Source organism: Melanerpes formicivorus, unplaced genomic scaffold (assembly GCF_026170545.1).
Source record: "Melanerpes formicivorus ecotype bairdi unplaced genomic scaffold, bMelFor1.0.p_v2 SCAF_4, whole genome shotgun sequence".
NCBI classification, from domain to species: Eukaryota; Metazoa; Chordata; class Aves; order Piciformes; family Picidae; genus Melanerpes; species Melanerpes formicivorus.
The window spans coordinates 10,338,559-10,626,916 of NW_027142356.1; positions in this window are offsets into that span (position 1 = coordinate 10,338,559).

The following is a 288,358-nucleotide window of genomic DNA, read 5'->3' on the forward strand; positions in this document are numbered from 1 at the left end:
TGTAAGGAAAGCAACAAGTCAGAGTAAAAGGGCTGGGAGCATGTTCTTTGCAAATACACCATGAATGGCTAAATGAACTGAAAATTCAGGAAGGAGAATCTGAAAAGAAGATTTAGTACACACCTCAGATTACAGAAGAAGAACTGTGAAAGATACTGATTTTTCATAATTGGAAGGCCACCTTTCAACAGTTTGTAGAGTGTTTATTATAGTTGTGATATGTGGGTTGTTTGGGTTGTTCTTTGTGTGGGTTTGCTTTGTTTTGTTCTGTTTTCAAATGATCATGGATCATCAGTAGATTTTTCTATATTTTAATGTCTATTTTTCTTTATTTTGTACTCTGTATATAATATCAATTAAAATAATTATTATATGCATGTAAAGATTCATTCTGTCTGCTCTGATTGTTTTGTGATCTTACCCTGACAAAAAAGTCAATCTAAGTTATATGAGAAGTTTACACTTTTAAAGTGGTTACCTATTTGTATTGCTCTGCAGCATCTTTGTAGGATTTGTAAATGCTCTGTAGTAGTTATAAGATATTCATACCACTATATTTGCTATGATATCTGCTTAGAGATATTGTAACTCATAAATGAGACCTTCTAGTCATTTAATAATCTCCTTCAATTTCTTGACAAGTTTCTTATGTTGAGGTGCCCAAAACTACACATCATATTGTAAATGTATAATCAAATGGTATGCAGAAAGGCATCTTTACTTCCCCTTCTATGCTGTAAAGCAGTTATGTATTTCTCTAGCAACATTTCTATGTAGCATGACAGAATACCTTGGATTTGTTGCACTGTATGATCTTCCAAGATAGTTTGTTTGTTTGTTTTTTTAACTTGTCAAAATTGCCCCCAAGTTTTCTACAGTTTTAATTCTTTTAACACATTTGCATCTCTTTACGAAAACATTCAGAAATCACAAATGTTAGACATCCAGGTTGGATTTCATTGTTTCTTTCCTTTCCTACGCGTTCATGTTTTACTGATGGTTGCATGCTTTTCAACAAGAGGTACTTACAGCTTCTATTAGTTCACCTGTTTATAACTTTGCACAGAAATCTGAGAAAAACTCACTTGGCATTTATAATTATCCTTTGATATTACTGGACTGTATCTAAAAGTAGATTCTCAATTGTATAAACTTAGGCCTGTGATTGCCTTCTATACAACTTTCTTAACACAGACAAACTCATTGTTCCTTTAATAGACTTCAGTGACACTTCATGTACAAACCAACTAGAATGACTTTTACGACCTCATTTTTATGTTGAGGTGTATCACTTATTCAAATCTAAAGATCTCTTGCTGCCTCCTGAGAAATATTTGTACAAAGCAATTTCAAGCTGGAACGTTCTATCAAGAGAAGTATTGGATTGTCCATTGTAAAATTTTTTCACATCAAGACAAAAAAGCCATTCTGGAAAAAGTTAATTTAGTTAGTAAATCCGACAGAGGAGAGGGTGGGGGTGAGTGGGTGGGGGGAATTCTATAGCTAGAGAAATGCAAAAGATAAAACTGTATGACACTAAAGATTGAATTTGTCCCCACATTTTCTGGTGATTTTGAACACAGGGAAATACAAAATGTTCTCTCTTTCATCTGGAATTAAGAAAAGGTAGGAACCAAACATACAGCGTAATTTTTGGCTATTTTAGGTTAGTTATTTGGTAGTCTGAATTACAAAAAAAATAAAAAAGTTAACAATACGTGAAGAAACTTTTTCATGATTGGCACTTCAGCAAATCTTCAGCACTAAGGAACTTATTTTTTTTTTCTTTTTAATGAAAAATTATGGTAAAATCCACTTCTTTTGGTACTTGGACTTTTTTATTTAGGTTTAAAAAAAATTCTCTTTACAGCTATTAATAAAAGTTTGCTACAAAACACTTGAGCAATTACAGCAAAATGGTTCCCTGACCATTTTATAGCTGTAACTCAGGTGAGGAATTTGCCAGTATTGCCTCACAGTAAGTTCTCATCTGTTCCTCCCTATGTCCATCCATGCTAGCTCAGTCTCACCGGTCCTGATCTTAGTCAGATCTGAGGCAGCTGTCTGCAGTGCCAGAAACAGGAAGGCTCAACCTGGACATGTTCCATGGGTACCTCACAGATATGCCCTTATTTGAATTGGGAAGACAAAGAGGGGGGGCTTTAAATGAAAATATATATTTGTATATAAACATGTATATGGACTTATATTACATCTGTTATAAGCATTTAAATATGCATATGAAATATACAAGTGAATCTGTACATACATGGGCTTTGCAGTACAGTGTTTCAAAACTTCATTCATTTATTTTTTGTGCCCAAACACTCATTATTACAGATCCTGTTAAAATTTGAATCAAAACACTGATTGCCCCAAGGATTACAGCTGACTGCCTCAAATGTTAGAAATGTTGTTGACTTGCTGGAACGTGTCCAGAGAAGGGCAACAAAGCTGGGGAGGGGTTTGGAGCACAAACCCTATGAGGAGAGGCTGAGGGAGCTGGGGTTGCTTAGCCTGGAGAGGAGGAGACTCAGGGGTGACCTTATTGCTCTCTACAACTACCTGAAGGGGGGTTGTAGCCAGGTGGGGGCTGGTCTCTTCTCTCAGGCAACCAACACAAGAACAAGAGAACACAGTCTCAAGCTGCACCAGAGGAGGTTTAGGCTCAAGGTGAGGAGAAAGTTCTTCACGGAGAGAGTCATTAGCCATTGGAGTGGGCTGCCCAGGGAGGTGGCGGAATCACCATCACTGGAGGTGTATAGGAAGAGACTTGATGGGGTGCTTGATGCCACGATTTAGTTGATTAGATAGTGTTGGATCATAGGTTGGACTCAATGATCTTAAAGGTCTCTTCCAACCTGGTTAATTCTATTCTATTCTAGCCTAGTCTAGTCTAGTGTGGTCTAATTTACTGGGGTTAGTCACTATGAAAAACTCCCTCAGAACAGAGATGGATCATGTGATGAACAGTTTTGCTGGTGATGAGATGATGCTTCTTCCTTTCTAAACCCCTTGCCTAGCCTGTGAATGGAACAGAACACATCCCTTCTGAACATACCAGGGATTGTGACAGGAGACAAAAGCATTCCTTGAGGTGCTATTTATCAAAAAAAAAAAAAAAAAAAAAAAGAAGAAGAAATAGAATTACATTTGATATATATAAAAGACAAAAAATTATTCAACTACATTTTACATATTTCCCTTAAAATTAGATTTGTCTTCTCTTCCCAGGTGACTCACTGGAGATTCATACAACAAGGTTTCTCTCAGAGACTGCCCTTTTATCAGGACTTACACAGTTACACTTCAAGTTGCTTTCATTGAAAAGAACCACTTAATGAATATTTATGCCATCTTTAATAAACTCTCTTCTGAAGCCTTCCAGATGGTCCAGACATTTAATCTTTCTCCTTGTAACTTATTTTCTTCTTGTCTAAGAGGCAGTTTGATCATATTAACCCTGGACAGCTCACCATGAGGTTAGATTAAGGCTTGCACTCAGATTCCTGTTACACAATCGCTTTTCTACTGATTAGTATTTTACATCAGTGTGAACACGAATAGGCATGTTTGGTACATACCTGTAAATAGGATAAGCAAATAAACACAATTCACTATTACAGGCTTACATTAAACAGTTTTGGGTGACAATGGATTTCGTCAATTATTATTGATATCTTTAATTATAATGCTTGTACATATGTTTGTGTGTGTATGTATATATGTACTATTGAATGCAAGCATTGCATGTGTATATATTTAGCATGCTACAAGCATTCTCTAATCATACCATAGAAGTAATTTATTTCTACTATTGCAATGTTTACTTTCCGAATGAAAATATTAATTATTAGATTCAGAATTTCTGGTTACTTTTCTCCTTACTTCAATGAATCATTATCTGTCAAAATTTAGTGTATGTACATGCATAAAAGCACAATTTAAAGGCTGTTCTAGCCTATGCAAATGCAATGTAGAGTTAGGCACAATTATTAAAAGAATTGCAAACTGTATTTCTTTTACTCCATACCTATACAGTATTTGTATTAAGAATATTTATCTCAGTAGATAGGAAGATTTGGAATTAATTTCTCATTGACTGGAATGATTCACACAAGTCTATATTTTTTCCCCTTGGTGCTTGCATTTCTCTCTGGGCTTTTGTGCTGCATAAATTTAGGCAGCAAAAAGCTGAAATGAGCAGAGTGATAAGTTTCGGGTTTTCCTGCCTTTTTTTCCCCCCTGTTTGTGTAACACAGACATTTGTCAGAGAAGGAAGGGAAATTTCTCATTTTACCTCTTATTGCAGAAATTCTGTATTAAGCTACATATAGGGCCTGTGAATAGAATTAACTGTTGAGGAAAGTTCTGAAGAAAAGTTTTCTCAAAGCTAATGAAAGAGTAAGCCTTAAAGTAAAGCATTCTTTCACTGGGACACTTCCTTTACGTTGAAATCTTTATTTTTAGTATTATTTCTCAGGATTTTTATCCATAATAAAATAAAATTATTTTCATATCCATTCATTTGGAACATAAGCTATGATTGGTGCTTCTGTTGCAATTGGTGTTGCAAAAAGTAAGAAAGAAAAAGCTCTTCATTTTAAGACATGAGGACCAGAGAGCCTCCTTACAAAGAGGATTTAGACTGGAAAATATTTAAATGGCTTTTTCTTGTTCCCATTGTTTTGTTTTGTTTTGTTTTGTTTTTTCTTTCAAAACAAATTTTTTGTTAATATTGGAAGAAATCTGTTCTACTCCCACCCCAGTTAAGAAGATCACTGCAGGGTCTCTCTCTCTCTCTGACTGAAGTCTGCTACTCCCAGGGTTTCAGGAGATCAACATTTTATCTTTTGCATGCAGACACCAAAGCCTTTTCAAATGTAGGCAGTAGGTAAAGAGACAGAAAGGCAAAATAACTGCCAATTCAAGGCCTGTTTTCTGAGGAGCAGAAAAGCCAGACACCATGAGGGAAGTGTACACATATTAGTCAACAAGCCAGAATAAACAACACAAAACAAGCCTGAGTATCTGCAGTTGCCTTTTGCTTATAATGTAGTAATGCACCACAAAAATTCGGTGCTGAGGTAGGACTCAGCTGGTGAGTCTGGTCGCAGGGCTGAGAATACTTATGCAGAGTATTACTACTGAGAGCGTTACTGCAGAGTAATGGGATTTTTCATTCTGAGATATTTGCCATGCAATATTTTAAATTGCTCACTTTTATTTTTTTTTTTGAGTGATTTAATGCATTTTTTGCAGGCCCTCTCAATAAAAGATTTTCCTCACCTGCTTTCTCATGCTGTGTAATTGTAGACTATTAGTTTTAACCTCAGAACCATGTTGAATGTAATTGCTGTGGAATTCTGAGGAGAAACCTGCCTAATTAATGAGAGGTGGACAGAGCTTCATTGTGTGAAGAGGCTGACGGAAAACTATAGTCACACTAAGATCTTTGATATCAAAATTCAACATGGCTTGATAAGTACATGAACTGTTTATTGTTGAAAACTTTTCTCCATGTAATTATTTTAAGTCTTAAGAATACCAAATTAAGCAGAAATATGATTTAGAGAGTTTTAAAGTACTTTTTATGTGATTACTTATTACCCTAATCCCTTTTTCTGTTCAGTCAAACAAAACAAACAAGGGAGGGAAGCAAAGGGGACAGAAGGTAAAGCATGAAAAATAGTGATTGAAATTTCTTTCACGCATACATAGGCAAACCTGCAAAATAATGTAAAGACATTATTTTAAAGTGAACATAATTTAGCATATTCCAGTTACTTGTAGAGTCCACCTTATGCCTGGAATGAATTTATGTTGCTTGATCAAATGTTAGCCTTGAAGATCCTTGTACTTTTCCAGAGACCAATTAGTTAGGATTTTATTTTGCTGAATAAACTGCCATTTTTATAAAAGAATATAGGATGTTCTAAATATAATGTAACATTCAGTTCTATAACACAAAGATGTTGTCCATCCATCACTGATAGTGATCTCTCCATTACTTGTTGGTGATCTTCAAAAAGCAGGAAACCTAGTGATTGATTTTTATTTCCAGCTTTTCTGCCAAAGTCAAACCCTACACCTACAACATCAGCACAGAAAAATGAGCCAGTCTAAATGTCAATGTTACATAATGAAAAGGGAGTCACCTTTAGCAACCAAAATGAATAATAGACTACATAATTTTAAGGTAGAGTATTTACATAAAAATGTACATTACAAAAAATTGCTGTAGAGGTCATCAAGACAAATGGCTTGAATTGAAAGAGAATGAAACCCTGAATCCTTTAAAATTGATGAGTTTGACCTCAATTAGTTCTAGCAAGATTAATGTTTCATTCTCCCTCTTTAAAAGCTGTTGCTTCTATGGAAAACCAAAACCAAAACCAACCAACCAAACCCCAACAAACACAAAAACAAACACAAAAACAAACAAAAAAACCCCATAAAACAAAAAAGCAACAAAATCCCACTTCTCCTGCTCTCCCACATTCTCAGGTCAAACAGGTAATATTAATGCTTTATAATATGTTTTACATGGCTTTTTATAGATCAAAAGGGTAAAAAGCTATTCATGTTGTTTTCTTGCTGGTAGTTCTTTTAGTTCTGAAAGCCTCATTTTGCTCAGACTTTATAAGAGATTGTTGTTTGGCTTTATCTACAAGGAAAGAATGTTGAAGACACCGGCTAATGGATTCAAATGCCAATCAAGAATTGAAATAACACGATTATGTTGTATACAGAATTATCCATGTGCCAGTGTCCAATGTCTATGAATAACAACCACATAGCTGCAGGGTTTGAAGATCCTGATCCCCTTTTTGCAGGGTTAATTCTTGCCTTGCCAACACCCCTAAAGGCAGATTAGTCTTTAGCAATGGATCAGTGCCTGCAGACCTTTTTTCATGTGATTTATTTTCTTGAAAGAAGGACTTAAACCGTCATATAGTAATAGATACATAAGATGCTGTTAAATGTTATGTTATAAAAATGCATATGCTTCCTCTCTGTCTAGAACCTCTATCCAAGGATTCTAGTAGATTTAGACCAGGTTTATCCTCTTATGAAATCCCTTTCTGGTTGATTAAAACAACAAGAAATGGGATGCTTTATCCATGGGTAACTGACTGTGTATCAATTTACATTGGTTTCACAAAGAAAATATGGTATCTTCTGGTGGCCCCTTCCTGTTGCCCATTTCCTCATTGCACAGAGGGACAAGGAAGGAGTGATGATTTTGGGGAATCATTCTCTGATCCTGTACATGCACCAGTCCAGATTTCCACGTTGTTAGCAGCCACATATTTAAGTTCTTGAAGGAGGTTTGGTTTGCTTTGGTTAGCAAGCAGAGGTTTAAGTACAAACTGAACATCCAGGAATATGAAAATAAAGCACATAAATGCAAAGATTCTGGACTTTCACCTACTCCTTACATGACAGCACAATGGGATAGTAGCTGTTGCACTTCAATTTGGCTCTAAAGCCAGGAACACTCTTCATACTTCTAAAGTACTTCTACTTACTACTGATATAGAGCTGATAGTCCACAGTTGAGCTGTGGACCTTGTGTTTTCTCTCACTAGTGTGGAATAATTAGCTTTTCCTATTTTATATTTTAGGCTGTGTAGTGCAGTTTGCTGTTTGTGTGTTATGAAGCAAAATGCTTTATAGGTCTCAGGTTGTGGAAAATGAAATCAACAGATGTTACAAACATTCAGCATTTTAACTTATTTCTTCTGTCAGTAGCATCCACCCATTAATTTCCTTTTCAATTTTGTGTTGTACAAAAGTAAGAAAATACAATAATTTGATTTAAGAATGCAATCTTCTGATCTTTGTTGTGTTATTTAGTTTGCCACTTTATCTGAAAACAGACTTACCTGTCTTCTGCTGAACAAATTAAATAGCATTATAGTTCAGCTTCAGTTGGTTTACATGTATATCTGAGCATTTCAACACGTTTTAGTATAAGAAAAAAGTTAGCAATAAAAATATTTTGCCTGCTGCTCACTTGTCTCATATGTAGAAAGAAACTTCTATATTGCATCATTGTGCTATCTTATATTGCCTTAATCTTGATTTTTACACACACAAGTACACTTTTTCTCCTGACAAAAAATATTTATGGAACACAACTAGGGTACACTTAGCATCAGGAAACTCACCAGTTAATTTGAGTTTTTTTAAATTATTATTATTTTATTCTAGATATTTTAATGAATAGAATAGAATAGAATAGAAGAATTAACCAGGTTGAAAAAGACCTTTGAGATCATAGAGTCCAATCTATCATCCAACACTAATTAATCAGCTAAACCATGGCACCAAGCATCCCATCCAGTCGCCTCCTGAACACCTCCAATGATGGTGACTCCACCACCTCCCCGGGCAGCCCATTCCAATGGGCAATCACTCTTTCTGTGAAGAACTTCCTCCTGACCTCCAGCCTAAACCTCCCCTGGTGCAGCTTGAGACTGTGTCCTCTTGTGTTGGTGGTTGCCTGGGAGAAAAGACCAACCCTCACCTGGCTGCAACCTCCCTTCAGGTAGTTGTAGAGAGCAATAAGGTCACCCCTGAGTCTCCTCCTCTCCAGGCTAAGCAACTCCAGCTCCCTCAGCCTCTCCTCATAGGGTTTGTGCTCCAAACCCATCACCAGCTTTGTTGCCCTTTTCTGGACACCTTTCAGCAACTCAACATCTTTCCTAAACTGAAGGGCCCCGAACTGGACTCAAGGTGTGGCCTAACCAGTGCTGAATACAGGGGCAGAACGACCTCCCTGCTCCAGCTGGCCACACTGTTCCTGATACAGGCCAGGATGCCATTGGCCTTCTAGTCCACCTGGGCACACTGCCGGCTCATGTTCAACCTACAATCAGTACCCCCACGTCCCTTTCTGCCTGGCCGCTCTCCAGCCACTCTGTCCCCAGCCTGTAGCACTGCATAGGGTTGTTGTGGCCAATGTGTAGAACTTGGCACTTAGATGTGTTCAATCTCATGCCCTTGGACTCTGCCCATCTGTCCAGCCTGTCAAAGTCCCTCTGCAGAGGTCTCCTACACTCTAATAGATCAACACCTGCCCGCAGCCTGGTGTTGTCTGCAAACTTACTGATGGACTCAACGCCCTCATCCAGATCATCGATAAAGATATTAAAGAGCATGGGGCCCAGCACCAATCCCTGGGGCTCACCACTAGTGACTGGCTGCCAGCTGCCACCACTCTCTGGGCTTGGCCCTCCAGCCAGTTCCTAATCCAGCACAGAGTGCTGTTGTCCAAGCCATGGACTGACAGCTTGGTCAGGAGTTTGTTGTGGGGGATGATATCAAAGGCCTTGCTGAAGTCCAGATAGACTACATCCACAGCCTTCCCCACTGTATAGTTAACAATTCCCGTCCTCTACTTCCCATTGCACGATGGAGTGGACAGGCAAAGATTTGGTGTCCTTGAATAAGCAGACATTTTCTCTTTGCTTTCTTAGCCCATTCAGGAGGGAGCCCAGCAAGCTCTGGGGTCTGGGTTTCCAAAACTGCCCCATAACTGCAGAATGGTTTCAGTGAAGGCTATGGAAGGCATGCCTTGCACATTGCTGTCTGCCTACTATTAGAATGCATGCAATTAATTATCCAAAACTTTTATATATTTATTCTTGGAAAGGTCCTAGAAAAGCTTCATAGAATTATGCAGATAGAAATAGGAAGAAATAGAAAAACCTGCCAGAATTTAATTTATTGTTTAGTACTGTTTCTACCCTTATTCTACAGGAAGTAAAGGAACTTCACAAAGCACAGAAAAATAAGAGTAACAAGGTTTCCACAGCTATTTTAAGACAGAGTACATTATGAGTTCTGCCCCCTGCCCATAAATCAAAACTCTATATTGAGGTACACATTCCTTCTTTTGCAGGAGTAGGATTGTGATGTTCAAAAAACATCAGTAGCTGTGAACTGCGTAGGCAAGACGACAGCATGCATATTTTAAATTCCTTGTAAACAACTACATCCAGAATCATAGAATCATTTCAGTTGGAAAAGAACTTTAAGATAATTTAGCCCGAAGATATTGAAAAAAAAAAAAAAAAAACTAAAAAATAATTGCCTACAGGTATGTTCATTCCACTACTTTAGCAAACCAGCAGACTTTTTTAATGGAACTGTTGATATTTTTCCTGGCTGATCCTCCCGGAGAAGGAAGGCAGTGTACAAATGAAGTTCATTCCTAGCTCCAGCCTGAAGCTACTCTGCTCCTCCTGGGACCACAGAGAAGTGAAGGTTTCCATTGCACTGGTTAGATTTCTTCCTTTTCCAGACTTCAAGTTTTAGGCACACAGAAGCACTCAGGCAGATGACAGGAGCAAAAGCAATGTGTGGCTGATGCCTTATGCACCTTACGCTTACCTCTGCTATATAAGTGAGAACCCATTCCCATGTCTGTGGTATAGAGTAAGCTTTATGTGGAAGCAGAAATGGGCTCTTCACATAATTATATAATTGTTTTGAAAAAGTGAAATTGCTTTTCAATTTACAAGATGAGAGGGTAAAAAGGAATCTCACAAACTGCTACTTTTTCAGAAGTTATATCTCAGAAATCAAAGGAATGTTTTGCATTTTATTTTTAATTTGTATTAATTCCACATTGAAATCCTGTGTATCCAATTTTAGCCTAGTGCACATTTTTATGGCTGAATGTACAGCTGGAACCTCTGGAAATAAGTGCTTTTACTGTGGAAATGCTGGCATAGTTTTAGCTACAGACAGCACACACGGCATACTGTAATGTACTTTAAAACTTGAGATGGAGACCAGAAGTCTGAGGCTCAACAGTAGCAAACCCTGTATATATATACATATGAAGCATAAGCCTCCAAAAATATTCATGCAAGACTGCTGCCTCTGGCATATCTCTCCCTGATTGAAAAGGTCATAATGAGTTTTGTTTGTTTAAAAAGATGATGGTAGCATGAAAGGTATTGGTTTGCACAAACAAAAATCCCCAGACTAATAAGAACAAAAGATGTAGATGGCCGTAACAGTACCTGTGAAACTAAGTGACTGGTAAAAGAAAATTTACTTGTGTTAATATTTCAAAACCACTGGTTTGGATACTAACAAGCAGAAGCAGATCCCTCAGCCCAAAAAGAGTGATTACTGGAATGTCAAAGCACTTTAATTTATCCATCTGTAAAATTTTAAACTAACAGGTAAGACAGTAGCAGTGTTATGACAGTCTGGTCAGAATGAAACAATGGACTGATACTGCAGCAAATGATCTGAGAAAATGAGTTCTCTTTGGCAAGGTTCAAAAGGCAGGAATAAAACAGCCTGTGGGTTTAAAATGAGAGAACAGAATTGCAAGTATAAAAAGTGTTGATTATCAGATAAATGGAGTCGTATGAACAATGACATCCATTCTAATTTTTACCATGTTTAATGGCAACTGACTTTGCACACTTTTAATGCACATGAATACAGTCCTTTCATTTTCTACCCTTTCTTATTTCTCACTTTATTTCTTATCTTTCAATTTTTCATTCTTCTTCTCCTACGCTTCTAGAGCTCAATGTAGTTATTCATTATGTCTCACTTTCCCAGTCATTTCACACAGGATAAATTTACACTCTACACTGTGTGCTAGCCTGCCATCTCCAAATGTACAAATGTATGACTAGCTGTAAAGCACTAGTGCCAGTGTGGATATGGACTAAACATAGATGGGTAATTCTCAATGTCACCCATAGCTTTTTCCAAAGAAGAGTTGCTTTTTTAGTAATTTTCATAATATTTGTTACAAATGAGTATGGCATAGAACCATGGAGTATTGGTTTCCAAATATAGGCATTCAAATACAGAAGAAACACAGACAAGAAATACAGAATAAATTTTGTGAAATTCATTCACATATGCTGTTTATGCCTGCTTTGTTCAGTCTGGGAAGGCAGTCATCTGTCTTTAACTTCCATGCAAACACCACTTAAACTTTGTTCAATTATCTTTATTCTGTCCAAGTTTCCTCTTGTTCTTAAAGATCACAGGATGAAAGGGACATCAAATATCATCTAATCCAATCATGTTTATGATATTTAGGGAAATTCAGGTACTTCAGATTCTCCCTATGCTGCCCTTCTTTGGTCCCTCTCTCCCTTTGTTTCTTCCTTCATTCTTATTTCATTTGTTTGTTCATTCCATTCTTTCTTGACTAAAGAGCAGCTAGATAAGCTTCCACCTACAAAACAAAAAATTAAAAGTAATGGTACACAGGATTTTAACTGATTTCTTTCTCAGAATATGAGATGATGTTACTGGACATTGATACTGTCTTTGTTGAATAAAGGTATGTTGATGAGTTTAGTTTGTTTGTTTGTTTGTTTTTTCTGCCCACAAGATATATTCAGAAACAAAGAGCAAATCCTTAGAAGGCATCTGAAGCCAAAAGTCTCAGAAGTTATCCGTTGGCCTGACAACAACCACAGCTGTCAGCGTTGAGTGTATTGCATGTAAAGTATTTATTCTGTACCACTGAGAAGTTTTGTGTGATATACACATGCACATTACACCACTATCAATTAGAAAAGTAGGTTGATAACCTTCATTTTCCACCTTGGTAGAATCTGTGATGTACAAACTCTACAGTTCTGCCACCTCATCAGAAGCACGATTGATCAGAATCAGCTATGCCTGTGAAAGCACAGATCTTTTTGCTTCAGAACTTCCACTAACACAGAGATGCATATATATGTTCTTCATTTCAGGCTTGTGTGGTGAAGGCACATTATGCCCAGACACTGAATCTTGTCCCAGCATGTGGACAAGTTCCCCTTCCTCCAGGAGGAAGACAAAAGTCAAGGCATTAGCCAGGCCAGCACGCACCCAGCGCATGCAGTGCTTGTGCTGACACCAAGTATGGGCATAATTCTAGCTTCACACTTTCTATAGGCTGAAGCCAGTTGTTTATGAGAGTGCCCATTGGTCAAGCCCAGCTTCGAGGAATCTATAAGTATCACCCCAGTTGGTAAACAAGTTGCCCCCTCATTCACTTTGTCTCCGTGCTTGCTCAAGAGAGCAACTCTCGAGCTGCAGCCTTTGCCATTGAGCTTATTGTTGTTAGCTTCTGTTGTACATGCACACATGCTGAAAGCCTCTGCATCGTGAGAAGCCCAAAGGGAGGACCTTAGTGACGTCTGAGCCCAGCATCGCTACAGTCAGTCGTACCGACCGGGAGAGCCCACCGTGCCACTGGAGGACTGGACCAACCCCTAAGGGTAAGATCTGCCCAGTTGCCAGGGCGAAGGGACTTGATTGATACTGAGTCCACGTATGCCTATCCCTGCTATAGCGGGAGAGGAGCCGCCACATGTGCCGCTCTGAGCCCTGTGAATCTCAGGGAAGACTAAGGCATTGTTCGTGCCTATACTGCACCGAACCCGGGACCACTCCGAGAGTCCTGCTGCTCCTTTAAGCTCAGTAAATGAGAATCCGCTGCCTAATGCAGCCACATTCTCTCCCCGAGGCTGTTTGCATCAGCCCCGAGAATTGCCGTGGTTGGGCCGACCCCGTAGCTTTGCCTGCTGCCGCGTCCTCTGAGCCCGCCTACCGGCAACCGTCGCCCCGCCCGTCATGTGAGCCAACCCCATGGGCCGACCCCAACCAGGACTGATCCCTGTTGTCTGGAGGGAATTGACCAAGTCCTGAAGGGAACCTGCTTCCATGCTAAGCCCAGGTTCCACTATTCCTTCTTCCCTGTTGTGAAGAGAGGAGACAGTAACCCAACGCCCCCGTCCCAGCTTAACTAAGAACCAGTCCAGTGGCAACCATCTGCAGGACCCCCACCTTGCTACAAACAACAACTATCAAATATCTTCCACGTGTTTTCCATCCACTAGCACTCAGTTCAAAGTATCTGCGTCTAGCAGAGTAAGCGCTGACGCATAGAAAGATTGTAATATTGCTGCATATAGCCAGAAGCCTCCCGCGTCCCGCCGAGTCGCCACCTAGTGACCAAGCGGAGGAACCGCACCCTTCGTTATATAAATATAGAAATAGTCTTTAACTAGTTCAATTAAGTTATAATCATAACACTAAGCCACTTGTGGAATGTATTTCACGAACGTGCACTAGAACATGTATATAAGTTGGTGATTCATTGGTTATTAATAGTTTGATAATTAGTTAAAATAATATTTTCCTAATTCATATTTCATATTCATAAGTTTAATAACCTCTTCATCACAGCTTGCTAACATATAAGTTAAAACTCACAAGAGTATGCAATATATTTCAGACATCAGCTATGTTCAAATCTTACTTTTAAAGAAGTCTTGATTTTCTTAATATTTCAAAATGTGATTACATGGTGAGTTTTACCTATTTTTCCCCAGTAGTATCTGTGGTTGTTACACTGTTAACCTGGAGTAGATACTCTGGAATCGCTGTGCCAGATGAGTCTTTTATGTTGATTTGTACACTCCCTGTTTGATCACTACTTCCCAGCAACTATAAAATGGATTAAAAAAAAAAAAAAAAAAAAAAAAAAAAAAAAGAGTAGAAAATTATGATGTAAAACTGAAGGTGGTGACTGTGTAGGAGTTGTACAGATGTAGCTGAACCCCAGGGAGCTCTGTAAGTGAAATAATGCACTTCAAGATATTGAACAAAAGATGGATACACATGCTGGTACACTGTAGAATAAATTCTCATTAGTTAATAGCCTAACTGTTGAAAAAAACCCTCAAAACTTCAGCTTCCTAGAATGGTGCTTGTTAGCTAAGCATCTAAAATTAATATTAATTATACAGAATTGTAAACAATGAGTATGGGATGTTTATCATGACTTTGCAATATCTCAGCAGAGATGGACAATCATAAAGGTCATGTGTAGTATATATTTTAAGTGGGAAATATTTTAAATAGTGGAATTTTTATACAGATAGCCTAAAGATAAGGAAAAAGATATGAAGCTGATTTTTTTCCACTTTTCTTTTACCATGACCCAGTACAATCAGTAGTATTTGGGAAATGTATGTCTATGTGTGTATATGACTGGCTTAAATACATGTTCAGGTATTCGGGGGAGAAGCCTAATTTCTGCTGTCCAAAAGCTACATAAATCCCAGCTCAAGTAGGTGATGGAAGATGGGGAGAGGGTGAAGTATGAGAGAATGTTGAGTGTTGAAGGGGGCAGATTTTGCATGCCAGAGAAGTGAGATGATTATTATAGCCAGGCATGATTTAAAAAATTACACTACTGTAATGTGAAAAGAATGCTGAAGCTGGAATCAGTTCTAGTTAGGACCTCATCTTGGTTATTTCCAGTTGAAAAATGCACTGATAACATAGAAAAGCAGAGTTCTTTAAGAACTCTTGTAGACATGAATACATGTTTTATAGGTGATCATGTAGCAAGGCTCTTGAAGATAAGGATTTCTCTCCCCCCCTCCCCCCCTACTTCTGCATTATCTAGAAAGATTACATATTTTCCAGTTTGTCTATTCCCTCCCCCATTCTCAGGCATAAAAGACATGCCTACAGTAAGACTTTGGATTTGCTATCAAGTACACATTTCTACAACATACGTCCAGAGAAAAGGCAAGGAGTTTTGGAAGTCACTGTACAGATCACAGAAGAGTCCAAAGCCCTGTAAGCAAACTTTTCACAGAGTTCTTGCTCCATGCCCACTTGCATGGCTGGTCACTCCTCCATGTTTGTAAGAAGGCAATTGCACTCTCCAGTGAAAACTTGACTTTTCTCCATAGAATTAATCCAAGAGTTTGAAACTGCTCTCCTGACTACTTATATTCATTCCTTATTCTTTGAAGACTGTGAGCACATTACTTAGCTGAATATATGCAGGTCTATAGATTTTGAATGATTCCACTTCTTGATTGAATCAATAGTGCATGATTAATGTTTTGCACTCCTCAAGAATTCAGAAAGTCAGATAGGATTTTACACCCAGTTCTTACTTATTTAGAATCTCATTTATCATATAGGAACTTAATTCCACTATTTTATTTTGTAGTCATTCAGGAAAAAACCCAGCCGCATAGGTAAGAACTGAGGCAGATTAAAATCTTTTGAACATTTAAAATGTAGTCAGCTTTGTATCTTTAAATGTAAATATATTTACATTGTACAAAATATTTGCTACACAGGTGAGAGGATCTTATTCTTGTAGCTAATTGAGAAGTATTTATCATGCATTTTTATAGTGTTGAGTAATCCAATAAAAATATTTATAATCTTCCAAGCTTCTGAGCAGCTTTTAAGTCATTATAGCTCATTTAGGCTATTACCTCAGAGAATTTCTTCCCTAGTCGGAATCTCCTGCTCTCAGTTTTGTTAGTCTGGGATACAAGGAAGACTATTCAATCACAGATTAATAAAAAGCTCAAGATCTGACATTTTATCTACTATGAACAATAAGGAATAATTTGATGACATTGGGAATGCAGCTTTACTCTTGGCTTCAGATTGCTTCAAATATTAGACCTTAATATCACAGTATCACTCACTCTTTTAAGGCCTCTTGAGATTCATCTAAATTTCATACTTACATGTATGGGATCCACACTATGCACATTTAATTTTCTGCTGTTTTGTGGGTTGTTTTGGTAGTTTGGTTTTTGGTCTTATTTTTTTGTTTGGGTTGGTTTGTTTGGTTTTGGTTTTCTTTAACTTTAAACCATTAAAAATGTCAATAAAGGCAGGAAAAAAAAAAAAAAAGAGATTCACAAATTTTGGATTTTTTTTTTTTTTTAAATAAGTTTATCTTCCAAAACTGTGATCAATTTCTATGCTCTTGACACAACATCTTTGGAAGGATTTGTTTGGTTTTTTTTAATAAAAAGAAACTAAATTTTTTTTCCATAAGACAGAGTCCCCTAGGAACCAATATTGATAAATATGTATATTTCTTTTTACTTCTTGTGCTGGCCAGTAGAATGATATTTTGTGTTCTTTATATAAAAAATATTGATAATGAAAGTAAGATCTGCCTGGTGAAAACTATGTGAGGTAAGGCAGAACATTTTTCTCTACTAGTGTGATTTCAGCCACTGAGATGAATGTTTCACAGACAGGTAGTTAAGAATAGTTAAAGATGTTGACGAATATGTTCACCATCTCCTGTTGTAAATTTTCACTCATTTTACAATGTTGTTAGGATAGCAGTTTTAATCTCTTGAAAGTTTGCATACTATCCACTTCTTTCTGTACCATACAAGCAGACTTCAGGGCTTTTATAGAGCTTTAGTGATTCTAAATAGAGTTCAGTCACCGGAGACTCACTCGTTATGAAGTGTAATACAGGTCCTAACTTAACTACTCTATCTGGATTTTAATGTGCTGAGCATTCATCTATCATTAGTTTATCCCTTTTATATTCATAATTTTATTGTGTTTCCTTTCTTGAAAAAAAATTACATCCATTTTATGAATTTTTAGAAATATGGCATTAATAATAGTTGAAATGGTGCCACCAAAATGTTTTGATTACTGCTGATATTCAATGTATTTTTAGTTGTTTCTTCTAGAACTATTAAAGTCCTATATGCGTAAATTTTGCATAAATAAAAGTTAAGTTGCCAGCATTGATTGTCATAATGTAACTATAAATACCATCAAATACATTCTTGGTTTATATATAGATTTATTTTTTAAGGTAAGCAGCAGCCATTGTTCTCAAAGCAAACATTTAGGTGTACCTAACGTACCTAATGTTACCCTTAACACTTAGGTGTAAAGAATTCAAATAACTGGATGAGGAAGTCATAATTTGAAAATATATTTGACAATAAAGGCTTGTAACAGCTTGGCTTTCCTCACTTCCTGCTTATATATTATTAAGGAAATTATAGATGTTATTTGCTATGAAGATGTTAATTTAACACTGCTTATTGAAGTTGTGTAGAAATTCTGTAAATTGTTTTCAACTGGCTAGTTTTGCAGCCATAATAAATACAAGTTCAAATAAGGTTCCTTTTAAAGACACAATTGTTACTAAATTATTAAGTAGAAATTTAAAAGTCTTAGCACACTGTCTGAACTATTTTGAATGCTTACAAATTGTGACTTAAAACCACAGTAACAAACCCTCAAGCACTTTTGGAAAGTTATACCTATCTTTTCCAAAACTAAACAAAAAAGCACTTAAAACCAAACTAATCAATCAAAGTGGTGATGGCCTAGCAGAGGTGGGTGACATAAAAGGAAAGATCAGGTAAGGGATGTCCACTCACCTCAAATCTGAATAATTTTTTGAACCTGTTGTATTATTAAATAATATGTATTGAATAATAATTAATAATAGTAAAATAATAATAATAATAATAATAATAACAACAACAACAACAACAACAACAACAGCTTGGAAGAGACCTTCAGGATCATCGTGTCCAACCCATCTAAACGACTAAACCATGGCATCAAGCACTCCATCAAGTCTCCTCCTGAACACCTCCAATGATGGTGACTCCACCACCTCCCCAGGCAGCACATTCCAATGGGCAATCACTCTTTCTGTATAGAACTTCCTCCTAACATCTAACCTAAACCTCCCCTGGTGCATCCTGAGACTGTGTCCTCTTGTTCTGGTACTGGGTGCCTGGGAGAAGAGACCAGAACCGCCTGTCTACAACTTCCCTTCAGGTAGTTGTAGAGAGCAGTAAGGTCACCCCTGAGTCTCCTCCTCTCCAGGCTAAGCAACTCCAGCTCCCTCAGACTCTCCTCATAGGGCTTGTGTTCCAAACCCCTCACCAACTTTGTTGCCCTTCTCTGGACTCGTTCCAGCAAGTCAACATCTTTCCTAAACTTAGGGACCCAGAACTGGACACAGTACTCGAGGTGTGGCCTAACCAGTGCAGTGTACAGGGGCAGAATGACCTCCCTGCTCCTGCTGGCCACACTGTTCTTGATGCAGGCCAGGATGCCATTGGCCCTCCTGGCTGCCTGGGCACACTGCAGGTTCATGTTCAGCCTACCATCGACCAGTACCCCCCGGTCCCTCTGTGCCTGGCTGCTCGCTAGCCACTCTGACCCCAGCCTGTAGCACTGCATGGGGTTGTTGTGGCCAATGTGCAGAACCCAGCACTTGGATGTGTTAAATCTCATGCTGCTGTATTCTGCCCATCTGTCCAGCCTGTTGAGGTCCCTCTGCAGAGCCTCTCCTACCCCCAGGAGATCAACTTCTGCCCCCAGCTTGGTGTCATCAGCAAATTTACTGATGATGGACTCAATCCCCTCATCCAGATCATCAATAAAGATGTTAAAGAGCACAGGGCCCAGCACTGATCCTTGTATGGAGCGTGTCCAGAGAAGGGCAACAAAATTGGTGAGGAGCTTGGAACACAAGCCCTATGAGGAGAGACTGGGGGAGCTGGGGTTGCTTAGCCTGGAGAAGAGGATACTCAGGGCAGACCTTCTTGCTCTCTACAACTACCTTAAGGGCGGTTGTAGACAGGCAGAGGTTGGTCTCTTCTCCCTGGTAACCAGTACCAGAACAAGAGGACACAGTCTCAGGCTGTGCCAGGGGAGGTTTAGGCTGGAGGTTAGGAGGAAGTTTTACACAGAGAGAGTGATTGCCCATTGGAATGGGCTGCCCGAGGAGGTGGTGGAGTCACCATCACTGGAGGTGTTCAGGAGGAGACTTGATAGGGTGCTTGGTTGCATGGTTTAGTTGATTAGGTGGTGTTGGATGATAGGTTGGACGTGATGATCTTGAAGGTCTCTTCCAACCTGGTCTATTCTATTCTATTCTATTCTATTCTATTCTATTCTATTCTATTCTATTCTATTCTATTCTATTCTATTCTATTCTATTCTACACCAGAGAACCTAGTGCTAGAGGAACACATCACAAATTCATACATGCCCACACACAATCAAATAGGTACACTGATTGTCACTTGAAGATCCCCAGAGATACTGCAGAATTTAGAACACCAGTGGTATCATTAAATCCTGAGAGAAAATCTGACTTCATAGTAAGTCCTTGTAAATGCTCTCTTCACCCTCAAACCAGAACAAAAACTCGTGTCCAAGTGCTGTTAAACCTCAACACTCAGATGCAGTTGTGCATTTGAACTTTCCATACAATGAACATTTTTTGAAATCTGTCTTTGTATCAGTTCATATCAATGGACCTGATAAGATTTTTATCACATCCAGTTGAATGCAGTTTTGCTCAAAAAAGTAGTTCCAATTAAGTAATTCAGATGAATAAAGGCAGTGGCATCAGGTTCTTAAAATGTGAACTTTTGGCCTACTAAACTCAGTGGAAAAGAAAAAATAATCCTTTGAACACAGTATTAACTGTTTTCCTTTTTTCTCTATAATATAATGAAGTTCTTTTATCTGACATAATGTACCCAGTCTTTCAAGCACTCTTTGTGAGTAAAAGGGCACTCACACTAACTGAGCACAGAGCACAAATGGTTTACAGGATGTTTCCAGTACTAATGAGAATGCTATATAAAAGAGAATCAGCAAGATGTAAACACACTGGTTTTCTTCACAGGATTCTCACTGGCATTTCCATGCAGAAGCAAGCATCCCTATGGTGTATATTTACTTATCTTTCTTTTCAATATGAAATATTTGTCTGCCCTTGGCCTTGGCTTCATCTTGGGGCAGGATTTTGTTAAGCAAAACAGAAAAGATAAGATAATATTCATCTCCACTTGGCAACAGCAGCAAAGCTAGCAAAAAAAAAAAATAATTAATAATAATAAAGAGCATTAATCTTTGTCCACATGACAGCAGCAAGAACAAAGCGTATTTACATTTTTCCTATGTATGATAATAAGCTTCAGATAAAAGAATTATTTCTGTGTCCCTGAATCTAGCTATGGCAAGGACAAAATTACACAAACCCCGTTGTTGCTTTCAGTAGGCAGCAATGAAGAAAATCATAGAATGATAGAATCAGTTAGGGTTGGAAGGGACCACAAGGATCATCTAGTTCCAACCCCCCTGCCATGGGCAGGGACACCCCACACTAGATCAGGCTGGACAGAGCCTCATCCAGCCTGGTCTTAAACACCCCCAGGGACGGGGCCTCAACCACCTCCCTGGACAATACATTGCAGGGCTTCACCACTCTCATGGTGAAGAACCTCCTCCTCACATCTAGCCTGAATCTCCCCACCTCCAGCTTCATTCCATTCCCCCTAGTGCTATCACTACCTGATATCATAAGAAATCCTTCCCCGGACTTCTTGTAGGTCCCCTTCAGATACTGGAAGGCCACAATTAGGTCACCTCGGAGCCTTCTCTTCTCCAGAATGAACAGCACCAACTCTTTCAGTCTGTCCTCATAGGAGAGGTGCTCCAGCCCTCTGATCATCCTCCTGGCCCTTCTCTGGACACCTTCCAGCACCTCCAGATCCCTCTTGGAATAGGGGCTCCAGAACTGGACACAGTACTCCAGGTGGGGTCTCACCAGAGCTGAGTAGAGGAGGAGAATCACTTCCATTGACCTGCTAGCCACACTTCTCCTGATGCAGCCCAGGATCTGATTGGCTTTGCGGGCTGCAAGTGCACACTGAGAGCTCCTGTTGAGCTTCTCATCCACCAGTACCCCCAAGTCTCTCTCCTCAGGGCTGCTTTCCAGCCAGTCACTGCCCAGCCTGTATTTGTGCCTGGGATTGCCTCGACCCAGATGCAGGACCCTGCACTTGCTCTTGTTGAAACTCATGAGGTTGGCTTGTGCCCATCTCTCCAGCCTGTCAAGGTCCCTCTGGATGGCCTCCCTTCCCTCCAGCGTGTCTGCTGCACCACACAGCTTGGTGTCATCAGCAAACTTGCTGAGGGTGCACTCAATGCCACTGTCCATGTCACCCACAAAGATGTTGAACAAGACATTGAAAATGTTTTCATCAATTAAAAAAATAAAAGAGCAAAAAAAAAATCTTTTTTGAACTTTTGTTTTGAAAATCATCGAGTATTCAAGCTTTTATTAACCATATAATTCTGCCAAAATTAAAAATTAATATCAGGCCTCAAAATTACTTTGAACACAGCATGCATTTATGCCTCAGATTTGAACACCTGATCATATAGAGACAGAAAAAGAATCTACAGAAAGTTAACTCAGATTTGATTTGAAGCAGGATTTCTTCATTGTTCCCTGCTTTGTCCTTTCAACATCACTTCTGATTGTGTTTCTGGGTACTTGTCTCAATGTGCAATGGCTGACTAAAGCCTTTGGACTGTCTGGGTGTGTGCTACATAATTTTAATCACAATGCAGTATCTAAGCCATTTAAGTCAAATTTACATGAAAATGCAAAATTATATGGATTGTGTCAGCTAACCTGATTTTGTAATTATAAGAAGACTCTATGAAATTTTAATTTTGGTAAAATAGAGCTGGGTTTGGCTTTGGTTTTTTTTCTGATTGATGTTTTTATTGTAATTTTACTACCAATCCTTTATACATCAGTTATATGAAAATCATTATATATTAATTCTAATTCTTTTCTTATTTGTAATATAATTGAATGACTTCAAGATAAAATCACCATTCACCCAGAGTCATAGTGGAACAGGGAAAACTGTAGTAATTATTTTTATTCAAACTAAATGGAGATCAATCGAGTCCCTGTCTTAAAGAATTTTGCACTTTTACAGAATTTTAAATAAAGGTTCCATGATTCCTTTGCAACAGTCCTAAAGCATACATTCTACAAGTCAAAACCACTGTGAGTAGTATTTAGTGGCTTCTTAAGAAGTTAGTTATCAGTCCATGTATCTGTCATGATTCAGAAGTCACATGCCCCTCAAATTCTCCAGCACTCTCCTCTCTCAAATGGAAGAAGTAATATTAAAAAACAATAAAATTCTTTATGTATATACATGGGTCCTAAAAATAATATATGTGAAACCTGTTTTCCAGGAGAGGTGGTTACTAAATACTGATAAAGAAGGGGGGAAAGTCTGTTGCACTATTATCTTCCTGAGTCTACTATTGGGACTGGGGGGTGTGGGGGTGTGTGTGTGTGTGTGTGTGTGTGTGTGTGTGTTAAAAATTTTGGATAGATAAAAGATTTTTGGGTGTTTGGTTGTGCTTTTTTGAGCCTTGGGTAACAGAACTGAAATCATAAATGCTGACACAGCAAAGATAGTGTAATAATAATAATATTAACAAAATCTTCTAAAGTTCATGTTCATCCAAGAAGCTTCTTAGGACAAAAAGAGTAACACTTCCTAGATAAAGCTACAGTGCTCTTTTTGTTTGTTTATTTGTTTTGTTTGATTTTTTTTCACTGTTTTGATTCCTGAAAACAATATATTTTCTGTTTCTTATAAGAAAACCAACAGAAATAATAATTACTATAAGTTTAGGTGTCCAAAAGGAATTTTGAATATTAATCAGAATATTTCCAATGGATAGAAAATCTGAATATGCCAAAAACTGAAAGTACTTTTAAGTCTCTAGTCAAAAAATCACCTTAGTTGTTAACATTTGCTGCATCTAATGACTGTAGAATAAAACTGGGCAAACAAGAAGATAATTTTACTCTGAATATGAATGATTTTATTTTGTGGTTAATGGATAGGAGGTCAGTACTGGCTGTCGTAAGGGCAGACATTTTGTTCTTGATACTTGGAATTTTAACATGAGAACATTTTCAATGATGAAAATGGTGAATCAGACCTTGTGACCCACATTCTGTTCCTAGATATACAAATGAGAGTCATACTGAAGCTGCTTAGAAATCTGATAGCAAATTTGTCCCTCTGCATGAGACTCCAGATGAAATATACTGTAATTCTGTGCATCTTTAAGATCTGGAAGGATGATTTAATGCTTTGATGTCCCAGTTTTTCTAAAGGGGTTTTCTTTCTCTTTTTTCCCCTTCATTAGCTGCATTTGCCTGCTAGACTCAGACAGTACAAAGGTAAATTGACAGCTCCTTCAAGAACAAATTAAAGCACAAACATTATCTAAACCAACAGTATTAACAAGAATGAAAATGCAGTGCCACTCTGAAAACTAAACCTGAAGTTACTGTGTTCAGCCTGCTACAGATGAGTGAGTTGCTAACATAATAGGAAGTGAAAGAAAAATAAATTCAGGCAAGGTGATGAGAAACACTTTTTTCAGTTGCCAAATAATAAATGTGAGAGGTCCCCACAGGGCAAAGTTTTGAACACAGAAAACACTAGGGTCATTCAAGTAATGATTGTATGTGTCTTGGGAAAAAAACATACAAGGCAAGGATGAACCTCAGTGGGTTGAATGGCCTTTTTCATTCTCCATATTCATGCATCACAGCTGTCACGTTGCAAGGTACTTTAAAAGAAAAGATTACACGCTGATGGCTGTTAGATCTCTTCATCAGAAAGCCAGCTCTATATGTGTGTAGTTGAAGAGCTTCTGTCATTTGACACTGAGACCAGTTGCAATTTAGCCCTTCCAAGAGCTCTATTACCAAACTCATTATTTACTTTCACTAAAATAGAAGTAACAACACATTAGACAGATGAGTCTGGTGTAAAGGCGGACCAAGTATCATTGGGACAAAACTGTGACATTCTGTCACCAGTTCTGAAGGGGTGTAGGCAGGTCAAAAGCAACATTACTAAAGCAATTACGATTTGCCTGCCTGAGCAAAGTGGAGAAAAGACCATGCTAAAAACTATTCTGTGAGTAATAACACAAAGAATTTTCCAGCTTGTACCCTATGGCTGATAATTTACAAGATATTTGCTTTCAATTCTAAACCAGGATATCAAACATAGTAGCATCAAAAGTAGTTATATGATCCATCTAAGGACTTAGAAATCCTCCCACACTTTAAGATGCACTTCATTGAAGCTACTCTGACTAGGAAATGTGGAAGAACAGTAAAGTTGTCCCTACCTATATGAAAGCACATTTTTGCAGATGCCTACTTGTTAGCATTTGTTGCTTCACTGGAACCGAAATTATTTTTAAACTGAGGTCAAATTGAGAAAATTTGTGGGCAAAGGGAGGCAAATCTAAAGGAACTTTTGACTTACCATAAATATATGTACACTCTGTATGATCTGTTTCTTACTAATATATAATTGTTAACAGAGCTAGTTGGAATACCAATATTCATTAACTTGTCTGAAATACATTATTTTTAAAGCAATTTTCATTGGGAAGTTCTCAGACACAGAAGAAATGAGAAGAAGAAATTATCTTGGAAAGACACTGTAGCTGAAATCTCTTCTCCAACCTAATATCTATAGCATTCAGTCTATGTGTAAGGTATTATAGTTGCTCTGGGGGAAAAAAAAACTAAAATTGAAAATCACTAGATCTGAAAAGCTACAATGAAGGTTATCTGCATTTATATGTTTGAGAGTAAGATTTTTATTTTTTTTTTTTGTAGATTTATTTTAAACATAGAACATTTAATTATCTTTTCAATGTACTGGGTGCTTGTGAGAGTGTTTTGGAAGAATTTATAAAAGCACTAAGAAAATAATCTTGAAGTGTTTACATTTCAGTCTCATCATACATATTTCACAGCACTGAAATATAAATGGTTGTCATAAGTTTTTTCTTTCAAATACTGTGAAAAGCTGTTTACATCTGATTTAATCTGTCCAAATCAGAGCAGTCAGAACAGATTTTCAGCATTTTCAAATCCTTGCTTTAATTTAGCTATGTAGATTGGAACCTCTGAGGACTGTATATTGGTTTATTTGTTATGATCCATGTAATGGATGTTTTCTGTATAAGATACTAATATGTTTTTGATTCCAGTTTTAGGGGATTATTTTTGACTTGGTGAGCTGCTAGAATGCTTCCTCAGCTAATGATATGTTTCGTCTACTATTTGCTTTTTAAATTGGATTCAGATTTTTGGCTTGGCTAAATTGTCTGTATTCTAGAGTAAGGTCTTTTCTCATAGAAAGTCAAAATCAACTAACTTTATGGGTCTTTTTGTTGTTAAAAAAATATTTGCTCAGCTGCATATATATATATATAAAATATGTATACTTAATAATATGTGGTATCATTTAATGGGTGTATTTTGCATAAATGTTTAGATCACATCCTAGCCCTTCAGAAAAAGCATCTTATAGCCGATGACTTTCTTGCATAAACATTCAAGATGTTTAGAAAAAATATTGCAGGAGAGCAATTTCACTTGTTGGTTAGAAAAGAGTTAATATAGTTTGGTTTGATGTTAATTAGAGCTTCTTTGCTAAATTTGCAGTAGGTGCTAGACCTAGATGACTCTTTCATGACCTTGTAGTATCTTTTATTTCATACATCTGAGAGGCTGTTGCTCTGTGTATTTATGTTGACCATAACGTCTATGATATAAACCACTCAGTAGTCCCAAAATTGTGAAACTTCTTTCTTCCCTCTCAGTGCTGCATAGACTTTCTTTAAGTGTTATTCTTGACATGCTGTCTTGGATAATCTACAAACAGCCCTCTTCACCTTTACCTATGTTTAACCCATAGTGTCAAAGCTTTGTGTTTGGCTGATTTTTGACCTTGCTACTTTGTAGGCATTTCAGAGTGGGGGATAAAGCTGGCCTACCAGAATGAGACACTTGTTGACTGATTTACCAAAACAATTTTGCACATGGGAAAGACATGCATGGCCCAAGCAAACACTGCTGTTTAAACAAAGTAGCTCAAGAAATTAATTGATTTGATATTAGTAGAAGCCAAAAGCTAGAACAGCCACCTGAAAAATGTGTTTTACGAAGTCAGACAAAAACAAATTAAAAAAATGCAATGTACAGAACACGTACTGAATATTACTCATGCAGTCTGCAGTCCTTGAGATTTAGCAGGTTTTGTCCAGATGTGTAAAATACCACTCCAGCAACAGCCAGTGTTGTTTAAGACATAAACACATTAGTGGGCTTGTTAATAATAGTTGTAACCAAGGTTATCTATGGTACTGAAATGTTATAACCATTTTACAGTTGCCATCATCTAGATTATTAGCAAAACAGTTGGATTATTGGTAATTGTCAGGTGTTTTCAGAAAATAAATATACTTTTTAAAGCTCAGTTTTCTCACTCTGATGCAGTTTATATCCTATGCAGTCTGTAGACAGAAGAACTTAATTCTTCTGAGAAAATTGGATTGCCATTCTCTGTTTTTCATGCTGAATGAAAGTAACGGACAACATTTAATATATCTTTTGGCCAGAACTGTTGGCCTAAATGTCTTTTGCTTTTGCATTACAGGACACACTTCAGCTAGTAGGACCCACTGAAAAAAACAAAATTTAGTTACTGCAGAAGATTGGCTTGTACTGTGGAACAGTTTCTCTTCAAAGTTAATGGTAGATTATTATTTGTTGTCACTTATGAGATTTTTTTTCTACTATACATTTCTCAAGAACATATTTCCTTTGGAGAAATGGAACAGTGTCCTCTTTGTTTTCAGAGACATTTAGGAATTCAGCAATGCCAGTTATGTGGTGGTGGTGGTGATGATGATGGTGATGATGATTACTATTATATTTCATGGTTCTTTTCTTTATTTTTCTTTTGTTAGTAACTGTTAGAACTTGCTATTTTCCTGGATGAAATTGCTCTACTCATCTTCCTAAAGGTCTTGGGGTTAGTAATTTGATTTATATGGTAACCTTGAAACAAGGACAGACGTTAGTAGACCATTCTGTTTTAATGAATGACTTGTCAGGTACTAGTAGACTACTTCAGTGGCTGGAACCTCTTCCTCCATGTAGTGATTAGAAAGGCAAAGGGTTCAGGCTCTCAGTCATGCCTCATTCAATATTCAACAACCAGCAGGAGTTCTATTGGCTTAAATGACTCATTTGATTACTAACTACTTTGATATTTCTATACTTCTCTTAAACTTGTTTTTAACTTTTTACATTCAAGCATGAAAACCTGGCATGTCTTAGAAATACTGAAAATGGCTGAATGCATGTTGCCTAGCAGCTCTTAGGGTCAGAAATTGTTGAGGAGCTCTGTATGTGTAGATACATGTACTTACCTAGGTAGATGTCTCGATATCAGCTTAATAATTCCTAAAATGTGTTTGCTTTCATTTCTTCAACCTTTTCAATTACTATGTCTTTGTCCTATGGCTCCCAGAATGGAGATGCAGGTTGTGACTGACATCTGCAAACATGAATCAGAAGATCCCACAAACTGTTTAAGCTAAAATATTGTCCTAAAAAGTCCGGTGCCTCTACTTTCACTGTATTAAGAGGGTTCACAAAGCAGATTCAATGCGTGTAGCTTCATGTTGTATACTTGCAGGAACTATGGAAGGCACCTCCAGAAGTTAATCACCACCTGAGGACCCCGACCACCCCTCCCCTCAAAAAAAATGCAGTAAGATTTCAACTCACTTGCAAACCCAGATTTTTGGTGACTGTTATTGATAATCCTGGATTAATTTTCCATATTGTTTTTAGTTTACCATCACTGCCCTGTGGTGTGTTTCGTTTTGGTTGGTTGGTTGTTTTTTTTTGGTTGTTGGTTTGGGAGTTTTGTTTGGAGGTTTTTTAATCCTCTACAAGAGTTCAAGTTTTCAGTGCTTGCAATCTCCTGCTTTGGAAGACAGTGGTAGAACTCTTGTCGACTGCAACATCTGGACATTTCAGAAAATAGTATCCAAATATGAGCTGAAAATATTTCTATTTTTCAGTCTTTTGTTGGGAATCATTGTAAAAAAAGCAACCAAATACAACCAACCAAAAAAAAACCCCACCAAACTAACAAACAAATAAAAAACCACAAAAAAACCCCAACCAAACCCCCAAACAACAACAACAAAAAACCCCACGCACAATAACCTGGAATCTTGCATACATCCATACTGCTTACCTGCATGTACAGGTTCATTCTTAACCTTGTGGTAGCTGGTGCATGAAATGTTCCTGAGCTTCTTTTTGACAGTAGTAATTTATTTGCCTCTCTTTCTGTATCATTTGAGTGTCTGATTTTTAGTCAACTGTTCTGTTTCCAGGGCCATCTGTCTGGCAGATTTGGTCTGCAAATTGAAACTATTTGCTTGTTTTATGCAATTGTCTGTAATGTCTACTCTTTTTTTTTTTTTTTTTTTTCCCCAAAAAAATATATACTAGGTGGATGCATAAATTCTATATATTGATTATAGAAAGTCACCACTGAAATAAACAGGAAATTTACTTCTTGTGATGAAATAAAAGTGAACTGTGTTTTAGTGGAACTTAGTCCTGGTTGACCAGTTGAGTTTGGTCAGCAGGTCTTCATAAGCTGCTTTTAGAATGTCAGACATGGTCTGGTGATCCCTGTCATTATTATTGTTGTTGTTTGTTGCTGCTGTTATTATTGTTGTTGTCATGTTGGGGCGTTTTAGTCTAGAACAGAGAAGACTGAGAGGGGATCTAATAAATGTCTACAAATAGATGAGGGCTGGGTGTGACAAGCCCTGTGATAGGACAAGTGGCAATGGATATAAATTACATCACAGGAGGTTCCACCTCAACATGAGGAAAAACTTTACTGTAAGGGTCACAGAGCACTGGAACAGGCTGCCCAGAGAGGTTGTGGAGATTCCTTCTCTGGTGACTTTCAAGAGCTGTCTGAATGCATTCCTGTGCAACCTGCATACACACCCGCACGAAAGTACATATTTCTATTAATTTAAAACCAGTAGGTCTTTGGTTGGAAGTACCCCATAAAGAACTTGTTTTGAGTACGACTGACATGCTGTCAAGTACAAGATTATCATGGCTGCATGCATTGTCAGTTTTGAACTATTTATTTTATTTTAAAGGAGTTAAAAACATTAACAAGGGGAAAAATATATTTATCTTACTAGCCCTTCTACCCTGAGCTTTGACTTTGCCTTTCGGTATGGACTATGGAATGTTAACAAATTGGTTTGAGCATCTGTTTTTAGCATAATTCCACATAGTATATAAAACATGTAGGAGGGGAAAAAAGCAGTCTATCTTGCTGTTGAAGTATGTTAACTGACTTAAATAGAAGCACCATCAAATCTAGTGTAAAATCTAAGCTGCCATACTCTCTGTATATATCTGTCTATCTACAGTTTCAAATCAGTAAAACTAGAGGAACATAGTGATTAATTCATCCTAGCTGGCAGTAATGTGTGACCTGGGAGTGGAGAGGGATGGTTAAATATACTTTGGGACCAGATATTATGCTGAAGAAGAATAAAACTGGTTACAAAAAGAGAAGATGGAGACAGGCTGCTTTATAACGAAACACTATGGAGCTAACAAATGAGTGATGGCCATCGCATTGATAGTTCTGTGGGGATTTTTAGACAGATATATTTTGTGTTCACAGAGCCAGGCAAAATAGGGTTTGATTCTGTAAAGGACACATTGAGCAAAACTGCCATGAAAGCTGTAAATAGCAACAAAATAGTAAAGTGCCAAAGCACAGGCTGAGATCAACATTGCTCAGTTCTTTTGTTACTCTGTTGTGAATTTCAGCATCCTGCTGAATGTGGCTGATTCTTAGCTGGGGACTGAAGTTTTAAACACACTACCAAAATAACACATACCTGAGTCAGTAAACACACCTAGGTGGCCAAGAAGGCCAATGGCATCCTGGCCTGCATCAGGAGTATTGTGGCCAGCAGGAACAAGTCATTGTGCCCTGTACTCAGCACTGGTTAGGCCACACCTTGAGTACTGTGTCCAGTTCTGGGCCCCTCCAGTTAAGAAGGACATTGAGACTCTTGAATGTGTCCAGAGAAGGGCAACGAGGCTGGGGAGAGACCTCGAGCACAAGCTCGAGCACTCTCCTCGAGGAGAAGCTGAGCGAGCTGGGATTGTTTAGCCTGGAGAAGAGGAGGCTCAGGGCAGACCTTATTGCTGTCTACAACTACCTGAGGGGAGGTTGTAGCCAGGAGGGGATTGGTCTCTTCTCCCAGGCAACCAGCACCAGAACAAGAGGACACAGTCTCAAGCTGTGCCAGCGGAAGTTTAGGATCGAGGTGAGCAGAAAGTTCTCCACAGAGAGAGTTGTTAGGCATTGGAATGTGCTGCCCAGGGAGGTGGTGGAGTCACCATCCCTGGAAGTGTTCAAGAGGGGATTGGACATGGCACTTGGTGCCATGGTCTAGTAGTCATGAGGTCTTGGGTGACAGGTTGGACTTGATGATCTTTCAGGTCTCTTCCAACCTTATTGATTCCATGATTCTATTTGCCTCCAGATATGCCTTGATAATATAATTGAGACTGAAGAAAGAGTAGTACAGATTGGATATCTTTTGGAATTTTTAATTGTTTACACAGATTCACATGAAAAAGATTTCTTAAAGAAGAACGTCTAGAGGTCCTATGTCAGAAAAAAATCAATCCAGAGCCAGATGCTTTCTCTCTTATCTGAACAGTAAGAAGCAAATGCAGGGTCTGAACCATGTATGAAGTGTGGAAAGAATATTTTTTTATTCTAGTTTGATATTTCACCCCTGTGATCTCTCAGAAAAAAAACAGCATTCCAGAGACAAGATTTTTTAGAAGATAAACAGGGCTTGGAGTTTTAAAAATGGCTATTCACTGATTACAATAGTTGAGCTCTTTAGCACTCAGGAAGACCTGATTTTTTTCAGGTGGGGGAAACATTTCACTGAATGTGTCTCCTGTAGCTTAGAGCTATCCAGGATTTTACAATGACTTTCTGCAAGGGTGAAGACAAGCTACTTGCTAGAGCATCTCTCAGAATTCAGAGCCTGCCTGTATTTTCAACACAGCATTTTGTTTTAGTTATGTAATCTCCTATTTTGTTGCTGAAAATGTTGACTGTTCCAAAATCAATAAATCATGAAACAAATCAATTAATTAACTTTGTAGTTCCATGCAATAGGACCCTTTGCTACACACCATGATCTCTTTTATTTACATCCTTACTGATTGTGCGGCTAGCAGTATGCAACTCAAAGCAAACAAAGCAGGTAGATAAACCTAAGTTTTAAGCTTCCATATTGGTGGTGATCCAGCTTTTAGTTTCCCTGGCTTTTCTAAACTAGAGTTCTTACCTATTCATGAATTGTAGCGAATTAGAGAAAGAGTGATCCAGGATACATATCCATTCTTAGTTATTAAAATTCCACATTTATTACAGTGAACAAAGTGACAATAATGAGATCTATACATTATGATACTTCTATTTTAGTCATTACCATAAGATTGACTTTCATCAGCTCTTGCAACATGGTCTTAAATGTAATTAAAGATATGTCATAATATGTATTTATACTATGATCTGCACCAGCAGATGATAAAAATGTATTAGAAATTCCTTAGGGAAGATTTACCCAGCTGTCTCATACACACAAGCACACAAAATTCAGATATGCATGTTCAAAAGCATTTGTGTGGATGACAGATCAAATCTCAAGGCTAGATGGAAAAGGCTGCATTTTTTGAGAGAAAACCAGAACATATGCATTACAGAAGTCTCATTAATATTGTGTGCTTGAAAGCTAGAAGTTATTTGAACAAATGTGATCCTGCAGTGTTAGTGGAAAGTATCATAAATAAAGTACAAGAGGTAATGACACTGTGTGTCCTAGTGGGTGCTGGTGGTAGTATCTGCAGAGGTTTTGCACACATACTGTATGATGGAGTTTTTTCATGTCTGCTCATACATCTGCAGAATTACCTCAAGTGACCTGTCAGGTAACCAGTTATGCCTCCAAGGACATCTGCAATGTGTCTAATAAGAGCAAGTGTAGAAGCTTTTACTCAGGTAAATGCTTTCTTTTCCTCATCAGAAATTCTTATCTAAGTAAAGTCTGAAGGACTTGCATAAAAGTAGGCAGATATTGTGGCAGGTTTAGGCTATGCCTTTAAAATTTAGCTGCAGATTTCAAGCAGAAAAGTAGAAAAATAGAAATAATTCACTTTTGGATGTAAAACGGAAAACAAAAGATTATTCTAAACAAATTCATTGGACAGAATGTCTGGGACAAGACAGCTGTACCATAACAGTCTTTCACATTCTCACTTCCATTCCCATTCCTTTTCTTTTTCTCTGGCTTGGCTGTTCTGTTTTCACTGGGGAGGTAATAACACTTCTGGCTGGCCTTGAGAAAAGATAAGAACTAACACTGCTTTCTCTCAACTTCTTTTTTTTCTTCTGGTACAGGAGGGAGGAGGTATAGGGGGCAGTGGAGTAGCTTCCCTGGTCTCTTGGGGAACCAGAGGGAGGCCATGGGGGCTTTCCATATTATTTACTAATTGTTAATATCTGTATAATATTGTAAATACTGCATATTTTGCACACATTCACTGCATTCCATTGTAGAGTGTAGTTTTTGCTCGTAAATACAGCTTCCATTTGCTTCCAACTGAGTTAGTCTTGCTAAGTGAATGTTGATGGGAAACTTCAACCCACCACAGATATATAGCAGAAATATGGCTGAGACATTGTCATTTTGGTGATACATAATGAAGAAAAGGACAGAAAAAGAACAATATGAGTCAATTTAATCTTCTGTGTGTGGCTCTGGGTTCCCAACTCCAATGATTTATTTGCAAGTCATGCTAGGTTGACGCGTTGCTATTATATTATTTTTGTTAAAAATATGTAGTTTATAGTGCTCTTATTGATATATCCCATTTTGAATTCAGCAAAAGGGATATGCTTGCTCAGAGCTCCACTGGCATTGGGTACATTATGTTGGTCACTTGGGAAGTATTTCATGCACTCATAACACTTTATCAGCATGAAAGGAAGCACAGAGAATCAAAACAAAAGGTTTCACACAGAGCAATAGAAAACAAGACATACACTGTAGAATATTCATGAAAGGCTTGCAGCAGAGCTGAGAGGTATCTGAAAATAGCAGATATTGTGATAACATGCACTTTTCTCAGTCTTTAAAATTGTATAAGCCCTCAGGTACAATTATTCATAGCCTTACAGAGTCTCATTCAGCAGTCCTGAAGTATTAAACACTTGCTTTTAAAAGACAGAATTCCCTGGGCTTCATTGATTGTTCTTGTGGTGTTGAAGATAGTGCTAACCATTTAGATTAGTAATACTTGGAGTTCTGTACAAGACAGCTGCATATTTTCTGTGACACACAGCTGTAGGAAACAAAATATCATTGATGAAAGCAAGTTAGGAGAACAAAGAGTTTACTGTAGCCCACATGATGGCTTCAGCTTTGATTCCCCAGTGTCTGAGACACAGGAGAACAATTTTATGAGCTTGAGCAGAGCCAAAATGCAATGGTGTAAATTGGAGTGGGAGTCTTTTATGTGTCTCATTTCATTGACATCTAAAGTAACTAAGAAACAAAAAAAAAAGAGAGGAGAGGGTTATAATAAAATGCACATGTTAATATTCACTTACTAAATTCTGCTCAAAGTCTTGTAATCTCAAAACTAATTTAATCCAATTGCCTTTTAGCTATAGTATCTTTTTCCAATGTTCAAATATAATGACTTTTTAATATAACATGTACTGTGCTGTATCCAAAGTTGGACGCAATTTAATCAATCAGAACCACCATATTTTGTAATTAAGCCTCACACCTGCACAATTTCTACATTAAAGAATTAATAAGTTGGTCTTAAGCCTAGAGGAAAAGGAATATTAGAGAAGAAGGTGCAACCCTAAGCCCAAATTGTGTAAAGCATAGTATAGATATGCCATACAACTACTCTCCATTATTTAGATATTTTTTGGTATGCTGGGAGAAAATTCTGATGTTTTTTTTTTACTTCCTATGGTGTTGCATTATCCAAGACAAAACTAAAGAAAAAAGGTTGAAATTAAACTTGAGGAAAATTAAAGTACACGCATTATTTAACATATATAGGACACTGACATTAAAAAATGGATGAGACCAAAGAACACATTCTAAAAACACAAAATTAAGCAACGCAGTAAATGTCACTTCTGTTGCACATTCTAAACCCAAGATTTTTGTATCATTAATGTTTAGGGGTTTTTAATATTGACACTGTTTATAGCAACAAATCAGAAGTTTCGGGATATTGAGAGATTGAACAATATGAACTGACTCTTAAACATCAAAGCAGATTATTCCTTTCACTGTTGTCAAAACATGTATGTATCTGAAGGCTGTTACAGCATCTCTCACTCCTCCCCTCTTTTTTCTTTTTCTTTATTATTTTTTTCCCACTCAGGTTAAATAACTCCAATTCAGTCTTTCTTTTTAAATCATGTCTTATCCCTGAGCACTTTTTGCATCTTCATTTTCTTTACACTTTCTTGAAACACAGTGACCAAATGGAGATACTTGCTTCAAGTGTGAACCTATCAAGGAAGGAGACAGAAGAGAGGAGACAGAACAAAGGACGTAAAGGGGACATTACAAGTGTTATTACACTTGCAAATGCTTATCGATTTTATATGGAGCTTGTGAATAGACAACCAATTTGTACAGAAATACTTCTCAGGATCTCAGGTAGTGATAGGACTAGGGGGAATGGAATGAAGCTGGAGGTGGGGAGATTCAGGCTAGATGTGAGGAGGAGGTTCTTCCCCATGAGAGTGGTGAAACCCTGGAATGGGTTGTCCAGGGAGGTGGTCGAGGCCCCGTCCCCGGGGGTGTTTAAGAGCAGGCTGGATGAGGCTCTGGCCAGCCTGATCTAGTGTGGGGTGTCCCTGCCCATGGCAGGGGGGTTGGAACTAGATGATCTTTGTGGTCCCTTCCAACCCTGAATGAAATTATGAAACTATGAAACTACGAATTGTCTCGTTTCCAGCCCACCCATGTTATATTACCACATCCTTTCTCCATGACCCTCAAACACCATTATTTTCATAAGTGGAAGGTAAAATTCACAGTAAGGAAATGCCCTTCTCATTGATGCCATCTATTATGTAAGATTTCTGTGGTTAGTTATGTTTGTTTTTTTAATAAACAAAATCAAGATTCCCTTCTGTGGTGATTTAAGCCTTAACTGGGAGTTAAGAGCTCAGATGGGGGCAAGGCTGAGAATCTCTCCCCCACTCTCCCCTCCTTCCTCCCAGCAGAGAGGGGAAAAAAAGGAGAGGAGCAAATCCACCAAACAATAATTTGGAGTTGGCTTGGAAGTAAAGAGGTAAAGAGTTTATCTTTAAACAAAACAAAACCAAATATATATATATATATATATGTAAATCAATAACAGGTAAGGTTCACAAGGGCAAGAAACAAGCATGGATGGGAGGGGGACCTCTGAAGAGGTGCGGAGGCAGCAGGGAGAAGGATCAGGCCCAACCACGTGGCAGAGGAGCAGAAGGGCAGCCACAGTAGCTCTCATCCAGGAGAGGAAGGAGCCAAAAGGAGAGCTAATAGCTGCAATGCCCTGCTTTTTATGCCCTAGCTGGGCAGGGAGGGGGAATTGGAACAGACTCAGTTTCCCAGGGGGAGAAATGCACTGCAGGGAGGGCAAAGCATCCGCAAGCCCTCCACCCTGTTTTGTTCCTTTTCAGAATGGGTGTTAACCCACCACATCTTCTAATCCTCAATAGGAAAACCTATCAGTTTAGCACAGGAAAACATCACAGTAACAGAAAACAGGGATAAAGGTAATGTAATAAATAAAAGACTATGAATACTTTATTTATGCTTGCTAATACTGAATTTGGATTTAATATATTTAGTGAGCTTACATTTATTTCCATAAAACAGCCTGTGAAAATCATTACTGTTTGTGAATAATAGTGTACATTGTGGAATATTGGGTCCCAGTGACCACCAGCTCACTATCAGTGACCAAAGCAGTTATGTTACAAAACCATGTCTGCCTTATAGTATTATGAGGTTTCATGACAAGAATGTATTTGGTCCCTGAAAAATGTTGCCAGTAAGTAATGACTGAGCGGCTTATCTAATAATGTATCAGATGAATGAATCAAGCTTCTAATGGGTGACAGAATTGTAAGAAACAATCTTCTTTCAAGTTATTTTCCCCCTTAAAAACAGATCTTTAAGGTTTGAAATCTGAGAAGTACCAGGAATCTTCCAGCAAACTGCTATTGATTGACCTTCATCAAACTACATCGACGTTTAGTATTTTTTGTATGTCAAGCAATCTAGGTCTCTAATCTAATAGGATCTTGTGTGCCAATTTGTGCAAGATACAGGTACAATAAAGATGAGGCTTAGGAATGAAATGCCTGTCAATACAATTTACAATGTTATTGCATTCCAGTTTGCCAAGCTGCTAAAATATCATAAAGTTACAGAGTAATAAACTGAGAATGATACATAAGATCCCACAGATCTTAACTTTCAGAGAATAAAAAATAATAATAATGACAAAAAAGCAAACCAGAATGCAAAGAGTCATTGATACCTATCTATCCTTCATATAGTGTGTGGATTGCTTTACCTAGTTGGATTACTTTATCTGTTCAGAACTTCTCTCTAAATTGAACAGCCCTAGTATAAGATTGTTCTCTTGCTTGCAGGATTGAGGTTTTTATTTAGATTTTCATCATGAAACCAAGCAAATGAGAGAAGAACACAACTCTTCTGCTGTTGTCCAAAAGTGAAGCTGAGACAATATTGGCTTCATTAAGTGTATGCCACTGCTAAGTGTATAACACAGCAAATGTAAAGGAATGAGAAAATCAGTGTTTGATGATGAGGTGGAGACTCATGACATTAACAAAGGTGAAGACTAGAGTTTTGCACTGCACAAAGTATATTGCGGAGACCAGGAAACAGTGGAATAGAAACAAGCAGGCTGATGTGTTTTCTTGAAGTACTGTAGGATTATATTATAAGGCTATGAAAATGTGCAGGGAAATAAAGCCTCAGATAAGTGTCAAGCTGTATCATTTAGTGGACCAAAATGAAAAAGTCTTTGGAGATCACACCTAGGTATCTTGCTGAGCTCAGATTAAAAGCCCCACATTCAGGAAAATATGCTTTTTCTATCAGCTTAGAGACCTCAGTGGCAAAAAGCGATTAGATATCATCAGGCTGTGCAGATAATGCATTTTTCTGAAGATATTTATGAAGAGGCTGCACAGGATCTGTTTCAAAAACTGTGACACCTTGCTTTCTCCCGGACACAAACTGTGTAGACATCCTATCACTTGGTCTTACTGCTGTTGCTGACAAGATACAGGAAGTGGGGGGGTACTATTTTCTAAAATAAAACTTTGTTTTTAAACCCATCCATGTAATTTCAGATGAGTTTTTCATTCTATGAATCACCCTCCTGTTTTTCCTCTTCTAAGCCTCAGGACAAAATATTTGGATGCTGGGGAGAAGACATATTTTATCGATGCTGATGGGACAATTGTCTTGGGAAATGAGATCTGAAATTCTGCAAAACTTTCTTTTTTTTTTTTTTTTTTTTTTTTTCCCCCACCTCAGCTATAATTACCATTTCCTCTTTTTTTTTTTTTTTTTCCCTCAGCTATAATTACCATTTTACAAAATACACTTTGTTCAAAAATTCTAAAATCTATGACCTTTTTTTTTTTTTCCCCTAAAAGTGCCACTATGTAGAAATAAGTATTTCTGTACAGTCCGCTGATCTACAAACAGAAACTGCAGTACACAAAATGAAGACTCTGGTGAGCATCCTTTTAGTGTTGGAGCTGTGCTTTCATACCAGACACTAAAGTAAATAAATAAATAAATAAATAAATAATAATAATCACCAAGCATTCCTGAAAAGAATTTTAAAAATGCATGCAGGGCTTCTACCAACCTGTAGAAATCAGTAACACAATCAGAAGAATTTCGAGTGATTTTTCAACCATATTGACTAAAGATACTGTTCAATACCTCACTGATGAGTAGGAGGAATTCTGTAGAGCATCTAAAGAAAGTTCCCATCTTCCCAGTTTTCTAATGAAAATGAATGAGAAACTTGCAAGATTTCACAAACTTCCCTTGAGCCTCTGCCAATTTTCAGCCCTGAGATTGATGTCAGGATTAAAGGTTATGAGCTGTGAGGACAGGCTGAGAGATCTGTAAGGACTGAGAATGCAGGCTGTTGGAATGCTGCATTGAATGCTAACCTAAAATCTGGGGAGGGGCACCTTTTTTTTTCCAGCATAACTGTGCTAATTGGACAAGTGAGTGTGAATAGCAATTAAAGAAAAAGCAATTTAGGGTAAGTACCAGAAACATTTTTTTCATACAGATAATCTATAAATATGAACTCTTACAAGGATGGAGGAAAAAGCAGAATAATTAAAAAAACAAAACAACACATGCACACAGAACTGATGTCATACAGAGCTGGACTATTGCTTATTCATTAGTTATGGCTATGGGGCCAATTGTTAGTCTGAGCCAAGTTGGTGATGTATTGCTTTAGCAGTTCTAAGCAGAATTGAACCTGTTCTGACTGGGGATTTATCCCACATGAGAGAAATCTCTGAGCAATGAAAGCTGTCATTGCAGCAACCTGAGTAAGGAAATGCTTATTGGAAATGTACTGGTGCAGGAAGAACTATACTTGGAGTATACCATGCACCAGTCATCCCTGCCAATGTAATTGCCTCTAAGGGGTTCTACCATCTGGTGCAAGTTACAGAAAGCCTAAGGCTATTTTAACTTGTAGTGGGATTTAGCCTACAAGCAGGATAGTGCTAATCTGGCTTTAAGCCAGTTTTACCTTCGTATCTCCAGCATCCAGCTGAGTATTTCTGTAATTATAAAATCTACTTAAAATCCATTGAAGTTCAATTAGTTAATATGGAATCGATTGTGACTTCAGGTGGGAAATAGATCTTGGAACTGAATGAAATTCGGTATTTGCTGTTTTTCATGCAGTACTGCTAATAAGAAGAAAAACAGGCAAATGTGAAATGCATGAGTAAAATGTTCTCACAACAGGTTTTTTTTCTTTCCCTCAGAATGTTTCCATTAAGTCAAATAGAAATTCTAGCTTGTTGAAACACATCCAAGAATAATAACAAAAATAGTTAAATAAATAAAAGGTGCACATATGCAATTCAGCAGGAACGATGTATGGATACAGACCTGTCATCACTCCCTCACTACATAATTTCACCTATTCCACACCTGTGACATGTAGTAGCAATGAGAGAGATAGGCAGCTTTAATGTTACAGCTGTATATGCCTGTTTCCTTTGGAACTCTTTTTGGAATCTCATTTATTATTCTTCAATCAATGCCTTTACTTGTCTCTAATATTGTCAGTTCATCACAACGGCATATTCTAATTCAGTTCTGTTCAAAAAGAATCAGTGTGGACACTCAAGCACATCTTATTGAATGTCAGAGACATCATCCAAAGATAATATGTCTGACTACAGTCCATAACCAGAAATGTATTTGTGGTTTGTTGGGTGGTTTGAGGTTTTTTTTTTCTATTTATAAGGAAGCCTTGATTCTTTTTCTTAGTATTATTAAAGAGATCAGCAGCCAGAGGATGACACTGGAGCTCTTTTCTTATGGCATACTATTACTTCTGAGGTGGATTTTTATGCTATTTGTGTCATATCACATTACTGAGACATAGTTTTTGTGGTCTGTTTGGATTTTGTTTGTTTGTTCTTTCCCCTTGCCACATATACACTTTTCATCTGCTTCTCAGTGCAATCCTGATACTATTTAAAAGTAATCAGACTAGGAATTAAGTATTTTACGAGTCAAAAAATACACAAAATTTGCATTTTACAATGCAGAAATCTCTTGTGAAGCACAAGAAATACTGCATATATCAGAAAATAGAAACAGCTTACTCATCATCTCAGATGTTGCTATATGGCAATATTGCAATTCCAGTTATTTGTATCTGCTTGCTTTCTAAACACTCAATACCACTGCAAATCTGAGCACATCTTTCGCAACAGTAACATATCTCATTTTATTACATGACTGAAAAGTCATTTAACTTTGCACAATACCTATAAGGAAGCAAACATGGTACAATAAGACAGTGTCATGTATTATTTCCACTAAGAGAGTCGCTGCTGGCTTCCTGGTTCTCTGCCACGTGATCGGGCCTGGCCTTTCTCCCTGCTGCATCCACATTTCTCCAAAGGACTGTTAGTTTTGTATATCTCCCTATCCATCTATCCATCCTTGTTCCTCACCCTTGTGAACCCTTCCTGTTTTATATATATTTTATATATATATACATATACACACACACACACACACACACACACATATATATATTGTTTAAAGAAAATTGTACCTCTCTACTTCCAAACCAACTCCAAATTACTTCTTGGTAGATTTATCTCCTCCCCTTTTTCCCTATCCCCCTTTCTTTCCTTTTTTTCCTTCTCTTACCTCCTCTTACTTCTCCCTATTCTTTCCCCATCCCATTTTCTTTCAATCGGGAAAGAGTAAGGGGGAGTGGGGAGGGATTCCCAGCCTTGCCCCCTATCTGAGCTCTTAAATCCCAGTTAAAGCTCAAAACACCACAGGCACCAATTACCATGAGCACAGGTTAGAAGAAATCACACAGCCCATGTGCACTGCCATGCTTTTTTTCCCCCCCTGAAACTTTTACTTGTCCCAAGTATCATTTTACTCAGTGCTTTCATCTTACTCAATGCTTTTAGAGTTGTGTTTTTTTTTTCTAAACACAGAACACCTCACTTGCTTTTCTTACCAAATCACACCTGCAGTTATTATCTTGTCTCCTTTATAAAATCCCTTATCGCTAAATAAATAGCTATCGTATTTTGTCTTAGCTATTATGTAATATTACAGTTGGCAAAAATGTTTGTTCAGGTGTTTTTTCTGTCACCAAGCAAAGACCAGTTAAAGGATTAGTAAAATGCTACTATAATTCTACGATGCTGCCAAACACAATGTGTTTACTATACTGACGAGTGGTCAGTGTATTCATTCAAGTGAATGCAAGATTTGTTTGACTAGCTTTTCTTTTCTTTACTAACTTTAACCTAAATATTTAATGTTCTAGGATCTGCAGATATGGGGCTCAGTGCCAAGTTTAGCAATGCAGCAACTGTGGATAAGAATTATTACAAAGTCATGGAGAGCTCTGTGTATAAAACGATGAAACGATGTCAGGATCAGTCACAGTAATCAATGGATTTATATTTTTGTTTTGTATTTTTCCCTCAGTGCTCAATCTAGCATCTACTCTATCCCCTAACAGGGGAATATTTTTCTTAACATGATCATTATCTGTTGGGTTTTATTTAAAAATCTATACTGTTGTACACAACCGTGTGTTGTACGCAACTGGGTTACATCACTACCAGTCTGCTTTTCCCAATTGCAAATTGCAAAAAAAGCTACTAGAATTTGGTGGTGTTGTTGAAAAGCCTGCACATGTAAACATGCACCTGAAGTATTTTTTAAAACCACCTCCTCCTGATTTACAGAATTCCTATGGTCCTATGGGATATGTCAGGTTTCTACACAAAGAAACAGAAAATTAAACAAATGCTTGTCCAGGAGTCTTAGAAAAGATGAAAACTCCTTCCTTCTTTCATCCACTTATTTGATCTTTGCTTTCTGCAATCTTGCACATGGTTTTCAATCTTTGCAATTTGCAGAGAAAGATGATGCAAGACTTCTCTTGTTTTGAAAGTGTTAGTATTGTTAAGATTACTGCATTTTTTGTGCAACATACACTCCTAATGTGATTTTTACCTTCAGGAAAAGGTGAAAGAAACCCCCTGAAAACAAAAACCAAACTGTTAACAGGCTTAAAAGGAGATGAAAACTCTGGATTAAAATTCTTCTTCCACAACAAGAAGAAAGATTTATACAAGAATCTACAAATAACACATGTAAATATTAGTTATCTAAATGGTTTAATGTTCTGTATTATGGAATTAAAAATCCTCTCTTGTCATTCTGTAGTCTAGTGAAAAGCTGAGAGGTGGTGAACAGAGAATGGCCCAGTGGAAAACAACTCGAAAATTACCTTTAACTGAATTGTTTTGGATTCTTAAGTTTCTCCACAACACAGATACATGTATGCACCATTTATGGGTGTTAATTTCATTCTTACAGAAGGAAGAACACAAATCCTGAGGGATTCTAAAAAATCTTTGCACTATTAAACCTTTGTATGTTTGTTTCTCCATTGGATATATTCTCATAAGTATTACATGATTCAGACTGTATACAATTTTGAGGGTTTATGCAGGAAAAAAAAAAACTAACAGAACTATTTTTTGACCCTATTAAAAGACATCCAAATGTTGTGCACCTTACACATTAGTAAAACTGTTGAGGACAGTCTGTCAGTACTGTAGAAGATATAACCAGAAAAGACCTTTTCCCAGCCAACTCCTTTCATCTGCAGAATAACAAGTACAATGATATATCAATGATTTGGTGAATACAATACTACCGACCCCTTTTAATTTTTATCAATTCTCTACTAAAAAGTTATCATCAACTGTATTCTATATTTATTAAAACTATTTCAACAGCTCAATTTTGTGCCATTTTTTATTCCTTTAACAGTTGTTTTCATGGAGACGAAAAAAAGAGAAAACAACAGAAAGTCAGATATTGAGTAAATTGCAAGTAAAAATATACAATTCTGACTTCATTAGATCATGAGTTTTTGACTAAGTATGCATGCCATATGCCTACAAATCCAGTGTTCCATTTCAGTGGACAGCAAAGCTTCAAATCAGCAATGGAAATGGCAAGTAATCACTATGACGTGGTTTTGTGGTATGATGTTCCAGAAGGCACCAAATGATTATGGAAATCCTCAGAATCCTTAAGATCAAAGTTCAACTTAGGAAAACAGAAAATTGTTGAAGTAATTCCAGATGTATGTAAATATTCATTAGTGTACAAAAGTAGAAAGTTTAGTAAGTTTAGTAATATGACAAGCAAATCTTTGTTTAAATGTTTAACCTTTATAAAGTTCTACCTTTTAGTGAAATAGATTTTCTGCTTCAGTGTGGCCATGTAAGCAGTTACAGAATCAGCCTTTCCATGATTTAAAACCTCCTTCGAATTTTCAAGGGTCACTTTATTTACAGGCAGTTTATAACTACTTATTCTTGGGACAGAGTTTTGTTAAACTAGTTCTTCTTCTATGCTCCTTTTTTTCCCTGATGTATTGAAAAACTCTGTGGAGCTGCAAGCTAAGAGAATTGAAATGCATATTCAATCAAAACACAGAATTATGCATGGAATGCTATCACACCATTTTCTGTTCTTGCTACAGCAAACATCACCAGCCTTCACCAGAAGTAACAGAATATTCTGTCTTTGACAATTAATGAATGATTGTGATTTACAGTGCACAACTTATTTTTTTCTGTCCTTTCAAGCTTTTATTTACTTGGCTTAAAAAGCCAGGTCTTTGACTCCTCTTGTTAGGGAGGCTAATATTTTAATTTTTTTTTTCCCCTCTCTCTTTCTGTCTGCAGCACTATGAATGGAAAGTCTAGGGCCACATTTAAAACTCATAGAATGGCTCACACGAAGCATTTTGAGAGGGACCTGCAATCCTCAGTCTTGTTGCATTGCTCTCTCATAATTATTCAGTGGTTAGCAGACAGAAAATTGCTCCTTTTGTCCAATCCAGTGAACTCAAAAGCTAATACTAGGCTGGAACTGCTAATAAAGAGTGGCTCATCTATTACTGTCATCTCAGACCTTGACTTTGATATGATTATTTTAATCCTATTCCTTATTCATTCTCATCTTCCTATTAAATATTCTAACTCTTCAGAACTAATGATATCTTCCAACTTTGTGTCAGTGGTGAAATTTGTTAAAACATCTCTCCTACTTTTACCAACTTTGCTAATGAATCTGCTCAATAGCAATCATCCTACACCAGATCGTTAAGGAAATGGTCTGTTAACTTCTCCTTACGCATTACTCAGCTTTCAATACAACCAGCTGACTTGTGTCTCCTCTCTTCAAAGTCTCAGCTGAACCTCATTATCTTCTGTTTAAATTCAAAACTTCCCAGTATGCAGTGCTTGAGATTAGAATAAAATGCAAGTTTAGCCAAATAAGATGGAACAAATTATATTTCTCCAGAAAAATAAATTATCAGGATGCTAATTGCTATGACTTAGCCCTGGTAAATACATTTTAATTCCTTCTCTTTATCCCCAAAATAAACTCAGCACTTATTGCATGATACCAGTGGATTTTCAATAGGCTATTTTAACCACTTACTAGTGAACTATGATTTTACTGCCAGTTCATTAAGTAGTTTGGCGTAGAAAACACCTGTCATTAGACACAAGCATTCAGCTTGGTGTACTGAGTGTCATCTGAAAAACGAGATTGCATCATCTACGCTCCTGATAGGGTAAGGTCTTTTGGGAATTGCACCTCAGCCCCATTTCCAAATAGTCAAACATCGAGTGCTTAATTTCCCTCACAAACACCCAATACTGCAATTGCAATCCATAGTATAGACAGCATTGTGGCATTTTAGAAATGGTGCATTAGCTCATCTTAGACTATTCACTGATGTAGACCAAATCAAAACTGACAGCTACGGCAACAAAAATCTGCTAGATGTTAATACTTCTCTGATTCACTGTAAATCTATGCTTCCTTCAGGGTGCAGCCAGACACAATGCATTACAATGGTACCTTAATTTAAAGCACCTTTCTTAACCAAAATTAGACAGTGAGTAAACCAGCTTAGTTATGAATCTAGATCTTCTTCAATTCATGCCAAAGCAGTTAGAGGCTGGTAGGAACTTTGCAATTTGTTTTATGTCTAAAGAGATTCTGTGTCTCCTTGATACACAGTTTTTCTTAGTCTTCTCCTGAGGTAGTGCACTTTTGTAATTTACAAGGCTTCAAAATCACATTTTAATTTCAGTTTAAGGAGAATCATGACCATGTGATAAAGATTGTTGTGTTACTTAATGAGGCAAGTAGATACACAGAAAATATCATTCTCTCTGTTCTGCTTTAAGACATAATTCCATCAAAATGTATCAGTGTAAGTGAAAATTCCTACAGATAAGAAAAATAAATTCCTGTTTGGATACAGCTTGAGTATCCTATTTCCTGTCTGCATTTTTTTGCAACATAGATATTTTTTATCTTTGGGATTTCTTCTGAAGAAAAATGGAAGAAAAAAAAATAAAAAAAAAAAAATCTTTTCTACCTCTAAAGTTTTTTGTTTATTGCCTGGGGTTTTGGGGTTTGTTTTGTTGTGGGTTTTTGTTTGTTTAGATGTTGTTGTTGTTCTTTTGTTTTGTTTGGTTTTTTTTTTTTTTGGGGGGGGGGGTGCTCCCTTTTTTTTTTTTTTTGTGTGTGGTTTTGTTGCTGTTTGGGTTTTTGTTTTGTTTTGTTTTCTCTCTTACCTGCTACACATAGCCTTATTCATCCTAAAGGTTCCAGTTTGTAAGGTTTCCTAAGATGAACAATGCTAATGATATTATGCAAATATTGATTTAATTTCCCAAACTGCTGTGAGAGAGACATGTCACAGAAAACTTAGCAGTGAACTGCAACTCCAAACTCTGAGGTCATTTAGCACAGTTGAATAGAATGAGTGGAATAAGACAAACATGACATGTCTGAAGGATAAATTTTTCTCCAAACATAAGTGAGTCAATCTACTGATGAAAGGTTAGGGACAATATCTCCTCTAAACAGAAAATTAATAAGAATTAATTAACCAAGCGATAACTGACATTTTCTTCAGAAAATTCAGGCAGAAATATTTATAATAAAACTACTTGCACCAGGAGCCTGATTCCAGTCATTATATTCCCCTGATCTGGAGTTATTAAGACACCATGATAATTTAGAACTGCATGTAAAAAGAGCTCTAGAGTCAATATAGTGACAAGGGGCTAACTGGTTACCTATTGAACCAGGGAGTTTCATTCAGTCCTACCTCATATATCCCTGCTGAATAAGTATTAATCTACTGATTTATCACTTCCATAATAATCTTCACATCATGCAGTGAATTAATCAGGAGATGAATTAAATATTTCAATAGCATATGTCTAGTAAAGTTAAAATTATTTCCTCTTATAATATTTAATTTTGCACTTGCTGTTCTCCAGCAGTTGTACTGTTGGTCATGTCAGGGGTTTGGTTTTTATTTATTTATTTAATTTACTTTCCTATCTGTAGCCTTTTAACCTTAAAGTGATCTTTTATCTCTAATGAAAATAGATGACAAGACTATTTTCTAGTTCAGAACTTTTTCTTAATTACATTTTTTGCCTCAAGGGAAAAACTGTATACATTATCAAATCCTCTGGCTTTGCACCTGAGTAGTTTTAACAGCCCATAACACTTCTTTCAGCTATTGTAATTTAGTTTGAATATCAGAATATCCTCAGATTATAAATTCTAACAAGGTAGAGTCCTGTTCAAATTGAAAGTCATCTTGTGGTGCTTAATGTCTTATAAATAGGTCCTGCATATTCTTTACAACTGTTTCTTTCTTTTCCAATCCTTACAGATCCCACTAACTATTCATGTTCTTGTCAATCTAACTTCTGTTTATCCATATAATAGCTACTGGCCATTTATCACTCACATATGAAGCATTGCAATGCTTTCACAACACTGGCTGTGAAACTATGAGACACTTCTCGAAACTAAGCCCAAAGACTGTATAAGAAAATCTTTCTGAAGCAGAAACATATTAGCAGATTATGCGTTTTTGGTTTGGATTTAAGCACCAAGAAGAACTATAAAACCTGAAGAAAAAGACAAGTTTTCCTTTCCCCCAGGATTTTTAGCATATCCAGTCATTCTTAGAACACTACAAAACATTTTAAATTACACATATATGTATCTTATGTATACAAATAATTTAACCATAAAGAAGGCAATTATGGCCATTGAAACAACAGTCTTAGTTACCTTTGTCTTCCTTCTATAGTTCTACTTTCATATAATTTTTTTCTGATGTGAAAAAGGAGACTCCTGGTACTATTTTCTACATGCATTAGATCAAGTCAGCCTCTTGTTTCAGTGTTACTTATGAATGTAAGAAAAAGAAACCTGCTTCAGTCCTCACAACCATTAAGAAATCTTCACCAAACTGTGTGCTCACTTCATCAGCTTCTCCTTAATTGATAAAATGTTGTTAACTCTGTTTTTGGCATTGTAACTGGATGTCTCTTACTGAGATTCTTCCCTGATTGGCTTGATTTACTTGATTGCCTTTGATTAGTTAATTAACACCTCCTATCTAAATATCTATGATCTTTGTCATAGATCTAGTTCTTAAGAACAAATTTATAATCTATTCCTGTAGTTGTGTTTTGGTTTTTGAAGGAAGGTCTAATTGAAGGAAGATCAGAAATTAGATTAAGATAAGAGTTGCAATCCTAGATTTCCAGTCTGGGTACTTGATTTGAGAATGGCTGTACACCAAAACAAGTTCTGAACTTTCTAGGTTATGATATCTTAGAGCTTTTCTAATTTCACTGAATCACATGAAATACCTACCTGGAAGAGACCTGGAAAAGACCATGCAGTCCAACACTCAACCCAACACTGAAGGGTCAACACTTAACCATGTTCCTAAGTGTCAGGTGCACACATTGCTTCAATCTCTCCAGGGACAGTGACTCCATCACTGTCCTGGGCAGTCTATATTAATTTTATCTTAAATTCTGCTAAAACACTAAGTCAAATAATTTGCTTGTGCAGATAGCTATACTCAAACTGTGTGTTCCACAGAGTGAGTGGAACTAAGACCTGTAAGATTTCCAAGAGCTCTTTTGAAATTAATGGTGTTCAGGGAACTCTATTTGGATTGCCCTACCAGTTACATTTACACTGGGAGACATGAAGATTGAATACCTTGTGTATGTCTAAAATTTTCTAACTAGTTTGTGCTGTTAACATTGATTCTGCTTATTCCTGCTGTATGCTATATGAGACCATCTATCTTAGTAAAGTTCTTTGAAAATGTTAGCAAGAAACTCAAACTGGGATAGAACAATGACATGACTTGAGATAAAAACATGAATCACTACTTTTCTAAGACACTTCAAACTTTCTGCTTGTGGAAGTCTTGGAGATACATTAGAATAGATAAGGTAGCATATTTTTGCATATGTATAAGACAGAAAAAAAAATACAGGACTACTTCTTAATCCCATACTTTATGAACAAAATGAACAGTATTTCTCTGACTATGTTTCAGTCCCAAATTACTTTGGTATCATGCAAAAAAGTTTTCCATTGTCTGTTTCATGCTTCATTCATATATATTTTGCAATTTTAAATACATCCACAAAAAATTATTGCATCAAAGCTCATAAAGGTTTATTTAGGTTTTGCTTCACAACTAACGAATACATCATAAATATGTGAAATGAGTAAAATCCTACAAAACCAATGTTTATTTTGTGGAGAAATTCACATTCTGTGTATCATTCCCTTGGCAGCCAAGGGAAATATTGCTGTATATGTTTCCATCAAACACAGAGAGAAGGACTACATTTTCCAGTCCCTCATCTGTCTTGGGGACTTCTATTATGCAATAAACACAAGACATTGTAAATCTCCTTTCATTTTCTTTCATTCTTCAGTAATGCATTGCTGGGGATGTGAAAACCAAACACATTTTATGCTTCTTGTACTGCCCAATATTTTTGCCAAATATTTTGGTGATACTAGCCAGAAAATAGTCCTGAACTAAAGGCCTACTATATACACATCCACTCATAATCTATATATAGGGCGAATAAGAATGATTTGTTATAAATCCAACATGCCACTGAATACCATTCCCAAGATAAATGAAGAGTTTAAAAGTAATTAAATATGAAAGAGAGTCTAGCAACAGCAAAATGAAACAAGGAAATGTAATGTTACTGTGGCTAGGAGACACAAAAGAAAATAAACTTCTGTTGAAAAGATTTTATATAATGGTAGAGTTCCTTTATGGTTTTCAAAACAACCAAATGTAATTTAGGAAAGTTTGTATTTGCCTTCTGAAAAGCACAATCTAATCATATATCTATGACAATAATGACAGCTGTAAACCACTACATTTCTGGTTCCCCCTACAAGCCACTCCATCTGTGGTTCCCCTTATACAGGAAAAATTCCACACGAACCTGCATTTAAATGGAAGCAACCAGAAAGCTCTCATTTTTCTTTGATGGAAGCTAGTAAACTACCTTGTACTGAGCTGGAATACAGAATTAATAGTGAGAAAGAAGCTTGAGTGTGTGAGTTTTGTTTTTCTCCAGGGAATTATAAAAATAAGAACAGGGAAAGATGGTACAGAGAATTACAGAGATACGTTGAGTACACAAATGGGAAAACATGATTCAGAAGGATCTTTTCCCTTGCTGAAAGTAGATGTTTCAAAGCTTTCAACAGAAACACACATAAACTTAGGGAACAGGGATTAATTTTTGCACCTAGCCAGCTGTTCACAGTAAAATCAGTGAGAGTCACGGGGGCTGAAACTTTAATGAGTTTACAAAAGTTACGATTTTCTCTCTGTATTGCCAAAATAATTGCTAAATATTATATAGGGTTAAGTACAGTCCTGGTTTGAGCCTCACTTGAAATCAAGAGTGTATGCACTTTTTTTAGGTCTTCCCATCAGATCAATTTCATGTTCGTGCCTAAGTGTAAATGAAGTGTCTGGTTTTGTACCTAAAGATTTTACAGTGACAAGCTTTTCCTAAATGTTTTGTCTTGTTAGTTCCTGAATGTTTTGAAGAAATAAATACTTCGATATAAAAAGACATTAAAGCATCATTACCAGAAAATAACTGTTTTCACAAGTTTGGAGAAGACTGAGCACATTAACTGATCTAAATAAACCCAATTCAAAATAATAGTGAATATGGCAAAGATTCATTTAGTTTTCAACAAGGCATTTTTGTGCACAGTTGCTGTTTTTCAGTCTCCAGGCTGCACTACATAATGAGCTGCTGCTGTGCATGTGAGCAGTATTTTAAGTTGTTTCACCTACATAAATATTCTTGTGTTGTTTTTTACCTGTAGCCTAAAAATGACAGGTATTAAAATTGTAGCAATTCCGGCATTTATTTTTCACTTCAGTGCAAAAGAACATAGTTCAAGCCTGTTGATGATCATGATAGTAAATGACTAAATAGAATTCAATTCAGGAGCACTATAAGTTTATGTAGTTTTAGGGGCAATCTGTATTTTATTTCCTTTGTTGTAGGAACAAGGCACTCCAGCTTTGCCTAGGTTTTCTGAGGTAAAATCCCGAAGCACTATATAAAAATATGTTTCTCTGTAAAAATAATATAATGGAAGCTTTCACTGAAGCAAGAGAGTAATTCTTTTTATATTTTTTTCTAAATATGTTAAGGAATTTTCACTCGGTCCTTCCCCCATCCTATAGAAACTAACAATATTGCAGCAATCCTAAACTGCTGGAGGTTGTTACAGAAGACCAGTCAAAGAGTCGCTGTTTTCCAGAGATTATATGTAATTATTTCAGTGGAGCTTGTCTTTCAAAACAGGTTTTCAGTTCATTCACTACCATACCCACCTTCAAATGCATTTAAATTACCTAGTTTCCTACCAGTGTGTACATTAGATAGTAGGTAGTTAACTCATACATAAATGTTTACCACTATATGATTTAAATTATTCTAATGATTATTTTTTCCTTTCTGTTTTAACCCCATAATAATTTACTTGGTTTTTTCCCCCAGTATTCTATTTTAGTTGTCTTTTCTGAATTTCCCCATTCTGCAGGAACACATAGTATAAATACATATTTCAAATGTTGCACTTAAAAGAAAAAGGTTGAAACCATTTTCATGACAATCCTGTACAACTATATAACTATGTCATCACATAGCCTAAAATACCCTCTCTAAAATTAACTGATGCCTTGCCTTTGTTCAAAAAAAATACTGAAATGCAATGAAAAAGAATAGACATAAGAAAAGCAACATGTATTATTTTTCCCATAGTAGATTTCATTTTGCCTTTCTCCTTTGTCTTTTTTCTCTTAATGCAATGAGACAAACTTGATGAGATTTGTACTTTTTTCCACAGTCAGCAATTTTGGTATTACATTTTAACTATCGTAAAACAGGAATACAATGGACAAGGAGCATGCTTTGACTGCCATAGTCAAAGGGGGTTTTATGACTTGTTTATTTAGTATTAATCAGTTTTTAGATATTTGATAAAATTTTGAGAATAACTATGAAGTGTAAGGGTCTAAATCTTGCTGAAAGTAAGCACAGGCTTGTACATTTCAAAATCACTCTCAAAAGTAGAGCTTAGAATCTAGTTAAGGCCTGTAAATGTTTTTATATGTTACCACTTACCTGTTCTTCAATACCAAAAAAGTTTAATAAAAAAAAAAATCAGTATTTCATTTATTAGCAGTCAAGTAAAAAATGTCTTTAGATATATATTTTTTTAAAGCTTGTGAAAAGAATAAGCATGGAAATGAGATGAAGACACACTGTGTTTGCAGTCATTAGTGATGAATATTGTCTTAAAAGGTAATACTGACTTTTCCTGAAGCATAACTCAAGAGTATGTATATCTGCTTCTAAATATTTTTTGCAAATATCTTTACATTTTTTTATATTTTTTAATGCAAAGGTAGGTTTTTGTTTTGTTTCACTATATCTATTTCTACTTATACCTTTTCTCCATATTCTTGCCTGAGGTTTCTCCCCCCCATTTTTCTCCAATGTTTATGCTAATGCCATCCTCACCAGAAAATACTGTAAGTAAAAGTGATCTTACACACACCTTCATATATTACTCTGAATTTTTACAACTTGTCAAGTACTTTGGTTCATTTTTTGCTGATAGTGTACAAATGTCTGTCAAGAACATTCTTTGTGTATTTGGTGATGACAAATTCAGATTCCAGTCTTTTAAATTCAAACATGCTAAAAATAAGCAGAGCGAACATCTGCAACAAGCAGGTAATTTTTAATAATATTAGACAGCTCCTTTCTGTGGAGAATTACTACTCTCTCATCTCTAATCAACCTTCTCTACGATAACAGCAGCTGCCAATTAAGGATGCTGTCTCTTGACAGAATGCTTAACCCACACTTAATTTATTTTAAGTGGGTTGTGTTTCTCCATGGAAGGTGAGGGGTGTTTTTCCACATTTTATGCCATCAGAGGCTCATGTCATGTTATACAAAGTGTTGAGATGCTCTCGGATCACAATGAAGTACTTGCAGATTCAAGCAGAGTTTCTCCGGGGACAAATCCTCCTGTCTAAGCTCCTGACACTGTTAAAGAAAGAGGAATGCTTAATTTTCCTTAGCTAAAACTAAGGCATGCTGAATAACTTGATAACCAGACTGGCAGAGACTAGCAGAAAGATATTCCTTTTTATAAGGACCGTCCTTTACTAGCATGAGAAACTGAATGGTTAGGTAACATCTCTTGCTACCTGCAAGAGAGACCATTAAAATTGGCTTGTAAACCAGTCTGTGTATTCCTGTCTTCACAAAGCCCATGAAAAGACCATCACCCAATACTTATACAGACTGTACAGTTCTCATGCTGTTTTGATTCTAGACTTCTGTTTGGCTTAAGAACCACTTTCATGGCTGCAAAAATGTCTGGGTAATTAAGAAACTTGTGAAAAAAAATCTCATCTCCTGGGAGTTTAAACAATAACTTGTCTTTTGTTGATGAGCAAGACTTTTCCTCAAAAGAATAAAAGAGAAAATGTAATAACAAGAACAATATCAACCTGAGGTATTTAAACACTTCCAAAATGAACCTGGGGCTTGAACTTCAATTTTGAAAATTGTTAGTTGTCTTGTGTTTGTTTTCCTGAAGTTAGACCTGATTAATTCAATTGCTAATTGATGGATTACTAGATTTGCCTGACAATCTGAAGAATCAGAAACTTCACAAACCATATAATAAAATCATTATATGAGTAAATAAATGCATGTTAAATCATGCATGCATGCATACATAAAATGTAGTTGAATTCTCCCCTAAAGGGGAGAAAAATGATGCTCAAAGCCCTTACAAAAGTCTTTCTAAAGGTTTGTAGTACTTACACAGTATTTTCATTCCAGTCAGTATGAGAAGTGAAGTTCTTTAATTGGGTAATATCTGTGCTTTGCACAGTCTATTCTAAAGTAATACAAAGAAAAAAAGAGAGAAAGACAAACAATAAGGAACAACTGACTGTGAAGAAACAATGCAGAGGTAACAGAAGAGGAAAACAATGGGAGGGAGAAAGGTGAGGGGGGAAAGCATATGGAAATTTTGGCTTTTAACAAAATGATGGATAAGTGTTCAAATACTTTTTCTTCGAGCTGTATCATTTCCTGGAAATGCCACAAGGCACACGCATGGTTATCAAGATGATAAATCTTTTCCTCCCCTAGGCTTGAAGCAAGAACATTTTGTTTCACAGGATTCACTGAACTTTCTGAGTTTCACTACAGCTGTTGATGTTTTCATCTCCTATTTAGTAAAGATTTACATTTTATCAAGCAATCTTGCTCCTGGAAATTTTTTTCCTTTGTTGTTTCTTTAATTGAATCATATTATTTGGCTTCTTGCTTGGTAGTTCCAAGAACAATAAATAGTGCATTCTGGGTAATTCTGAAATATTCAATACTTTCTTTTCAAAGCTGCTTTAAGATTGTGTCTCTGGTAAATCTTTGGCTGCATGCTGTAAGATATCTTCATAATGACTTCTTATTGTTGTTTACTGTTTGATTCCATGCCTCAGCTTTCCCCAACTATACCACTTCTTTTACCTTGAACTCGGAGCTTGTTTACATCATGTGACGTACTTGGATTCTTTTTCAATAGATGATCACCAAAGTTGCTGTGGTAAGTTATGATAGATAAATTAGCAATAGAAAGCTCTTATGAAAAAGTACACGTTTTATCTTGAAATCTTGTTAATGCTCTTTTGCATCAAATCAACTCATTTCACTATTTCTGACACATGCATTTAACTGCCTTCTGTCAGGGTATAATTTTAATACTACGGCAATATTGAAGAGAGCCGAGGAATTTCAAGATTTTTCACTCACCAAATAATTCTTATTTAATATATTCTTGAAATATAGATGTCCCTCTCATACAAACAGGGACAAGAAATGAATTTTTTTGGTCATGTACTTAAAATGAGGTCAGGTTCCTGTGCCAAGCTGCTCTCAAAAGGACCCAGATCTCCAATGACTATTGATAGCATCTGAGACTACCTTCTTGGCCCTAAAGTGTCCTGTTCACTCTTCCAGAAGTTCTGTCTTTTCATTGTATGCCTTTCTTCCTTGTGTTTGGGACATGCCTGTGAGTTCAGTAGCCTGGGGTGGTGGAATAGTCTTGTTCCAATCAGAAGAAAATAATATAGTATGTATGTATGTGCATGCACACTCACACACAAGTATACATATTTGATGTACATAGTGATAGACTCTCATCAATTTATCTGAGTCTAGCCTTCTAAATAAAATTGGAGCTGTTGACTCTTTGCTCCATTGAATGGATTTTAAAAATGACCCTGAGACAGAAAGAAATATTTCCTGCTCATCTCCAGACTTTCTTCTTTTTCATTTCTTCCCCTAAGTGTACCTCTTTGTGCACCAATCTCAAGAAAAATTGTAGTGATCTGGAGTTACTGTGCGTTTGACCTTCTGTTTAAACTCCTGTAGGGATGTTATTGAATAGAAATATGGTTCAGTAACTAGTGATGGTTCCCTCAGATTACTCCTTAAAGTATTTGAGATTAAATTGACAAAAAAAAAAAAAAAAAAAAAAAAAAAAGAGAAATATTTTCCCACTGACCCTCAGCAATTTGTTTGTGTGGACTCGTTATGTAACTGGGATTTCCAAGTCTTCACCTAATCCACTTCAACAGCCTGACAAAGCCCTCAGAGAGGCTAGAGCAGAAAACACATTACCAATAGAAAAAGGGTGCTTGGTGTTGCTGGGTTTTTTTTGTATACATACTTTTTTCTTTTTTTTTTTAATTCTGCACCTATGCAGAAAGATATATTTTTGAAGGGAAAAAAAATTGAAAATCTGTTTTTTAAGTTACACAAAGTTATGATATGATGGTAGAACTGAGAAAAGCCCTTAGTAACTCATCTTCATGCCAATAAGTTTGGGGTTTTTTTAACTGAAATATATTGGTTCTAAAGTCTGTGGCCACACTACATCTGCAGACTTAAAGGTAAAAATTCATTTGGCTGCAGGCAGATTCCATAACCCAGACCTAGTTACGAGGAATGATGCCCCTAGCCTTTAAAACAAAGAATATTCAGCTTGTAACTGTAGCACCTCTGAGTTCAGTGAAGTATCTGTTTCTGTCCTCATAATCCATTCTTTTTCACTTGTAATTTTATAATTTGCCAAAAATTTGTCTGGTAAAAGTTGCCAAATAATTTGTATCAAACTGATCATATTCCTAGGGTACTGAGATAACTGGCAGATGAGCTGGCCAAGCTGCTCTCCATCATTTGCCACCAGTGCTGGCTCACTGGAGAGGTCCCAGATAACTGGAAGCTGGCCAATGTGATGCCCATCCACAAGAAGGGCTGGAAGGAGGAACCAGGGAATTCCAGGGCTGTCAGCCTGACCTCAGTGCCAGGCAAGATTATGGAACTGGTCATCTTGAGTGCAATCACACTGCACTTACAGGATGGCCAAGGGATCAGGCCCAGCCAGCATGGATTTAGGAATGGCAGGTCCAGCCTGAGCAACCTGATCTCCTTTTATGACCAGCTAACTGCCTGGTGGATGTGGGGAAGGCTGTGGATGTAGTCTACTTGGACTTCAGCAAGGCCTTTGACACCATCCCCACAGCAAACTCCTGGCCAAGTTGTCAGCCCATGGCTTGGACAGGAGCACACTCTGTGCTGGGTTAGGAACTGGCTGGAGAGCTGAGCCCAGAGAGTGGTGATGAATGGTGTCACATCCAGCCAGCAGCCAGTCACTAGTGGCATCCCCTGGGGCTCAGTGCTGGGCCCCATCCTGTTCAATATCTTTACTGATGATCTGGATGAGGGGATTGAGTCCATCATCAGTAAATTTGCAGAAGGCAGCAAGCTGGGGCAGGTGTTGGTCTGTTAGAGGGTAGAAGGGCTCTGCAGAGGGACCTTGACGGGCTGGACAGATGGGCAGAATCCAACAGGATGACATTTAACAGGTCCAAGCACCAGCATACTTGCTGACACATTGGCCACAACAACCCCATGCAGTGCTGCAGGCTGGGGACAGAGTGGTTGGAGAGCAGCCAAGCAGAAAGGGACCTGGGGCTGCTGTTTGACAGCTGTCTGAACATGAGCCAGCAGTGTGCCTAGTTCTGGACCCGTCAATTTAAGAAAGATGTTGAGATGCTGGAACATGTCCAGAGAAGGGCAACAAAGCTGGTGAGGGGTTTGGAGTACAAGCCCTATAAGGAGAGGCTGAGGGAGCTGGGGTTGCTTAGCCTGGAGAAGAGGAGGCTCAGAGGAGACCTTATTGCTGTCTACAACTTCCTGAAAGGAGGTTGTAGACAGGTAGGGGTTGGTCTCTTCTCCCAGGCAACCAGCACCAGAACAAGAGGACACTGTTTCAAGATGCACCAGGGGAGGTTTAGGCTCTAGGTGAGGAGAAAGTTCTTCACAGAAAGAGTAATTGGTCATTGGAATGTGCTGCCCAGTGAAGTGGTGGAGTCACTGTCTCAGGAGGTGTTCAAAAAAGGGTTGGATGGTTGGATGTGGCACTTGGAGACATGGTTTAGTTGTCATGAGGGTTTAGGTATTAGGTAATAATATAGGTAATAATACTCATGATCTCTAAGGTCTTTTCCAACCTGGTTAATTTTGTTATTCTGTGATATTTCAGAGTGAAATTCTTGTAAAGAGTATGCAGCATAGATGCAACAGCACAATTCATTACACCTTATGGTGAAAAAACAGGCCATGGACAGATCTAATGGATCAAGATATACAAGATATACTATATCTAGTATATATATATATATTATAAATATATCAAGATATGCTATCCACATTTTCCCAAACTCTTATCATAATTTCCAGATTTTTCTGTTAAAAAAGGAAAATGTTTTTTAATGGATGCTGGAGTACTGCAAAGTGACGTTTCTAAAAATTTCTATACTGAAAATGTTTGATGTCATTTTTTTTTCCAAGATGTGATGTTTGTGGCACTTCATTTCACACTTCAGTCACCAGGCAACCACTTACTTCAAATCTTGGGATTAGAATTTGCACAGTTTGGCACCAAAACATAGGCTGCTAACCAGAAGGGGAGACATCTATCTCCATAAACTGGACTAATCAAGAAAACTGCTCTGTATGAGATAGGCTGATGTGGGTGTACTAAAGTAAAGGACATTGGTCCAAGTTCATCCCTCATATAAAAGTCAAACTTCAGGAGACATATTCAATGATCAAAAAAGGATTTTGATTTGATTTGATTTGATTGATTTTATTATTATTATTCCTTACAAAGTTTTCACTTAGACTTCATAGCTTTCACTTCTCACTTTCTCTGTGTGAACTTATAACCTCTTTCATGGCAGGTAAATCACTGAAGAACAATGGTTGTGGTTACGCAGAGGTGTCCTGCTTATTGTGACATGTCCAGTGAAATACTCCACATGTAACTACATTAAAACAACTTCTCAGTTGGTTTTTAAATTACTTTCTGAAATCATATAAGCTACCTTCTGTTTCTCTGAGATGTGAACAAAAAATGTTGAATGATACATCTAAAATAAGGCCTGCAAATTCAGATGCCATTTTCTTTTCCACCAGAGAAGTTAGGAAGGCCAGGATTGTTGACCTCATGAAATATCTAGAATTATTACTTGAAGTCTTGCAAGTATGCTATTAGATGTGGTCATTGAACAACTCACTCCAGCCAAACTGTCACTATACAGATTTATTTGCCATAGCCTTTAGCAAACTGAAGACATTGCAAGGGTGATGGAGCAACATCAAGATTGGAACCATAGTATGACAAATGCCATTTATCCTCTGTTCTTCATGTGGTACCATATTCTTTACTTACACAAATACTTAGGCTAAGCAAGGTTATTAGGTGAAAACTTAGAATTTGGGTATTATCACACTTCTTAACTGAAGGATTCTTCGTCTGGGCAAATTTTACCTCAAGGTCCAGGTGGTGGCATCACAAAGCTCAACAGGAGTATGAACATTTGAAATAAAGGATTTGGGCTAAAATACAAAACATTTCATGCCTTTCTGATTAAAAATGCATGTCACAATTATAATACAGTGTAATTCTGCACAATACATAAATGCACACATGCATCATTGAGCAAAGAATATCAAGCCACTTAATGTAATTGTTTACTATTTTAGTATTTGATCCAAAATTATATTGTATTATTGAATTATTCATATTTTCCTGATAGGTTCTTCTACATTTTTAAGTTCTTTCAAAGAAGCAGATGGGAATGAAATCCTGGCTTTAAAATATAATTGATAAAACCCTAATGATTTCAGATGAATAATTTTTTATTTCCAACAGAAAAATTTCAATTTCAAAATAGAGTATGGATTTTCATAGTCTTGTTCCACAAGCATATTTCTATTGTTTTAGTAGAAGAATGGGGAACTTTAAAATGAAATATGTGTAACAAAGATGATGATTAGGAATAAATGATGTCACAGTAAGAGGCCATTGACCGTAACACGTACTTAGATATTCTAGGCTGTGAAATATCACTTATAAATCCCACAGGGACAAATGAAGAAACACTGATCTGACAGGAAATTCTTCTAACTACCTGCTTGTATCCGTTCATGCGCAGCAAACACAAAGTGCTATTTCATCAAAAGCTTATATTATGCCCTTTTAAAATATCACTACTTTGTGACCACAATTCAGCACTGTGTCAAAAGCAAGCCTCCTTATTTCACAGAATAATGTTTTTTGATTGATTTCAGAGTTAGAGCTGTTACCTGTGAGCTTTTTTCTTTTTTCTTTTTTTTTTTTTAACATTGTCAAAACCAAATAGTAAACACAGATTGAAAGTAAATAAATACATGTTGTGCAAAAGAATTTATAGGACAGGTGTTAAAAGAAGTGTCTGCCTCCTGTATCTCTGGACCATAAGGCTTAAAAGGAATCTTGATTAATTAATTGCTTACTTGTGAAGTAAATAGCATGCACAAATTGTTTTTCAAATTCAAACTCCAGTTACAGGCTCACTTCAGGGAAATCTTTCTCTGTAGCATCACAGTATCACTAAGGTTGGAAGAGACCTCAAAGATCATCAAGTCCAACCTGTCACCACAGTCCTCATGAGTAGACCATGGCACCAAGTGCCACATCCAATCCCCTCTTGAACACTTCCAGGGATGGTGACTCCACCACCTCTCTGGGCAGCCTATTCCAATGGCTAACAACTCTCTCTGTGAAGAATTTTCTCCTCGCCTCGAGCACCTTCCCCTGGTGCAGTTTGAGACTGTGTCCTCTTGTTCTGGTTCTGGTTGCTAGAGAGAAGAGACACAGTATGTTATATGAGTACATTATTAAACAATTCTTTTCCCTTGGACATGAAGATAGGTTTGTTGTTTTTTTTCTTGGCTGGAAAAAACATGATTTGCTAAAGTTAAATGCAATCTGACCGGCGACTATTAAGTTTACAAGAGAGAAATAAACTGTCCCTTGACCCTCCTGTTCTTTCTAGCATCCATGAAACTGTAAATCATTGAATACAACTCCTATCTTAGTCCAAGTGAAGGAATAAACTCAATATGTTAGACTACTGAGCTTGATACTTTTTTTTAGTTAGATTCAACTGGGGCATTTTTAACTGGATGAGATCTACCACATATGAGGCTTATGCACTATTTGAATCTGACCATAAGACTTGGGCTTTATGCAGAACTGATTTTCATCATTTGTACATTGTTGCAAATCATTATTCATGTTGGCTGAATGAACAATTTTATAGACATATTCATATCCACAAGTTTGTTACGCAAATTACTAGCAGTGTGAGCATGCACTGAATAGTGAAAACTCAAGCTGGATGAACAGCTGCCTAAGTCACCTTGCAGTGTTCTGTTCCCTGACCAATTCATCAAATCTTTATAATGAAGAATAACACGTGAAGAAAAAGACTACAAAACCCTTCAGAGAATAAAATAGAACACTTAGAAAGCAGTAACATAATACAAGCGCATATGCATATATACACATATATGCCCTATATATATATATATATATGGCATGTAAAATCTGTTCCATTCCTCTGTACAATGCAGATGCCTACATATTTAAGACTTAGGGATAAATTTTTATGTCTATTAATTGGATTAATTGACAAGTTCTGTATTTTACCTTTTCTGTTTTTCACTGGTAAATTGGTGTTATGGCAGGGGGAAATGGTGCCTGAGAAATTTTAGCAGAAATTTACTTCTCTTTCTCTTTTTGGCACATAATACCTATGCTCTGCAGGGGTGGGGGTGGGAGGGGAAAGACCCAAAGTTTTCTCAAAAACCATTTATATTAGAGTATGTACAACAAAGTTCATAGAGAAATAATAAGAATACACACATGAAAACTCCAGCATTAAACTTTTCATATTGTTTGCTTAGCATAAGACTAAAGCTATCATTAAATAACATAGAGTCACATCAATCAAAAGCTTCTTTAAACAGAGAAGCCTTGCCTTATATGCTGAAAGAGAATTTTAATTTCAGAATATCTCAACTGAAAACACTTGGATCTTACTTAAACATGCAAATCTACAGATCTTAACCTAAAGCACCTCTACTGTACAAATTGTAAAGGTAGAAATAAGGGAGGATGCATTTATAAAGTACGCTACAGCTTAGCCTTTAAACATGTCCTTAATGAGGGGCAGGCCTATGACACTTCTGTCATTGTGAAAGCAGCCCCTTTAAACTCTTCAATCACAATTTCTTCATCCATTCAAAACTGCAAATGCCAGTGGGAAGCTCCTAATACAAGTGCTTTTAAATGCTAAAATTTACATCATTATATAATTCAAATGTGATGCTGTAAAATGTTATTCAGTTCCATATTACCTGAAGAGATAATTCTTTGTGTGCAAGGAAAGTGCTAGCTCAGCACAGAAACATAATCATGTCCTTTCTCTACTGCTCTGCATTTCAACAGCATTTGCTGGAGAGAGGTTGTTTTCCACTGTCATGTCTTTCCTGGAAATTATATCATTACATACTTTCAGACATTTAGAAAAAGCCTGGAACACAGATTACAGCTCATCCGGTGGTGTTTCTTGAACATTAAAAATGCCAAATCAAACCCATAATGAGACCATTCCATTCAAGTGCCCTTATCTTTGTTTCATCTTGGATTTTTACAACCAAGAAACAGTGAAGCCTTTCAAATACACATTCTGTATGCATCCTATTAAATAGCACTGCTCAGATTTAGTGAAGTACTGTCTAGGAAATTGTGGTAGATGACTGAAATTTTACTTCAATAGATTATTATTTTTTTCATATCACCTTGGTATTGATTCACCCTATTGTGCTATCATCTCACAAAGTGATGAAATCTCGAGGATGAATTCTTTCACATGGTGCCAATGATCTACCATTTGTTTCATTCCTAAACTGCAAGAAGGATCCCTGGGGAGGGAGACTTCTGGACCATTTTCCTTCAGCACAGCAACATTCCAGTCACCCATGTATGCAAAATATTGTTCCTGCTTAAAAACTTAGTTCAACCTCAAACTGCAGATGAGGCTGAATTTTAGCCACATTTTCTGTCCTTTAAATCTCTCTGGTCACCACATTTAGGCTATGAGCAGCAATATCAGAATAATATTTTCCACCTCTGCAGAGCAATTTATATTGCAGAAACTATGAGAGGGATGCTGTCTCATTAGAGGTAAGTCAACTTGGAGAAATAAGCAAAAGGGATAGGATGGTAAGCAGGGATGCTACCCAAGTGAGTTGTGTTTTGTGGTAAAAAATAATATGATTAGATATAAAAATCACAACATAGGTCTCATTACTGTAATCTACTACTTGATTTTACTCTGTTACTCTCAATATTTTCCTTTCTTGGCCATTTTCCCCTTTTCCACTTTTTTCCCTCTGTTGAAATATTTTTGCTGGCTATCTCTAAAGCTCCACACCACCATAAAGCTCCTGAGACCTGTCCATGATATAGCACAACTTGTGCTCTGTACAACTCTAGTTGCATGTTTTCTCCATCCCTTCTTTTCTACTTTCTTTTCTAAAGCTGATTGGTTAGAGTGGCAAATAATATGTTTAACTACCCAGAAGACATTACTGTAAGACTGAACATAACATATTACACCAAATATAGAGGGAAAAGTTATTGACCAGTTACAAAAGGATATGAAATTTGTTTGAATTGTTCAAGCAGTCTAGTACTTGGCTACTCTACCTTTCTGCTCTGCTACTTACTTCAATCTCCCAATGTATGGGTTTTTTTGGGAGGGAGTTTTTGTCTTCATGAGTAAACTCTGTGATGTGGAATGATTGCCAGCAGATTATTTGCTACCTTTCTGATTAAAGCTTGCTGTTTCTGCAAAAAAATAATTCACCGGCAACTCTACAGGATAATCTCTGCAAGGTAAATTAGTTTACAGTGAATTTCATAGCTAAACTGCCATCTGTACAAAAGCAGAGCAATTTACAGCTAGATTAAGTATCTTAAAGTTACCATGGTGTTGTCCAATTTTTTCCTGAGAAGTTATGAACCCAGCATTTTCCATGTTCCTAACTCTTTTGTTTTACTCTTGCACAACCAGCCCTGGAGAAACACCTCAATTTCACAGAGCATCTCTCTGTAGATCATAATGCACACCGTATGCTCATGATTTACTAAAACATAGCTGGTAATATCCAGAACATGTGAAAAAGTGATGCAGAGACATGGCTGACACTGAGGGGGAAGCATTTAGGGGGCATCCCCAGAGTATGTAAATGAGGATAGCTTCGCTGTTGTCAACAGTTACACTGGTTTGCATCAGCTGGGGCAGTGGTTAGCTATCTTTTAGTTCTATTAGCCTTTGCACTACTCTACTGGGATCCTTGACCTTCTGTTTTAGTTTCATGTGTATCCTCATGTGTTTACACTCTTCATACCATCTGGTGTTTATGGAATAACTCATTAATGAAATCCTTCTACACACAAGAGCAGGAAACCTTTTCTCAGAAGCAGAAGCACTGCGTTTTCTCTGTGTCAAACCCTATCTACAGAAGCCTCTGCTATTACAATGGGCTGTGTTAATGTACTAAAACTACTGGCTACACCTTCCCCACCCCCGATCTGCTGTGCACTGCTACATGGGCTGAACTGATTACTCTTGTGTTTACAACACTCCAGAGTTATGATTTCTATTACAAGTCAAAAGGGAAGTAGTTATCTCAGCCTACTGCACAAAGTTCATGTGAAAATAGTGGTCTCTCTGCTGAATGTGAGGATTTCATAAATTTTAAGCAGACATATTTTGTATTACCCAGTGGTATCTTAAAAAAAAAACAAAACCAACAACCAAAAACCAAACCCAAAGACTTTCATTGCTGTATTTTTAACTGCAACAGTGAAATGAAAAAAAAAAACAACAACAACAAAACAAACAAACAAAAACAAAATCCCCAACCAAACAAGCATAAAAACCCCAACACACAATGTGTTTTCTATGATCAAATTGAAAAAGAGCCATACAGAGAAGCAAAGAATATATTAGGTGGGATTTTGCCAGTAGCAAATGTTTGCCTACAAATAGGCTTTCCACCAAGGAAATGTGTAATGAATTAGCTGGAAAGGTCCCTACTTCCTTGGACATGTTTGAAGTCCTTTTATGTAACAAGATCAGCTTCTTAACAAATTGAGATATAGAAAGGAAAATGTAATGTAATTAAAAAACATGTGTTTGGCTCTTTGTCAAAATTAAATGAGTTAGGAAGAGGGGAGATGAGTTTAATATCATATGATATGCCTGCACTACCAAATATTTTTTTAAAACTATCCATGTGATATTAAATTTATTTTTCATGCTGTTCTAACTTACCAAGTGTTTACACTGGGCAGGAAGAATAATAGCTTCCTTATACCATAAGGGCTGTTGGTGAATTCTGTTAAATGAAGCAGAGCTGGTAAATTCTGTTCTGGTAAAGTCAGTGTCCTGATTCCAGTAAAAATTATGTGCCATAACTGTTAACTCTATGGTTAAAGAAGCTGTAACTTAATAAAACTGATTTACTGGCTTTTGAGATGGTAATAAGTTACATAAAATAAAATTGAGTACAATTTATTTCTAGTTGATTGCTCATAACTTTTGAGAATCATATCATGCTATGTGTTTGTATAATCCCTATGAGAACATGTCTTTGGTCATGATGTGGCTTCTAGGCAGTCTTTCTCTCAGAAGAGAAAACTACATTGTCAAGGGATCTTAGTACGATAATTCTTGCTGTCTACGACTACTTGAAGGGAAGTTGTAGCCAGGAGGGGGTTGGTGTCTTCTCCTAAGCAACCAGCACCAGAACAAGAGGACACAGTCTCAAGCTGCACCAGAGGAAGTTTAGGCACGAGGTAAGGAGGAAGTTCTTCACTGAGAGAGTTGTTAGGCATTGGAATGGGCTGCCCAGGGAGGTGCTGGAGTCACAGTCCCTGGAGGTGTTCAGGAGGGGATTGGACATGGCACTTGGTGCCATGGTTTAGTCATGAGGTCTGTGGTGATGGGGTGGACTTGATGATCTTTGAGGTCTCTTCCAACCTTGGTGATTCTGTGATTCTGTGATTCTTACTGACTTAAAATGTTCTGTCAAACTTAAAATAATACTAAAAAAATGTCCAATGTAAAAAAAGAAAAAAAGCTATTTAGATATGGACATATCAGAATTCCTTGGTGCTTCTTTACCATCACAAAGATTTTAAAGGGAAAATGTGTGATATAAGGTTTTCACAATCAGGAAGTCTTAATCATTTCTTTGGAAATGCTGAACAGTTTCCTTAATAGTAAGCAAGTAAGAAACTATGCTGCCAGTAGCAAATTGAAAATATCCCTACAAATCTTTGAGATAAACCTACAAATGGCATCTCATTTGCTTTATGTGCCAGTTGACATTATAGGCCAAATCTCACCCTGTCCATAAAATATGACTCAATGTGATAATGCAGTAATAATTTATGCTGAGATTTAATCTTGTCTGAAGAAAATAGAATCAAATAAATGAAAAGAGAAGAACAGAGCACGGAGACAAGGGAGATTAAGATTTTTAGAACCAGAAGTGCAAATTCCATGCCGGGCAAAAATTGTAGGTGTCTATTCCCAGGTTTTGAACATTTAAATTATGTTTATTTGTGAATGACTTTTGTGGTGAAAGATATATATGCAAAGGGTTAGTTACTCAGTTGAAAAATGTATTAAACCCAAAATATCTGAACCCAAGATGTGTGAGGTGAGTGTCTCTTGTAAAATTTTTGATGCAATTACGAATTTTGAAATGGAAACATAAAATAAGTAGGTGAAAAACAGACCCAGAGAATTTGCCCAGTACTTTCACTGAAACTTCAGCATATTAGTCCTCAGCTTCTATTCCAGAGAATATTAGTATCACTGAAGGCAGATTTCCCTAACTGAAAGACCATAATACAAAAGCACAACAGCCATTTTGTTTAATCCGTTTTACTGGCAGAGTAATATAATTCACCTGGTTTCCTCTTGTGAATTGTAATTTCCAGTTGTGAATTCCAGCCACTTCCAGTTCAAAGTGAACCTCAGCAAATCTATAGATAATACAGAGAGCTTAATGAAATTTAGCATTTCATAGGATTGTTCCTGTGTTGTTTTGGTTTTTTTTGTGTGTGTTTTCATTTTGTTTTGGTTTGGTTTTTTTTTTGCTTTTTTGGTGCTTGTATGCTTTTTTTTGTTTGCTTTGGTTTTTTGTTTGTTTGTTTGTGGTTTGTTTAGCTTGCAACATCTCAAATACGAAGGAAACTTAAGTACAATTGAAACACTGGCCACAAGCTGTGGCAAATTAAAATTTTAAATGGATCTTGTAAAAAAAGCTGAACCAGGAAAATTTCTTGGGCAGCATTTTTGTGCTAGACTAACTTTTTAATAAGAAGTTGTCATGTTTCCTTATTTATGGCATCTCATTACATATGCAGTCCAACTAATTCTGTATGAAAATGTCTTTTAGAATATGTTTCTGTAAATGTGCATTTCTATAAGTATCGTGGATATAAGCATTAGGTAAAATAGTATGTCTTCTCTCTGCAACTCTCATTTTCTAGATGTCAGACTTCCATAACAGTCAGACTGTCAGAATATTATAGGAAGAATAAAGTACCATGTCTTTAAAAGAATTGTAATTGCAATAAAAGCCCCAATAAGGATTAGGTAAAAAATTACACACATCTTGTTCATTGCCGGTTTTCTTCTCAGGCAGACTTGAAGAGCTAGCAAGTGCCAGCAATAGGAAGATTCACAGAAAGTTAGAGCAATCTGTTGCTATTTTTGTCACTACCATTTCTTAGGAATAATAAAATTCCTAAGATTAGCCTTACGTGAACAATAAAGCCATGCTTTGAAAGCAGGTTTAGAGAAAGGATTTATCTATGTTAAAGTATTTTGCAAGATAAGTATTTTCTCTGCAGCTGTACTTAGACAGCTGCTTGTAGGTGTGCCTAGCTGAAAGAGGCCCAGCTTTGGCAACTTCATAGGACCCTTCGGCTTGCTGCTATAACTCCAATGAACATGTTGCTGGTATTGTAGTACAGTCTGAAACCCAACCAGGAAGAAGATGTTGATGAAGCATTCTATAGGCAGCTTAAGGCTGTCTCAAGATTGCCTGACCTTGTTCTCATGGGCGACTTCAACCTGCCTGACATCTGCTAGGATCTCAACACAGCAGAGAGGAGACAGTCTAGGAGGTTCTTAGAGTGCATGGAGGACAGCTTCTTATCCCAGGTACTGCGCGAGCCTACCAGGGGTAAGGCTATGCTTGACCTCCTCTTCACCAATAGAGAAGGGCTGGTGGGTGATGTAGTGGTTGGAGGGTGTTTGGGGTCCAGTGACCATGAGATAATTGAATTTTCAGTATTCGGTCAAGCTAAGAGGGGTAGCAAGAAGACCTCCACTCTGGACTTCCAGAGGGCAGACTTCAGGTTACTCAAGGAACTAATTCAGAGGGTTCCTTGGGATAAAGCCCTTAAAAATAAAGGGGTCCAGGAGAGCTGGACCTGCTTCAAGGGAGAACTCTTGAAGGCACAGGAACAGGCTGTGCCAATGTGCCAGAAGATGAGCTGCCGGGGCAGACGGCCAGCCTGGATGGTTAATGAACTTTTAATGGAACTGAGGGAAAAAAAGAGGGTGTATCATCTTTGGAACAAAGGTGAGGCAACCCACAGAATGTTTAAGAATGCTGCTAAATCATGTAGGAAGAAAATTAGGGAGGCAAAAGCACATTTAGAGATTAAACTGGCCTCTGATGTGAAGGACAACAAAAAGTCCTTCTATAAATACATTAATAGCAAGAGGAAGGGCAAGGACAACCTCCACTCCTTGGTGGACATGGAGGGAAACGTTGCATCAAGGGATGAGGAAAAGGCAGAGGTACTTAATGCCTTCTTTGCCTCAATTTTTACTAGCAGTACAGAATGTCTTCTTGACAGCTGGCCTGTAGAGCTGGCAGAAGGAGCCAGGGAGCAGCATAGTTTCCCTATGTTCCAGGAGCAGGTAGTTGGAGCTCTCCTCAGCCGCTTGGATCCCCGCAGGTCCATGGGACCAGATGGGATCCATCCTAGGGTGCTGAGAGAGCTGGCAGATTAGCTGGCCAAGCCACTCTCCATCATTTACCACCAGTCCTGGCTCACTGGAGAGGTCTCAGAAGACTGGAAGCTGGCCAATGTGGTGCCCATCCACAAGAAGGGCTGGTTGGATGAGCCAGGGAATCATAGGCCTGTCAGCATGACCTCAGTGCCAGGCAAGATTATGGAACAGGTTGTCTTGAGTGCAATCACACAGCACTTACAGGATGGCCAAGGGATCAGGCCCAGCCAGCATGGATTTACAAAGGGCAAGTCCTGCCTGACCAACCTGATCTCCTTCTATGATCAGGTGACCCGCCTGGTGGATGTGGAGAGGCCTGTGGATATAGTCTACCTGGACCTCAGCAAGGCCTTTGACACCATCCCACATAGCAAACTGCTGGCCAAGCTGTCAGCCCATGGCTTGGACAGGAGCACACTGCACTGGGTTAGGAACTGGCTGGAGGGCCGAGCCCGGGGAGTGGTGGTGAATGGTGCCACATCCAGCTGGCAGCCAGTCACTAGTGGTGTGCCCCAAGGATCAGTGCTGGGGCCCATGCTCTTTAACATCTTTATTGATGATCTGGATGAGGGCATTGAGTCCATCATCAGTAAATTTGCAGATGACACCAAGCTGGGGGCAGGAGTTGATCTCCTGGGGGTAGGAGAGGCTCTGCAGAGGGACCTCAACAGGCTAAACAGATGGGCAGAATCCAACGGCATGAGATTTAACACATCCAAGTGCCGGGTTCTGCACATTGGCCACAACAACCCCATGCAGTGCTACAGGCTGGGGTCAGAGTGGCTGGAGAGCAGCCAGGCAGAGAGGGACCTGGGGGTACTGGTCAATGGTAGGCTGAACATGAGCCTGCAGTGTGCCCAGGCAGCCAAGAGGGCCAATGGCATCCTGGCCTGCATCAAGAACAGTGTGGCCAGCAGGAGCAGGGAGGTCATTCTGCCCCTGTACACTGCACTGGTTAGGCCACACCTGGAGTACTGTGTCCAGTTCTGGGCCCCTCAGTTTAGGGAAGATGTTGACTTGCTGGAACAAGTCCAGAGAAGTGCAACAAAGTTGGTGAGGGGTTTGGAACACAAGCCCTATGAGGAGAGACTGAAGGAGCTGGGGTTGCTTAGCCTGGAAAAGAGGAGACTCAGGGGTGACCTTATTGCTCTCTACAGCTACCTGAAGGGGGGTTGTAAACAGGCAGAGGTTGGTCTCTTCTCCCAGGCACCCAGTACCAGAACAAGAGGACACAGTCTCAGGCTGCACCAGGGGAGGTTTAGGTTGGATGTTAGGATGAACTTCTATACAGAGAGAGTGATTGCCCATTGGAATGTGCTGCCTGGGGAGGTGGTGGAGTCACCATCGCTGGAGGTGTTCAGGAGGAGACTTGATGGGGTGCTTGGTGCCATGGGTTAGTTGTTTAGGTAGGTTGGATTGGTTGATGGGTTGGACACGATGATCTTGAAGGTCTCTTCCAACCTGGTGTATTGTATTGTATTGTATTGTATTGTATTGTATTCTGTTCTGTTTTATTCTGTTCTATTCTATTCTATTCTATGCTATGCTATGTTATGCTATGCTATGCTATGCTATTCTATTCTATTCTATTCTATTCTATTCTATGCTATGCTATGCTATGTTATGCTATGCTATGCTATGCTATGCTATTCTATTCTATTCTATTCTATTCTATTCTATTCTATTCTATTCTATTCTAATCTGTGGTGCTTTTTCACGTCTGTGTAAAGTGATGCCTAGAGCCTTCTGAACTGCAGGTTTTAAAAGCTATTCTTTGAGCCTGTCCACAGCCTGAGGTAAGACGGACAGTAAGACAGTATGCTTGGAAATGATCTTACATGTACGTACTTCAGGGCAGAGAAAATTATAAATAACACATTAAATTTCTTGTGACTTGGGAAAATTATTATAACAAACAAATAGATCCATTCTGTGTGAGAACAGATGAAACATCCTTGTAAAGAGATTATTAATATTAAAAAAAAAAAAAAAAAAAAAAAAAGAATGTGATAGCAGAAAAGGTAGAAGAAGAGTCTTTATTTTTTCCATTCAGTCATTTACACCTCAGACATAATACTGTTACTATTAACAACAGCTAAGAGATATATAGAGCCAGAATTTCCTTATGTTGACTTGGTGTACTCTAATGGACCTATTTGTGCATGTCTTAGTGCCATAGTATGTGAAGAAGTTGAAGAACACCTATGTGCTGCATAGCACTGCAAATGGTGCAGTTGCATTGGTGACATATTCTTTCTACAAAGGTTGAAATATGAAGGGGAAGAAGGGCTTAAATTCTGAAAACACCTTTTACACATTACATGACTAACTGACAGCAGGCAGGCTCAGAATATTAGATCTGCTAAAAATTATATATATAAAAGGAATCCTTTTACTTTAAAAACAAAACAAAAAAAAAACCCAACCAACCAACCAAAACCCACCAAAACCCCCTAAACCCACCAGTGTCCTCTTTACTTATGTAAAATATGTTTGAAGTAAAAATAAATCATTGATGTACTTTCCCTTAGTCTTTGTTTCAGCTTGCCACACTTCAATAGGGCTAATATTTCCTTCAAGTAAGGTATTTCAAGAATCCAATAAATTCATTTAAAATTCATTTAAAATCCTTTCAAAGTGTTGAAAAAATGGGAAAAAAATCACCTGTTGTTACTGCTACTAGTACAGTCTTGTTCTTTCATGTGGATACTATCTCGATTTATCTGCCTTTTGCCTATTTGTTCTCATATCTATATAGTAAGTAGCTTATATTTATTCATGAGTAGATTTCTGGGGGTCAATTAAAATGCTACAGATACATGTGGAGTATAAATTAGATGCATTAGAAACAAATACAAAATTACCCTGCTCTGTGTACTATCATTACAGTTCTTTTTATTTATGAAACAAACAGGGTAAATGGTGCAGAATCAGAAACTATTCATCAATTCCTTAGTAGACTGTGATTTAATACTCTAATTAGGTCTTGAGGAAAGACACACACACACACAAAAAAGGTGCACCTTATAGTCACAGTAAAAAACATTCAGAAAATATTCTTTATCTGCAGATTATCCTGACAAATGTTTTAGAAAAAAACAATAAAATTCCTGGTTATTCCTTTTGGAGATTACACTCATATATTAAGGGTAGAAGACAATGTTTAAACAGGGTTTCTTTTGAGCAACATTAGGTTCCACATCCTGAAAAAGTAGCCTAGCTGACCAGCATTCTATACCCAGAAGTTTCTACATAATTCATTAGATTGCCAAAGAAAAGAATTTAAAAGTTTAATACAAAGCAAAATGTCCAGTGATAAGACTGACTCAGTGTTCCAGGCTGAGATAGAAAATTAGTTCAGTACATATAAATTATTCCAATTCTAGTGACCAGTTCAATTTGAGTATGAAGTTTGTCTCATTTTTCTTATCAAATAACTTTAAGGTTTAACTCATTTGATTGCCCATTATTTGTCAGTTTCTTTTCCTTACACTGACACAGTTAGACATGGTTAGATTCTATTTAGATACTTATTAAGCTGGATACATGTTTTAATACAGGGAAAAAACTATTCTGTAGAAAGTTCAAATTAAAAACCAAACCAAACCAATAAAACACGTCCAACTTTCAGGCAACTTTTAGGACATGCTGCAGGAAGAGCCTGTAGACAGGCAAGTTTAAATCACTCCACCCTTCAGGTGATTCCTGTATCTTGGTGTCAATACAGACCAGTATAACAAACCCATCTGTATTCTGACATGGACTTTCCTGAACTCGTTATCTGATATCATCACAATACCTTATGTCATGACATTTTTTCGGGGGAAAGCAAATGCTTACAGCTTTCACTAAGTATTGTTGGTTAACAATTGTTAAAGTACATTTTATATAGCTGCTTTGAATGTCATATTGCAAAATATGAATCAGTGAAAATATTTAGTTATAAACAGATGATTTATCAAATGGAAATTTTACATTTATTTTGAGATACTAAAATTAGTTTACTATGTCAAAACAAGTAGTAGGAGTTACATTTCTTAGGCACTGATTCTGTCATATATAATATACTCAGTAAGACCTTTTATAATACTGCTAAAATAGCTGGAAAAATCCCAGACAAGCTGTGAAACACAAGAATGCTCATTCTATATGTACTTCAAACTGTATTATATGATCACTAGCACTGTAAATCTTTTACCTTATTGAGATAAGACAAATCCAGTGCTGAGGCTGTCTCTGAAGGTGCCTGAAATAGAACTGTCTTTAGAGGTACAGGATAACAAAAGTAGTGTACATCATCCTCATTACTTTATCTCCAGAAAATATTTATTTTTTATTTTTATAACCATTTCTGTATTTTTCAGTCCAAACCCCATTTTCAGATTGTTACAGTTCTTGATAAGGCCTAGATGTGAGGACTTGCAATTTGTAATCTTGCTCACGAGCTACTGTTCTGGAATCAAATAATTTTATCAGTTTATGTACAGAAAAGTTAATTGGCTGCATTACAAATTATTCTGTTGAGCTAAGCTCCATAACCTCACACATAGTTCTTAGACAAAGTATGCTTCATTTGCAAACTTCATCATAAATTATTCATATGTGGGTGGCTATCATATAGATTAACCTACCAAGTGGACAGCATAATGGGAATCCTTAATACTACCTAACAAAAATTTCAAAGAGGAAACACCTTTAAAAGTCTTGGTTCTATTTCTATGTGTGGAAGACTTAACAGATGTGAGGTGAAGGAGGAGAAAGGAAGGCAGAATCTCTTCTAACAAATTTGCAAAACGTTCTGCTTCACAGGAGTGAAATGTCTCTTTATGTTTATGTGGTGGGTTGAAAATTCCCCTCCAACATTGAATTTGCCAGACCAGCTCAGTTGGAAGCAAATGAAATCTGTATTTACAAGCAAAACTGCAATTTACAATGGAATGCAATAAATACTTACAAAATATACAGTATTTACAATATTTACAACTATCAAGCAGCACATGAATCTCCCCTGGTCAAAGACCAGAAGAAGATACTAGCTTCTCCCTCTCTGCCCCCTCTTATCCCCATGTACAAAAGAGAGAATAGACAAAAGCAGAGAGATAGAACTTAACCAAAATAATGCAGCCAAGGTCAAGCAGAATCGAGTTAGTATCTCTCCCATAGAGAAGAAGCAGGAAGAGAGAAATTGTTTTGGTACAACTAGTTTTAGTCCCTTATCTCTTCCAATGATACTGTTTAGAATTATTTTTATTTTCCTTTTCACACCCAATAGTGATTTATTTACATTTTACTACTTTTCTGTCCAAGATCTGTGAAAAATTTTAAAGGCTTAGCCTAAAACTACCACAGTTTACTGCCCATTCTGTAAGGATGACTGGGTCTCTGCCTACCCTACCAACATATATTCTCCTAAAAATGTTATTTCAGCTTGCTGAAATAGCCATACTCCCTCCTCTTTCATCCCAGGTATTCAGTGGTGTTGAAGACTTGGAGTGATTTTTGTGGCTGTTAGTGATAATGAAGTTCAATGTAGTAAGTTAAAGCTCAGAAATCAATGATTCACAATGGGCTTGAACCAATCTGTAAACAAACCTTTATAATCCTCACACAATGGAACAGCAACAATTTGGGAAGTGTATCTACTTGGGTCCTTCTGCCACTGAACATCAGAACGCTTGGCAGTGGGTTCAACTTGCTCAGAAGAGAGTAAAGTGTCCATTTTTGCAACTGAATCACAGCGATACCCTGTGAAGCCAGTTGTACTTCAATGCAGGAGAATAAGAATGGATTAACATCTAATCTAACAGATATTTAGATTAAGTTTTCAAATGTTGCTCCAGTGACGAGCAACACTTGCCATGAGCTGCAGACATGTGGCAAATTTGCAGACATGAAAGCTGCAGATCAGCTCAGGCTATGAGCTACCTGATCTGATAGAGGATGTCCCTGCTTTCTGCAGGGTAGTTGGAGTAGATGACCTTTAGAGGTCCCTTCAAGCCCAATGCATTCTCTGTTTATATATATTTACAATATATAGTAGGACATGGAATAAAATAAGGTTGAAGATTGTATAATGTCTTCAGTGAAACTGATTGCCATCTTTCATGGGTTTCAGCTGGAGGGTAATTTATGCCTCTGTTAAACAGTGCAAAATGATTTGTGTAGTATCTAATATATAGCATGCTTGGAAACAGCTGAGTTAAGCACATTGGAATTTGAATGGGTAGTAATGCAGGAAATCTAGGAGGACTTCTTTGGACCACAGACTAAATTTGTGAGTGTTTTAACATAGTCAGGTATTTTAGAAAGCTACTTAATGTATACAGAGCCAAACCAGAACTGTGAAATCTTACATCCTTCCTATGTAATGTCAAGTTGTATCCAGTCATTCTACACTGCAGATTTAAAAGACACAAAAATACACAAAAGCAAAACAGAGTAACTCAGAAGGATTGAGGAGTTAGGAAAAGAAAATATGGGTAAGAAGATAATTTTTTAGAATGCCTCTGGTCTCCATTTAATGTTTTATATGTTCTTTTTAAATCATTGTAAGTGATAGGGGAAAATAGCAATAAATGTTAACAATCTAATTCAGTTTTAATAGACAAAATCTGAATGCAATGAAATATCTTAAAATAGTTTTGAGCTGGAGGCTGTATAAATGTTCCTATTAAAAGTGTTCCTATTTAAAATTTGATTGAGTGTCATATGCTGCTTTAAAGTGACCAAAATTTTTGGTAAACTTTACATAAGTGACAACAAAAACAAAGCACAAACTGTTAAGTTACTGTTAAGTGACTATTAGTGATCTGGATAGAGTACATGTAGTTCTCCCAACACATTTTTGGACTGCATATGTATTTGAGTAGGAACTTAGCTTAACTTCGTCAGAGCCAAAACTGTTGCTTAAAGAGATCCAGAATCTGAAATAAGTACAGAGTGAATGTAAGTACCTACACTACTAGGTAAGCCTTGTCACATGAGATTTCTGCCTTTCTTTTTGCAGGTAAATATTTAATTTCTGATTATATCCCCTTTTACACCCTATTTCAAAACCCCTTTGTGCTCATCTCTTTAAGTGCTGATACACCTCTCTGTAAAGCACTCTAAAATATATTTCACCAAACTGCAAACATTTTAATGGGAGTGTCACTGAATATGTTCTAGTGGAAACCACGTTGAAGCTATTTGGTTAGCAGTAGTGCAATCATAAACATTTATGAAGTGTGGAACCAGATGGTAAATGTAGGCTGCACCTACACTGCCTTTCCATTTACAAAAAACTCCAGAGGTCTTCATTTTCCAACCATTAAGATCACAGCTGACCAATGAGGGTGTATCATTCCCTTTTGGTTTGCTTGCATGATTTCCTTCCCACATAAATCACCTCATGGATGTATGTTTTACACCTGAGTCTCAATGCTTCCTGGATTGCTATTTTTATGTATTCTTGAATAAGGCAATCTAGGTATTGCCATACTAACCCAGATGTTCCTATCACTGAAAGCTGAAGTACATTAGTTAGTTTGCTGGATTCTTGTCATCAGCTTTTCAGAAATATCTAGATACTCAATTCTTATTTCATTTTGGACCAACATCTTAAAAAGGAGGGCTCCTAAATATCTTTTCAAAAGCAAGCTGTAGAAACTTAATTCTGGTTTTATATTAAATACTGAATCTTAAGAAGAGAATGTAGTAATCATTATTTTATTTAGTGGCTGATCTTTCATCCTTTGCATTAGGCAGCAAGAGAAGATTTTGCACTTGGTTGATTGGTTTGTGACATGAAGCACATAATGTACAAGCATAGTATGCAGGTACTGTTGTTTCTCTTTTGAAGCTAAGTTTAAATTTTGACACTTGTTTTGAATTACATTAGTAAAGTAAAATCTTCAAGTCCATACTTTACCTGTTCTTGCTTCACTCTAAGTGCCATATGTTAACAAAATAAAAATCCCTAAACCTTTTTCTTTTCATTCTGCTAAGGCATCAACTACATAATTTGGTAGATAACTAAAACACATGCACAACCCACAAGCCTCTTAATCGCATCTTTTCTTACTGTACATATTTCAGCTTGGCTTTATGCTAATAAGTTAATTGTATGTCATTGATCAACAAGCTTTATTTCTGCAATTTTTGAAATATCTCTTTGTAGGGACAGCTCTTCACAAATATTACAGTGTGCTGTTTGAATACCTGCTTCTAGACCTTTGAAAATTCTGGAAAGTATTACAATTTCATAGTTTCATAGTTTCATTCAGGGTTGGAAGGGACCACAAGGATCATCCAGTTCCAACCCCCCTGCCATGGGCAGGGACACCCCACACTAGATCAGGCTGGACAGAGCCTCATCCAGCCTGCTCTTAAACATCCCCAGGGACGGGGCCTCGACCACCTCCCTGGACAACCCATTCCAGGGTTTCACCACTCTCATGGTGAAGAACCTCCTCCTCACATCCAGCCTGAATCTCCCCACCTCCAGCTTCATTCCATTCCCCCTAGTCCTATCACTACCTGAGATCCTGAGAAGTCCTTCCCCAGCCTTCCTGTAGGCCCCCTTCAGATACTGGAAGGCGACAATTAGGTCTCCTCGGAGCCTTCTCTTCTGCAGACTGAACAGCCCCAACTCCTTCAGTCTGTCCTCATAGGAGAGGTGCTCCAGCCCTCTGATCATCCTCGTGGCCCTTCTCTGGACACGCTCCAGCACCTCCACATCCCTCTTGTAATAGGGGCTCCAGAACTGGACACAGTACTCCAGGTGGGGTCTCACCAGGGCTGAGTAGAGGGGGAGGATCACCTCCCTCGACCTGCTAGCCACACTTCTCCTGATGCAGCCCAGGATCTGATTGGCTTTGCGGGCTGCAAGTGCACACTGAGAGCTCATGTTGAGCTTTTTGTCCACCAGCACCCCCAAGTCTCTCTCCTCAGGGCTACCCTCCAGCCAGCCACTGCCCAGCCTGTATTTGTGCCTGGGATTGCCTCGACCCAGATGCAGGACCCTGCACTTGCTCTTATTGAACTTCATGAGGTTGGCCTGTGCCCACCTCTCCAGCCTGTCAAGGTCCCTCTGGATGGCCTCCCTTCCCTCCAGCGTGTCTGCTGCACCACACAGCTTGGTGTCATCAGCAAACTTGCTGAGGGTGCACTCAATGCCACTGTCCATGTCCCCCACAAAGATGTTGAATAAGACAGGTCCCAGGACTGATCCCTGAGGGACTCCACTTGTCACTGGCCTCCACTGGGACATGGAGCCATTGACAGCCACTCTTTGGGTGCGACCATCAAGCCAGTTCCTTAATTATTTTATAATTTTTATAACCCAAAATGTCACTTCTTCAATAAACTCAATACAACAGGAAAACACTAATTTCTTTGCCTTTTGTTATAAGTGGACCATTATGCTAAATCCTGGTGAGGTGTATTTCAATAGTGTGCAGAGTCCCAGGTCATGTTGACCTAAAAGTTTTTGCTTCAATGCACTTGTAATTCTTCTGTCCTTATTAATTTGTCCTGATTTTTTCACTTTTTTTCCTCCACCTTCCCACCAAGGAATTTTTGGAGAAAAGAACAGAAATGGAAAGAGATTCCTTCAGCAAATAAACTCAGGATTACCTCTTCTTTGATATAATGCTCACTGTACATAAACCACCATGATGGATAACAGTTCCCACTTACTGACACTGCTCCCTGAACTTTAATCTCTTCCATGTGAGTCTGTATATATTCTATCTTGACATTTCTGTTATATGAATCTTCCTATAAATTTTATATAATTACTTTTATATTTTAATCAACATCCTTCATAGAATTTTTTATTATTCTTTGCTAGGCTGCTGGTGTCTCTACATGTAGGTACAGAGGCTGAATTTTACTTTATGTTTTTTAAAACTTCATGTTCCTTGCTTCTCATCCTTCTTTACTTTGAAGTTGACAGAGCACTGGAACAGGATGTCCAGAGAGGATAGAATTAGAATTAGAATTAGAATTAGAATTAGAATTAGAATTAGAATTAGAATTAGAATTAGAATTAGAATTAGAATTAACCAGGTTGGAAAAGAGCTTTGAGATCATCGAGTCCAACCTATCATCCAACACTATCTAATCAACTAAACCATGGCACCAAGCACCCCATCCGGTCTCTTCCTAAGCACCTCTAATGATGGTGGCTCCACCACCTCCCTGGGCAGCCCATTCCAATGACCAATCATTCTTTCTATGAAGAACTTCTTCTTAACATCCAGCCTAAACCTCCCCTGGCACAGCTTGAGACTGTGTCCTCTTGTTCTGGTTCTGGGTGCCTGAGAGAAGAGACCAGCTCCCACCTGGCTGCAACCTCCCTTCAGGTAGTTGTAGACAGCAATAAGATCTCCTCTGAGAGACCTATGCTAAAGCTCAGACAAGAAAACAAGCAAACCAACCCAAAATGAAACACACAAACCTCCTGAGTTTATGATCTACTTATTAGAAATCAAAGCATGCAGAATAGAAATGGTGACAATTCTGTGAGAAAAAAACAAACCTAAACTTCAATAGTTTCCTTAAAATTTTAATATTTCCTTAGGCTACAAAGAATCTTGGCAGGCTAGTGGTCTTTCTCACCAGTCAATCTAAACCACTAAGAACTATTGTAGTTCTCTATCCACTGCTAACAATGACCTACTTTAAGCTATGGATTTGTGTTAAGGAAAAAAAAATAGAGAAAAAAGAATCCCTGCAGGCCATCTGTTGTTTATTTTTCCTATTAGCAGCAAACTGTTCTCTTGGAGAACAAGGGTCAGTTAGTTCCACAAGAAATAGGAACATTTTGCCCTTTCATTTGCTGCTTTGTAAATAGGAGCAGGTATTACTTTTTCCTCATAATGTTTAAACAGGTAGAAGTAGGTAATGTGATAATGCACTCTTTGCAACTGCTGTTATTTGAATTCACTATAACACATCATCTGAACATGGATTTATGAGCTTCTACTCTATGACATTTCTTTTGCAAGTGACACATTGTTCTGACTGCTTTCCTGATTCAAATCTACTTTTTGGGGGATGTTTCATCTTCAAGTTTCTGAAAAAAATAATGATATGACAGATATTACCATACCAACATTTCAAATGTTTTTACTTTTTCCCTTATTTTAACAGGATTTTGGTTAACTAAAATCTTGTTTACTGTAGAAAATAAAATTATTACACCCCAATTTACTTCAAATTGAGCAATTTAAGTATTATTCTCCCCATTGCTCTCCCAGCTCCCCTGAATATTCAAAGCTATTAACTATGGAGGAATATTATCCATTCATTTTCTGTAGCAAAAAGAAGTGAAAAAGAAGTAGAAATACATAACAAGTGTTTGTGCTGATATTAACATACTCCGCAGATGTGAGTGGAGTTATATTTTATTTAGTTGGCTTAAAAGAAATGTGTATATACATCCAGCAACCTTTAAAAGAATCATCTTTTGCAACATCTAAAGTGAAGGAAGGGCAAAGCAGTGAGTGTTAGTTGAAAATAAGTGTTAACTCGTATAGTTGCAGGAAGTAAAATGCTTAGATTTTAATGAGACAAATAATTAGCAGCACAATCAGTAAGATTTTCCCCCCTTCATTTTAACTTTCTAAAATTGGAGGTCTGTGATGACTAGTAAATGATTATTTTCATTTATTGTCATGCTTGACAGCAAATTGTATTCATAATGTCTCTCAATATATTTAGAAGCTAGGGATGAGTAGTAACTCTGGAAACAAGGAAGAGATATAGACCAGGACTGTATTATATCCTTTAGTTGCTCTCTTTACAATACTGTTGATCCAATTTAAATTAACTGTATGAAAAGTAAGTCCAAATTTGTTTTGTTTCACACTATGCAATCCAAGCTGAACAAAGCATAAGATGAAAACAATTACTCATAAATAAAAGATGACAACTGGACAGCAATCCTTGGTTTCTGTAACCACATTGTGACAAGCAGATATTTATACATAAATTGGAGTAGGTTTGAGGATTTGGGTGATTTTGGCAATTAAGCTGTACTGGTACTTATTACGTAAAAGAGTATAGCATGTAAGGAACAGGCATTATTTTGAAGAAATTATGGAAGCATTCTTAGTCAAGCTTTAGTGTTTTACTGTTTATTTTAATGCCAATGTTAACTGATATGCTGTGTGAGTGAAGCAATTGAACAATCTTTTCTATACACTGAATTACTCTTCCAGCATTTGCGTGTTCTGACTATTTTTATCACATTTTGTTTTTGCTGGAGAAGCTGAAACCATTAATGTGACAGTTTCAGATGATTTTATTGCACAGAATGCGAGCACAATTTATTTAAGCTACCTTTTTTTGCATCTGTTCCATAACCTGCACTTCAAAATATTAATCATAATACAATATGGAAATCAGAATGTTCACTGATTTTGTTTTGATTTCCTCAACTTATCCCCAAAATGTAAAGTCAAATCAAATATATTCTAGAGAGCCATAAACCTGCCCTGTAGATTTTGATACAGGATGATAATGAGAGTTACAGTAAGCAGATTTCAATTAAGGGAGTTTTGTTTGAGGAAAACATGCATTGATAGTCAGACTGAGGAAAACCATTCTGCAAGAGCATATGCTATCATTAGTGATCTATTTATTTATTTATTTATTATTTTACATAAATTTATTGAATATTAAAACTGCAAAAAGGTAGCATAATACCATAACATAGGTAGCATAATACCATAGCAAAGGTAGCACAATCACCTCCCTATAAGTTTTCACCTTTCTCAGGTCTGACCAGTATTGTGCCCCAGCACAGATGCACCACTTATAGGACAGGGAACAGGGGCTCTCTCCTGGCTGACACCCTTATTCAGAGTCCTCTCTGAATTAATGCCTTTCCCTGTTGGAATCTGAAATGTTTGCAGTATTTTCACTGGGACCAGGCTGAAAACAGAGCTGTGGGTGAAAATTTACAATCTATTTATAAACTAGTATGGTAATTATTTTGTTGTTATCATGAAATCACTCTTTATTTGTGCTATCATTCTGTTTGCTTTGACTACCATTGCATTTCAAGCATAGCTTTTCACTGAGCTTTCCCTAATGCCACTCATGTGTCTTGTTTTTCCCACTTGAGTTAATTTTCAGTCTGCTAATCAGCATATGTAATTAAAGGGAATTATCAAAGTAAGGAAAAATTAGACATTCTGAAGGTGTGAGCCATTCAGTTAGTCTAAATAAGAAGAAGAAAAATATTTCAGATTTTTCCTTAATAATAATATTGGAAGGAACATGAAAAAAATAGGCAGATGTAAATGAGATCAGTCCTCTCTAGGTTGCTATTACATTAATGACGTACTGAAGAGCATAGACAGTTCATGTGTGACAGCATTTCAAATTATTCTCTATTAAAAATATTAAGACTTTTAAAGCTGTACTGAGTAAGCTCTCTTTTATCAGAAATGGTGAGAAAAAGAGACTAAACTCCTTTAAAATTTAGGATGATGTATGCTTTGCCTTAGAAAATGTTATGGTTTTGGTTCTTAGTAAAATTTTTTCACAGCTGTACAATAAAGCATAACATTTTTCACTGGAAGATATTTTTAAGACAAAAGATTTATAAAAAACATTCAAAGAATATTCAAAGCAGGTATCAGAAAATCAAAGACTGATTCATTTAAATTAATTATTTTTCCCCCTTACCTTCCTTTCCTAGCTATCCTAGAGGTATGTCTAGTATGTACCTTTTTAATAACTTGAAAATCCACAAAATATTTTGACTTTTGTTTAAATCCAGTGATAATCTTTAAAATCTCAGTAGGTTTTGTGAGAAAACTGTTTTGAAATTTGTGGGAAAAGTTAATATAGTAATATAGGTTTCCTCGTGACCTGTGAGGTGCAGATTTGCAAGAGGAGAAGGTCTTATCCTGAGGATGAATATCATGATGTTAACTGTCTTTTACCTTGACAATTCATTACTTAAGTGCACAACTTTGGTCTTGTGATTTAGCTCAGTGAAAAATGAAATTAAACAATGTGTGACTTCAGAAGGAAGTAAAATTTTAAATCTGAGCCATAAATGTTAGACACAAAATTCAAGTAAGAGAAAAACAGAACTAATTGGGGTTTGGAAAATACTTCTGCTACTGTCCTGCAAACAGAGCTTCAAAAGTGATAAATGTCTGAAGTTGCAGTGCTTTCATGACTGCATTAGTATTCTGTACACAGTTGGGTTCAGCGTGAAAGTCAAAAGAAGTTCAGTCAGTTGTATTCATATCTTTTGTAGCAGGTAGTATATGAATGAATGTATGCAATCCATTTTTAAACTTCAAACATTTAATAAAATGAGATAAGATGGAATGCTGGATAATATATGGTGCTGCTCAAATGCTTTCCATGGAAAAAGTGAGAGGTTTTGTTTTGTTGTGTTTTGTTTGTTGTTTGTTTTTTTTTTTTTTTAAAACTTTGCATCTTTGGATTCCATCACATTCACTGTAGGTATCAAATAAACATTCCAAATAAAAATTAAAATGTGTATGGACAGTTATACTACGCCTAAAAGCAGCCTGAGACACCCTTTTCCATAAGTACAGAACTGCTTTAAATTGATGTAATTGCCTCTAGGAGTGTGTAAGCAGTGTTTCAGTATTTGTACAGGCTGATGTCTGTACAGATCTTGAAAGATACAAAATTTAATTCCGAGTGAGTAGTGCACGTTCTGGTACTGCTAGCTTGTATGGTCAAGACAAGCTTCAAGCCAAGACATACATGTAGATGACTGTATACTAAAACTCCTGCAAGTGGCATTTGTTTTTTTACATGGGAAATGTTAAATAATACATAGGTTGGTTTACTGAATGTTTCTCATTTCCAGAGTACCTGGTACTTTGCTTCAGGGAATGCTTTCTTCACAACTTATTCTTTGGTATTTTTAGTATGTTATATGATTTAAAACATTTTCAGCTGTAATACCAAATATTTTCCCAACAAATAAATGTTCTGTAAATTGATTCAAAGGCATTAAGCTTCCTTTCTTAACCTTTCTTTTCCTAAAATAATCAGCCTGCCACAAAAATGTCAAAACACTTATGAAAATAAACATTATATTTATTTCCAGAGAGAGATGAAGCTTTTTATTGGCTTTTCTCCATGAAAGAGAAAAATGAAATGAGAAGAGGTTGTGCCTTCAGGCACATGCAAAGAGAGAAACTGGTGATGCTGAAATGATGCTAGGGCTAATAAGATAAAGGACTTTCTCTTTTTTGGACGGTAGGTCCATTCTAGAACATCTTGTTCTTTGGATGAAGTGGCAAGAATTGAGGGACTTCAGTCATAAAAGAAGAATACACAGGAAGAACAATTCTATGATGCACAACTGTTTGTGTCAAGTGCCTAATACCAACGCTACGAGTATTCCAAAGGTTTGTCTTGAAGCAGCAACAGTCCCATAGAGTGAGAATTCATTATTAATTAAGACATATTAAATGGAAAATGTGAAGCATTGCTTCCTGTTTGGTTTCACGTTTAGTAACCCAGTTACTAAAAGTTCCACATGTAAATACATAGTGATAAGTGAGAATAAGCAGGACCCATTTCCAAAATTCACTACATTTGCAAATTAAAACACTAATGCAGTGTACATTTTCAGAGCCTCTTGACCTTAAGTAACTTAGTTTTTCTGCTTTATTTCAGATTTTTTTTCTTTCTTTTACTTTTTTTAAGACTAAAGTTCCCAAAAATTGCAAATCTGTATCTTTTTCAGTTTTTCACTACTGAAGTTTTGGGAAATACTTCTGGAAGCAGAAAATAATTTCTTGAAAGAGGGAAACTTCTCTAACACAAAGTTGTGCTATACAGTAATAGGTGACAGTTGTAACATATGTGCCATTGAAGTAATCCTAAATGAAACATACACATACTAGCATTTCACCCTTTTCACTACAAAAAAAACCCAAAAACAACCAACCAACCAAACCCAAAAACTGTACTGATTTACTGACTAAGTGTTTTATTTCACTTGTTATTTAAAGCAAAGTGATTAACAAAAATCATGCTTTCACTGTATAAACTACAAATTCATCATTGTCACTCAAGCCACAAGCCTGTGATCCTTTTATTGTTGTTTGGTATACTATGTTCTTTGGGTCTTAAATATATCTCTTCCTAAGTTATACTTAAAGAATTTGATATCTGGAATAACAGAAATAACCTGAAGATTCATTACCAGTGATCCAGTTTCTAAATTTAGTTCAGAAGCTCTTGTTACCTCAATGGAGGCATCAATTACCTTGCAGGAAGAGTCACATGGTTCCTGGGGATACCACTCACATTGTGGTAACACATCCATTTGCTGTACCCTGGAGGAGACCTATTAATCTCCAGAACATTTGCTGATTTATCCGAGAGTAAAGACACTTTGGTTTGTGAATTCAGTTCTACAGAACCACTGCCAGATCTGATTTGATATTATTGATGATCCTGAATAGTCTACTAACATATCCCATCTCATGACCTGATTGCTCCTATGAACATGAGCAAAAATCACATTCCAAACAGTAGCAACTTTCACCCACAATGGTTTTTAATACTTTCATGAATGTAGGATAACCCCAAAATAGTGTTTCTAGAATAAAGTAACTTTATTTTTAATCATCTCAAATGGCCCAAGTGTGTATGGTGTCCCCACTGTTTGGCTCAAGGATTGTGCTAGCATAGCAACATAAGGACACATTAGGCCTTGTCTCAACTTCACTTGGCTTCTGTGAGAGACTAAATCTTATCTCTCCTGATGTGACTCAATAAACACAAAATCACCTTTGCTGCTGGCCCAGGCAATGGACCCAGGGCCACTGCCATTGATACCTTTGGGAATATGCATAAAACAAGATCATCCCCACCCATCAGGTACCCCGGAAAGGGAGGATGGTGAGAATAGATTCACCACCTGGCCCCATATGTTTATTATGTGTGTGGGCAGGTAAATGGAGAAGGAGCAGGCAGAAGCCTCCTCCCTCCCCTTCCTCCAGACCCCTGTCCAAACACAAAGGAATACACAGGAAGATTTCCTGGGGAACAATACCTGGACACTTATCTAAGGACGATTCCCTGGGGGACAATACTTGGACACATACCTAAGGACTAAAAACTGTATAAAAGACTTGAGCAACTACTGGCTCAGTAGAAGAAAAACACAGGAGAAGGACAATGCCTCTGAGAAGGAAATCATGAGAGAAGGAAAAGCCTGGGGCCATGCTGCTCTGAAGAAAAATAGAGAGAATACCAGGAGAAGAAAAAATTACAAAGACATCACTATGGAGCCTGGAAGAAGCAGATCAAGAGGAACCCTCTCTCCATGTCCTAAATTCCACCTGCTGCAGCTCATGGAGCTGAAGAGGCTGACCAGAGGACAACAACTCCTCTACAGACCCAACATCTCCTGCAGTACCTTTCCTCCACAGACTCAAGCTGTCTTGCGGGGTGAGGGGTGTGGTAATATAATTCCTTTCCTCTTCTCTCTCCCTCTTCTCTCTCTCCCTTTCTATTTTCTCCCTCCTTACTAATCTCCAATCTCATCTCCTTGCTAATTCTGCAGTTATTATCCTACAAAGCCCTATGTTCAGTGAAGTTAAGCAATTGCGGCATAAATTACAGATAGTGTTAGTACCAAACATCTTGAGCATGTTTGGACTCATTGCTGGGTGTAACAAAGTGGAAGTGCACTCCCTGACATACATCCCATCAACAGTATGCCTCTTCCACTGAAGGTGGCTCCTCCAGCAGGAAAGGGGAAAGGCTCTCATCTTCAGTTTCTGCCTTTTTTTGTATTCATGAAATTAACAGCAAAAAGGGACAGATTTATTTATTTTTAACTATTATATATATATATAGAACCTGTTCTTCAAGTGCAAAGAACTATGAAACTTGAGACTGCAATAATTTTCATGTTAGCAGACATGAAATGATTGGGCAGCTATAGACTATGCAGTTAAATAGAGGTCTTAGCTTTATAACATACTGACAATTCAGCTTGCAGCACATGTATGCTGACTTTTAATCTTTCAGTGAATAAATAAATGGAGCTTCTAAATAATTTTTATTTAAAATACTTTAAGAAATACGAGATTTTGTGTTTGTCAGTAATTGACTAGCTTTAAAATAGAACTCAGTCTGATTTATTTGTGTTGAATGGAAAACAGTTCACAAAAATAGAAAAATCTGTTATGTGTTAAAATGTGTTCAAAAAAAAAATCAACAACTAGCAATTGAACACCTGGTAGCAAAGTCTGAGATGTCTTGAGTAGCTTCAAAATCCCTTTTAGACATTGATAAGAAAAAATGAATAATTAATTATTTATGATTTACATTTACTAAAATAATATCAATATAGTTGTTAAATGCATCTCCTCTATGTACAAATACATTTATATATATTTATGTGCATACAAATTCATAAGTAAGAAAGAATGTAAGAAAGGCTTTTTAAGGTTACTCTATTCAAATGCTTGAGGGAATGTTTGCTGAAACTAGAAGGAAGATAACTAAACAGACATGTTTAAAAAAACAAGGTCATTATATTAGCATACTAAAAAGATCATATATAATCTTGCAATTGAAGGTCAAACAGAACTATTAAAAATTACAGCTAAATGGTAAGATAATTAGTGGATTATTCCATCAGGATGCCAACAGTTTAGAGTGGAATCTATTTAGCATATGATATCCACTGCCTAATTGAAAAGATCTAATCTAATTTCTTTCAATTCAGAAACAGGCAGCAAATTTAAATCTGCTCTGGGATTATTTACATCTGCTATAAAATTATAGATTAATTGTCTAAGGCATTTTTGGTAATACAAGTTTTAAATATTGCATAAATCTAATAAATTAATAACCTGGAAATGCAAACCTGAGAATTCACTCAGTCTTTCATGAGCATCCAGAATTATTTTGGGCAAGAAATAACCTCATTGAATCACAGTCCGTTGTTTTGCAGACATAAGAACCAGACTTTCTGATCTTGTTTTATTGATTTGTGATGTGTCAGAAGCCAAAGCCTTTGTTAAGTATCAATTTCCAAAGATAAAATTATTTTGCTAGAAGAAATCTGAAGGGATAGGCATGCCAATTTACTTGCTCTTCTATCCCTCTTTCTTGACATAGCAACATGTGAAGAGCAGGAAAACTGGAAATGTGGTAGAGGAGCACACAACCATTGCAATTCTGTCTTGTAAGGAATTATGCATCATTAAACTGCCTTTAAAGTCTTCAAGAACCGCAAGGTTGGAACTGACCTGGTATTGCTCCCTTGAATCTTACTCATTAACGTTTACACATAAGAAAGAAACTGCGGTTAATATCCACATAAGGTCAAAGGCCAAATGAGGTCAGCTTTTCTTGTTCTGTCAACTGTGAAATAGGAGTGTGTCAATTCTTCCTGAAGGCTCTAAGTAGTCCAAAAATTCTCAGTGTTCAGAAAATTAAAATTTGTGGCTACAGTGAGAAAAGAGTGAAATCTAAGCCTAAACTAAGCTTGATGGAGTCTTAGGAAATTAAGTTTTGATATAAACTGAAGTAGTCTTTGGCAATCTTTCTCATAGGCTTCAAAGTGAAGAAAAAATATTGCAGAGTCTCTCTTGGTGGAAGGAAGGGAACAAAATAATCTGAACATCTTGTGAATACATTGATCCTGCTATAAGAAGTATATCTAAGGAAGATTTCAGAGGATGCTATGCTTTATATCAAAGCTTGTTTTGCTCAAAACAGTGTTTTCTGGCTATCTGCAAAATTTGGGAAAAGTCACAGAAGAAAACAATCAGCTACCATGGTCCATAGGTAAAACCAAAAACATCATTTCAAAGTAATTTCCCTGTGAATATCAGAGAGAGTTCCACTGATGTAATGCAGTTAAACAAATGAAGCAAAATCGAATTGAAATAATATTTTATTATGGCTCAATTTTATGATCTTTCATTAGCCTTTTTTCACTTGTCTCTTGTCCTGGTTTCCTCTTATTGTAGTCTTTATGTACCAGTATGTCTCAGATCCCAATAGGCACAACCAGAATATCAGTTTATAGAGAAATAAATTTGTTTTGCAAATTAATTACAAGGTAGAAATGGTTCTAAGCCATGTCTTTTTGATCTGGATCTCAAACATAGATTTTGAGATTGACACATTTTAAAATTTGGTCTGCCATTGAGGGTAGACAGCTGGATATGAAATTTTACTCTGGATGTGGAAGATGGGCTGTCTACCCAAGACCTAAGAGAGTCCTTCAATGGAAATTTGAAGTCAGAGTTGACACAGGTCTGCCTTTTCCTTCACATAATCACTGAGCAGCAAGATAACCCTGTAGGTCTTGAAAGGACTACTACTGTACATCAATGACTTTAAACACGCTGACTGATTACTGTAAATATAAGGAAAGGAAAAACTTAATGATTTTTTTTTTCATCTTCCTTCTCTGGAAAGTTCACTTCTTAAGAGGAAAATTGTAAATAAAGTATGTTAACTGTGTCTCACTGCTACCCTTGAGTGAGTAGTTGAACTACAAAATCAAAGTCATATGGGAGCTTTGGAATTTCGTGTGTGTGTGGAAAGAATTACACATTGCAGAGTTGCATGAATTTTACCCATGTTAATCCAATGTTCTAGGTACTGCTGGATTTCACAGCATCACAATATTGCCAAGGTTGGAAGAGACCTTGAGGATCATCGAGTCCAACCTGTCACCACAGACCCATGACTAGACAACGGCACCAAGTATTCAGTATTCAGTATCACTAAGGTTGGAAGAGACCTCAAAGATCATCAAGTCCAACCTGTCACCACAGACCTCATGATTAGAGTAGGGAGGACACTACTGCCCACTGCAGGCTTGAACTCACAACCTTCCCATTAAGGGTCTGATGTGCTACCAACTGAGCCACAACTGCCCCCCATGTCCAATCTCCTCTTGAACACCTCCAGGGACAGTGACTCCACCACCTCCCTGGGCAGCACATTCCAATGACGAATGACTCTCTTGGTGAAGAACTTTCTCCTCACCTCAAGCCTAAACTTCCCCTGGCACAGCTTGAGACTGTGTCCCCTTGTTCTGGTGCTGGTTGCCTGGGAGAAGAGACCAACCCCTTCCTGGCTACAACCACTCTTCAGGTACTTGTAGAGGGCAATGAGGTCACCCCTGAGCCTCCTCTTCTCCAGGCTAAACAATCCCAGCTCCCTCAGCCTCTCCTCATAGTGCTTGTGTTCAAGGCCTCTCCCCAGCCTTGTTGCCCTTCTCTGGACACGTTCAAGTGTCTCAATGTCCTTCTGAAACTGCGGGGCCCAGAACTGGACACAGTACTCAAGGTGTAGCCTAACCAATGCAGAGTACAGGGGCACAATGACCTCCCTGCTCCTACTGGCCACACTATTACTGATGCAGGCCAGGATGCCATTGGCCTTCTTGGCTACCTGGGCACACTGCTGGCTCATATTCAGGCAGCTGTCGATCAGCACCCCCAGGTCCCTCTCCGTTTGGGAGCTCTCCAGCCACTCTGACCCCAGCCTGTAGCTCTGCATGTGCAGCACCCGGCGCTTGAATAGAATAGAATAGAATAGAATAAACCAGGTTGGAAGAGACCTTCAAGATCATCACGTCCAACCTATCACCCAACACCACCCAATCAACTAACCCATGTAACCAAGCACCCTGTCAAGTCTCCTCCTGAACACCTCCAGTGACGGCGACTCCACCACCTCCCCAGGCAGCCCATTCCAATGGGCAATCACTCTCTCCGTGTAAAACTTCCTCCTGACCTCCAGCCTGAACTTCCCCTGGTGCAGCCTGAGACTGTGTCCTCTTGTTCTGGTGCTGGCTGCCTGGGAGAAGAGACCAACCTCTGCCTGTTTACAACCCCCCTTCAGGTAGTTGTAGAGAGCAATAAGGTCACCCCTGAGTCTCCTCCTCTCCAGGCTAAGCAGCCCCAGCTCTCTCAGTCTCTCCTCATAGGGCTTGTGTTCCAAGCCCCTCACTAACTTCGTTGCCCTTCTCTGGTCTCGTTCCAGCAAGTCAACATCCTTCCTAAACTGAGGGGCCCAGAACTGGACACAGTACTCCAGGTGTGGCCTAACCAGTGCAGTGTACAGGGGCAGAATGACCTCCCTGCTCCTGCTGGCCACACTGTTCTTGATGCAGGCCAGGATGCCATTGGCCCTCTTGGCTGCCTGGGCACACTGCAGGCTCATGTTCATCCTACCATCAACCAGCACCCCCAGGTCCCTCTCTGCCTGGCTGCTCTCCAGCCACTCTGACCCCAGCCTGTAGCACTGCATGGGATTGTTGTGGCCAATGTGCAGAACCCGGCACTTGGATGCGTTAAATCTCATGCCGTTGGACTCTGCCCATCTGTCCAGCCTGTCGAGGTCTCTCTGCAAAGCCTCTTCTACCCTCTAGCAGATCAACTCCTGTCCCCAGCTTGGTGTCATCAGCAAATTTACTGATGATAGACTCAATCCCCTCATCCAGATCATCAATAAAGATGTTAAAGAGGATGGGGCCCAGCACTGATCCCTGGGGGACTCCGCTACTGACTGGCTGCCAGCTGGATGTGACACCATTCACCACCACTCTCTGGGTTCGGCCATCCAGCCAGTTCCTAACCCAGCTCAGAGTGCTGCTGTCCAAGCCATGGGCTGACAGCTTGGCCAGGAGTTTGCTATGGGGGACGGTGTCAAAGGCCTTGCTGAGGTCCAGGTAAACTACATCCACAGGCCTCCCCACATCCACCAGGCGGGTCACCTGATCATAGAAGGAGATCAGGTTGGTCAGGCAGGACCTGCCCTTCCTAAATCCATGTTGGCTGAGCCTGATCCCTTGGCCATCCTGTAAGTGTTGTGTTATTGCACTCAGGATGACCTGTTCCATGATCTTGCCTGGCACTGAGGTCAGGCTGACAGGCCTGTAATTCCCTGGCTCATCCAACCGGCTCTTCTTATGGATGGGCACCACATTGGCCAGCTTCCAGTCCTCTGGGACCTCGCCAGTGAGCCAGGACTGCTGAAAAATGATGGAGAGCGGCTTGGCCAGCTCCTCTGACAGCTCCCTCAGCACCCTAGGATGGATCCCATCTGGTCCCATGGACTTGTGGGGATCCAGGCGGCTGAGCAGATCACCAACTGCCCCATTTTGGAACAGTGGAAAACTATGCTGCTCCCTGGCTCCTTCTGCCAGCTCTGCAGGCCAGCTGTCTGGAAGACATTCTGTCCTGCTAGTAAAAATTGAGGCAAAGAAGGTGTTAAGTATCTCTGCCTTTTCCTCATCCCTTATCACAACGTTTCCCTCTGTGTCCACCAAGGAGTGGAGGTTGTCTCTGCCCTTCCTCTTACTATTAATGTATTTATAGAAGGACTTTTTGTTGTCCTTCACAGCAGAGGCCAGACTAAGCTCCAAATGCGCTTTTGCCTCCCTAATTTTCTTCCTGCAAGACCTAGCAACATCCTTAAATTTTTCACGGGTTGCCTCACCTTTGTTCAAAAGATGATACACCCTCTTTTTTTCCCTTAGTTCCATTAAAAGTTCTTTAACCATCCAGGCTGGCCGTCTGCCCCGGCGGCTTACCTTCCGGCACATTGGCACAGCCTGTCCCTGAGCCTTCAACAGTTCTTCCTTGAAGTAGGACCAGCTCTCCTGGACCCCTTTGTTTTTAAGGGCTTTATCCCAAGGAACCCTCTGAATTAGTTCCTTGGACTTGTTGAATGACATCCTATTGGATTTCGCCCATCTGTCCACTCGGTCGAGGTCCCTCTGCAGAGCCTTTCTACCCTCTAACTGACTAACATCTGCCCCTAACTTGGTGTCATCTGCAAATTTGCTGATGACTGACTCAATCCCCTCACCCAGATCATCAATGAAGATGTTAAAGAGGATCGGGCACAGTACTGATCCTTGGGGAACACCACTGGTGACTGGCCACCAGCTGGATGTGGCACCATTCACCACCACTCTCTGGGCCCGGCCCTCCAGCCAGTTCCTAACCCAGCAGAGAGTTTTGCAGTCCAAGCCACAAGCTGACAGCTTAGCCAACAGTTTGCTGTGGGGGACGGTGTCAAAGGCCTTGCTGAAGTCCAGGTAGACCACATCCACAGGCCTCCCCATGTCCACCAGACGGGTCACCTGATCATAGAAGGAGATCAGGTTGGAGAGGCAGGACCTGCCCTTCCTAAATCCATGTTGGCTGAACCTGAGCCCTTGGCCATCCTTCAGGTGCACAGTTATTGCTGCCAGGATAATCTGCTCCATCACTTTCCCTGGCACTGAGGTCAGGATGACTGGTTGGTCTCTTCTCCCAGGCAGCCAGCACCAGAACAAGAGGACACAGTCTCAGGGTGCACCAGGAGAGGTTCAGGCTGGAGGTCAGGAGGAAGTTTACACAGAGAGAGTGATTACCCATTGGAACAGGCTGCCCAGGGAGGTGGTGGAGTCACCATCGCTGGGGGTGTTCAGGAGGAGACTAGATAGGGTGCTTGGTTGCATGGTTTAGTTGATTAGGTGGTGTTGGATGATAGGTTGGACGCAATGATCTTGAAGGTCTCTTCCAACCTGGTCTGGTCTATTCTATTCTATTCTATTCTATTCTATTCTATTCTATTCTATTCTATTCTATTCTATTCTATTCTATTCTAGGTTCCTCCATCCAACCCTTCTTATGGATGGGGACCACACTGGCCAGTTTCCAGTCACCTGGGACCTCACCGGTGAGCCAGGACTGGAGGAAAAGGATGGACAGTGGCTTGGCCAGCTCATCTACCAGCTCTCTCAGCACTCCAAGATGGATCCCATCCGGTCCCATGGGCTTGTGAGTGTCCAAGTGGCTCAGCAGGTCTCAAACTAATTCCTCATGGATTTCTGGGGCATTACATTGCTCCCCGACCCCATCGCCCAGCTCAGGAGGCCACTCGTCCTGAAATCCTCCTGTCTTACTGTTAAAAATTGAGGCAAAGAAGGCGTTCAGGACCTCAGCCTTCTCCTCGTCTTCAGTCACAGTGTTCCCCTCCAGGTCCGATAAGGCATGCAGGTTCTTCTTGCCCTTCTTCTTATTGTTAATATATTTATAAAAATGCTTTTTATTGTCTTTCACTGAGGTGGTCAGCTTAAGTTCTACCTGGGCCTTTGCCTCTCTAATTTTTTTTCCTACATAATCTAACAGCTTCCTTGAACATACCTCGAGAAGCCTTCCCCTCCTTCCAAAGGTGATACAGCCTCTTTTTCCCCCTTAAATCCTCCAGGAGCTGCTTGGTCATCCAGGCCGGTCACCTTCCCCGCCGGCTCATCTTTCGGCACATGGGAACTGCCAGTTCCTGTGCCTTCAAGAGCTCCTGTTTGAAGTAGGTCCAACCCTCCTGGACCCCTCGGTTCTTGAGGGCTGCTACCCAGGGAATTTTACAAAGAAGTTTCTTAAACAGGCTGAGGTTTCCCTCTGGAAGTCCAAGGTGAAGGTTCTGTTGGTGCTCCTCCCTATCTCCCTGCATATTGAAAACTTCACTATCTCATGGTCACTGCACCCTAGGCAGCCTCCCATGATCACATCTCCCACCAGCCCTTCTCTATTTGAGAACAGCAGGGCAAGCAGAGCCTGGCCTCTGGTAGGCTCACTTAACAGCTGCATCAGGAAGATGTCCTCCATGCACTCCAGGAATCTTCTGGACTGCCTCCTCTCTGCTGAATTAAGTTTCCAGCAGATATCTGGCAGGTTGAAGTCGCCCACAAGGACAAGATCTGATGATCTTGAGACATCCTCCAATTGTTTGTAGAATAATTCATCAGCCTCTTCATCCTGGTTGGGTGGTCTGTAACAGACTCCAACCAGGATGTCAGATTTGTTAGGCTGCCCTCTGATTTTAACCCACAGGCTCTCAATCCCTTCTTTCTCCCCCTCAAGTTGTGTGGCAGAGAGTGACTCCCTAATATACAGAGCCACCCCTCCTCCTCTTCTCCCTCGCCTGTCTCTCCCAAAGAGCCTGTAACACCCCAGTGCAGCACTCCAATCGAGCGTGTTATCCCACCATGTTTCTGAGATGGCGACTACATCATAATCACCCTGGTGGACCAGGACTTCCAGCTCCTCTTGCTTATTGCCAATGCTGCGTGCATTGGTGTACATGCACTTCAGCTGGGCTCCCGACTTCTCAGTTGCCCCTAATTTGTGCCCTACTCTTTCCTCTACAGAGGGACCGATTTCCTCACCCACCCCCTTCCGACCTAGTTTCTTGGCCATGGCTATAATACTGCTTCTGAAGTTTAATACTGAGTGTCTATGAAATGTAATAAATCAGAAACAAACTTAATCCTTCTTTAAATGTTGAAAATGTGTATTTCAGATAATATTCAGGGAAAGTTAAATGGCAGCCCATCTTCTATTGTGGTATGATACTAATTTTCTTACCAAGAGCCAGAAATGAATTATTTTCTATATCACAAGGTAAATCTAAAGCAAAATAGTGCTACTAAACCTGAAAAAAAATATAAAAGTTTTTTATGTTAGAACATAAAAGGTCAAACTACTAATTAGGGCAATAGGGAACAAATAACCTTTTGAGTAAAGGGAATAATTACAGGTCTTAATTTGGAAAAAAAAAAATTGAATTACAAATGCAGAAATTTCCCCCTCCTCTCAGCTCCTTAGACGTGCCTATTAATATAAGGTTGGATCTTACATTAAACAATAGTATTTCAAATGAACTATGTTCTAACCACCACTTTGAAATATCCCTAATATAACTGTCTTTGGTCTTTTCTGTTCTATTTTTATAGCCATTTTATAGCCTTCAGTTCTTTAATGGCCTTCCAGTTATGTCTACAAACTGTCACAAAGCATGAAAGGGGTTTTTTTTCCCTAAGTTTTGTTGAGTAAGTGTCAAAGACGGTGGTGTGACTGCCTGTGATTACAGTGATTACACATGACCAAGACCTTACTTTCTAACCCAATGTTCGCACGAAGCCAGAATAATTCCTGTTAGGTAGAAAAAAAAATATTCAGGAACAGATCTCCAGAACTGATGCTTTAAACATCATGTTTGTCTACCTTTGAGAAATTAATTTAAATATTGGTTCCTTTCCTTGCCATGTACTATTCTTTGCAATCACTATTCTATGTTTAAAAAATTATTTCTGAAAACTTGTCACATGAGTTTTTTCACATCAGTGGTCCCAAGCACTTGAGCTACAAAAGAGATGTGGTGGGAATAATAGCAATTACACAATCCCATCTTTTCAGGCTCTGTTATCAAATATATGCCCTAAGTATCTGACATTTTGGTATATATTTGCAAATTGTCTTGATGATAAAGGCTGTCCATGTTGGCTTCATGACATTCAGTAAGAAAAGCCACACAGTACCCTTTAAATGGGTGCAGAATTCAAACAGTACAGGGAGAAGAAATAAACACAGGGATATTAATGATACTGACAACAGTAGAATATTTAATTTATATAGTAAGTGTTATATTCGTTGCACCTGAGGGGTGAGAGAAGCAATGTCTCCACCTAATTTTGAAAAAAAAATCAAGTACTCTCTTCAGGCTTTGCCAAGGCTCTGCAAAAGCTTCATTCTCTCTGCTGCAACTATTTCCTTACACTCTCTAATTCTTCCTAGCACATCAGGTTTTTCAGTGGAAAACCTTATCACATAGTATTTTCCCACTTAGTTTGCTGCTCTCAGACAGTAAAGAAATCCAAGTGGTGCAATGAGATGGATTCTGTTTTCTTTTTTTTTTTATTATTGCTTTCCCCTTATATAGAGATATAAGCAAATATGTCAACAAAAATCATAGAATCACTAAAGTTGGAAAAGACCTTGAGGTACATCGAGTCCAACCTGTCACCCAAGACCTCATGACTACTAAACCATGGCACCAAGTGCCACATCCAATCCCCTCTTGAACACCTCCAGGGATGGTGACACCACCACCTCCCTGGGCAGCACATTCCAATGCCTAACAACTCTCTCTGGGAAGAACTTTCTCCTCACCTCAAGCCTAAACTTCCCCTGGCATAGCTTGAGACTGTGTCCTCTTGTTCTGGTGCTGGTTGCCTGGGAGAAGAGACCAACCTCCTACTGGCTCCAACCACGTTTCAGGTAGTTGTAGAGAGCAATAAGGTCTCCCCTGAGCCTCCTCTTCTCCAGGCTAAACAATCCCAGCTCGCTCAGCCTCTCCTCATAGGGCTTGTGTTCAAGGCCTCTCACCAGCCTCATTGCCCTTCTCTGGACACGTTCAAGAATCTCAATGTCCTTCTTAAACTGCGAGGCCCAGAACTGGACACAGTACTCAAGGTGTGGCCTAACCACTGCTGAGTACAGGACACAATGACCTCCTTGCTCCTGCTGTCCACACCATTCCTGATACAGGCCAGGATGCCATTGGCCTTGTTGGCCACCTGGGCACACTGCTGGCTCATGTTCAGCCAGCTGTCAGTCAGTATCCCTAGGTCCCTTTCTGTCTGCTCTCCAGCCACTCTGTCCCCAGCCTGTAGCGCTGCATGGGGTGACCAACAAATGAAACAAACAAAACCACAAAAGGAATGAATAACTGCTGCTAAGAAAATGGAATAATGTATCATCAATATTTTTATTTTTTTTAATTTTTTTTTAGGTAATTTCAGTGTGACATTGCTGTATTTTTGCTAATCTAGGTGACTGAAATTAGTTGTCATGCTTCAGTACTCAATTCAAAAGATCTGCTGTTAGAAAATGTCACATAGATAGTGCTAAACAGATCTTGTAAGAAAAAAAATATGCTTTTTGTAGTGACTATTACACTATTTAGGAATATGCATTGTGATTGCACGCAGACTTTGTATCAGATGAAACATTCGCTGTACTTTTAATTTTTTTTTCTTTATTTTTACTTCTTCCTTACAGTACAAGACATCCATTAAAATAACAAATCTATGTTCCCTGAGAGAATGTTGTGATTGAAATTTTGCTAAATCATTCAGTGAGAGCTTTGTCTAAGTAATTCCTCCATCATCTTTCTAAACCTGCTAAAGCCCTTGCTAAAACATTGTGCAAGTTATTAGCATGGCAAAGTTGCAGGGACAGTCATATGATTAGAATTAGGTATATGTATTCACTTTGCTCAAGGGGCACATTTTAATCGTTATATCTTTATTTCTGCAGCCTCCTCTTTTTTGTCTTTCAAGGAGTCATTCTTTTGGACTCATCTTTTAAATTAAATCATGTGTGTTCAGTCATAACAGCTGGTTAATTATCTATCTACAGCTTATTATTTTAAGTATTTTGACAGCTAATAATAATTGTGTGGATTTCATAAATTTGTCAGTGCTTTTCAGCAGCACAAATGCATTTCAATTACTTTCTATGGAAGTGCTGAATGGAAAATCCTTTTCAAATTAAAAGGAAAGGTCTATCATTTTAGCTCATTCTACAGTGATAATTTCATTGGTTTGACACAATGCATATGTAAGCCCAAGCATATTTGATTACAAAATGCTATAGGGCCTAGAAGCCCCTGTACAAACAATTAGTTCAACTAGTGTTTTTCTCCTCTGGTAGCACTGGGCTTCCATGCAAGTAATTTTTGCAATCTTATAGTTCAGTATGTGCTGTGCAAAGGCAAATGATACATTTGTTCTGTGGTTAAGCATTGAAAAAAAGGGTATTTTTTTGGATTTTGTCCATGCACTAAGCACTGCTACCCTGTTGTTGATACCACACATCCTGGCATAACCAACAGCCGCATGTCACTGACTCTGTGGATGGCTTCCATTTAAATCCTTTCATTTGGATTTTATTAGAATAGTATTGAAAACAGGAGAGTGGTTTAGTTTTAGGAGCATTACTGACTGGATTTTTAGCCACAGAGCTGATACTAACTCTAATGGGAATTGTAAATCCCTTGCATTTTGTTACAAATACTCTTTAGTGATTTCCAGGGACTGCTACTCAGGTTTAATATCCATTCACTCTGTGTATTTTCAGATTAGTGCAGTTTGGGGTCTGACATCAATACACAGAAACTGAACACACTCTGCAAACAGTGAAGCATTGTGGTGAATGCCAGCCCTGCTCCCAGAGTGTGCTCAGTTGAGCCAGATACACAGGGCTTTTCAGCACATCCTTTATCTGACAACACTTGAGGGAGAGACTATGACAGGTTTTTGGAAGTAGAGATCATTTGACAGGTGCCATAAAGAAGTCACAGGATCACAAAGAGTAAGGAATTAAAGCCTAGTGCCATGTTAATATGAGCAATATCTACAGAAACCTTTCTGCTGATTATATTCAGCTGACAACTGGATTCTGTTTTTAGCACAAAGATGCATTTCTTGTGTGACCTGTGAAAGCTATCACAGATAAAACAGTTGCCATATTGAAGCTGACTGTAAAACATCCATTCATTTCAATGTGCCGAGTGCTGCACTTTGGCTACGGCAATCCCATGCAGAGCTATAGGCTGGGGTTGGAGTGGCTGGAGAGTTCCCAAACAGAGAGGGACCTGGGTGTGCTGATCGACAGCCACCTGAATATGAGCCAGCAGTGTGCCCAGGTGGCCAGGAGGGCCAATAGCATCCTGGCCTGCATTAGGAATAGTGTGGCCAGCAGGAACAGGGAGGTCATAGTGCCCCTGTACTCTGCTCTGGTTAGGCCGCACCTTGAGTACTGTGTCCAGTTCTGGGCCCCTCAGTTTAAGAAGGACATCGAAACACTTGAGCGTGTCCAGAGAAGGGCAACAAGGCTGGTGAGAGGCCTTGAATACAAGCCCTATGAGGAGAGGCTGAGGGAGCTGGGATTGTTTAGCCTGGAGAAGAGGAGGCTCAGGGGTGACCTCATTGCCCTCTACAACTACCTGAAGGGTGGTTGTAGCCAGGAGGGGGTTGGCCTCTTCTCCCAGGCAACCAGCACCAGAACAAGGGGACACAGTCTCAAGCTGCGCCAGGGGAGGTTCAGACTCGAGGTGAGGAGAAAGTTCTTCACCGAGCGAGTCATTCAGCATTGGAACCGGTTGCCCAGGGAGGTGGTTGAGTCATCGACCCTGGAGGTGTTCAAGGGGAGATTGGACGTGGCACTTGGTGCCATGGTCTAGTCATGGGGTCTGTGTTGATAGGTTGGACTCAATGATCCCCGAGGTCCTTTCCAACCTAAGTGATACTGTGATACTGTGATACTGTGAATATGGAGTGCTGCAGCCTGTCTTGGTTAGCTCATATGCAATACAGGTATCATTCCAGTAGGCAAGACATTGTTATTATGGCACTAATGTAGTATTATAAATGTTGAAAAACAAAATAACTTTAGCTAGTGAGCAGAAGCTCAAAGTTACTGTAATGTTTTTGTTAATTTTGTAATAGCTGACATTTCTCCAATATTCTGTCCTCGGTAGCTCCTGTATGAATCTATTGTATGTATGAATCTACTGCTTTGAAATAGTAGTCCATAACTGAGCCATTTTTTTATCACGTAGGAATAATACAATATGTATGTAAAATGCAGACGAATTAAAAAACATTTTATGCCTCTAGGGTTTACAGAGTGGTATTTTTGTAATAGAGTTTCCCATGTTGTTCCAATAACAAATTATTATCTGTACAATTCCAGAGAGAACCAGCTGGCTGAGAAAGCACATGCAAAACCAACCACACAAGCAAAAAACCCTTTCCAAACTGCACCAAATCCTTGGTAGAATGGATCAACAAAACTGGTTAGGCAGGGACAGATGATCTGACCCTGATGATCTCAGTGAAAACACTGGCCAGAAGAGTGCCTCACAGCATCCCTAAAGGGAGTCTTGGTGGTATTGCCCTGAAGTCTTGATTCCTAGTTTCCTTATATATCACACTATTTGAGGGAGTCTGCAAAAGAAGCTATTCCTTGATGTATTAGGGTATGTAGATACAGATCAAGTACAATGTTGAATAGTCTTTTAGAATTATAAAAATAATATATTTTACTTTTATTTGGAAAGAAGTCAAAGGAGAAAATACAGTACTCTATATCAGATTTCTCTGATGACAGCAGGCCTGTAGTCTGCTTGTCTTCTTTTCTGCATAAAGCTCATAACGTCCTTTCTCTCTGCTTTGAAAAATTCATTCATTCTGTGAAAATTGCCTGGAGAAAGCAGGGTTTATAGAGACAGAGCTGCTCAGCCAATCTGTGATTTCTATTAGATGCAACAGTGTTAGCTCAAAAATAAAAGAGAGCGATTTCTCCGTTTGAGCAAGATCTTCTCAGAAATATTGGCAGACCCAGCTATCAATCAAAATTTTGAACCTGAAAATGAAACCATGATTTATGTCATGACCTTAATGCAGAATAGGGGATTTGATTCTGTTTCTTCTTTTGTGCCCTCTGGGGAAAAAAAAAAAAAAAAAAAAAAAAGAAAAGAAAAAAAAAAAAGAAAAAAAAAGGAAAAGGAAAAAAAAAAAAAAAAGAGTAACATGCCAGAACTAAGTAAGCATCAACTTTTAGATAAAAGAATGGGAACGTTATCCTACCCACTGGATAGAACATTGGCACAAAATTTCTTTGGAAGGTGAAATTAGGCATTGGAATGGGTTGTCGAGGGCGGTGGTGGAGTCACCATCCCTGGAGGTATACAAGAAGGGATTGGACGTGGCACTTCATGAGGTCTTGGGTGACAGGTTGGGCTTGATGATCTTTGAGGTCTTTTCCAACCTTATTGATTCTATGATTCTATGAAATGCTGATTTAAATGCTGTGAAAGGCTGCTTATATCATGCTAGCTGCTCGCACGTACATCTAAACAAGTAAGAATAATCAAATCTCATATTTTGATAAGCAGGTTGCATATTAAGAGAGGGGGAATATAGGAAAAATATTTCAATTTACTGTAGTATGTTTCAAATTAAGCCAGCACAGTCAAATGATATAAAATTTTATTTATTTTCTCAGTAAATTTGTTTTCAGCTTTATCAGTTGGCAGTCAATAGCTTGGTCAGTTTTAATATTTCTTTAAAATCAGCAGTTACGTACACATTATTGCATCTACTGGCATAGAAGTAAAATGCTTTGCTTTAAATTAAAGATTACATATTTCCCCCAGTCTCTCAGCAATCCTTTGCTTGATCATCAAATTCAAGAGTGTAAAAAGTAGACAGCTATTGGGATGGAGGGTGGGTTCTCTGCTGCACTGGCTGAATAGTAAATTAAAGGCACTTGAGGAATCACCAATATCTGCTGAACCACTATGAGATGTCATCAGGATGCCGAGGGGAAGGATTGGCAGTGTCCCACAGTGAGGATCCCAGTGTCATGCACAGACAACAGGAGCACCCATATGGGCTGGATGGAGCATATATGGGAAAGTACATTTTGTTTCTTGTCTGTAGGGAAGAACTGACTCTCCTTAACAAGGGGATCATCCTTCACAGAGCTACAGCTACAAAATGCAGCTACCTCCTGTTTCCAAGATAAGACTAAACTATACCTAAATCTTCAGGGGTTTGTTGTTGTTGTTTTGTTCTTGATAGTGATAGGCTTTTTTGTTTGGTTTTGAAGTATGAGTTGTTGTGGTTTTTATTTTTTACCCCAGAGCAGCTTTGACAATCTCACCACTAGCTGTGAATATTTGCTAGAAAAGAGTAAAAGGTATTTCTGTTTTTAAACCGAGATTTTTCTCTTCCAAATTACCTAGTAGAAATGAAATAAGGGCACAAAACTGGAAGAAAACTGTTTTCCTACTTATTCTCCATCACAATAATTTTCAACCCATCTTGAGCTTTTTTTGTCATGGGGGAATTGCAACCTTAGTTTACTGTATGTTTAAAAAGAGAAGAGGTTTAAATGCGTGAAATGATTCCTGGTTATTATGGTGATACTCACTGCATGTAAGAAACACCTGCGCTATGTTCAGCCAGAAAAGATAGCTCTAGAGGGCTGTCCATCTGCAAATACTTTCATCGAGGAATATAAGGTGTGTAATTTGTGCCTCTCTGTGCCTAAAGAGGAAAAAAGGCCAATGAAAAATTCTAAGGCTTTTGTGAAAACACATCTGCCAGGCATCTTTCTGCAGTTATGCTGTAGGAGGTCTACAAATATAAACACTGGAAAAAGCACCCGAGCCAGACAGAGGCTTTCTATTCACCTGAATATTGATTTCTTGTTTGTAGTGTATCAATGTGAGACCCCTGAAATAAGATGACATTCTAAAAATTAAAATGGCATCTTCATCTTCAAGAAACTAAGACAAAGTTGTTGATTCTATGAGACAAAGTTATTGATTCTATGATTCTATGATCCCATGAAAATATGATATGCTAGAATACAATACTTTTGCTGCTCTGTGACCTTTGTAAAGTCTAATTAAATACTATTGATATATTATTAAAACTATAATTTAACCATGTTATTTGTACCATTCATTAATATATAATCTATGAAACTGTGTATCAAGTAGTTATTAATGAAACATGAATGTCTGTACATATACACATACATGTGTGTATGGAATTGCACAAAAATATGACTGGTGTAATCAGAATCTGCTGCCAGCTGCAGTTCAAGCCTGGGATTTGCTTACTGATCTTCACATGATGCCTCCATCCGTTGCTCATCCAGCAACATAACTCCTGTCAATTTCAGTTTTATCTGCTTGCCTTTGGCTGCTTGTTCTAACATATTTTATTTTCAATTACAGTGAAGTGACTCTTTTCTCAAGATGCAATATAAAGTGCAGGATGATAATTTGGCAGCAAAGTAGTGCACTGAGATAAGTAGTAGTCCTGCTGAAAGTTTCTGTGTGATTTGTTTTATGGGGTAAAGCTTACTCTAATTATATGCAAAAAAAGCCATGAAAAACACAACGCTAATGTCAAGATGTAGATGTAGGGTCTGAGAGAATTTAGCTTTGGGCTTTTTCCTCCTCAAAAGGACAAATATCTCTGTTTTTTTCCTTTAAATTTTATTTTACTTTGCTTCTGCATAGTATAGTTACATTCTGCTCTGCGAAGATGGGAGATAGTAATGCTTTTTTTTTTTTTAAAGTTAATTTATGTGATCAATAAAGCATAAAATTAAAGGTACAAAGGTCCACGTTGCTCAGCTTAAGTACAGCAGTCTTAAATCTTCCCAAAACTTTCCTTAAAGGTTTGTATTTAATTTCAGCTTATTCCAGGCTGCTACTTGAATTGATTTTCTATGCAGACTAGTTTTTTTCAAAAGGTTTCCTGCTCCTAAAGCAAACATCAGATATTTTTTATTAAAAGCTGCAGAACTGCAGTATTTGTTGATTGTATCAGAATGTCTCTTAGCCCACTAAACAGCATTTAAAGACCAGTAGGCAGCCTGTGTCCTGTTATTGGTGTCTAAAGATTAGTTCAAATCTCTGCCATTTTGAGATGTCATCAATAAAATATTGACTGTTGAAATTTCAGAAAGATAATTCATTGTGAACATTATATCTCTATTTTCCAGTTACAAAAGGTTTTAGGGCACTAACTATTATTACTTTCCTTTCTAACTTCCTGATTATGATTGTTTATTGTGATGATTGTCTGTATTAGAAATGTTGATATAAAGTTCTTTGTTTATTATAAATAAAAACATATTTTTTCCTCATACCAATTTTGACAACTAAGCAAGGAATAGTTCTTTTGAAAAACTGATTCAAAACAAAGTAAATAAAATAATAAAATATCACAGCAAATCTGATTTTCAATATGGATATCCAGATGTAGGAAGTTTTGGATTATTTTTTTTTGTGTGTGTGGTTTTATATCTGTGTATTTATATATATTTTTTTTTCAAGTGTTCCTATAACTTTTCAGAATTAGCATCACTGCAAAAAGTAGTAAGTCTAAATTAAAAAGAATGTTCTCTTTGACAGTAATCTCAAGAAGTTACTTTTAAAGCTAATAGAGAAGTAAAATCCAACCAATTTTAGCAAATGGGTAATTAATTTACAGAATCGCAGAATCACCAAGGTTAGAAGTGACCTCAAAGATCATCAAGTCCAACCTGTCACCACAGACCTCATGACTAAACCATGGCACCAAGTGCTACGTCCAATCCCCTCTTGAACACCTCCACCACCTCCCTGGGCAGCCCATTCCAATGGCTAATGACTCTCTCTGGGAAGTACTTTCTCCTCACCTCAAGCCTAAACTTCCCCTGGCACAGCTTGAGACTGTGTCCTCTTGTTCTGGTGCTGGTTACCTGGGAGAAGAGACCAACCCTTTCCGGGCTACAACCACTCTTCAGGTAGTTGTAGACAGCAATAAGGTCTCCCCTGGGCCGCCTCTTCTCCAGGCTAAACAATCCCAGCTCCCTCAGCCTCTCCTCATAGGGCTTGTGCTCAAGGCCTCTCACCAGCCTTGTTGCCCTTCTCTGGACACATTGAAGTGTCTCGATGTCCTTCTTAAACTGCGAGGCCCAGAACTGGACACAGTACTCAAGGTGTGGCCTAGCCAGTGCTGAGTGAAATAAATCAAATCAATAATTTGCTGAAACCCAAGGTTTTTCAAAAAACACACAAGACAGTGAAACTTTTGTTGCCATGCTGTCAAACATCCATGAGTACCGTAGCACGCTATCTATTTGCCATCTTTCCCTTTCAGTTTAGATTTGCTAACTTTTCTCTCAGTCTCTAGGACTTAAACCAATACCTGCAAGAGTTAAAATGACTACTCTATCTCTTTCCACCATTCCACATTATTGTATTCCTAAGATATCCTGGGTAATGAAGTGTGTAAACACAACATTGCAGCTGTCAGTAATGTCCAATAAAACTACAGATTATTTCCTATGAGGGCTTGATTTGATTGGGGCTGAATTAATGAGGCGGGAATTACAAAAATACAGTTATCTTTATTTTCCTGACAACCCTGACCCAAAATTAGGTATGAAATTTATTTGATTATTTACAGGCTCTATTTGGTCATGAATTGTACCAGGATGCTTCTGGGCAACCTTAGTACAATTTAGAGAATTCAGAAAATGGAAAAGGCTAAGCCACGAAATAGCTTCACCCCACTTATAATCAGAGGCGAGCCAGGACCTTGGGAAAGCTGATGAGAATGCCAGGTTGGCCTCACGAGGACAGAGCAGGAATTTGGCTTTGGACCCTAGATCTCTCATTGGTGGCAGGCTGCAGGAACTGCAGGTTTTATAATCCACTTTGTGGATAATGCTGCACAATCCAAAGGAAAAGGACCCGCCAGAATCAAAGTATCCATAGACATGGCTGCCACAAGGAGAAACTTGTGAGCAGCGGCACTGTCTGAGCAGTGAAAGAAAGCTGCAGTTTCACGACAGGCAGGGTCCCTCAGCAGGCAGGGAGCAGGACCCCAAGGCGGGCAGGTCCGGGAAGAAACCAGATCCAAGTGGAGTGAGCAAGCTGAAGGCAAGAGCAAGAGTGAGAGTGACAGCAAGAGCCCCGATCGCTTTCTGGTCACTCTGTTTAAGACATTTCTAGACAATGTGTCCAAGGCCAGTGGTACCCTGAGTGTGAAGGACCCTGCTAATCATAGCTTCCAAACCTAGCAGACCTCCCCACCAGTGCATACCAGGGAGGGACCTCCACCCTGGCGGGAAGAATGGGTACCATTTATCTGTCCCCAGGGCAAGGGGAAGGCAATTCTGCACATTGATGGAGGAAGATAGTAATTAAACTTCACCACTTACGAAAATAGGATTGCAAATCAATTTGGAATCTACTGATTCCGTGCTACTGCCCTGCACTTTTGAAGCTCTACAATGTTAGAATAGAGGTGTAAAAAGTAGACAATGTGGTGTGTTGAAAAATCCAAATAATTTCAGTGATATTAAATTCTCCAAACCAGAAATTGCACTATGGGTTGAACAATGAGTTCCTAGGTTGATTTCAAATTGTTAAGATTGTAATGATTCTTCTATTTAATAAAGTTTTTGAAATGGGAAGTCACAAAGTTTGAAGCTTTATTATTTCCTTCACATTGAGCTCTTCTATGTTTTGGCTCCCGATCCCACCATTAATTTTGTATAAAGTCTCAGCTCCAAGACTGCCTCACTGCACTCTGTAAGGTGTGAGTACCAGTGCAGAGAGGAGTGCATCCCACAGAGCTCTGTATTCTGTTGAGCTGAGCCGTAACAGGGAGGTAGCACATATCAGTTGTCATAAAACACAGCTGAGCCTAAAAACAGCTAGATAAAACAAAACAGAAGAGTGGCTTAGATTAGTAACACTACCCTATAATCCTGCCAGTACCAGTTTTGGGAAACATTATTATAATTTGTGTAATGACAGCAATGTAGGATGCAATTAAGGCAGTACATCTGCAACACCATTATTTTAATTGTTATGCCATTAACCATAAAATGTTGTGTAGCATGCACAGGTGGGAAGGTGAATAAGGAATAATCTTTACTGAAGACTGTCACTGAGCAGTAAGCATGTTGGCATATTGAAATGGTACAGCAATCATAGTCAACGCAATAACTGCAGCTTTATTCTACATGTTGTGGTTACACTCCACAAAGCATGGCAGTGCATAGACTTTGTCTTACTGTATTTATGTGTCATGATTACTGCGCTGTGTTTTCAAATATATGTATACACTGTAGTCACAATTTATAAACAGTCTGTATGTGTGCATTTGCACATATCTGGAAATATCTTTAGCTTTAGCTCAGCGTTTGTTTATTTATTGCCTTTAAGGAAGTTACCACTGCAGATACAGTAGGGCTTTCATTGAGGCCCACAAGGTCCTACAAGGGTTAAATACAGATTAGACTGTTATGTGTTCAAATAAATATAAAAATCCAGAATAATGAATGAATTCTCATTAGTATTTTGTTGTCTCTCTTCTGTTAATCCACATCCCTCAAAAACAACCAACCAACCAAACCCACAAAAATGAACAAAAAACATCCCAACAATTAACCAACCAATTAACGAGGAAAAAAAAAAAAAAAAAAGAAGGAAAAAAAAAGCTTAAAGCCAAACTGTTAACAGTAATACCAAGCTCAGGTCTTGGTCATCACGAAGTGATCCCACAGAAATCAGGATAGGATGTGTTTTCCTGTTCAAATTTTCATTCTAACATAGCAGATAGATTAATCGTATCAAGTAAATAAAGTAATTAATGTACTGGTGGATAAAGATCAGACTTTATCAGTGGAATAAATTGAGTTGATATTCAGAGGGGGGTGTTTTGGGTATTAGCTATGACGCTCAGTCAGATAACGTTGACACATTAATATACTTCTCCATTTGGATGCCGAGAAAGCATTAACTAAAGATAATGATAAAGATAAAAACAGTGCTCAGATATTTTCACTGGATGGGTATGGTTCTGTAAATAGATGTAAGAAAATTTTACTTTTAAAAACTAATTTCTTAGAAATAGTCAGTTAGTGGCATAGTTATTTTCAAGGAAAGATATGTTTTATTTAGATTTACATACTTTACAATGCCAATCTCAGTTTCAGTACGGAGGATAATATAATCCAGTGTGTAGGTAGCAGCAGTGCACTACCAGAAAGATTGATAACAACACTGCCACTAGATATTTCCTGATATTGTTTAGAATGACTCCACTGAAACATGAGGGAAAGGTGTTGTGTTGTTATAAGGCACATTCTCCTAGTGCTCTGACACTGATCAGGAGATTGCTGAACTTTGCCACTTTGCACTTTGCAAAAACCACCATGAGTTTCCAAGCTGATTGTTACTGAACTGCAGACAGAATTTTAGACACAGTCATAGACAGTTCTCTGCAACTAATCTCAAAGATTGTTTATGCCACAAGCAAGAGTCTTGACTTCTCCTCCACAGAGGGTAAGGATCATGAAATGGCTTGAGACAGAACTTTTTTAAGGGAGGATGGGGGAGAGCAGTAGTAGCTGTTTTTAGAAGTTTCCAAACCTCAACTGCATTTTCAAATAAATTCAGCAAATAACCCATAGACGCCTATATGTTTTCTACTGAGATGAGCAGCACACTATCTCTTCTGACCAGTGCCTTGAATTTAAAAACAAAAATATTTTTAAAAAGAATAGAGCCATTGCTTGCCACCATTCAAAGTTCAGATCATCTAGCAATTGCCCTGGTGCATTTTGTATCTTCCAGTCCTAGCTGACATGAATATGTTGTGTGTATGTATCCAAAAACAGCTGGTGGGGTTTTACATTTAGGCTGAGTTTTCTTAACTCCCTGACTGGAATTTTGAAAGCCAGCTTTATCCTGAAAGATTGATTGCTTTGCAAGGCAAAGCAGGTCTTTCACGTATATATGTAGATGTACTGTGGACGTCTAAAGTCATTTAGCAGTCAAAGTATTTTTCCCTCCATTTTTGTGGAAAATGAAAAATAATGTAAGACTAGTCCAACATTGTCATTTCTCTGGCTATGAAGTTTGTATTTTTGTTTAAATTCCATTAAACTCTGCACATTGGTGCCAAATAACTGCTAGGATTACAGTAACAATGGCCTTACACATAATGCAGTAGAGCAGACAATGCAAAAAGCTGAGGGAGCCTGTCACCATTGGGTGTAGTGGATGAAATTTTCAAGCAATGGAAAAAGAGGATTCTGAGACATGGATGTGGACAGTACGAAGTAGTGTTACATCAGCTTCATGGACTCCAGTCTCAGAAAAACTGCAAGAAATGGACAGTGGTTCCTTCATGTGCCCTATTACTTCATCTTGCCTTTTTTAAAAAAACAAGACAAAACAAAACAAAATAAAAACCCCAAACCATTTATAAACATAAAACATGTGTGGATTTACTATCAGTAAGTTTGTTACTGAGTTGAGCTGTACAGAATGAAATCTCTATTATTTGTTCTTCTTGACCCTGCTGATTTTTGAAACTTATAAGGTGAAAGATAAGTTGTTCTGCTCCTATCAACAGTATTTATATAGAGTTGATTTTTCCTTTTTCCCCTGCCTGTTAACTATATTGTCTAAATTGCACATATTTTTTAATATGTGAAAATTACTAGAACAATTAAGATACTTGTTCTCTCTCTTTTTTTCCCCCGCTAAAAATTGAATTTCAAACTGTCTAGTAAGTCAGAAATTTTTACTATTTAGTACTAGTTATATGATTATAATTTGCCCAGAGCATTTCTATATCAGATTTTTTTTTTCTAGTATCCAGTATTTGAAATCCTAAGGTAGATCTGACAGCACACTGACAAGTAGCAAGATTTGAGTACTTTCTATGAAAAATGTATTCATGCAATGGCATATGTAAGACAAACACTACAGGGAAGGGAAGGGAAGGGAAGGGAAGGGAAGGGAAGGGAAGGGAAGGGAAGGGAAGGGAAGGGAAGGGAAGGGAAGGGAAGGGAAGGGAAGGGAAGGGAAGGGAAGGGAAGGGAAGGGAAGGGAAGGGAAGGGAAGGGAAGGGAAGGGAAGGGAAGGGAAGGGAAGGGAAGGGAAGGGAATTAAAACTTTTTTTACAGAATATGAAAGCATAAGTTTGTGAATTCTTTACTAAACCAAAGCAATCTTGTAAGGAACTAATAACTGTATGTAGTATGTTGTCTCAGTCTGGAGAGGGAAAGAGATTCAGTTCTTATGAATATTCCCGTGATGTGAAATTAGAGGCACAAAAGAGGCCAAAATATCAACAGCTAGACTATTTATTACATTAATAAAGTGGACATAAGAAGGGGAGAGGAAGAAAATATGGAGAGAAAGAAGAGAGGGGAAAGGAATTATATTACCACAACCCTCACCCCTCCAAGACAGTTTGAGTCTGTGGAGGAAAGGTGCTGCAGGAGATGTTGGGTTGGTACAGGAATGGTGCTGAGGCTCTGGCTGGAGAAGAGCTGTGGTCCTCTGGGGAGATGTTGGGTTGGTACAGGAACGTTGCTGAGGCTCTGGCTGGAGGAGAGCTGTGGTCCTCTGGGCAGCCTAGGTCTGTAGAGAAAGGGTGCTGAGGCTTCTTTTCTCCAGAGCAGCATTGTCCTTCTCAGCAGCATGGTCTGTCTCCTGTATTTTCCTTCATCTCCATTTTTCTTCTCCCAACAAGCCAGTAGTTGCTCAAGTCTTTTATACAGGTTTTAGTCCTTAGGTATGTATCCAAGTATTGTCCCTCAGGAATTCCAGGGCCAGGAAATCATCCTTAGGTAAATGTCCAGGTATCGTTTCCCCGGAAATCTTTGTGTGTATTTCTGTGTGTTTGGGCAAGGTTCTGGATGGAGGGGGGGGCTCCGCCTCCTCCGTCTCCATCCAGACAAGCCCTCCCACTCCTTACACATCAGGAAACAGGTGGTGAATCCATTGTGTCACCCTTCCCAGGGTACTTGATGGGTGGAGATTATCTTGCCCTGAAGGCGTGATGGCTGGGTCCTTGGGTCCACTGTTGTAGTCCAGTGTTATCACGATGCAATCACAAGCTGATTTGCATTCAGGATTGGTCTTTGCACCTTCCTTCCAGTGGCTCTGCCCAACACATATCAGCAATTGTCTGGGCAAGCAGCAAGTGATTTTATCTTTGTTGAGTCACACCAAGAGAGACAAACTTTTAGTCTCTCAGATATGTGCATTCCACTGACTTCATAAGAGAGTCTTGACAGTTCACAGTAACTGGTAATCATGCCTTTGTCTTCCCAACCCTCTTATGGTCTTTAAATGAGAGGTTTTTAAATAACTCATTAAAATGACTCTTGCAAAGTAGTATTTCTCTCTATCATAACTTCTACCACCTGACCTTGGCATCTAAAAACAGGCAGACAAAACAAGATTTAGGAAAATGTAGTTCTTTCTGGGGGAATAAAGACATAGGACAGTAAAAAGTACTTAAGTCAGCAGGTAACTAAGTGTACATATTAACAAATATTTTGCAGTTTGAATGTCTAAAACAGAATCAGAAAACTCTCTAAGAAAGATGAAGGGCTCCCTGGATCCTTCACCTAATCCTCTTCATGCAAAGGTGGGGAAGAGGGTTACACTAAACGCTGGGGTGAAAAGATAATTGATAAATGAGCAACTAAAGTTAATAATGGATCATCTCCACTTTACCATGGTTTGCTTACAGGAATGGTCAAGCTCACCTTTTTAATCTTCAGCATCCATGTCTACCCTTACATCTGCCTCTGTGAAGATTTCCATGAAGGAACTGTAAAGGTACAGAAGGCTGCCCCAGTCAGACAGGAGAGCAGGGAACTGTGAAGAGTCACACTGCAAACTGCTTAGAGGATAGGCATTGCGAAGAGGATATACATCACTAATGCTACAGGCAAGACTACTGCAAGTTAAACCCTTTGCATAATGTCAGCTTGGCTGTAAAACACAGACATATTGAGTAGAGATATCTGGGAAGCCAAAATTAAATTCCAGAAGAATTCTCTTTCCTATGGCTTAGGTTACTTGGTTGCAGAGTCAGAAGACACCACTGTGCTTGCTGAATGAATCTGTTGCATAAAGCTGGACAAAAAATTGCTTTTAAACACATCCATGTTTAAGTAAGAAGGGGTGTTTTAGAAAAATCATCAAGTCTTAATTTTCAAGATGGTTATGATAGAAAACTCTGCAACATCTCAAGTCTTCATTGAGATCAAGTTTGAATCCTTTGAGTTTTTCTAAGAAATACAATAATTGACAATCAGTCACTCTCAAAATCAAGCAGTTTGGCAAGCAAAGTTCTTTTACCTGGACTGTGGAAATGGTGGTTTCAAAATAATTTTCTTAGATGGGGAGAAACATGCAATGTCTTTCTGTTTACACTGTTTGTCAGAACTGTAAGAGACATATAATTTTTACTGCAAATTACTTCTTTGAAAATGCATAATTGCCTTTTCTAAGTTTTGCAGTCAACCAGAAATTTTCATGGACACAAGGATGAAAGCCAAATAATAGACATGTATGGTAAAAAAAAATTAATCTGTTAAAAATTAATACGTTTTGCTAATTAACCATTCACAGATTTTTATTGCTGAGGGAGATATTTTTTCCTTCCCTTAGTAATGGATCATATAAATATTTAAATATATATATATATATATATATATAAAGAAAATATATATATATATATTTAGCAAGAATTGTACCTAATCTGCTAAACCAATGTCATCTTGTATGAACAGAACATGTAGTTCTTCTTCTGGACGATTTTACACTGTTTTTGACTCATGTAGCTATTCCAGATTTCACTACATAAAATATCTGCATTGTGCACCTGCTACATAAAATAGTCTGTATTGTACACCTGCAGTATTTCATAGGTCTTAGAGAGCTTGTTAGAATGCATTAGATTCTTTAAAAGGGCTGGGATTATTGTTCTCCTCCTGCACCTCACCAGCACAGTATAATTCAGTTGCTCAGATGGCAGGTATCTTCCATTTTTTGAATGACACCTTTATGTTCCTTGAACAGTAAACATCACCAACATTTCAGTCAGAACAGCCTTCTGACCAAATTGTCAGACATATGTTTAACACTTCAGACCCAGGGCTTGAGAAGTATTGATCCCAGTGATGGAGGGTCACCCAGTACTCTGCACCACAGCTGGCAGGTCTGCTTTAGAGCTTCTCAGGAAAACCAGAGGAAGCCTATCTTAGCAGGCTATTAGAGGATTATTTTACACGCAGAGTTTTAACACTCAGAGGATTCAGTCATGTTAAGCCATATGCCAGTAATTTGTGAACCCATAGCACCATTGGTAGTGGAGGACATCCGCAGCAAAGCCCACCACAAGGAGAGGGGCATCCACATTCACTAACAGGAACATCTCCGTTGAAGCTGTTACTACACAATAAAAAAATCATCTGGCTGATTATTTTCTATTCCTGAATGTTTTTGAGGATGCCTCAAGATCGCTTCCTAATTCATCAGGCAGTATTATTATTTGATACAATCACTCTGCAGTGAAGAACATTCGGGAAGGAGTAGGAGTCTACTCTGTGCAGGTTTTTTTCTACCACATCATTGTTGGAAGGCACACAGCTGAGGAAGATAGCTTAGAAAAATATACTTATTTTTTAATGTATGTAAAAGTCTTTCTACATGTAAGTCAAGCTTCCCTTTCTTTGAATAATAGCTTTTTAAACAAGAAACCTCACTCCGTTTAAAAAAGAATCCACTTTAAAAATGTGAAAATGAACATAAAGTGTGAAATTGTGAAAATGAATCTAAAAATTTGAAATTAATTACTGTGGAATCATGATCATTGTGAATTATAAACCTGTGAGGTTAAACATCAATACGTCCTTTGCAAGCATTTTTTATATTGCAGTTCTTGGCTTTCAGATGTTAATGACGTACTTGCTATACACTTCTAAAAATACAAACAAAAACAACAACGAAATTTGTGCTGCAGTGAACAACTTTGTCCATGTTTGCTCTTTAAGCTGTCAATGAAGAATATCTCTGAAATGCAAAGCAAGAATCCACGTTTGAGATTATTTTATAATTCTGATCCTAAGTCACTGAAGGGATTGGAAATGTGTTGTACTCAAGGTTGCATGTTCTCCACATATCTCATTCTGTATATTTTCTCTTTAACACCCAGGGCATCTCTGTTTAAGACCTCTAAATATTCATAAACATTTTTGCAGGCCTTGTAATTGATCTGAATACCTCTAAACAGAAGTGATTACCCTAGAAATAGGGATTTATAAATAGAACTTTCACTGGTTGATGAAAATCTCTTACTAAAGGGGTGAGTGAGTATTTTTTTTCTTCTTGAAATTCAAAGAGAATCTTCCATTTCTCATTTCATTTTTTTCCCATTCACAATTCAAGATTATCATAGAATAGAATTAGCATAGAGTTGTCAGGGTTGGAAAGGACCTCAAGGATCATCCAGTTCCAACCCCCCTGCCATGGGCAGGGACCCCTCACACTAGACCAGGTTACTCAGAGCCACATCCAGCCTAGCCTTAAAAACCTCCAGACATGAGGCTTCTACCACCTCCTTGGGCAACCTGTTCCAGTGTCTCACCACCCTCATGGTGAAGAACTTCTTCCTAACACCCAATCTGAATCTACCCATTTCTACTTTTTTTGTTCCATTCCCCCTAGTCATCTCATTACCTGACACCCTAGAAGTCCCTCACCAGCTTTCTTGTAGACCCCCTTAAGATATGGCTGAGCAGGTTAATTAGCTAACTCTAAACCATTTACCATTCACATTATGCTATATATTTTTTTCTTAATATAGGTAGAACAGCTGACAGTTATCATGTTATTTCTATAAATAAAGCCAAAATAATATTTTTTTTCCAAAGCAAAGTCTGTGTTTGACATTAGATTGTTCCTTTTAGCAGCATATTGCAGCTGAAATGAGATAATTTGGCACCACCAAAGAATGCTTTCTTCTCAAGATATAGGATGAGGAATTTTGAAAGTGTACTTCTCTTTTTAAAATAGTTGGGAAAAAACAAACACCATTTCAACCTGCATTTTCAAGTAGGTCTTATAGAAATCAGTCAGTTCAAAACTGTACTTGCTGGTAGCAAACTGTTAACTTGCATGTTGTGTCTGAAGGACAAAGTCACATTTCCTGATTCAGCTGTGCACATTCTAGCATCAACATATGAAAAAAAGGAAGAATATGTAGGCCTGGTGGACAGAGGTTGGTATCTCCTCTGACACTGTATTCATGCATAAATCAAATGGTTTCTATTTGTTCAATGCAAGAAATTGTATTCAGGGAGAAAAAATAAATAGTTGGCAAGCAGGTTAAGGGTATACCAATCATCTCTTTTCCCATTTCCATCAAGCTAGGACTTTTGTCAATCTGTTTTCAGTGCTAGGCTCATACAAGCTGCTTGCTACCATTCAAAGCACTGAAATTAAAATACAGTTTTTGAAAATAGGAAGGCAGGAATAAATAATGAAGAGGTTTAGACAGAAAAGGTGAAAAGAATATCAGCCAATATTTTGTGTTCTGAATTAGTAAACATGTTGCTGGCACTGAACTGACCTTTTTTGAATCACTGCCTCTGATGCCTCATCTGCCTTTAGGAAACAGCTCCATGCCTTAGAGAAATAAATACAGCATTTCCTAGTATAATCAATTCTTATTCCTATTACAACAAAATATTTTTGTGCTTTTTACTCTTGAAATTGTTAAATCTCAGAGGACTGAAAATTACTTTTGATCATATCAAAATGTTTCTCTTAAAAATTACGTATTTTGTCTGATTGCTCCCCACAACTGTTGAGCTGGCTCAAAATGGGTCTGAAGAAGGTCTCAGCCTGCATTTCCACAGAGCCATACATATGTTCCAGCAAAGCAGCACATTTGCAATTTTGCTTTAATTCTCCACTCACAGAAGACGTCTAGAAAGGAGTATGGTGCTTCAGCCAAAGGCCCCAGAGAACATCTTTGCAACAGCAGACAGTCACATGTTCTCACCTAAGTTCTGGAAAGCACAATAGTGTCATGAAGATAAATTTGTCCACTATGCTCTTTACTTTCAGTATTATTCTCCCTAGAACAGAGAGTTGAGTCAATGTGATCTAGTCCGGTTTAAAAAGCTATTTTATCACCATTTAAGTGCCAGATTTCTGGAGCAACAAAATGTCTGTGCAGGAAACACTTCAGCACAATTGACAAAAATAACAGATATACCACTCACATGTAAATATTTGCACAATATTCAAATATAGCATGCATGCATACAGTTCCAAAAATCTGGCCCTGAAACCATCCGTATTTTAAGGAAACTTCTCCCAAATGTTCTAATGTAATTTCCAGGCAATATAAATGCTAACTATATTGGGCAGCTTTCCCAGCACTGGAGAAGAAAAAAAAAAAAATCTTTCCAGTGAGCCTTCATTACTCTTTAACTGTGATTCCTTTTTCTTCCAGAGTCCATAGTTCTCTCTGCTCATCCCAGCTCATGATCTTCCTGTTGTTTACCTCAGCTTTGCAAGGGGTAACAATTTCAGAGCAGATATGTATTTCAGAACTCACAACATTCACTTATAACGTTCAGACTGGATTAGATATATCTGTCTTTCCCTGACTTCAGGAGCTTCTGCATCATTGAAGACATAAACATATGATTTATACTGCATTGTCATTTCTTAAGACAGCTGTGAGAGAAGACCACAAATGAGAAGGGAAGATGCGAGAAAGAAGGGAAAGATGCTGAGGAGTGAAGGATTTGAAGCAGAAATCCATGGTTGAGAGCACATGGTTCAAATGCTAGCTGCAGTTGTACAACTTTTCTTTGTCAAAGATTTTTTTTTGGACTAGAAAAACCTCTATAGTTTTACCAGAATAGAGAAATTTTATAGAATTAGTGGATGTTAGGATGACGTCATGAAAATTTTTGTTGTCTTCTTTTTTTCTCATATTCTATCTGCTACTGAGTTCAACACAGATATTGGGGCAGCTCAGTAAAATCTGCTTTGCGGCAAAAATGGTGAAGTTTTAGAAGGCACACATAAATACAATCTGCTGTTATTGTTATTGTTTTAAATTCAAGTAGTGCCTAACGGCTGTTGCATTTTTAGTGTCCTTGTTGTATTCTTTGCTGCACAAACATCCTGAAAGGATTTATATTCTATGTAAGCATCACAGATGGCTACATAGGAATAGAAGGTAAAATAAGCACAGAAAGAAAAGAAAACACAAGGTCAGAAATGTTATCAAATATACATTCTGACAGTAACATAAGGTTGTCCCTCTTTGTCACTGGTTCTTCCATTGTCATACATGAGTAAATAAAAGATGTTCTGAATTAGTAATAGGACTTTCTTCATTAATGCAGAACTCATTGTTATACAGTGGTGGGGAGCAGCTGGTGGGAGAAAGAAAACTAAAAAACACTGCAAAGTCAAAAGAAACAAGGAAAGGAACTAAGGCTTAGTGAAGAGTTTTGTTAAGGAAGCCATATTGTTATATTAACAGTTTACTTCATGCAAGAGTACACATATAACTTATCAGCAAAGCAGAATTAATTGTTTTTAGTGATAAACTTACTTATTTAGTAATTTATCTTTAATTAGTTTTTACAGTATTTTTTCCCCTTCTTGTCCTAGCTGTATGTGAGGATCACCAAAACACGCTAAAACTCTTCAAGCACAGGGAGTATCAGAATTGCTGCTTACTGCTCAAAATCCCAGACATAGCTCTATCTTTTTCCATGTCCATGCCTCAGAACAATCTAAACAATCTAAATTGTGTTCTTGCACTAAACCAATCATTTCTGAGCTATCTATGAGTGTAGTCAAGTTGTCTTCCTAACCACCTGGGCAGTCCATGCCCTTAATGTGCCACATAGTAGTTACGCAGCAATATTAATCCAAGCAAGTTTTTCTAAGCTTCACTTTACATTTCTCAGTCCTATTTAAATACTTTGGGGGACATTGTCTTGTCATGGGAACTCATCATAGTTCTTCTTGTGCAGTATTCTCACTAACACTGAAAGGAGTGTGTGAAGTTTTTAAAATAGCTTCACCTTCCTGATTTTCTTCAGGTTTTAGGATGGTTTTCAAGATAACCTTGTTAATATAGCAGACTGAACTCTCTTGAGCTGGTGTAACTCTGTGCCTGGTTCTCTAAAGCATTTTCTTAACTTCAAAAACTTTATTATCCATTAAGCTTACTGTATTTCCACATCTGCACTTAAAGCATCATTGTTTTTTGGCTTTTTTAATTAGTTAAAAACTGAAGTGATACAATAGAGATAAGAGAATGTTTATGGTCTGCTTCTACTGCTCCTTACTATCATTCAGAATCACGTTTGAGTTTTTCAAACCAGAGATGTCCAAAGAAAACAGATTGACCTATAGACTCTACCCTGTGATGTTTTGGACTAGGTCATTTTTCAAAGTGTGCTCTTTCTGCCCCATGTACTATCTGAACAGATGTTCCACTGAAGTTTGAATGACAGCCAGCTAGCTTGAAAACAGCTAGGGAGTAGAGGTGAAGGGAACCAGGGGACAGAAGACAGAAATGTGGATAGAAGTAATAGAAGAACAGAAAAGAAAAGATTACGCCAAAGTAGATGAGGGTGAATAAGTATAAGCTAAGTTTTGGACTAGACAAGGTGCAAAATACTGCAAAGAAGGAATTCACAGAAATTGGGGAAATCTAGCAGAAAATAAACAAACTAGAGAATTAGATACAAATTTTAAAAACAAATAAAATATCAAAAGATTAAAGTGCAGAAAAAATCTAAAACTATGCAAAAATGAGGATGCATATAAAGCTAGCAAAAGTGTAACTTAAATCAGTTATGCATATACCTCAAGGAAGGAGATTTTTTTGTGTATATCCACTATTTATGTTGTAATGTATAATAACTGTGGTACTAAAGTTTGTCCATATCATCCAAATGCAAGCCAAAACAGGATTCAAATGTATATTTCACTTAACTAATTCAATAAAAAATCATGTGTCCTATGTAAACAACTACATCTGTCTGTAGACTCAGCAGAAAGTTAATTGAAATAACTGAAAAGATAGGTAGAGCTATTAAGGGAACTGGAGCAAAAGACTGAACATGGAAAACATAATAACAAATGTGAACAAAAGAAATAAGGAATATCTGAAAGTCAAACACGTTGTAGTGATATTGCTCCAGGTAGCCTGAGACATTTAAGTCTCAACTGGCAGAATTGATGTAAAATAAATGACTACTCCTTACTTGCAAATTCAATAAAAAGAAAATAAATAAATGTAGTGCCTTTAAATAATTTACAGAAAAGTGTACAGATTAAATTGTTAATCAATGTTTAAGTCTAAAGAAAGGACTAACAATGGTAGCTCATCTTATTTTAAGATGTAAGGTTTCGTCTAAATTACAGTTGGTTTTGAATTAGTCTTGCAACATTTATGAACTGTGTCATAAAACACAGGGTGCATATACCTATGAGGTTGGATCTTAGGTTTCATAGAACAATGTAGTTCTAATTAGAAGGAAATAAGTTTCCTGTTCTAAAACTTATTTATATCTTTTCTGGTCCAAAATATAAAATAATACTAAAATAGCTTCCACCATATGAATAAAACACAGGAAAATATAGGTCTCTGCCAGGAATTCACAGTGTCTGGATCTCACCTCTCATGTAACAGGAGACTACTTACCTTAGGGAAGCTAATTTTCCCTTGTAAAAATTGGGCTATAATTGTAAAAGCCAAAAATGTAAAATAAGTAAGACAGTTCCCACTAACTGAGGGAATTACAGAAAATTACATTGCCAGGACCAGACAGACATGGAGGCTACAGGATCTGTCTCCTTTCACTTTTTCTTTATTTTTCTTTTTCTTATTGTAGGTAGTAACTTACCTAAAAATAGGGCCATTTTTCAGTGATTTTAAGTAACATTTTTTTCAAAATGGATTCTGCTGAACATCTTGATAATGTGTTATACTGATATAGGTGCACAGGAGGTGCACCAGGTGAAATGCCTTAAAAGCGGGGCTGATAAAAAGATAGAATTCTTTTGTTGTCTTTCAGCAAAGGGCTCGTTCTGTTACTGTTAAATAGCCTTCCACAGGTTTCTCCGGCTCACAGTGTATTTTGTACCGTTGGTTGGGTTCTTCATTACAAAGACAGATTCAATACACAGGCTGGCAATTTATGATATTCTCCATTAAAAACAAACAAACAAATGAAATCCATGGGGTGTTGTTCAAAGACTTTTTAGAATGACACTGATTGTTGCATTACTGTAATGTAGTGGGATTCCTACATAATATTAATCAAAACCATAATTGTGTAATCTGTAATAAGACACACTATTAAAAAAAAAAAAAAACTACAATCTGATTGATTGTTTTATTATTCTTTTTAAATTCTGATTTGTTCCATTGCCCCAGGATATTTTACCCTTCACCAAATATCATATGAAAGGCACTGGCATTTGGAAGAATTGAAATGTGACACTAAAAGATCTTAAGTGTCTGAACATGGACAGTACATGAATGGCTATATATATATGTATATGCATACATATATATATAAACACCTAGTCCAAGAATAGATTTGTAAAGCATCATTTCTTTTATCAGCAAGTGTATTGCATGATCACATCAATTTTACCAGCTTCCTGTTTGCCCCAGGAAAGTTATGACTCCCAGCTCTCTAAATGTGAACTCTTTGAGAATGACCGAATCCTTAAGATGACTTGAGTTTGAGGACAGCAAGAATTCAGCAGTAGATTCAGATATCTCTCTAAAAGAAATCCTAGGACTTACAAATGATGTCATTAATAAATATTCTATCTTTTCTCCAAAGAGGTAAAAAAACTAGCACTCCCACTGCAGTTACAAGCTAGTATTGAAAAGGACATCACATATCCTTCTTCTGTGACAGACATAAAAGCACCTTACAGAATTCTTCTTACAAGATGAAACCTTATGCTAGTAAAGCAATCATCTTAGCAATCAAATATCAGCTTCGGAGAAAATTGGTAAAACTTGTAAAAATATAAACTCTGTGACTGGCATCTCTGTAGAACCCAGAATGAAAAATATCCGCCTTCCCATTTAATTACTTTGGCGATTACTCTGTTAAACTTTCTAAAATGTCAATATCATATCTAGACAACAGACACTGCAAACTATGGTTGCCATATCTAGCAATAAAAAATATTAGCAATCAACAATTAAATTTAATCATGTCTTTGAATTGCAATGTTCTGCGTAATTAAGACCTTCCTGTTAAAAATAGTCTAGGTAGTTTTTCAGCTATATATTGTGTCCTTTTGTTTCAAGACAAAAAATATTCAATTATGTAATGGGCTGTTTTTAACCTTTTTTTTGCCCCATATTAGATGAGATTTTACAAGTAAGTTGAGTCACTAGTGGGGCTTATTTGTCATGGTTTCTTTTATACCAAAGGATGAGCTACTACTAGATTTTCTCACAATAAAATCTGATCTGCCATGCATTTGCCTTTCAACAATTAAATTCAAAATATTGAAGCAAATGCCACAAATTGGTGTCAAAACTTTACATCTTAGAACTTACTTGTTAATTAGCCCATCTAGACAGTAGGTGACAATAAAAAAAAAAATTAATAATTCACTTTTTTTTTCACTTAATAATTCAATTGATCTTTACTGCAGACATCCAACAGTACTTATGTTTTCTTGAAATGTAAAAAGATTAGGTCAATAAGGGATTTAAGCTAACATGGTCTGAAGGGGGCCTACAAGAAGGCTAGGCAGGGACTTCTCAGGATATTAGGTAGTGATAGGACTAGGTTGAGTGGAATGAAGCTGGAGGTGGGGAGATTCAGACTGGATGTGAGGAATTTCATCACTGTGAGAGTGGTGAATCCCTGGAATGGGTTGTCCAGGGAGGTGGTTGAGGCCCCATCCCTGGAGGTGTTTAAGACCAGACTGGATGAGGCTCTGGCCAGCCTGATGTAGTATGAGGTGTACCTGCCTATGGCAGGGGGGTTGGAACTAGATGATCCTTATGGTCCCTTCCAACCCTGACTGATTCTATGATTCTACGATTCTATGTCTAAGGCAATTAGAGACTGAAACATTGTTCTAGTATGTTTAAACTACTTGAAAGTATTTCTGCAAACTCCCTTTCTCAAATCTGATGTCAGGATGAGAGAAAGATACAAAAGGAATATTATTTGAAATCTTTTTGATTTCCTGAGAGTAGAAGTTTGAATTACAGGAGGAATTTGCCAACCTGGCTGATTAAACAGTTGTCAAGGAGCGTTCCTGACCAGGCCTTATCCTGAATTATCTTTATGATTTTGTGAAGTTTTATGGAGTTTCAGCAAAATATTCTTGAGTTGTGGTCTCAGAACCTAGTGCTTAACTGGACCTTAATTTTAAATTAGCTAGAAGCTATAAGATACAAAAGCATCTATTTTAATAATCTGTTTTGAAAATCAAGAGCAGATTAAACCTGTCATTCAGAAAAAGTCCCACTAGTGACAAGAATTGACTTTATGGCATTATAAAGGACACTACAAATGCATTTAGCACACTTACAGTTCCCCTTGTCAACAGTAGCACTAAGTGAAGGGCTTATAAAGAAGGAAGTGATCCAAAGAAGGAGACGTTTTGACTCTTAAAAGAGAACCAGGACTCCATTTAAATCTAGGGAAAACCATCACCTGGTGCAAAACTGTCCTTTTAAGCAGGAATAAAATATTGTTTTGCATCAACGTATATCAGTCTAATATAATAATTTTCCTGCCCTCCTGATGATATTTTTGTTAAAATTTAGGCTTACATTTTCATACATGTTCACAGGTTAGAAGTGTTTAACATTGACCTTGTCAATTTTCAGGAATTTGGTTGCCTCTGATACCTTTTTCTATCCACAATCCTGAAAATTTTCAAAAGGAATATAACTGCCAGTCTGCTAAAATACAGAAGATCTGAAAGGTTAATGCAGTACAGCAAGTGCATAATATATTGCACATGAAAAGTTTAATGTCTTATTCGTAGAGCAAGAATAGTAACAAGGACAGAGTATGACAGAAAATTAATCAATCATGACAATGCTCCTAATAAGAGCAGAAAGCATTACTAAAAACATAATACTTTTGAAGTACATGGTTAAAATAGCAATCTAGAGGTCCTTGTTGAATGCTGAAAGAGTAAATTACGGCTGTTATCAAGCAAAAGCCAGCAGGTGCAAGAGAAACCATATCCAAGGGAAAAAATCAGCCCTTCGGTGTTCTCTGTAAATTCAGTGATACTCTGTTCAAAGGTGACTATTCATTTGCTCGTGTGGGTTCTGAACATTTTTATGCCACTGTCAGTTTCACTGTGGACTCTCAGGCTCTCACATTAATTGAATGACAGCAGGAATAATTTATTTGCTACTCAGTTGTTAAAGAAAAGCACAGGGTCTAAGTGATTTGGTTATTTGTCTATATGTGCTTTAGTAAACACTTCAAATGGTAGTGAGATTCTGACTTAAAGAGTACTTATTTCATGTTTTTTCCTTCTCAGCTTCAGATGAATCCTAGTTGTGTTGCATGCACCCAATGCCTGTTTGCAATTGAAATGCATCATCCAGACACTACAACACATCTTCAAATCTAATTTATTAAAAAAAAACCATAAAATTCAAACATCTAGCTCACATACTTCAAGGCCACTCTAATGCATTAATTTTTGTCCCACTTCTTCAGAATGGAATCCACTGTAGAACTTGTAGAACTAACTAGAAAAATTATCTTGTTACTCACCAAATGACAGAAGTTGCTTGAAATTCAGTTTCCATCTCTCAATTAGTCTGATAATGGATCCAGCTGCTTTGTGTTAATTTTTAAATTGTGACAATTTTGAAGAATCAAGTCTGAAAATAAAGTAATGATTTTGATCTTTGCACATTAGCATCTTGACAAATCATACTAAGGTAATTTTGAAATTAAAACAGTTGAATCAAAGACAGTAACATCATGTATAAAATGATACACACTTCCATAGTCATTGAAGGGACATCTTTCTGATGAAGAATATATGTAGTGATAATGTAAATAATTCCACATATTTTCACATAAAAATAGCTGTTGTTAAGTTTTATTATTTTAATAATGAAATATGAACCAGTAAGAATATATTCAGGTTCTGAAGAAAAAAAGTTAATAGTTCTTTCTACCTCTCCCCTGCACAAAAATAAATGTTGAGTGACCAGAATTCTGGTTAAAGTTTCTTTCAAAGTCCTAGTCAGAAGGTTAAAGAATTTCCCTAAACAAGGAATAAAGAGGAATGATTGTTATTTTTTTGACACATCTGTCCTTGAATGAGAAAAGGGTGAAATTATCAAAGTGGAAATAAGAAATTGTAACAAATATAATTTCTCTGTGTTGCCTCTCAACTCCAGTTTCAAAACTCTGTTAGCCACCTTGAGGCAAGGGAGAAGATCCAAGCAATTTACTGTCCTTGCAAGATAAGGGAAGGCAGACTCCCTTGCTGTTGACTGAAACTGAAGAAGTAGTTCCTCTAAATTTGCAGTTTTAAGTAACTACTGTTTAATGCTGTAAACAAGGTTGAATATTGTTCTTGTCATATATGCTTGCTAGAATTTAGTAAAGCCAAATCTCATCTCTAGATTTAAGAATACTAGGCTCTTCTGAAGAGAACCAAATCAGAAATTCTTTAGTCAAAATAGGAGATACATAAGCCTCGCAATGTCTTGGTAAATGAGATTTTTTTAAATTCATCCTGCTTTCCAAGTTTATGTAACTTTATTTAGTTGCCTATGTATCTTCTTTGTGCAGTTTTGCCAAAAAGTCTACATAGAGAGTTCCTAGAGTAGTTTGAGTCACAAGATTCTGTGCATCTGCAATATATTGAACAAAGGCAAAAAACAAGTGAAATATGTCTTCAAATTAGAAGTTATATATCCAAAACTCAAACTGTTAAATAATTAAAAAGGTCTATAGTCCTTATATTTGATTTATAAATTGCAATATAAATGCAGGAAGAGCTAAACGTATATGCAATTTTCTTTGCAGCATTGCAACAGTGGTATTTTGCCATCTCTGCACATAGACTTTGACTAGATTGGAAAAGGAACTGTATCAAATGAAGATATAGTCACCACTATATACTGTCTGAAGGATAAGACTTGTTTGCATACATGTGTATCTGCTTAGTGTACATTTCAAGAACCTAAGAGCTGAAGAGAGACATCTATCACTTGTCCTACACCTGTTCTCTACATTATCGTAAGAGTGGTGTTCACAGGTCACAGAATCACAAAATCACCAAGGTTGGAAGAGACCTCAAAGAATCACAGAATCACCAAGGTTGGAAGAGACCTCAAAGATCATCAAGTCCAACCTGTCACCACAGACCTCATGACTAAACCATGGCACCAAGTGCCACATCCAATCCCCTCTTGAACACCTCCAGGGATGGTGACTCCACCACCTCCCTGGGCAACACATTCCAATGGCAAATGGCTCTCAGTGAAGAACTTTCTCCTCACTTCCAGGCTGGTGCAGCTTGAGACTGTGTCCTCTTGTTCTGGTGCTGGTTGCTTGAGAGAAGAGACCAACCCCCTCCTGGCTACAACCACCCTTCAGGTAGTTGTAGACATGAATAAGATCTCCTCTGCGCCTTCTCTTCTCCAGGCTAAACAATCCCAGCTCCCTCAGCCTCTCCTCATAGGGCTTGTGCTCAAGGCCTCTCATGAGCCTTGTTGCCCTTTGTGTTTGTTTCTGTTCACAGATACTCCAGTAATGTTGGAAAAAACATCAAAAGATGAATGACTCAAAACAGTCTCAGAAGGACTGCAGTTAGATCCTAGAGTGAATAGAAGCTTTTTCCTCAAGCTCCCTGCTGCTTAAGTGAATAACTAGACAGCAGGCTGGGTTTTGTGAATTCACAGCAGTCCAGTTCTGCCTGTTATGGTTTATGTGCATACAGTCAGGGCAAGTGAGCATGCCGCAAGAAAAAAATATGTAGATGCAGTCAAGTTTACAACTCTCTGCCCACTTCCTCATCTCTGATATCCTGCTTTCAGGCTCTTCTGTAGTTTATACTTTACACTGTTATTTCATACCCACATTTCCAACATAAAATTCTATTTAGACAATAAAAGCAGGAGCAAAATGAAACTGATTCACAGATCACTGCTTGTCGAGGGTTGAAGGGGAAGGCCGCAAAGCCTTCTTCCCCCCCTGTAAGTAAAGGGAAGAAAATTGAAAGGGAAAAAAAATGCAGCCAGATTAGCAAAGGGATTGTGTGCTATATTTACAAAGCAGTTTAGGAGACGCAGGGAAATATATACAGAATTTACAGTATTTACAATATATATACAGAAAATATACAATAAAATGACATAGGAATGAGATTCCCTCCTCTGTTGAGGAGAGTTTCATAGTTTCATAGTTTCATAGTTTCATTCAGGGTTGGAAGGGACCACAAGGAGCATCTAGTTCCAACCCCCCTGCCATGGGCAGGGACACCCCACACTAGATCAGGCTGGACAGAGCCTCATCCAGCCTGCTCTTAAACACCCCCAGGGACGGGGCCTCGACCACCTCCCTGGACAACCCATTCCAGGGTTTCACCACTCTCATGGTGAAGAACCTCCTCCTCACATCCAGCCTGAATCTCCCCACCTCCAGCTTCATTCCATTCCCCCTAGTCCTATCACTACCTGAGATCCTGAGAAGTCCTTCCCCAGCCTTCCTGTAGGCCCCCTTCAGATACTGGAAGGCGACAATTAGGTCTCCTCGGAGCCTTCTCTTCTGCAGACTGAACAGCCCCAACTCCTTCAGTCTGTCCTCATAGGAGAGGTGCTCCAGCCCTCTGATCATCCTTGTGGCCCTTCTCTGGACACGTTCCAGCACCTCCACATCCCTCTTGTAATAGGGGCTCCAGAACTGGACACAGTACTCCAGGTGGGGTCTCACCAGGGCTGAGTAGAGGGGGAGGATCACCTCCCTCGACCTGCTAGCCACACTTCTCCTGATGCAGCCCAGGATCTGATTGGCTTTGCAGGCTGCAAGTGCACACTGAGAGCTCATGTTGAGCTTTTTGTCCACCAGCACCCCCAAGTCTCTCTCTTCAGGGCTACCCTCCAGCCAGTCACTGCCCAGCCTGTATTTGTGCCTGGGATTGCCTCGACCCAGATGCAGGACCCTGCACTTGCTCTTATTGAACTTCATGAGGTTCGCCTGTGCCCACCTCTCCAGCCTGTCAAGGTCCCTCTGGATGGCGTTCCCCACCCCTGTACCCCCCTTCTCTTCCCTTTTCCCCAGAGAGGGTTAGAAAGAGAGAAAAAAGAGCAATTGTTAGTTAGAAGCAGTTATATGTGTTAGTAGAGGCCTAATCTTTGCTCAAGGTCAGTCTGGCCGAAAGCCCAGAAGTTGCAAGCTGCGCAAGGAAGGGGAGAAAATGCAAGACTGCCCACAAGTCTCTTCTGAACTCCAAGTTCAAAGGTGCTTTCTACCAATCTACCAATTAAATTAGTTTAGATCTGTCTTTCGTTTATAAACATTCAGCCACAATGTCCCCTTTCTTAAAGGGACAGCCTCAAACGGTCACACTGCTGTTTACTGCACATTAATTTTGAATCTCCAGTAACTAGTCACAAAGTTGGCAAAATTATAAAAGGAAATACAGGTTAATGAGATAGACATAAAAAAAGATATAATTGATGTTAATTAGATCTGAGAAATGTACATTTTTAAGGAAAATTGGAATAACATTTCAATTTTAATTGGAAAAATTATTTATATAAGAAGGATCTTTAAGCAGTAAAATTATGTTTAAATTATTTGATCTTATCTTAAATGCTCCCTTTTTTTAATTCTCCTTTTTTTTTTATTTCCTTTGTATGGTATGTAAAACTGTAACAAAAACTTTGTTTGCAACATCAAGTTCTGTGTGCATTCTAAGCCTTAATGTGATCAGAGAAGCAGTGTTTTAAGTTCAACAAATGGAGATCAAACAGCAATAAAGAACCACCAGCAACCAATGGATTGTATATGTTTACCATCATCAAGTTGAACCCTACACGGAAAAGTGAATTACTGGAATTTGTGATTGTATCTGGAATTCAATTAATCTCAATGACTTCTTAGAATGTGGATGAAGTCAATTGGAAGAGGCACTGATTAAAAAATAACCAGCCAAAAAACAAGACAACCCTGTTGCTACTCTGAAGTTTCCTGCAGTTTCACCAAATGACACCCTTCTTTCTTTTCAAACTGTCATGCATTCTTAACTCCAGGCAGGATACTTCATTTTAACACTGATGTCCAACAATGGAGCTTCTGCTGATCTTTGAGTGAAAAGCCAATATATAATGGAGACTTCACAGGCATCTAATCTTTAAATTTTCAGCATGTTTAAAGAATTGAACTTTTTAATATGTTTTTGTTGTTTTTTGTTTTTTGTTTTTTTTTTTTTTTTGATTGGTTGGTTGTGAATTTTGTTTGGGTTTTTTTGTTGGGATTTTTTGGGGGTTTGGTTGGTTGGTTTGGTTTTGGTTTGGTTTGGTTTAGTTTTTTCAATTGCAATGATTTATTATGGTATTTTCTTATTTCTTATTTACAATTTTGTAATGCAAATTTTGTGTTGTAAAATTAATCAAATCATACTGTAACCCAGTATCTGTAATGCAAAATCTTACACATGACAAAATTGGATGGTACTGGGATGGGGAATGCCACAATTCAATTGCAATTCATGCACTGAGTCAGTCTTTTACAAGTATGTTGATTAATGACCTAATCTTGGAGAAAATACTTATTATTTTGAACTAAAGAGAAGTAACATCTAAAAGTAGTGTCTTGTTTGAAAGGGTCTTTTGCAAGAAAATTAAGGTAATTGGACACATAAAAAAATATGAGGAATAAAGAAAAAAAGAGGGTCAGTCAAGAGGGGCAAGGATATCAATAGCCTTTTCCTATTAAAAACTAGAAACTTGAATTGTATAATAGACTGGAAGGAACCTCTGGAGTTTATCTGGTCTAACACCTTATACATGAAAGACTAATTGCAAAGTTTGACTGAGTTACACAGCGTCTTGGGACATTTGCTATTGAATATCTCCAAGGAGGGGAATGGCACAATGCCAGCACCTAGTCAGCATTTAGTTTAGCACTCTCTTCATGATGCAGGTAAATAATCCATTATACTCACCATGGGAAGCTCTCTTCACTATGTTAGAGCAGGTGCAGAAGAAGGACACAAGGATGATGAGAAGGCTGGAGCCTCTCAGCTATGAAGATGGGCTGAGAGAGTTGAGATTTTTCAGCCTTGAGGATGTGCAGGGGAGACCTTATTAGTGCCTTCTGGTGTTTGAAAGGGACCTATAGGAGAGCTAAGAGGGACTTTTTGCAAAGGCATATAGTGAAAAGATGAGAGATGATTTTAAACTGGAAGAAGATGGATTTAGATTAGACATTTTGAAGAAAATCTTTACTGTGAGGGTGGGGAGTCACTGGAAGAGGTTGCTCATAGAAGTGGAGGCTCCAACCCTGCAAAATGTTCAAAGTCATGCTGGGTGGCACCTTGAGCAAACTGGTCTAGTGCAAGGTGGTCTAGGGAGGGCTATCCTTGCCCATGGCAGGGGTGTTGGAACTAAATAATCTTTAAGGTCCCTTCCAAGCCAAACCAGTCTATGATTATGTTGCTGTGCAACCAGATGTTTTTCTACTTTCAGTTCCTAGGATGTACTACAGTCATTGAACTACAGATTAAATGTTACTTCAGATACCTATTTTCTGAAGTATTCTTTCTAATATTCCACTCAACTGCTCAGTCTGTTCTCTTATAAGGACAATGTATCTACAATACTTTTTGAAAAGATATGGTATTAAATACTTTTTCCTGATTTTCGCAGAATTTTTTGGTGATATTTATGACCAGCAAAGTTAAATGCTGGTTTCTAATAAAACTGGTTCTGGTGTGACAAGTTCCACTTTCACAAAATACATTTTTGCCAGGGTAACTAGTAAACTTTCATCTAAATTTTAAAGTAGACCTTGGGGAGGAATGTAACACAGTATGATTTTCATTGAAATAAAACTTTTTACTGTAGATACATGTAAGTTCACTGTCATTTAACATCTTCAGAAATAAACTCATTCCATTTTAGCCCCATTTCTCCTATTGACACTAATGGGATTTGTGCAGCTACTAAAGTTACAACCCATAAAATACCCAGTAGAAAACATAAAACATTTCTACTTCCTACTACCCTAATTCAGTAGAATTTGCTAAACTTTTGCTGCCGCTGATGTCCAAGAGGGCTGAATTTTACTTGGCATATCAATTACCTTTATAGAAACAGTTACTATGGGTTTTGTAAGCTGTTTAGTTTCTCAGAAAGAAATGAGCTAGATACAGAGGCATTTGGGTCGGGTGGATCATGAGCTAATCCATCAGTATAGAGACAAACAGCCTTGTTTCTCTGGCCAGAAGAGTCTCAGCATGGGCCTATATTTTCCTGCCTGAAGGCACATTAAGTCCACTGCATAACACAAGTTATGCTAGACTGAAATATCTGTGTTTCCAGTGTGCTACATTATGGCTCCCTGTTACAGTCCCTGAGAAGGAGTAGCTATACATTTCTTGTTAGTGGAAATATCCCTTATTTTTAGTCCTTCTTTTGTAGAGTAATTACACCCTACAAACTGGCACAATCTTGGTTTTATCCGAAATGCTCACAGTGCTTGTTGATCAAAAGAAAATGCTCTTCTTTTTTTCTTTCCTTTTTTTTCTTTTAAGGGGTTTTGTTTTCTTTTTCACCATACTGGTCATGTTCTTTCCTGCATCCCATTGATAGGTATTTGAGTACAGTTGGACAGTATAGGCGATGTGCATTCATGCGTGCCTGAGATTTTTTCTGTTTGTCAGTATTAGCAATAATAGCCTACCAAGTTGAAAGAATAGATCAATAATTTTTTCCTTTTTCACTTTACATGAAGCCATCCAAGTAGAGAGGCATTAGAGGAGGAAAGTTAGTTACTGCTATTCACCAGGACTTAAGCCACTTTTGTAGACATAAGCATACAAATCAAGACCTGAAAATTATTTCTTTTTTAATAGTAACCATTTTATCTGCTTTAAATCACTCCAAGCCTCATAATAAGATTAGTTTTAGAGTAAGAAAGTATGTATTTGTAAAATAAAGATGACTGTCTTTTAAGGTAAATTTAAAAATGCATCTATGCTTTAATCATAAAAATGTTTGTTATCACCATTTTCCCCTTTAAAACACAAGACTTTATCATCTATCAATATATCATGAGGCGCATGGAGAAAACCAATTAAATTTTATATTTCTATGAGGAAAATATTTCATGACAAATACATTGCTCAGATATTGGCATAAAAGATTTCTTTCCCTGACAACTTGTAACAATAGCTCCTAAAACATTCTCTCAGTTTCTTGTATCCTCATGACTAATAGGTAACCAGTGAAATTCAAAAGGCAGAGTTTAAATGAATCTCGAATGAAATCCTATACTGTAATGAGAAAAAAAACAAAAACCAACTCTGAATTTCACACAGTATTATTTTGATGATCCTGGAATACGTTTAATGTTGATTGATCTTGAAGCAGCTGGAAACAGAAAACAAAAGCTGCAATTGTTGAAACAGCTCAGCAAGTTTCTCAATTTATAAACTGGCATTGTAGATAATTTACTAACCAGCTTAGGCAGCAGTTGAATTCTTTCCACTGGACTGCAGTAAAAGAGAAAAGAACCTGGGAGTCCTAGAGGATGGAGGTTGACCATGAGCCAGTAATATGCTCTTGTGGCCAAGAAGGCCAACACCACTCTGGGGTGTATCGGAAGGGCTGTGGTTAGTATATTGAGAGAGGTTCTTCTCCCCCTCTACTCTGCGCTGGTGAGGCCACATCTGGAATATTGTGTCCAGTTCTGGGCCCCTCAGTTCAAGAAAGACAGTGAGCTACTTGAAAGAGCACAGTGCAGAGCCACAGAAATGTTTAAGGGAGTGGAACATTTTCCTTATGAGGAGAGACTGTGGGAGCTGGGGCTCATTAGTTTGGAGAGGAGGAGACTGACAAGTGACCTCATTCATGTTTATGAATATGTAAAGGGTGAGTGCCAAGAGGATGGAGCCAGGCTCTTCTCAATGATGCCCAGTGACAGGACAAGGGGCAGTGGGTGGAACTTGAGGCACAGGAAGTTCCATGTAAACATGAGGACAAAATTTTTCACTGTGAGGGTGATGGAACACTGGAACAGGCTGCCCAGGGGGATTATGGAGTTTACCTTTCTGGAGATATTCAAGACCCACCTGTATGCATTTCAGTATGATCTGGTATAGGTGATCCTGCTCTGGCAGGAGGGGTTGGACTAGATGAGATTCTGAAGTCACTTCCATCTCCTAACATTCTGTGATTCTGTGATTTTTTGACACTTTTTGTCTAAGTGTTTATCTTTTAACATCATTAATTCGTATGCTGCTTCTGTACCTTTTCTCCCTCATGGCTCAAAGATAACATTTAGATGAAACAGGTAAGAGAAGAGAACTTTGCAAATCATTAGAAATATATCCCAAAGACATTTGAATTGCAGATTTGAAATAAGTATTAAAATAATTTCTTCCTTAATAGTCATGATATTTGGTCCTCATCTTTCTTGGTCTGAAGTCACATTTTGAAAGATTTTTTTTCGTAGACAAAATCTGAGACTGCATTGGTTTTGTGCTAGGTCACAATACTGGGTGCACACTCTGCCTTTTACACAGCAGCACCAGGGGAATGCAGGAAAAACTGACAAGAAATCTTTCTGTTACTGGCAAGTTTATTGATTTTGGTTTAAAATAGGCCTGGTGATCCATGGAAAATATACATATTTTAGCATTCACATTCTCCATACAAGCTACAATGAAATGTCAGCTGGAGAAAACATTACAATGTACCACATCTTCAAAATATACACTTTTTCATTTTTCTTTAAGCATTTGCTCCAAAGTAGAGAATTAATATGCCTCTGAGCATAGGCCTCTGCAGGGATTGGGCAGATTAAAAATTAATACTGAGCAGTGGCAGCTTTATGGTTTGTATGGCAAGCTCAAGACCATGAGCACAGAGAGTCTGGACCCAGGTCAGGTGCATTTTTTTTCCCTCTGTCCACACCAAAAGGTGAGGAAATTGTTGAGATGTTGTGCTGGGTTAACACAGCCCATTCTCACAAGCTCCTCTTCTACCATGCAGAAGTGAAGGAAAGTAATGCTAAAAAAGAACCCCAAACAGATTCTGGGTTGAGATAAAGAGTCTTACTAGAAATGAGATCATATAACGCACAACTATCTTAGTCCAGTTACAGAAAAGCATGGGACAAAACAGAAGTAGCAGCAAAACCCATTAACCTAACCCTCCCTCATCTCACAGGAACACGTTACAGTTTGAATCACAAGCCCCATACTTTGTTCCAGCCAGCAGTTTAATTTTGAAGCTGACATGACAGCAGCATGGTATTGAATATCAGCAACAGATTCAACTCAACCCATGACAAATGTCTAACACTTAAAATCACATTACTGAAGTCAGACATGAGATCTGTAGGGAAGCAGCCCAAAGAGGGCAATTTATTCTGCTTTTGTCTGAGGACAGATATGGCACTGTCCCACTGGGGGAAAAAAAGTAAAAATCAACCAACCAAATAAAACAAACCTCACAAAACTAAACAAACAAAAAAAAACCCTGAAGGTAAAGAGGAGTTTATACATTCTTTGGTTGTGATTTGCCCTGGCAAACCAAGATAGGTTTTTAAAATACTATTCTCCTTTTCAAAGGACGCACTGTAAGATCCCACAGCATAGAAAAGTGTCTCAAATGTCTATAAGCTATTGTACAAATGTAGATGTCTTCTGTCTCTGTAACATCTTTAACCATAATGCAGTCACCAGCCAAGGCTGAAGCTAGTATTAATTGCTGCCTTTTGCTAGGTTCTTATTATTTAGGGAGAAAGCCGTATACTGTAATATAGAGAACACATTTAAAATCTATTCCTTTTCTGTAACAGGCATACAGTAACAGATTAAATGTGGGTTTCATTCTCTCCAAGTGAATTCAATGTAGTTAGCTAAAATTCAGTATCTAAATCACAGCAGTTGAACAACTGTATTTTACAGACCATTCTGAAATATGGAATAAATCTGAGTTATTCAAACATATCTGAGTAATGTAAAACAATCTTCAAATATTTGTGTTCCTGCAGTCTATCTAAAAGTTAAATATGCACACATCTATATTTTCCTTATAAAACATCTGTATGCTCAGTTTTATACCATGAAACAGGCAATTTTGGCTACATTTAAAATATACAGACACACAGCTACAATGCATGTGAATTACATATATGTTTCTATAATCCATATTTTCATACATACATATGTGTGAGCATGTATGACTACATATATGCATATTCAGGAGGAATTTATCAACCCATAAAGCCACATGCATACAAACATCGAACTGTAAATACATCCTTGTAATAAAAAGAAACTACTCTAATGGCATTTCTTAAGCACTTTGGTCTGCTTCTTCTGCGCTATGTACTGAAATGGCATGATGAGATTACTATGTATGTTTTGGGGCTAAGAATAAGTAAATACAGAACAGCTTTTCCATTTCCATATTCTCTGAACAATATTTTGTATTCTAGGATTATATTTTAACACACTTTATACAAGTGCATACATATTGTTTTAAAATATTAAATATATACATATGCATATTACTATATTTTGATTTATCTATTAATTTTTTGCCTCTTGGGGAAATACCCTGACACATTGCCATTGTTTATACTCTTTGTATCCATCCAGTTGATTCTGTGGTTGAGAGTTTGCATGTGTGCAGAATGAGAATGTGAGAAAGCTCAGGTGAGGAAACAAGGCATGTACTGCAAATAATGGGAGCTACAATCACTCCTTCCCCATATAGGAACAAATTCAGCAGTTTTGGCTAAAACTCAGTGATTAATCTGTCCCTTCCATAAGAGGCAAGGTTATGCAATGTTTTACAGAGGAATCACAGTTGTTGAAGCAGCAGCTGCCTTGTCACTAAGTTCGTTTAACTATCAGGAGCAGCATTAGAAATTGACCTCTTTCCTCAGAGTGCCTGTGCTTAGCAACTAACCGTTAAACTCTCCATGGCCTGCATTTTCCACATACCTTTCATGGCTTTTTTTTTCCCCCTTTTAATATGTTCTGCAGAGCTGTCTCTGTAGAAGTCGCATCCCCTCAGCCCACAGCTACAAGCTACTAGTCTGGAACCAAGATTAAATATAAAAAATGTCAAGCATAATGAAAAAAAGTGGAGGAGTAGACTAGATGGCTTAGTGGAATGGAAATGGTTTATGAAGTCTTTAATCTCTAACCCACTGCTCTGAATCATCTGCAGTCAGTAGTCAATGGAATTTTTGAGCGTTTGATAGTTATTCAGTGACCTATGCTAAATAAGTTGTTGGTCTCAGCTGGGTTCCTTGTGACATAGCAGGAAAACATAGCATGTGACACTGAGGGAGTTTTATATTGTCTTTGGTGCTATTAGTAAAGAATAAAAAGGTCAGAGAATGATATATACTTTTCCAAGAGGATTTTATACATCCACTTCACTTGGATGTCAGTAGCAACTGCTGAATATTATTGATATTATTTTGAGGCTTTTTTCTACTCTTAACAAATTATCTCAAAAAGAGCCAGCAGACATTTTTTATTTAATAAGAATTCAAGAACTATAGAAGATCTACTTGTTTCCCTCTCTACTTATGTAGTGCCAAACAATACAAAAAGAGATGGCAATCATCCAGATTTTCTGCAATCTAAAGTTCCATCTGTGTAAAAAAATTTTGTACCATGAAAATTAAAAATATTTGCCATTATTTACCATTTACCAACTATTAACATTATTTCACAATTTACCTATACTAAGGACATAGCTTTCTAAAATAGTTAGCTGCTCCACTTATTTCAATGTCATACTTTAAAGGCTAGCAAGGATTATTGCTGTGAATAGAATAAATTCTTTGGTTTACATAGTAGCATAATTAAAAGATTACTTTAACAAGATTTTTACAGTTTTTCAGTTTTAAGAAGCTCTGAGAAGATGCTTTTCAATAAAAAAATAAAGAATTTTCATCCCAACTTTTTCTAGGCAGCGCTGGAAATGTCCCTTGACCTATAGAAATTCCCACTGCATTTGGCTATGTTAAGGAATAGGATAGAAGATTAATATAGGAATAACAGAAATATTCTGCCTTCAGAAACGTAACAAACATCCAAGGCATGCAAAGATTGCGTATTTGTTTCTTATTTTCTGTATTAGTGCCTCTGTTCTTCCTCTCAGTCCATTCCATTTTTGCTAATGCTCTTAAAATATCAAAATTAATCACTTTATGAGATTTATAGGCCTGTTAAGAGTTGCAAGGATGTTTTTCTAATTCTCTGCCATACATCCAGGTAAATTTCTATTTACTCTTCAGTTTTCAGAGGATGTATCTTGCAAGTCTGCAGCATACAAACAAGAAACATTTTATCAGGTAGACAGGAGTTTACTTTCATTAAAAGGGTAATGGAAAGAAATATTTCACTCATATTCTAACAAAGAACAAGTGTACCATGCACTATCCACTTCATAGAATATTTTTCCAGTAATACAAATAGATCTCTGCACGTTATAAATCTAGAGGCCCTTTCAAGGAAAATAAACTTTAAATTGCAGTTTTGTCGTGTTTTGTTTCTTTGTTTTGTTTGTTTGTGGAGTTTTGTTTGGTTTTGTTCTTTTGTTGTGGTTGGGCTTTTTTTTTGGTTGGTTAGTTTTGATTTGGTGGTGGTTTGTTTTTGTTTTTTTCGGCTTTTTTGTTTGGTTGGTGTGGGGTTTTTGTTAGCTTGTTTGTTTCTTTGCCTATAGAAGAGCTGCAGTGTTGCGTCTGCACCAGTACCAATTTTACTATTTCTCTCACGTGTTTCATGAAATTTTCATCTTTATTCTTAAGCTGGGGTTGACTCTTGAAGTAGAAAAATAGGAAACATGCATCAAAGAATTAGCTCTGGTGAACGTAGCACAGTAGCAGTGAGAACTCTGTTTTATAATGATGATGAAGTATTGAAAGATGATCAGGGTTTCTTTCTCACTCTGAAGAGTGTTGCATGGGTCCCAAGCCTTGAGACAACATAGACAACTCCTTGTCTTGCAGAAATTATATTACCGATGTGCTTTTTCTGAACCTGATGATCTCCCGTATCTTTCTTGCAGACTGTATTCTATTTTCTGTTACAGATAATGTATAAAATTATGTAGAAAATAGAGTATATTTACACTAGTCAGGTCAGTAAAAATATTAATCATCTGATCTGAAAAATCTGTGATTTACAAAATCTCTATTTACAAATTAGAATAAACAGGATGAAACAATATCTATTATAAATCCAGTTCATTCCCATATTAAAACAGGAGGTGGGCAAACAAATGACTATGCAATCTAAGTTACAGGATCAGACTGTAATGCCAAGGCTGGCCTCAAACACAAGGTGGAATATGAAAACTAATGGCAATTACTTGCACCTATATTAATATTTTGCCTACTTGTTAGTCTGTGCTTTCTTAAAACTGAAGGATTAAATAAAACTAGTTTGCCCAGAAGTCCATATGTTCATTCTTGTGTGATATTTTTCAGTCTAGTAAATTATCTTTCCCAAATGTATTATGGTATTCTCTTGTGGTTTTGTTGTTGTTGTTGTTTCTTCTTCACTTCAGCTTATAATTTGTAGAAAATATTTGACTAAGCCTCATCAGGCAAAAAGGTCCTGGTGATAGAAGGATGACCATGAGTCAGCAATATGCTCCTGTGGCCAAGAAGGCCAATGCCATTCTGGGGTGGATTAGAAGGGGTGTGGTTAGTATATTGAGAGAGGTTCTCCTCCCCCTCTACTCTGCACTGGTGAGGCTACATCTGGAATATTGTGTCCAGTTCTGGGCCCCTTGGTTCAAGAAAGACAGTGACCTACCTGAAAGCATCCAGTGCAGAGCCACCAGGATGATTAAGGAAATGGAACATCTTCTGTACAAGGAGAGACTGAGGGAGCTGGGACTGTTTAGCTTGGAGGAAACTGACAGGTGACCTCATCTATGTTTATAAATATGTAAAGGGTGAGTGCCAAGAGGATGGAGCCAGGCTCTTCTCAATGATGCCCTGTGACAGGACAAGGGGCAATGGGTGGAAGTTGAGGCATAGGAAGTTTCTTTTAAATATGAAGAAAACATTTTTACAGTGAACAGTGACAGAGTACTGGAACAGGCTGCCTAGGGAAGTTGTGAAGTCTCCCTCTCTGGAGACATCCAGAACTTGCCTGGATGCATTCCTGTGTAATCTGGTGTAGATGATCCTGCTCTGGTGGGGGGGGTTGGACTAGATGATCTTTCAAGGTCCCTTCCAGCCCCTGAAATTCTGTGATTCTGTGATTCTGATAATAAGAGTCAACTCCCACTATTTCCTATTCCTTGTGCTTTGCATTGATTGTCCTCTCCTATTCCTTTGTGCCATCAATGGGTTCAGAGATTGTATCAGTATTGTGATCTGGAGCATTCAATGAAAGCATGTGATGCTTTGGCTGCAGGAAACAGAGCATTATTGAGGGATCAGGAGTATGCATGCAACCCTGAACGAGCTAGCATTCAGAGTCCCATTACAAGCAAAATAAACTAGAAAACTATAGAATTCATATTAAAGTGGTTTAACATTGCACTGCATTGTTGTCATACAGAAACAGACTATTGTATATTTAGATTGTTGTACGTGTATTTAGCACTCAATCTTCAAATATGGGTTTCAAGAAGGAAAAAAATTGAAATTCCAGTTCAGTACTGGGTAAACACTTTCGTGTGGCCTGACTCCAATATCAGCACTTCATTTTAATGATAACGGCAGCTCTGATGTTCATTCTCAAATCCTCATATGTGCTTAACAATCTGTTTATGCTTGGAGTGCAGTGGGTTTATGGGGACAGCTAAATGAAACAGATAAGTGTATTATGTAAAACAGTATACTGAAATGTTTATTCTAGCAGTTAGTATGCATCTGGAGTAAATCTGTAGGCTTTTATCCTCAGGTTTAATGCATTTTAAATAAAATGTATTTACTTAATTTGGATGTAGACAATTATGTGTCAAACATGAAGGTTTTGACAATATAACTGTAAATTGAGCACTGTTTGAAAAGGTATAGTTCATTTAATAATCATCATTAATATTTCATGTATCTGAATTTCTCTTCCATTGAGGTTGTATACTGCTTTATCCATGGATCAGCAGCTGTAGGTATTACAGCTCTACATTAATTAATAAAATAAAACTTTGTTTAGTACAAGGGCACCCTTGATTAAAAAAAAAACAAACCCCACTTTCTGTAACAGAATCAAGGAAATAGGCTCTGGCTTATCCTGAATGTGCATGTGTGTAGCAAGGCTTATCTTTTTGTCACCCTTAGCACTTCAAAAACTTATGTTACCATTCCACTTGCAAATGCTATGTTGAAATGTATGGTCACTACTATAAACTCTTTCAGTTGGATCTTTCTAGATGTCAGATCATCTTTACACAATGTATAATAATCTTTTGTGACCTCATAAGCCAAAGTAATTGTCTGAAAATGCTTTTTCTACACTTGGATTTCTGTAGTAAGTATGAAAATTGGCCTCTACTTACTACCAGGTAAAATAGTTTTGCAAAAAAGATATGACAGGGATTTGTAATATTTGTAATACACTTTCCTAAAGTACTTTATTTGAGGGAAAATAGTTAAGTTTAATCAAATTATTTTTTTGAGACATTTGGATCCAAGTAGGAGATTTTGGATTATATTTTATTACTGAGTCTAGAGTCAAGGCTACACTGTACCTCTCAAAATGAAGAGTAGATTGGTTAAAAAACAACAGAGATATGCATAAGTGCAAAGAAGTAAATCTTTTTTTCTCTTTCATCACATTCCATCCACATTTTGCTTCTCCTCTCATTTATATATATGTCCAGTTACAATAAGTTAGCAGTGTTTTAAGGCTGAGTTAGAATATCATGCTCTTTAAACACTGTTATAAAATAAAACTGCCAACTTTTTTTGTCAATAGATCCTACCCTGAAGAAAGCCAAAACATTTTTATTGACCAATTTTATTTTTTTTTAAAGGAAAAAGATTTATGACCTTCAATAAGGGCTCAGAGAAATGAGAAGAAGTTATAGGTTCAGGTATGTTACCTGGGGCATATATATTTCCATGGTAAATATCAGTAGGAAAGCAACCATATGAATTAAACAAGTAGAGGTAACCGTAGGAATGCAACATTTCCTTCACAACTTCTGTTTCCCTGTCACAAGAAAACTATTTCAGGGCAGAACTAAAACTCTCTCCACACATTCTCCATCTCTTAAGAATGCATCTTGATTTTATGGTACAGAAGCTGTGACTTTTACCCCTAAGGCACAAAACAGCTTTGATACACAAGAGAAAATACAAATGCTTAAAGAGCAGAACAGTGCATTCCTTCATTAGGAAACTGGCATGTATAAAATGTAAATCTCATGTGGGTTTGCATACAACTTGTTCTCAGTGGGGAAAAAGTGTGAAAGCTTCTCTGAATGGGGAAATGAATCAGAAAATAGCATCTGGGGATAGCAGACATGGCTCTACAGCAGCCATGGTAAGTGACTAGACAGATTCAGAAGTATCTATCAGCCTGACTACCTAACTGTCAATATAGGAATGATGCTACTAACCACACAATCCTACCGTACTGAAAAAGAGAAAGGATTTACACTCCTATTTATATAAATATAGCCCTTCTTTACAAATAAACCCTGGATTGCTGTAAAGTTGCAGTTAAGATTAGATAGCACCTTGTGGGATTGAGAGTAACATGGACTATCCCAAAGCTGAAAGCAAGAGCCAAGCCCCCTCAAAAAAACAACCAACAAAACAAAAGCAAAAGCACTTCATGCACTTAACTGTTAAGTAGATTTTTATTTCACTTTTGGTTATATAAAATCATTTCAGTGGACAAATTGAAGAATTACTAAATATCAGCCTCTCACCTTAAGGAATTTGTGAGGCTAAATCAACAAATATTAAAAAATTACTTTTTTAAGGATTGTTATTCTGGTAGTCTAATCTTAAATAATTTAAAGTAACATTTTCTTTTTCAACAACAACAACAAAACACTGTCATAAAATCTTATGGTTTTTAGGGGGGGTTAGATAAGCATAAAAGTTTCAAAAAGGTCTGGGAACCAAAGCTCTTTAATGTTCAATGTTTTCCAAATGTCACAGATTTGAGAAAATGTTTTGTGAACTCAACATGAGGCAAACTTAAGTGAATCCTTTTCTCCATGGATCATTCTTTTGTTGTTTTTCAGGGACCATGACTTGCAAAACATGCTTGTCTACTGGGGGAAGTACATATTACACAAACAATGAAGAACAGTCAGAATGAAAATTTTGCATGTTGTAGTTGTTCTTTCCAGAAACATAAATAATCCCAGACTATTCACTAGTTACCTTTGAGATGAACTAGGCATCAGGAAAATTAATTATCCTCTTGTAGGAGGAACGCACTGAGGGAAAATGTACTACAGAATCTGCAGTGATGAGACAAATCTCACACCTGCTACATCAAAAGAAAATCAAACTTTTTTTTTTTTTTGGGGGGGAAGCTTATTGCTATGTTACTGGGGGTTTGACCCAGGTTGAGGCAGATCCTCCTTTGCCTCCCACTGGGGCAGAAAAAAAAAAAATGAGACTCACACAAATGGATTGCAGAAGTGATGGAAAGTTTAAATGGAAAAAACAGCGAGTGTTTCACAGAAGCTACAAGCACAGTGACAAAAGAGATCCCAAAGCATACAGAGTCCCTTATAGCATACCCAGAAACCTCCCAGCACTCCCCTTCTCCCTACCTGAGGGTACCCCCAAAACCCTCAGGGCTCTTTCTTCCCCCCCTCCACTGTTAAAATAATCTCAGCTGGTCAGATCTGAAATTGCCCTTCCCCCTTCTCCTCCTGGCATTAAGCCTAGTCAGGCCTAAAGAGGCCTTGAGATAACTCCCCTTCCATTACCAGATAGGGAGCATCTCCCTAGGGAGCTGCAAGGGAAGAAGGAGAAAGTGTGAGACCTTGCAGATGGATTTATAGGGAGTAGGACATTATGGGTATGATATGCAGCTTCCTGTGTCCACCCATTGGGCTGGACACCCAGGGCACCAGAGGTGCACCCCGTAAGGCAGCAGCAGCAGGAAGCACTCAGCCCAAACTGCCACAGGGTTGTCATATAATCTTCATACAATAAAGCCAGGAGCTTGCACAGGAGACACTATGACTTATTCATACCAAACATTTATAGTGGGGCAACACCTACCACCCAGTCATGGTTTCCTACGCAAACTAAAAGCAGAATCATGAAGATCATGATCCTAGATATATTTGTCTGCCCTGATATTGAGAAAACCTAGCAAGAGCATGTGAGCAGAAGGTAGAAAATGAATTGGCAATTTACAAGTGACAAAGAAAGCAGAACATCAACAGTGGATAAACTAAGCCTTGTGGAAATCACTGACATGAACTGTTGCTCAGTAAATAGTTGTGTGACTTTAATCAAACTCTAGGAAATGTAAAATCAGACTGATTCAAAGCTATTTCTCCATCCTTAATTTTCATGGAACTAACTTCACCTTTTTGAAGGCAGGGCACACCTGAGGCATGGAAAGCCTTGAGGCAAAATTGCAGATAAGTGCACTTGTGAAACAATGCAATATCCCAAAAAGCTATCTGTAGCTAGATTTTAGAACCACTAGAATGAATTAGGTAAGATAAAACTGTAATTAAAAATTCAGCTTTCTGTATTTTTTATTCTGTTCTTTCTACAGAATGCAACAGTTCCTACGATTTTTTCCTGCAATCCTTTATCTCTATTTTGAATTATTGAGGGAAAACCTAGTGATTTAAACTAGAAAACCACCAGGCTGAACTTTTCCCTCCATAGTAAAATAAATGCATCCTTAAAAATCTCAGGTTGTTCACTGAGGTAGGAGATCCACTTTGAGGAGTGTAATTGCTTGAGTCCTCAAATGCATTTGTAATTTCTTGGACAAGCCTTTCAATCTTCTTAATTTATCAGGAACAGAGCTGCAACTTCAGCACAACAGACCATGTAGTCATCGTGCATTTCCACCCCCTTATTTTTATTATTTCAGAAGATATGCTGACTGCAATTTCAAAACATATGGACATAGGTAGTGGGGAGGTAGAAGGGGTACATGGTCAAAGGGTTTCTTGGGGGCATGTTTTACCTTAGCAGCAGCAATCCAGTGTTCCGCTCATGTTCCCCAATTACAGCTGAGTCATAATGTGATTCCCCACTTGACATTCAGCTTGGCACTTAGCCCAGCTTGGCTTTTGTGTTGTCAAGGGTTAGGGCTTGGCTGGCCACTAAACAAGTGACAGATGCTTTCAGTTAACCCATCTCCCTTCCCAAGGGGAAGAGAAAGGGAATAAGGGAAAACAAAACCAGCTTTACTGAAAATAAATAAATATATGTAGAGAGATGGATATGTAGATATATGAATGGATGGATGGATGGATGGATGGATGGATGGATGGGTGGATGGATGGAGAGATAGAGATAGAGATAGAGAAATATAGATGGATACGGATAAATATAAAACAAATATTGAACCCAATCCCCCTGGTCTCTATTAGTCACTGTCATCACTGATGTTGTAACAGACCCTGGGAAAGGCATACTGAGCTAATGAGCTCTTGATAGCCTCATAGTGGTAGTCATATACAAAGTCTTCCTAACATACTCACTTAGGCTTTATGAAAGAGTCACTGTCTACATTTTATGTTAGAGGAAACTGGGACACTAAAGTTGAGTCTCAGCTGGGGGATTCATGTTATGGAAATGATCTGTCAAGTTCAGAATTTGAGTTCAAAACATTGGACTAATAGCCAACAAGATGCCTAAACAGCGTTGTTACTCAGGTAGCTGAGCCCAAGATATAAGCTAATGGGAACTGACAGCCTGACTGAAAGGTAGGTAGTGTTCACCCTACCTACAAAACTTTTCCAGGTAAACTCTCTTGGGTTTTCTTATTTACCTAAATAATCAAACACTAAATGTTCTGAATACATGTTCTGAACACGTGCTGTATGTTCTAGAAATTAATCTCCCTTTTATATTAAACTACCACGAAAAGTCAAGGACATGGCCATGAACCTAAAGGATTATTTTGCTTATTCAATATAGACACAAAGTAGAACAGTTTAATTGCTATTTTTGTTTTTCAGAAAAAAAAATAATGTAGTATGAGTCTAATGCTTCAAATAAAACACTGTAAACCAGACTTTAATCTGAGTCATTGGAAAACATTGTTTACAGGTCAGAACATAGACAACATCCTGAAGTGAACATCCATCATTGCTCTGAAGTGCTGGAGAAAAGAGAATCACAGAATCACAAAATGTTAGGGGTTGGAAGGGACCCCAAAACAGCATCTAGTCCAATGCCCCTGCCAGAGCAGGATCACCTACACCAGATCACATAGGAATGCATCCAGGTGGGTTTGGAATATCTCCAGAGAGGGAGAAATAAAAGTAGAAAACAGGCTGTGATTTTATGTTAATTGTAACTCCAAGATGGTCATACCACAATCAAAATAAGGCAAATCTGATGAATTTTTAGCTATGTAATATTGAAAACATATTTTAAGCCCATTTTATGTCAAGGTACAAAATCCAGATTTCAGATCAATTGCTGTGATAACACAATACAAAGTAGCTAACTTGGTTCTAACACAAGAATTCATCATGATAAACATATCTCTCATTTCCACATCTGTCATCTATTAAAAAAAAAGAAAAAATCATTCAAATATAGATTTAACCATTCCTAACAATCATTACAGCATGCTGTTCTGCACTGAAGGAGAACTTTAAAAAACAATGTCCTTTTCTGAATTCAGAACTATAAAAGGTAGATTAAGAGGTTAAGTTATGCTCACATAATTACTGTCCACAAACACAACTGGCAGCAGAACAAGTTGTCTTTTTCTGGCTGGCATTTCCATCCTTTCCAGTCTTGAAGTCACCTACTAGACCCTGTGTTTTAATAGGAATGAGTGAATGATTCAGATTAAGACTTGCCTGAGTAAGCAAAATGAAGGAATCTGAGGGCAGAATGTTAGACGTTTGTGAGCTGGGTTGAACTGAAACTCAAATACTGAGAGCATGGGTGAGATTTGCTGCATCCCAAGCACAGTTTGAGCCCTACCAGGCATTGCAGGAATGTTTGCTCTATGGCCCTTAATGAGAACCAGCAAATGCCCAGTGGAATGGGCTTAAAGACATCACCAAATGTCCCCATGTGAAAACACCCTGTGACTGTTGGACTGGTCTGCTGATTCTTGCCTTCTCCTTGTGATAAAGGGCTTGTAAGAGGGAGATAGGCCTCTGGTGGAAAGAAAAAAGCTGGGGCAGGGAGCTGATATTAAATGGCTCATATTTTCATCCTTGATCATAATTGAAGGAAAGCCTTGCCAAATCATAAGAATTGCAAGTCCCAGCAAACATAATCAGAGTCCTATTTCATTAGTAAGCTCTCCACAGCCTTTATAAGGAAGATGATTAGAGAGTTAATGGTAAACTTGCTTTATGGACCTTTATTTCACAATTTTTATTCATTTACCCTAACAACTGTTAACCTTTTCATTTATTATATGTAATACTAAGAGAAGCTCCTTAGAAATTCTCCAAATCTCATTCAAAATTATACAAACTTTAAAAAATATTATGACAGTGAGTATAAAGTGGAAACACTTTTCTGTTCTTTGATATAAATATTTAACTATTTAGCAATGCACCAGCCATATTTATGTTCTTTTCAATTTTGCAGTGACTGCATTTTTAACTGTTTAGCATGCTGGTTTTACACAGGAGTAATGAAGTCAGTCTAAGCATTATAAACAACTCTGTAGACAGTATTCATCACTGTAAGAGCTAGTGGAAAAGATCCTACAATCTCTTCAGTTGTTATAATAATGATGTTCGCTTCCTGTTCACTACAAGGGTAATTAATGAAGAATTTGGCTGAACTGCACATACCAGGAAGCTAAGGTAATACTTTATATACACATTTCACTATAGCATAACACACAATACCGGGTTTGTTTTCTTATTTCTTACTTTGAAAATCAATCAGTTCACTAGGCAACTAAAATATTGAGCTCTAACTATTAGTATTTTGCTAAAGCTGTGTATAATTTCATTAATTCTTCTGCTAGTGCTGTCTGTCTGAGATAGGGAATGTTTCATTACTGTCTCTGAATACATTACTCCCATAACAAATGAAAAATCAATTAAACATGAATTTTTTTTCTTATTCTTTTTATCCCATTTGTCCCTAAACTTTATTAATGTTCAACATGACATTCCTTCTTCCCTTCAGATTCTATGCAATCATTGGTCTTTTGGTAAAGCTGACCTTTTCCTAGCCTAGAACAAGCAGGAAAATGAAAATAGAATATTAGTTATTCACATGATATTCTGCATGACTTCAAGCTTTTTGGTATACTTAGTATTTTAGGAATGAAAGAATTTGGATTTTGCTTTTTCTCATACCTGGTTGCAAACTTATCAAAAGCATCTATTTAAAATTCTAAAACTGACTATAGCAGACAAACAAATCTTCAAATGGGAGGTTTGCAAAACTTTTGGCTCACTATGGTCAAGAGGTAATATAAGCAAATGTCCTGGTTTGAGTTAGAATGAAACTAATTCTGTTCAGTGATTTTGCTTTACACCTCAATGTCTTCTAAGTAACTGCAGTTTCTGCAGCTCACAGCATGCTTTCACAGACAGTGTCTATTTCTAGTAGTGGTAATGCTCAATATTTCTAGTTAGTACCAAGGACTGGTATATAGAACAAGGTCACTGCTAAATCTTGTGTACCACTTTTGGGGGGCAGAGTAAAAAGCTGCACCTGCAGGGAGGAGTGGACAGGATGGGTGACACTAAAGTGAGCTGCAAGATATTCCATTCCATATATGTCATATTTGGTATAAAACTCTCTCTTTTACTTCCTCTTCTTCAATGGCAATCATCTGAGGAGGACTCTGTCCATTCTGTTCCATGAGTTCCTGAATCCAGGTCCTGAATCTGATTCTCATCCATTACTGAGTCCAGCCTGGGACTTCTGTCATCAGTAGTGAAAAAGACTGCCTTCAGGCACGTTAGGTACCATAATAATTTTGTATATATTCGTATATATTTCACAGAATCATACAATGCATTAGATTGGAAGGACCTTTAAAGGTCATCTAGTCCAATCCCCCTGCAGTAAGCAGAGACATCCCCAACTAGACCAGGTTGCTCAGAGCTCCATCAAGCCTTACCTGCAATGTCACCAGAGGTGAGTGTTCTACCACCTTCATAGTAAAGAACTGCTTTCTGATGTCACACACTGGTCTAGTTTAACTCCATTGACTCTTGTCCTATTGCTACATGGCTTTCTAAATAGCCCATCCCCAGCTTTCTTTTAGGCCCCTTTTGGGTACTTGAAGGCCACAATAAAGTCTTCCCTGTGCCTTCTCTTCTCCAAGCTGCAAAACTCAAACTGTCTCAGCCTGTCCTCATAGGAGAGATGTTCCAGCCATCTGATCATTTTCATGGCCTTCCTCTGGACCCTCCCCATCAGGTCCATGTCCTTCTTGCCCAATGACTAAACTGTCATTTGGAAGAAGTTTTTGCTTAGAGCAGATATAAGAGCTGTTGCAAAACAAAGTAGGAAACTCAAGACAATATTTGGCAGAAGCAGCTAGGAAGCTGCTACTCAGTGGAGCACTACAGTCTACTAGTCTGCAAGCATTAGTCATGCACGAACACTTTTTAGTAGGTGAATATAGAAGGCACACAATTTTGCAGAAGACATTGAAATGTCTGAAGTGATGTAGAAGTGGCAGAGGAGGTAGTTCTGGAACTTTAGCCTACATACTTCAGTCTGCCGCTTGCTCAGTTATTAATTATTTCATAAAATAGAAGGTGCAGAATATTTTAAGTACCTGTACATCAAAATCATTGTTATATTATGTTACCAGCTATATTATGTATAACACCTACAAAGACGATCATCTTCAGCCCTTGAACCAAAAGCTTCACACGGGCTGTTTTGTCCCATGACTATGATTGTCACAAAGGACCTGAATAATATAGCACTTGTTTCACTTCTTTTAAATAAAGGTAACTTAATTTTAGCTAATCTTTTTTCTTTCTTTTTGTTTTTTAATCTAAATATTATTTTTTTTTTCAGAAATTGGAGTGCTTTGTGAGTGGTTGCTAAGCACAGCTTTTGCCACCACTACTGCTTTCTGAAAAGCTCTTTAAATCAGTGTTTAAAGAAAGAAAACATGCTTTCATACTATTCTGGTCTAATTTAAAATAACATGAAATATTTTCTCACAGAAGCAATTTACAGGGAAAAGAGGAGGGGATAGTTTGTTTATTATGTTTTACTTTTCTGCTGAAGTATGTGAAGAAAATGCTATCTGTGTGAATACATTTTACATTTAAAGGAGAAGAGATGAAAAGTCCTTTGTGTCTATCAAGTAAAATGGTAAATGTGGCATACTGCAACAGGAAAAACATGAGAACCAAAAGCACTGCACTTCTCTGTCTATTCCATATGGGATCTGGGAAAATGAAGCTAACAATGAAGGTAAAAATTCTCCCTCACAAGAAAAGATAAATAAGGGAATTTTGTTCATATCTAATCCTGCAGCCTTCTGATGGGGTGATTAACAGAGTGCATGAAGGAAAAGCAGTGGATGTGGTGTGCCATGACTTCACCAAGGCTTTTCACAGCATCTCCTATAACATCCTCATAGGTAAGCTCAGGAAGCATGGGTTAGATGAGTAAACAGTGAGATGGATTGACAACTGCCTAAACAATAGAGCTCAGAGGATGGTAATCAGTGTCACAGAATCCAGTTGGAGGCCTTCATATAGTGCTTCTCCCCAGGGTTCTGTACTGGGTCCAGTCGTGTTCAAGAACACAGGGCCAGCCTCTTTTCACTGGTGCCCAGTGAGAAGAAAAAGGGCAATGGATGCCTCAACATGAGGAAAAATTTCTCTACTATGAGGGTGATGGAGCACTGGAACAGACTGCCCAGAGAGGTTGTGGAGTCTCCCCTGGAGACTAAAACTAGTCTGGATGCATTCCTGTGGCAGGGAGGGAGGGATGGTGGGATTCAATGATCTCCAGAGGTCTGTACCAGCCCCTACCATTCTGTGATTCTGTGACCTGTGAATGGTAGAAAGGGAGATTCAGAACATTTAATTAGAAAGTGTGATGAAATTAAAGGTGTAAGATATTCCTTACATGTTCAAAATGCCCACTGACTTTGACAGGACCTAAGCCTGAGCAAGGGATGCAAGCTAAGACGTGAATTTACATGCTCAGGATAAACACAAGAGAGTGAAAAAACTCCTGTTGTTCTTTGCAAAGCAGCCAATGAGTCACACATCCCTTATTTGCAGTGTCTCCTCTCTATCATTAAGATAAGAATCAACATACTCCAAAAGCAAAGTCTGAACGTTTTTTCATTCCCCTTGTTTCAGATCACCACCAACAGTTTTCCCCAGTGAGGACGGACAACATGACCTCTACACACGGGCCAATTAGTTTGTAATATGTGGTGGAACAAGTGCAGTATTTGATGAGTAATAACTTCTCTTGATTCCTTTTTCTTCTACACCATTTTTCAAAATCACTGTCTGAATACAAAATTAAAATTATGAAGTCAAATATGCAATTTTAATCAACTGATAATCATTTTTATAAAATATGTGCTTAGCAAAGCTTTAACTGAATATATTATACCAATTTCCAAAAAAAAAAAAAAAAGCAGCATAAATTCACAGTATTTTTTAATTCTTTCAGCTACAATGATTTTGGGTGAGATAAAATGTCACATAGGGGGATAAACGACTCATTCCACTTTTCCATCTAGATTCCTACCACTAAAGGTGCTCAAAGGCAGTTATTTTTGCAGTATTCTTCCAAAAATTAAATAGAAAATGTTCCAGACAGATCAAATGCAAATGATATAGTGGCATACCACAGGGAATTAAAATAGTTTTTTCCAGAGGGGAAAATTCCTATGTCTTCCATATTTATATGGTGCCACTTTCTATAAGCAGTATCCTAGAATCCACAGACTAAAGAGGCTATAATTCTTTTGCATTCCCTGATCTTGCTTTTAAACCTTTTGGCAATACATTTTATGCATCAAATGCTACACACATTAATGGGGAGATAAATGTGTCTACGTATTCATGTTTGCTGGGGTTTTTCTTATTGATGTGGAGATTTTTTCACTACAGCTCTACTGTTTATTTAAATTCTCCTTAGGATACAAATCCTTGGCTTTATCATGTTTCAACTCCAGCTGAGTTAGTCTAAGTAGTATCTTTTCACATAGCTAATCAATTTACTAGTCCAGTTGAAAATATCTACCAGGTAGCCTTGTAGCTAATTTGCTGTTATCTACCAAACCTTTTCCAAAAGATTATCCTGAATTTGCTTAAACAGAGAAAATTAGTGTGGATGTGTTAAGTGACATCATTGGTTCTTTATTGGTAATCTGCTGATTTATTAAAGTTTCTTAAAGACAAACTAACCCTTTCCTGATCTTTCAAAATAAACTCTTTGCAGAAAAAGATTGAAGGTTTAATAGTAAAGAGGAAGTCTGACTAACAGAGGTACTGGGTGACAGTGTTTACCTAAGGTAAAAATAGATTGCATTTTATGACCAAAGTAAAGGTCTGATTTAAAAACAAACAAACAAACAAACAAAAAGTGTAAACAAGTAATTTTTGAAAGATTCTAGTTGTAGACCTGTTGGCTGAGTCTTGGTAAGATTTGACCCCAGTGCAAGTATTCTGCATGATCATCTGCAGAATTTTCACAAGCAATGTGAGAGGCAATCACAACTGCAAACTGCAGCGGCAGCAGCTGGGCCAGTGGTGTGTCACCTGTGAAACCTAAAGCCTCCATGGAACTGACTGCTTCAGCCAGGGACCTTGTGGTACTCGGTTAATACTGAATAAACCAGTGAAGGCTAAAAATGTGCTGGTAGCTATGCTTATTAATGCTTCCTGACACTTTCCATTATAAAATGCTGATTTTGAGGACAATGACAGTATACCTGGAATGATAGTTGCAGGACTATTAACAGGGAGCCAAGATTAGAGGAGTCCTAGCATTTTATTTCAAATGATGATGTACACTATAAATGTAAACTGCACTGGGATTTAAGCACCGTGAGCACCTAAGATCTCTTCCAGCATAAACATTTTAGAGGCTTATGCTTCTCTGACAGGTTCACTAGGGATGCAATTGGAATGACCTACATAAAGGTAAGCAAAGATATTAAGATCTCCACCAAAGTAAAATCAGGATCCACCAAAAATCAAACAGGAGTCACATCACCCACAGAAATCATTATAAGAAAAGGGCACAGTACAGGCTGCCAAACCTAAATACTACTATCTGTGTTGATGCTGCAAAAGGCCTGATGAAACAGAATTCTGAATGTCAAAAATCATAAATAAATAAATAAATAAACCAAACCAGGTTGGAAGAGACCTTCAAGATCATCGTGTCCAACCCATCAACCAATCCAACCCACCCAAACAGCTAACCCATGGCACCAAGCACCCCATCAAGTCTTCTTCTGAACACCTTCAATGACGGCGACTCCACCACCTCCCCGGGCAACCCGTTCCATAGCGCAATCACTCTTTCTGTATAGAACTTCTTCCTAACATCCAACCTGAACCTCCCCTGGTGCAGCTTGAGACTGTGTCCTCTTGTTCTGGTACTGGGTGCCTGGGAGAAGAGACCATCATCAGCCTGTCTACAACCTCCCTTCAGGTAGTTGTAGAGAGTGATAAGGTCACCCCTAAGTCTCCTCTTCTCCAGGCTAAGCAGCCCCAGCTCCCTCAGCCTCTCCTCATAGGGCTTGTGTTCCAAACCCCTCACCAACTTTGTTGCTCTTCTCTGGACTCGTTCCAGCAAGTCAACATCCTTCCTAAACTGAGGGGCCCAGAACTGGACACAGTACTCGAGGTGTGGCCTAACCAGTGCTGAGTACAGGGGCAGAATGACCTCCCTGCTCCTGCTGGCCACACTGTTCTTGATGCAGGCCAGGATGCCATTGGCCCTCTTGGCTGCCTGGGCACACTGCAGGCTCATGTTAAGCCTACCATCAACCAGCACCCCCAGATCCCTCTCTGCCTGGCTGCTCTCCAGCCACTCTGACCCCAGCCTGTAGCACTGCATGGGGTTGCTGTGGCCAATGTGCAGAACCCGGCATTTGGATGTGTTAAATCTCATGCCGTTGGATTCTGCCCATCTGTCCAGCCTGTCCAGGTCTCTCTGCAGAGCCTCTCTACACTCCAGCAGATCAACTCTAGCCCCCAGCTTGGTGTCGTCAGCAAATTTACTGATGATGGACTCAATGCCCTCATCCAGATCATCAATAAAGATGTTAAAGAGCACAGGGCCCAGCACTGATCCTTGGGGCACACCACTAGTGACTGGTTGCCAGCTGGATGTGGCACCATTCACCACCACTCTCTGGGCTCGGCCCAGAGAGTACTTTTCAATTTGCCAACTGGTAGACATTTGGACTCAAATATTCCTTAGTGTCAGCTCAATTTCAGCAGAGATTTCTTATGTCTTAAGCACAGAATACTATTCAGGAAAGAAGTGGAGAGGTTCCACTTACTGCTACATAACAATTTTTTGCTTGTGCAGCTCTGTAATAACTTAAAGCCACAGCACGAGAAAATAAAGAGAATATTGAGCCCAGTAGCATGGACATCTCTTTCATCCCTCTAATGGCAAAGGATGGAGTTATTGAGAATGGATGCATTAAGAAGGAATATGATAGAGATCAGGTGGTGGGAGACTGTGACTCTGTAATGCTTAAAAAAAAAAAGAAGAATAGAGAAAGGGTGAGATTTGTAGTGGGGGATGTGTCAAAGGATTTAGGAATAAAGATTATAATTGATATGACAGTGAAAATGTGACAAGTCTCTGAGGAATTGACAGAAGAATTTGTGACAATAGAAGTATGCTGTCTCCTTGGAATGGATCTTAGCCCTCCTGAGCGATTTTATTACTGTATTAGCTCAAACTATTTTTAGTCTAATAATTCAGTATTTCCTGTCAAAGAAAAAGGTATATTAATAAATGGGTGGGAGACTTTTCTGTTGGCATATTGCAATTACTCATTTTATAAATCCAAATTTCATAATGGTGGAGTAAAAACTGCTTGATGAACCTTGATGTGCAATACCTATTGGCACACACTTAGGAAAACAAACAAACAAACAAACAAAAACTTGTACATAATAGTGTGCAGTTTTTTTCCCTCAGGAAGCATAGCTCATTCAGCACTAGAGGTAGGAGGTTTCTGGACAGAAACAAGGTTGTGCAGTACAAACAATTGGTATATGTAGAGCAGTGGAAATAAAGATGGTAGAGGAATAGGGAGAAAAATGTTTTAATAATTAATTCAGTCAATGCCACCTTGGAGAACAAAGTAAACCCCTGCTAACTTTTCACAAGTGGTCACAAGCTATGTGTTTCCCAGTTTCTCATTGCCTGACTTGAGACTTTGTCTGAATATAGCAGGAGATCTGAAATGCCAGTTTCTGTAAAAGTGTGCCTTGTTTATCTTAAACAAGAACTATTGAAATCTCAGTCTTTAAAGAAAACTCTCAGTCCATGAGTCTTTTCCCATTCATACTTGGCCCAATCAGGTTATTGGAGTAACATAATCTATAACTGAAGAACTAAGAAGCCAGTTGTGTAGTTTGTAGGTTTTCCATAGTATGATTATCACAAAGAACATAAAATAATCTCTTGTTGGACTAATTTTTCTGTTGGTATAAACTTTCTTCAGTTATGGCCAGCATAAATGATAATGGGATCTTGAAACTAAAAAGCATTGAGAATCTTGGAGTAACTAATTTTGTTATCCATTATTTGTTGTGACTAATTAGACTTTTGATGAAGCTACAAGAACAAAAAAATAGTAAGGTAAATAAGCCTGAAAACAATGGATAAGCAAATATTGTTGAGAAAAGAAAAATAATAAGAAAAAAGAAATATTGTTTACTTCTAATACAATGCCAACAAAGTGGGTACCAATTAACTGTGATCATTAAAGATGAAGGAAGTTGTTATATAACTAAAATCAAGTTGTTTCCAAATAAATTGTTTGATATCTCTACAAAGAAGTGAAACATCTAAATTCAAGCATAAAGATTTGAGAGAACATGAGGAAACCTACAATATCGATGTAGGGTGTCCAGCTGGAGGGCAAAAGGACAATGAGAATACAAAGAAGAAGGAAACACCAGAGGCACATAAGCTCTCAGGAGTAGGCTTTTATTATTATTATTACTTTCACACAGAAATAAAGATGTAAGAATAATGCTACATGTTTAGAGTGTGATACCTTTAAAGATGTAAGTGGGAATATTATAGAAGAATTGTCCCTTTGAACTTTATAAAAGATGGAAAGAAAGGAAGGGGGAAATCAGTGAATGGTGTCCACTATAGAACTGTCTGCTTGTATCACAGTATCACTAAGGTTGGAAGAGACCTCAAAGATCATCGAGTCCAACCTGTCACCACAGACCTCATGATTAAACCATGGCACCAAGGGCCATGTCCAATCTCCTCTTGAACACCTCCAGGGACAGCAACTCCACCACCTCCCTGAGCAGCACATTCCAATGATGAACGACTCTCTCCGTGAATAGCTTTCTCCTCACCTTGAGCCTAAACTTCCCCTGGTGAATCTTGAGACTGTGTCCCCTTGTTCTGGTGCTGGTTGCCTGGGAGAAGAGACCAACCCCTTCCTGGCTACAACCACCCTTCAGGTAGTTGTAGAGAGCAATGAGGTCACCCCTGAGCCTCCTCTTCTCCAGGCTAAGCAATCCCAGCTCCCTCAGCCTCTCCTCATAGGGCTTGTGCTCAAGGCCTCTCCCCAGCCTTGTTGCCTTCTCTGGACACGTTCAAGTGTCTCAATGTCCTTCTTAAACTGTGGGGCACAGAACTGGACACAGTACTCAAGGTGTGGCCTAACCAGTGCTGAGTACAGGGGCACAATGACTTCCCTGCTCCTGCTGGCCACACTATTCCTAATGCAGGCCAGGATGCCATTGGCCTTCTTGGCCACCTGGGCACACTGCTGGCTCATGTTTAGGAAGGTGTCAATCAGCACCCCTAGGTCCCTCTCTGTTTGGGAGCTCTCCAGCCACTCTGACCCAATCTGTATCTTTGCATGGGGTTGCCATGGCCAAAGTGCAGCACTTGGCACCTGGACTTGTTGAATGACATCCCATTGGACTCCACCCATCTGTCCAGTCGGTTGAGACCAACACCTGACAGTGCTGCCAGAAACTGTCAACAGGAATGACTTTAACATCTCATATATGTATTGGAGAACAAATGTTAAAAATAAATGAAGGCATATAAGGTCTTCAACACAGTAACCAACAAATTTATTATGCCATAGAGGATCATACTTTGTTATTACAGCCTATGTTTATTCAACTTTAGCAAGTAACAAGTTTATTACATAAAAATTAGCTGAAGAAAGTATCCCTGGAAAGAATTACCACAGGGTAATTAGTTTTAAATTAAATAGAAGGAAACCCACAAACTAATCTTAAATTATCTGATTCAAAGTGAGAGGTCTTCAAGAAAATAATTTTCTTAGTCTAGTTAATCAGAATGAGAAACTTAATATTTCATTCACAGTTCGCTAGAGAAAAAACCTGAATTTTTTTATTATTTTTTTTTTTTTTGTACTAAACAACCACAAAGGTGCAGAAACTGTGTGGAACTAAAGTAAAATAAAGAGGAGTGTGTGTATAAATAAGCAAAAATCAATTAAAAGCCTGAGTGAATTTAAAATGAAGCTGATTAGAAAATTATGGTTTAAAGTTCAGTACTGTTAGGATAAGGGAGAATTTTCTGAAGTCAAAGTGAGCTATATTTAAATGAAAATAAAAGCTGAATATATATATATGTATATATTTTTAACTGAGATGAAGTGAAAACAATGTATAGAGGGGATGGGAAAAGTATTAAGAATGGTCCATGTTGAAGTTTAATTTTCAATACAGTTACAGAGAGGTTATGGGATACAAACTACCATTTGATATGGAGAAAAACCAAACATTAAGTACAGTATTGCAGCTCTAGTAAGGGTATGAAATTCATCAAGTTTCACAAGGTGCCAGGCAACAGAAATTTATTCAAAGTTACATATATTTAAGTAATTAAAAAAAAAAAAAAGTGATCCTTACAACTGTGATTCAAGCTGGTCTGAGCTGTGTTTTACAACAAGAAAGAAAGAAGGTGCACAGGTACAGAGAAAATGTGATAAAACACAGCTTGCGTTTGACAAAGACAGATTGTACCAGATTAATCTGATATCCTTCATTGAGGAGATAATTGCTTTTCCAGACAAGGAAAACAGGCCTAATCTAGATCTAATCTACCTGGAAGCCAGGAAAATATCTGCTGTTGAATAGGAAATTATTAGTTAAACTAGAGAAGATGATGGTTAGGATAAGAATGGAAAAGAGGTTAAATAAAGAGTTGAAGGATTAGTGACAGCAGTGTGGAACAGAGGAGCGACAGTGAAACACATGATCAGGTCTAAGGTGGATACTAGTGTTTTCATCTGTGATCTTGTCTTACAAATGAGAAAATGCTGATGAAGTTTACTAATTTCTGAGAAGCAGAGATGTTTCATGAATCTCACGTGCAAGAAGGTTAGAAACAGCATGTTTTGGTTACAGAGAAATGTCAGAAATAGATCCAAAAACCTAAAAAGTTACCTACACTGAACCTACAAGGATAACAGTGTTGGATCAACATGAATGTGTACGTTGTATGTGTCAACCCTAGTAATGTCGATAAAATTGAACATATGGACAACTACACAGTAGCATAGGTGCATGCTCAATGACAGACAATATCATAAAATACCTTGGTAAAAATATTAGCAATTGGAAATGCATTTCATTCAGTTTAATTAGGTATTTTCTGCTTTTGTGAAGAGAAAACAGGGGACTACTGTTTATTTCAGACAGGAATGCAGCTCTACCTGAAGAAACTGAACTAGGAGCCAGGTTACTAATTTAAACTGATCAGCTACTTGTGTAGCCTCTTTTATGTTTTTTTTTTCACTCCCACTGTTCTTTTAAAATAATTTCTATTTCACTTTGTATATGAAATCAGGTTGAATGATTGATCTGCTTCCTTCTGACCACTTTTTGGGTTTTCTTGTTGGTAGCAATAAAATCACAATCCATGATAAGAAATCTTGGGAGTTAATGTTATGTTCTACTACTAATTTAAATAAAGTTAAGTTCAGTATTGAACCCTATATTACATGCACACACATATTTTATCTTAACTGATATTTTGATTTATTTTGATACATCACATAATTCATAACCCCTACAAATCATAACATCATCCTTTTGTTCCAAAGATTTTGAATGTATCTAAACCTTGGAGAATACCACTTATTACTGGTTGAGTTTAAAATCAAAGATGAGTTTGAGTCCATTAGTATTGCACTACATGATACTGTGATGAGTATCATGACTAACCAACTGACTTAGTATTTATGACTTAACCAACTGAGTTATAAGATTTTATTTGGTGTTGTGTAATCTGTATAAGCAACTGTAGCTCAAGTAACTTCTCTTATATATTTTGGTTTAATATAGTGCAGCATCCACAGGAAATGCTAGAGACAACATTTGTCAGTCACAGATCAAGCAACTTTCTCAAATGAAGGACTACTTGCTGAATACTTTTAGGATGTTTAAGCAGTATACAGATAGATGTAGGTAAAGATATTGATATAAATGTAGATATGAATATGGATGACATAATAATCTCACAGATTGATGCAGATAGAAAAAAAAATAACATGTCAGGTAATTTGCAGATTGAATTATTTGTTCAGTACAGTGATCTAGTTCTCCTTACAGATAAACTCTAAATATTTAACAACATTTTATTATTATTACTATTATTAGCATTAAGATGGCAAGCAAACCATTGTGTAAATCTGTGATCTATTCATCAGTTCTATGATAGCTTTGTTTATATACATCTCTCTTTTAAAATTAGATAATATTTTTCTGTCGGAAAACAGCCATTGTCAAGTAATATGGAGACTACAACATCAGTCTTATGAGGAGAGACTGAGAGATCTGGGGCTCTTTAGCTCCAAAAGACTGCATATAAATATCTAAAGGGTGAAGGTCATGAGGAAGTGGTTGAGGTCTTCTCTGTGGTGGCCAGTGATTTGACAAGGGTCAATGGGTACAAACCAGAATGCAGGAGGTTTCACTTGAACTTAAGGAGAAACTTCTTTACTTTGAGTGACAGAGCCCTGGAACAGGCTGCACAGAAGGGTTTTCTGGGCAGGTTCCTGTACCTGACCTGAGCAAACCTGTGTAAGCAGGAGGGTTAGGCAGCCTGTATCATTCTGTGCTTCTGTGATTGTAATTATAATCTAAAGCATATTTCTTTGGCATAGAAAACAAGTGACATGCTTATAGGTTCCTTGGAGCTTTAATATAACTGAGTCTCATAAACCAGTCACGCATTTATATAAACTGAAGTAGTGAGTTCCAAAGCACCCTAGTAAAGCTAGATGTCCAGTTAATTTCAATGAGTATTAGGCTTCTATCTCCCTTAGGCAGCTTTCAAAATGTCAGCCTATAATTACAAACAGCTTGGACCAAAGCCTATTGAATTTAATGGAAAATCTCCCGTTGGTTTCAATGAGCTTTTGGATCATTGACTTAAGTCTTTGCACAAATGTTTCTAAAACATTTGGATAGCAAATACTACATCCTTTAGAAACACTACACTGCAAAGGATATCTTCACTTTTCAGTAGAATGGGCTATTTATAAAGTACAGAAAAAAAATACTGTGGGAAGCTATATAATTACAAAAACTTTATAAACTTTGGTGTAAAATATAGCACTAAAAATGAATTAAAGCAAAGCCATTCCAATGCAGAGATTGTCAGGACTATTTTGCAGAATTGTTTCAACCGGAAAAAAAAAGGTAAACTAATCAAATCAGAAACCATTGCAAGGTATGGCTAACTTTAAGGAATGTAGCTGTTGGTAAGGAATATTTGTTAAAATGTTGAAATTGTCAGGATAGTCCCTGTCAACATTTTCTAAGTAATAAATACTACTTTTGATTTCTTCTACTTGGAATTTTGTTTCAATTGTAGACGCACAGGCAATCCTGAAAGAGTACTTATTTATTTATTTATTGAAAGACAACTGTTTTCTTTTCTCAGCTGAAACACTTTTCTGATGTTTTTCAGTTGATCAGAATGTGCAAAGTTTCAACTTTGCAAAGAAGAAAAGCTTCCCTGAATAATGTTCATCAAAAGTTTAGCAGTATCTATTACAAAGCTGCAATTTAACAGCTTACGAGTTTACCTTTTTGTCCCTAGATATTCAGGTATCATTTTGTAACAGACACACTAAAAGCCCTAGGCATGATTTGTTGGCAAAGTCACAGACAACACAAACAAAGATGATTATATTGTGGAGCTCCTCGTGAGACAGAAATCCAAGCAGGTGGCTCAGCCCCAGGAGCACAAAATGGGAGTGTGACACCTGGTTTATCATGCTATAATAAAATGCTGGTAGCCAAATGCAGAGTTCAAAACAGAGAGTTCAAATGCAGGAGCAGAGAGGGTTTCAAATACTTTTGGAAAAGTGAAAGGAGCAAAAAAAGAAAGCAGGAGTTGAAGTAAAAACAACACAAGCAATAGTTACATATGATTAATACAGAATTAAACTGTCAACGATGAGTTATAAATATAGACACTGTGAAAAGTTTTTGTAAATTAGCTGATTTTAGGAAGCATAAATACAGCTCAGTGAAAGGGAGATAAGAACAGGCAATCTTCTGTCTCCCCTTGAAACTGGTAATTTTGAGAGTAGATCAATTTAAAAAAAAAAAAAATACAATGGAAACAAATGTTAACATTTCTTCTAAAGATCAGCCTTCTAATTATCTCTGCCTTATAATTATCTTATGCAGACCTGCACACACACATGCTCACAACTGCATCAAAACAAAATTATTGTCACAAGTTAAACCCAACAGATTTAACCAGTGGCTGTCAGTTAATGTATACATAAGTGACCAGAAACTCAACTTCTATCCTACTCAAATGAAATGCATATCTGCTAAGAAACTGAAACCTTGGGCTGGAATCACACTGAAGAGATAGAAGTTAAATTTCTATATTTCTTTCTACCCACTGAGGAGCTGCTCTACCCAGTGTAATGATTGGTATTTTAGGTTTTCATGTAATGGAAGTGATTACACTGGATATCTTACCCTGCAAGAAACAGACAAGCACTTTGGACTAATAGTTATCACCTTTGCAGTCTTTGAAAAAATCACAGTGTAACCAACTGATTCAGCAGCTCACCTTTGCTGGCTCTTGACATGGATGATTGTAGTGGAACCACAATCCCCAATCTATTATTTTTATATCAATCTCATGGACTTTGTGTTGATATTTGTATTCAAATCAGTTTATCTGTTTTTTTATTTCCCCTCACTTATGTAGAGTGGTATATATTAATTTAGTCCTGATCTTACTCATTTTGCATGTCTTTCTCAAATGTGATTTTTGTTTTGGCTGGTCTTTGATAACTTTTACTGCTTTTTTATGCCTAAACTAGATTTTATTTATGTAAAGACACAAAGAACATCTTCAACATTGCATCATGTGTAATTCTAATTAGGCTTATCTCTTCTCAGTTCCCTATCCTAAATTTAAGTATTTTGAATCTTTATTCATATACCTGGCAGTCACTCCTCAGGGCTTCCCTTTTCTATCATCATAAGCTTTCAGATCTTGATATCCCTATTTGACACTTATGATATTTGTTGTATATTACATATACATAGCAAGACTCTAGCACTCTGTATATGTTGCAAAATGTATGCAGGTGTACTAGCTTTGCTGGGACAGAATCCCAGGCCAGTGGGATGCAGGCCATTAGCAGCTCTGAGTCAGACAGGACAGATGATTCAAGTTGGCTCATAGTTGTACCCCATGCCATGAGCAACACAGTCAGTATAGAGGAGGAAGTCTGTTGAAAAGGAAATGCTTCCTCCTTTGGTCTTTCTTAACTCTGGTCCTCACTTTGCTCCTCTTAGTTCTTGTATTCTCAAGGATTCTTTGGTGTGGTGACTGCTGCATTGTGGAATTGTGGTATTGTGACTGCTGGGCTAGGAATAATTTTGCATGCCTTGTATTGACATTGGTATCTGCTTGCTTTGTTAAATCTGTTTTAATTTCAGTGTGTGGATGTCCTTTTCCCAAATGAACTTTTCTGCTGAGGGGGTTGCTGGAGATCCCAGCATGTGTGAGTCATATTCCTCACCCTGCTTCAGGAGAATGGAGTATGATACCTTGATACCCCCAAGATAATTAACTAAGCAGTGAAGTACCATCTGAGATCACTTGAGCATATGACCCAAAACATGCCTTGGAAATTTTAAGGATGCTAACTGAACTGCCAAGGTTTTGCACCACCTTCTGCAAATCCACATTGTGAGCACAAAAGCCTTTAACAAAAGTGTTGTTAGATTTTATTATTGAGTAGCATCACTGATCGAACCTTATAAAGCACCACTTTGAGTTGATGTTCTACACTTCTCATTCTCAGCTTAATTTCAGTCATACTTCACTTATTGAAAATTCTTCAGTGTGTTGGGATACAGACTTTCATCCACAATTTGATCCAGTATTTAGAAGCATGAACATGCCTAGGCTGAAATATGCTGTAGGAGTTCACCCAGAAAATTGCTTCTGGACCAAATTGCACTAGAGTTTGTTTCTCTCTGTGACACACCAAGACAATTCCTTGGAAAACAAAACAAAACCAAAAAACCCTTTTCAGTTTCTCTACACTTGGACTTTGGGTGTACAGTATTTGCGCTAAATTTAGAGCAAAATTCTGTCTTTCATGGAAGATTCTTATGAGTACTGATTCCAAGCTCTTTCTGTGAAAAATCATCTGGAAATTTCTGACAGTACCCTTTTCACATCTTGTTTTAAACTTGTTTACATCTGATTCATCCTAATGTCCCATTATGTTTAAGTAGCAACTTATATGTATACACATTTTCCTTAGAGAAGTACATAAATTTGAATTTAAGTATTTTTTTTTTACCTAAAAATAATTAAATTAGGATTGAGCATCCTTTTGCAAGATCATGCTTATTTTCTAACATCCAGAAGGTAATGCTAGGTATTTGATAGAGACCTTCATGTACTTTTAGACCCTTTAGAACAGAGAGCTGGGAAGGAAAAAATAGGGAAATAGCATAATATTTTCTGAATGAGGCTGGGCCAGCAGGAGCAGGGAAGTCATTGTGCCCCTAAACTCAGCATTGTTTAGGCCACACCTTGAGTACTGTGTCCAGTTCTGAGCCCCTCAGTTTAAGAAGGACATTGAGACACTTGAACGTGTCCAGAGAAGGGCAGTGAGGATGGTGAGAGGCCTTGAGCACAAGCCCTGTAAGGAGAGGCAGAGGGAGCTGGGATTGTTTAGCCTGGAGAAGAGGAGGCTCAGGGAAGACCTTATTGCTCTCTACAACTACCTGAAGGGTGGTTGTAGCCAGGAGGGGCTTGGTCTCTTTTCCGAGGCAACTATCATCAGAACAAGAGGACACAGTCTCAAGATGTGCCTGGGGAAGTTTAGGCTCGAGGTGAGGAGAAAGTTCTTCACTGAGTCATTAGCCATCGGATTGAGCTGCCCAGGCATGTGGTGGGGTCACCATCCCTGGAGGTGTTCAAGAGGGGATTGGACATGGATGCCGTGGTTTAGTCTTGAGGTCTGTGGTGACAGGTTGGACTTGATGATCTTTGAGATCTCTTCCAACCTGGTGATTCTGTGATTCTGTGGAATAGAATGAAAATAATCTAATAAGTAACTTGTGCTCAAAAAAGCCAAGTGAAGCATTCTGGAGAGAATTAAGAGTTAACAATGAAACTGTTTCTTATACAACCACAGAAAATAAATCTAGTATCATCTTTAAATCAAATTCCTGTGCATGAGTAGACTGACTTACTGATTTCAAAGAAATGAGGAAAAGCCCCAGAAATGTGAACAATCCAAATATGTGAAATAGTTAGAAAATAATGTAAGCTTCAGTATCTCCACTGTTGATTGCAGCTACATGTCAGGCCCAGTGCTAAAGAGGAAATAATTCTTGAATTACCCCATAATCTGGAGCTTTCAAGCAATGATTGTTCTCAGCAGGCCAGAAGTCCACGTTTAGCCTGTATGCATTACAGTACAGTAAATCCTGAGTATGTTGCTTTAAAAAAGCTCTCTTTTTTTGGCACTCGTTTAGAGATAATTTAAGATAAAAGGCCACCTCTGGTCTCAATTATGTAACCATAAATCAGAGGAGTCTACCAGTCCTGCAGTAGTCTCACAACATGAGCCAACTGATGTCAAAGTATTTGGATTTCTTTGATTTATCTGAGGAGCTTTTTCAATTAAAAAAAAATGCAATTTTTACAGTAATGTAGCAGGTATTTTATACACCATAGTTCATTTTCATTTCCCTCATTAAGAAATTAGTGGTTAGAAGAACACCTGCTGACATAAGGTCAGTTAAACAAAGAAAACCAACCCACACTGAAAACCACAAATCCCCCAAAAATCTAACTTCAGTTTTATTTAAAGTTGATGTGAATAATGCCATGAAGAATGAGTGTGCTTAAGTGTCTTCCTGGGCTTCTGTTTTGGCCAAAATTTATTAAAAGCAGTTGAAGCTTTTTCACTGAAGTAAAACAGATTTTGAATAAAAACCCACTTATGGATAAAGCATAATATCCATCAAGAGAAAGCGAACATTAGCGTGTACTAAAATCACCTAAAAGTCAAATTTCAAGTCACTTGACCACCTGCATTTTTGAACTGGGTATTAGAGAAAGCTCTGAGGGAATGGTGAGGCACAGAAACAAGCTGTCTGCAGAAGCGGTCATGGCCCTAAACTTGTCATGTTCATAAAGCATTTGGACAATGGTCTTAGAGACATGATTTGACTTTTAGATTGCCCTGTGTGGAGGCAGGAGTTAGACTAAATGTTTTTCATGGATCTCTTCCAATTCATGGTATTATGTGACTCTATGAACTGATTTCTACAATATTGAAAGTAAGTTTTTCAAAGCCTAAGTCATCTTCTTTGCTTTATTTTTTAAAATTATTACTATTTTTTTTAAAGTCTAAACTATTATTTATTATATTGGTTGTTGATTGACAAGTCAGACATCTAAAATCTTTGCCAGATTACTGCTCCTGTTGGGTTTTTTTTTGAAGGTTGATGTTCCATAGCAATGTCTCTGGTGTTTCACAGTGCAGGAAGACAGGTAGAAAATCAGAGTAGCCTTGTAGCAAGGAGTCAGATAATGTAGTAGCAACTAATATTTCTGTTACTAAGACTAATGTAACTATTCTTTCATATTTTGTTTTGGATACTCATGAAGAGCCTTAATCCTGGAAGATTTGACAATGAAGGGGAAGAAGATACAGAGTAACTGCTTAACCAAATGGAATATCATTTCATCTTTTTTCCCTTGCATTAACAGTCAGAGGAAAAATAAAACCCTATCACTGGACAAACTGAACACTGTATTTGTACTCACAGCATAGTGCTTACTGCCAAGAAAAGAGAAAAAATGCAAGCAGAGAACCCCCATTTTTAATCTGCTCTATTTGTTTATTTCCATTTCAGAGTCATTGAGAAACTGTACTAGTTTTTGAGATAAATTTACTGAGCAGAGGAAATAATCAGACATACCAATGTTTGAAGTTCTTAGTCCTGGAATTCAGTTGCAGTGTTTATTTTGTGAATGAATCATTTTGTTATCTATGGCCCAATAGCCTGTTATCTACAGGATCAAGTATCATTGGTATTTATTGCAGACTTTTTCCTTCCTGACTTAGTGGACATGACTTTGTTCTTCTCACAAGTGTACTATTGTGAGGCACCTGCTGAAATGCTTCTGAGACTAGAGGTACTTCCCTGTTTCCATCTGCTTTCCCACAAACACTGGTTTTTGCAAAATGGATTGCAGACAACAGAATACGTAGTGTACAGGGAATTTTCAGATGCCTGTAAATGTACTCTATTCATTTTGTCAGAACCAGTAAACCAATTAAAATTGCTTTGAAATAAAAATCATACAAGAACAGATGGGCACCATTCATATTGTTTTCCTTAGGAAGAAGTGTGGGAAAGCACTTAGCAAGCAACGAAAGCTACTATGTTAAAACGGATTTGAATAATGGTTATAAAATAGATTTCCTCATTTGCATGAGCTGAAACTCACACACTTGACAATTTACATTCAAAATACAAGCCATTTCCAGGATGTCTATGGCTCATGGAAAATAAACATAAACACAGTAATCTGCCACTCCTGTGATTTACAGTGGCAGCTTCTCATGGAAAACATCATCTGTCCACTGGGATTTTTGCCATTTTATTGCTCAAACTACTTGTATATCATAGCTTCTGCAAAAAAGAAATAAGATTTTCTTCCTGGGAAAATATGCTAAGATGTTCACTTATTTAATTTTATTATCAGTATATGTGTATATTTTGTCAATAGGAGACGGTAGGCCTTTTTGTTTTTTAAAGACTGTGTTAAACTATGCAGTATGTGTCATCTGCTAACAACTTCTGCTTTTTCTGTCAGGACTATTTACACCTAAGCCATTTCTTACTTGAAGGAACATTTTTCTTAGAAATATGTGCCCCACTTTTTACTTGCATAATCCTACAATTTTTCATGCTGTATACAGATAAAACAAAATAGTGGAAATCACATTTATTGCATGGCAAAATGGTGAATCTTGATATTCAATCTGCATTTAATGGAGAACTGTTGAATGTATAAGATTTGTAGAATTCTTTTCATGTGTGCTTGGGTAATGATGACTTGGTACTACAGGTACCTGTGATTCTTATTTCATAACCATAGATGCCAAAAGCTGGAAAATCTATCTGCTTGAATACGCTGAAATAATTACAAGGCATATATTTTTTACTTATGTTCCTTTTTGCTGTTGCATATTTAATGGAATCATGTACCTAGTAGTATTTGTAAGTAATTTTTTATGCTTGGACTGTTGCAGATCTGGATTGTGTTAGAAATATTTTTTAAATCTATGTGTCTTAAACCCCTCTCTTCCTTTCACTTCTACTCCATCCACAGCTTCATGTTCATTTCAATGATGTATGTAGATTAACCCCTGTGACTGTGAAGGACGTTATTGACCTCAGTGGTTCTACTTACACAGGAAACTGCCTACTGGGATATCATTATGAAACTAGTACCATAAAATGCCTGAATAGATGTCACTAATTATTAACCAGTCATTAAGCTAATGATATTAATAGATGTGATTAACTAGTTCCATTATCAGCCTGAATGATTCCATGAGTAACATTTTACTATGAATTTCTGGTGCAATAATAACCTATGGGCCCTATAAATTATAACTATTTTACAGGTATCCATTAGGAAATTTTGTTGTTAATCAATGCAGCAGTCATTGTTAGTCATAAAACAGCCTAAGTTCATCACTGGCAAAGAACTCTACTCATTGCCCAGAAAGGCCAACTCCTTGTGTTTATATCTAATAAAATTCACTGCAGAATAGAAAAATACAAAACCAGTACTGCTGTCAGACATTTTAATGAGGAGAATGCATGCCAATAACCTGGAATTTCAGTGTTTCAGAGCATGGACAAACATTCGCTTGCAAAGGCACTGGATAACATTAATTTGCAAATCTGTGTCAGAATTTGTTCTCAGTTAAAATAAACTCCAGAAAAAAACACAAACTAGAAAACATTCACACAATAGTCAAGATTTGGTAAAATAAAACAGTCTTGGGTGAAAAGAGCTGCTAAAGGATTTGAGATGCTTCTGATTTCTGTTCTTTGGTCTTTGTGTCAGTGAACTGACACCTTTTCATAGTTTTTTATATATGATGCATCACTAGATGTAAGAGGCAAGAGACCTTTGGTAACCAAATGGCAAGTGTTTAAAAGCTCAAATCTCTGGCGGGCAGCAACTGCAGTATGGTTTGAATGACAAAAAGTGTGACCAAATATCAAAACATTCTTTAATTGTTTATTTATGATACAAATGTTAATTGCCTTGTGCCTTACATGGACTGTACAATGGGACAGGTTAATTGGGCTGAGAAATGGCTATCTCTGAGGGTGCAAGCTCAGAATAATTAAACCTCCTGCATTATGTTAACACAACTCTCCTGTCATTTGAGCTCCAAGGATGTTGCTTTGCATTTTCTTTTCTTCCTTTTTCTGTTAAATAGTATGTGATCTCTACCACAATTGAAGAAATCCAAGGACAGAGCTTTGGCTGACTACAAATATCATGTGAGACAGATTTTCATGTGGATTTGAATGCATTGTGGGAAATGAAAGGACTATATCAGTCTGAATAACTTACAGTGATCCTTTCAAAGCTTTATTTGCATCTCCCAGTACTAAACTAGACAGCAGGAGCCCTAAGTACTGCCAGGAAATAAAGTGGCCTCTAATTGCTTATATGTTGATTGCAAGCTTTTCAGAAACAAATTCATTGCATGAAATATCTTCTAGGTCACTGAGCAGTGCAACAGTCACAAGCTCCTTTTAAGAGCATAGCTGTAGAGAAAGATGAGGTCTTACAGGGGTGGCCACACAGGACAGAAATGATTTTAAAAAGGGAATCTAATTCTCACTGATCTTTATTCACACCAAGGTAGCTTTACAGCATACCAGCAGCATTAAAAAAAAAAAAAAAAGGATGAAGTAGCTGTTAATTACCATTACAGCTATAGTATGGCAAAACAGTAGTGTCAAAGCAGCATAAAAGAATTTTATTGGGGGCAAAGATTTGGTGACTTCAATTCTTGTGGTTGTACTTGGACAAGCCTGAAACCACCTGCGCAAAACAGCTCAGGGAGGCAAACACCAGCTACTTACCAGGTAGCATGTTTCCAGCACTATTTATTGTAAGTCATCCCCTACTTGCTCTAGCAAGTTTGTTTAGATCCAATACAAGTTGCATTCATAAGATTTAATCTTTCTATTTTTTTTTTCTTTTCTCCAGTAGTAGGATTGTCCTCAGTATATATAAGGACCAGGTCCATTAAGTGGCAAAAATAACCAAACCATTAGAGATGGACAAGCATGAAGAACAAACATTTCTACACCACAGAATATTCTGTTCTAGATGAACATAAATAATCCTTTTGTTCAGGACAGAGACAAGCTAGATTTATAAGTACCTGAGAAAAATATACTTTCATATTAAAATATAGAATAGAATAGGATAGGATAGGATAGGATAGAATAGAATAGAATAGAATAGAATAGAATAGAATAGAATAGAACACAATACAATACAATACCATACAATTAACCAAATTGGAAGAGACTTTTGAGATCATCAAGTCCAACCTATCACCCGACATTATCCAACCAACTAAACCATGGCACCAAGCATCCCATCCAGTCTATTCCTAAACACATCCAGTGATGGTGACTCCACCACCTCCCTGGGCAGTAAATTCCAATGGCCAATCACGCTTTCTATGAAGAACTTCTTCCTAAGATCCAGCCAAAACCTCCCCTGGTGCAGCTTGGGACTGTGTCCTCTTGTTCTGGTGCTGGTTGCCTGGGAGAAGAGACCATCCCCCACCTGGCTACAACCTCTCTTCAGGTAGTTGTAGACAGCAATAAGGTCTGCCCTGAGCCTCCTCGCCTACAGGCTAAGCAACCCCAGCTCCCTCAGCCTCTCCTCATAGGGCTTGTGCTCCAAACCCCTCACCAACTTTGTTGCCTTTCTCTGAACATGTTCCAGTACACTTGTCACATTAAGAATAAAGAAAAACTCATTGTGTTCATGTTTTTGTTCCTTCCTGCTACTGAATTTACATAGTATTTTCTGCTTTATTTTGATAATCAAATCACCATTTTTCAGATTTTTTTTTTCTCAAAAGCCCAAGTATTATGAACTGCTGTGTACAGTGCATGCTTTTGTACATAGTAATATCCCATACACAAACTGAAGAACTATGAATTTTCTAATCTGAAATATTGGACTGTGGACAGAAACAAGGCTTTCAGTTTCCTTTTTGTGTATGCTCCAAGTTTTGGAACTAGAGATAATACTTCTGTATTTTTATTTGCAATTTTTTTATTTGTGTTTTCATTTGCAATTTTTGGTAGGTGTAAAGTTCTTTCCACACCATGCTCTTCTTGGTGAAAGTCTTCTGGTGATCCTCTAAAACTGTCATTAATTTATGCAAATAGTTTCAAGAACACAATCAAGGGAGTTACCCTCAAACTTCATCTCATCCCCTAACTCAGTAAAAATGGGGGATGAGTTACAAATCTTCATCACTTTCTACAGGCCATAATTTTTCAGGCATTTATGATGTGTTTGCTCACTAAGATGGATTTGGAGTTCTCGTCCTTTTGTCAGCCATGTTAGATATGACCTCTTTGTCATGAGTTTGCTTATTTCTGCAGAGAGGAATTCTCTTCCCATGAACAGCAGAACAATGAAGAATGCTGTTTGACTGCATTTTTTAAACAACATTGTGGCCAGGCTGGTGCAATTACTTTGGGATATACAAATGCTGTTGAGAGTTAGATTCCAAAAAATAGACTCAGGTAATACTGGCTAACATAAGTTTGCAATACCAATAAAGATGTTCAGGGACTTGTAGGTGGCCATCTTCTACTCAAGTTTCAAAGTAATTCAGAAGCAAAACTGTTTTTTTCTTTTTAACTGCACATACTTGTGGTCTCTGGGAGGCTTCAGTAAAAAGGTAAGTACTTCCTGTATCATAGTATCATAGCATCATAGTATCAGTCAGGGTTGGAAGGGACCACAAGGAGCATCTAGTTCCAACCCCCCTGCCATGGGCAGGGACACCCCACACTAGATCAGGCTGGCCAGAGCCTCAGCCAGCCTGGTCTTAAACACCTCCAGGGACGGGGCCTTGACCACCTCCCTGGACAACACATTCCAGGGTTTCACCACTCTCATGGGGAAGAATCTTCTCCTCACATCCAGCCTGAATCTCCCCACCTCCAGCTTCATTCCATTCCCCCTAGTCCTATCACTACCTGACATCCTGAGAAGTCCCTCCCCAGCCTTCCTGTAGGCCCCCTTCAGATACTGGAAGGCCACAATTAGGTCACCTCGGAGCCTTCTCTTCTGCAGACTGAACAGCCCCAACTCCTTCAGTCTGTCCTCATAGGAAAGGTGCTCCAGCCCTCTGATCATCCTTGTGGCCCTTCTCTGGACACGTTCCAGCACCTCCACATCCCTCTTGTCATAGGGGCTCCAGAACTGGACACAGTACTCCAGGTGGGGTCTCACAAGAGCTGAGTAGAGGGGGAGGATCACCTCCCTTGACCTGCTAGCCACACTTCTCCTGATGCAGCCCAGGATCTGATTGGCTTTGCGGGCTGCAAGTGCACATTGAGAGCTCATGGTGAGCTTTTTGTCCACCAGCACCCCCAAGTCTCTCTCCTCAGGGCTGCTTTCCAGCCAGTCCCTGCCCAGCCTGTATTTGTGCCTGGGATTGCCCTGCCCCAGCTGCAGGACCCTGCCCTTGGTCTTGTTGAACCTCATGAGGTTGGCTTGTGCCCACCTCTCCAGCCTGTCAAGGTCCCTCTGGATGGCCTCCCTTCCCTCCAGCGTGTCTGCTGCACCACACAGCTTGGTGTCATCAGCAAATTTGCTGAGGGTGCACTCAATGCCACTGTCCATGTCCCCCACAAAGATGTTGAATAAGACAGGTCCCAGGACTGATCCCTGAGGGACTCCGCTTGTCACTGGCCTCCACTGGGACATGGAGCCATTGACAGCCACTCTTTGAATACATAGAATATATAGAATAAACCAGGTTGGGAGAGACCTTCAAGGTCATTGCATCCAAGCCATCAACAAATCCAACCCACCTAAACAACTAACCCATGGCACCAAGCACCCCATCAAGTCTCCTCCTGAAAACCTCCAATGATGGCGACTCCACCACCTCCCCAGGCAGCCCATTCCAATGGGCAATCACTCTCTCTGTATAGAACCTCTTCCTAAGTTTGGGTGCGGCCATCAAGCCAGTTCCTCATCCATCTAGTGGTCCACCCATGTGTCACCAGTTTGGAGACCAGGATGTGGTGCGGGACAGTGTCGAAGGCTTTGCTCAGGTCTAGGTAAACAACATCAGTTGCTCTCCCCTCATCTATTAGTTTTGTCACCTGCTCATAGAAGGCCACCAGGTTGGTCAGGCAGGATTTGCCCTTGTCGAAGCCATGCTGACTGTTCCCAATCACCTCTTCACTATTCTTCTGAGCCAGTAATGACTCCAGGAGGATCTGCTCCATGATCTTTCCGGGCGCAGAGGTGAGACTGACTGGTCTGTAGTTCCCTGGTTCCTCCTTCTTACCCTTTTTGAAAATGGGGGTGATGTTTCCCCTTTTCCAGTCTGTGGGGACTTCCCCAGACTGCCATGACTTTTGAAATATAATAGAGGGGTTTAGCAACCTCATCTGCCAGTTCTCTCAGTACCTGTGGGTGTAACCTGTCGGGTCCCATGGACTTGAACACTTTCAGGTTCTTCAGGTGATTACGAACCTGATCTTCACTTACAATGGGCAGTTCTTCCTCCCCTCCCCTGGCATTGTCTTCCATAACATCAGGAGTGTGGCTAGAGGCCCTTGCAGTGAAGGCTGAGGTAAAGAAGTTATTAAGTACCGCAGCCTTTTCCTCATCACTTGTGACCATTTCACCAGTTTCCTTTCTGAGGGGGCCCACACCTTCCCTAGTCTTCTTCTTCTCATTCATATACCTGCAGAAGTTCTTAGTGTTTCCTTTAACCTCCCTGGCTAGATTCAATTTGAACTCTGCTTTGGCTTTCCTAACCAGGTGTCTTGCTGCTCGGGCAGCTTTCTTATATACCCCCTGTTCTAGCTGTCCTTCTCTCCACTTCCTGTAGAGTTTCTTTTTAAGTAATAGTGTGTTCCGTAGCTCCTTGCCCATCCAGGCAGGCCTCTTATCATTCTTACCTGCTTTTCTCTTTGTTGGTATACAGAGCTCCTGGACACAGAGGAGGTGGTCCTTGAATACTGACATGTACATTTTCAGTATAACATGCAGTTTGTTTCTGTTTATCCTACTCAGTTAGACAAAGACTTCATTTACTATTCAGCATTGCAGTAGTTACAAACCTTAGTCTCTGATTAAGAATGGTGAGCTACGCATTTTCCCCAGAAGTTCCAGACAGTTGAAGTAGTATATAGGATGACTTTGAGAGTTCTGGTTTTTCAGCTTGGAGAAAAGGCAGCTCTGGGAAGACCTTATAGTGGCCTTCCAGTACCTGAAGGGAGCTTAAGAAAAAGCTGGGGAAGGACTTTTCACAAGGGCTTTTTGTGATAGGATGAGAGAGAATAGATTAAAGGGTAGATTTAGACCAGATATTTGAAAGAAAGTATTTACAGCAAGGGTGGCAAGACACTTTAGCATGTTGCCTGGGGATGTCATGAATACCTTCTCCATGGAGAATAGGCTGGGTGAGGCCTTGATGAAACTTGTTCTAGTGGAGTGTTCCTGCCCATAACAGGGCATTTGGAACTAAATGATCTTTAAAGTTCCTTCCAACCCAAACTATTCAATGATTCAAATCATAATGCACAGATACGGCATATCTGGCAGGTATGCCAGAAAGACAATTTTCTTTTCAAATAGGTCTAATCCCAGGGAAAAATAATTGTTTACATATGAAAAGCATAGCCAAAAGATTCATCTAACTTTGTGAAGGATATATCATCCTGATAAAAAACTTATCGTCACAGGTTCTTTTACAACATTACTGGTTTTATGGTGAATTTAATCACTCTACACTCAGAGAGAAAACATCTTTAAATCTTGGTTACATTTTTTGGGTTTTTTGTTTGTTCTGTTTTATTTTTTCCCTAGGCACTTGGACATCTGAAGTACAACTTAACAGCTCCCCGCTTAGCCATTCCATATTTCCTGTCATAGATACAGTAATCTAGAGCAGGCAATGTCTGTCTCACTGTTTCACAGACAGAGGAAAGAAGAAAGAGGCATATCCAAATGAAAACTCTCAAGAATGGCATTCAGATGAAGTACAAAACATTTTGTATACAAAACTTTTAAAATAATGGTGAGAGCTTTTCCTGTTTATTTCTTATCAGTACTCATTTCTTATATCAAGAAGGTACTACTCTTTAAGCAAATATGCTCTTTTACTAGGGAAATGCACTCTTTGCTTTAGTTTTCTGAAGTAGTTGCTTAAAATACTTGTGTTAGGTATCATTGAATTGGATATTCATCTTGTTTAAATGCAGTCAGCTGTGGAAATGAATCACACATTTGCATCAAGAAACTTATTATTTTAATATTATTTAATATTTTCTTCCAGTGCATCTAAGTCAGTCTGCATGGAAAAAACCTCATGTCTACTGTCACATCACCGTTCTGTTTTATTCATGTTGTGCAGCAGAGAGAAAAATAATCACAGAAATAAATTCTGTGATTTTTGAGCACTGGTTATATTAATTAACACTTCACTTTGTGAACTACATTGCACCCCCACACATGCTCCCATGTCTCATTATTTCCATTATCTAGCATTCATTTAGGCTTCACAACATAGCATACAAAGATTACTACGTTAATTTTTAAATGAAACCCAAAGGCAAGTTTAATTTTAAAGAGCATTAATTTTCATGGTGAAAGACTTCAGTGGCTTGTCTAATGCAAGAATGTTGATATTAAATTTGCTGTTTAATAATGACTGATGAACAAATGAAGGGAAGTTTATCAATGAGGGTTTGTCAGTTTTGCTTCCTTTCCTCCCAAGTTAATGACATTTGCTTCATAGACCATCCCTAATGATGCAAAGACCTGGCATTGCACAAGTTGCTGCTGCTGTCTTAGTTCTGCGGTATTAGGCAATCACAGGAGTGTGGCACATTAGCAAGAGATGAGCAAGACTTACTGAACTAAAATACAAAGTTGGCAATTTGTTAAATGAAAGGATGGCTATGTGCACTTTGTTGTCTTTTTGTAGATGATTCACCCTTCAGGAAAAGTTCCACATTTCAGCAGACCCCAGCAGAAACAATATGGAAGCAAAGAACTCCACATTAACTGAATGCGAAAGACCATAAAGAGTGCCAATGCCTCTCCTGTTCCTATCACAATAGCCCTAAAATATGTACTTTATATTAAAATCACAGACACAAAAAACTGTTCACACCTTTGAGAAGATCAATGATACAGTCATTTATATTGAACCAGGAAAATTTGTTTCAGCAGAGCCTAAACCCCCCACAAATTCCAATTAGCTACATTTAAGTTCTGTATCTAAAATAAAAAATATGTTTTACTTAATTAGTCTTCCTCTGTATAACTCCATATCAGCTATCAGTGAAAGGGCAGGGAAAAGGATGATTTGTCCCATGTGAGCTTTATCCTAGACAGGTAAAATCTTAAATGAATTTATTTCAGTGAGTGTATACAGTTCCAACCATAATTCCATAAATAATACTGTGAATCTCCGATGCTCTTAAACACAGACTAAAATCATGTCTATAACATCTCTTGGGACAGACTGAAGACTTTATTTTGAAGCTCATTTGATTGATCTTCAATGAAGCTAATATTCTGCATTTGTATGCTATACAGACTTTGATTGCCATTACTTTCCTCTGGGTAGGTAAGAAGATATCCCAGCTAGCCTTTGAACTGAGTGTGTATTGTAAAGTAAATGTTTCAGAAGGAAATGTATTAGCTCATCTATTCTTTCAGGAGGAGCTGCTAAACACCATGTCTAGTACTAGACTCATAAAAATAGATGGCAAGGTATTGCAAACACTCCAAGTGACATTACAAGATCATAATTCTCTCCTTAAAAAATATTTTCGCAGAGACACATGACTGCAGTTTCACCAGTGACAGTGGGAATTACTCACTGATATGGGTGCCTGGAATGTGGCTTACTGCTAACATAATATTTGCTTTCACATTACTTCTAAAAATGGAGGGAATATTACAATTTTTCTTACCAGGCTTTAATCTATGCTGGCGGTTTATTTTTATTTAAATTAATTTGGTTACATGTAAACTGTTCCTACAATGCCTTTTCAATTAATTTCTTTAAAGAGACAGTCACATAAGCTCCTCCTCAGTAAATTTGGAGATCATTTAAGGTAAGATGCAATACAACAGGTTCCTTCTCTAAGAGCCAGTTTATGATCAGATCATAAAATCAGAATAAACTGAACCTCTCATCTCAAATGGCAGACATGTGGATTCTTTCTTTCCCACCCTTAATTATGTTACATAATCAACTCAACCTGGCCATTATATGATACACTGTTTTCAGACCCTTTCACAATGGTGGACAAGTAATTAAGAAGAAAATAGTTTAATTTACACATTTAGACTGTTCTTGGTCTTCTGGAATCCCATACATTTTGTGAATGTGAGATAGCTAGCACGTGAGCTACAGATAGAGGCTGTGTGCTTGAAGTGTGGAAAGAGAGCAATACCTTAGGCTCCTAGAAGGCAGAGATAATAACCAGACAGGTCTTATACAATGTACTACTATGGACATAAAATGTCACAGGACTGTTACACAACCTCTGAACAGTAGGACATTATGGTATGCAGATAGCTTGCATACAGAAATTAAAAATAAATAAAAAATAAAAAATAATGACTGACTGAAAGGAAGTTCAAGAATAGGAAGTAAATGTTGGGTTTTTTGCCTTTTCTATGTGAAAGAAAAACTCTCTGATGCTGAGGTTATTCATTACACTAGGACAGAAGCAATTTGTTCAACTATAGCCCAGGTAGTGTCAGCAGTTTCATTATAAATCCATTTCTAAGAGGTCTAAAACCTGACTCTAATATTTCCTCCAAGTTTGAAACATTTCCTTAAAGGCCTGTCCCTGAGCATCAAAAAATACCACAGACTTACACTTAGCTATTTCATTTTCTGGTGGAAATAAAACAACAAAAAACAAACAACCCCCCCAAAAAACAAACAACCCCCCAAAAAAACAAGCCAACAAACAGAAAACCCACCAAACAAATTTTATGATAGCATTTTGCAACATCTAAAGGATTTCATTCATTCTTTTATTTATTTTTTTCCAGCTGACAGAGGTTTTCCCTTACCTGGTTACCCAGTGGCTTTATGTTTTCAGATGCATTTAGAAGCAGCAAGGGGCAGCTGAACTGTTCTCTACACAATGCTCCTGTTTTCCTCTCTTCCTCCTCCCACTCACAACTTCTGGCTCATGTAATTAGATAGCTTACAATGATTTTTTGCATCTATGGTCTGTGTTGCCACTCATCTTCTGCTTCTTAAAAATTCAGAAGCAGCTGAGTTTATGCTGGCAATAGCCTGTAGTTTCCTGAGGTCGGTATTCAAAGTCATGTTTTCAAAGTTTTTAGTGCACTTTGTGTTTTCTGCTATGTCAATGAATCTCAAAGACAGTAGATAGTGGTAGTAATAAGGTGACATTTTATGTTCACACAGGTTAATATTAGAGCCCTTAGTAATATTTTTTTTTTCTTTCACCATTTTTACTTTTTTTTTTTTTCAGACTTAATGTAGAATTCTGCACATCTAAAGTTGACAGATGTTATTCCTAAACTTCCTGTGTTCCCATTTTCTTCGTTCTACAGCTTTTATCTAAAATCTTCCCCAGACAAGTTTGTCATTTGAGCTTATCTCACGAGTTTGAAGAAACATTACACACAGTTCACAGAATCACAGAATTACCAAGGTTGGAAGAGACCTCAAAGATCATCAAGTTTAACCCCTCACCACAGACTTCATGAGTAAACCATGGCACCAAGTGCCACGTCCAATCCCCTCTTGAACACCTCCAGGGACAGCGACTCCACCACCTCCCTGGGCAGCTCATTCTAATGGCTAACAAGTCACTCAGTGAAGAACTTTCTCCTCACCTCAAGCCTAAGCTTCCTCTGGCACAGCTTGAGACTGTGTCCTCTTGCTCTGGTGCTGGTTGCCTGGGAGAAGAGACCAACATACTTTCAGGTAGCTGTGTAGTCTGTGTGTACCAGCAGGTAACTGAATGTTTTTCAATTGAGGAAGATTTACTCACATATCCTACTTTCCATTGTTCTTCTGAAAAGCAGCCATGATATGGTAAGAAATTTCACAGACAGCGAAGAATGGATCCTAGACATCAAGAATTTCTGTCATCAAGACAACGCAATAAAATATTGCTTTATCTTATAGTTCCTGCGACAACTAAGTCCTGAATTATAGTACCATAATTAAATTTTCCTACCGTACATTTTCCATTTCTTGTGAGTTTTTACTGTCTTTTACTGTCTTTACATACTTCATTGTTTGTTTTCATTCTTTTGTCAGTGAAACCAAGCTTAAGTGCATTAATAAGATACATAGTTTGGTGATGTCACAAGTTTAAGTACTGTTTTCTGGAACTTTAAATTAAAATTTTTCCACTTCAATTGCTTTCAACAGATTATCACTTTAACTTGCATAACAGTTAAACAGGTTTAAAATTAATTACTTCCCAAGCAGCTCAGAAATTAGTGTGGGATTTTTCAGTCAATAAAGTAAAATGGCATAGAAATACAATCTATTTAAGCGGAGACGCTCTAGCTAAAGTTGTTCAAATTATGCCACCACTGAGTATTACTTGATGAAATACTATGGCAGAACACTTTGTGCACTCTTTCATAGAATTGCTAACATTAAAACAAATTTCATCTCTACAAATATCTCATGCAGAAATAATTGATCATTTGCATATTTTCCTAGCATTGGACAGTGTAAAATGATAGAGTAAAACTTCAGAATATTAACCACAGCTATTATATTTCAAATGAGTGCAACATGCCGGTAACTTTTTCTTTCTTCTATAAGCCACAAAAAGACAGCAAGTTTTACTGTGGCACCAGACATACTGAGAGATAACAACTGTTCTGCAGGATCTTCTGAATGTGTTGACCCTAAACTACTTTTTCAATGTATCACAGTTCAATTCTATTTGCTCCAAACTCCCCAAGGCCCACATGTCTTTCCCAAACTAATCTGTTTCCTTGCTTTGGAAACTGATTTTCTTCCAAAAAGTCATTAAAAAAAAAACCACAAAGCTTTGTCTCCTACTACAGTTCATCTTATTTTGCAGCTCAGAAGCATAGCAAATTTTGTAAGTAATTAAGTAATTTCCCCACCCCCCACCCCACTTTGTTTTTAATTGATGGTATTTTATAGATAATCTCCAGAGGCATGAACTGTGTCAGTTACCCTCACGCTGAAGTATTTGGCTAGCGTGAAGATTACCTCCACTACATTAAATTCTCTTAGTGCTGCCAAGTATAGCATTAGAAAATTCCAGCGTGGGATCAGATTGGGATTCCTGACTTGTCCTGTCTGGGAGCTGAAGGCTAGGTGCCTTTTTTTGTTTGCTTCTTTTCATGACAGACAGCTCTTATGAGTCACTACAAAACCACGGCTGACATCGTTCTATGATTTTTAAGGCATATTTAAGCAGCTGCTTCATTAGTAGGAAAAAAAGTGGTGTAGTTACTTGGCAATGTGAGTAGAAGTCCTTTTCAGGGAGGTGAAATTCTGCAGATTCACTGACTTTCACTTCCCTGCTGGACCATGAATCTGTTGTGCAGTGTCCATCCATGGAGGTACTTTCCCTTGGGGTTGCTTGGTTTTAGTACCAATCTAGGCATGGAACACAACTGAAGTGACTGTTTCTCACTTGCTTTGTAAATTGAAAACTTGAAAAGTTGTAAACATCAGGCAATTTCGAAACATTATCTCAGACTCAGGATAAATGAACACAGTCTGGAATTCAAGCTTACCAGAGAGTACAAAGGCATCTGATTGCTTCTACTCTGCATACAAATATTGCTCTGAGTGTAAAGGTTGAACTAGATTCATTATGCCAGCTATTTCTGTCAGTGAGTGACAGTGATAGCTCTGTGCTATCACTGTGAGGTTACCTCATATTTCCTCTTGTTAAGACTTAGCTACTTGCTCTGATTTCTGCTCAGAGACAGTTCTAACTGCTTTAACAAATTCTCATGAAGCAAATAACAAGTATTGTTTTGGTTGTTGGGATTTTTGCTTGCTTTTTACAACAAGGCAGAGCAGAGACTAATCATTATTGATCATTATGCTTATAGGAAGGGAGGCAGAGTGCTGCCAAGTCTTAATTTTGTTGGTTGAGCACTGGAACAGGTTGTCCAGAGAGGTGGCTGAGGTGCCATCCCTGGAGATATTCAAGGTGAGGCTCAATGGGGCTCTGGGTGACCTAATCTAGTTTAGGATATCCCTGCTCACTGCAGGGGGGTGTGGACTAGATGACCTTAAGAGGTACCTTCCAACCTGGGTGATTTTATGATTCTATTATTCCATGTTAGAACATTTAATCACACTGTAACTTTTTAGCAACTTGCCCATGGCAAACTTTCCACTCTACTGTATATATGAGAGCAGCAATGAATTGCTGAAATACCTTTCAGAATGCTTGCTTTCTCTTTTTTATGATAGTCATCTGATTTCATTATAGGAAAAGACATTTATGTCTCTGAAATACTAGTATTCATATTTATATGGATTGGAAGGACCCTTAAAGATCATCTAGTTCCATACCATTACCATTTGATGAAGTGTAAGGCACACTTCATCAAATTAATTCTTCATAAATACTTAATTTGGTTTACAGTACACAAAAAATATTTTAAAATACATCATTATGTCTATTTACCTGTTGATTTTGATTTATTTCTTTATTCCCTTGCTTATAGGACCAATTTTCAAACATTTCTGAGTGATTGCAAAAGTATAAATTCAGGAGTTTTTCAGCGAAGGCTAAGATTTCATCCTATTCGCAAGTCTATAGGAGCAAGGACATTTAAAAGAATATCTTGAAACATAACAACCACAATCATTGCAACATTTCTATCACTTTTTTTCTGATAAAAATAGTAGAACACTATGAAGAATCCCCTGATTCTGATAGCTTAAGTTGATATTTTTCCACATACTGAAGCCACATCTGATTGTTATCTGTACTTACGGCTCGTTTTAGATTCTTGGGAAGCATGAAAGAAAGTTGAGCTGTGAGCAGATGACCAGTTTAAATCTTTTCTCTGTCAGGATATTTCCTTCCCAAAGAAGGAAACAAACTATTCTTAGCACTAACATTGTTTAGAAGCTCAGTGGCCTGGTGAAAAAGTGGAAAAGAATTTGTGGGATTTCCCTGATAGTTTTCTCATCCAGATGTGGTTCATCCTGAGTGGCTTTCTGAGATCTCTCTTTTTTTCTTTTTTTTTTTTTTCCCTTCTGTTTCTCCAATGAAAAAATGAATAATAACCAATCAAATAAATTAATTTAAAAATTGCACAAGTATATATGGTTCCTTTTTCCTGACATTCTCACAGAATCACAGAATCACAGAATCACCAAGGTTGGAAGAGACCTCAAAGATCATCAAGTCCAACCTTTCACCACAGACCTCATGACTAAACCATGGCACCAAGTGCCACATCCAATCCCCTCTTGAACACTATGTACAACTGCAATCAATTGGATGACGTAAAGGTACCACTTTAAGTGTTGATTTTTTTCAAAGCACTAGCTTGGAAGCATTCAGAGAAGCTACGGTATTTCTTACATTAGAAAGGGGAATGGGCCTATCCTTGACATTTGTAGAGGTACAGGGTAAAAAGCAGCTTCTGAAGAAGCACCCAGTGCCACATCCAATCCCCTCTTGAACACCTCCAGGGATGGTGACCCCACCACCTCCCTGGGCAGCCCATTCCAATGGCTAATGACTCTCTCAGTGAAAAACCTTCTCCATAACCTCCAGCCTGAACTTCCCCTGGAGCAGCTTGAGACTCTGTCCTCTTGTTGTTGTGCTGGTTGCCTTGGAGAAAAGACCAACCCCCTCCTGGCTACAACCACCCTTTAGGTAGTTGTAGACAGTTTCTTTGAATAGTTAGCTGCTTTTGTTTTTTTCAAACATAGATTAATTCCTGCTGTTTTCCTGCATTTTCTTACCTGTCATACTATTATATCAATCCTATCTCATACGATGCATATATTGTATGGACAATTTAAGTATCCTTTTTTTCTTGATTTTCACTCTTCCATAGGGACTGAAAAACATGCATGCCCTAGCAATATGTGACAGCCTTGACATTTAGGCTGCTATTTCCAAGTGTATATGCTTTCATTTATTTTCTTTTTTTTTAGTTTGATCTTATTTTTTGTTTTACAGCAGAATAAGAATAAAAATAATTTCCCTGGATGAAATACTTAACTGATAGCTTAAAATTACTGATCGCATCAAAAATATTTGAAGATATTAAGATGAAAGGATTTATAATGAGTGCATATTTTCTTCTAGTTTCACTTTAGATTGACAGAAGTTATTACATCCTTTGCTGAATAATTAGAATTAATTACAGGTTTAGTTCTTGTAAAGTTAGTATTTTCCGTTTCCCAGGTTTACCTAAGAACTTCAAATCATATTTCCCATTACATTTAAAAATGTGTAAGTGCTGCAAAAGAATGAAACATAGCCCTTTCCTGGCTTTTGCAAGGGAGTTTAGAGCCTGTGACATTGTGATGACTCCAGAGCTGCTTTCTCAAAGAGCGATGACAAATTGTGTTAATTATAACAAATGTCAGTTGTTGAAATGATTTATTGCAAGAACAATGATTGGTTAGTTATACACTGTAGAGTGGAGGCCATGCAAGACTCTTTCATATGAATGCAAGCACAATCTATTCACAATCCCAGAAACAAAGTTAACAATAATGGCTTTGTAGACCAATTGATATAGTAGTTCAGGTAACTGATTAACATACTGCTATTGTAAGCATCATGTCTATTTAGTGAGAGTAAATGGGAATCTGAGTGACATGTGGCTGTGACCATTAAATTTAAGGAATTCTTCTAGTTTTAAACATTTATGCATACTGTGCTTCATTCCTGTGTAAGCAACTGACATTTAACATATTGTGCCTGTTGTAAAAGATGAATATATATATATATGTAATAATATACTTACCAAAGTAATAAATACTTTAATTCTTTTGTTGTCTTTTAGGTGGGGATTTTTTAAAGGGAAAGCAACTTGCTTGACAGACTTTTAGATGGTATTAGTAAAATATCAATTGCCTTTTTCTTGGACAAGAGGAAATATTGTCTTTGCTGTTGTCTGAGGTTAATCCTATTTTCTTGAAGACAAAACATGATAAAATTGCACAAAGAAAAGGAAAAGAAGGAATTAGAATAACATAAAGTCTGGTTATAGTAACTTTTTTTTTTCAGTTGTAGAGGTTTTTGGTAGGTTTGGGTTTGTTTTTTTTTTTTTAAGAATAGAATAGAATTAACCAGGTTGGAAGAGACCTTTGAGATCATCGAGTCCAACCTATTATCCAACACTATCTAATCAACTAAACCATGGCACCAACCACCCTATCCCGCATCCAGTCCAATCCTAAACACCTCCAGTGATGGTGACTCCACCACCTTCCTGGGCAGCCCATTCCAATGGCCAATTACTCTTTCTATGAAGAACTTCTTCCTAAGATCCAGCCAAAACCTCCCCTGGTGCAGCTTGAGACTGTGTCCTCTTCTTCTGGTGCTGGCTGCCTGGGAGAAGAGACCAGCCCCAACCTGGCTACAACCTCCCTTCAGGTAGTTGTAGACAGCATTATTGACTTACTATACAGCCTTACTGCTGAATTTGAAGAGAATTGAAACATTGGCAAAAGATATGAACTGCTCAGAGAACTGGCACATTTACACCAACATCAGAGTTCCTGAATTATTTTTAGCTACCTTTTCACTCTTAATCTCACAGAGGTTCTGCAAATGCAAGGTGCTAAATACTAAAGCAAGTAATTTCTATCAGAAAGCAAGGGAGGTAAAAATCAATTAAAAAAAAAAGGAAAGTGAGGAAGTGAAAATAAGATGAGGAGGTAGGATGAAAGCAGATGCAAGTGTGCACAAGTATCCACATTTTTTTTCTCAGAGATGAGGAATCTTTTATTCAGTCCAGTCAGAATACCCAGAAGAATGTTGATGACAAACATGCAGTTAAAAACAGATGTATGTTAGTTCTCCATCTTACTAAAAGGATGGCACCTCTAAGAAGGACCTCATTGTTTCAGTTCAGATGAACTGTCAATACCACTTCGTGACTGTCAAGCTGTGAGGTCTATCCTATTATTTTGCCTGTTATTTAGATGTAGTGCCTGCCTAAATGTCAGAATACAGGACATATGTGATGACATGAATTATCCAGATACTTCTCAAGGAAGAGGTACCTACAGGGGACACTACTTTTGCCTACAGTTTTTATGCCAGGAACTGGCAACAAAGAACCAGGATTTTTGTAAATTATTATAAGAGCTCAAAAAGTGAGAAATATGATGAATAAACTACCAATTTAGTTCATGGACTTTAATCAACTGAATCTTATAGAAATGAAAAAGTACAGTTTGGATGGCTTTGGCTGGCACTAAACATGACTTCTCCCTTTTTCTTAATTTTCCAGAAATCTGTTCAAACACTGTTTTGGGAAAATAAATTAAGAAAAAAAGAAAAGAAAAGAACAAGGAGATATCTATCTCATTTACAGCCTGAAAATCAGCAAATTTGTTTATTTTTATCAGCTGAGGCCTTTGTTGATGTTGGAGTAGAGGAGAGAACAGAAGGTTTTATGGTACTATATATATATTGCTTACAGGTAGCATTCATACTGTGCTGAAAATAGCTTAAGCAAAGAGAACTTTAACCTTAGATTTTGTTTAATAACTATTTAATGAACACTGGTGAGAATAAAAATGACCCTTGCTTTGATAGATTTCAAGATAATCTAGGGATATTTTCTAGACTGTTGTTTGTTTGTTCCCAAAAATGCCAGGAATAGTTAGAATGAAGAAGTAGCAAAATTTTTCTCTCCAACATGCAAATTTCTAGTTGACTTTTCTTTTCCAACAAGGTTTTAGATGGCCATTAACATTTCACAAAATGCACCTTCTGTGCTGAGATAATTTATTTCTTGTTAAAATGGTAACTCATACTAATTAAGATAAACTGTTTCTAATTAATTGAAACCTGGCATTTGTAAACTGAATTCTAAATGTCTGCAAAGAGCACAGGAATAAGAGTCAGATAAATGTTATTGATTTTACAAGTGTCTGATGCTTTACTCATACCCATATTTATGTAAAAAGGTCCTAGAAATCCAGCAGGTAAGTGAAAAAAACACATCCACTAACCCTTAGTGTAGTTGAAAACTAGGCATTGGTGGGATTACAGCCACTAAGAAGGACTACCAGTTCTGTAAACATGCTTGAGTTAAGTTCATTTTGAGTTCACGTTCATGTTGAGTTCATGTTGGCTGTTTGTTTGACCATAACAGAGAGAGGACAACTAATGCCACATGTAGAAAAGTCACAATAAATGTATGAAGCTGATGTTTTTGATCATTTGAATCTTAATGTGATATTTCAAGCTGAGGAATGTATTTTGTGGTCTGACAGGAAAAAAATATTTTAATTCTATCTGACCCAAGTAATATCTCATTAGAGCTCTCTGTCATGGAATTAAGATTCATAAACTCTAACCTCAAAAATCAACACTGTTCAGAAAGGAGCCTGGAGATTGAACTGTTTGTTCAGAAAACAATGGCTAATCATTATTTGTCTTGCACATATCATTGTGACAACAAAAGGATGTGCACTCTTTCAAATCTTACAGCTCATTTTTTCCCAGCTCGTGAAGAAAGAGAGCAATTTCCTCAGGGCTCCTATTTTTCTCACAAGGAAAACGGAGACAAAAATTAATCAGTAATGTGCTTATTAACTTCTTTACTTTCAAAAGCAAAACAATAGACAAGAAATGCTTAGCAACCAAAGTCCTACACAATAAGACACTGGCCCGTGAAACTATAGGCTACAGCCGTAATCCTCACACTTTTCCTCCCGCTTTTGGTTTTAGTACCCCATTTCATGGTTGTTCTTTTGGTTTTGTTTCTGTTTTGTCAGGTTTTTTTTTTTCCAGGGCTGTCTTTAACATTCCAACACTGCTATCATAGACAAGTTTAGAAATATGCTTTGTATGATGATAGTGCCCCAGATGACAAATTGCAGGTTTAGTGATGCTCTGTTAACATAAAAGACCTTACAGTGACACTCAGCACCTCTTTATCTGTATTTCTTACTCCCTTTACTCCTACCTGGCCTAGTGAGTTAAAACTGTCAAACTCTTAAACCCTCCAATAATTTAGATTGATAGGGCTAAGGAAGTTCAAGGGAAAAGTGAGCTTGGCTTCAAAAAAGCAGCCTGAATTTCCTTTTCTAAAGCAAAGAGTTAAAGAAAAGCATTTGTCTGTCTGAGGCAGTTCCCCCTGAGACTTTCTCAAGGCATGCACAAGCCGCTAAATCCATGATGATATTTAAGGTTCTCTTAGAACTTGGACTCAAGTCTATAAATACCATTTTCCTGCTGCAATGCATACTTTTGTAACCTGTCAGCAGTTGGCACTGTCCCTAGAGAGTACTGAGGCTGGAAGACTCACCCTGACTGCAACAACCTTTAAAGTATATTTTATGTTTGAAAATATTCCTGGGCTTTCATGTCCAAAGTACAGGTAACTGTCCAGTGGCAGTTCCAGGGCCACAGGTCTTCCTTTGGCTTCCTCCTTGCTACCTTTGTATTTAGGCAGATGAGGAGGCAGAGAACACATAACTAAACTTCAAGGAAGTCCCTCCACAGCACAAAGGATGTCACTGCTATGTATTAATCATGCCTGAAAAATAATTTATGCCCTGGGAGTGGCTTTTGAGTGGGTTTCAAGCTGCAGTGTAGTCTGGTGGAGTGTTACTTATGAGTACAGTGATGATATCAAGACCATCCCTGGAACGAAAAATTCAGACTCTGTTTCCTAAGAAAATGGTGAGTTTGTTGATACAGTTCATAAATTAGCAATAGCCTGTTGTTTTTGGAAAAAAATAATAGGACTGACATTGTGGGTCTGATGGAGCCCAGGTTCTTTTGTTGTAGAAGTTTAAGGAAAGGATATAACTGTGATCTACTTCAAGTGAAAGTGAGACCATGGTATCACTTAGTCTGCTGAACTCAGTACATAGCATACAGTTTTCTTCATTTCACTCTTCTTTAAAGTCCTTCCTTTTCCCAAGAATGTGCTGTAGGGTCACTTGGTTGGTCTAGGTCAATTCAGCTTTTCCGCTCTATAGAATAGTTTGTTTTCCTAAATAGTCACAAAGAACTAGTATTTTACAAGTTAGGTAAACATGAATGAAGAAGAGAAATGAAAGAAATCCTTGCTTGAATAGAGAAGTATATGCAGTGGTTTAAGCTGTTAGCATGAATAGATACCAGCTCAAGTGTCCATTATGAAGCCTTTCAGAAAGAGCTATATTTCTTTATGACACTAGTCTAGTAATCTTTCTGTGAACAAAGTACCCCCAAAGATTGCCTCAATAGAACTCTGATATCTCACCCCTCATTTTAAACAGCAAAACCAAGTAAAACACCACAGACATATAGTGCACAATGTTTCTCTAAACATACACCAAATAAATAAATAATCCAAAGCATATCTGAAGTCTTCTTACACTCATAACCAGGCATTACAATTCAACCATGTGTGCCATAAGTTATTTATTATAACATGGAACAAATATACATTTATTTCAGATACCAATTTACAAAGGAGATAAATATAGACAGAACAAGTATTTATTACACTAAGATACAATTAATCATGAAGTTAGACCTTTCATAAAACAAATACAGAACTAGTATCCCAGTGGAGAACGTCACTAATATCTCATCCTGAATATGCTATAAATCTTTCATACAACAGAAGTGTTCTTCTTTCCAGTATGTATCTCCCAAGCACATTAAAAAAACAAAACAAAACAAAACAAAACAAAACACCACGTAACAAAGAAATAAACAAAACCAGAAAAAAAAGAAAGAAAAAACCCAAAAGCAAATTCTACTCTTTTTTCTATGTTTGCTTTTGTTTTGGGATTTTTTTTTAGTGGGTTTTTGTTTGTTTGTTGGTGGGGGTTTGTGGTGTTTTGTTTTATTTTGTTTTGTTTTTTACTCAAAAATGGAAATGTTGAACTCTCGGGGAAAAAAAAAACATTAAAGCAGGTGAATCTATTTAAGGATCAGTACATGAAATCAGTAACAAAATATCAGATAATTTCATGCAGGGGTGTAAGAAGCTGTAACTTTTCTTTACACCCTTGGAACTGTTTACAAACATAAGTACCATTTTTGCAGATGACAAAATACTGTTTTTTCCTTTTATGTCCAGGGCTTGACTGAAAAAAAATACCACAAAAATGACAGATAAAAAAGAGCAATTTGCAGAACTACAGATAGACATTTTAACATCTTAAGAACTCAGAGTAAGATTATGTCTTTACTTTCACAGTTCAAGAAAATGGAGTGCATGTAGTCAGGCCCAAGTACAGTTGCAATTTCTGCACTTACAGGATGCAGCCTGACAGATCCCTTGGGATCATTTGATACAAATACCCCAGAAAGAGCAGTGACAGCACATGATATTTGTGGTCCTGCATTAGACCTCATGTTCTAGTAAGCTTAATGTCTGTCTGCAGACAGTTATCTATTCTCTGTGTGGAGGTGGCATGAGAGTATCAGGAATAAGAGAACCAAAGGTATTTTGTGACATGTGTGGAAGATCCCAGTTTGTTTTGTTACCAGTTTGAATCAGGATCTATCAAATCCTCAGTCTTTAGAATCTCTCTGCAATTCTGCTGTAATTCTAAACCTCTTGTTAACAGGTTTGTAATGTTACATACGGTAAATGACACATGCAGCAGAAGCTTGAATGTTTAGCAATCTAAATGTAGCAAAATCAATGTGCCAGTGTTTGAAATACAGTAATGTAATTCCTTTCTTAAAAAATGGCAATATAATTTTATGGATTCAAAAGTACTGTAATATTTTTTACCTTTATCAGATTTTCAAATACAGGAACTCTATAACCATATATCCATGTTTAAAGCCATTTCATGCCATATAAATAATTTTTGTTTAAAACAAGCATATATTTTTAAGTGATACTTTAAATCTATGTAGCAAAAAAAAATATAAGCTCCTGATATTTTCTCTGTCTCAACAAAATGTTTTTCTGCAAGTGCACTAGCAGTGAAATAAGTAGTTACTTAAAACAGGAACACAGAAGGAATATAGAATCTCAGCTACTCTTAGATTAAATCTGAATTATTTTCCCTCACTATGTTTTAATCTCCTTAAGATAAGGAGTAAATTGGTAAAAAGCAGAGCTAAAATTATAACCCAGGCCTAAGGGGAGCAAGACAGCTATTGAAGATCTTGGTTTCTTGTTTCTTGAGGTATCATAATCTAATGTTAAAAATTTCAGCACTTCTTCCAAATATCAATTTTATCTTTGTTCTTCTTTGTTACTCAAATATTATGCAAAAGTGCACAACATTTTACTACAGAGTAAAACATACGCAATAACTCAGTTCTTAAATACTGAAATGAGTAGGTATTCCAAGTCTGCAGAGTGACTTAAGATACCATAACTAGCAATTTCATAAATTCCTTTTTACCTCAGAAGAGTAAAACTGCATTTTAGAGTCTGCAGTGCATCAAACTACTATTCTTTATCAGAAGATTACACTGATTTCTGAAATACCCATAAGAGTTTGTTTGTGTTTTTTATTAATAAAATTAGGTACTACACATCTAATAATCCTGATTCTGTCTAATTGTGAGCATTTTGAATACATTTTTTTGTCATTATCAGACCTCATTCCTTTTTAACATATTCACACAAGCTGAAACATTGCAGTGTTCACAAACTTGAAAATGACACAGGGTTCTCAAATTAGCTACGGTCACTTGGCACATCTTTAGAGGTGACTTGTTATTTTCAGTACTCAGGTGACTGGCAGCAAATGATGAACAAAAGCAAGCAGTGCCTAGAACATTTATCATTATAAATCAGTCCTGAGACAGTTTTTCCAAAGGTATACTTTTACTAATTGAGAGTCAAGGCAATGAAGAATAGTCAGAAGTAAAACCAGCATGCATCGAAGTAGAAACTTGTGGGTGCGTGTTTATTATTTATAAAAATTTAATTTTTAGCATCACTTTTTGAAAAATAGAATAAAAAGTTCTTCAATAAGCTATCTATGCAGTGATACTCATTTTGTTTGATGATCAGAGGTGCTTTTTTTCCCAAGAAAAAAAGACTGCTTTGCCCATTTTTCGTAAACAAAGGTGATGGCTCAGTTCCAAGGAATTCAAGGTCTGTCTAGCAAAGAAGATTATCCTTCTACACTTCTAAAGTTATGAGGATTTGGGATAATCTTGTGAAGTGTTCTTATGTTAGTGGACATAGTTTTTGTCTCACTAGAATTACAATCTCCAGCATTTCATGGGGGCAAAATGCATGTAACCTTCCTGTAATCAATTTCCATGATAAAAGTAACAAGCATCAGTAGTAGGGAAGAATTAATTCCTCTGCTCCGATTCCTTTTCTAGTAGGATTACTTACAAGAGAAAAATTTCTGTATATTTGTGGGAAGTGGCTTAAAGAACAAAAAGGAATAGTTTTAGCTACGCTGAAGCAGAAGCTGGACATAAATCTTAAAAGCCATGTAGAGTGCATACACACACACACACACACACATATATATATATATAACTTATTTGTTTTAAATGTAAGTCCATCATGGGAAACTAAGGGGAATTTGGCAGGCTCTCAAGAGAAATTGTCAAGTTCTATTTCTAGGTCTTCAAGTGCTTTGAAATGTCAGTAACTTGGTCTTGTGCTAGAGCCACCAAGAACACTTTTCTGTTTTGATCCAACTAAAATTTAATGTCCCAGCTGTACACATGAGAAATCATACATATGTGTACATATTAAAACCATCGGTGACTGTAAAGTCTACATTAATCCTTCTTGGTTTTTTTCTGTATTTTGTGCTGCATTTTTTTCAAAGGAAGTAATTTCTTTGAATACTTTTAAATGACAGACTGGTGTATAGTTTTAAAACAGTGTTTTTGCCAGAGCTGTCCTCTTTCCACATAAATTTTTAAACTGCAAATAAAGACTGTAAAATCTAAGTTATGTAAACAACCTTTAAAAACTTCATCATAAATCTGGTTTTCAACTGAGAAGAAAATAAGCTCTTTGTGATTGTTATTATATAATTGCTTTTCTTCATTTTTAATATAATATCTATAGTATGATAGCAGAAGGAAACAACTGTGAGAGGGTATTAGTAGGTAGATGAAGTCACACAGATTTTTTGCCTAGTTATAATCAATCCAAAAAGTGAAGTAATTCACCAGAACAACCATGATTTTTATCTCTCTTACTTATTTCATCAGATCTTTACTGTATTAACAGCAAAAAAACACAATTACACATTTGTATTACCTATTGTGTGCTGAAATTAAGCAATTATTTTCTAGAATACTAATAACAGACACCCCTATAGATCTTTGTCATGTAGCTTTAAAACTAGACAGACCTGCACAAAGAAACCTTTTAAGTGGTGAATATTGCAAATAAGATATGGTACTTAAATTTCCTTTCATCAAAGTTAACCTTTGTCAAAAAGAACAAAATATTCTAAAACTTTCTTAGTTTGGAATGATCAGATTTCCAAGAAATAATGCATTTTGTAACTCAAGATATATCCAAACGTATGATTTGGAAAGTACTTGGAACTTTTATTCTGTTTGACAGTGAAGCAAGCAAATAATTCTGATCAATAATTAATTTATCAACCATATTCATTGGAAAGTGGCTTAAAGAAAAAGTGTTTGATGTTTGGCCACCAGACTTTTTTTCCCCAAAAATACTTCTATTTTTTAACTGAAAAATTATAAAGCCTTTACATATCCTGCTGCATGACCCATGGGTTTACCTTATAATTTCAAATTGCAGAAATTACTGCAGAAATACCTCAGAAACCTATGTCTGAAGATATGTTGTGATGTGCCCAGAGTGATGCTTTGTTACTGTGTGTACATTGATCTCTAAATATGTTGATGACTGATGTTGATGTTGCACTTTGTGGTAAAGGCTGCATTAGGTGCAGAATTATGCCACAAATATTGCCAAGAAGTGTCCCTACATCTTTTGCTCAAGCCCCCCTTCCCCTTCTTTCTGGAGTGCCTACTCAGCCCAGAGCTGAGAAAACAAAGGGCCAAGTATCAACAAGCTGGGATAAACAAGCCAAACTGCCTTTTTTGGGGCAAACAAGAGAACACACCCACCTTGTGGGATGGTTGTGCTGTGCTTGCGCTTCTTCCAAGTTTGGGTATATTCTGGCCGTATGCTTTGCCATTGCCTAATGTGCTGACTGAGCAGTTTTCTAAGCTGATTCAAAATTGTAAAATGTACAATTTTATGGAGACTATATCCATGACTGTATACTAGAATCTGCATATATATACTGTTAAAAGGCTAGTAATACTTTAATATTAATACATATTATTACTATTAATATTTCCTATTTCACAATTAATAGCCATAACTATGACAGACACATTGAAAAAGGAATGTTTCATACAGAACAAAGATATGATACAGTGAAATAATAATTACTTACAAAATAATTCAAAAAATATTTAAGTTTTAAGTACTGAAAGTCTGTGGATCATTTATACTGAACAACTTTTTGACCAAACTAAAAATAAAATTGGCTAAATATGAGATGTAATTTGCTATTTGTTTGCTACTTTGGAAGTTATCAACAAAACCCATATGTCTGTTATACCTGTCAACATGGTCATTGTGAAATAGATGGAGTTAGAAATCAGGGCCAAATTGGACAATGGTACACTTTACAAACCCTGCTAGCATTCCACTTGGAAATGCAATTATATTGGTGCCCATATCACAAATGATTTTTCTAGTCTCTGTTTGTTCATGAAATTTCTGGCAAGCTTGTGATTAGATAATAATGCTTCAATAAATTCTGTTCCTAGAATGTAATTTTTAGAGGGATAATGTTACATGGGTTGAAAACAGCCAGCTTGACTTTGGAATGTGATCAGAGCTTACTGTCAGTGTGATTTAAAATTGAAGTAAATCCTACAAACTGACATGTATCCACAAAGCATTAATGATACTCTATTCATTGTAAAGTAACCAGGTTTAACTTTATACTGAGATTGTTATAAATATAGGCTGCTTGCCAAAGTTCAAAAAAGTACTAATGATACATTCACTTTCTTTCTGTTAATCTTTTGTGTCCATTTTTGAGGGGAAAGATCTTTAAAACTTATTTGCCTCCCTGTCTAGTCTGCTCATACAGAGTTGTGGAACCACCCTGAGCTGGAATGATGCCTGTAGGCAATGTCTGTGCACACTCCTCATGAGATATGAAATGATTTTGTGGCACAAAATTCCTGTGAAAAGCCACATTTATTTTCCTGAAACTCACCACCAGCTGAAAATCCTTTCTTTCCTCTCTGCTAAACTAATGGTGAGTGCTGTGTCTTAAACTTAGAAGCCAGAAATTTTCACTTCCATTTTGTTGCTATCTTAAGAAAAATTTGAAATCAGTTGGTGAAGTTATGCCTGAATCACAGAATACACCTCTGAGTTCATCAAGTCCAGCCTATGACCTAACACAACCACATTGACTAGACCATGCTACTAAGTGACACATCCATTCTTACCTTAAACATCTCCAGGGACAGTGACTCCACCACCTCCCTGGGCAGTCCATTCCAGTGTATAATTACCCTTTCTATGAGGAAGTATTTCTATTTGTTTAGTATTTTCACATCTCCATTTATGAAGAGGATAAAAACATGATATTTTGTCCAATTTATTTCAGATATTACATGGATATTCAGTTATTTTTCACCTCTAGACCTTCACATCTCTCTCATGTGTCTATGCAAATGACCTCATCTCTATGGAATTTGCATACAAAATGTTTACATATCACCTTAATTTTGCCACAAATGTTTTAATTCTATGAATTCACGCAAGACTGCAAGAGTTAGCATAAAACATCTTGTTAAAATTGTGGCAACTGTTAAAAATGCTCACAACACAAATCCATAATTAGCATAGTGCTAAGTTAAACAAACAAACAAACAGAACTGTGGCAATCATAGTAATAAGTAGTGTGAGCAATCTGACTATATAACTTAGAGCTTGATATAGTGTCAGCAAAACAATGCTGTGCTAGCAGCATATAACTAAATCAAAGTACTGGTAGCTGTAAACACAGAGAATTATCTTGGAATAACAGGATCAACAACTGTGATATTAGTAGTTTAACCAATAATGTATAACAGTAGGGCATGTGGATAATTGTGGGGAGCCAATGAAGTTATGCTAACCATGCTCTGTGAGTCTGCGTGTCAACATAAGCGGAATTAAACTGAATAATACTTAGATCATATTGGTTATCTGTATTGATTCTGAGCTCTGTCGTCAAAACAGAACCATCTCAATTATTAGGTAGTGAAAATAAGTTTGAAAGTGATACTCAAACAAAAAGTGATACACAATCAAGGGTGACAAAATGTATTCATACAATCAAAATTGGCTACAAAAAATATGTAAAAGGTATGAATGGATCCCAACAGATGAATAATGCCCATGCCTGTATGACAAATCATACTGAAAAATATTATTACATGCTCATGGAAACACGCATGTAAGTGTGCGTAGTAAAGAAATTCCTTTCACTTTTGTTGTGTCTACTGTTGCTAGTATTTGTGTGGCATGAGGTGTGCACTCATCTCTAAATAGAACAGATATTTAAGCAGATTACTTATTAACTAATAATTAAGGCAGTAAATTATCCTATTCTATATGTCTCAGATAAATTCTATTAATTTCTTTAAATGAAGGTTATTTTACAGAGAGAATGAAACCCTTGGGGTTTTTTTCCAAAAATAACAGAACTTTTTTTTTGTGTGTGTGAAAATGGCTAAAAGCAAGAGTTTACAGGAGTTGCACATAAAAATTGTATCAGGTTTTTGCTTTTTTTTTTTTTTGGAACTAAGAAGTAAATTTGTTTTTATAAATATTTCAGTCTTTGTAAAGGTGACCACAAAGTCTGAAAACAGTTGTTGCTGTAATGCATCTGATACAGCTTCCAGAAAGTTGTCAGTTTGTCAATTCTATGCACTATATGGAAGCATTTGTATGGAATGGAATGGAATGGAATGGAATGGAATGGAATGGAATGGAATGGAATGGAATGGAATAGAATAGAATAGAATAGAATAGAATAGAATAGAATAGAATAGAATAGAATAGAATAGAATAGAATAGAATAGAATTAACCATGTCAGAAGAGACCTTTGAGATCATGGAGTCCAACCTATCATCCAACACTATCTAATCAACTAAACTATGGCACCAAGCACCCCATCCAGTCTCTTCCTAAACACCTCCAGTGATGGCGACTCCACCACCTCCCTGGGCAGCCCATTCCAATGGCCAATCACCCTTTCTATGAAGAACTTCTTCTTAACATCTAGCCTAACCCTCCCCTGGTGGAGCTTGAGACTGTGTCCTCTTGTTCTGTCACAGGTTGCCTGAGAGAAAAGACCAGTCCCCACCTCTCTACAACCTCCCTTCAGGTAGCTGTAGACAGCAATTTTAATGTCTTGATAACACCCAAAAATGTAGGTTTTGAGACTGCAAGTACGTGAGGTAACAAAATCAAACACAACACTTAGAATAAATGGAAATATATTACGAGGAATGGAATAATTCAGATTATTAAATCGGTGCTGAAACCATTATTGTCTCCAGGGAGACCTTACTGAGGCCTTTCAGTACTTAAAGGGGAACGTTATTGTGACAGTAAAAGTGGTAATAGTTTTAAACTAAAAGAGGGTAAATTCTGACTAGATGTAAGTAAGAAATTGTTTATGATGGAGTGTGGTGGACTGAAGTTCCCCCCCCCCCCCCCAACATTAACTTTGCCAGACCAACTCAGTTAGAAGCAAATGAAGCTGTATTTACAAGCTAAATCTACATTCTGCAATAGAATGCAATGAATATGTACAAAGTATACAGTATTTACAAATATTTACAATTAATAAACAGCACAAGGACACCCCTGGCCAAGGACCAGGGGAAGATACTAGCTTCTCCCTCCCTGCCTCCCCTTACCTCCCTGTACAAAAGGGACTAGAGAAAGGAGAAGAGAAGTTAGACTTAGCCAAGGCCAGCTAAAAGCTCGTTATCTCTCCCAGGCTAAGCAAAAACAGCCGAGATCAGAAGAGAAGAGAGAAAGGGAAGGATTGTTATGGTACAGCTCGTCTTATTCTAGATATTTACACAATGAATTTGGTTAGAATAATCTTTTGTTGTTCTTTTAACACCTAATAGTAATTTATTTATATTTTTCTACTTTTCTGCTAAAAATCTGTAACTAAATTTTAAAGGCATAGCCTAAAACCACCATATGAGGATGATAAAACACTGGCACAGGCTACCCAGAATGGTGGTGGATGCCCCATACCTGGAAATATTCAAGGCCAGGGTGGATGGTGCTCTAAGCAATCTGCTCTAGGTGAAGACATCCCTTCTCACTGCAGGGATTTCGGACTAGATGACCTTTAAACATTCCTTCCAAATCACAACTTTTCATTCTATGATTCCATCTTCACAAATTTCAACCTAGTTGAAAAAAATCAATGTGTTGTAACACAATTGTAATTAATTTTCTATAGCCTGAAGTTACAGTAACACAAATTATTTTGGCTAATTATTTGTTCATTAGAAGTCCAGGTGAAAAAAAATTATTGATTGTGTTATATATCATCATTTTATGTCCATGGGTATACATCTGCTATACACAATTTAAGTTAACACTTAAAAGAAATAACATGCCTAAAACACTAACAGAAAAATTCATATTCAGTAGTTACAATTGGAGTGACAATTATTAGCCCATAGAGAGGTTTCTAGGAAAGTTCCTCCAAACTGATCTTTGGATTAGTTTTCCATTGTATCTATAATGTTGCAACCAAAGAAAATCCCAAAAAACAACCCACCAATCAAAAAAGTTATACTGGTATTTTGTAATGACATAATTTTCAGAAGAATAGGATAGGATAAGATAGGATAGGATAGGATAGGATAGGATAGGATAGGATAGGATAGGATAGGATAGGATAGGATAGGATAGGAGAAAATAGAATAGAATAGACCAGACCAGTTTGGAAGAGACCTTCAAGATCATCGTGTCCAACCCATCATCCAACACCATCTAATCAACTAAACCATGGCAACAAGCACCCCATCAAGTCTCTTCCTAAACACCCCCAATGATGGTGACTCCACCACCTCCTGGGAAGCCCATTCCAATGGGCAATCACTTGCACTATGAAGAATTTCTTCCTATCATCCAGCCTAAACCTTCCCTGGTGCAGTTTGAGACTGTGTCCTCTTGTTCTGACTGTAAAATGAAAAAAAAAAAGCAAACAACAAACTACTAGATGATGTGATGACTAAGATAAGAAAAATATGAATAAGTATTAGTTACTTTATAAGACATTTGGCTATGAACCATTATCTTAATTGAAATATTAAAAGGCAATTATAAAATTAGCAAATTTGAAAAGGTTATAAATGTTAGCTTAGAAGGAGCAACCTCCAGTATTGGGAGCCTGAATTTGACTACCTACAGTTTTCCTTCTGGTTCCAGGTTCCCATATGTGTTGCCTGTTATATCCACCCATTTGATACCAGTGAATCTCATGTGCTATTTTACATATATATACATATTTCACACTATCTTTCCTTTACCCATTATTTTCATTTGATACTTTGTCTAAAAGTTTTTAAAAGTAATTTTTCTTGCAGCCTTCTTCACAGCTTTAAGCTCTTGTCAATTTAAAAGGATTAAAACATCCGCTGAAGAGCATTTTATATTTTCAGCTACAGTGTATTCAATGGTAACATTGCCCTTTTCTCCTTATAGATCACTGACAGCTTTACTTCTACAGTCATGCATATTCCTTGACCTGTGATAAAATTTGATTCAGCATATTACATGCTGAGAATGACAGTTCCTCAAACTCTGTTTTATGTAGCTGTACAAGAAGCAGAGAATACACTGTCCAGTTCTATATACATGAACATTTTTGCTTAATCCATTATTTGTTTTATTTTACTAGATACTGTTGTACAAGTGGAGTGCATTCTTCCATGTGAATTATCTTTCTGAGAGAAGTTTTCATTACTTTTATTTGAAGTATCTTCTTATTTGTCTGCTAGAATGATTCTCATTTTCTTCAACAGCCTGCTTTCTTTTTATTGTTGATGTCATGCTATTTTTTAACCTAAATCTGATTAATTTGACCCATCTCTTTGCATTTGTGACATTTTACATTTTCATAACAGCATGATGCTTTACAAAATAAATTGTTCAGTGCTGTATATGCTTTCAAAACCAATGAGCTGACAGATACTCTTTTTCCAACTATAGAATTAGTAGCATGAAGTCTACTTGGAGTCCAGTAACTAGCAGCGTAGTTCAGGGGTCAATACTCAGTTCAATCCTGTTTGACATTTTCATGAATGAGCTGGATGATGGGGCACAACATACCTTCAGCAAACTTGCTGATGACACAAAACTCAGAGCGGCTGGTATGCCTGAGAGTCATGATGCCATCTAGAAGGATTTCAACATACTGCAGAACTGTCCTAATATAAATCTCATGATGTTCAACAAGAGATGCAAAGCCCTGCACCTAGGGAGAAACAACCCCCTGCACCAGTATATGATGGGGCTGCACAGCTGAAAAGCAGCCTGGTAGAAAAGGATTTGGGAGTCCTGGCTCCCAGGGCTCCAAGTTGCAAATGAGCCAGATAAGTGTCTTTGCAGCAAAGATGTCCAATAATATCCTGCACTGCATGTAGGAGTACTGTGTCCAGTTCAAAGCTCCCCAGTACAAAGAATATGGGCATACTGGAGAGAGTCCAACAAAGAACCCTGAAGGTGGTTATAAAGCTAGGGCATCTCTCCTATGAGGAAAAGATGAGAGCTAAGGCAGTTTACCTAAGAGAAGAGAATACAGAATACAAAATTAAACAAGTTGGAAAAGACCTTTGATATTATCAAATCCAACCTATCACCCAACACCATCTAATCAACTATACCATGGCACTAAGTACCTCGTCCACTCTCTTTTTAAACACTGCCAGTGATGGTGATTCCACCACCTACCAGGGCAGCACATTCCAATGGCCAATCACTCTTTTTGTAAAGAATTTCTTCCTAACATCCAGCCTCAACCTCCCCTGGTGCAGCTTGAGACTGTGTCCTCTTGTTCTATTAGTGGTTGCCTGGTAGAAGTGACCAACCCCCTCCTGGCTACAACCTCCCTTCAGATAGTTGCAGACAGCAATAAGGTCTCCCTTGAACCTCCTCCAGGCTAAACAAGCAAGCTTCCTCAGCTGCTCCTCATAGGGTTTGTGCTCCAACCCCCTTGCCAGCTTTGTTGCTCTTCTCTGGACACATTCCAGCATCTCAACATCTTTCTTGAACTGAGGGGCCCAGCTCAGGGGGATTTCTTCAATCTGTACAAATATCTAGCAACTCCTCAAGCTCTGGTAAAACATTAGGACTTTTCTAAAGGCATTAGCATGCTAGTTCCTGTTCCTTGGTTAATACTTCAAACTGATTTTTTTCCTAATTTGTCATTTATTTTGCTTTACTGTTAGTTTAATTTCTACCCGTCACTCTGTACTTAGAGGCTGAAAACCTTTCATTCTCAGGGGTTGCATCAGTAAATAAGCAGGCCTCTTGTTCAGTTTAAATTGATGTAGTTTAGCAAAACAAAGCAAAATTCTAATGGCCTAGAAGTAGGAGAAAAATCAGAGAATAACTTAGCCTTTACTGGTTTAACTGTCCTAACTTCATGAAACAGAAGTATTTTTTGGAGGTTAATGCAGCTGACAAAAGCGATTAAGAGAATGACCTGACCCTATTGAAAAGAGAGCATGGAACACGTTAAGTGCACTGCAGTCATTAGTTTTTGTTTTAGTGTGTCAAAACTCTGAAAGCTACAGCATGTATCATACATCACTCATAATCAGGGGAAAGATTATACTCTTAGCTGCAGAGAGCTTTGAGAGATACCACAGCTATCATGGTTTCTGTATAAGCTGCTAGGTTCATCACGCATAGCAGGGATGTTAAAATATCTGCTGCTAATCATCTAAAAAATAATTGGGTTAAAATACTATCTCCCTGCTGCACTTCCTGGGAAGAATTCACGTGGCACTTCACATACACACAATTTAAACTTCTGATTAGGATGGGAAATAATATTTTTTTATATACATACATATCCAATCAAAATAAATTGATTCGTTCCAGAAGAAGGATATTCTCTTTTCCAGAGAAATCAAACAGAAAAGGCAAGAAAATGCAGTTTTTATAGTGATATCGTTGTGATTCTCTACCATTATTTTTTTTCTAACCTGCCAGTAGCTGATTTTGACTTGTAAACTTAATGTTGTGATTTACTCTGATTGTGAGGCCTGGGAGGCCTGATTGCATATTCAGAATAATTATGCACAGTTTCATCTACAATATTTTGATTGCATTATTATTATAGTCAACACCTCACTCAGGAAAAAGTCTCTGTACTTGTGAGCGTAGTATTCATCATTTCTCAGGGTTTTCAAAGCTGCCTGTGCACTTCATGGAGGTACAAAGAGGAGAGAAATGGACACTATGGTAACAATGATACAAAGATACATTTGTGACTATACAATTATGAAATGATTTAATGTCTTTAATTAACCACTTGACCTGAAAAAGCTGTAAGATATCCATTGCCTGTGCTCAGACAGAATAAATGGCATGCAGAATTTTATGAACTCTCCTTGGAAACATATATAATTATAAAGGCCTTCTCATTTCCAATTCAATTGGTTTAATTTAACAGTAAAACAGGTGTTTTTTTAAGTAAAGTTCACTCTGGAACTTCTAGTCAAGAAACTATAATTGGCTGTACATAGTGATTAGGGTGGTGTTTGTGGTTCAGACAGTTTTACAAAACAATACAGCTGTAAACCAGCTTTTACTTCGGCTTTCCATGGTCTGATCCTACATTGCGGTAAAATGCTTTTCATTTTTATTTTATTGTTACAAATAGCTTTAAAAGAGAGATTTGTGTTTCTTCCTCAACTTCCAAACTGCAGGGTCTAGACCCTTAAGTATATTTGGACCTAATCTCCACGCAGATTACAGATGCATTCAAACGACAAACACATTTTTGCTGGGGTTTTTGTTGGGGATTTTTGTTTGTGTATTTGCTTCTTCCTGATTCCAAATTTTCACCCTTGCTTTCATCATCTTTTCGGAATTCAGATTAGCAGAATGGCACATTTTGAACAATGACCTTATATACATTAGGAAATAAGACTTCAGTAAAGATAATAAAGTAGGATTTTTTTATTGATAAGCATAACATAGTACACTAGTACATCTCAAGTTGTACTCGGAGAAACTACTTGGAAGAGAGACGCCCTATTTCTTTATCCATGTGATTTGTGCTTACACTGCTAGCAAAAGTGCTACCTAAATCTGAGATGTGATATCTTTGACCTGTTTAATCATTTAAGATATACTTATATATAGTAATTATACAGTAACCATAATTTTATACAGTAACCATAATCTTTCTTTTCCAAATCACTTTCTTCAGAAAGCTTTTGCCATTCTGAAGGACATTCTGTAAACAGAATACACACAACTGAAGGGTACAAAGATATTTATTGTCCAGCACAGATACTAAATCACAAAGACTAGCAAACTCCTGAGATAAGCATAAACACATTCACTATCCTTGTTGAGCATCTGCAGGCCAGACAGCCAGTCAAGGGAGAATGTTAGGGCCTCTGCTCCCCCTTTTCCTGATTCTTTGGTTTTTTCTTTGGGATTTTAATAAAGTTTCACATCAGTGTTTCTCCTTGGGAATCCTTGAGTTGCTAATACTGTCTCAGCAATTGGACTTCCTTGTATACTTTTTCTGGTTTTTGCATATCTTTCTTCACAGACTTTGTCACAAATTAACGTCTATTAGAACAACTGAGTCAAGGTCACAGAGCTATGTGGCACCAAACTAAGGCATAAATTACAGACATCAGAACCCTAGGGAGGAATGTCACAGAAAATTGGAACACCTCTGAACCAGTTTTCTGAAAGAAAGCCCATTTCCAACTCTGGGATCACTGTGCAAATTATAGATAATTATGAAGATCTTTTTCCAGCTTAAAAGACCCAAAATTTGAAGATTTAGTGTTTGAATTCTGTAGAAAACTTTGAAATATTTTATTATGTTCTTAGCAGGGTGCTATAGCTTAATTTAGAAGAAAAACTTGAACGCATATTTCACATAGCTTCAGAAAACAGGAAACACAAGGATTCCAAAATAAAATTCTTTTAAAAAAGTAAAAATATTAATTTAAATGCTTACCTAACCCACAAACTAAATGCATAAACTTTTTTTGTAGGGTGTAATAAAATATATATAGTTTATATGTTTATATATATTTATATTATAGTTTATATTTTATATATATTTATATTTTTTATATTTTATTACTTTATTTATATAGTGGTTTGGGGTTTTTAGAGAAAGATTATAATCCTATCCTCTTCTCACAGGTGAAAATTAGGTAAATCATGTTTTATATTAATAGACTATTCATTGTTCACTTCTGTTTTAACTACTAAAAGTTTAGCATATATGGGTCATTGATTGAAAGAGAAAGCCCATTCTCCAATATTAAGCCTTAAAGTTTCTAAGCAATGAATTCTTGCTTCAATAGCCTCTGCCATAGCTGCATAAACACAAGTATATACACATGCACTCAATCTGAGCACTTAGGCATGTAGCTCCTGCCTAAGCCCCATTACAATTCACAAATCAACTGGAAAAGGACTAAATGACTCCTAAGTTCATGGTAGATACATTCCAGTAGTCATGGTCAGACCATGCAAAGTTTTGAGCTTTCTCTGAGCCACAGCAGTTGTATTGGTTTAATTCAAAAACTTCCTGGAGAAAAATTAATCTGAGATCAAGTTTAATCACTCTTCTTAGTACCAGAGGATTCAAAAGCACAAAAGAATGGCTTATAAACTATATACTATATACTAATCCAGAATGAAGACAAGCTTCACTCAGCTTCACCCATCCAAAGTTATTTAAAGTGATTACAAGTCATATGGCTTTTATCACAGAAAATGTCTTTCTCCTGGGTGATGTTGTACAGAAGGAAGGCTGCTGTGTACTTGGTAGGGGAAAAGGTTCTTATATTTGAAAATATTCTGAAAACATAAATGAGTACACCTTGTAGACAGAAATAAGAGTTTGTTATTAGTCTAGTTAATGTTTTAACAATTTAATAGTCTAGACTATTTAACGAAGAAAAGCCTCATTATCAATACAACTAAAATTGTTGTTCCAAACCCCCCTTAGACATTCCCTTACACACTCCTGGTACCTATCCTTGTTCTCTGATATGGTGCTCACATACAAGGAACACCCCTTGGAATCAGAAAGTCAACACAGTCCTTCCTTGTGAAGATGATGTTGAAAAGACGACTAGCTAACAGTGCCCTGCCCTCCTCCAGCTAGGAGATAGTAGATAATGATGACAATGCTTTCTTTCTCTTTGATCTTGGAATCTGCACTTGGTTAATTTTCTGTTTTCATTACACACTCTCTTCATTGCTTCTGGGTTGAGGTTTGAAAGTTGCCCCCAGCCTCTCCCAGTTCTGTTAACCCAAGAGTCTGCTGTTTGTTGCCACAGCGGCTCCCTGGGGCTGTCAGGCCTTTACCATGCAGGGTATTCCCTTACCACTGCATAGCAGTTAAACTAAAGCAGAACCAGCTCAGGCTGAGGCAACTGAAAGTCCTGAGACCCTGCACTGTCAGGTCAATACAAAGCCTGGCTCCTTCTCCTGGTAATGGCAAAAATATTAGGCTCAAGGAGACAGAAAAATTATTCAGATGTACACCTAATGATAAGCTCCTGTTCCCATACATCTAGATGCTTTACAGAAATCAGTGACTGTGTTCTTTCCACATGGGAGAGGGGCAGGAGAAACTAAAGTGCTCACAGACTCTGTTATATCATTAAATTTGTGACATTTGAAAATGAAAATCAAACTCCAACACAGAAAGGGAAAGTCAAGGTTCCACAGCTTATATACTGGAGTAGATAACTACTAGCAACTGGATAACTCAAGCTAAATAACTAACTGCTAGATAACTCAAGCTAGCAACTGGAGGAGAAGATTAATTCAGAATGTAAGTTAGTGCAGGGTAGACTCTAGACTCTAATTTCCAGGAAATGTAAGTTTGAAAATATGTGTCAAAACTTTGTAAAGGAAAAAAAGAAACAATATTTAACACACAGCAGACTCCTGAAAATACTGAATTCAGAGTATCAAACAGAAGAAAACAATATAGGCAAAATATCTAGATTCAGAATAACAGTATTTTCTGTATTTATATAGTGCATAAATACAGTTACAATATCTTGCTTTTTTGGTGGTAAATCAGAATAACTTACATAGAATCATAGAATCAGCAAGGTTAGAAAAGACCTCAAAGATCATCAAGTCCAACCTGTCACCACAGACCTCACGACTACTAAACCATGCCACGTCCAATCCCCTCTTGAACACCTCCAGGGACAGAGGTTCCACCACCTCCCTGGGCAGCATATTCCAATGGCTAACAACACTCTCTGTGAAGAACTTTCTCCTCACCTCAAGCCTAAACTTCCCCTGATGCAGCTTGAGACTGTGTCCTCTCGTTCTGGTGCTGGGTGCCTGGGAGAAGACACCAACCCCCTCCTGGCTACAACCTCCCTGCAGGTATTCACAATATATTTGTATTTGTATTGAAGCAGGCAAGAAAAAAAATATCCTTTTTTTATTATATGCTTTGTTCAGTTTCAGAAGATTTGGGAAATAACAGTACTTGCAATATTCAGGAAGGAGCTTTTCCATTCACAGACTGATAATTGCCATTTGCCAGTCTGGGTGTTACTATAAGTTTATGGAGGTCCTCATTTAATTTAATTCACTTTCCTTTAAGATACCATACTAAAGCTTCATTTCTGATTCTAATTCTACCAAAATAAAATATATAAAATATAACTCCATATTTTAGCAAAATAAAAGAGCTCTCTGGTAAACAGGATAAACCTCCCTGCTCACACCTCCCTCCCTCCCCCCAAAATAAAAACCTCCCCCAGTAATTTTATTTTTTTTTCCTACCAGTTGTTTAGGTCTGGAGTCCTTCCAAAACTGAGAGTCATAGATGCATTATGCTAAATTCAGTCACAGGACACATTTCATCTTCCTTTTACTTATATCCTAAGCTCTCATTTGAGGAAGAACAAGAAGTTTAATTAAATATGTATTGAGACTCTCCTCCACAATGTCAGCCCAGGATGATGATAAATGTGAGTGCCTTGCCAGTAACATGGCTACTCTTTTAATCTCTCTCTATTTTCAGCTGCCAAGAGAAAAGGACCTCAATGTAATGTTTATAGACATTGTGCTCAGTGTATATAGACACTATGCTCAGTGTACATAGACATTTTATGGTTGAAAGGATTAAAATGGTAAGATAGATGATGAAAAAACTGTGCTGAAACACTATTAACACTAATAGCAGATAAATTCTGTTATTCTGACCTACAAATGGAATATTATACATATACGTGTTGCAGATGAAACAGATCTGTTACCACGAATATATATTCCTATATTTTTTAAGGAAAAGTCTTCACCAAAGTAATATTGAAATAAACAGAAAACTCACACCAAGTTTCAGAAGAAGGTGCTTTTTCTGTATTTATGGATTATGGATTTAGGAGTATGGCTTTCTTTTGAGGTACTTTTGTTCCCACTAAATTTTCTATTTTCTAGGATCTTCAACACTTTGAGTAACACATATCTCAAAGTTAGAGACTCCAAAGTTAGAGACTCCAAAGTTAGAGACTTGTTCTATTTTAGATCAATGCTAGAATTCCCTAGTGGTTTAACTAAAATCTCAAATCACATCTCAAATCTACAGCTCAAATCAGAAGTAGGGTTTCACTGAAGTCATTCTACAGATGACTCTGTGTGTTCATATAAGATGCACAGATGACTTGCTTGAGTAAGAAAATGAGGTATAGGATCTGATGATCTAGATAGTCTTTTCTAGTGCCATGTATGTCACTGTAGAAATGCAGAAATTTTTTAGTTAAATACATTGGTCCAACACAATCAACTATGTGGACAGACCAGCTGAATCAACATGAAACACACATCGCAAATTTCCCCATTAGGATTAATTTGGCTACTACCATGCCATTCATAGGCATGTGCAATACCTGCCAGGGTAATGCCTAATATAAAATGAAATGCAGTAACTACACTGTGACAAACAATGGGGAAAAGAGACATTTTGAACAAAACAGTAATAGCTCTTCTTATGTGACCTAGGTATGGCATCTGTTCATAGCTATAAAGCTATTTCAGTTATTGCAATTAGATCTGTTGCTCTGACACAGTTTAATACAGTTTCCATCAAAAAAAATTCATGGATCAGATGCTGTTACTGATGGTGAATAAAGGGAAGATTGTCCATGTCCTCAGTCTTTGAAGGTTTGCTTGTTCCTAAACAGAGGAATATGTGATGACAAAGAGAATTTTGAATGACCCAGATATAAAAATAACCTAATTTGAAGATATAGGCCAAAGGAATTATTCAACCAGTATATGTGATTTTTTTAGTCTATTCAATTTTATAAAAAAATATAAAAGTCATTGAGCTTCCACCCACTTATAAGTTTGCTTACAGGTATACTAAGCACTTTTGTAGAACCACATCTGGTAAATCCAGAAGGAAAGCATGACCTGCTTGGGGTTTATATCAGCAGTGTCTGCTGATACTAAACTGAAAGACTGCCTGGCACTAACATTTGGAAACTTGGCCGTACAGTAAAGCAAATAGAAAAAACATTTGCTCTTTAGATAGAAACTCTGTGTCAAAATGTCTGCATGTAATTGAATACCAGCATTATAAAAGGTCAGCAACCAAGTATGATTAAACCATCTTATGATTTTTCATGTACTTCTAAAGTTCCACATACATAATTATACACAAAATTGTTGATTTTTATATGTATGTGCATAATCAAACATAAAGCTGTATATATTTACTTGTAGAAAAACAACAGAGTTAGGGAGATTTGTTCACATGAGAAAAAAACAAGAGTGGTGGGTTTGAGGAACATCCTCCCTTGCCTCCCACCAGGGCAAAAAAAATGAGGCTCAGACAAATGGATTGTAGAAGTCATGGAAAGTTTAAGTGGAAAAGCAGTGAGTGTTTTACAGAGAACCACAAGCACAGTGACAAAAGAAGATCCCAAAGCATACCCAGAAACCTCCCAGCACTCCCCTCTCCCCACCTGAGGGTACACCCAAAATCCCCAGTGCTCTTTCTTTCCCCACTCCACTGCCAGGCTAATCTCAGCTGGCCAGATCTGAGACTGCCCTTCCCCATTCTCCTCCCGGCCTTAGGCCTAGCCAGGCCCAAGAGGCCTCAAGATAACTCCCCCTCCTTTACCATATAGGAAGCATCTCCCACGGTAGCGGTGAGGGAAGAAAGAAGAAGTGTAGACCTTGTAGATGTATTTATAGGGAGCAGGACATTATGGGAATGAGATACGCAGCTTCCTGTGTCCACCCACTGGGCTGGACACCCAGGGCATCTGAGGTGCACTCCATGTGGTAGCAGCAGAAGGCACTCAGCCTAAACTACTACAACAAGCAAAAGAAAACCATCTTTGCCAGACCCTTTAATTCAGTGAAATGTCTTTTCTTTATTAGGGAAAGCAACAGCAAACTGTAGTTTCAGTAAAGGAATGCACAATTTGCAGTTCAGTTCCTGGGGGAGATTGTTGTGTGTATAAAAAGATTATAAAGCACTTCAGAAGATACATTTTCCACACTATGATTTCACCTTTCTATCTTTATGTCATTTAAAAGTTTTAATATGTATTCATTTGGTTTGAAATTCTTGGTTTGAGAATCAATTGTACAACTCAAGTTCAGCATTCTAGGCTTTATAATTACTGAAACATCAATACTCTGATGTTTGAAATATGTGTCATGTTCACCAAGGTCACTTCCAGCCCCAACCATTGTGTGATTCTGAGATTCTTATAATTCTTAACCTGAAATAGTCACTTCAAATTGGTGGATGGCCTTATCCATGCCTCTGAGTAATAGCTTAGCACAAGGGGTAAGCTGCCTGCTCCCCGACACAAAAACAAGGGGAAAAGTAACACACAAAATTCAAGGTTGAGATAAAGAGACAATGTAACATAAGATACCATAAGCATAATGCATAATTATCTTAGCTAATAATCTAATTAATCTAATAATACAATGCATGATTACTTTAGACTATTTGCCAAAGAAGCACAGTGAAATACAGGGGAAACAAATACATAAACCAGAAAACCAAAACCAGCAGCTATCAACTCCTACCCATTCCACTGCTATGCCGGCAGAGAACAGCCAATACACACCAACCAAAAGCCGCAACTGGAACAGGAAGCCTCCCATGCTGTAATCTGAACTTCAAGCCCCATAATACTTTGCACTCTCATTTTTGAAGTTGTCAAGGCTGCAGCATGGCATGAATAACAGCAGCAGATTCAACTCAATCCATGACACTTTGTCTCCCCTTTCTCACTCTTTCTTCTCCTGCTCTGAGAGAAGAGATGAATCAGTCTTCAGAGCAGATGACCTACTCCATTTCTGCTCTTATGACTACAAGGTTCCTAAACAACCAATTTTAAATACCCATTTTTTTAGATGATACAATCAAGAACTAACTGAAGGTCTGTCTACATGCTGTTTGATTACTGCAGTAAAATATTGAACATTTTAATTAGTCTCCATTTAGATATTAAACAGGATGCAGGAGTGTTTTCATACTAAAATGTTTATTCTTCTGTAAAGGTATAATATTAATGTTGCATATTAATTTTTGGAGTCTGGCATATTAAGGAAAAATATAAATAAAATCTGTGAGATGTGGAAAAATGTTCTGTCTTTCTGTCAGGGCTCAACCATTTGGAATTAACCAGTATAGTGGTTCAGGATGTTCCTCCTTCCCAGGTGCAAGACTTTGCACTTCTACTTGTTGAACTTCACGAGGTTTCTGTTGGCAGATTTCTCCAGGCTGTTGAGTTCTTTCTGGATGGCAGCAACACTCTCTGGCACATCAACAGCTCTTCCCAGTTTTTCAATATCCAGCTCCTTAATGCAAATATTGAACAGCAGTGGACTCAGTATTGACCCCTGAGATAAACTAATAGTTATTGGCCTTCAGCTATATTTCTTATTACTGATCACATGTCTCTGGACTTGGCTTTCCAGTAATTTTTAAATTCATGTCTTTGTTCGTCCAGCCCATACTTCATGAGGATTTTGCATGAAATATTGTGGAAAGCCAAATGACATATCTGTTCAGAGATGATAAAGAGTGGCAATGACTTCTGCCATCTCACTCAGGACTCGTGAATGTATCCTGTCAGGCTCCATGGATTTATATATGCTCAGTTTGCCTAAGTATTGTTTGAGCTGAACCCCTTTAACCAAGTGCAAGACTTTATCCAGCTTTACCCCTTAGTTTTGAGTGCCTTGGGCTCCTGAAGGCTGATCTTACAAGTGAAGACTGAGGTGAAGGCGGCATTCCATACCTCAGTCTTTTTCATGTTCCATGTCACAAAGGCCCCTGATGTATCCATCAGTGGGCCTGCATTTTCCCTAGTCTTCCTTGCTGCTTAGGTACTTAGCAACCTTTCTTGTTGTACTTCACATCTATTGCCACATCCAACTCCAGGCTTTGGCTTTCCTACCTGTATCACTGCACACTTGAACAGTGTCTATATTCCTCTCGGATTACCTGTTCCTACTTCCACATTCTGAATACTTTCTTTTTATGTTTGAGTCTCACCGGGAACATCTTGTTCATCCATTCAGGCCTCACAACATTCTTCCTTGACTTCCTGATTATTGGGGTGAATGGTTGAGCTTGGAGGATGTAATCTTTGAATATTAACTACCTTTCTTGGACTCTTCTGTAGGGCCTTATCCTATCAGACTTTTTCAAGCAGATGCCTGAACAGGTTAGTCTGCCCTCCTGAAGCAGTGATCTCCAGCTCAGTGATCTTAATTTTTACCCAGCTGCCTTGTCTCAGGATCCTGAACAGCACCATCTCATGGTGTCCATCAGCTGAAGCAGTCCAGTCATGCGAAATGTTCTACCACATCTTCATGATCCCAGCAAGACTGTAGACATGCAACTGCACACAGATTGCTAATTCCTTGTTTATTCCCCATGCTTCATGTGTTAGTGTACAGGTACTTTAGAGAAGCACCTCAGCATGATATTCCAGAAAGGGTCACAAAATTTCTCCACTATGGTGCCTTTTAGGCACTTCTTTGCTAAAGCTACAATCACAAAAATTGCTAAGTAAAACCTAATTAAACTAAAAAAATTTTAATGTTTCCAAATCCAAGTCCCTAATTGTAAGACTACAGAAAAAAAAGACTAAGTATTTAGTATACTAAATAGTAGGTTTCTTTTCAGACTTATTTAACAAATGTACTCTGAATGACTAACTGCCAAGTATTTCCTGTACCTATGTATTTGAACTGAACCAAGTGCAAAACTGACAGCTCCAGCTTATCCCTGGAGTTGAACTGAAGCAATGTCTCCCCACTATGCTTCATACTTTCCAAACAGAACAGATTAGTTCATTTCTTTCCATAGCTAAAACGTAACTGTATTTATACCAAGTGGAGTACGAATGAAAAAAACAAAGAGAGAATTCCAACATCAATGTATTTATTATTCCAGCTCCTCTGACATCCTCTCTGCTGATCTTCCAGACCACAGTGTCTCTTTCCATTCTAAATACGCAAAAAAATCCTCATGGGCATACTTGTGTTCAAGTTTCATAAAGAATAAGGATCACACATATCAATGCTCTATATATGGAAATATTTCTTGTCACACAAAATGGATCTTTTCACTGTCCGACTGTCAACCCCTTCCTGATCAAACCAGACAGCACCAGCTTCTGCTGCTTTTCCAGACTCTTGGCAGGCACTCCTCGCATCTGCACATCTTGCATTTGCGAGTACACAGATTCCAAAGCTGTCAATGGATGGAAATAATTTTGAAATCCAGAGTGAATACAAATGGATTCCCTGCAAGAGTCTTTTATTCCTGTGTCAAGTGGTAGAGTTGTTAGTACAGAAGCTTCTATTTTACACTTCCCTGCTTCCAACAACATCACAGAAAACTGGAAATGTCCCAATAGTAAATGGATATAGGATTTTTTAAACTGCTTTTTGTATCAAATTAGCACATTTTAAAAAGGGGTTTCCTCCCCCCTTAGGATATTTTGTTACATGCAAATAAATGTAAGAAGGGGAGCAGGGTGTGTGTGTGTATATATGTGTGTGTGTGTCTCTGTGTGTGCATCTCTTACAGTGCTTTTTCTTTCCTCTTGTTCAAATGAAAAATTCACACAAAAAGCTGTTTCTGGATTATTTATAATACAATGTCATGTGGGAGTGCTTTCAGTAGCTACAGAATATGGTATACAGTATTAGCAATGTAATACAATCCATCCATTTCTTGTTATAGCTCACACTTCCAAAAAAAGTTACAGTGTTAAATTCCAGTGTTAGTTTGATTTGGAACTCGTTAGCCTGAACTAGTTGTTTATTCTGGATGCAGCAAAACTGTGATCTCACATTTGTGACGTGAAATTGACATCTTGACAACTGAGCAGAATTTCATAACATTTCCACCACAATTGGGCTCTTTAAATAAAACCAGATTGCCTTTAGAATAAGTTTATTTGGAGCAAAATACAAGTTTCCAAATTTTTCCACAGAAGAACAAGCAAACCTGCCAGACTTGATGACTGTCTTAAAAAAAACCCAGCAACTAAAAACAACAACAACAGAGACCCAAATATCTAGAAAGAGAAAAATATTTTTCAGTTTTACCAACACCAGCAAACAAACAATATTCAACAACCCGTTTTCTCAGCATTTGAACACCAAACATATTTGAATAGGAAAAAACTGCTTGCTGCTGAATCCTTTGGAGTGCAGCCCTAGCTGATAGCTGAATGAATGAGTGGAGGCCACTAAAATTTGCACCTGGCCAAACACAGGCATCTGGGGAGTCCAATGCAATGGAGCCTTTTAAATGATCAGCAAGCAGACTGGTAGTAGATTGACCCTGATCTCAGTGACAAAACTTACGCAATTTGTTTAGCTGTCAGCCAGCCTGGAATAAAATGCCAAATTGTCATGTACCTTGAGTATGCAAATCCCTTGGAAGATTATCACAGAAACAGATATGTCAGCAACACAATTTGGATGAAGGGAGTTTTTTCTAGGTTATGCATTTTGCTGCAGGAAGGACAAGTGCATTTATTAATGAGAAGGTGTTAGAGGGCTGTGGGAAAAACAGTGTCAAAAAAACCCTCAACTGGCTTTTGCTTAAAGCCTTGAGAAAAGCAAGTGTCAACCAAACCCCCTCACCCCAGACTGAACTAGTGAACACTGGCCACATAAAAATTAAAAAAAAAAAAAAAAAAAGACTGCTTGACCGCCTTTTATCTTCTGGATGAAAAATAGAAGTTTCTGTCTACTGATGGCTGTTGCAATTCTGAAATAGCAGAATCAAGTGACTTTTATTTCTTCCAAATAACAGCTGTGCCAAATGTGTCCTCAATGATGAAATCTGAGTTACAATATAAGGGTATTCTGAGTTTTCCACTGACAGTTAATTAGGAAAAGCCATCAGTTAGCGTCAATTTGGCCTAAGGTGAGCCTTAACAACAAGAACAATAAATACATTCACCAGGATATCCATATTTATATATATAAGAACATATTTGTAAACTGTTATAAAAACTATATTTTGGGTGTTTGATGATATTTTCTCTTTTCAAATAGGATGCAGTGTGGCGAGTAGCAGTGAGTTCTGGGAGCATCCTGTGCACATGGCTGGTAGTCTCAAAGAGGAGTTCAGCTGTAAAGCACATCATTTATGATTTAGCCTCTGTTGCTATTCTTAATTGTCTTACCTTCCCCCCTCATTTCCTATAAAGTTGGAGATTTTTGCACAATAGCTGTTTGGTTTTTTTACAAGCAAGTCCAGTAGTGATGGCATAACACAACAGAAAGTCTGTATTCTTAACAGCAAAATATCCTTCATATTTTTCTTCTGGCATGACTCCATTCAAACACCACTACAACAGTCTGAGAGTTTCAAGGCTATTTAAGCATCTTTGAAATGTCATGATGCTTGATGGAGATAATACTGCTCAAAGCTCAAGGTTTTGCAGAGATGATTAAAGGAGGGGATAGGACTACTGTCATTTACATTTTTAATATACTCTGTTTTCTAATAATTTCTGCAATACTGTTTGTTGGAGACTCCAATAACAATCTGGTAAATTTTTACAGAAAAAAAATTTCTTCCTCCAGATACCTTACTGTTTTCAGAATATGATGGGTCGTAGTGTGAAATTAAATTAAAGCATAGAAGAGAGGATAAGCTGGAAAAAAAGCACGTGGTCAAAATAGTAACAGTATTATTTAACTCAGGGCATGTTAGCTTATGACATTGCCTGATTTGGACAAAAAAAATATAATCATTTTTACTGGGAAAAACAAAAAAGATAAACCAAACCCAAGGACAGCAAGAGAAATAAAGCTGCAGATTACCTTATTTGTGGCAATGAGTTTTAACCTATTTTTTCTGACTCTGCACCATTTTATCTGAAGCCTCTTGGTGCAACAAGAGAGGTGCAGACTTATTATGAGATACATCATTTATTGAGGCTAAACACCAAATCTGTTAGGCGGCTATGTGAAAAAAGGTCTATGTAGAAAACATAAATTATTTCCTCTACTGGTCACTATGTATCATGCCTCATTACCCTTATAAACATGGTAAAGTGAGCACATGATGTAAAGTGGTCTGAGGAAAATTGCTCTGTTACACAACTGCAGATCTCTATCCACTGACAGAGATTCAAATGCAGTTTTGTTGAAATTAATAAACATTACAAGATGAAAGCATGAGTATATGTGGTGGGTTGAAATCCACACACCCCCTCCCAACATTACCTTTGCCAGACCAGCTCAGTTGGAAGAAAATTAAAATTACCACAGTATATCATTAATTCAGAGCAGTTCCTGGATTTGAATCTACCCATTTATTCATAGAGGCTATGAGTGCTCTAGAAATTCAAGGTTTTACCTAGATCTTAGTCACAACCTTTCTGTATGGTGTTTTTTAAGTTTAAAAGTACAGCATGAAAAATCATAAAAGTGTGTCTGGGCTATCTGCAGCAGTTACAAAAGATACTGCAAGGTCTATCTGTCTATTCCTACAATTTACTGTATATGAAAATGTTTCTTACTAGCAAATAAAAAGACTCTTTCCCTTTAATGTATATTTCAGAGGACTATTGTATATAAAAATAAAACTAATTGAAAACTCTCCTAAATCAGAAGACAAAAGGGAACTTTGAATGGATCTGCTGAGCTCAGACCCTTCAGTCTTATGTTACCTGACCAAAGAGGTCACAAGATTTCACCTTGGGGCATAGCCTTTCTTTTCCTCAGACTTTACTCCTCAAAAAAACTGTAAAACTGCAAAATTATAATATATTTCCTCCTTGCCTAGGAATTTGGCACATTGTATCACAATTTAAAAATTACAATAAAACCATGAGACAATAAAAATGCTAAAGAAGCTTCTATAAACTAAGCTAACAAGCAATAAAGCAAATAGAGTTTAAGGGTAAGAAACGGGTTTTGTTGCCAACAGAGGAAGAATTTTATTGAAAAGTATATATAGTCATCTGCACACTCATGCTGTTGAAATAGTGGATGTTCTTTAAAGGGCAGTACTGCTGTTTAATTCAGTGTCTGAGATCAGCACATGTATTGGAAGGATTTTTGAACTGCAGGTAACTAATGCAGCTGCCCTTCAGCAGAAGAATATTCCTAGACATCTGTAATGATTTGGTTAGAAGCTGAGCGGGTTCCTTTACTTAACACATCAGGAAACCACTATAATAGAGACTAGAGCTAGGATTACATAAATAAATACCACAGAAGTCCCATTTCAAAAAGAAAGCAAGCACTTCAATGATCCTTTAAGCCTTTAAAAAATCCTCCCATTTGGAGCTAATGCTTCTGCTTCTGCTCCTTTCGTTACAACTGAAGAAATGGAGAGAGATATGTGAACTCCCTTTCATGAGATTCACTTTTCAAGGCAGGGGTAAACAGAAGCCAATGCCAGAATTTAGAAATGCTTGTCACCAGCTGGAGGGTGTCATTGGGCTGTGCTGGCAGAGGCTCTTAGCTCACAATCCACTCTCTGATGTGCTTTCACTTCTTCAATTGCAAGCAGACTGCTGGCACCACCACCAACTGAACCTATGTGCTATAAATTGACACATTTGGCTGAGAATAGGCTAGTAGGCTACTGTGCACAAGGGGGTGGAGGCAAGGGGCATCACATTTATTTTTTGTTATTGGTTGATAATGCCTTTTCAGCTCAGATAAAGATTTATGTAACTTCATAGCTCATTGCTCTGGAAGTAGAGATAGTAGGCAATTTCCTCCTCATCTCTTTCTCTTGACCTTACTTCTATATTACGGTATAATAGTTGCTTCAAAATACTCAAGTAATACCTAAGATGTAAAACAGAGTTGTCTATTAATAGGCTATACAAGTTTTTTCTTAAAGGGGATATCTAGAAAATACTGTCATAATGGCAGGGGAATCCAGTTATATTGGAGAATATCTGTGTTTGAGAGTATTTGCTTTCAGTTTTGTTTGAAAAAAGCAGCAAATTAAACTTCTGCTTCTGTAGACTGCTGTACACTTCTATTTAAAAATCAAAACAATACATCTGTTTATGTGGCCTGCCTTCTATTCTGATTCATATTTTCAGTGTTTTTAACATTTTAATATTATAAATAAGCAATAGTTGTTCCTTTAATGCCTTTGGAGCAGAGAAGACTTTGAAACAGCTTTGTTTACGCTGGTTATTTGGGTGGATGCCAAATTCTTCAAGAAGGGTAGTCAGTACTGTCTGATGTCAGTTGTTTAAGTCTGGAACATCCCTGTGCAGCTCATTTTGCCTTCAGAGACACAAAACTTCCTTGTAAATCAGTAACTATTGACACTGGAGCAAGAAATTATTTTACTTCTAGGAGCTGAAAACTTTTGAAAGGAAATGTGACTAACTCCAACCTAATAAGAAACAGAATAGAATTTACTTTTTCTTACACTTTTTACACTTTCCTACTTCTGTTGACACTGAAAATATGCTGAAAGTACACACTTTGCAGAAAGGCTTCAAATACTGCTTCTTGGACAAGTGTCTGGGCAAGGGCTATAGGTAGCAGCCTTCCTCACTGTTGGAGGGTGCTAACACTGTGTGAAAAGTAAGCTTTGAGAAAACTATCTTCACAGTAGCAGATACAGCTCTGGCATGTTTTGAATGGTTGGTTGTTTTGGGGTTTTTTTTTTTCAGATTTATGCAGGACAGAAGGTCATCTATGAATCCATCAGAATCCTGTTGAGCAAAACCAGCCTCACTTTAAACATTATGGCACTGTGCTGTTATTCGTGACTGTCCTTGTGTTTGTCAACATAATCCCAGGCATACATAGGTATATGGTGTGACTTTGCCACCAATTCATATTCCTAAGACTCATTAATAGCTACATTTGCCAGCATGAGATGAGTTTATCTAATTACACTAGGAGATGCCAATACATTAAGGATTGCAGGATCATGATGGGAATCTTGTATCTTCAACCACTGAACTACTGTAGTATCCTGGATTACCTGTGGCAGCTGACTGCCTTTGTCTAGTAGATTTACAAAAATGCTGAGGAAGAGCAGGGTGCTAAATCTGAGTAGTTTTGATGAACAGGAGCACTTACCTTTTCCCTTTTTTTTTAATGCTATGTTTTCAGTAGTTTGGTATGTAACACTGAAGTCCAAAACCAGGAGGAGTATTGGAAGATAGACTTGGTTCAGCATCTTTAGGAACCCAAGTACATTTTTCTAATATGACTGAGGAACAGGCAGACTAACAAGTTAGCCTCAGGTACAGCAGTGTAAACATTAACTCATGATGGCTGCTATCATTTCTATGTGCTCCTACCTGATGGTAAGTACAAAATGCTCACAAGCAACTGAAGTCCGGCTAATAACAGAGAACTAAGAAATCCATATTTATCACACAAGTTAAATCAAAGAAGCTCACACTGAGGCTTGTATTTCAGAGGCTGCTTCATCATCTTGTGCCTCTTTGATGCCTTTAAAGTGTTGTGGTTATTTTAAAATCTGTGCATGCCTTCAGACCAAGTTTGTGAAAGGCAACATTCAGATGCCTGTAGACCATCTGAATTTGAAATCTGACTGGCAAGTCAGACACCTGCAACTGTTTTGAGCAGAGATTAATTGTTGCTGCTTTTATTCAGTTTTCAATATTGCAATTTTAAAAAATTGTACTAACTGAATCCACAACATCTGAAGACCACAGGCAATAATTTCAGTAGCACCGTTTGAAAATTCACTAGATGCATTCACAGATGTTTGCTTATGGGAGATCAACAACAACAAAAACCACAACTAAAATTAATTGTTGAAAAGAATAAGAGCTAGAGAAATTGCCATGAAGACAATGAGAAGAATGTGACAAGGGAAATGCATTAGTGAGTTGGATATTGAGGGAAAAATTGTAAGCATGAATAGATTAATTCATTGTACTTCTGAGGAAAGAATAGGCAATGATGAGTTAGATTTAGTAGAGGGAATACTGGGAAGAAGTGGCCTCTGATGGGAAGATGAAAAGATTACAGAAAATTAAGGAAAGAAAGACAGTCAGGGAAGTTTGGTCAGCACAAGAAAAGGATGTCAGGAGAACGTGCAGAGAGAGAAATTGCTCATATCAAAAGATTTCATCAACTTTTGATCTTGGAGCAGTCTAAGGAGACCAATAAAGAATTATGATGGAATGAAGGGATTGCAAACTAAGATTTGAAATCTTGTTCTTTCTGTTCTCTTATCGTGTATCCTTCCATGACAAGAAAAATTATAGACTTCTTCACTTTTGACCAGAGACCATCGTGACTTGCTGAACCATACTCTTAGGATTTAAAAAAAAAATAAAAAAAAATATTACAATATATATATTACAATATGACCAATAAAATATTGTGCCTTTATGGTATTCCTTCCTCCCCCCCCCCCCCTTTGGAGGTAATAAAATGCAGCATCTTTTTCTCTTATTATAATTAAGGGAAGTGGAACAAATTTCTTTTCCCCAGTACCCCACCTCCTGTCAGGAACTATAAAAGTTAAACAATTAGGGACCAAAGGATGATGATTAAAACCCAAAATTTTCTGAGTAGTGTCTGTAGAGACAGATGATGCTATTATGTGGCAGACTGTGATACTGCAAGTGTTGTATGTTGTTCGTGGACAGAGTACTTCTTCCTCCAGGGCTTTCACACTGGTACATTTCATAAGGAATGGAATTTTAATTTGCATATTACATGTTTGTCATAACTAAAATACTTGAATACCTTCAATAACATTTTTTTGTGCCTCTGTGTTGTTAAGGCTGATGCTTTGGAGTATTTGGTGTCTGATGATGCCATGGGCCTTTAATAATACTTCTCTGAAATTATTCTCAGTTGTTTGTAGCTGGCTTTTGGTTTGGTTTGGTTTGAACTCATCAAGGGTAATAAGAGCTCTGTTAAAAGAGTTCTAGAATTACTCAGCTGGCATTTTTTCTTGATACTGAAATTCTCTTCAAATGCAAGCTGGTGGATGATAACTTTGCCTGAAATTTATGTATAGGTGGATTTAATCATGATAAATTAATCTTTGGCATTTATATAGCTTGTATACAGTAAATCCTTTTCCGAGTTTATTTTCACTTCTTTATTTTCACTTTTCCCATGAGCTTTGATGCTTCCAAATTTCTAAATTGCAGATTTTTCAAAAATTGTCAGCAAATAATATAAAATTCATAGTATTTTTCTGCACCTTTGCATCTTTGGCTAAAATACAGTGTTGTGGTTTTTTTTTTTCCCTTGTGGATCATCTGTATTTTCTTGTCTATAAAGAACCAACTATCTGTTTATCTTTTAGTTACGTAGGATCTTAAAATATCAGTACTACTCTAAAGGCATATTATATATTCCAATTTCTCTAATTCCTTGTGTTGTTATGTATGTTTTAATTTCCTGCCATACAGGATTACAGAAGCTGCAAGAGTCATTCAGTAACCTACAGTTTTGTCCTTGATATCTTAATTTTGATAAGTCACCTTGGTCTCCTTCATGGTGCTTCAGCTTGTCACAGAATTCCCTCAACTCCAGTCAGACATGCTTCCACACTTTGTGTTAATTACAACAAAAGACCTACTGGGACTTTTGGGGCATTTCTGTATAAAGCATGGGTAATGTGTTTGAAAAACTTAAATATTTCTGACCTGCCTGTATGACATAGATGGCTTGCTTAGTTGTTCCAATGCCCTTTTTCTCATTCTATAAACTGGCGCTATGGAAGAGGAGCTACATAGAATGGAATGGAATGGAATGGAATGGAATGGAATGGAATGGAATGGAATGGAATGGAATGGAATGGAATGGAATGGAATGGAATGGAATGGAATGGAATGGACCAACCAGGAAGAGACCTTCAAGATCATCATGTCCAGCCTATCATCCAACACCACCTAATCAACTAAACCATGCAACCAAGCACCCTATCAAGTCTCCTCCTAAACACCTCCGATGATGGTGACTCCATCACCTCCCCAGACAGCACATTCCAATGGGCAATCACTCTCACTGTGAAGAATTTCTTCCTAACACCCAGTCTGAACCTCCACTGGAGCAGCTTGAGACTGTGTATACCAGATGTGTCATTCATTAGAAAAATCCAGGGAAATTAATGAGATCTAAGTTTATTTTCCAAAGGTTTGAGAGTAGAAAAACATATTATGCCTCTTCCTGATAACACTGGTTTAGAAAGAAAAACACAGAACAGCAGAACTGAAGTGAACACTCAACAATTTTGATGGAACCTCATGTCTTTATTTTGGTACAAGGCAGACACACATTTTCTGTTATTTGTCTATGGAAGTCAATTGACATTTGCATTGCTCTTCAGGCTCCAGAAGGCGCTTGACGTGAACGTCCCAGTCATATCTACTTATTGTTCCTTGGCTCATGTTGTGATGCAGTCTGGAAATATGTAACTGGATTTCTTATGGATGAAGTAAAAATTGACCAAGTTTGTACATTACATAGTCCATTTGGTAATTTAGGTCATGAAACCAAATTGAGGCTGATTTATAATAAATTCCCTTCAAAACACTGATAATATGGACATCAGGACTTCAAGCAAAACTGTTTCATCTAGTGAAACTGCCCAGATAGCTCCACACTACTTCTTGAAATAGACACAATCTCAATCTTGAGTGTTTATGTGGGAAGAAAAAGATAATTTATCCCTACTTAGAACTAAATTATGAGACAAACGTACGCTTATTCTGCTCTTTTCTTTCTGCACACATTGACTAAATAAAAATAAAATGCCTTAATCAGGAAGAAGAGAGGAAAAGAGAATATTAGAAGGCTCAGAAGAAATGTAAAAATACCAGCACATTTTCTGAATATATATCTATGATGAACGTCATTAATTTCTGACAAATCTCAGATTTCCTCTACAGGCAGAAAACATTTAGAGTTCACTTAAAAGCAGAAAAACAGAGTTCACTTAAAAAGAATGTCACTTAAGAGTTAAAAAGAATAACTCAAATGTCAAAGATTAAATCAGCCTGTTGTATCTTATTTTAATACTATTTGGAACTTATTTTAATACTATTGTTTAAGATTTTAATCTTAAGTTTTTTTGAAGTTTTGTATGCTAATATGACTGAGTTTTGACTGTTGTCAATTGCATACTCACATAAGCAGTGACTCAGATACTCACATAATATATCTTTAAAGAACTTTGAAAAAAAAGAGCTCTTTTGCCATTTCTGACAACACCACCAAGCCCAAGTACTCTTATGATTTTTACAATAGCATCTTCAGCCCCTAAGTAGTACTCAGTTCCCTTTAGAATGTACTTATGTCTGTGTTATGTTCTGCTCCAGAAAATGGAAACTAAACAAAGAAAAAACAAGGTGAGAAAAAAAATGAGCGAGAACTCTGAAGCAGAACTACATTTTTCTCATGAGACTAAAGAATATCTTTTAGCATATTTGCGATAAAGCTTTCAAAAATTCAGCCTATGATATCATAAGTTGTACAATTTAGTCCTTGAGAAAGAATAAAACATCTTGAAGTTAAATATGTACAGGATATTATCAGACACTTCAAATACTAATTGCATCTGGAAGCCTGACTAAAATAATCTAAGAAAATATTACATAAGATCAGCACAGTACTGTAGCAATGCAGTAACTCCTTTTCTATAAAAGTAAGTCATTTCCTATAAAAGAACTCCTTTTCTATAAAAACAAAATCAGTGACAGATAATTTGCAATTATTATTTTTTTCTGGAGGAGAAAAAAAGATAATCTGTCAAGCCACTAAGAACGCATTAGGCTGGAGGTTAGGAGGAAGTTCTTCACGGCAAAAGTGATTGGCCATTGGAATGGGCTGCCCAGGAAGGTGGTGAAGTCATCATCACTGGAGGTGTTTAGGAAGAGACTGGATGGGATGCTTGGTGCCATGGTTTAGTTGATTAGATGGTGTTGGATGATAGGTTGGACTCCATGATCTCAAAGGTCTGTTCTGATATGGTTAAGTCTAGTCTAGTCTAGTCTAGTCTAGTCTAGTCTACTCTACTCTACTCTACTCTATTCTACTCTATTCTACTCTACTCTATTCTACTCTACTCTATTCTATTCTATAATTTCATGGAATAAGTAACATTTAAAAGAAAATTTTTGACTGAAATTAGAATGTTCAAGACCTGATTATGAATGTTTCCTGAAATGTAAACTGAAACGTAAAATGGAATGAAATGTGTTGTATAGTAATGTGATTAAGAGCTCCTTACCTTCAGAGTTTCATGAAATATACCTATATCGTGCCAAGCACCTCATGTCTTATTAAATGATATCTAAAAGAAGCAACATGCACAGAAATTAACTTTCAGCCCTAGAATGACAGAAGTGCCTTTCTCACATATACAGCCTAATAGGATACCATGCACTTACCAAAGTATTGCTATCCTCCTAGGTCTGGTGTATTAATCAATTCTTAAAGCTAGATTAGCTCAAATGCCTGTGATTTAACATAATACCTCGAACCCATGTTAATACTCCCCCAGAAATCAGAGACTTCTGTTGGTTTCAAAGGAAAATACTACCAAAAAAAATTATTTTCATAATTTATGACTTTGACCATTTTATTAGTGGATGAGCATTTGTCCAGTGACTCCTGCTCTTCTGTTGTGTTGGTCTTAAAGCTACTCAATTTCTCTCTTAGTGATTCTCATAGCTATCCTGGCTCTTTCACTTGGAAAGAGTGACTTGGTTTTGACTGACTTGACTTCAACTACTCAAATATTTAATAGATTTTTAAAGAAATTCATATTCCCATACAGAAGCGTAGTATATCTGTAAGTGCAAACCTTTGTCTCCTCTCAAACACCTCCTTAAAAGTATAACACATTTTTAATATTGACAGCTGTGCACCTTTTACAAATAATTGAAACACTATTCTTAATGATTTCCCTTATTCTTATCAGTCTGTCCTTAAAATTTTTTGTTCATACACTCATTTATACACTTGCTAGTGCTTACGTACTTTGTATAAGTACAAGAGTTCAAAATAATCTGTTATATATTTTCAGACAGCCGAAGAATGGTAATAATTATTTATCTCATCTAGCTCATTTTTCTCCTCTCCTTCTTTCCTCCTGAATTTGCATCTATTCAGACTCTGCATTCTTCTTTATCTGTGTCACATAATCATAGAACCATATGTTCTATGATTATAGGTTCTATGACCATAGGTTTGGATTGGAAGGAATCTTAAAGATTCTAGTTCCAACTATTTCCAGATCTAATTCCAACCTCCCTGCCACAGGCAGAGACTTTCCACTAGACCAGGTTGCTCAAGGCCCTATCCAACCTTACCTCAAATACTTCCAGGAAGATGGCATTCACAACTTCCTTGAGTAACCTGTTCCAGCATCTCATCACCCTCATTGAAAATAATTTCTTCCTGATATCTGATGTAAGTCTAGATTCTTCCACCTTAAAGCCATTATTCCTCATACTATCACTACAAGCTTTTGTAAAAAGTCCCTTCCCAGCTTTCTTGTAGGCCTTCTTCAAGTACTGGAAGGCCCCTAGAATCTCCCTGGAATCTCCCTGGAGCCCTGTGTTCTCCAGACTGAACAGCTGCAAATCTCTTAGCCTGTGCCCATAAGCAGAGTTGCTCCAGCCCTCTGATAGCTTTGTAGCCCTCCACTGGACCTGCTCCAGGAGTTTGGTGTCCTTCTTGCCAAGGGTGCACTTGAATCCACTGTCAATATCACCAACAAAGATGTTAAACATCACTAGTCCCATCACCAACACCTGAAAGACCCTACTCATCACTCAATTTAGACATTGAGTCATTGGCTGCAACTCTCTGAGTGCAATCATCTAGCCAGTTCTTTGTCTAACAAGTGATCCATCCCTCAGGTTGATGTTTTTCCAATTAGGTGACCAGGATGTCATATGGGACAGTGTCAAACACTTTACACAGATCCAGACAAATGATTGGACTACAGTTTCTGTATTGCGTTGAGCTGCAAAGTATTTATGTTATTTTATTACAGTTGCATGCTAAGTTTGTTCAGATAGTTACAAGGTTATTTGATTTGGGTTGGGTTGGAGTTGTTTGGTTTGGTTTGGCTTGGCTTTTTGTCTCCTTTTTCCATTTTGTCTCTGATTGAAAAGTAAAACCAAACAAATATGGAATGAACAGCAGAATGTTTTTTTACAGAATGAAATCATTTGTTAGAGGTAACATCCCTTGTTTTTGTAAGACATTACCAGAGTAAGCAACTGCAGTTGCTAAGAGATTCCTTTCAATATTAAATTACTAGCCTGTTTCTTTGATAAAGTACAGATGTAGGCACAGATTAGTTTCTAAAAAAGCATGGAGTTTTTGATTCAGCAACTAATTAAGGGATTCAGAAGCAAGTTAGAAAGTGAATGAGTGAAGTCTCTAAGATCTTTACAGTACCAGCTGCAAATTCCTCCCCGCTAAGCACAACACATTTCAGTTTAAACATATACTTAATGTACTCACATTTTGACTGTGTTTGCATGCTTACCACTTACATATGTGCTTCATCACTCCTTAAATTTTATTCTTCCAATGAACCCTACATTGTTTAAATTCCCTTCAGGACTAGGGAATTCAGGCCTGCAAGATCACCTGGAACACTGTCTGAAAAACATTACCTTATTACATTAAATTTCTGGTTATTTACTGGAAACAAAATTAAGTCAGTTTCATATGGAGTTTCTGAAGGCTTATTATAAGGAAAGCTGGATTACAGATTACCATTGCCCATGTATTGTCATTTGAATACTAAAATGAGAGAAAGTAAAGTTGGTAGGTGACAGCAGCATATTTACTAGAACTCTGCAAAAGCTGGGGACACAGGAAAAAAAAATTCTATTTCCTCTTTTTTTTTTTTTTTAAACTGAGGTTGACAAAAGCAGACAAGCTGAAAATGTCAAAAGTTCTTGAGGTGGTACTTTTTTTTAATGATGTTTTATTTCAGGGGAATATAATGAAAAATGGTAAACATCTCTAGGAAAGAAGGCAGAGATGCAAAAAAGAAGGTGATTTAGTGTGTTACCACTAATACCACGGAGTCAGTGAAAAGATGAACTGGTGTAAGGAGCAATTGATCAGCCTAGATTGTAGAAACTTCTGATGGTAGAGAACTGAATGGTTTCTCCTGAGATAACTTGTCCTGGAACTCATAAAGGACATCTTCGGAAAGCTAACTAGACTTAACACATTGCCTGCATAATGCAAGCATTATTATTATTGACTAGTTCAAATGATAAAGAACATTTTCAAATGTTTTCCTTGAAAAAGAATAAATATGGTTGGGTTTGTGTCAGTATACTTTTTATTGTTAAAAGATTTAAAGGTAATTAAGAATGGAATTGTTTCACAACTCAGATGTTAATTTCTAAGACAGGTTAGGATACGACCTAAAGAAAAGTTCACTAGCCAGAATATTAAGTAATTGCTGTGAGTAATTAAAGAAAAACACATTTCCTATCTTATCAATGTCAGAGGAAGATTCATTTTAGTGTTTTCTGGATTCTGAGAGAATTTGATGTTTTCCTGAAGGGAAAAGGAAAAAATATGGAAGGAAAGGAAAAATGTCTGAAGTGTCCTTTGTGCAGCAGTAGTCCTGTACCTTTATGGAAATTTCTGTGACTTCATTTACCTGCAAATGTAACAATTATCAAAGTGAAATGAAGCAGAATGAAAGTAGTTACATATTCCTTTTAAGCAAGCATACAGAGGGCTAGACAGGAGCAATTTACAGAAAAGAACACTGTTTCCCTTTTTTATTGCTTTCAAAATGCCAGGAGAGTTTCAAAGTAATAGCATTTACTTACAAAAAGAGAATAGGAAATAAAAGAAATGTATTGCCTCGGAAAAAGCCCAATTTAAAAAGTCTTCACCTTTTCATCCTGATACATGAGCCTTCTGCATGCTTCAGCACTACAAGCCTTGTACTTATTTATTTATTTATGAGAGCTGGGTTGATTTTGAGCTAAAAATTGTATGGCAAGGTTTTTAGTTTTCTTTTTTTTTTTAAATTTGCTTTGAGTTTTCATGTGCAGCAAAGCCATGCTTTATCACCTGTACATTTGCAGCTATTTTGCAGTGAAATTTCTGCAATACTTAACTATTTTTTCCATGGTTCAGTGTTCTCTTTGTTACTTCTTTGACAAATAGGTCATTTATCTTTTAAATGTTAACAGAGTTTCTATATTTTGATAATGTAAGGAGGGGGAAATAGAGCAAAAAAAATCCATTCAAATCATCTTTTTTTTTACTAGCAAAAACCCTTCAATTCCACCTTTTAAAATTTCCAACGCATTCATTATTGTGCTTTGTAAACTGCACATTTTGGAGGAATTGTTGTGTCAATAGAGTGCATAATCCAGTTCTTACAGCATTGCCAGCAAATGGTGAACTTTCTCACCTGAAAAAAAGATAAAAGTTTACCTTACTTTTAACACAATAGTAACTTCTGCTTACTGAAATCAAAGGTTAAACAAAGTAGTGCAATACGTGCTGGCAAGGACATAGCAAGAGTAATATGTTCATGTTCCACTCGAGACTAAAATATCATTTAAGCAACAAGCAGGCTTTGGCTCAGATTTCTAAACCTATTCTGAACATAATCCATCTCTGGTATTTGTACCAGCTGAATGTCCAAATCCATTGAGGAACTGTACTTCCTTACACCACCATGCAAGGTGTGGTGCCAGACTGTATCTTCTGGGCTCTTCCTCTGACAGATGACATCCACTTCCCTAGTCCACAACCCACATCCTCACATTGCCTCTTTTTCCTCTTTCCAGCCCTTTAGCCCTGGTGTGTACAAGATCCTGAAAACAGAAACGCTGGAGACTCCTATTTCCATAAAACCAAACACACCTATGAAACACACAGCCTAATTTGCCTCATGGCAGCAAGTAGCTGCAGCAAGCAAGGCTCAGAGCCAGGACCTGCCGGCGCACCTCATGTCCTTTGATCTCTCTGGCTTTCCACTCTCTCCTCTACCAGATGCAGCTTGTGGGTAGAGCTTGCAATCTGCCTGCCAGCTGCACCTGGCCCATCAAGGTAGTGTGCAAAGGAGACGCCAATGGGCTGCGCTGCAGATGAAGAAAAGAGGTCCGCCAGGTGGGGCCTCCCCACTGGGGAGCCTCAATGAGCCCATTCCACAGGCTGCTGCTTTGAACTCCCATGGTATTGCTGCCTCCCACATCTGGAGCCTGAGGTTAAAGAAGATGAAAGCAAGCTGGGGAGTGCAGTGGCTTGTGAGGCATGATGGGAATGCTTATAGCCTTCGAGAAAGGCTCACAACCTGGCTGTTCCTCACCCTGGGCTACTACAACTCATAGTTAGAGAAGCTATTCCTTGAGCCTATGCCTTGCATGCCAACACGGGTGGACTTGATGTATGATGGAGTGTTTGTATATAAATCAAAGATTGTTAATAGGTCCTTGGCTTAATTATTACAAGCAGCATCTCTAATAATATTCAAGGATCATGCCTGTATTGATCTGAATAGTTTTCAGAGATGTTGATGATGTCCAAATGCTGTAAGAGTCAAAGGTATTTAACACTTCGAAAACTTTTTTGATAACCACTGTATGTTCCCATTGACTCCCACAACCTTTGAATGAAGCCTGTAAAACATCAAAAGGAAATAAAAAGGAGAAAAATTTTTAACAAATACCACTTTCCAGTTCTGCTAGGCTTTGTAGTAAATCTACAAAAAGAAAGGGCAAGTCAATGTGAAATACACTGCTTGGCCTGTTATGCTGAAGACTTCTTCCTTCAGCTTAGCCAGCCTATGAGCACGAGCACTACCCTCATTGTTTTCAGCAAAAATTAAGTATTTGCTAGACTGGCTTTTCTAAATAAGGACAGTCTTTTCAATGCAAAACTTAAGGCACACATTGTATTAAAGCATAAATTACAAAGTTGTTTTTTTTTTCTGACCAGTGAATTTTATTGCCTTCATGGTTTGTGACAACATGATGTTCCCTGAATGTTAGTGTTACAAGAGCCAAAGAAAACAGCTTTTGCAAATATATTATCATGTAAATCGTAGTCTCCCTGGTCTTTTTAGAATAACAACTATACATAATTAATTGTAATTTTGCTAGGGAAAATGACATTATCACCATACTCATAAATACCCACAAGGCAGGGTGTGTCCCAGGGGCAGATAACTTTCTTTCAATGGTGTGATGAAATGCACTCATCACAGATAATATTTATTGCCCGTGTCTCTTGAGAGATGATTAAAACAGAAGAGCAGACACAAAGCATCCCCACTATGCTTGTTTCAGAGGCTTACTTCCATTAGCTTAAAACATAATGTATGAATATGGGATCTGAGAACTATTGTTTCTCATACTTCTGCTTTGTTACTGTTTTTAGTTGTTGTTTTGGAACAAAATAAGTAAAGAAATAACCAAAACATTTATCTCTTTTAAAAGCTCCTTATACACTAAGTTACAATCCCTGCCGTAATAAATTGGGTACAACCTCAGCAATTATCACTCAGTTTCCTTTAGCCATATTTCATACCCCTTTGTGAGCACAAATTGAAAGGCAGTTCATTGCCTTCTCTTTTCTTGCAAAGTAATCCAGCAGAAATTAAAATAAAATGCTTACAATAAAATGTTATTATGAATGTTATTTGCTTAGTTTCCTAAATGAATACTCACTTTTTTAGATGAATAAAATGCCTTCTTCGATTGATTTAGTCTTTCAGAAGGGCAGGTGACATTTCCTGCAACACTGACTTCAGCTCATAGTCCCCTTTTGGCATGCCAAGGAGAATTAAGGTTCGAATAATTTTCACAGTTAGGCACTGTACTAGGGTGAAACATTGTGGGTTGGTTCACTTCATCCAAATTGGTGAAAACCTCTCATATTCAATTTGAAATTGACCTCTTAGCATAGATTTGATTCATGCTACCTAGAGAAAAGTCAAAAAAGAGCAAAGCAGAAAATGTCTCTGTGTTGTCATGGTATCAGTATTTCCATTTTTATGTTCAAAGATAACTTAAGATCCTAGAATGAGCTTCATTTTCTGCCTTCTTTATTAAAAAGCCTTAGGGTTTACTTTTTATTTTTTAATGTAGACATCTTTTTACATTCATGATGTAAGAAATCATTTAATATCTCTTTTTATGACATTTTTTTAAATTTCCATGAGTAGCTGCTTGCTTCAGAAAATATGGTTCAAAATGCCACTGGCCAGAAAATTCTGACAGCGCACTCCAAATTTGTTAACATTCAGTTCCAGTCTGCATTAAATGGACCCCCAAATAAGCTGTACTATTTACACTATTCCCATGCTTTACAAACTCTAGTACTAAGTATTATGATTCTTTGATCGACTGAATTGCAATTTCTTTCCCATTTTGTTGTATTATTTATTCTCTTTTGTAATGACTGTATAGCAAACATTTTAGATTATTTCTGGCTAACATGGAACTATTAGAAAGCCATTGCAATGAAGTATATGAAGTAGAAAATGAAACTATAGAAGAAAAATAAAATATTTCGCAGTAAATTTCTGTATTGAAGAAAAATTTTAATTGTGTGAGTTCTGATTAATTCTCCAAGATTCAGGTGAATGTTGTCTTAGGTCCAGATAGCTGTTCTAAGCTACAAATAAAATGATATCAGAATCATTTCACCTTCAACATCAGCCAGTGATGAGGGGATGCAAACATGTTAGATGAAGACAACAAATGTATACTTCAGAACTGCAAGCCATTTTTCGGTTGGTTGGTTGGTTGGTTTACCATTTTGCCTGAATTGAAGGTCTTAACTTTTATGCTTCCTTCACAATCAGTAACAGCTTTCTAACAAGTAAAATATGCTGATCATTTTGGATTGTCTGGTTCTTCTCATAAGAAGTGGCCAAGAAGGCCATTGGCATTCTGGCCTGTATCAAGAATAGTGTGGCCAGCAGGAGCAGGGAAGTCATTGTGCCCCTGTACTCTGCATTGCTTAGGTGACACCTTGAGTACTGTGTCCAGTTCTGGGCCCCTCAGTTTAAGAAGATATTGAGGCACCTGAATGTGTCCAGAGAAGGGCAACAAGGCTAGGGAGAGGCCTCAAGCACAAGCTCTATGAGGAGAGGCTGAGGGAGCTGGGATTGTTTAGCCTAGAGAAGAGGAGGCTTAGGGGAGACCTTACTGCTGTCTACAACTACCTGAAGGGTGGTTGTAGCCAGGAAGGGGTTGGTCTCTTCTCCTAGGCAACCAGCACCAGAACAAGAGGATACAGTCTCAATCTGCACCAGGGGAAGTTTATGCTCGAGGTGAGAAGAAAGTGCTTCACTGAGAGAGTTGTTCACCATTGGAATGTGCTGCCCAGGGAGTTGGTGGAGTCATCACCCCTGGAGGTGTTCAAGAGGGGATTGGATGTGACACTTGGTGCCATGGTTTAGTCGTGAGATCTGTGGTGACAGGTTGGACTTGATGATCTTTGAGGTCTCTTGCAACCTTGGAGGTTCTGTGACTCTGTGATTCAAAAATGTAAACAGGTGACATCTCCACAGAACTCAGTGCAATGAAATTTATTTTTAGCAGCAAACTCCTTCAGACATGCAACCTTTAAAATTCATGGCAAAAAATTAATTTCCCCCTTGTTTTCACACAAGATAATTACAGCTTGCTTTTTCACCACATTATAAATATGTTGTAATATACACCATATGACAATGATTAGATACACTATGACTCATTATGCACTTCAATTTAAACATTTGGGGAAAAAATTTTTTTTCAACTTTAAACCTTTGAAGAGCACACCAGCAAAAAAAGGCAGTTGTGCCGCAAGTAGTGTTGCCACTTTAAAAAAGAATGTCATTTCCTGTGTGTAATTTGTGAAATATGAATACTTAATGATAGCTTACCACCAGAAAGAGCTAACATCTGCTCAGTTTTAGATGAAAGTAAGTAATGTGGATCATTTATGTTCATTTTCTCCGCTGTTACTCTTTTCTTCTCTAAATGATAGGAATCTTTCATAATAAAGTCTTACTTTTCCCTTAACTGCAGCAACACTTTCACTATTAACCCATCTAATTACTTGATAAAAAAAACAACACTGTAAATTTCTGTTTGGTCTCAAGCTATGATTGACATTAACTTATGCTATCAGGGCCACTTTATTATGAAAACATTCATCCAGGTGTCTTGAGATGGAAATTAATTTATCTGTCAGATTTTATATTAAATGAAATATAAATAAATAAATAAACAAGCAAATAAGCAATTTATTACCTGAAGAAACAATTCACACTCCCCTCTGAACTTCAGAAGTCACTTATTCAAAATAAGTGTTTTTAATATGCTTGTAGTTTTGGTGCAGTGTTGTTTGGTTTTTTTTTAGTGTGCCTAATTGGAAAAAAAAGTGCAAAAAGTTAACATAAGAAAAATCTTAACTCATGATTCTTCCCTCTGCAACTACAAAGGAGGTTGGAGTGAGATGGGGACAGTCTCTTTTTGCATGCAACAAGTGACAGGATTTGGAAATGGGCTCAAGTTTTGCAGAAGGAGGTTCAGGTTCCATATCAAGAAAGATTTATTCACAAAAAGGGTTATCAGGTGTTGGAACAGGTTGTCCAGGTAAGTGGTGGAGTCGCCATCCCTGCAGAGACATACTCTAGTGATAGTAGCTAAGCAGTAGTAGTGGGATTGTGAGCTCTAGGTAAGCAGTTGGATTTAATGATGTCAGAGGTCTCTTCCAGCCTCAACAGTTCTACTATTCTATAATTTGTGTTGATTAGTATGGATCATTACCATGTCATCCTCAAATGATCTACTGTCAATGACTGGGAGATGACATGGCTATATACATAATTGGACTCAAAATTAGGAAAACAAAAAAAGATACTGTGGCTTTTGAAAGCAGACTCCAAGTTTTGAAGGCACGTAAAAGCTGTAAAATGAAAGAGCCATAAAAAAGAAAATCAGAATCCTGATTTGAATCATTAGAAATTTACCTAGACTATGAACTTTAATTCCTATTTAAACCTGGGTTTATGATAGAGTTTCTAATCTAACAGGCAGGCTTCAAGGATGTTGGATTTGGTCTTTTTATTTTTAAGCACTTTCTGGATGTTTCTTTACAATATTAACCCAAACATAATGAATTATATCATATTATATTTGATGCTGCTAGTCAGACGGGATGATATCTCAAGTATTTTAAATGTTAGTAGACACCTTCAGTAACCTTTTCTTCTTCATGTTACAACTACAGTCTTATAAACTGTGAGTTGATCTATGCTCTAACTCTCATCAGTTAGGTAACAGAGACAGAAATCAATCTCACCTGCATGGCTATGTAGAGTATTCTGTTTGCTGCTCTTGAATTGTTCCTGGCTTTTTCCTGGAATATGTTAACAGTATTTGGTTTTGACTAGTGAGCAACAAGACAGTTTCTGAAGTTACAAACTTCCTGCAAGCTCTGGAGAGAGGTAATGTAGTCATATGGGAGAGTAAGACTGAATAACTGCAAGATTGCAGGTCAAATTGCGTGTTTAATTTATTTTTTTTTTCTGATAATATTTTTGCCAAAGTACCCTATTGTTGTTTTTTTTTTTCCTTTCTTTTTCAGTAGGTTATTTGACTTTTCTACATTTTAGGGCTCAGCTTTCCACATTGCAAACTCACAGATGTCCAGACATGATAGGACTTGGTAGGAGTTTACCTACAAACTGTTCACTGCAGCCCAGACCTAAAGGGGACTAGCGTTAATGGCAGAGGTTGCAAAAGGCCACTCAGCATACATACAGTGTATAGTTACAGTCAAGTGAAGGTAGAAATTGTACCAGTTTGTGCTGTGATTCTGTCAAACAATGCAGGATAATAACAACATTTGAATAAGGAATAAGCAGTTTCTAGAACAAATCCTGAAGGAATCTTTTCAACAGTATTTTGTTTTTTACTATCTACCCTCCAATTTTCAATCCTCTCTTCCTGATTCATACCCCTGACAGTGAATGTTAGAAAAGGTTTTCAAGTTACAGGGCTTCAGTACAACACATGTAAAATTTTATTCCTTCTTGAGCTATCTTGTACAAATTTGCTGCAGAAATGAAAGGTCTCTTCCTGTAAATATTTGGGTTAGATTTTATGTATTTTTCAGGTTAGGGGTGGTTTTTTTCCACTGTTGAACTGATCTTGGGTTAACTTCACTAAAAAAAAAGAAGTCTCAGAAACCTTTTACTACATTGCAAGTTTCCTCTGAAGTCTATTTCTTATATAAGTTTATTAAAAATACAATACTTGATGGTGAGAACTCTCATGTCAAGTTCAAGTATGGAGTGAATTTTACAGCTATGTTATAAAACCCAGAAAATACAAGTTTATAATGGAAATGCTGACAGACTTCTAACTCTGCCCATTGAACTGCTGCTGGAAGGATTTTTATACGCTGTGTAAAGACCACTTCAAACTTTTACATGTTTCCCCTGTAAAGGCAACATCACTCACTTTAGAACATGGAACTGTGAAATAAAAAAAAAATTAAATAAAAAAAAACCCTGTTCTTGTAGTATCTTACTGTGAAGTTTAATTCAGTTTATTTAGCTATTAATTTCCTTCTCATAATGATGTTGCCCTTACATTTTGCTGGTTGGAAGTGGCAATAAGTAAAACAAAGGCTTTATGTAATGCGACAGAATACTAGGGATAATCAAGAGCATCAATGCATTTCCTAAAAAAATAGCTTACTATATGGTCTCAAATACAAATCACTTTTCCTTTACAAGTAGTCTAATAAAGACATCTTGCAGCATTTTTGTTTTATTTGATTGAGCACAGAGGCAAAGAGTTTTGTATCAAAGTTCATTATTTTGTGCTTTTGCTCAAAGAAAGGATCATGTGTAAAGAATTGAGGAATGTGTGATGGTAAAAGCAATGATACTTCAATAATAATAATAAACTCATTTCAGAAACATTCACCAAATTCATCTTGGCTTTTTTGTTTTAAAGTTTTCATCAGTACATAAAATATTTATAAAGGGCACACACAAGTTTAATGTGTAAATTTTCAGGTTCACACTGTTTCTGTTAATCTAAAAATCTATATAATGTCTGATGTCTAAACTCCATAGCTGGCACCTGAGTACAATATTCATCAATTTCAATATTCTGGAGCATTGAATGTGCTTCATAAATCAATATTAGACATAATAAATCAAAATAGAACACCTTGGAATATAGTTTTCCAAGCCTCCTCCTCCTCCTCCTCCTATTATTATTATTATTATTATTATTATTATTATTATTATTATTATTATTGTTATTATTATTATTATAGTGGTGGTATTTGTTATTATTAATGAAATACATACAACTTATAATTTCTGTAGAATCAGACTGAAGATGTAATAAGCAATTCTAGTCTTTCCTGTTTAACCACAGATTAATCTTTACACTTTCCCATGTGCTGGCTATAATATTTTAGATTTTATACAGGAAGATCTACTTTATACCAGTCCCTTTGATCAGTGTGAGAGTCTAGGAAAGATTTTCATCCTCAGTCATACATCTACAAAGATAATGGTCTTACATGCATATACCTTGTTTATAAATACAAAATAGCACAAACTATTAAGATAATTTACTATGTGAGGAAAAAAATGATTTTAATTTAGATGATAAAAGGGTTTCTGTACACATCTTTTATCACCCAACCTATTTAGTAGATTGCAGATCAGAGTTTTAATATTCATTCATGCTGAATGAATATGCTGTAATACACCACCAAATGTGTAAGCAGTGATGAAAATGTGTGATCCAATGTTTTCAGAATAGCTCACCATCAGTCTACTGCTCTAGTTGAAATCAAAATGTGTTTTATCAACTACATTAATAATCTTTTTAACACTAATTTGGTAGAAGCATAGATAGATCAGCTGATGCTACAGGCTTGCCTTCATTTCTTGGATGAATGAGAGGTTTGGAAGCTATTTCACTGTACCACATACCTCCTGTTCTAGGATGATGTCAATAACAGCAGGGGATGATGAGACACAGCACACTAATCCCCTAGAAGTTTGATAAATTATACAGCCTAGTCTTGTATACAGTCTGTGTGATGTAATATTTGACACTTTTCCAACTGTATTTTTCCTTAATTTTCATTAATTTAATTGTAATTTTACTTCATAATTAGGCCTGAAGTTTTTGCACATTCTGCACTTTAATTTCTCATTGTACGTACTGAAAAACTGCAATATTCTGAAGCATTGCTATACTGAGCATTTTAAAGAGGATGTTCCGATTAACCACTATATACTAAATAAGATAAGGGAAAAGTTACATGATTGTTCCACCAGAAGCACCTCTGCTTCTGAGTTTCCTTCCCGTTGTCTTTGTCACATGTTTTAATTCCACTGAAGTCAGTAGGAGAATTAATCTCTTTTTTGTTTTAGTTCAGGGATTAGGAGTATTGTTTTATACCCTTGTTTGGAAGCAGAGCTAGAAACCACACTGCAAGCGTTCTTGTATAAATGTTAGTTTCAGATTTCATACCACACTAGAACCAGAGTCTTGGTTTTGTTGGTGGTGGTTTGTTTTTGTGTTGTTATTGTTTGTTTGTTTGTTTGTTGACAAAAACACTACCTTAGGTAACTCAAAATGTCTCAGAATTTTAGTATCATCTCTTCATTATTATTGCTTAGATGTTTATGCAAATGTTCAGTTTCTTGTAATTGAGTTTTTAAGCTTGGAATTGGGGAAGCTATGAATTAGTTGCTGGTAATCACACAGTGTTTTCTTCAAGAACACCAGAGAAAATGGTAATTTGTCAGAAAATAGAGAGCTCTGTTAAAATTTCTTCAAGGATTTCATCCACGACTGTGGGCAAACTTGTTTCCCAATTGCTTACAGAGTTGTCCTTTACAAACTACCAACCAGCACAGCTGTTTGTACTGCTTATTTTAGACTGCATAGGCACTTGCGTGTGGTCAGGTGCAGATAGTCATATTCTTCTATTGTGCACTACCCTTCTATCTGAAGACTTAAAGGTCTGTAGCTGAACTGTTGTTGGGATAGGATGAACTATGCTATTCAAAACCCCATCCAACCTGGTTTTGAGCACATCCAGGGAGGGAATGTCCATATTATCTCTGGTCAGTCTGTTCTAGTGCCTTGCTATACTCACAGTAAAGGAATTACTTCCTAATTTCTAATACATATCTACCCTCTTTCCGTTTGAAACTCTAAGTCCTCATCCTGTAACTGCACTGTCTGATGAAGAGTCCCTCCCCAACTTTTCTTCAGGCCCTCTTGAAGTACTGAAAGGCATCTGTAAGGTCTCTTCAAAGTCTTTTCTTCTCTGTGTTGAACAACCCCAGTTCTCTCAGCCTGTCTTTAATAGAGGAGGTATTCCCAGCCCTGGTCATCTTTGTGGTCCTCCTCTGGGTTTTCTCGAGTAGGTCCATGTCTTTCTTACACTGGGGGCCCTGTAGCTAGACAAAGGAATCCACGTGGAGTCTCTCAAGAGAGGAGTAAAGGGGGACAGTCACCTCCCTCAACCTACTGGACATCCTTCTTTTGATGCAGCCCAGGATGCAATAGGCATTGTGGGCTGTGAAAACTCACTGATGGTTCATATTCAGTTTTTCATCCACCAACACCCCCAAGTCCTTCTCCACAGGGCTGCTCTCAATCCACTAATCTCCCAGACCATATTTGTGCTTTAGTCCTCTTTAAATTCTTTCTCTGACATACACGGTTTAGTATAGATTTGACCAGTGTTCACTGTGCAGAAATCAACCATCTGTGAGCACTTTTGTTGAACTCACCCCTACAATCAAGCCTGAGACATCTCAGGAGAAAGCACACAATTGCCTTTAAACCCTCATTTGCACTGCCATAATCACAGAACTGCACTGTGAAAGTCTTCCATAATGCATAGTGTTCGAATAGCTTGAGGGCTCTTCTAAATTGCTCTGGCTTATGGTAACAATAAAGTTCTGGAAATCCAGCCTTGCTGCTGTGAACTTCTTCAGCATACTTCTTTTCTTCTTAAAAAAAAAAAAAAATAAAAATTGTATTGTTGCCTGTATTAGCCTTCTGCTTGGATTTGCTACTCAAAGATTCAGTGGTCTTTCACCAGGTATACAATACGAGGGGCACCTAGCCTTAGATCCTTTGAAACCTAAATACTAGTTTTTCATGTGTAAACACCGTTGGTTACAGCTTTTAGCTTTTATCCTTTATTTTAAATCTTTCCTTAAGTACAGCATTTGTTGCTCTTAGCTAAACTTCCTATTTACTGAATGTACTGTAATAATAGCAGCAAAAGAATTCAAATATCAGTGTAACTTTTATATTACTATGCTCCCAGGATAATGCTGTACAAGTGAAGCCGCCTAGCCTACTCCTTTATTAGTATTACAAAGTTATAATGATATTCTCTTTCCAAGAGTTTGGGGGACTAATTTATTTGGTTCATTATTTAGGATGAGAGGAAATGTCCTCAAGTTGCACCAGGGGAGATTTGCATTAGATATTACAAGAAGTGTCTTTGCTGAAAGGGCTATCAAACATGGAAACAGGATCCCTAAGGGAGGTAGTTGAAACTCTATCCCTTGAGGTGTTGAAGAGATGCATAGATGTGGTTCTGAGTGACATGGCTAAGCATCAGACTTGTTAGATAGTTAATGATTTGGCTCAGTGATCTTAAAGGTCTTTCTCAGCTGAAAGGATCCTATGATTCTGTTCTTAAAGAAACACAGGTCCACATTTGAAAATGTCATTTTTGTTGTGATGGATTGAAAAAAATGACTGAAATGACCAGAGATGTTTCATGCAATAGTTCCTATTTTCCCCACATCAAGCCCTATGAGGAGAGGCTGAGAGAGCTGGGATTGTTTAGCCTGGAGAAGAGGAGGCTCAGGGGAGACCTTATTGCTGTCTACAACTACCTGAAGGGTGGTTGTAGCCATGAGGGGATTGGTCTCTTCTCTCAAGCAACCAGCACCAGAACAAGAGGAAAAAGTATCAAGCTGCACGAGGGGAAGTTTAGGTTCGAGGTGAGGAGAAAGTTCTTCACTGAGAGAGTTGCTATCCATTGGAATGGGCTGCCCAGGGAGATGGTGGAGTCACCATCCCTGGAGGTGTTCAATAGCGGATTGGACATGGCACTTGGTGCTGTGGTTTAGTCATGAGGTCTGTGGTGACAGGTTGGACTTGATCTTTGAGGTCTCTTCCAACCTTGGTGATCCTGAGATTGTAAATGATGACTACATACACAACTTTCTTATGCTTGATGAACAAATGTTACCAGGAGGTAACTGACTTCCTGAAACCGTGGGACTAAGGGAGAGAAATAAAAATTCTTGTTCCCTAATTCTTTCAAAAGAAGGTGTGGACTGTCATAATCAGAAGGTATTTTCTGGTAAAAAGGAAACTCCCTTGGGATTTTTAGCAAATGGTAAACAAACTGGTTTTGAGATGACATTGCTCTACTGCCCCACAGCTTGTTTGCCTGACATTCTCAGTCTTTTATGGAGATACACTCTCTGAGCAATAAGGTCTGTCAAGTTATATAAAGGTCCAATAATTTGAGTATACATTATCATAGGTTTTTTTTTTAATAAATGATGGGAATTTAAACTTTTTTCCCCTGACTAATTGTTGATGATAATACTTTTGGTCTTCATTTGAATGAACGAGTTATTGTATGTTTCAGCACAAGGAACTCTTTGCCTTCCTTCATGTAAATGTTCTTCTACCAGTGACAGTTAAGATTACTGTTTACTTATCCAGATTTTAGCTGAAGATTCATGTAAATTTAAAGAAAGACAAATAAAAGTATTTAAACATAATCAACAATTGTGAAAAGTGTAGTTAATGCTTAGCTATCCATTTTTCTTTCTCTTCTCTTTTGTTTTTCCAGAGTATTCCCCTACCATGACTCCATCCCCTACCATCACGTTAGTGTCCATCACTTCTTTGTGTGTTACACTAAACAGTGTCTCTGCATCTTTGATACTATTGCATTTTATATCTATATTTTAAATCTTTACTCCTGTTTCATTATAGACCTCAGTTACACTGTGCCTAATCAGTTAGTTTAATTTTGGCTCATTTTTCAGGCCCTATAAAGTATCTTCACAGCTTTTACATATAGCCTTAAGTTTCTCCGATGACCAGAAATGAGCAAAAGATTTTCCTAACAATAAACTGCCACATAAATTGGATTTTCTGGTTGTCTGACACAGATTGCAAAAATTCAGTACTCTTCTTAAAGCTGAGCAGATATGATCAAAATTATGCTTCTGAAATGTGTTTGATTTCTGCCTCTCTATTACTCAAGATCTTTTGTATAATGCATTTATTAGCATTTTGCTGAACATGAGAATCAAAACAGCGTCTGCTTCTCAAAGGGATATCTCTGCATGCACACACATTTCACAGGGACATTTGTTACCTTTGGAACGATCTTTATCCTTTTATGTATTAAGTTGCAATCATTTGAATAATATAGATATGAAACTTCAGAGGTATTGCAGACTGTAAGAAAGTAGTCCAAATGAACAACTGCCAGCATTACTACACAACTTGTGATATAAGTGAATGCAAAACATGGAAGACTCTTATGAAGAAAAAAGTTGCATTCACTATGTATTTAAAATGTCAGATAATCCAGATATAATTATAATCCTGATTTATAGACTAAATAAACAGAGAGGGGAAAATATATTGAAGTTTAAAGAAAAAAGGAACATACTGCTATGTCTTTGTTCACAGCTACAGCAGAGGAAGAAGGAAAATATTATTGTCTTTTCCTATACAAAAGACATCTAAGAGTTTGGAACCAATATATACATTATCACAGACTTCCACAGAGGAAAACAAAAACCGGCAGAACAGAAATAGTTACACAGATGTAGGTTAAGTAGGAAAGATCATCTCTAAGGAAGATGGAGGGAGAGGAGGGAAACATAAAATTTATGACATAAATTTTTCACATTCTCAGCTTCTGTGAAGTCAAGCTAATAGCAAGATACATGAGAAATTCTAAAATCTCTAATGCAGTAATGGTCAGAAGCTACTACTTTGAGATCCATAATCTACCCCATTACTTTTGAAAGTTCCATTCTTGAGATAAAATGTTGGATTTTTTCCTTTGGTTTAAAATTACCAAGTGGCAGAGCATGCTCCATAATTCACAATTTTGTAGTCACCAAGGGAAAATATTCTAGTAGTTTAACATGACAGGTAGGAAAATGGTACAGAGATTTTCATTAAATATTCCTTAATTCATAGACAAGAGAGTACATTAGAAGTCATTGTTCTTGCTCTAAAATTTTCTGTACATAAATGACTGAGCACTAAACTCTGCTAAGAGAAACAGAGTATTTGGTGTTAAGCCTAACTTCTTGTCCCACTAGAGAAGCACGGCTAGAAGAGCAAAACATGTGAGAAATTTGTATTTAATATATACCTTAATGGTGCTCTGAGATTTGATCCAGATAGAATGAATTAAAAATGTGTTTATGATACCTGTCAATGTGTATATACAACTTACACTACACACTTCATTTAAATTATGATTCACAAGAACACATAAGTAGCTGGCATATCATTTTGTCAACCTTTAATTAAACATAGGCATAAAAGGCAATAGTATGAGACTATGACATAAAAAATTTGCATTTTCTAATCATCTGCTGTTTGAATTTTGACATTCTCAAATTAGCCACATGTGCAAAACAAACCAGACAAAGCTGTTATTTACATACTGTATTCAACATACTAGAATGACACTAAGGTTTTCCACCAGTTATTTCCACCATTCATAACCACTTACTGTATTTAAATGAAAACTAGCCTCTCAAACAAAAATGCCCGAACAAAAAAGAAAAACAAAATAGAAAACCCTGACAAATAATTGTAGTTCTATGGAACCAGTCACAGTTTAGTTTATGGTAGTAGGATAGGAGGGAACACTGAACAAAAATGCAACAAATCTTTTGTGCCTTTTAGGCTGGAAACAAAAAAGGAAGCATTGGTTTACTCTTAATATTGTCATGAAGTAAAGCATTTAAATACATTACACTAAAGGCAAGAGTGTTTGTTTATGAGTTAAATACTACAACAAACCAAATTATTTGTTTACTAAACTTGATCTGCGTCTTTGCTGACTTTGCTGATATGCATCAAAAAAGTATAACTAAGACTTTGGTTTCTGGGATTGTTTTTCAATGCCGTTGGAAAAAAAAAAAAAAAAAAAAGGAATGTCTTAAATTTATTTATTTTTAAAGTTGTCCTGTCCTATGAACCATTTGATTATGTTGAATATAAATATTTAATTGGTATTGTAGTTTCATCACTCTGACATTAATTACTAGGATATTAACAACTCAGAAGTGTTTGGATATTTATGAAACTGTTTATATTTAGCTAAAATACCGTACTTTAATTCATTGTCAATATTTCAGTCATTTAGAAAGAGGAAGTGACATTGTTACTGAGATGACAATCATAGATGAGATACTGAGGTAGCAGATACAAGTAAACCCCTTATTTTATGAAAAAGAGTTTATTGATACCCAGCAGAGATTCACCAGTAATGGGTGCAGTCAAACTAGATAAGTCAAAAAGTCTGAACAATTTACCTACACAAGTAGAGTTCTTACAGACGTAATTATAGGCCTGCAAACAGCAACACATAATTTTTGGGGTGTTTAGTAGAACATATAATTTTTGGTTCTTTCATTTTTATTCAGCAATTTGTGAACAAAATTTGGCCATTGCATGATTCTGCAAGTGAAAACGAACATTTTGCTTTGTGTGGTAAAACTGTGGCAAGCTCGCTTAAGATGGTTTGGGCTGATATTTGCTTGAGTGATTCTGTTTGAAATGAGAAGTTGTGGAGACTAGAAAAATAGATTAAAAGGAAAAGAAAAAAAGGAAGATATTGTTTCTGCATATCTTCAAAGATCGAAATAACACAATGTTGCAGACAGATGTTTTGAGGTTGATTTTTTCTGGATTTGAGTTTTATAGAAGTACACAAGGAGGCTATTTCTGAACACTGGGCAAAACATCTAAAAACATTTTTGTCAAAAGTTACTGGGTTGTTGGGTTGTTTTTTTTTTTAAGAACTGAAAATTACAAACATTATTCAGCCTCTCATAGTCCTATTTTCTTTACACTATACAGAAGACCAGAGAAATAAATGTAAAATTCTTATGAGAAATCATAACCTGGACATAAGATGGCATTAATATTCTTCTCAGGTTTCCATTGTTTTTACTAAATATTTCTGAACACATATACCAAATCAATGCATTTACTCCAAGCCACACAAAGAAAGTAATTTTTTAACACTTCATTTTGACAGGAAGAATTTGCAGGCTGTTTGCCATGGATTGATAGTCTGTACTGAGACATATGTACTGTCTTAATGAATGCAATAAATGTACCCATGACAATATTTTAGTGTTTAATCCCCTCAAGAAAGTCAATATAGAAATATTTCTGCTGCTCCCACAATTACTGTCTCTTCTAAACTACCATCTATGATGTCCTGACAAGGAGTCTCTAGGTAGTTCTCTTAGAAGAGCCATTATTTTTGATTACTTTTCTTGTGGAGGGGTAGGAAGTGAGAAATTGTTAGGAAAAAAAAAATTGAAATAAATAGAATCCAAAACCAGTACCTTCAGACTGGTTGTTCTGCAGCTGCTTACTTCAAATGTATGGGTTTTTTTTCTGCTTGCTCGTTGGGAATTATTTTGTTCTATTAGCCTGCTTATTACTTTCAATTTTCTAATGATGTACCTGCGTGACTTTGTGTTTATTCACCATTTCTGATAGGCAGAAATCCTTGTAGTCTATGAAACTCTGGGATGCAGGAGTAATTCCAAAATTCCAGGTGCATGTTCATACCTCGAGTGCATGTCATGTCCATACCCTTTTCTCTTTTTCTGTCTTCTGAACTAACATATTTGTGCACAAGTGCAGACATATAAACAGTGCCATCTTCCCCTTTGCATTCTTTTACTTTTAATATCTTCAAGCTTGAGGATATAAGTGGTTTTCTGGATCCTCCTTTTCTAGTCATATAGACAGTTATGAATGTACCCTAAATTTCATATCCTTAAAATAAGTTAATCACATGTATTAATATAATGTCTAAATCTGCAGATTTTTTATATTACATGATAATCTCCTTAATAAATAAATAAATAAATAATAATGAAAAGCATATATCAGACCAAATTATTCTATATTTATATATTATAGTTGTATTTCTTGATGGAGAATTTAATATACACATTGTGTCTCACATACCTACGCATTCAGATGAAATTTCAGGCTGCGGTATCATAATGTGCATCTTCAAGACAGATTGCACATATTTATATAAATAATACATGCAATAAGGTATTAAAAATAATTTAAAAACAGGTATTAGATTATGTCTCAGCACTGGTTAGGCCACACCTTGAGTACTGTGTCCAGTTCTGGGCCCCTCAGTTTAAGAAGGACATTGAGACACTTGAATGTGTCCAGAGAAGGACAACAGGGCTGGGGAGAGGCCTCAAGCACAAGCTCTATGAGGAGAGGCTGAGGGAGCTGGGATTGTTTAGCCTGGAGAAGAAGAGCTCAGGGGAGACCTTATTGCCCTCGACAACTACCTGAAGGGTGGTTGTAGCCAGGAAGGGGTTGTTCTCTTCTCCCTGGCAACCAGAACCAGAACAAGAGGACACAGTCTCAAGCTGCGCCGGGGAAGTTTAGACTCGAGGTGAGGAGAAAGTTCTTCACTGAGAGAGTCGTTCACCATTGGAATGTGCTGCCCAGGGAGGTGGTGGGGTCACCGTCCCTGGAGGTCTTCAAGAGGGGATTGGACGTGGCACTTGGTGCCATGGTTTAGTCATGAGGTCTGTGGTGGCAGGTTGGACTTGATGATCTTTGAGGTCTCTTCCAACCTTGGTGATTCTGTGATTAATGTGAGATATAATATTCAAGCTTAGCATTTAAAAGTAGAAAAAGGAAATAAAGTTTTGGAGTTTTGATGTTTATTTATATTTGACCATACACATGCCTGCATTTGGTTTCAAAAACACATCTTGAACATTTTTCAGAACTTTCCTTTTTCCTACTGCACCCAACAATAACATGTACTAGATATTTTTAGAAATATTTAACACAGTAATTGGTCTTTTGTTTTCAGAGGGAAAAAATAAAGAAAAAGAAAAATAGTAATTGGAAATCTCACTTCTATTCCTGAGATATAGTACAAAAAGGTGGATTTAGCTGGTATGCCACTGGTAATACATTTTAATGCTGGACACTCATTAACTCATATTAGCTTAAATTTCAGTGTGGCAAAGACCAGGAAAATGAGAAAATCTCTGTGAATTTGAGAAAATAAAAAGAAATATCTTGACTGGAATTTCTCAGCTGCATGACCGCAGTTATGCTACATAACTCTGTGTGCAGTGGTAAATGAAAATAACTTTTCAGGCTGAAACTCCCAGGAAAATTTGTTTCTTGGTATTACTGTGTGACCTTGGAAAACTATTAAGGGCTAGATTAAAAAAAAAAAAAAAAAAAAAAAAAAAAGAAAAAGAAAGGATTAGATCATCTGTTTCCAAGCACTGAATTAAAAACCTGAGTTAAGTGCTTGGAATTGCAATGTGCTAGATTTGTAACAAAGGGTCTCTACAGAATGAGACAGACTTATGAGATGGACATTAACTTGATCACCCGGTAAGGAAGTGCAAAAGATGGCAAAATTTCTTAACGTCCACATTAAGACTGCAAATACCTTACTAAAAGAAGTTCCCACACATTACCAAGAATTGCAGATCATGACTTTTTCATAAAGGTGTCTTTAAGAAAAAATTACCCTGCAGTTTCCACTTATTTCCTTCATAATTAAAAAAAAAAAAAATAATAGTTAAAAATATTTTTGTTTTGTTTCTTATAAAACATCAGTGCTCTTACAATTATGCAACAAATCCTTCAATGCAGGACCCTGTTTATGATATGAAGGCTTTAATAATTTCCCCTGCTTCAGGACAGCTCAGTCTACTGTTACATTTTGCTCTGTTTTGAGGAGTTCTGGCCTCTCAATTCCTCCTTTTGAAGTTGTTCACCATGTTAAAAAGAATCAACCAAACAAGTAAGCAAGCACTCAAACAAGAGAGAACTTCTCCCAAGAGGACCAGAAAGAAGGAACATGACAACAAAGTGCAGTAATTAGAATTTTCACTTGGTTGAAGATCTCCTTATTTATTTTCATCATATGAGGAACAACCCTGAAGGTTTCACCTGTCTCCATTATTTCCAAGACAAATCCTGGCTTTGGATTCAAGCTTGTCCTCAGTGTCCAGTCTGGACCTTGTGTATCCTGCTCAGAAGCAGTTTTAATATTAGAATTTGAACCACATATGGAGTTTAGGTATTTCATGAGTTAAGTGCCTAGTGATGTTTTGAATTCTGGAGTTTTAATTATTTGAGCCTCAATCCTGCTAAGCAATGCCAGAGAACCTAATTAATTTTTGAGGAGCTAGGTCATCTACTGCAAGCCTGAATCTTCCATCGGCCTTCAATACAGTTCTGTTCTTAGAAGCCATGACAAGGACAATTATATCAAAATCCACAATCAGCATAAGACTTCTTAGAACACACAGAAGTCCTCCCTGAGGTCTCTATTTTACCTCCTCTACATTTGTCTAATGGTATAGGAGAAATCAGTGAACAATATCTGGGATATTTTGACTGACAAGTATTTTAGACCCATGAAGAATATAGCAGAATCTTTCACCTAAATTGTTGAGTTTTATATACTGGAGAGAGGAGCAAGGCAAAACCAACCAAACAAAAAGCTCCCAAAAAAAAAATCAAAAGGTCTTAGAACATTATGGTCTTTCCATTAATTATTGAGCTTTGCCTTTTTCTCTTAACCTATTTGGTTATGGTCCAGAATCCTTACCTGAAGAACCACTTTTAGGTTTAGTATTTAATAATATGATTTAAAATGTGCATATGTTGAACATTATTTGATAGAAAAAAAATTATATTTCTAAAGACAGTTCAATGAAGTATAAAGGATAAGGCTCAGTAAGGGCTTGTGTCTGCCTTGTGAGCAGTAGATAAAAATATCCTTTTCTTGAAAGTGTTCGCATCCTTTCCACTCCCCAAGTCCTTCAGCTATAAAAGTGGTAGTCTGATTTAACAGCTTTTCTTGCAACTGTCTTTAATATGTGTATCAGGAGTGCTGTTTTGTTTTTATTTTTTCAGTAGTATCACATCCTGACAGCAAGACCAAACAGGCAATCATTTGCCAAATCTTCTTTTCATAAGAAGAAAAATAATGCAATTCTACTGTAGTCTTAAACAAACAAACAAACAAAAACCAAAACTAAATCAAACCAAGACACAACCAGCCAACCAACCAAAAAAACAAGGGGAAAAAAACCTCAAATCCTTCACTATCAGAAAGTATAATGATGAAAAAATTAGCAGCATAGATACTGCCCTGATTGCAAGCTGACAGAGTGTAATTGTCAGCTGCTCTGGTGTAAAGTAACTGAATAAAAATTCTGTAAAGAACTGGGAATTTTTTTTCCCATTTATTTTTTCAGGATCAGCTTTCCATTGTCTTTTATTACTACTATTTCCTTCAAAGCATCACATGTGAGGTGCAAAGTAAAATGCTCATCCTTTCTGCTGGAGAACACTTGCTATTAGAATAAATTCCAAGAGCTGTAATTGTTACCAGGGCCCAAGTGTTCTGCAGAGTACCTCCTTGGTCCTCAGAAGCACTGATGATTTATAAAATGTGTGGATATCACCTCACTCCTGGTCTCACCTGAGCTAGTAATCATACATGTACAAAGTTGACCTAAGTATTTGTTTTTAATTTGTATTAGTTTTATAATACAAATTCCACAAATTAGATACTGTGGTGCCTGAAGATAACTTTTTGTTTTGTTTTGTTTTGTTTTGTTTTGTTTTGTTTTGTTTTGTTTTGTTTTGTTTTGTTTTGTTTTGTTTTGAAAGTCAATCTTTATTTGAAGCTTTCTCAGTCTTTCTTACCTTTTCTTTTGGATAAAGTGTTTTGGCAACAAAGAAGTAAACTAATAAGAAGATAGTAAAATATAATTTATTTCCATGGGGTGCTTCATTAGCAGTTCAGTGACATTAGAACACAATTTCCTCAAATTAGTTGGTATAGTAACTAAATATGATGTCTAGACATGTAACTGTATTATATACATTATAAAAAATACAAAGAGAAGTAGAAAAAAAGGATTACAGGAGTACATGCATTTGTATTATAGCTAACTAGTTCTCCAAGAACACTCAATATGATTTTAGTTACTGAGTTTTGTTGATAAATAGATTGATAAGATAAGGCAAACCCCATTATTTCCTTTGTGATTTACTGATGAAATAAATTGATGATAGCAATATGAGGTTGATACACTTGTTTGTAACATACTGTTCAGCCTAGAGTACAGTAAATTAAAATAGTTTTTCAAGTTCTTAGATATTTTTCTTTGTGAATGATGATGAACGAGGAATGTATATATCCAGAACATTTAGGTAGTTTGGAACATCATAGAAATTTTAACAATAAATGAAGCAGTTGAAAACAACATTGAAAAGAAAAAGATTTAGGAGAATGCATCTTTTTTTCAAGAGATGATTATTACAATGGAATTAGCATTTGTAATTTATATCTTTGTACTTGATTCTCCTAATGACATCTGTTGTAGTTTGTATGACACTAGTACACAGAAAAAGATACTTGTATACAGTTTGAACTTGCGTGTCACAGGATCACATTCAATCACCACTAAGGACTAATATGGTGAATTCTCTCAGGAATATAAATCTTGATAATTGTATTTTCTTTCTTGCACTGCTTTCTAATCTGTCTTTTTAAACTGTTGCAGGGGTTATCTGGGCATGGAATACTCATGAACTGACAGTGGGACTCAGGCTTTTCTGCAGCAAATATTCTTTAATCATGGAATATTTTGCTTTTTGGTTCTTCCACTGAAGAAAAATATAATGTCTGAAATCTTACTATTGTATTAGAAACTTAATTTTTCTCTTCTGTGAGAGCAAATTTCTAAATTTCAATTATGGCAGAACTTAATACTATGAGTTTAGGGGAAGAAAAGAAGAAAAGAAATTAAAAACATTGTACTTGCCCTAATTTCAGTTAGAACAGAAGCTACTTTATTCTATTATTTTAATTTTCAGCTTAGTCTCTTCTAATTAACTGCACTTTCTGCAGTTAACAGCATATTTTTGGAGGAAGTATCTGTTTCCAGAAGTGGCAGCACTCTGTGTTTCTAGTGATTACCAAGAACTGGTATGTTAAAGTTTCTTGCTTATACTTGCTCCTATAGAAACCAAGGTCACTGCTAAATTCTCTGTACCATTTTGAGTGCCATCAAACAAGAGGTCAGACCTGTGTAGAGAGTAGGCAAGACAGGAGACCCAAACTGACCAACAAGCATTCTGTTTCATATACATCATATTCAGTATAAAGCTGACAGATCATGAAGGTTAAACCACTTCTCCAATGGCTAGTGTCCAAGGGGGCTGTGTCTGTTCTGCCTTTAGTTTCAATCTGCATGTACCTGAATCTAGTTCCCAAATCCAGATAGTGAATCCTGTCCCAATCTGCCACTGAGTCCAGTCTGGGACTTCCTCAGGACCTGCTCACAGCAGCAGTGGTGATAGTGACATAATTGCCATCAAGGGGTTGGGCTTGATATTGGTTTTATATATTTATATATTTTGATTATATATTTATATATTTTGATTATATATTTATATATTTTGTTTCTATAGTTATATATTTTGTTTTATTGTCCTTATTTTCATTAAAGCTGTTTTAGTTTTATTTTCCAGTCCATAAGTCTGTTGTCCTTATTCCCTTCCCCTTTGGGAAAGGAAAGGGGTTAACAGAGAGAGTCATTATTTTAGGGGCCTGCCTGGGTCTAACCTTTGACATACATTTATTAAATTTTAGCCTTATATTTAAGTCTTTAGTTTAAATTCTTTCTTTTTAACTAATACTACATTAATTATTTTTTTATTCAGCTTATTCATGCAAATTTCTTCAGTGATGTTTGGTGAGACTATAATATCATAATTATAGATATAGATAAATTTCCATAGTCAAGGTTTGTCTGCCATTGAGAAAAATTGAACAGGCAGATAGTGCAGAATACACTGATGCATAGCATGAAGGATAATGATAAAGAGTTACTTCGGGATCAAAAGACTCTGAGATGTAATAGAATCTTCATACAGATTATGAAGAAATACTCCTCTAGTCACTTTTTCTCTATTCCTTCTTCTCCGGTAATCTGGACAAAGTGAGATGTCTCAAGGAGAGTTGTCTAAGCACTCAGAAAATCAGAAACACTTACAGCAAGTGCTCACAGAAGCACTTTGGCATTGTTGCCTAACTGCTATGTGGTAGTAGGGAAGTAATTTCAACTTCTTTTACACCATTTTTTTCAACTCTGAGATACAACTCTTTATAGATGAAGCCATCTCTTATTAAATTCTCCCTGGTACTAAACTTTTTTTCATCCAGGAAGGGAATTTGACTTTTCTTAGGTGCTTTAGAATTCTACTGTCATAATAATTAGTTACAGGTTATTTCACATAGATATAACAAAGACTAATGTGGTAGGCTACTCCTAAACAAGAAGAGGATTCTACTTGCATGTTAATTCTTTGATGTATTTAATCCACCACTCATTTTTTTTCATGACATGAGGCTGAATAAATAATTTGAAGGAAATTCCATTTAAATTAGAATGACAACTGTCTGTCACAGTTGAACCAGTCCTTGTATTCATAAATTCATAGAAAAGAAGTGACTACTCTTATCATTGATCTTGTACCCACAGATAGAAAATTTCTGGAGACTTTTCTAAAACAAATTCAGTCATAACTGAAGCACAACTTTCAGCAAACAAACAAAAAACCCCAATAACCCTCTCATGAGCTACAGATGTGAAAAAGCATTGAAATCTCTTTCTAAGCTTTTCAAAAAATCTCCTTTCCCTAAAACCAAAAATATCCCACATACACCTAAAAAAGATTTTAAAAGCAACCAAAAAAAAAACCCACTGACTGACAAACAAACACACACATAAAAGCCTTGTTTAAAATCAGAATATTTTTGTTTCTGTCAGCGTTTTTATAATTTGTTACATGGATAAAGACCCCTAGTTCTATTCTCCATGCCAGTATTCCCAATCTGTGACAAAATTACTCAGCCCCATTGCTCTGAGAAGCCTACATAGTTCACTGAAGGCATATTTAATTAAATATCATTTGCAATCCTTTGATCATTGCCATTGCTCTTTTTTGAATTCTGAAATTATTTTGATACTCCTTTTATCTGCAGAAATCTGAACTGAACACCAAGATCCAACAATAAAAAGTGCCAAATGCATGACACCTGCTACTTGATATTACCATGTGGATTCATCCAGCAATTAGTTTATTAGCACGTCAAAGTAAAGACCAGTTTAGTCACTCTGTTTTTATCCAAACTCATTGCTTTCCAAAACACAGTATCAACCTGTGCACAAGTTTTCATATCCACCTTTAAGAAATTGCAGGCCTGTCTTCTTGTACCCCCAAAAATTCTTTATTATCAGCTACCTGCTTCATCTTTTTTTTTTCTATTTTTGTTATCTGCAGTTGCATTCAGTAATAATTTTCTGGTTTGATTTTATTTATTTCTTCAGACTACCTTTCGATGGATAGATTGAACAGTGTACAGTGGAGACCTCGGCTGGATGTTAGGAAGACATTTTTCACAGAAAGATTGATTGCCCATTGGAATGTGCTGCCTGGGGAGGTGGTCGAGTCACCATCATTGGAGGTGTTTAGAAGGACACTAGATAGGGTGTTTGATTGCATGGTTTAGTTGATTAGGTGGTGTTGGATGATGGGTTGGACATGATGATCTTGAAGGTCTCTTCCAACCTGGTCTGATCTGGTCTCGTCTATTCCATTCCATTCCATTCCATTCCATTCCATTCCATTCCATTCTAGGACATACTAGAGGCATATAAATTCCATGTCATTAAAATGTCTCATTTGTCTTCTCAGGTCTAACTTACCATTTTAACCATATTTAATACACACAATTAAAATAGCACATGATGGGAAGCTGTACAAAACTTCAAATGCATTAAAACTCTACTACCTTTATCAACTAAACTTGTAATTTCAAGTTAATTTTAACAAGTTTCATTTTCCTTAATCTCATGCCTGGCTTTGATTCTGTGACTTCAAGCTTATTCTTGCTGGTTACACACATTAGAATGGATATTAGAAGGTAAGATGTATCATTTGTGATAATTCTGACTTCTTAGAATTACTGTAGAAGCAGAGCTTTCTCAGTACAACAGCATGCCCAGGATCTAATAGGACGGAAATTTCTACATATTACCCTCTCCCACATTTACAAAACAAATGTAAACAGAATAAGCTAAAAAATTTCTTCCAGTAAGCCAAATAGAATAAAGTATTCCAAACTGGGAAGAAGATGACAGATCCTTGCAACTTTGCTTAATTAAAAGTGCAATTAATGCATCTCAGTTTCTGCAGAGGTTGTGACTGACAGAATCAGATATTCTTAAGAACTGTCAAACATTAACTTTACACCTGCTCTACAGTTTTCCAAGATTAAGAGAAGATCAACACTCTTGATCTAACATGAAAGCTAACATGAAATTAGCTGCCGAACTTGCCAGTGAAAATATCAACATTTTCTAGTGTCTGGATTGAATCTCTTTTCGAAGTTATACTTTAATTCACTTAAGCTAGACTTATGTCCCTGTCAGTTGACTCAATTTTAAGAATCTAAAGTTTTGTTTCAGGCAGAATGACTGCGCAACTTTTAAAAACCTGATGAAATATTCCTTAGATCTCCTCCCTATATTTTTTAAATTTAAATTCCTTTGCCAATCTAGCACAAATCCAACCTTTTATCTTAAAATAAATAAATTTTTTTAAAGCATTTCTGATTGAGATGTTTTTGAAACTACATCCTTGCTGAATTTTATTTGTGCTCATTTACCCATTCTGGAAGTTATGGGATGGAGAGAATGAACACATGGACCCAATGACTTGACAGAATGTCTGCCTTAATATATTATTTCCCCAACAGTTCAATATAGATCTGTGCACAGAAGAAGTATAAACTGTAATATGAAATATTAACTATAATTATCACTGCAGAGATTTGTATATGAAAACACAGATGCTCAAAAGCAGACCTGCTTGTTTCCCAAAGAACTGTTGTTGCAAGTAAAATACAACAAAACATGAAGCAAAAAGTGCCACTCACAGAAGGAAGATGACACAAATAGAAAATTCTGGGTTTCCAGGATGTTATAAGGAATAATACATTTTCCTTTAAAAAAAAATAAGGGCTACCTTTTAACAAAGATATTTTGCATTTGGGGGTGGGGGAATAAACCAAGAAATTAATAATGACACTGGTGCCAGGTCAATGTAGGAAGACTGCAAATTTTTTTAGTCATTTGACTTCAAATCGCTGCATATTACTTCCATTACTCAAGTTCCAGATTGATCAGGGTACAGACAGTCTTTTGATCTCAAAACTCAGAACATCAGACAGCTATTTTCAAGTGTTTCTAACTATACCTCTTTTCTTTTTTTTGTTCTTTCTCTTTCTCTTTTTCTTTTTTTTTTCTTTTTCTTTTTCTTTTTCTTTTTCTTTTTCTTTTTCTTTTTCTTTTTCTTTTTCTTTTTCTTTTTCTTTTTCTTTTTCTTTTTCTTTTTCTTTTTCTTTTTCTTTTTCTTTTTCTTTTTCTTTTTCTTTTTCTTTTTCTTTCTTTTCCTTTTTCTTTTCCTTTTTCTTTTTCTCTTGCTTTTTCTTTTTGTCTTTCTCTTTTATTTCTTGTGGAAAGGTTAACAACTTGAAATCTATCTTCCTTACCCTGGTTATGCTGCTAGACCAACATTTAACATAATCCATAATTTCCAACCTGCAGTGTTCTGGATGCCAAGTGACTGCCCACCTCAGGCCTTTTAGGCTACAGTATCACAGTATCACTAAGGTTGGAAGAGACCTCGAAGACCATCGAGCCCAACTTGGAGTGTAGCTGCCACTGAGTTCAAAATTTTTGTAAAGTTATTGCATGGCTGTGGTAGAGAGGGGGAGAAAGCAGCAGTTCCACAGCATAAAATACAAAGTTCAGGTCTCTCACTCTACTAGTGGGAAGAACCACTACTCTTGTATTAAGATTATAACTGTATAATCTAATTGGTCACTGAAATAATCTTACAGCTTTTAACATCTCTGCAAATAGAGCTATTACTGAGGAATTACATCTGCTTGGGCCAAGCAACTAAGGCCAGCAGCAGTAGAAGAGTTAGCTGCAGCTCCGTGGGCACAGGAACTCATGGAACAGGCACACTTTTCTGTCTTGCAAGAGTTACAATAGTTTTGTGACATGGTACTTTCAGAAAACTCCTTCCTTTTTTTTTTTTTTTTTTTGGTATTTGATTGTATCACAATAAAATATGCTCATACCTATAATTACACAAACCATATGCACTCCCTTTAGAGTCGTGTGACCATTTATTTCAGTGAACCAACCTAACATACATACAAATCACCAGCATATTTAATTGCTTATCTTGCACCTGCTGTGGTTAAAAGCAAGAGAAGAAAAAAACAATATTTCTGACCCTAATATCAATAGTATCCTATGAGTGTTAGAACTTAATTTACCCTCATATTGCTGCAACACTAGGGACCAAGGTAATATCAATCTGCCTATTATACATTTCTCAAGGAGCCAGAATGTGGATGCATCTTGCTATAAGTACAGCACTGGCTAAAACACAGAGATAGAAGTTTTCTTCTTTGAGTGTGCATGAAGATAAGTAAATCTGTGTACACCCCATTCTGAGCCTGACATCTGTATATATTTTTAGGCACTTATGAAGAAAATAATTACAGTACTTGGCTCTATGTTTACTGTCAGTTAGGATGGGTTACCATCTCAGACATGTTTTTGTTAGCTCATTAATTTAAGCATAGTGCAAATAAGACTGGTTTAATTTTTATCTAATGAATAAAAACTGTGTCAAAATTAATCTGTCAGTCTGTGAGCTGTCAATTCTTTGAACCAGGAAATGGAAATAGGAAAACTAACTAGAAGGCCCCAAGTACAGCAGCCCTTGTCTGCAACTTGAAATTAAAGAATTTTGAAATTTCAAGAAATAGAAATCACTACCACATTTTAGCTCGATTGTGTATCTGGGATTTGTGAAGCAGGCATGTTTGCATCCAAATGAACAAGTTCATATAAGATTAAAAGTTAAGAGCATTACAAAGAAAACAAAATTGAAGTAAAGTTTGATTTTAGTGTACCTCTATGCAGCCCTCTCACACGGTAAATATACACAGATTTTCACTGAGCATGTTAATCATAGGTTCCAAAACCATCATGTATGTCATCCTAAAACTCCTAAAGGCTGATCAGTTCTCTTTACAGCTTTTCTGTATGACAAAGGAGATCATGCTGAGTTCCATACTGCTAGATTTCTGGCACTGCTTGTGTTTATATATGTGGCAGTATATTGTTCCAACACTGTGAACTTCTATGTATTAATTTTAATAATCACTGAAAAAGTGGCAAAAATGATCCCTTCATGTTCAAAAGGTAAAATGCTTCCATAAATGCAAGCAAAATATTGCTTTTTACTGCTTCTAGTATTGCAAAGGCAGCATTTGCACAAAGTCAGCCAGGATCTTTCACGGCATATTCATTACTGAGAATTAATCTCTGTTGCCAGAATCCAATCCATACAGCTGGTTCTTATTTTAGAAAACTAGCAGTTTGACTTAAAGTTTAGCTTCCAGATTTTATCTGTAGTGGCTCATGGTTGAAAAATGAAATTAAAAAAAAAAAAAAATAATTAGTTTTATTAGAATAAACCTTTATTAGAATAAACCAAACCAGGTTGGAAGAGACCTTCAAGATCATCGTGTCCAACCCATCAACCAATCCAACCCACCCAAACAGCTAACCCATGGCACCAAGCACCCCATCAAGTCTCCTTCTGAACACCTTCAATGACGGCGACTCCACCACCTCCCCGGGCAACCCATTCCATAGCACAATCACTCTTTCTGTATAGAACTTCTTCCTAACATCCAACCTGAACCTCCCCTGGCGCAGCCTGAGACTGTGTCCTCTTGTTCTGGTACTGGGTGCCTGGGAGAAGAGACCATCATCAGCCTGTCTACAACCTCCCTTCAGGTAGTTGTAGAGAGTGATAAGGTCACCCCTGAGTCTCCTCTTCTCCAGGCTAAGCAGCCCCAGCTCCCTCAGCCTCTCCTCATAGGGCTTGTGTTCCAAACCCCTCACCAACTTTGTTGCTCTTCTCTGGACTCGTTCCAGCAAGTCAACATCTTCCCTAAACTGAGGGGCCCAGAACTGGACACAGTACTCGAGGTGTGGCCTAACCAGTGCAGTGTACAGGGGCAGAATGACCTCCCTGCTCCTGCTGGCCACACTGTTCTTAATGCAGGCCAGGATGCCATTGGCCTTCTTGGCTGCCTGGGCACACTGCAGGCTCATGTTGAGCCTACCATCAACCAGCACCCCCAGGTCCCTCTCTGCCTGGCTGCTCTCTAGCCACTCTGACCCCAGCCTGTAGCACTGCATGGGGTTGTTGTGGCCAATGTGCAGAACCCGGCGCTTGGATGTGTTAAATCTCATGCCGTTGGATTCTGCCCATCTGTCCAGCCTGTCGTGGTCTCTCTGCAGAGCCTCTCCACCCTCCAGCAGATCAACTCTTGCCCCCAGCTTGGTGTCGTCAGCAAATTTACTGATGATGGACTCAATGCCCTCATCCAGATCATCAATAAAGATGTTAAAGAGCCCAGGGCCCAGCACTGATCCTTGGGGCACACCACTAGTGACTGGCTGCCAGCTGGATGTGGCACCATTCACCACCACTCTCTGGGCTCGGCCCTCCAGCCAGTTAACAAATTTAAACTAATGTGCATTGTCCTGTCATGGACACCTCAGTTTTTCAATATAACTACACGAATAATGCTTGTAAAATGTTTCTTTCATTCATTTGTTCTTGAATAGTCAAATACTTGTGTAGTAAATGGTTTCATCGCTCGGCGTTATTTAACATAACCACTTCTGTTTGTTGTGGTTTTGTTTTAACTCCCTTCCACACAGTTTTTTTGGAGTTTTTATTTTATTTTAATATAATTCTGAAGAATTTGTTCAACAACAAATAAAAAAAAAATTAAAAAGGGACCAATGCACTCAAATCAGTGTAGGTTACAACAGAGTTAAGGCACAAAATCATCTGCAGTGTTTTTACTGTATATTTTTATTTTTCCTTTGAGAGATATGCACTAATAAGGAAGGAGTAGCCTTGAACTTATTTAATCATACTATTTATTCTTTTATCTTAGCCCCTAATGAAGGAAACAATTTATTTGAATGTGTTTTGTAGAGAGGCTACCTCTTTTTGTAATGCCTGCAGATACATCCTAGGAGTTTTCAAGTCCTCAAATCAGGGACTTCTAGGACTATAAATGCAGTAGAACAGAATTCTCTATTTAGTAAGTTTTTCAGCCTATCCTGTTTTCAGTGCTGACATGATTTTGCTGCTAGCAGAAAAATACCCTTTGGCATTTAAGTAGTTCAGGTGAGTTTGCAGGAACTGAAGATATCTCAGTGGCTGTAGTGTGCTATCTTTTCCCAAGAAAACAAAAAAACAAATAAACAAAAAGGGTAGTGGTACTTTCCTAAACTGCTTCATTGTCTTATGTGAATACATTATGAAACTGATTCATTTAAAGTTTTATATTCAAGAGATCAAAAGGAACACTTCACTGTTTTCACAGAAAGACATCAGAGAAAGAATTGACTTCTTGAAAAAGGCCTTTTAAATAGTTATAAAAGAAAACATTAACTCATAACAGTGAGGCTTTGCAGACCCAGTGAATAGCTTGAATGAAATTAATAAGGATAATTTACAAACCAGAGAAATAAGGTTTCATAGTAGTGGTGCTGACATAGTAGTAGCAAGTGTGAACCAAGTGTACTGTTAAGAGGAAAAACTCCTGGAAGTGCCAGATAAAATTTTATAATAATATTGGTAATATATTGTTTAATGTATCCAAACCCCTCCACATCTGAGTCTCTCCCCTATTTGTATCCCAGCTATACACACAGTGAAAATGTCCATTGTTTGCGATATTTTTGTATGCAGTAAGAGTATCTTCAGTTACTGAATGAATGCCAAACTCACTAGCAAAGTCCATCAATGCAGTCTTTGCAGTCCTTTTTGTCTACCATTTCTGTCTTCTAGCACTGTAGGTGTACTAAAGGAGTAGCAGATCATCATGACCAGACACAGTAAATAAATAAAATGTATTAAGCATTTAATTTTAATACATATCTGTTGGACAAGAGTAGTGTGGACTCTACTTGACTCTCTAGGACCATTATTTTGTAGGAATTCCTTCTATGTTTCACCTTGTCATATTGTTTGTGCACTATGGGCTGAAACCAAAGAAAATGAAGTTGTCTGTTTTAAAGGTCAGCACTCCACAAAACTTCATGTCCGAAATAAAATCATATATATTACAAAACGACAGATTTCTTTCAAAGTGCTTATCACCTTGCAAGTTTTCCTCATAATCATATAATTTTAACTCTTTATTATTATTACACATTTTATCTGTTCTCTGTATCTTCCTTTAGATATTAGATTGTAAGATCCTTAAAGGAAGGTCTGTATCATTTGTTACATATTTGTACATAACAGGCCTCTGAGAGCTAGCACTGGGGTAAGGACATGGGAGATCATACACTACTTTCAAATACCTTTTTTTAATTATGACAAGGATAATAAAGTGAGGTGTATCTGACAGGCACTGGAATCCATGAGTTGTACAGCAGCTCATGCATACACCACTGAGCACCAAAAACTCAGACACTGATGAAGAATACCTCTGCTAGGCTCTGAAGACCACATTCTGTTTGGTCTATTGAGATGTTGAATCCTGTCTTAGCTCTATGATATCAGCTAATACAATAACAAGATAGTATAATCAGGAGGTTTCAAACAGCAGAAAGAAGTGAAGCACCTAAAGAAATTACTCAACATGAGATAATTTCCACTGTCTAAAGGAAAAAACATCTCAAGACAGATAGCCTAGATAGATGAACAGACTTCTATATGTGTTAGAGTTAAAAGAGGGAACCAAGAAACTAGCTTTATTGGTAGAGTAGACCTCTCTCTGAAAAAAAGTGAAAATCATTTGGCAGGCCAACATATGGTATATATGTGTGTATTCATTAATGGAACAAAATTATCATTATGCACTATGCTTACATCTCACAAGTACTGAGGAGAAAGGCAACTTATCCCATAGATGTGATTTCAAAACAGAAAGATTAATGTGCTTTGGAGAGCATGAGTGGCTCACTTATGGTCATTGGAAAAGGCTAAAATAGGAAGAAATGTTCCAATGCACAGAGCAAATTCAGCCTTGTTTTCCTCCTTTCAATGGCAACATAATCCAAAGGCAAGAAAGAAGCAAAAGCATACTGTTTGGAGGAGTTGATAAATGATAAAAGTAAAAGCATCTTAGATGGAGAGTTATAATGACCAATCTGCAATTACAATACAAGAGTTTCTTTACAATGCTGTATATTTCAGTATCTATTAGTAAAAAATAATAAATAAATAAATAAACATTGGTGATAACACTTCCTTGCTTATCTTCATATGTTACATTAGTATGAAATTAATGATGTAGTTAGCCAGAAACTCCCCTTTGAAACTATGTGAAAGTGGATTGTTCATTTGTGGTTCAGGTCAGATCAGGGAAACAATCAAGAGTACAAAATATTAACCATGGAAGTAATAAAAATAGCTGTAGTTTTATTACAGATGGTATGCTGCCCAGGGAGGTGGTGGAGTCACCATCACTGGAAGCATTTAAGAGACTGGATGAGGCACTTGGTGCCATGGTTTAGTTGGTAAGAAAATGTTGGATGATAAGTTGGACTTGATGATCTCTAAGGTATTTTCCAACCTGGTCTATTCTATTCTATTCTATTCTATTCTATTCTATTCTATTCTATTCTATTCTATTCTATTCTATTCTATTCTATTCTTAAATAAGAAACTAGCATAAGAAAGTTGTTCACATTAAAAATCTAAAGCTATAGCATGAGAAAAATGCAAATAGAATTTTACATTTCAAATTTTGATATTTTAAGATTGGCCTAAAACTGTTGAAAATGAAGAGTTTTGGTTCGGTATCTTCAGAAAGTATAATTTCAGAAATGAGTGCTGATACATTGTAAAACTGTTTATAATCCAGTGTTAGATTTTGTTTTCTAATCTTGTAATCTGACCTCTAACCATCTTGACATGTATAATTCTGTTGTATCTGTCCACATTAAACACTGGTAAAGTGCATAGCTATATTTTATGCTTCCCTTTTGAATGCAAGACAGCTTTTGCATTAAACAACCTCACTCCTGCTGAAGTAATTTTAAAAAATATTTCATTGATAACTTAAGTCATATTTTTAGAGACTCTCTTTAATTTATAAATATTATCTATCTGTGTACATAAGTACCAGACCTCATTTGTGGATATGAATATCAAAATATGGAAATCTGCTCACAACTCTTCATCTGGCCCTTATAGATTTGGATTTTAGCCCAAAGCAATGAATATGCTCTCAAAGATTTCCAGGCACAGTGAAGAACATTCTGTGAAAATATGGTTTGAAGGTAGCACTTAGCACTTTCTATTTGAGTGCTACATGTGCATATTATAAGTAAAAGCAAGCAAAAATAAGAGATTTAAAATGTTAACATTCCTAATGGGATATGTACTTTCAAAGTAGAGTGGTAGAGAAAATAATTACTGTCCTAGTTTAGAGCAGGACTCATTTTCAAAATTATTTAAACTCTTTACCAGTGCTGAGCATAGATTTATAGAATACAGAGGGAGGCTGATAACCAACTCACTTTTAAATATATTGATGTAAATACTTCTAATGAATTAAATAATATTTTTATTCTAAAATATCCTTTAGATTATGATATATACTCTTTTGTATCTACTATGACTATTGTGTAAAGTATAGTATTGGTTGAGCCCTTGCTAAGAAATGGCTATGTTATAACTGTTGAAATCACAGCTGATAATAATTTTGGCAGTCACAGTGAGGAAGACAGAAACAGATTTATCATGGCAGGATGAACCACTTTTGCGGAGTTTGATTCCCTTAAAAGAAGACCACACAAGACAGTTTGAAGGATTTTGCAATGATGCATTTGTATGAGCTAAACTGTAAATTAGTGATCTGCCTGTCATGAGGAGTGGCAAATAGCTGTGCCACCTGAGGAGCAGAGAATGATTCAAAGCATCACTGTTCTTTCCTCCCCATGGGAGGTATATGTTACTTTGAACTTTCTCTTGTGTAACAGCTAACTTGTCTTGCATGGCTGTCCAGATGCTCTAGCAAACCTCAGAGGACAAAAAGTCTGCATGCTTCCCATTCAGCTCCTAATTGCTTACTTTGAGTTGTCAGTACAGGCCTATGTGAATGAAGACAGGCAGCTCTTGAAGACAGGGTTATTAATGTCACTCCTTTTACAAACACTAAAGCATGGAGTCTCAAATGTTTCTTCTCATTGAGCAGCACTTCATTTCAGTAATAAATCTGGATTAATTCTAAATAAGAAAAATTCCTATCTGCTGATATTGTAATTTTCCCCTCTAATCTTTGAATTGGTGTATTTTTTCAATTTATAACCAGTTTTGCCAAGTGCTGAGATTCTCTTGTACTACATGACTTTCCTTACATGTGATTACATTCAAGGCATTGTGGTTCAGATCCAGCTGGTAGCTGAGCCCCATGCAGCCACTAGCACAACTGGGATAGTAAAGGCATTTGCTATTAGTTTTGTAAAACACTACAACTGGTGAATAGCAAATTTCCTTAAATTTGCTGTAATGCCAGGGTGAATTGGTCAGATGTGTTAAATTTCGCTTCTGAGATGAAGAAGAGGGAAAAAAGAAAAAAAAGAAAACAGTTGATTCTGGCCAAAAATATGTCTGAGCTAATGAGAATATTAATAAACAGGGAAATGTATCTAATCAAGACTGCTTCTCACTGTTTTGGCAATAAACATAATAAAAGGATTTCCATCTCTCAAAGTGATGGCACTGAGTTTTCTGGAAAAAAAAAAAAAAAAGAAAAGAAAAAGAAAGGAGGCTAACTGGATGATGAAACAATACCTTGAAAACTGTGTATGTTGCAGCCCAAATGTTAAAGCAACTTCTCAACAGACAATGACCACTAGAAGGTTTAACAGACATGTCAATATATCATCTATTCTCACACTAGGATCACAGAGTAAGTCACAGGCCTTATCAGTGCCATTTATGCTATAGGGTGTGTAGGCAAGGAATCCTAAGCTTTCCTCTTGCCCCTGTTTTGTGACAACACCATACAGGTCCTTGCATAAGATTACTGAAAATTACTTTGGGCTGCTGGTGGACACCTAATTTTAAAAGACCTTAAACATAATTTAGGGTAGATGTTCAAGTCATATCCTTATGTTTCATTCTTACAGTAATTTGTGATTTGTTGAAGTCTGAGATCCATGAGCAGAAAACCAAACCAAAACAACAAACAAACAAATAGTGGGACTTTATCAAATTGATCAAATGATGGACTGGCATTTAGAAGGTCTGTTTGAAGCAATGAACCTCTATATGCATTGCCAGCTCTACATTCCTGTTGGCTGGAGAGTGGGCTTTTGTAGAGCTGAGCTGTCAAGAAGAAAAGATATTTGTGTCCTATAATTTTAAAAGTTATTTAGACAGATGCAAAAGAAGAAGGAAAATATCTCTAATTTTGAAAATAAAAAGGAGAGTCTTGTGTCCTGATCTGCCAGGAAACTGACTTGGTTACTTAATCTAACAAAATTTTTTTAATAGAAATGGTTCATAAGGCATCCCAATCAGCACTCAACAAGATGTAACTGTAAATGTAGGAAATATTCATAGATATTACATTTTTTGAAATAAATACCTTTTAAGATGTAGTCAAATATGTGAGTATATAGTCAAAGTTTTGAAAGTATTCATCATTATTCAAAATTCAATTAATTGAACTGAAGTGAAAAAGTTCACCTTCCATAACTTCACTTAAGGAGTTTCTCCTTTTCTCAAAGTTCATTTGTTCTCAGCTTTTTTCTTTCTTTAAGAAAGGTTTTATGTGATCATTCTCTACAGTCTCGAGCACACTAGTCATGTGATCATGTCTGTGCTTAGTTCTATATTAAATCACATCCATCATTATGTATTTCTCAAATATGAGACAGCGTAAGAAAATGTCAGTCTTGCAAACTGTTATCATAGTTTCCAAGCTGGAAAGGGTACCTGCAACAGATGGCAGGTCTGAGTTGAGGAGTGAGGTTGGCCAAAGAAATAAAACATGGTTTGCAAGGAAAATAATAGGCAACAAAGCTGTTAATAACATCTCTGATCTACAGCATAAAGCCCAGGATGAATAAATGTTTCCTTAGATACTGACATGTCAACCAGGCATGTACTTTGTAAGATCAGCCTGCTGTTCTGCCCTTATATTCTTTCCTTGTTTATTATGCCTTTCTAAATATCTGCCTGATCATTGCCATCAGTTTTTCTCATGTCCTTTTATCTCATGCCTTTAGCTGCAGGTCTCCCACAGCAAAAAAGCATGTTCAGAGCCTGATGTTTACCTTTTTGGTGCTGATACTACAGACCTGCAGACAAGATGTTAGGAGGAAGGTTGCCAAGGCCATGCTCATTGTGACTGTTTTAGGCTGTGCCTTTAAGAAAGGGACAGTTACTGGAACACTCTGGATGAATGTTTTGGTATTAAAATGAAAACATATTCTGAACAAATTTCATTGGTAGATTGGTAGAATGCAACTTTAAATTTTAGTTCAGTTTGAATTGCAGTCAGTTCAGTCTGTCTTTTTCAGTCTGGCTGTTTCAGTCTTTCTGAGCAACAGCTGTGCTGGATGGAGTTGACCTTGAATTAACTGAGCTAACCAGATAAGAAACTAATTCTTGCATACTCTTTGAGCTAACAGAATTTCCTCCTTAATAATTACCTTTTCTCTCTCTAACCCTTTTTGGGGAAAAAAGGGAGGTAGAGGGAGGAGGGGGTACAGGGTGGGGACCCTCCTGGCTGGAGGAGGGAAAGTTTTTTTCCTGTATTACATCCTTTGCTGTATATTTCTGTACATATTGTAAATATTGTATATTGTGTATATATTAATCTGCATTTCATCCTGCTTGTAAATATTGTTCTTATCCATTTCTGCTTCTCCAACTGAGTTAGCCGTGGTTTCTTTGTGTGTGTGGGAGAGCTGAGCTTTCTCTCACCACCACATAATTTATTGGCGCTCAACATGGCACCAGCTAGTGGTGGAGCTTCTGAGCTTAAAGAGATCCTTAGGAGAGTGACACTTGACTACACTTTCACTGACAGAGCTAAAGAAGCATCATATTTTGCAATAATACTGCAAAATAGTCCAACCCTTTAATGCATGTCTCAGGGTCCTGAGCTCTCCTTTCCTGCCCCATTCCCAGAATTTCAGGGCTTCACTTTTATTTTCTTATGACAAAGTATTCAGTTTACATTCTCAGTGGTAATTGCTTCCTAGTTTTCAGTCATTCAAAGCACAATATCTCTTCACAAGTTACTGTAATATATTCAAGTTAGAAGTTTGAAAGCACACCTCTTTAGAGAGATTGTGGGACTTCCATCTTTGCATCGTGGCATCAAGTTAAATAAATAAATAAATGGCATATTGCAATACATTCTGTTATTTAGGTATAATTTTCTTTGAGACTTCTAGACATGTAGCACAATTTCAAGCAGTGCACAGAAGCTTCAGGATAGACAGGAAATTCCCTACATAACCCTTTGGAAATGTTTCAGAGAAAGGTGATGTTTATCATAGCCATTACAATCATGGAACACACATTATTCACATCATCTAGACTTTTGGGAAAAAATGCAAACACAAATATGAGAAAAGGAACATAAACAAACAATGTTTTGCTGCTAAATAACACTTTGACTCCAACAATATTGTGGATAAATTTCTGAAGCTTAGAGTAAACTGGATTTTGTCTAAATCATTGGTTCCTTTTCCTAGCTACTGTTCTACCATTCTTTTTAAAATAAAAATTTGATGAGATTACATAAAGATTCTAAAGATTTCAAGAAATATATTTTCTCTTTCATAGTTCAAATTTCTGTGTTAATCTTTAAACTCATTTTTCTCCAATATTACAGCCTAATAAAGGCAATTGTTTTGTATGCAAATGCTGGAACTACTGATCTGAAGAGAAAAAAGAGAACAACTAATTTAATAGCATTTGTATTAAAGGAGAATTCTCTTTCATAAGACTGCTGCTATTATGAATAATAGAAACTCCTACAATTGAATATTTTCCCTCACACTTATTTTCCCTTATTCTAACTTTCTTATATTTTTCATATTATTAGTGTCTAATATTACAGTTCTACTTACCACTGAAAATACTAAAGGTTGCTTACATAAATTATTATCATATTGTATACATGACATTAGTGCTTGTTGTACTTTTAGTACATTGGACATGAGTAAATGGGTCAATACAAAAACAGTGGGATTTTGAGCTCCAAGCCCAACAGAAACTTGAATTCATGACTAGATTTCACAAACAAGCCATAAAATCAGTAATTTGCAATGCAGGAGCATCCACTTGTATAGAGGTCTATACAGAAGAGGCAGAATTAAAGTCTGAATTCCTTCCTTTTGTGACTTCATTTGCATGCTTCTCTTTCTCTAATATAGAGAAAAGAACAGGAGATAGTCAATGGCAAGGTTAAAAGTCACAGTATGGGTGACAAGCAGCATGCCAGGGATTGAAATCTCCCTTGTGAGAACTGCTATGCACCTAGCAAAGGAAAATGTCCTTCTCAGCTGACAGAACTATTTACAAAGAATTCATTGAGCACATTACCGAGCAGGATTTGATTTACATGATATAGCTCCAGTACTTCACCTTACTTCAAAGCTATAATGGTCTAGAAAGCATCTCAAACTCAGGCTAGGTTCCTGTGTACAGTATGGCAGTAATATATCTGTTCCAAGAGCTGCCTGGGCATTGAGACTGGAAATTGAAAAATAACAACTGAAGATTCCAAATTTGCTTATGATCAGTACTGAAATAGAAGGGTTTTATGTTTACCCCACTCTTTCCAAGAGAAATAAGACATTCATTTTCTGTGTTAATCCAGACAATGAAGCTCATGTACCTTTCCAGTGAATGCTTAGTGATCTATATCAAATGAAGTAGTATTACAGGAAGACGATGAATGATTCTCATACAGAATGTCCTAGCACCAAAGCTAAAGCACCATCTTACTAGGTGAATTAAGGACATTTGATTCATTTTAAGCAAGATTTGAATTGGAAACGAAACATGTTTTTTTGATAGCCTTAATTTTTAGGCAACAGAAAAGAAGACTAAGGATCCTGTTTATTTTCCAAGTGTCCCACAATATTAGATAGAACTTTTTCATTTAGCATATATTTTGGTTCTTTTTGAGAGAAAATTTTTGGTTGTTGGGTTGGGGTTTATTTTAATTATATTTCCATGCTAATTTTGCTCATTTGGTATGACAGAAATTAATGAAACTACCGCTTTTTTATTATTATTTTATTTTATTTCACTGGAATACAAAGAATTATTTGCAATTCTTGGCTTCAATTACAGGGGCAATCACAAATTCATGAAGTAACACTACATAAGTAATTTTGACTCCCCAGTTTCCATTTCTGTTACAGTAAAATAGGAATAAAATATTGTTCTGGTTCCCAAAACAGTTATGAAAAGCTTTGGGAACATTGTCAGAAATAAAACATAAAATGGACACAGGTATGGAGAAGAACATCTAGGTTTTAAAACTAAGCTAATACTTGCATATATGTATTTTGTTATTCCCCTCATTACAACAAACTTCAGGCTTTACAGTGTATTCTATATAAATTTATTAATATTACTGAAATGTGTTTGTGTCAGTCTGGTGCTTGTGTAAAGGCCTGTTTACAAACCTAGGGGATCTATTTACAGAGGCCTGCCTTATGTGATCCTGCTTTGGGTGGAAGGGGTAGAATTAACGATCTCTGGAGGTCCTTTCCAACACCTAACATTCTGTGATTTTTCCCTGGATTCTGACCCAGTTCCACAGTAGTAAGAATTTGATTAACTGGAAATAGCTTTTTGTTCATATGTTCTTTATAATGTTTAATTCAGTTCTAGTTTCTTATAAGTTTTTTATACCAAGCTTATTATCTTAACTTACAAGAAGCGCTATGTTTCCACTTGTGTATTCTATATCCATTAAAACTGTCTCTGGTTGCTAAATACTACCCTTTTAAACACTGACAATATCTTTGCAGCAAGTAATTATATTCTATTCCTTATCTTCCATAACACAAGCCTGCCTGGCTCTTTCTTTAAAGAAAAAAAAAATAATCAAAAGATACTAATAGAGCTGTATCAACCAATTCAGCACATATCTCCTACTAAATTATCAACTGAGCCTGTGATACTGTTAAAGATTTGTATACTAAACAGAAGGAAAAATATAACATTTGGGATAAATATTTATAAAATAAATATTTAAAGCCTTTAAGTATATATATTTATAAAACCAGGCAAAATCTCTGTAAATCATGTGCTAGTCACCTGATTCCACCCTTTTTTTGGAAGCTTTTCTACTTAAAAAGAAGAAAAAAAAGTTCTAAATAAGAACTGAATAAATATATTGTCTTTAAACAAGCCTTTCATATTCCATTGGAAAAAAAAATAATTGCAACTTTCAACAATAAATTTTATTCAATTTTTCAAAACAGCATTGAATATAATGCTTATTTTTGTAGTCTGATGTTTGAGATGATTACTACAGTACAGTATGCTTGGGAAATTTTACCTTCTCCGATGCTAAAAACCTGAAACTGATTTATTCCTCAAATGAGCAAGCTTACTTCTAAATGGAATACATTTTTTTTCCCCCAGACATAATGTAACCTCTAATGTGATGAATAGGCTTTCAGTATTCAAACTGATTACTCAATTTAGCAGAAAACTACAAGTTTAATGAGACATTGAACAACAATGCTCAAGAAAAACTTCCAAATTTCTTGTGCTGCATGACAAATGCTTTCCAAACACAACATAAGCAGTAATTTCTCCTTCAGATCTGCAGTGCTGATCAATTTTTCCATACTATGAACACATTGAGCAATTTTACATTTACAGGACATATGGAACCATGTCACCAGTGGTAATTTAGCTCTGAATAATATGTAAAAATGACCGCAAAGAAGAATGAAGAACTAACCTTTCTAAACTGATTTTGTTATTCATAAGGATTTTAAACAGTTTAAAAACAAACAAACAAACAAACAAACAAACAGTCTTTATAAAGATAGCATCTTGGCCAGATTTTCTCTGAGGGATAAACTTTCTACAGGTAGGTATGCAGCAAGGAGCCCTCTTTCAAATCTAGCTGGAGTGGTTGAAAATATTACTCTCCAAAGAAACTATCCACTTCTAGAGGCTTTTCTCCACACAGCTCAAGAGATGCAGTAGTAAAGTTAGTCCAATCGGTGAAGATTATTTGTTTAAGGTAATTGCTTTTGTACAAAAACAAATCAAAATTTAACCTATTCTGCTCTGTAACGAATAACCTAGCCCATTTTGTAACCTTGCCCTTTAACAAGCAAGAAAAAGAAGCATGCCTTTTTTTTTTTCTCCCCACCATTAAGCACAGATCAAAAAGAAGACTTCAGACCAGAGAGATGTCAGTTCTTCTGGCAAGATATAATGAGTAGCTGGAGATAAACACAGTTCTGTTTCTGGAAAAGATGCTTATTCCCTGATCCTTGTCATTCTGATTTTTTAATGCCTGAATCTTGTGTCTGCGGGAAAAAATATTTTCCAATTTACATTGCAAAACAATTTTCTTAAGAAGAATTCTGACCTTTACAATATCCACTAATCAGTAAACAGTCAAAATAACAAATACACATAAATAAAAGAGAGAACTGTACATAAAATGGAGGGGAAAGGCCAAATTCATGGCAAATATTTTCTGCAAATATTAATTAGCCCCTTTTCCTCTTCCATCCACCTCACATGCTTCTGTAACCATGGGGAGCTCTGCATCTATCAGTATGATTAAACTCAGGTAGAATTTCTTCTCAAAGGGAGTTCTGACTTTCTCTCTTTGTACTTCATACCCTGACAGCGACTGTGGTACCTAACAGAAATTTAAGATTAATTGCCTACCTAACATACTGGAAATGTCTGTCACCTTTTCCTCCTGAAAAACAAATACATCTCTCTTTATTTTGTTTTGTTATTTGTTTGGTATTTATTTTTTTTCCTGGAAATGACCTTTTCGCAAGCTACTGACTCTTTAAGTTACTTCTCATTCTTATCCGAACACGTTTACTGTGACAATTCTATTTCAACACATCAGTCACAGCACCATTTATTCTCCTGTTTTATAATTCATTCTGAAATAAAGTTCTCCCCAGCTTTCATCTGCTGAGCACAGGCCAGGTGTCAGCCATGCCAGCCTCATCAGAAGTACCCGATTATCCTCTCAGTGAGCTCAAGGTTAAGTATCTTGACCTTGGAGTTCGGACCTCTGAATTGTGGTATATCTCTCTCACCTCTAAGTCAAAGATAAGAGTTTGAACCCCCTTGCAGAAGATGAAGATGGAAGATTATTGTTTGAGCTCAGAAAGATTTGTATTTTCTTATCTTGCTCAGATCAATTTGATCTCTAACTGCTGCAGTTGCTATTGTTTTTTGTTACAGCTTGTCTCCTTTTACTGTTCAGCTTTTACCCAGCCAAGTTTCTGACTCTGGTGCTCTGAAAAGCAAGTAGATTTCACAACACAGACCAGAAGAAAACAGTGATTGAAAAATAGGAGATAGAAAACATGGAGTAGACTTTCAACTTAAAAGAACTTTTACAAAAACTATTTTATAGGATTCAACTAGCACTAAATATATTCCTTAATACATAATAATTTTTAAAAAATATTGAAAAACAACAAACAATATGAAAACATCTTCATCATTGCCAGTAGTCGGAACAGGAAAAGTGTTATGGTTAACTTTTAAATCCCCATTTTGTGAGAAAGATTATCTGGATGAGGGGATTGAGTCCATCATCAGTAAATTCTCAGATGACAGCAAGCTGGAGGCAGGTATTTATCTGTTACAGGGTAGAAGAGCTCTACAGAGGGACCTTGACAGGCTGGGCACATGGGCAGAGTCCAACAGCATGAGATTTAACACATCCAAGCGTCAGGTTCTACACATTGGCCACAACAAACCCATGCAGAGCTACAGGCTAGAGTCAGTGTGGCTGGAGAGCAGCCAGGCAGAAAGGGACCTGGGAGTACTGGTTGATAGTAGGCTGAACATGAGTCAGCAGTGTGCCCAGGTGGCCAAGAAGGCCAACGGCATCCTGATGATCTCAAAGGTCTCTTCCAACCTGGTTTATTCTATTCAATTTGGTTCTATTCTAAATACATCTTTAATCTTGCCTATGGCTTTTCACTACAGACACTTTTAGTGCAACCATGCATGCAAAACTTCAACCATATTGGAAAGACATTCTGTAAAAGCCTATGCTTTCAAAAAATCCTATATAAATTTTAAAATTACATGATTTCCCAAATGAACTGATAGTTTCCAGGATAAAATGTAAATTTCAGTAATGAAGATAATATACTTTTTAAAAACTTCCTTGAATTATGTAGAAATTATTCACTGCGCTTCTGTTAGAGATTCACTTTCCATTACTGTTTTTCAGGACATGTATATTAATTTTGATGAATATTCAAGTCACTAAAAAAATTCTAAAGTTAGTCCTCCTTAAAGGGGAGTATAATACAATATAATTCTTAGACCAACATAGTATCACAGAATCACAGAATCACCAAGGTTGGAAGAGACCTCAAAGATCATCAAGTCCAACCTGTCACAACAGACCTCATGACTAAACCATGGCACCAAGCGTCACATCCAATCCCCTCTTGAACACCTCCAGGGATGGTGATTCCAGCAGCTCCCCGGGCAGCACATTCCAATGGTTAATGACTCTCTCAGTGAAGAATTTTCTCCTCCCTTCAAGCCTAAACTTCCCCTGGTGCAGCTTGAGACTGTGTCCTCTTGTTCTGGTGCTGGTTGCTTGAGAGAAGAGACCAACTCCCTCCTGGCTACAACCACCCTTCAGGTAGTTGTAGACAGCAATAAGGTCATAATAGCTTTTTTGTATATTTGCAGCATGAACTTGTAAAGGTACATTTAGCCAAAAAAGGAACTGAAACACTATTCACATGGTTTCTTTTTCTAAGAAAGCATATGGGAACAAGAAAAAAAATAATTATCCTTTTTCTCTATCTTCATTTTTTAAATTGTCATCATTTTATATCTTCTTAGCTATTTTTAAAAGCACCAGAACAGACGTTTTAAAACATAAAGATTTGTGCTTTGAACTCTGTCCTTCATGCTTTGATCCACCTCTTCTTCCATCTTTTTTGTTTTAATTTGGCAACTTTTCAAGGGGTAGTATTTTATTTTAATAGTGTATTGTATGTTACTACACTGCAGTTATATTAAGTTGTGTAGATAAATGTGTTTTCCTTTAAAAGATCAGAATTAACTTTCAAAGGAAGGTCTACATTTGCTTTGCATCATCCTTCAGCTCATACTGGAAACAGTACAGTGTAGGCAATTTTTGGCTTCATCTCAGCTGTTTCCAAAGTGAGACACTAACTGATGTCAAAATGCTCATTTGGCCACCACATGATGTCTGTCTTCTTGGGAACCTTCCAAACAGCTTCTCTGAGCTACTTCAGAACAGTGATTATCACCTGTCTTAGTGATTTTGTGAAGATACAAATGTCAAAGTTTCAGTTGGAAAAAACATCTACACAGAAAGCAGTATAACATGCTATACCCTTTAATAAAAGAAAACTGCAGATGTTTCAAACAGATTTTGTTTGCATTAAGAAAGGCAGAAAAACACATGCTCAAATGCAGACATAATATCATCCCTAGATCAGCCTAGTAGGTTCTGGAGATGACATAACAGAATACATACTGCATATGTGTGCATATATTACTAAATAAGAGAATATGCTCCTTATTCTGCACATATATATTATTTAACTTGTATTTATGAATATTTATAAATACATATGCATCCTATCTGTATTAACAATCACAAAGTATAAATATCATATAATTTGTGAAAACAAAAATATGAACCAAATAGACCAACAATGCCTCTTCTCTTCTTATTAGTTCTCACAACTACCCTCTGAAAATTCAAATCTCAAGGTCACCTTCCCAGAAAATTTTCAACCATTCAAGAATTATTTTTCAGACAGTAAAAGGAAATTATGGATTTTAGATAATAAGGGCTATTTCCAAGTAGATATTGGTCCCAATACAATCATAGGATTATAGAATAGAATAATTATAGATTAAAAATCATCTACTTTCAATTCCACTGCCGTGGGCAGGGGCACCTTCCACTAGATCAAGTTTCTCAAAGCCCCATCCAAACTAGTTTTGAAGACCAAACATTTCCAGTGAGGGGGCATTTTCAGCTTCTGTGAGGAACCTGTAACAGTGCCTCACTACCCCCACAGTACAGAATTTCTTCCAAATATCTAATCTAAATCTACCCTCATTCAGTTTGAAACTATTACTCCTCATGCTATCACTACACTTTCAAATAAAGAGCTCCTCCCTGTCTTTTCTGCAGGCCATCTTGAAGTACTGGAAAGCTGCAATAATGTCTCCCCATTCTTCTCTTCTCTGTACTGAACCACTCCAACTCTCTCAGTCAGCCCTCACAGGGCAGGTGCTCTAATCCCCTGCCCATCGTAATCCTCATTATCTAATATCTTATTTTCCTCTTCTAATTTCTGTGCAACTTGGTTCTATCTACTTTGTGTCCAAAAAGACCATGGGAAATTCTCCTATACATGTAGTAAGCTGAAAATAGGCAAGGGATAGAATTACTGCAGTTAATTAAAAACATAAATGTAAGTTACTACATTTTTTCTGAAATGTCATAAAAATAAATATGAACAACTTCCTATTTTGGGCATCAACATTTTTGACAACTAGTGATTCAATTTTACCATTGAATTTGCACTTAGTTTGGGACCCTTTGCCTGGTACAAACTTAATTTTTCCTTCTGTTGCTTAGAATAAAAAACTGAGCTGAATAAAGGGCTCCAGTACTCTAGAATTTTGGAAACCACTTATGTTTTCACTAAGAAACTTGCAGGTTCTTTGCTCAAGGCCCTAGGCAAAAGGTTCACTTCCAGTGGGCTCTCTTTTCCTCCATGTCATGTAGAATTTAACAGGTCTTAAGAGCTCTGTCTCCAGTAGATATAAGATTTGTTTAACTTTCTTGGGCACATTTGAAACTATCAACATAGAATGTTTATATGCCCCAGGCCTATAAGGATTAGATGAGTACAATTTTACTTTCTCATCTGCTTCACAAGCAGTTGTGGGTTATGCACGCAAGTTTTACAAAGCACCCCTTTCAGACCTCAGTTTAGGTGCTTAAACACAAGAGAGAGGAAAAATTTCCTGAATATCTTTCTTCAGAGTTCTGCTGCCTATTTAGCCTGAGGTGGCGTAAAACTCATACCCAGATCTGTTGATGGAGTGTACCTGTCTCCTAAAGTCATCTTGCTTTTGAATTGCATTTCTGGAAACAGGCCATAATTCTCAAATCTCTGACTTGAGGATTTCACTCATGAACTGGACTGAAACTAAGTGAAATACTGATACAGCAGAAGATGCAGCCATCAGAAATGGGACATGTTACTGCTTTGCTTAGCTTAGATTTAGAAGTGTCACTCTATATGGACTGTTTTTTTCAGAACCCAGATTTCTCAGAATCCAGTTTGAAAACAGAATCTCATCTGGAAGCAATTGACATTGCTGTTGATATTAACTTCAAATTAATTTAGGGAATGTGATTCAATTTAAAAACCCAATGACACTTGACCCAACTCTCAAGCTAAGCTATAAAACATGAAAAATATTCAAAATGTGTCATAAAAGCATACACAAAAAAGGTTAAAAGCAACTTTATTTAGGTTGTTATAATACACCATTTTTTGAGTCTTTCCAACGATCTTACCACAATATTTTCATTACTAAATGAAAAAAATAATAGTATGCAAAGATGTTTTTTAGAGGTGAGCAAAAATTAGAACTCATACACCATTGATATAGTTGCTCCTAGTTAGCGACTGTGAGACGACCATTTGGAAATGCCTTTTTGAGAACATATGTTAACTCTGAAAAAAATAAATACCATTTTAATTGTGGTGATTGAAAATCATCACCATAAAGTTAAGCATAAGGCAGAAGCATACACTTCTGAAAAATACATTCACGGGGAAAATATTTCTATGGTTCTTTCCATTCTGATATGCTACAAGTTAAATGCAGTGCCCAGAATATTCACATTGCTTTTCTAAATCAGGGCTGTGCAAAGTATATTTTTAGCTTACTAATTGATTTTAATTATTTACAAGTTTCAGAAATGTCACCTGACATTTCATCAACAAAACAATTGTTTCTGTTAAAGAAAATACCTTTTAAATTATTTGAATAATTCATATCCAATAGCAATGCATTAATTGTAGAACACTTGATGTGTTCTGCTAAAACTAGGAGTTAGAAATTCATCTGGGTTTTAAATAACATGTTGTTTGGTACAACTAGCAATGCCTTCCCACATCTAAATTTCAGCTTTCCAGCTCAGATTAAAAGCTTTTGTAAAAGTTGCCCTGCAGTCATTCTAACTTCAACTTAATTTTTCTCTTTTTTTTTTTTTTGTTTTGTTTACCATGTACACGTTCTTACAAAGAAAGAAAACAAGGTGTAGGAAGGCAACACTGCCATTAAATTTTTATACAGCCCATTTTTTTCAGGCTTGCTGATTGCTCCTGGCCTCCTGTATGCAAATCAGGCAATTACAAAATTATCATCTAAATGTAAATATGAACAATATAAGATCCTCTTTGACAACAATCAAAGCACTCCTCTTCAGAGTTAGAAATCAGAAGATAATGAACTAGCAAAATTCTCTTTCAATCTTCCACCTTCGCAAATGAACCAAGGGGATTTTTTTCTGCTAAAGGAGGCACATGCAAAACAAAAATCTTCAGAAATGCTGAAGAGCTCTTTCTTGAGGACTTGGGATGAAAAGACTTAGATTCACAGAGGGCTTTGCAAAACAATGCACAATTTTATGAAGGAAGTCTCTATGAGTAATAGATTTCTTGTCCAAGTCTGCGTGCTTTTCTTTCTCATCACATTCTCCTGAGATGAGAAAATTACTTGAAAAAAAATCCCCAAATGCCAAGGCACAGGGGGAATTCATAATGTTGAAACAACTAGAGGAGCTAGAGAAGATTGCTAGTGAGACTAAAGCCGCAAGAAAGAACACAAAAGAAGAATGAGCCTGGGAACTTAGTCTTATCAGACATAACAGCTGATCTTCATCAAACAAAACCATCCTGCAAGAAAAGGGCCTTTGCAATATAAATTTGTGGGACTGATAACCTACAAATTTGCCAAGTGGCCAGACAGACTTCAAAAGAACTTCAGTTCCCTTTCTCACATGCCTCCTATTACTTTTTCCAGTAAGCAAACAATGTGAAAAGACATTTAAGAAAATTGTTTATATTGCATTTTCATCTGTTACTGCATCCAGTCTTATCAGATTTATGTCTTTATGTTTGGTAGTGGACACTTGATCAAAGTGATTTCAGCTGTACATTTGCTGTTTCTTATGAAATGTTCCTCAGCAGCACCTTCAGCTTTTAAAATTAATACAGATAAAGCCTTCTGCTTTAAAATACATCTGGTTAATTACTATCTTTTTTGGAGTTGCTTACACCTGATATATATGGTGCAATCATAACTTGCAATGGAGTTTTTCAATTGCCATGTAGTATCCCAGAAATAGATACAGAAATCACCAGCTCAGTCAATTCTCTGCAATGCTTGTGGCAGAGTTGTAATAGATTGAACCCAGAGCATTAACCAGGAGTCAGCAGAGCATTAGCTAACATGATCAGGGCCATCTCCAACCCTTCTGGTGTTCAACACCCTCCCTGACAGCCTTTCTTTTCTAAAAATAACCAGAGAGCCCACTGAATTTCTAAGTGAAATTTGGAAATCAGCAAAATGAAGGAATCATGATAGTCCTTGGACATTATTTGGATTCCAAAATTCATGATATTCAGAACATATTTTACCTGGTAAAACATCTGGGAAAATAAATAACATTTACATGTCTGTCCCCAAAAACGTGTATACATAGCATGTTAGGACGTGGTTTAATAACCACAGTGGTGTTAGATCAATGGTTGGACTCAGTCTTAGAGTTGGCATTTTTTCATCTGAAACAATTCGGATTCTATGATGGCACCAGAGGATGGAGACTTAGAGCCTGTAGTCTATATGAGGATAGCTTTGGCTTGGAGAACAGACTGTACAGAGACAGTCACTTTGCTGTTTTTCTGGATTCCAGGGTATGCATCAAAAGAGACTTTTTTCCTCAAGAACAATAACACTTTCAAGCACAACAGAAAAATTAAGCCTCAGCTGCAGGGGCTGATGTAACAGGCCTTGCCAACCAGGGACTGTAACTGACAGCTAGTTCTCCCTTACCTTAAACAAGCTGCATATTTCTCTCCTGTAGATAAACACAAAACAGCAGAATTTTACATCTGTTGCATATGTGAAGGGCAGGAGGAAAACATCAAGGTCATTTGGATGGAGCTCTGAGGAACCTGATCTAGTTGAATAAGTTTCTGCTGACTGCACAAATTTGGACTAGATGGCCTTTAAAGGTCCCTTCCAATCCGAAATATTCTATTGTTCTATGGTTCAATATGATTCTCTTCAAACAGAATCCGAGACCATCAAACTAATAGAGCAAAAATAAGATATTTGTGCTAACTGGACTGCTTTTTAGTTGCCTAGCTCTTGATCAATTATTTCATTTTTGTTCCACTAGGCTAAAAATAATAATTCATAGATTAGACTTAAGAAACAAGAAAAAAAGGACAAAATTTATTATAGCTTTGGTCTGCAGGGTCTGTATTGGCCAAGCACTTTCCATATTGTCGTTTTCAGTGGATTACTTTGACAGAAAAGGTCACAGAATTTTATGCTAGAAAATAAAGAATAAAATAGGAGAAATAAAATGGGTTTGGCTGAAAAGTTCAGTAAGTTCTGGACATTTTGGACAGCTGGGCACTGATTTTATTTTACTATGGGGTCACACATTGCAGTGAAAGCAAAGTTAATTCAGTACTGTGCTGATTCAGTTTCCTGTACCTTGCATGGGAAGCAAAGTATCTCTCTAAAAGGCAGTATATTTTCAATAAACTTTCAAATCATTTGTCAGTAACAACTGCTTAGAAGGCTGACATTGAAATCCATTTGCTTATCGAAATGTTTTCTTCTCCACAGTGTGTAAAGCATCATGCTGGCTATTGTAAACTTGCCATTGATTTTCCAAACAGTTGCAGAGTTAGGGTAAAAGGAAGGTCATATTTTGAAGAAAAATGGATAGTTGAAATGGTCTAATAAGTAAAATAGATGACAGATAGTATTTTTGCAGATTGCAAACCTCTCATTTCAAGGCATGTTGAATATTGTTCATTTCACTTCATCACCACCCACAATGATACCAAAAAATGTATTTAATTCAAAGTAAAGTTAAAATACAAAAAGCTGTCAGTCTTGGAAAGCTGACCATTCATCTCAATAATAGGAAAAAAAAAAAACCAACACAAAAAGAAAGAATTATTATGATGCTTATTTCAGACTGCTTTTTCTTAAATGCATATATTTTCATTCCAAATAGCTGAAAGAAATATCCACCTGTGGAAATCCATCATGATTTGACTTTGTTGATACAAGCTAGGTAGCTATGTACTCTACATGTATTTAGCACTTTCTAAAAGCTAGTATTCTTGAAATGATCACGCCACAGGAGCCTTCAGAGTTGAATTAGAATTGAAGTCTCATCTATTGCATCGATGCTCCTACAAGTATTAGAAAACAAAATCCCTCCCTACCAAATATTTCTACTGAGGGTCTGAGAAAACATTGAAGACTAGTCAGCCTCAAAATGCTTTCCTCTTCACTATAGCCCCTTTCCCAGTACTTGTACAGTTCGCTACCTGTAATGCCTTCCTTCCCAGAAGGACTCCAAGAGCAGAAGCAGATAGCAAATGGAAGTAGATACTAGCAGCACAGACACTGTTATCCTCCTGACAGAAAAGAGCTTGCCTGCCCTCATCACCCTAAGACTAGTGTCTGGAAAAGATGTTCTGCCAAAAGCTGTATATAGAGCTTGGGATGCTGCCATGAAACCTGGAAGATTCTTCTTTTCCACTGACATTAATCCATGATTTCACCACTGTCATCAATGTGACGCTCTAGGGAACTAGTTTGTTTATATCTGAAGTCAGCTCTGCTATTTATATACGCATGTGTAAGGAATATCTAGCATTGCCAATGCAGGAATAACTACGTGCTCTTTACCTTTAAATTCTAAAGGTTGCTACAGATGTTTAAGTGCTGCACTTCTATTAAAAAATACAATAAATATACAGGAGTGTGGAGAAAGATTGATAACATAGCAGTTTAGCGAGTTGGATTAACCCGAGGGCTCAAATTCAGGTGCCAATCACTTTGATTAACAGTATACTGAAGGCTACTCAGCATGAAGTTATTCCATGGCAGATCATTTTCTGGTCCTTTTGCCATAAAGTAAGAATATTACTTAGCTTCCAGCCTGGATATTGGAAACTGGCTAGTTATAATACTTGGAGTTGATTAGGCTATAAAACTGAAGTCCTGCTTACTATATGATTTGAATCACTGACTAAGACAGGCCCTTCCAATTGTCAGTACAGGGATTTGCTTATGTTCTTTTCTTTTCAGGGATTCCCATTTCTCACATTAACCAAGAGGATTCGTGCCTCTTGCTGTTTCTACTTCTGTACTTTGTACTCAGGATGGTATAATTTTACCAGTTATTCAATTCCTCAGAATGATAGAAGTGTCTTGATGATACCACACAGTTGTAAAGTACAGTGTGTGCCTGTCACTGTGACATTTTCTCCATAGCTGCACCCAGCAAATTAATTGGTAATGAAAAATAGCTAAAGATTGGAGCGAAGTTCTTTGACTAAAAGTACCAGTTTGGCCATGAAACAAGACACCAGATAAATCTTCAAACTTAATTACACTACAAATATGAGCTTCCCCATACTCAGTAACAGCTATACTGTATTCAAGCAGATTGCATGAATTATGAAGCCCTGCAGAAAAAATAAACAAATTTTTAAAAAAATTCCTACAGGAAGTGGCTGCTTTACCATGCAAATAAACTGGAATTTTTTAAAGGGATTTCATTTTTCCTCCTCTTCCTTTATCCATATTGTGGTTTTAATTGTCATAATCATCCAGTGTAAGGTTCAGTTTGGTGCTTTTTTATTATTTTAGCAAGATTTCAAATCCTAAAAATTTGCAGCAAAATATTAAGGTGGTTAATCCACCAATATATATTATTTTACCCATATAATATTTTTGGATATAATTATTACTATCCTAGGATTCTACACATTGGCCACAACCACCCCATGCAGAGCTACAGGCTGGGGTCAGAGTGGCTGGAGAGCAGCCAGGCAGAAAGGGACCTGGGGTTAGGGGTTGATAGTAGGACGAACATGAGCCTGCAGTGTGCCCACGTGGCCAAGAAGGCCAATGGCATCCTGGCCTGTAACAGGAACAGTGTGGCCAGCAGGAGCAGGGAAGTCATTCTGCCCCTGTACTCAGCACTGGTTAGGCCACACCTTGAGTACTGTGTCCAGTTCTGGGCCCTCAGTTTAGGAAGGATGTTGACTTGGTGGAGCGTGTCCAGAGAAGGGCAACAAAGTTGATGAGGGGTTTGGAGCACAGCCCTATGAGGAGAGGCTGAGGGAGCTGGGGTTGCTTAGTCTGGAGAAGAAGAGGCTCAGGGCAGACCTTATTGCTCTCTACAACTACCTGAAGGGAGGTTGTGGCCAGGTAGGGGGGTTCAGTCTCGTCTCCCAGGCAATCAGCAGCAGAACAAGAGGACACAGTCTCAAGCTGCATCAGGACAGGTTTAGGCTGGATGTTTAGGCTGGAAGAAGTTTATCATAGAAAGAGTGATTTGCCATTGGACTGGGCTACCTGGGGAGGTGGTGGAGTCACCATCACTGGAGGGGTTTAGGAGGAGACTTCATGGGGTCCTTGGTGCCATGGTTTATTTGATTAAATAGTGTTGGATGATAGGTTGGACTTCATGATCTCAAAGGTCTCTTCCAACCTGGTTTATTCTATTCTGTTGCAGAATAACTTAGGTCAGAAAAGACCTTTAAGATCATCAAGTACAACTGTTAATCTAGCACTGCCAATTCCACTACTAAATCACATTCTGGGTACCATGTTGTCTTTTAAATACCACCAGGAACAGCGACTCGACCACTTCCCTAGGCAGCCTGTTTCAATGATTAACAACCCTTGTGGTTCCTAATGTCCACTCTATATCTCCCCTTATGCAACTTGAGGCCTTTTTCTTGTCTTATCACTTGTTACTTGGGAGAAGAGAAGGACACCACCTCTCTAGAACCTCCTTTTGGGTACCTGTAGAGTCAGAAGATGTCCCCTCAGCTTCCTTTTCCACAGACTAAATAACCTCAGTTCCTTCAGCTGCTCCACGTAAGACTTGTTCTCTAGATGCTTCACCACCCTTCTCTGGACATGCTTTTGCACTACAATGTCTTTCTTTTATTGAGTGGCCTAAAACTGAACACAATATTCAAGGTGTAATCTTACCAGTGCCAAGTAGAGGGGCATGATCATTTTGTAGTCCTGGTGGCCACACTATTTCTCATACAAGCCAGGATACTGTTGGCCTTTTTAGCCACCTGAGCACACTCTTGGTTCATATTCAGCCAGCTGCTGAACAACACACCCCATGTCCTTTTCTGCTGGGCAACTTTCCATTCACACCTACCCAAACCTGTAGTGTTGCATGACATTATTGTGACCCACATGCAGGACCAGGCACGTGGCTTTATGGAACCTCATATGGCTGGCCATTCCAGCAATTCCTCAACTTGAATTCTCTGGTTTATTAGAAAACTTATATAATTAGTGATGAATTCTCTGTACAACCCCAGATGTTTATCATTTAAACTTATAACATGGACATCATATCATAAATATGACTTCACTCACACTCCCTAATACTCCTCAAGCTATTCACTTCCTCCCATACCTCTGTCAGTAACTGGAGGAATTCTTCCTGGGCACATGTCCCACTGATGTGCTCACCAATACTGTCCTGTTTTGTATAGGGACAGAGCACAATATGCAGCCTGACAGATGGGTGACTGCATGTTGCCACTGCATCTCTATTTGGGCAGCTGTGTCAGTTGTGGTGGGTGCAGAGCTTAGAGTAGCCATGGCTTTCTGCCGGGTGAAAAACATCTCTCCCTCATAGAGCTGGCAGAGCTTCAGCATCCTGACTACTTCAACTGCCCTGTCTGACATACCAACCCCTGTTTGCAGAGCTCCCAGTTGCTGCCATTCCCCAGGGGCTACTTTTACACATGAAAGGGGGCTTGGTCATCATTACTGCAGGCCCAAACCAGCTCTCATCAGCTATTGTCATGTGAGCTTCCAGTGGATCTCTCACCTGCCTCTGAGTTTGAGGGACCCCTGATCCACAGGCTGCTCACCTCAATAGCTGACTTTTGATTACATCTCATTTAAACCCTCTGTCATTGCTCCTGGCATGATCCAGTTCTTAAACCTGCTGTTGCACATGATGTGAGATCCAACTGATTCTCTCAGTTTCCTGCTGAGGTTCTCTAGGTTCAGGAAAGCCCATAAAATTATCAAGTGCACACACACATATAGAATTTTTAAGCTCTTGAGAAACTCAAAAATTAATCAAAATATTCAGTAATAAAGTTTCAAGACCATCCTTAAATCAGTTTATTATACTTTTTTTAACACTGTATTTGAGAGAATTCAGAATGCAGTTTAATTTGACAGATTTTATTCGTTGCTGCACTACCTTTAACAGACAAATAATTTCCTTTGGAGACATTAAAAAAAAAATCTTACTACAGATGTCTTAAATTAGTGTCAATTTAGAAGAGTTATTCCCATCCTTCCATGCAATTTTTTTTTCAAGATAAGAGCAGTGTATGTAGAAATGGGAAAGATGGAACAGACAGAAATAACTCTGCTCAACCAACTTAAGAAACCTGATTTATAGTGACAATAAGAAGGAATTAATTTTATTTTTTTTTAATTCTATTCATACTTTTCTAAGGGACTAGATGGCTTGCAGGATTCATACTCCACTTTCTGCAGGACTAATACTCCACTTTCTCTTTTGCTTTCTACCATATCTCTGGAGATTGGAGACTAAAGTTTTTCAAATAAAAAAACTGTTTTCCTAAGAAAATTAGTTTTGTATTGTCATCTAATCTTCCCCTGGATATTTTTCACCAGTTCTAGTCACCCATGGGGAATACCCAGTTTTACAAAGCTATAATTACAAAGAAATATATATGCAATACATATATATATATGCAAAATATGTATATATATGCAAAATATATGTGTGTGTATATATATATACATCTTTTGCATATATATGTGGCCCTTATACAGAGACATATATATCTACACATATACAGAAAGACGTACACAGTCCATACATACATGTATGTTTGACTACCAATTACAATTGCAGGTTAAAATAAACTAGAAAAGTTTAGACTTTTCACTTGAGCAGTACACACCAGGGAAATAAACACCAAAGCTGTTCTACATCAGGACCTAGTCTATGCAGTGTCTGCTTCATTAATATCTATTTTCTTTAAGTTTTCATCTACGATATTCTATTTTTTTATAGCCTTTATATGCTTCCTTCTTGAAAGTTTCATTACCAATATCATAAATTATTTTATTTTTAATCTCCTAATTCAACTTACAGTGAAAGCATATAATTCATGCATATTTTTATATGAATGGTCAGAAACTGTGCACAAAACTTTGATGTAAGTTAAACAAAGCAAATATAGAATATGTTCACTGAATGCTTTTAGTTTTCAAGCTGGTATACATATGGAACACCGATCTGAAAAGCTAAATTTATGTGAACCTGTACGTTGACTTTACCTCAGACTGGACATGTCAGAGTCTAATACTTATTTCCAGCGCTTTAACTGTAATGATCAACAGCTAGCTTTAGCTAGATGCTTTGAATGCATTTCTGTTATTGTTTTTCTATGAAAGGAAGCTTAACTTTTGTTAAAGGGATACTAGGCAGTAAAGTAAGGTGCAGATGGTTGCTACAATGAAAAATAGGAGAACTAATAGTCTGTGCAAAGATAGAATGGCTTATCAAACAGCTTTGTGATTGGAATACAGAAATTATGATAAAATCTATTTGGTACACTGACATATGTCATAAAGTAAGCAAGCAAGCTGATAACAATGAAATTATATAGATGCATTTTTGTGGTTTGCTACTTTGAAAACTCAGATTAAATTGTCTTGGTAAAACTGAAGAGTTATTTTGAATACTGTTTATAAGGTTTCTGTTTTGAAGGGCTCTGAAACACAAGTGCATAATAGTTCATTACATAATCTAGTGCATTTCCTTGTATATACTCTAGGCCTGAGCTAAAAGAAGTTTAACTTAATGTATTTAAAGCTCCTTTTATGTTGATACCACTTCACGTTTGCTGTCTAGCAATTCACTCATGCTTCCTACACAGTACACATCTGGAAAGATGTCAGGAAAGATTTATTGTTTGGAGGTTTTGTTGATGTTTTTTTGTTGGTTTGGGGGGGTTGTGTGTTGCTTTATTGTTGTTGTTTTGTGTGGGTTTTTTTTTTGTTTTGTTTTTTTTTTGTATGTGAAGGGCATTGATATAGCTGATATTTGCAGTGCTGGAGGAGCTCATCTTCATTTCTTCAAGAAGTAAGAGCTTATCTATGTGGTGAAGTTGAAGGATAGGTACTACAAGAATAAGCAGGGTGGAATATTAAACAATTAAACAGGGAAATCCCTCTCTGTTATAATAAGTGCTACAGCATTGTTGATGCTGTCATAGCTGAGGATGTTAAGGGAGCTGAAATTGCCAGGAAAAGTAGTATCTGTTATGTGGCTAGCTTTTGTTAAAAAATTACTGCTTCTAGAACACCCTCAAAAGGACTTGTGTGAGCAGATATTGCTTAGCCTGCATGTTGGGGTTTTTTGTCTGGTTGAGTTTTTTTTCCTGATTGTACCACTTATTCTGATCAATTTCTGTCTTATGTTGACCACGCACATGGGCATCCTCATTACCCAATGGCACTGCCTCTGTACATGTCAGGTTAACCTAACAGTATAAAAACACTGGATACAGGTGGCATGAGAGACACAACAAAGCCAGTCATTGCAAAAAAAAGCAACAGTTGTAGGCAAGGTATTCAACAGTATCTATGCTGTTAATTTTCTGTTGAGTAAATAAGTCACAGCATTACCTTCTCTGGTCACAGGGGAATGGCTGAAAGCGACTTAACTAATGGATTAAAAATTCAGGACTTGCATAATTTCTTGGTTTGCAAGCCATCTTGCAGAACAGGCTATTAAAATGGTACACTGCTGATCACATAACGTGGTCTTAATTTCAATAGAGAAAATATGAAGAATGAACTTTTAGACAAAACCTTATAAACTAGTGTTGATAAATACTGACTTCACTCCATACAGTATGGTGATTGTAACGTTAAAACCAAAACTGCTTCCACTCAGTACCAAACCAGGAAAACCCTGTTATCTTAAATGCTAAAATAGACCTCCTCTCTCATACTGCTCATTTAAAGCTTCCATCAAAACTTTCTCTTCTAACAAGTTTTTTTTCCTGAAAAAAAAAAAAAAAAAAGAAAAAGATAAGAAAGAAATCAAAGCATGCTCATCTTCACAGTTAGGGAAAATAACTTGGATAATCTTTGCCAAGAGACACAAGTGTGATTGAAAAGTTATTGCCTACAAGATAGAAAAAACCTGCAGTAAAGTTATTTTAAACATGTTGCAGCTGGAATGCTGAAAAACTCATCCATTAGATATTTGATCATCATAAGTCTTTGAGCATGGTCTCAAGATGGCGCAGCTTCTATCTCAGATTTCTTCTTTGAAAAAAAATAACAACCTCTTGAGCCAAATGAAACCTTATCATTTATGGAATTGAATTATAGCAAGGAAAAATAGGGAGATATTTTTCTGTAAAACCAAATATGTGATCTGGACTATATGCATTTCTTTGCTTCTCTTCTAACTGGAAGAATATTGCTATTCCATATTACTAAGATGTACTGATGCAGTTACTTGGGTGCTCCAATTTCAAATTTATACAATTTAAGATACACAAGATCCTTGTAAGTTTAATACCAGCTCCATGTGTTCATAGAATCAACAAGGCTGGAAAAGACCTCAGAGATCTTCAAGTCCAACCTATCACCCAACATCTCATGACTAACTAAACCATGGCTTCAAGTGCCACGTCCAATCCTTTTTTGAACACCTCCAGGGTTGTGAGATTTTACATGAATGAGAGTAGTATTTGCCATTACCAGTATTCCTGCTCTAAGCAATTGCATGTGTTTTGTTGTAGTTGTCTGGAGCATGTGCTAAACTCAAGAATATTTCTTTTCTTCATTGTTTACATGGTAGTGAATTGTTACTTTTTGTTACTCAGAAGTAAGTCATAATAATTCAGTTACTTAGAGATTTTATATCAGACCAGACACAGTAGGTGATCCATTCAGTAGGGCTGTTCTACTAATTTCAGCATATAAGTAAGGTCAAACACATGCACAAAAGCCTTTATCAAAGGCATTTTCATGCATATTAATTCCTTGACATTTACGTCACTTGATACAAGTGGGATGCAAGGAAGGAAAATTAAGTTGGTGGGTTTGGGTCCTCCTCCTTCTCCAAAGAATGGAATAACTATTAATATTGTTCAGTGAAGAATTTCTATTAAAAGAAAATATCTTCTTTTCCAAAGGAGACATATGAATGTATGGTAATTTTACATCCATATGGAGTTTGAACTTCATATCTTGGCAGCTACCTGCATGGAACTTTTACTGATGATTTTCTCCTGTTGGAAATACTTCTTTTAAAATTTGTTTTTCTCCTTTTGGAAATAATTAAATTACTGGGAGAAAAAAAATAAAGGAGACAAAGGAATACAAGAATTATTTTGAAGTGATGAAGCAACAACAACAACAAAAAGAAATACACACATAGTGAGAAGTGGAAACATTTAAAAGGAAAATCACAAGGAAATTGTAACAGGGCAATTAAAAGCAGTAAAAACTTTAGTTTTGTCCAAAGAGCTGGTACATTTCCTCAGTTCAGCTTTGTTGGTGTTGATGTTCTGAAAGGTCTTTCAGAAAGAGAAAATCTCATGCTAAAGATTTTTGAGTTATACTTGCAAAGGGCTGAACATGTATAATTTTTTTATGTGTCTGTTTTTAACATTTTAATCAATACTGAAAATACAAGTGTAATTTATTAATACTCATGTGATCTGCTACTTTAAATCACAAAGGATTGGCAAATGCTCTCTTTTTGTTTACTAGAGCCATCATTAAACAGTTTCTGGAAGAAAGTGTCAGACTGGAAGACATTTGTTCTTATATTTAGTTTTTTGCCTCTGAGACATTGCAATACTGAATGAGAGTGTTTTGTTGTTTTTTACCCCATAGTTCTATCTTTGCAAAGTGAGGAACCAAACTATTTTCTTCTTCTCCCCCCCTCCCCCCTTTTTTTTTTTTCCTTAAAGGTGTTGTGTGTGTGGAGGGAATGTTTGTGTTTGTTTATCCCTGTAATTCATAGTGGTTTTCAAGCATGTCCACTTCTTTCCTACACTTATAGTCCACTGTCAGGAATATTAAAGTTATAATGAAAAAACTGCTAAATCCCTTTCTTTTCTTTATAACTGCCCCAGTTATTGCAAGCAATGTGAGGAAGGTCAGGCTGTTATCCCCTTCCAGAGAGTATTCACAACGAAGAAAACTAACGCAGTGAAGAAAGCAGACACTGCCTGCATTAAAAGGTCCCGTTTTATTGCCTTAGAGAACTAAGGCCTCAGAGTACTCTGTATAGTACTGTCACACAAAAGTTTAAGCACATCTGTATGAAATCCTCCTGCTGCTGTTACTACAGAAAATTGAAGCACAAAATGTGAACATACATAGAGGAAGTTTCAGCTGTTGTTTTACATATACTGGAGTTTTGGCCAGTAAGAATGTTGAAATTGTGCATTGGACATACATCATGTTTGCCTGGGTTTTTGCTTTAAATATTATGCTGACTTCAAGGTGAACATTGGTGAGCGGTGTTGCTTTTTTCTCTTCTTTTAGCAGGTTCAAGAAGGCATCTTAATGCCTGCTGCTGGACGGGCAATGCAAAGGGGTGCAAGCAAACAATCCCATGGATTTCTGGAATGCAGTGGAGATATTTTGGCACAGATATTGGACAGAACAAGGAGGTACAAGGAGAGGTACTGCTGCTGCACATAAGCAAGGAAGACCTAATCAAGGATGTAACAGCAATTGCCAGCCCTCACTGGACTGAACATGAAGCAGCACTGTTTAAGACTCTGAGAGGAGTGAAGAAAAGCAATAGCACAGTTAAGTACCCAGGCTCCAGAAGAATGCATTTTGGCTTGTTCAGGGGTCGGAATGGCTGGAGAGCTCCCAAACGGAGAGGGACCTGGGGGTGCTGATCGACAGCCGCCTGAATATGAGCCAGCAGTGTGCCCAGGTGGCCAGGAGGGCCAATGGCATCCTGGTCTGCATTAGGAATAGTGTGTCCAGCAGGAGCAGGGAAGTCATAGTGCCCCTGTACTCTGCATTGGTTAGGCCGCACCCTGAGTACTGTGTCCAGTTCTGGGCTCCTCAGTTTAAGAGGGACATCAAAACACTTGAACGTGTCCAGAGAAGGGCAACAAGGCTGGTGAGAGGCCTTGAGCAAAAGCCCTATGAGGAGAGGCTGAGGGAGCTGGGATTGTTTAGCCTGGAGAAGAGGAGGCTCAGGGGTGACCTCATTGCCCTCTACAACTACCTGAAGGGTGGTTGTAGCCAGGAAGGGGTTGGTCTCTTCTCCCAGGCAACCAGCACCAGAACAAGGGGACACAGTCTCAAACTGCTCCAGGGGAGGTTTAGACTCGAGGTGAGGAGGAAGTTCTTCACTGTGCGAGTCATTCGTCATTGGAATGGGCTGCCCGGGGAGGTGGTTGAGTCACCGTCCCTGGAGGCGTTCAAGAGGAGATTGGACGTGGCACTTGGTGCCATGGTCTAGTCATGGGGTCTGTGTTGATAGGTTGGACTCGATGATCCTTGAGGTCCTTTCCAACCTAAGTTATACTGTGATACTGTGATACTGTGAAAGTGGTAGCCAATGCAAAAGAAGTTAGCCTAAGTCTGAGGAACTTTATGCCTCCTATTCCTTGGTCTGGCAAGGTCCTCTCTCAGGCATATCAGCTCTCTGCACCTAGTGGCAAGTTTTGGGGAAGTACTACTTAAGTGGACATAAGTCAATGTGAGCAGCCAGAAAGCCTCCAAGGATCTCAAAGGAGCTGGGTGATATTGAACAGTTGTTTGCTAGAGACAAATATTAGCTAAACATATCTTTAAAAGAAGAAAAATAAAAAAAAAAAAAAAGAGAGAGGATCCAGGTAACTACAGACTGGTCAGCCTAACATCAGTAACCAGGAAAAGTGCAAAGCAAATCCTCTCCAAATTTATTTCTGAGCACATACAGAAGAGAATGTGTTTGGGGGAAAAACAGTTTAGCCTTATCAAGCACAAATGGTGCTTGACTGCCCTCATTGCCTCCTACAGTGAAATGTACTTCTCTGGGGACAGTGGGTGTTGCTGTCTTGACCCTAGTAAACCATTTAGAATGGCCTCCCACAGTGCCCTTTACTAGTAAGTAAGTGGAGACCAGCTGTAAGTTATGTCACTCAGCATTTGTTACAGCACTAGTGCTGTTGAACATTTTCATTAATGACTTGAATGTAAGATGGTCTAGTCCCACCCTATCAGGGAGAACTCAGAGGGACTTCATCAAGCTGAAGCAACTGGCTGCAAGGAATTACCAAAAGTTCAGCAAAGTCAGATGCAAAAATCTTGCATATCAGATCAAGCAACCCAATGCAACAGTCCATGCTGGAGACAATGGGGATCAAGTCTGCTGAAAGATGCAGAAGGCTGGCTAGGAGGCTTCCAGAGGTACTCTCCAGACTAACTTTTCCTAGGTGTCTAAGATGGGTTAGTATGGGATGGCAGTAAGCCTTGTCTTCTTGTGTGACTTGAGAGAACTGGAATTTGTAGAGGTAAAAGTGCAATCAAGATGTAACCATTTTGTTTGGGTTTTTAAATCAAAGTAATGGTTTGCTTACTGCAGAGTTCCTTTCTTGCACTCTTTTTGCCTATGGAATGATAAAGTTAAAAAGACTGTTTCAAATAAACATAGAAAAAGCTAAAACTTTCATTTCTGTTTTAAGAAACAGATCTCTAGAAAGGTTTAAGAAGCAGTTCAGCTAGGAATATTTTTTTCCTGGAAGATGGGATAGAAAAAGTAAAATGAGCTTGCAGCTTTCGTTCAGATGGAATAATAACCAAATTTTCAAATGTGGAATTAAAGCCTAAATTTATTTTTTTCAAAATCAAGACAAAT